Raw genomic sequence first — 288,358 nt, forward strand, 5'->3', positions numbered from 1 at the left:
GTATTATGCAGTATCAGCTACTGCATACACATTTAGGTATGCATAACTTGGGTAACGTATTTGGCTATAATAACAAACAGGATACATAGCCATCACCGTTTAAGCAAAAAGCTTGCTAAATGCTGTGTACTATAGAGTAAAACATTTTAAAAACAGGAGCCTCTCCTCTTCAAGATACAATTAATTTATCAAAAACAACACAATGGATTCTAATGCATGCATTCTGAATTTAATTTGTTTTGCTGTGTTCACATTTGCACACCAGTGGCTCTTTTCGCCGTAGATCAGGTCAAAGTGCATTTCCTGCTTCAACCATTTGCATAAACAAATGGTTTGCACTTTGTAACATGAGCACACATCACCATAACTGCCATCATCTAAACTGTAGATGTTGAAAAATTTCTTTCTTTATCAAATGAAATCGAAAGATAATTTATAAAGAAATTAAACAAAAATTAAAACCATTTCAGCATATTGTTAAGTATTACTTGCCTTTATTGTCAATGTGCTTTTTCAATAAATTATGAAACAAACTTAATTTCATGTTGGTTCAATTTCAATTTCTTCACCCCACAGAGGCATCAGTGTTGTTGATTTGTTGCTCCTCTACCTTTCTTGTCTTTTGAGAGTGAAACGTTGATACAAACAATACATGTACGATGCCTTTGCTGTGCCATTATTAAACTCTGCTGTCTCAACTCCCTGAAGAAACAACAATAACTTGTGCAAATTGATGTTCTTCTTTCTGAGTGTGATCCCACAATAGCAGTGAGCTCTGCATAATTAAGACAATATTGATTGATGCGTTATACAGCCCAACCTCTGTATTCTGCACTGATCTTGACTTCCGTGTGCGCTAACACAATTTTCAAAGATTGCAGAGCTGGGTAATCCCTGTGGCTGACAGCCTCCCTCCAGGTGGTGCGGACTTCATTACAGAGAGGGAGTCCATCTGTAAACAGCAAAAGACTCCTCAAACAGCATTTACACGTAGCAAGATGAGACTGCAGACTGAAACAGATGCACGTCAGAAGAGATATGTGGCTACTCAAAAATTATCTCAGTCTACAAGATGCATGTAAATGTTTCAATTTTCTTTTTCCCTTATCCAGGGTTCACAGCTGAAATAGAGGTCACTGGCCTTTTGAGCGTTTGGAAAAACATGAAACAGCTGTGAGTCTCCGCCAGCCCGCTACACTCTTACTGTGGACTCAAATAGAGATTGTAATTAACCTAAGTGAAAAAGCTCTTTAAATTCTGTAAATGAATGAGACTGTACAACAGAAGATTGGAGATTTCCCTCACTACACCTGGCTGTGAGTAGTCAGCTGAGGGACGTCACGTCCCTTCTGGAGGTCAGGGGTCAAGTTATTGAAGTGGAAATCAATGGTGGAATCCCCAGTGGCCTTAAGAGGACTAGAAAGGAAAGGAACATTTCAAACAAATAAATAGCAGCATTTTCAAGGTGCCCTACCTACTTCACAGCTGTGGATTGATCTCGTAGGTTTAACCCAGAGGAGGCAGAGAATGGGAGAAGCATGGAGAGGCTCGCTCTGGCTTGCTCTCTTTTATGTAAGTGCTACTTTTTCACCTTGCTGCTGACATGCTCCCTCTCTGCGTTGGTGCCAGTGAGGCTGGGACTGCAGTCTGTCCAGACTTACAGGCAGCCAGTCAAGGGTAATCTGCTTCACAAACAGCCTGGTGTAGTGCAAACTTTTGTACAGCCATACAAGTCTTTGAAAACTTTTTTTTTAAAGTTTAATTAATGTGCAAGGCTTCAGATGAACACTAAAAGGCAAAGATTTGCCTTGAGACAATAAAATCTAGAAGGTATTATTAGTTCATGAATTACGCTAATGAAATGTAAATGCAGTAACGTGTTTATTTAATTATTGTACTGATGTCACTTTTTAAAGGTATATAGGTATATAGGTATATAGGTATCTGTGACAGCACTGAGCAGCTCCTTCAGTGGGAGACTGCGGCACCCACGGTGTGGGACGGAGAGATTTCGCAGGTCTTTCCTCCCCACTGCTGTCAGACTCCACAACAAAGACTTTAACTGAACAAACACACACATCCACACATGTGCAATAACACTAAGTGCAATAATCTTTTCTGGCATCGTTGTATTTTTACTCAGTTGTATATAGCATTCGTATTCTATTTTTATCTTATTGTATATTTTTATTCTATTTTATTCTACTGTATATAGTATATTATTTTATTCTATTCTGTACAGCTGTGTACTGTATTTATTCTTATTGTATTCTAATTTTTGCGTCATAACTTTTGCACTGTCCACTTCCTGCTGTGACAAAACAAATTTCCCACGTGTGGGACTAATAAAGGTTATCTTATCTTATCTTATCTTATAAGAACAGGAGTCTTTCCTTTTTTATAAGAAACATTTATCTATTTATTTAGAAGAGTCCTTGAATACATCCCTTATTAAGAAGTGCTGTCTTTGGCAGACCTTCCACTCAATGTATATCTGGGCACCACTTTTTCTCTTTTGAGCAGATTTGCAGTGTGTGGTGTTATCTCCCTTGGATGCATGGATAGATCAGTTTAATACCACACAGTCGACCTGGGAGACCTGTCTTTGTGGCCACATCTCTTCTCCTGCTCGGCCTCTGCCAGATAAATATCAGAGAGAACAAAGAACCTGCCTTTCATATCCGTTCTGACACCAATGGTCGCAGCACGCCCCGGCCCCTCCAAATTGTTTTTTTTTTTTTTTTTGTGGTAATCTGTGCCCTTGGCAGCAGAGAGCCCAGGCAGAGGGGGGTTTGTGTGGATTGGTATGATTATGGCTATCGGTAGCCTTAAACACCGGCTCCATCCAAGGTGAATGACAAGCCCTCTGATCGTGCCCTGCTCACATGAATGAAAACTCCCCCAGCTCAAACGATATTGCCACAGCCATGACAAAAAAAAGAGAGGAGTATGCAGAGACCTAACATTAAGGTTGGGTACAGTTTTATTTTCCTGGCACTGTCTTTTTCTTTCTTTATGACTCCTGCTATGTTCTGGACTACATATTGAACTTCTGCAAGAATGTAGGTAACATTCAAAGACTTTTTACAATGCCCATGTCAGGGGCTGGGTCTGTGACCCAGATTTCTGAGTTCATTTTGTATTTTTTGATTTCTTATATTATATTGAATATATGCTTAGTTCTTGTGTTGCCATTATCAGTTAGGATTTAGTTGAGTTTTATTCTAGTTTAGGTTTCCATCTATGTCCCCTTGTGTGAGTCTGTTGTTTTCCTCTGTGTCAGTATGTCATGTGTTTCCTGTTTGCGTGTTTCATGTGGTCAAGGTCGTGTTGTCATGTCTACATCTCTCCATATTTCCTGTTTTATTTTGAAAGTCTTGTGTTTCTTTGTTCAGTATTTGTAGTTTTACTCTTCCCCTGTGACATTGTTATGTTAATTTGTGTCAGCTGTTTACCCATGTGTTTCCACATCCCCTGATCACCTGTGTGTATTGAGGTTTTGTCAGGTTGTCTGTGTTCCGTTTAGGGATGGGTACCGGATGCCATGATGGCACTGGTTCTTTCATAAACGGTAGTAACCAGACCGAAAAGCAGCGCACATTTCGGTGCTTTATTTCAGTGCTTTTTTTTTTCCTGAGCTGTGATACACTTTAGATTCTAGCCAATCATTTTACGTTTCCGAGGATAGTAGGCGGGCCCAGGTACGTACGTTCTTTTAGAGCAGAGCTACAGATTAAAAATGCCCAAGGCGAAGCGGTCAAAAGTCTGGCTGTACTTCACAGCAAAAGATGCAAACTCAGCAGCCTGCAACAAGTGCTTTAAGGCCCCACAGAGCCCGGGACAGCCCACCCGACCCCACCACAGAGAAAACACCCACCCCGTCATCCACTCATCTTCCAGACCAGCGGTCCCCAACCTTTTTTGCGCCACGGACCGGTTTATGCCCGACAACATTTTCACAGACCGGCCTTTAAGGTGTTGCGGATAAATACAGCAAAATAAAACTAGTACCAGTACCGAAAAAAAGAAGATTTATTCATAACACACGTGAAAAGACAAAGGAAAACAGAGTTAACGATAAAAACGATGACAAAATAACGCTGAAAACCGCTAAAAACCCTGAAAACCATACATTTCACACCTCAGCCTCAACTCTCGCGGCCCGGTACCAAACGACTCACGGACCGGTACCGGTCCGAGGCCCGGGGGTTGGGGACCGCTGTTCCAGACTACACAAGACCATAGACACCCAGGCTGAGTTCTTCCTCCACCTCTCCTATATCTCCCCCACCTGCAGAGTGAGTTCCTGGAGAAAGGAGACCTCCTGCAAGATATAACAGCCTCCCCCACCAGTTGAAGAGCCCCCCAGGTGGCTCGATGCACTGACGGCACCCTGCGCCAGGGCTGAGCCCCCATAAACCCACCCGCCCTCAATCCCGGCGACATACCAACCAGGACCCAAGCCCCGAAGGCCCAGCCAGGGCCCCAGCCTGGAGACGGAGCATCCCCAGAACCCCACGCCCGCCCCGGACCCAACCAGGGGCAGCCAGTCTACCATATATAAATTGTATATAAATGCTATATAAATTGAAATTGAAATTGTCTTTTAGAAATTTCTGGAACTGTGTTTGGGATCCAGAGGACTGAGTACTAAGTGGAGTGCAGAATTAATACGGATGAGCACTATCTGACAAACTATTCCACCACAAGAACCTGAAATCTCTGTCTAACAGCTCACCTATGCAACATGAAGGAGAGCATCAAACATTATTTTGTGTTTTTGTGTTCATGAAAGCCCTGCAACAGACTGGCAACCTGTCCAGCGTGCACCCCGCCTCTCGCCCTGTGACAGTTGGTATAGGGTTCAGGCCCCTAATGATAAAGATAAGGATGGATGTGTTCATAAAATTACTGTTATTGTGTTTGCAAATGTTCATCACTCTTGTTTTTCTGCAAGCTGCGTGGGGCTGCAAGTACTTAATATAAAGTGTGACACACTAACACAGTCACATTAACAGCTGCATTTTGATGGACATTTCAGTATAACTGATAGAGAGAAGTTAAAAAAAAGAAACTACATGAAAATCGCTGTGTGTGCACTGCTGAGAAAAGACGTACAGAGACATTTAAATTATGTACTGTTCTTTGTGCAGAAATGTGACTAAAAACACTTATGCTGGCTTTCAATAAAACACTAGTCATATTAATGAAGCACAGAAAGGGACTCTCTGTTATAATGAGGACTGAGTGAGTTATAGGACTGAGCCAAAGTTTTACCACTGTACTCTGAGCTTTGAGCCATCCATCACATCTACACAGTTTTCTGATAACATTGCCAGTCAACAAAATACCTGCTGTGTTCATGCCTTTCAGTCTCAAATGATGCTGCACATCATCATTCCATTCCAGCAACAGCTTTTTCATGCCAAAAGATGGCTTTGCCGTTGTGGAGAGCATTAGTAAATCTGGCCCATGGACACAGTTATAATTGCAGATGACCTCATTAAATATGTATTTAGATTCCCTTTGAGAACCTGCAGGGGAGCCACAATACAAAACACATTCAGGCAATCAAGATATTTTTTTAAGTGAGCAGATAGATATGCAGTGAATTGTAGTCATATTGTAAAAATCCATCGATAATGAACACAAGAGCAGTCACACAGCTCTGCAATCCCACAAATCACTTTCATGTAGTTTGTTTTTATTCTTTTCTCATATCTTTATAAAACAACAATGAAATGTCTGTCAATTGCTACCATTAATGGGAATTAGAACGATCGGAAGTGTCTTAATATTCCAGTATATAATTCTCAGGCGAAAAAATAGAGTTACATGGAAACAGAAAAACAGTCATGTTGTGTGCATTTAAACGTGACACAGTTACTGTATAAATCCAACATGCACATACGTTGCGATCTGATTGTACATAATTGTGTGTTTTTCTGCACATTGTACAGGTCAGCTTTAATACAGATTTTAGGTTTGCATGATGGAATAGCTTGCTATAAAACACCTCTCACCTGGTTGAAATCCAGCCTCCACCTGAGCAGTCAGATATATCTGTAACTGTGATGTTAACTCAGTGAAAAGGGTAGAATTCAAAATTCACCAAGGTGAGAGACTGCATCAAAGTTAGAGAGAGAGGCAACTATCCCACTGGAAAGATGGAAAAAGACAGAAGACACATCAGGAAGGAGAGAACTATAAACTATATGAAAGAGCTGCTGAAGATGGTCAGACAAATGACTTTCCATCCATCCATTTTCTATCCATCCATCCATTTTCTTCCACTCACTTGGACCCGGGTCGCATGAGCAGCAGCCTAAGCAGAGAGTTCCCAGACCTCCCCCTCTCCAGCCACATCCTTCAGCTTTTATGGCAGAATGCCAAGACTATGTAATCCCCTCAGTGTGTGCTGGGTCTGCCCCAGGGCCTCCTTGTGGTGGGACATGCTCGGAACACCTCTCCCAGGAGGCATCCAAATCAGATGCCCGAACCAACTCAATTGGCTCCTTTGACACTAAGGTGGCTCTACTCTCAGCCCCTTTTAAATGAATACACCCCTCACCCTTTCCCTAAGGGAGAGGCCAGCCACCCTTCGGAGAAAGCACATTTCTGCTGCTAGTATCCGCAATCTTGTTCTTTCGGACACTACCCACTGATTTAACCGTAGGTGATGGTAGGGGCATAGATTGACCCGTACACCCTCCAGTCCCTCTTCTTAAACATGGTAACCACCACCTCAGTCTGACAATTCAGATACACTGCCCCGGATCACCACACAATGTTTCAGAGGCACTTCAATGAGGACAGCCTTACAACATCTAGAGCCTTTTGGAACTCAGGGTGAACCTCGTCCACCTCTGGGGCTCGGCCACCAAGCAGTTGTTTAACTAGCTCAGTGATCTTGCCCCCAGTGATGGGCAAGTCGTCTCCCTCATACCTTGACTCTGGCTGTTTTTCAGCATGCATACTTGTGTGTACTTGTGTGTACTTGTGTTCTCGTGGACATCATCAGTCACAGCCCAAGTACTGTTCCAATTCAAAGTACACATCAAGTCAAGTACGCACAAAATGCCCGGATGTGCTCTTGCTCTGCCCATTCTATTGAGCATGCATTGGTGGTGACTTCTGTGGACTTGGTGCAGCCAAATATGCTAGAATGCATTTCATCCAATATTAAAATGAGGCAATAGCAAAAGAGAGCAGCCAAAACTGCAAGTAAAGTTTGAAATATTACTCTTCCTGTCTCACAAAAATAAACAGGAAAACATTCAGACGAGAATGTAGATGTGTAAACTTCAAATATCTGCTTGATTTACCAAGAAATCACCTACTTGCAAAAGTGCTCCCACATTTTCAGAGATATCTGTTACACCACCAGCTTGATAGTTGACCAGGAGGTCGAGGTTCACTAGAGCCGGCGAGAACGCCTGACTCCCAGCACATTGTTTTCAAACACCCCACGAGTTCGCCACTCCGTGGAAGTTAAACATGAGACGCTTAAATCATTTCTAAGAGATATAGATAATGTTTTTGTTTGGTTTATTTCAGTTTTTTTTAGTACTGAGAAACAGCCTCTGCTTCCTCTACAAAAGACGCGTCAATGGGGTTAAGGAGGTCCTTGAAGTATTCCATCCACCGCCTGACTATATCTACCGTTGAAGTCCACAGCACCTGTGCCGGCGGACGTAGGCTACTGCCTTCCTAGCCATTCTGCTCCTGGGTGGGTCCACAGTGGGCTTGGGGACATAATGGTCCACTTGGGAAAAACAAACCTTTTGGGTATGTTTCTTTGGCTTCAAACAATAAGTCCGATTGCTACAGTGTCAGACAGGAAAGTTTGGTATCTCCCTTTGCCTCTGGTGTCCAGCACCTGGATTAAGGATTACCAGACAGACAGACAGACACCAAACACCTTGTGGCTGCAGCTCCTTGCACCTGCATTGGCTAAATTTGTCAGCACCAGAGGATGCATTTTGGTTGTAACTTAAAGAGCTGAACGGGCCTACCCTAGCTTTGTGTAAAGACTGGAAACAGGGAGGAACAGCTAGTTGGGGTACTTTATGGTCAACCAACAGTTCCAACTCCAGCTAATTAGCACAACAGCCATCCTACTCTTTCAGACTATTTCTCCTTACTTAATGCAAAATCTTAGTAAGAATAAAAACAAGCATATTCACAATAAGCTAAACTTTTTTTCTGTCAATTTTTGTGTTCTACTCAAAAAAGTCCTTTCATGTGGAAAAATGTGATTACAAAATAAATAATTTTCCTTAACATTAACATTTCGTTGATTACGCGGCTTGATACCACAGCTTGAGATTATCTGCGTTAATGACAATTGACCTAAATTTATTGCACTTTAGTCAGATTTGACATATAGTTAAAATCCAAGAGTTTTATCAGACTTGAATGGCTGAATTCAGATGAGCTTGGAGCTCATTGTGTCACCAGTTTGTGTCATTACAGCCCCAAAGACAGGTTCAGGGCGGCATAACATTGAATTGTTATTGAAACTTACATATGAACCAGTCACACCAGAGGTGTTGTCTAATATGATCTGATGACGGTCTGCCCTGTCCATACAGTCCAGCAGGTTTTCTCCAGCCTGTAAAGCCCCAGTGAAATGTATGTTAACATCAGATATGAACCTACAGGTCCAGTTAGTTTTGAGTAGGTTTTGAATTTTCAGCATGGTATGTTGTAGAGGAAAACAAATGGGTTCTGAGTTTATGCCTCAGACACAGATTAAATGAAGTTTTCTATCATGGGATGTGAGACTATTGTTAATTGCAATCTACCTTCCTAACCAGTGGAAACACATTTTAAAAATAAAAATACAAACAGAACAGAACAGGAGGAATGTTAAACAAGCCTCCCAGAGTTGTTGAAATTAAAAACATGACTTTTACAATTAAATGAAGCTGGCTGCAACAACAGACTGCAGCACACCAGTAGCCTACAGTAGTGACAAACATGGGCAGTGGAGGTTTATGAGTCTCAGCAGGGCTGTTTAGATGAGTGTAATGCCCCATTAGAAGAGGCTTCAGTTATTTTGTGCTACAACAGATGAACAAGCCTCAAGCAGTATTTACTGTACATCAGTGTTGTCATTGTACAAACACTGTGATGCTCCCTGTAACCTTCCATAGTGTTTTGTCTTCATTTTGTATAAAGAATCTCTACGACATCAAAGCAGTTAATTAATTTAAAAAACACTATCTATCTATCTATCTATCTATCTATCTATCTATCTATCTATCTATCTATCTATCTATCTATCTATCTATCTATCTATCTATCTATCTATCTATCTACAAAATTTGAGCTACAGTGGGTCATCTGTTGGATCGGCTACATTAGCCAGCATTTACTCCCCATGTGCATCAGTGAGCCTTGGGGGCTCATGACCCTGTAGCTGGTTCACCACAGTTCCTTCCTAAAACCACTTTTGATAGATACTGGCCATCTGCAGTTTTGGACATGTTCTGACATCACAATTTGGCCCTTGTCATATTTTGGCCCATGTTTACTGCCCCAAACACATTAACGTTGAAGGCCAAATCTTTCTCTTGCTCCATTCCACCCACAAACAGGTGCCATGATGAAGAAATGATCAAATGTTATTCACCTCATCTGCCAGCGGAATGTTTGAACATATAGCCCCGCTTACATATAATCTAGGATGTGTTTTGTCATCATGACTAATAGTCAAGATTTTTAGCTTATTCAGCGACCTCCTGTTTCCTGGTGTGGCTCTCTCTCACTCAGTTTTAGTCCCCTTGTGCAGCTATTAATGTTCCACTTAATGATTTTGCTTTAATGGTCTGTTAATTTGAAGTTTGCTCTAACACTGAAAGCTGTCATAATTTGCAAAAAAGCTGTGTGTTTAAAAATCTAAAACATGTGGTCACAAGACAAGCTTTTGAACTTTTGAGTTTTAGGAACTATTCAGTGAGGCCAAGCTTCATCTCTTCAGGGGACAGTGTTATCTGTTCTTTCACCCTCTAGCCTTTTTTTCTTTGGTCATAGTCTAAAGGCCCCCTGCAGCTCCAATCCCAGTTTAGCCCCTGGTCACTCCTGGTTCCTGCTTGCAATTGGGTATGGATCTCCTGGTGCAATAATGTTATGCTACAGTATGGCAGTTTGCTGAATGAACTCTCAGTCAACCCTGAGCCTCTATGCCTACCTAGCTGCTTTCTCTTCATCTCCATCCCTCACTCTGAGGAGACTTTGAATTAGTCTAATTATCATCGCCTGTGTCACAGAAACATGAGGAGGAAGGTATCATCCCCAGGAGGCCTTCTCAGTTTTAACACAGTGTTTGTGTGTGTGTGTGTGTGTGTGTGTGTGTGTGTGTGTGTGTGTGTGTGTGTGTGTGTGTGTGTGTGTGTGTGTGTGTGTGTGTGTGTGTGTGTGTGTAAGTGTATCTTTTATGAATTGCTACAGCTGTCTAAGACAGCTGCCAGAGGGTCTGTATTCAATAAGGGCACCTCCCCTTTCACTGCTGCTGAAAACATGCCTCCTCTTCCCATATACAAACAATTATGGGTGCAGTCTATCACACACACTCAGTGCTTCACATAATTACAGAGTTCAGTGTTTACATTTAAGGATATATGCAAATTCCTTCTGATCACCCTCGAGAACAGTTTGATGGTGGGAACTGCCATTTGAACGCATCCAAGCATGCATGTGTGTGTGTTTTCTTGTTGATACAATTTTATGAAGACCATTTTATCTCTAGCCTTGGGACACAGCTCTGACACAAACCAAAGTAAGCGCTGTGATGAAAAATTCCTTCCCTTGTAGAGGTTGTGTGACATTAGCTGTGGGCGATGGTGATTGCGGCTGTGGGCCGTCAACACCGAAGGACTTTTTCTCTCCCTGCTGTGATCTGTGGGCTGCAGATTCAGCAAAATGTTCTGTCATCTTGTGGCCCGTGAAAAGTTCATAACGTTTAGTGTTCACAACACACCAGCTACTTACTACCACACGAAGGGTAGAAGATATAAAACTTCTCTCCCCGTGGTGAATTTCTGCAGCACTTTCCAGCTGTGTTGGTGTAGAAGACAATCAGCTGGCAGCAACAATAAAGCTCCGTTTGTCACCCCAAGGCTGATGCACGTCAGTGACTTGATTACATGTTCAAGACTATGCTCATGTACTGAGACCTTCATAATTTCTGTGAAGCTGACACTGACATATATGGTATTTTGGACAATTAAATGGTGTATCGACTGGTACTCTAGCTTGGCACTATTTTGTTATATGCTGCCTTCATTAATACTCATACATTAATACAAGCCCTATTTCTGTGCCTTTATGTGTTCTAACTATCACATACATTCACACTGTGATGGATCCATTGGGTGCAATTAGGGGTTCAACATCTTGCCCAAGCATATTTTGATATGCAGACTAGAGAAGTCAGGGGTCAACTGTTGACCTTTCAGTTGGTGGATCTACTTTATGAGCCACAGTCACCTTGAACTCTTTTTTTTGTCATCAACAATTTTTATTTCATTTTAAACTTCGATAACAGAACTGAAAAATAAATACATAAATAAATAATTTAAAAAACAAACAAACAAACAAACAAATAAAGACAATGGGAGGTTGTCCTATTCTTTGTTCGCACACTAATCCCCACATCACCACTCTCTCATTACTCCTGTTCTTCAAGTTACAGAAATCCAGCTTGTAAAGGGGGACCAAATACAATCATATTGATGCAATTTATCTAATAAACCATAAGTCACTTTTTCGTAAGACGCCAACTTAGCCATTGTCATTAGCCACTCTTCATATGGAGGGGGGTTCTTTTTGGCCGTAGTAAGAGCCAGAATAATCCATCTTTTTGTATAACTGGAAAAGTCTCCATCAGAAAGTTCTGTGGTTATACCAAGTATGGACAGTTTTGGTGAGATACCAAATCTCCTTTTCAAAACACTGATAATTACCTCCATTATGTTTTCCCACCAATCCCAAAGGGCCGAACAGCTCCATAAGATATGTAAAATCGAAGCGTTTCGACCATCACATCTCCAACAATCGTCCTTGGGGGCCAAGTTCCATTTATACAGTTGTTGCGGTGTTCGATGCCACCTATTTAAGATAATCATCTTAAATTGGATAAATCTACTACCCGTTTCTTTATACATAGTGTTAACATTATGAAAACATGAATCCCATTCAACTGAAGATATGTCCAATGCCACGTCCTGGGCCCAATAGCCCTTAACTTTAAGGAGAGGGTCAGCTGACCATTCTTGCAATAAATGATAAATCTTAGAAGTGATACCTTTACCCAAGGATTGAACTCTTAATATCAGCTAGCTGTCACCTAAAGTTAGCGCTAAGTTTGGGTTTGCTTTAGTCACATGCTAAATAGGCAAGTAGAAGAGATAGCAGATTTCCTGTTCCAGATAAGGTCTCCTGCATTAACTTTTCTAGTAAATCCTTTTCAATCTGGGCAATTCAAATAGTCATTAATTCAATAAAAAGTTATGTTATTTGAACCAAAACCATACCCTTAACCCTAGATTGGTTGCTTGTATAAAAAAAGAAAATACTTCTTGGTCCGAAAAATTAAGTTAATGTGAAGATGCTTTGTTTTTAATTGCGAACAGGAGGTTTGCCAAATTAATATGCCAAATGTATAGAAGTCAGTGAGAAATCATCATTGGCCCCTTGTAAGCGCTGTCCCGATGAGTGTATGTTCCCAGTCACTAGTTTCAAGTCTTACTGAATAAAACCTTATATTTGTTTCAAAAAGTCAAGCATGAGCAGGGTAAAACGGTATGATCTAGGCCGGGCCTGTCTTCTGAATGACAATTTGATATTTTACAAGTGTCATGTCTGTCATGGAGGTAGCTGGCAGAGTCTCTCCCTCTTTCTCTAACATTTCTTTCTGGACTCTCTATGGATTGGAGGCATCCTTTAGGAGTGGCTACAACAACAATAATAAACAATACTTTATTATTTCTAGAAACAGTTTACAGAGGAAAACAGGTCATACAACAAGATTTACTACCAGTAGTTGCATTATCAGCTGTATAGAAACTCGTTTTAGCACGTTCTTTTTAGCAGGAGCTTAGGTTCATATTAATAGCTTCACTCTTCATTTTAGTTTCAAAATGAGAAGCTTTTTGGCAAGGAGCTTTTTTGTGCAGGTTGCTATTCTAGTAGCTGGTCGACATGTTATTTGGAAATGCCCCGTTGGGTGGGGGTAAATTCCTACTTGCTGGCTTTCTACACCCACAACCCATTTTGATGGCCTAATGATTTCCTCCATTGCAATAGCGAATGCTAGAGGGGAGATGTGCACCCTGCCATGATACCAATTTCCAGGTGCTCCCATGCTGTGGTGAATTACATGGCTGTGAAGCAAATCTGTATGTTTTGGAAATACTCTTTAACTTCTCTAAGAAAATTGATTGTGGTCCACTGGACTGTGTGGACCACGTGTTTTCTGGGCCAACTGATTTTAATACGTGGGCCTACTGCTGTGGTTTTGGATTTTGCTATGATTGTCGGTCGAGTTATTTCCTGCTGCATTGCAAAATTTCTCGCTTTCATGCATTCTGGTTTGTTTTGCTTTCTGTTTGTTTCCTGGTTTTGTGCCTCACATGAGTTCAGTCATTCAATCAGTCTCCCTATGTGGTTGGCCGTTACTATTCCTCACTTGGTTTAGATACAGATTATTTTGTTACAGCCAGTTATTCAAGTTCTATTGTCTACTTCACTACAAAGAATAAACAAATTACACAATGAAATACAATTCACAGCATTGCCTGTATTTAAATTTGATCTTCTTTCTTTGTGTTGCTTACCCATTGTTTATTTCAGTGGTTATTACAATACTAGTTGTTCATGGACAATCATGTCCATGACAAAAAGAAAGTTTTCACAGAACTTTATGCAGTCCTGCGAAAAACTAAGTACAGTACACCCCATGATTGAGTAGCTTCTGGATCCATTTTTAGCAGTAATAACTTGTACTGTTCATTTTCTTTATAACTTCATTCCTCTGTCACATCATTGTGGAAAGACTTTGGTCCACTCATCATCACAATGCTGCAGTTCATTGAGGCATTCATTTATCCACACCTCTCATAGGGTCACACCACGGCATTTAAGTCTGGCTGAGGTCTGGACTTTGACTGGGCCACTGCAACACCTTGATTCTTGTTTTTAAGGCATTTGGTTGTAGGTTTTTTTGGTGTGCTGGTAATCATTGTTCAGCTGCACGACCCAGTTTTGGTTAAGCTTTATTTGTCAGACAGATGGCCTAACATTTGACTGTAAGTTCATGGACAATTCAATGAGTAAAAGATGCCAAGATCCCATAGCTGCAAAACAAATCCAAATCATTACCTCTCTTTCACCGTGCTTGACAGTTGGCATAAAAGTATTTGTTTTTTGCTTTGTTGTTTTCCACAATATGATGCATGCGTTATGACCAAAAATCTCCATTTTGGCTTAATCTGTCCAAAGGATGTTTTTTTTTTTTTAGAAGTCTTGAGTTCAGACACAACATAAAGGTTTTTCCTGGCAGCACCTTCCAAACAATCTATACCTATTCAGTCTTTTTCTTTTAAATTATATTGTCATGAACCTTAACATTTAACATGCTAATTGAGGTTTAAAGAGTCTGAGATGTAGCTCTTGCATTTTTTGCATTTTCTCTAAGCATTGCACGTCTGTCCTCGTGGTGATTTTGCAGGGATATATACTCCTGGGAAGACAATGACAGTGCTTTAACGCACAATAAATTCTCCAGACCATCAAACTGTTGCAAATCATCATTTGATAAGTGCATATGAAAGGAAGCATCAAATGTTTGACCTCTTCCCATAATTCACCATAATTATCTGCATTAAGGCATGAATTGCCATGCCTTAATGCAGATAATTCGTAAGCTGGAGAAGAAATGGCATTTTACTAATTTAGAAACTTTTTACTGGCTTGGAAAAGTAACTTGTTGCTCTCCATAAAGCTAGGACATCTTACTATTTATAACTGTTGTAAAAGTAAAACAGTAAAAGTTTATCACACCGTCCACATCAGCCTATGCTCACTGGACCTGTAACCTCTCATCCACCATCCACACTGCTCTGCCTTTGTCAGAACCCTCCTTAGCTCTTCTCCTCAGGTCAAAAACCTGTCCAGCTCACCTGCTTTGCTCTGGCTATAGTTCCCTGTTGTTATGCATAGGCAGCAGCCCACTCCTCCACCTTGGCTCAAAATCGCTTCCACAACCAATTCAGGCTTGCATTAATAGAAGATATTTTACAATAATTTCAATTAAAATTAACAATAGTTGAATGATGCACATGACTATGGCTGTGATGCTACTACATTCAGTTACTTCCCTTATCTTACACCACATATGGGTAAAACAAAGGGTCTCATTTCATAAAGACAAACGCGTGGTAGATAATAACAGTTTAATTACATGTTAGATTTTTATTTCTCTCATCAGTTCTGTATGTTATCATGCAGATAAAGGAATCCTTCAGTTCTGATTCTGAGTGAAATTAATGATCTTTGATTGAATTTTGAAGGCTCAACTTTCAGTGGGAATCCCAAACATAAAGATCTTAGTTATGTCAAGCTTAGCCTCCACTTTACAAGGCTTGTTCTTCCATGTAACCTCTGCATTGTGGTGTAGAAATGTTCGTATCTGACATGCCTCTTTAATGAGCTTCCATAAAACACTATAAAAACGAAAGCACCTGGTGTGATGGAGTAACTGAGAGAGCATGTTATGAGGCTGACAGTGCTTCTTGATCACTTTCAGTTTTCACCTCATACATTTTCAGTACTCAGACAATGAAAGGCAAGGAGATGTATGACTTCTGCCAGACATAACTGTTTCCGTTTTCTGGGTGATTTTCTGCTTTGCTGCTTGCAGAGAGGCACTTGTCCTTGGAGGAGCATAATTTGACAAATGTAATAGAACGCTTATAAAAGTCCTTTCATTTTTTTCATTTCTACCAGACATCCTTCACTGAACGCTTAACCTTCCTGCCTTCTTGGGACCTTTTTGTGCCACTGCTATGTGTTAAATGGCTGCCATTTCCACTGTGTTCAGTGGAATATAACCAAACTTGCCACAGGATAGTTTTTACCTGTCAATGTTAATATTCCAGTGTGAATTCCTTAAATCAGCCTAAAATGGCTGAGCAGCAGAAATCCCCACACCCATCACCCTGGGGACCATTTTCTGCCCATTGACTTCCATTATAAACGCTATTTTTCAACCCCAAATTATCATCATATGATTTTATTTTTTCTTCTTTTCTTGGATGTCAATGAAGACTCAGGGCCTTGAAGTTTTAATTTTTAAATTGCAAAAAAAATGCAAAAAAAATAATGGCAGGTCAAAATGTATGTTGGTGCCAATCTTTGGTCCATCTAAAGGCCTACTTATAATGACAATCACATATTACTTCAACTGGTTTTTTGTGGAAATATTTAGTTTCGTTTTTTGGTTTTTGGGGCTTATAACACAGGGCGCTCATGTAATAACACTGGGATTTGAAGGGTTAAAACAACGAAAATATAATTAAAACTTTACATGAATATTTCAGGGAGAAGTAGTTTTACAAGGTTGGCTAATTTAAAGTGGAATAAAATATGGATATATGGTCTTTTTATGGCGTGGCTGAGAATGGTCCCTAGGGTGATGGGTGTGAGTTTTTTAAAGGACGGCAGGAGGGTTAAAGAGTTTACCGTTAGTACACTGACACCAACTCCTCACCTTCTGTTTCTTTCATGCCCCATTATTTATGTTTACCTTTACATCTGTAATTATAATAGCAGATTTTATGTAACTGTGTGTTTTAACCTTCAGAATATGCAGCAAATCCTCACATCTTACCAAAAAACTAACTTAATTGTTTTTCAAATTAGCTACATATTAAAAAATTAATGGCATTTGCATCTTTTCATTTACTACTTTACTACTAATTAAGTAATCTTAAGGGCAGCTTTTAATGTAAGACTTGCTGTTTTCTATTTTATATAGCTTTGGCCAAAGGCTGCACCATTTGTTGGCTCATTTTTCCTGTATATAGAAAATAAATCTTCCTCTGTGAAGGAAAACAGTAACTAGGGGTTAAAGTTCCCATGGATGGACTCTTAGATGTGATGAAGTGCGTAAAAATGACTCCATGTTTTCTTTATTTGCTTGCTATGTGATCTGACCTGTGGTGCTGCTTCTTCTTCTTTCGGCTTCCTCTGTGGAGTGGATCATGACTGCTACACTTGACCCAACATAACCGTGAGCATAGAGAACAAGTCGGAAGTACATGTTAACTAATCCTACTGAGTTAGCCACTTATCAAAACTACTTTTATTTGATTTTTATATTATTTTCATCCTACATGAAGAAGAAACAGCTTGACGCCTTGTTAACTAGCATCATGGGAATAAATCAGAAGTAAATAATCAGTAAATAAACCAGGTAGGACTCCACAGCTCCATCATTCTGTCATTCATTGAACAGCCAATTAAAGATCAATAGAGATCTCAAGATGAACTAAAATCATTTGATGAATTAGTGCCTTTTGCTATTGGAGTAGAGAATTGTCTACAGATAACTGACTAGGTTAACATAACACCGGTTCTAGCACCAGCATTTCAAACTCCTCACCTTAAAATCAGTAGAAACAAATGAAAATCATGTGGGTGAAACTCTCGCCAGAGGAACAGCAGCAGAGGATTGAAGCTATTTATTGTGATCAGCCCAGGCATTTTGGTGTTTCTTGTCTAATGTGGCCAAAAGCTTCAGTGGCCTCCAGTGGGAATACTGGTGAGTGAATCACAGCTAAAATCACTTGTACATATATTATTACCTTTTACTCTGTATTTTGTTAGATGGTCTTAGTTTATTTCACCAGTTTGGAGAGCATTTTATGACGCAAAATGCAAAACAGCAAAATTCAGCTTACTTTGAAGTTTCCACCCACAATCCATTTGACAAACAGAGTGAATAAAGAGCTACATCGAACCCTTATGCTATTTCGTATTGTCTTGTCCTGCCTCTTGAAGCTCCCATCTGCCCTGGATATAATATGCACATAATACCTTAACTTCATCTTCAACTAGTCTTTCATCTTTTGAAGCCTCTATAGGTTTCCAGCATCCATTGTTCGCAGTCCAAGGAGAAGAAGTGGTTGTTCCTTTAGCTCAGCTTAAGGCAGTCCTTCTTAGAACTGCAGACCAGAATTGCCATTTGGCTGACCGGCAAAGGACCCCAGCCCCACGACACACCCGTGGGAGGTCTGCCTCTCTTCAAAAACTATTCCTTTGAATGAATTGACCCACGCAATCAATGTGCTTTTTATCTTAAATCTTATGTTTCCATGAAGATACATTAGGTAAAGTAATTATTAAATGCATCGACAGAAGCTCTCAGTGGTATGTGTAATAATCTTAACTAAAAGTATGTGTGATTTATTGAATAAATGTTTTACCAAAATGCCCCTACTCAAGGCTTAATAAAAGAATGTAAAATATGAGTTGTGTAAGCGTGTTCTTTCCATAGCTCAACATCCCTTACACCATGTATTGTCTGATCATAGCGTCAAACAAAGTTCACGACCTTCAACTACCTGACTGAGCTTCAACTCTTTAAATAAGCACAGAAATGCAAAGTGCATATAAAATGATTACAACTACAACTGTAATGAAAAGGTTAGTACGTGATTATGATAACACCAGTAATACAAATTATAACATAATGCCAACAGCTTCAATCAATGTTTTTGATGAGAATAAGAATTAATGCAATGGTTAATGATAATGGTTATGAATAGTAGCAGTAAAATATTTCCCTGATCTCCACACAACCGAAATAATCCGCTTATACAAAGAAATCAAAACAGTCCATAAATGAAGTTATGTCTATTAAAGTGGAATGACACAGAGAATAGGTATTCAACACATGAGAATAAGAGGTGCAAAAATCCACTATCAACCAGTCTACTTGTCTCATAGGATCCTGCATGTGTCTACAACTCACTTTGGGAGATTGGCTTGCGCTGCTACTGTCTGTTATATTATTGTCACCATCATGGTTGTAGCACCGCTTTATTAATTCCAAGGTCTTATACATTTTGTCCTTTAATTTACGATTCTTGTTTGTTCTCTAGCTGCCTGAAGCTGGTGTGAAACTTCCAAGTTGACTTGCCTGTATTTCTCCAAGGAGTTTGACAAAAACATCCATTTTAACATGCCCGAGATCAACAGCCTGCCACTGTAATTACAAAAACAAGGGCTGGGTGTAGCTCAGATGGTAGAATGGGGCATCCAGTGATTGGAAGATTGGTGGTTCGATCTCCAGCTGCTCTAGTCTGCATCCCAAAAATTGCTGGTCAAAATACTAACCCCAAGTTATGTAAGAATCAGTTCTTTTAACTCGCCTGTCCATGCTCTCCACTAAATGTCTGTGAAGGTTCTCAGTCATCCAGGTCACGTCTTCAAGCAACTTAAAGAAGTCCAGATGCTTTTCTTTCCAATCTCCTTAGTCTCCACTAAATCATTTGTTAATCACCTCTCTCCTTGTTGCCCCTTCATATCATCTCTTCAGGAAAACAACAAGTAAGGCCCCTGAAACATACTGCAAACTTTGAAAGCTCTTTCCAGGTTTATCTTGGCCACTCTTGATGTTTCTTCTCCTCTTCGATACAAACTTCAGCCCCACTTACTTCCTCCCGAGCCACTGACCAATTCAATGAGTACTTCATCTTTCAATAAAACCAATTTTAAACTACTAGCGGTAGTCTGAGTGTACGCTTTGGGTCCAGATTGCAGTTCAAGATGACAAGATGTAAGGTAAATTTGAAACATTTGAGCCAAATTTGGCCCGTCCAACATTTGTTGTATCCTAACTCAAGAATGGCTAATCTCTGGGACTAGGGATGGGTACCGGTGTCCGGTGCCATGATGGCACCGGTTCTGACATAAACGGTAGTAACCAGACCGAAAAGCAGCGCACATTTCGGTGCTTTATTTCGGTGCTTTTTTTTCCTGAGCTGTGATACACTTCTAGCCAATCATTTTACGTTTCCCAGGATAGTAGGCGGGGCCAGGTACGTACGTTGAGTTAGAGCAGAGCTACAGATTAAAAATGTCCAAGGCGAAGCGGTCAAAAGTCTGGCTGTACTTCACAGCAAAATATGCAAACTCAGCAGCCTGCAACAAGTGCTTTAAGCTGATACTGTGATACTGTCAAAGGAGGTAACACCTCGAATCCGATGAAACACCTGGCGACGCATAGCGTTTTTTTTTAAAAGCTGAGAAATGCGCCGTATTTGATAGCTTGCTGCGAGACCTCACACTGTGCACGTTGGGTGGGTTGCCAGTTATCGGACCCGGAGCAACATCCCCCAAAAACCCGAAGAATAGAGTCCTGGCCCCTAGCCCTACCAGTGTAGCAGAAATGATGAGGATGATGATGGCAGCAGCAGCCGTTCTTCTCTGCTGAGTCGCTTAATGTTGTTCGAGTGTAATTTACGTTGAGTAGGCTAACCACGTTATTACATTAATGCAGGTATGGTGAACTAGCAAACATCATCATAGCTACATGCGGCTGTCCTCTTGTTTGATGGCAGATACTCCCTTCACCCTGGACAAAAAGGCTAAAATGACCAAAGAAAAAGTGGGAAACAGCTGAACATGAGAGGTTTTTGGACAAAGTTTGTGGTTTTTTCCCATTGTTTAAGCACTGCTTCCAGCCAAGAGTGATACCATATATGCCCCATAGCTGCAGAAAAGGCTAACATTGTTATCTTTTTACAAAAAAAAAACAAAACAGCTGAACATGAGAGGTTTTTGGACCAATTTTGTGTTCTCCATTCTTTAAGCACCGGTTCGAGCACCGTTTAAGCACCGGCACCGTTTCAAAAGTACCGATTTGGCACCGGTATCGGATAAAACCTAAACGATACCCATCCCTATCTGGGACACATCTAGCCCACGCTGTTCTAAAGTGTTTGGTCTGTCTTTCGGCTTTTGGTTCTGCCAAAACTGAGCTTGAACTGAGCTTAAAATAACTTCATCAACTTAGTCTGATTAAACCTCTGAGGTCTAAATCATCTGTGATTACCCTAACCAGTGTTGGGCAAGTTACTTTGAAAAAGTAATTAACTATAGTTACTAGTTACCTCTTCAAAAAAGTTAGTAACTGAGTTACAAGACTCTAAAAGTAATTAATTACTTGAAAAGTAACTATTGCGTTACTTTAAAAAAGTTTTTTAACCCTCTGGGGTCCAGGTTATAATTGGCCATTTTAACCACTTTTGATGTTCCCTCCACATTTCACCTTTAAAAACTATTTATTTGCTTGTTTGGTCTCATTCTTTTCAGCACAACCTCACGTGTGTGAATTTACAGTTATGTTGTCATTTTGACTGTATTAACACAATTGATCTAAAATCAGACAAAAAACGTAAAATCAGAGTAGAAAGTTACATTTTTTACTGTAACAACCACAAACATGTTTATTGAATCATATTTCAGAACTTTAAATGCAAATATAAATTGTCAATTTTAAAATCACATGCACAAGTTTTGCAAACAACAAAGTTATTTGCATCCATTTCCCGTTTACCTTGATTTTTCAAATAACCATTTCAAACTATTTACATAACAATCAGCTGTTCTGCATTCAACAAGATGCCACACAAATTATTTGTGCCACTCCAAAAAAAAACATTGTTCTCATTGTTCTGACACACAACACAACACTATCCACAACACTCACACACTAACTACACAAGACAACACATTAACTACACACTCCAAACACGCTAAACGTCACAAATCCCTCACATCTCAAAATTCGCTCTTTCTCTCTCTTTTTCTGCTGCCTTTCTCTCTCTCTCTCCTAAAACTTCCCCCTCTTCCTAAACAACCAAATGTCATGTTGTCATATTATTTTTTGATTGGTCGACATGGTGCATTTTCCCACCAACACGAACGGGCTGTTTCTTGTTTTGTTTTGTTTTTTTGCTCATAAGCAGAGAGTGCTCGCTGCGCTGTCCTTAGAAAGTAAACGTGACGAAACTATTGAGAAAAAAACACACGTGTATATTGTTTATCATGTCTCTGGTTTTACGTGGACTATCAACACAATTTAAAAACTGGTATATATCACCTTGTTGTTTTGTCATCTTAAAGTGGTCGTGTGATTGGCTTACCACGACTACTTTATTCTTCCTCAGTCAAACAGCAGCACTCATGCAGTTGTTTTCACCTGACCTCCAGGTGTTGTGCCAAAAAGTGATTTGTCTATCAGAAAGTGATTGCCGTCCGCGGGAGCGCGCAGCTGCTTAAAGCTGTAGTGCCCAGATTACTTACAGCTAATTCCGTTCAACTGATATAAGATGCGTCTGTTTGTTGAAAAATAGTAACGCAACCGCACCGCGGTCTTGTTAGTAACGGTAATGGCGTTGTAACGATAGGAATAGTAATTAGTTAGATTACTTGTTACTGAAAAACGGAACACCATTAGTAACGCTGTTAATTGTAACGCTGTTGTTCCCATCACTGACCCTAACCCTAGGCTATTAGTACATGCAATATTTTTGTTCTTTTTAAAAATTGTTCTCCCAGTTTTTTTTTTCAATCAAGGTATAAAAACAATAATCATTCTAAGTTACAAATATCAAAAACTAAGCCTTAAATGCAGTGTAGTGAAATGTGCAATGTTGTATGTTGGGGCTGTGGTGCATTGTTGTTCTACTGTAGCTGCTCTAAACTTATCTACCAAAACACCAATAGCACTTCTCTATGCACAACATTAGTAGTCAAATTATGACCAATTCAGTGGGTTCTTGAAGTGCAATGGTTAAAACCCGTTATCGCCCAAGTATCATACAGGTCGGCTGGTCTTGTTTGGTTATTTTGGCTGTAAATTTCCAAAATAATTCTCACCTTTTAGGAACCATTTGAATTTTCCCTTCAACCCACACTGGTTGAGGGGCTACGGTAATGGGAAGTGCACATGGTAAAATCTAGATGGAGCTGATTTTTTTTTTTGCCTTTGTTCAGACAGCGGTATCTTGTGAATGCTCTGTGCAGCCACAATACAAATATGTCCATAAAGCTCATCTTCTTTTCTTCCCAAGACCATTAGAATTTTGTCACAAACAGTAACAGAGTTACAGTCATTTTAAAATAGTTTGTAAAACGGGTCTGCCACCAGGGCACCAGCACTATATCTAAACCACGTGATTTACACATGTTTAACCATATCTAGCCCTAACCCCGTTCAGACTGTATTAGAAGTAATGAATCCAAAATCGAGCAGCAGAAAGCACCTTGTTTAACACATCATTTTGTCACAGATTCAATGATTAGGAGTTATTTCACTTCACGCAGACAAACATTCTGCCAGTGTGGTAATTAGATCATTCTCAGCCCTCCTTCACATAATGGTGTCACAGTGAGAAAACTGATTCCTGTGCGCAGAGCTCTTGTTTGCTCTTAAAAACACCCTGATAATTTCACAACATTTTAGGGCATCACCTGGCAATTTCAGATCAAAAGTCCTGCTGCTGCATATAGTGAGACTTATACACTTCCATATCACCCGAAGTGTCTATACTATGCTGGACATTTTTGTGTTCCATCACACTGTCTGCAGGTGAAGGCAGGGGTGGGAATTGGGAAAAGTCAGACAGAAGGTGAGATGAGATTTAGAAGCTGCATTTTCACGTAGACTCCTTACTTTTTTTTCTCTCTCTCTAGTCTCACACTGTCTATTGTTTGAGTGGCAATATAGTCAATTTGGTCCACTTTACTTATGTTTCACACAGGCATACACACAGACGCCACTCCCACCCACACGCCGACGCTAGCACGCACACATACAGATGAGGCTGAGTCTCCTTTCCCTGCCTGCTCTCAAAGCCCTTGGCACTGCTTGTTTACCCTTCACTGTGACAGCTGTGAGTGTGTGTGTGAGTGTGTGTGTCGATCTGAGGAAGGAGATATTGCGTGTCAAGTGCTCTCCAGGGCTAAACTATCATTTCTGAGTGTTATCACACCATCCTACTTCCCAGGGGCTGCTGTCTTTCTTTCTGTCTCTCTCTATAATACATACACACACTTTGCCTCTTTCTCCCTCTCTCTTTCTCTCTCTTACACACACACACACACACACACACACACACACACACACACACACACACACACACACACACACACACACACACACATTCGCACACACACTCAGGAGGAGCTCCAGACAGTGTTAGCCCAGTGAGGCGTGCAGTCAAAGAGGAGAGAAAAGACTGGAGTAAGTTGACCAGTTGGTGAGAGCACACACAGACTCACACACAAACACACACACGTTTTTCAGACTGGAAAAATCAGTCATGCAATGGTCCCATTCAGACACGCAGCACTGCAAGACCTTTCTGACCTGCAACTATCACGCAGAGAACAAGTTCAACTGTCAGACCACTGAAGTCTGTGGCTCTGTAATGTATGGCATTCACCACATACAGACAGTATAAATAGGATGAGTTCCACCACAGTTCAAACTGCGGTTGTAACAGCAGTCTGGCGAGGAAGGAGCGGCTAGCCGGTCCAGCGGGCATGTGGTGTGGAGGTTAGCCGGATAACACGGAACCAGTCGGTTAAATCCAATAACAGACCTTTATTCGCCGTCAGCAACATTACACTTTATAAGCCAGGTCTCCTCGGCTATACTCGTCCGAACCTACATGCGCGGGGATTGGTACCACCAGCGCCAGCTTGTCACAACAGTAAGTAAGGTGCTTTCTTGGAGCATGGAACATGAGCAGCATGAAATGGCTGCCGCTAACAACTCACACACCCACTAGGAGACCCCCACAGCTACTACAATAGTTGGGCAACCCCCCCTAGTGGTGCTATAACCCAAAAGGTTTGTTACATCACCCCCCCGGCAATTCGCAGGCTGTCCTCAGCCGGACCCAGGTGACCCTCCTCCCGCTACCCTTCTTCACTATACATAGTTACATTAGGTACTAAGCAGGTTGTGGAGGAATTGTTAGACACCCTTACCTTATAGCATTGGTACAGTCAATAAACAAAATTAGTGCTTGAAGCAAACAATATAGAACATGCAGTATTACTGCCAATCCATCTTCCAGAGATGGTCATAGACAAGGGAAACAGTCAGACATACAACACAACCGGTCACTCAAATCAGTATAACAGAAAACCAAACAAAGGCTCTCACGGGCCACGATTACCAGGGCTCAGTGGAACAGAACAAGTAATCACCCCTTATGAACAGAACAATTACAGCATGTACATGTATGAAACCAACCCTCAGTCAACATTGAGTCTGTCCGTATGATGACGGTTAGTCCACCTGGTAGCAGTCCAACCCTCAGTGATTCTGGGGCACCGGCGGGGTCTCAAATGATATTGTTCCCCCTTGGCCGGTGGCGACTCAGAGGCGCCCTCAGCGGGGTGCCCGCCTGCTCCGATATCCCCTGAACTCGGGAATGAGGGCTGTTCCCCCGTTTCAGTCTCATCCAGGCTCTCCTGGGACGAAGTCCGGTGCCCTGAAGGAGATGTGGAGTCCCAGGAGTAAAATGGCTGAACGTTCACGACGTGGAAGACTCCTGCGTCTTCACCAGTGTCAATCTTGGCTAATCTGTAGTTGACCTCCCCAAGCTTCTGAGTAACCCGGAGGGGCCCTGTAAACAAGGGTGCCAGCTTGGCCGTGAAGCAAGATTGAGCGTCCGATCGATGATGAGCTTTGACTTTCACCAAGTCTCCGACTGCATAGGTCATCGGCCGGCGTCTCAGGTCGTAGTAGCGTTTCTGCCTAGCATGGCTGCGAGCCAGTGTCTCCCTGGCTCGATCGTGGGCCTCCTGAAGCGACGCTTTAAGGGTCTCCGGATAGGGCATGGATGACTCCTCGCTCTCTCCAGACGGCTTAGTAAGCAAGTCAAGGGGTGTCTCCAGCTCCCTACCATACAACATCATAGCAGGGCTGAGTCCTGTACTCTCATGGGGGGCTGAGCGCAGTGCGAAACAGATTTGGGACATGAACTTATCCCACGACGCGTGCTTATCGCCCACGTATGCACGGATGGCCGTTTTGAGAGTTCTGTTCACTCTTTCGGTCGCATTAGTTTGCGGATGATACGCCGTCGTGAGGCGGTGGGTGGACCCAAGAGTGGAGAGAACAGAATCAAACAGCTCACTGACAAAAGGTGAGCCCCTGTCCGAAATAAGGTACCTAGGGGCCCCATGCCTAGCAAATACCTCGTTAATGAACTTACTGGCTGCCACTCGAGCCGTCGCATCCCGAACCGCACACACTTCGATCCACTTCGAGAAATAGTCTACGAAGACCAGTATGTACGAGTTCCCCGAAGCGGTGCGAGGTAGTGGTCCGACAAAATCGACCCCTGCGTATTCCCAGGGTCGCTGGGGCGAAATGGGGACCATGAAGCCCGCTGGCTTTCTTTGACTGGGTTTTGTGAGTTGACATACTGGGCACGACAAGACGTAGCGTTTAACTTCCGATGCCATCTTGGGCCAGTAAAACCTAGACTGCATTCTCGCTAGTGTCTTAGCAATCCCCAGGTGACCTGCTGTAGGGTGGTCATGATAATAACCGCACAGGGTACCCCGGAGAGCCGTAGGAGCATACAGCTTCAGCTCCTCCTGGGGCCGAAGACTGCGCTTATGTTTCGGGCCTCGGTAATAGAGTAGGCCGTCATTGACCACCAAGGACGGTGAAGGACTGGCGTCCGAACCCAGATTGGGGGAACACTCCAGGTCTCGGAGCCTTGGACCTGCACCTGGGTCATCTAACTGCAGCTGCCTTAGTTGTGTTCGGTCCTCTAACAAAAGGGGAGGCTGGGCACGAAGATCCATGCCCCACATGACAGCATGCTCCGGCAAGATTTCAATAGGAGGACCCTCTGGTGCAGGCAGTGGGTTGCGAGACAGAGCGTCTGGCACCCTGTTGTGTACCCCCGCCTTGTGTACGATGGTAAAGTCAAAGTCCTGCAAGCGCAGGGACCACCGCGCCAACCGGCCAGTAGGGTTTGGGCGTGACATCAGCCACTTAAGGCTGTTGTGGTCAGTCAAGACCGTCACATGAAGCCCTTCCACATAGGGACGAAAGTGTTCTAAAGCCCAAATCACAGCCAGACACTCCTTTTCTGGCGTAGAGTATGGTTTCTCTGCCTTGTGAAGAGCTCGACTTGCGTAAGCGACCGCTACTTCCCTACCCTCTGCATCCTTCTGCATTAAGGCCGCCCCCAAGCCAAGGTCACATGCATCCGTATGGATGAAGAAAGGCCGGGAAAAGTCAGGGAGTGACAGGACAGGCGCTGTCGCAATGCTCTGTTTCAGGAAGTCCATGGACTCCTGACACCTGTCATCCCACTGAAAGGTAACATCCTTCCTTGTCAGGGCGTGCAGAGGTTCTGCATGGCGAGCATATTCCTTTACGAATCTGCGGTAGTATCCCGTCAGACCGAGAAACTGCCGCACCTGTTTCATTGAGGACGGAGTTCTGAACTGCATCACAGCCTTGATTTTGTCATCGTCCGGTTTAATGCCATCCGGGGTAACCCGGTAGCCCAGGAAGGTGAGCTCCTTCAGGCAGAACTGGCATTTCTTAAGCTTCAATGAGAGACCCGCAGACCTAAGTCTCTCAAGGACCTCCCGCAGGTCCAACAAATGCTGTTCGAAGGTAGGGGACACAACCACAATGTCGTCCAGATATACAGCACATGTCTTGTAAACAAGGCCGCTGAGGACGTTGTGCATCAGCCTCTGAAAGGTGGCTGGTGCGTTGCAGAGGCCGAAAGGTAGCACGCGAAACTGAAACAGCCCACAATGGGAAACAAAGGCTGTTTTAGGACGTGAGTCCCCTGAGACCGGCACCTGCCAGTAACCCCTCGCCAGGTCCAATGTTGAAATGAATCGACCTCTCGCTAGGAAGTCGAGAGACTCATCGACCCGCGGTAAGGGGTATGAGTCCTTCCGAGTCACCTGGTTCAGCCCCCTAAAGTCCACACAGAACCGTGGGTCAGCGCCCAACCTGTTAACGATCACGACAGGTGCGGCCCAGGGGCTCATGGACGGTTCAATTATGCCATCTTCCAGCATTTTCTGGACCTGCTCTTCAATGAGTTGTTTCTTTGCAGGGGAGGTGCGGTATGGGGGGAGGTTAATAGGCCTCGCATCTCCCGTGTCGATCACATGTTCAGTTAAAGACGTGCGGCCCAAATGACCATCAAACATGCAGCTAAATTGTTCAAGGAGGACAACTAATAGTTCTCTCTGACTATCTGTTAGGTTTGCCTCCAGAGCTTTGGTCTCCAGCGAGGGCTCTACCATGTCAAGCGTCATAATGACATTATCATCGCTCAACAGATCAACTGAGCAACCCTCCTCTTCATCCGCGCCTGGGCATGGACTGTCGTCCATAACTACGGTTCTCGAGGGGATGTGGATTGTCAAAGAGGCCCTGCTCATAAAGTCCATCCCTAAGACAAAGGGGGACGACAAGTTGCGGATGACAGCAAACCGGTGATAAAACCTTTTGTTCAAGAACCCTATGGGCAGCCATGTAACACCCTCCGGGAGACAGCGAGCACCGTCTACTAGGCTCACCGGTGGACCCATCCACTGGTGGGTCCTGCTGGGAGACAAGTTGTTCTCCAAAATGAGTTCAGCCCGCACAGCAGACAGGGATGCCCCTGTATCTAGCGTAGCGTTCACTGCCACTGAGTTGAAGTTAATTTTGGCTTTCAGTGGGGTGTTCCAGTGCGCTCCAGACTCTACATCTTCCATGTGCCCCACAATGCCTTGCACAATCTGGTGGGCATCATGCGGGCGAGGCATACTTTGTGAATGGGGGGAGGGCTGCCTCATTAAAATGTCCTCCCCCCCCGGGGCTTTCCCGACTGCTGACTGGCCGCACGAGCTGCCGGCAGTGAATCCAGCCCCTCAGCATCGGCCAGTTCCAGGCCCGGTGGTGGTCCTGGAAGAGGTCGGTGGGAGGTTGCCCTGGGTCTGGCAGCAACTTGGGCACGTGCGTGTGGTAAACCCTGGGCGGGAGCATTTAAAACAATGTGGTTCTCTCGCGCTTGCAACACTAGGAGATGAAGTAGGGGTTGAGCGGCCAACTGGACCTAAGGCTGTGTGGAGCTCGTGCGCGCGAAGCAGTAGGTCCATAACCGACGGGACCGGCGTACCGTACAACGCAACCCGATATTTCTCCAATGAATGTTTACATATGAGCTCGATCTGTTCATGCTCCGGCGGCCGGCACCTTAGCTTATTAAACTCACCGAGCATGTGAGCTACAAACGTTGGGAGGGGCTCCTCTAGTGATTGGACGCGATCGAGGATGCCCCGCCAAACGTGCTCTTGGTTATCAGCTGACACAAACACTGATTCAAAAAGTTGGTAAAAATGTGCCCATGTAGTAATGTGAGAGCTGAGGGCCCTAAACCATTTACTGGGCTCTCCCTTGAGGAAGTGAGGGAGCTCACTCAGAACCTGCGAGTCGGTTAGGCGCAGCGACGATCTGTAGCTATCCACTGATTGGAGCCACTCCTCCGGTGACACTCCGCCGTCACCAGCGAACACTGGGGGCTCCAGCTTGGCCTGGTGCAGCGCTGCGGCGATCATCCTCGATGTATTGCAGAGTTCCGCCGACTGACGCTGGAGAAGCGGAGGGGGCTCTGTGTTAATCCCTTTCTGCGTGAATGGCGTGGAAAAAGCCACTGGGTTGGGGGTTCTCTGAGGAGGTGTTTGCTCCCCCGGTTCCCCTCTCGCGCCACCATCCAAGTGCTTCAGAAGGCTCTTTTGTAGCTCCAGCGAATCGTGCAAGCAGACTCGCAGTTTCTCCACCTCTTCTTGCAAGCTTTCCACCTTAAGATTGAGGTCATGAGGGGTAGAGCGAGGGATGATGTACTTAGTCAGGCTGGGAGCTTCAGCATCTGAGTCGCAGCCGTCTCCCTCGCTGCCTGTGTCTGGGTGGGACGCCATTTCAAAAGTATGGCCGAAACCACTCTCTCTCTCACAAAAGTTATGGCAAAGTGAAAGAGCGTTCCCACAGAGTACCTAAGCGTTAATATCCATCAGACAGAGAGCGTCCGTGCACACTGATGCTTCACACAAAACAAAACGTCCCTCTGGATGAACACTGAGTCAAAGTCACTGTAGCGTTAGCCTTAGCTTTAGCACCGCCGATGTCGTAACGGTCCAATAGCACTGAGTTAGCGGTCCGACGGACCGTACAGTTACTCACGGAGTACTCCCCCTCGCAGGCGAGCGTGTCAAGCGATGGGTCGGCGCTCTTCCATGCCTGCAAATGTCGTTGAAATCCCGGGGGGTCGGCTCCTTCACGGGGTCCTATCGGCCCGGCCAATACAGCCAGACGAAGAGAAAAAAAAACACGCCACCTCAGCCGAAGTGTCGATCGTTGAAAAACACGGGAAAAACATCCGAGCCCACCGTCTGTCGGTCCGGATGACGATGAAGATCCAGAGAACAATGTTCGGGCGCCACTTTGTAACAGCAGTCTGGCGAGGAAGGAGCGGCTAGCCGGTCCAGCGGGCATGTGGTGTGGAGGTTAGCCGGATAACACGGAACCAGTCGGTTAAATCCAATAACAGACCTTTATTCGCCGTCAGCAACATTACACTTTATAAGCCAGGTCTCCTCGGCTATACTCGTCCGAACCTACATGCGCGGGGATTGGTACCACCAGCGCCAGCTTGTCACAACAGTAAGTAAGGTGCTTTCTTGGAGCATGGAACATGAGCAGCATGAAATGGCTGCCGCTAACAACTCACACACCCACTAGGAGACCCCCACAGCTACTACAATAGTTGGGCAACCCCCCCTAGTGGTGCTATAACCCAAAAGGTTTGTTACACGGTGCATTTTGAAGAACTCAGCAAGAGTTCAGCTCGAGGTTTGAAGGCAGATATATTTTCTAGAAGTCGACTTTTGAATATTGAATTTTTTTTTGGGGGGGGGGGGATTGTCAATGATTTCTTTACTCATACTAGATTGAATATTTTCAAACAGTGCAGTCCTTCCGGTTTCTGACATCCTTTGGTGATAAAAGGAGAAACAGCAGCAGTGCATCAAAGACATGTTCTCTCAAGACAAACAACACTGTGTGTGATTTTAGAAAATCCTCAAACTTACAGATTCAAACGGGAAAAAGAGAAAGTGGAGCGATAATCATCACCAGAACCTCCCTCAGTCAGTGTTGGTTTCTGTTATTTATGTCCTTGTGAAAAGCCAAAAATGCTCCCCAGTTCACTCATTAAATCTTGAAGCTTAGGTTGAAGTTTTTATTTCTATTAATTTAAGCATTTCATCGTTAGAAAATAATTTCACTATAAACTTTTAGCATATTGCAATTAAGCAGTCTGACCAAAAAAAAAAAAAAAAAAAAAATCTGAGCTTTGTTCCCCCCCTTTGGATCGGCTTTCAGGCTTTTGAAAATCTAGCCTGTGCAGGTGTTCTACAAATACAGACGTGCTTGCACATCCCCTCAGATGGTAGTTAGCCTAATTCAGTTGTGGAAAAAGTTGCTATTCCAGCATTGGCAACAACTGCCTACACTGCACATTTGTGCCGACTTTCTTTTTGAGTCTGCACAAATAAAAGCACAAAAATAGAATCTGAAAGAGAAAAAAGGAAAATACCCATATATGGAACAAATGTACTTCTGCTCTTTTAAAATAGGCAGTTCTGTGCTGTGGCAGGTTATCTCACTTGTATAGGATGTGGGAGAAATAAAAATTGAGAATATGACCCTAGCTCGGATTGAGATTGATTCTGGCCAAACACGTGGATCAGAACAATTTTACAATTGTGAGTTTATGGTGTGCTTCTACTTAGCAGTTGTGTGTACTGAGAGCAGTCTGAGGGTAGGTAAATACTGAGCCTACGATCCCAAAGGGTTTTGGGTTGTTGCTGGAACAAGTCTGATTTCGTTGCAACTTACAGACCTTAAAGGATCTGCTGCTTAGATCAGCCACAAGGCATCATTAGAAATGTTGTTGAGCCCATGGGTGGGTCAGAACCATTTTAACTCAGTGTAAACGGACCTCAAGCTGAATACTTTTTATTTATGTAACTTAGTATTACAAATCACAAGGCTCCAGAGCATGCTATGCAATATACTCCCTGCCCTTTATCTGGATGAAGAAAATCTCAGAAAGAGCAACTCATCAAATTTTCATAATAAATTAGTCCATCTTCGATCTGCACATTGACTAGTTCTATCTTTTCCAAGTGACCCGACATTATGCGATGTCACTGTGCATGGCAGAGATTCCTCCCCCATTGAGTCACCAGCTGCTTCCTTTTCACCTGTCAGAAGTTTCACAAACTAAGGTTGATGCCAGCAGGATCCCTCACATGCTTGCCACCAATGAGCCACTAATGTTTAATGAAATTTGATTGGAAACAATAAAGATGCAAACACTTTAGCTACTGTCAATTATTTAGTAACCTTTTCACGCAAGCCGCAGGACCTAGGAGTCCCAACAGGTAGACAACCCACTCTGCCTCCTGATCCACAGCTACCAAGTGCTACATAATAATAAAAATGTTTGGCATAGTACACACAACTGTCTAATGTCGCTGGTGCTAAACTTAACCCAAACTATGTATGACTAATCTTGAAAAGATCACTGGTCCTAGCCAATGACAATGTATATGTCAGAAGATTAATCAGTAGTTAGTCTAAAATTTATATATAAAATGATTTCATCCCATTCATCAATGCCAACAGTCTAGGCCTACCCTCTGGTACCTGTGCTTTTCAGTGACATGGTAAAAGGAATTTGTGGCCCTCTGGAGCCTGCTGGGCTTACCATCTGTTACAGTAGCGTATTGCATCACGTGATGATGGCATGGGTACGGCTAATGTTTCTCAAAGAGTTAACAGCAAGCATGAAGCCCATGCCAATAGAAAAAAATATAAGTGATTAACTTTATGTTATCAGCTCAACAGTCTGCCCATTGTTCTGTGGTAAGAAGGCCTAATCCTGCTCTTAGCAGTCTGGAGGAGAGATGGAGGCTTTTGTGTTTTTCTATCCTGCTGGGTTTCTGAGCTTGATGAGTTTGCCCTTCGCATGTCTGGAACTTTCCCTTTCACTGACAACGGTTCATCTGTGGCATGCAGGACTGGAATGATGCAAACATACGTGCACCCAAATGCCCTTATAAAGTTACCATCTCTACAGAGCGGATCAAGAGTGAATGTGGAATCCCTTTAGAAAGAAAGTGTATCTTGTTGCAGAAAACAAGCAGGCATTCTGCTCAGCCTCAGACTGCCGCAGAGAAGCACAGATGCCACTGTTTGTCCAGGGACTGTGCACGTACGTGTGTGTGTGTATGTGTTTGTTTGCAATTGCTCGTGAGTGCGCAGATGCCTCTATTTGAAGTGTCCTTGAAATGTGTCCCTGACCACCAATTAGCACTACCTTATTTGCCCACTGCAATGCCGCCCCAATTAGCATCAAACCAATACCTGTTATGACCTGCCACGAACTGCTATGAGCTACTGTCACACCTCTGCTCCTCCACTTAAGGCATCAAGACCCCAGGTCATCGTTGGTAAATGGCTGCCACCAGGCATTTAATTAAAGTGCTGTTACAGCTAATGGAATGGCTACCACTCTTATTTGTGGAAATAAAACAATGTCCGAATTTGTTTTTTGTTTATTTCGCAACAGTCGTGTGGGGGACTAAAACTGGTCTCTTCCTTTTCATTTATTAGCTCTTCAGTCCTTCCCACTCTGTCTGACACTCCACTAATAAGATTCTGTGGAAATCTGAAACGCGCGATTACCCAAAAGATTTGAAGTTGGGCTGAGACTGCTGATTATGAATATTTTAGGTCATTTTCTCGTGTGTAACAACATTAAATCTTTACATTGCAGCTGCCATGACTTGAGCATTATAAAATGTGCTGCTGGTAACATGAACCTCATAAAGGTAGGTGGTGCATGTTATTAGCAACTACTTCCAAATCACACTATCCCTGAACTCCTCCTAGCTAAGAGCCACTCAGCATTAATATTAATAAAAAAATAACAACCACAGCAAATATCCTTGGTAACAATTGACCAAATATGTATCTTAGTAGTAACTTACACTCAGTTAAATATTTAATAAGTGCTGCAGAAGGTTCTGTAATGACTTTTAACTTGACAAGGCCAAAGCCTGTTAACTTTTTTTTGACCAGATCATGACTGAGTACAACTGGTAGTTTCTCTTTTCCAGCATAAAAAGGATTTGTTTGAAAGCATTCACTGGACTGACCAGTACTCAGAACAGTGGGAACGTTTAAGGAACTCGGTGACTATCTAAGAATGAGGATTGTAAATTTACACATGGAGAAACTTCTAAACAACTGCAGATTCCAAAATTATCAGTGTACCACTGTATGCAAATACAAATTTTTTGGATACCTGACCTCCTAAGACTATTTGGCTGGAAGTTTCTTCTTGTTAAAAGGGAGTTTTATCTTTGCTCATAGGGAGTGACATGGTTGTTAGGGTTTTCTCTCTTTCCTTTGTATTATTGGAGGGTCTTTAACTTACATTATAAAAGCATTTTGAGTCAACCTTGAGGAATTTACTGCTAGATAAATAAATACTTTTCCGTGAACTCAGAGGGTACCAACCAAGAAAGAAGCCTCACCCCAAATCAACACCTTCAAACTTGACTGAAATTTGCATTTGCCCACATGAACAAACCACATGGCTTCTGGAGAAAAGAGTTATGGTTGGACAAGACAAAGTTTTTTTTCTTTATTTTTTAATAATTAAAATTGTATGCTGTGCAATCATTTCATTCTGGAACAAAAACAAAACACAAATAAACAACAACAACAAAAAATCAAACAAAAAACTGTTCAAACAATCATTGAAAGTCCAAATTGCCATGACATTCATGGTCATGATCAGGTCTATTAACACATAGTGAGTGAGAAAGGTGACTGAAGAAGAAATACTCAATGCATCATGGAAATCCCCCAGCAGCCTACACTTATTGCAGCATAGGTGTAGGCTGCAATAGGTGGAGGATTCAGGGTCACCTGGTCCAGCCCTAACTATATGCTTTACCAAAAAGGAAAGTTTGAAGCCTAATCTTAAAAGTAGAGATAGTGTCTGTCTCCCGAATCCAAACTGGAAGCTGGTTCCACAGAAGAGGGGCCTGAAAACTGAAGGCTCTGCCTCCCATTCTACTTTTAAATACTCTAGGAACAACAAGTAGGCCTGCAGTGAGAGAGCGAAGTACTCTTGACGGTGACTACTAGTCTTTTGTCAGGTGCTCAGAAACACAACTGTGAACGCATTAACCACATTACTTTAAAAGGTGAAAATATTTGAGTGCTGTGGCTACAGCACTGAAAACACTTGTAGCTATTAAAGCTGGGACATATTTGATCATAGACACTTTTTACCATTTTCCCTCAACAAGGTAGTGATTCTCCCAGTTTCCAATCATCCAAACACTGACTGTGTAACTAAGATCTGATACCTACAGTCTTCTTGGAGGTAACCAACACAGAGACTGTGAACATGGACTGTTCCACTCTTTGACCATGACCTGGTGTACCCTGACCTTCAGTGAGTACAGATCATTTAAAAGAAAAAAAAAGAAATAAAACACACACACACACACAGACTTTTTATTACAACTATGTAAATAAATCTAACTTTTAGTTTGGGCATTGTAGAGCAGAATCCCAAATGAAGCATGAAGATTGAAACTGGATCCCCCAGAGTGTTGGTAGTTGAGCAGATTAATGACTGATATAAATTTTGGGTGAGGTCTTGTCTACAGAAGCTTGTCCAGATCTGTGGGATTTAGGAATAAGAGTTTAACATCATTTATAAACATTATTATGAATATAAAAGGTGCGGCAAATAGTTGTTATAGTTAGGAAATGTATGGAGGTCGATGTAATGTACTTGAAGTGACGGAAACACAGCTCTGTATGCCTGTGCTGTGTATACGTCTAAGAGTTACTCTATTCATTCCTCACTGTATAGGAGAGCATATTTCATTCATGAACATTCCCTCATCTCTGTGCTGGTCCGAAGTAGCCACACACACACACACACACACACACACACACTGAAATGCATTTTAAACTGATGAATACATGAAAGGCAGGGGAAGCAGAGCTGTAGGGGAAAAAAGTTGTATAAAGGTGTTTAGTAAGATGTAATCCTCCATGTGTCAAACCAGGCCTCTCCTTGGTCTCTGTGTGCTTGTTTCTGTGTGTTTAAATCACTCATTAACACAGTGTCACCTCTGAGGCTGAATTCCTTGTCACGATGTTGTGTTTCCATGCCAGACAGATATGAAAAAGCACACAGATCTCGGCCAGTGCGTGTGTGCTACACCATCGATCCAGATTGGACTGGTTGAACTGATTTTTTGATTTTATTCTGAACATATAGTATTTTTCATTCGACACTCCTGTCTTATATCAATGACTTTGCCCTGGTTTGTATGTCTGTAATTGCACCTTGTTTTATTTTGATTTCCTATGAATTAAAAAAAAGATTATCTTTTTGGGGTGGCTTTGGCTCAGGAGGTACAGCAGTTCATGTACCAACTGAAAGGTTAGTAGTTTGATTCCTGCTCCAGTCAATCCTGAGTTTCTCCCAAATGCATTCACTGACGTGTGAAAGTTAGACAGAAAGAAAGATAGACAGAAAAAAGCACCTGGGTGAATGAGACGTGTTGTGTAAAAGAAATGGTGCAACAAACTGTAATATACTGTGTACTCTGACGCCTTTCTATGACAACCAGCATCTGTAACCTTCGGAGTTTGAGCTACAGTGGGTCGTCTGTTAGATTGGACCACTCGCATCATTGAGCCTTGGGTGACCATTATCCTATCACTGATTCACCACTGATCCTTCCTTGGACCACTTTTTATAGCTGCTTTTAGACACTGACCACTGCAGACCCAGAACACCCCACAGGAGCTGTAGTTTGGAAGAGCCTCTGGCCCAGTCTACCCATCCCAATTTGGCTCTTGTGAAATTCACTGAAATCATCACCATTTCCCATTTTTTCTGTTTCTAACACATCAAGTTACAAGACAAAATCCTCACTTGCTCCCTAATATATCCCACCCACTAATGATGACTTAATCAGTATTAAGTTTTTCCATTAAAAATTAAAATTTAAACTCAAAACAATCCATTTCATACTCACACAGTTATTTTATCCAATATCCATCAATAAAAAAGCTTTACCTGTTTGACTTCAATGACTTCGTGTTCTATACAAAGCAAAGCAGATGTTTAGGTCAGCACTGACAATCAGCAGTTTCCTTGCTAAATCAAGTATAAGGCTTCAAAGGCTGGTGTTGGTTGAACTCTAGTGTTCAGCTGTGTTTTTGAGGAAGGCAGGAATCCTGCTGATGTTGGTCATTTTTATTTTGGGAGCGATTAGTCTCCCCATTTGCATATTGGTAGCGCCTGATCTCCCTGGCACTCGTTCATTCATCCATATGCAACACATCTGGAGAGGAATAATTTTCTCTCTCTAGCTTCAGGCAGTGAGAAAAGAAACACAACACCTCAAGAATGGTGTGCTGCTTGTGTTTAATATATGAATTATATGCATGAAGCCTTTTTATTTTTTACAGTTGATTTGAATTCCAAATGAAGTAGAGGATATGAAAGGAGTGAGTTGACAAGGTCTTTAAAAAAAGAAAGCCTTTAAAGTGTTTCTTATTGATCTCCTGGGGTTCAGTGGGGAAGAAAAGGCTAAAAAACACCAACCCCGTCTCATTCCCAGAATGTCAAATACAGTTTTGTCAAAGCTGCTGGTGTCTTAGAGATTTGCACAGGGTGTCCTTTGGTGCTGGTGCCTTAAATACAGTGGCTTCGGTAATACTACAAAAGTCCTGTTTACGATCCTGTTTAAAAATGGAAGACTGCCTTTTGTGTCCCATTTGGGACTTAGTTTCACTTTGTTTTCACTTTCTGTTGAGTTTTGTGTTCAGTCACTATTTGGTCTAATTTTGGTATGAACACTTCTCAGCCAAATTTAGGGAAAGGTCACTGAATAAACACACACATGAGTCCCCCAGACCAGCAAACCTCCGAAACCTCTTATTCTGTAGAGCTGCTCACACTTGGTGATGATCAGTTAATCAGTAGCACACACAGTAGCAGCACCTGGCTGCTACTTACTCTGTTACTTCCTTTGGAGTCACTGAGGTTGTACCTACCTGCATAGAGTCCTGTGAAAGCTTCCTCTATTACATGTCTATATACACTCAGTTTCAGTGGAACGTTGTAGTGAATAAATATTAAAGTGTTGTAGGAATAAAAAAAAGCACAAAATGTTAATAAGCTTTCTGAGAATGCCTATAAAAGTCCCCCAAAGTTTGCCATCTTTTTAGTCATTGCTTGACTGAACTCTAGGATAGACTAGCTCAAAATAAACATCTAGACCCCAAACATACCCCAAATCATTTAGCTCTGTAAGACTAAGTTCATAATAGAGGAAAGTAACTTCCATCAAACAGATCAAAAACTAGCCAAATACATTTCATGGTAGCAGTGAAGTTCACACTTTAATCTACAGAGATTATGTCAGTTTGTGTTATTCTCCTTAAATCACCCAGATCTACTTTATCGATATACAGTATCTTTTCCACGCTCATGGTGTTTATGTGTTTGTGAGGCGTTGCTCCATTCGACATGTTCTGTCTCCTAACCCTCTTCTCAGATAACAGCAGGGGTTCCGTCACATGCTGTGAACACAAAGCACTGGCAAGATCTGCTGTTTAACTGGGACATTCCACACTCTGCTGCTCTAGACAAACACACACAACACTTTGCCTCTTGCTCTCTCTCTCACACACACATGCACACACACGCTCTACAGAAACACACTGATAAACATGCAAACCTTCATACACCTGCAAACTTGCACTTACAACATATATGCTGAGATGTGCACACGTTTCACTTTGCACCAAGCCGTCTCCTTTGGTGGAAGTGTGTTTGTTATTGATAATATTAAATTAATATCTGGTGGCTACGCACACCAAGTGAAAAAAAAAGCTCTTATCTTGGGGCAACATTTTAAGCTTTCATTAAACTCCTGCCTTGCTCTCCCAGTCTGCATTTAAAATCTGCTTTTGTTGTCTAATATATAAAGCAGAGGCATCACAAAAATGTGTTTGAAATTAAAATGCATGTAACATTAAGAATGGAAAACAGCATGCAGTGAATACAACAGTCTTTCAAGGCTAATTTGTAGATATATGGAAACAAAGAAAATTCACAATTATTATAATTACCACACACAATGTAGTTCCTCCATAATTTATTTAACCATTGCTTAATGTCTAACAAAGCCAGTTATATAATAGCATTTAAGACCACAAATGTAATGCAGATACAATATATCAATCAATCAATCAATCAATCTTTATCGACAGACACACACACACACACACACACACACACACACACACACACACACACACACACACACACACACACACACACACACTCAATAATACCCATGAATCTGATTTTGTGGAGCCTAGATAGATCAATAGAAAGGAAAACCTAAAAATTAATAATTTTTTAAAATAAAATCAGTCTCAAAATGGCACCAAAGTCAATGCTGATTAATGTGGACACCTGTCCTCAAAAGCCAGACACAGACACACCAACAGTGAGTGATACTGACTTTTAGTTTACACTTAATACCATTACTTGTAGTCAGCTGTGTTGGCTATAAGTTATGGTATCCCGCAGTCATTAAAACCCACAAACCATTTTCATTTTTCCCTTTCAACTCATCTTAAGTGAGTCACAGCAGATGGCTGCCCCTCCCCACCCTTTTTCTGCAGGTCTCTTCCTTTTGGAAGGGAGGTCTTCCTCTTGTCACGGTTCTGGGTCAGTTTGACCCAGTATTTTGAGTTGTTATGTTTTGGTGTGTTTTTGCATTTTGGATTCTTTTCTTATTATGATAATGATGATCATTATGAATCTATGTTTCAGTTATTCTTGTTTAGGTAGGTTTTGTGTTCTCATGTTTATTGCAGGTTTAGTTCAGTGTCTACCGAATTTCCCAGAGGAACCCACCCGAGGGATTAATAAAGTTTTATCTTATCTTAGTCTGTCTCTCAGTGTCGTGTCTGCGTCTTTGTTTAGTGGTGTCTTGTTTCCTGTTTTACTCTGAAGGTTCATGTTCCTGTCTTATGTCAGTGTTTCTAGCTTTGTTCCCCCGTCTCATTAGGTCTTATTCCTCCCAGCTGTGTTCCCTTTCTGTCTCTAATTCCTTGATGACTTCCTCAGTGTATTTAAGCCCAGTGTGTCTTCATGTCAGTGTTGTGTTGTCTGTTCATGCACCCTGTTATTTCTAGCCGCATGTCAGGATTCTAGCCTGCAAGAGTCGGTATTGGACATGTTCATAGTCACTTTCTCCAGTCATGTTTCCCTGCACCTTCGCGTGCCAGTACCGAGATCTTGTTCACAGTTTTTCATGTCGTGTTCATAGTCTGTCCGCAATACTTTGTCATAGTTCAGTCCTGGTCTTCGTTCTTAGCCTTTAGTTACTCCCAGTTTAGGTTCTTAGTTTTGTCATTTCCATAGTTTATGGTTTGTTATTTTGCCTTCTGTATCAGCCCTGATTAAAGGCTCGCTTTGAGCTTAGCAAAAGTTTTGCCTCCTGCGTCTGTGTCAGCACCTGGGTCCACCAAACACTCTGCACACCTCTACACTGTTTTCAAGTGCTTGCTCATAGGCAATAGGTGTTTTCTGTTTAATAATGGAAGGTCTTTACCTTGCAAAGTGAAGCACCTTGAGATGGCTGGTTAATGATTGCTAGGAACGGTGGATCAAAGAAGACCACAGATTTGAAACTTCACACATAAAAGATTCAAGGAGACCCAGAAACTTCTTGTTTCAAGGCAACGATGCTTACCGCTGCATCAGAGCCTGAACCTACACTGGTTACTTTCACAGCAAAATTAATTTCTCATCCAAATAAACGCATATGTTTTTGAAATCAAACACTTTCAAGCTCAGTTTTCCTCATTTCTACCCATAAAAGCATGAAAATGTTAAAAACCCAGGTGTCTGATTGCACTGTGACTCCTACACATTACATGACAGTAGCTTGTTTTCCTCCGCTCCTGTGCTAAATACATGCCATTTATTTCAGATTTGACCTAGAAATCTTCATAAACTAATCTTAGTATCCATTAGCACATTCTTGCCTGGATCTTATATTTTGCATTTGCATTCATTTATCCTTCTCTGAACTCTTCGTACGTCCTCCTCTCACCCTTCCTGTTTTTCCCCAAGCGGAAGGAGTTAGTTTAGTCGGGGCGACGTGCCTTTGGCACCGCTTGAAAATCAGGTTTCCAATTAAGCCCTTGAAAGTTGAATTTGGGGGCAGGATGTGTGTGTGTGTGTGCGCGTGTGTGTGTGTTTTGGTGGGCTTTGTATGTTGAAGGATCTTGGCAGAGAGAACCAGTTTAGCGCCAGCTGCCTTAGAGCAGTTTGTAAAACACGGGGTTCTCATGTTTAGTCAAATTAAATGTATAACAACCCTCGTTGGTTTACTATCTCTACATGATCATTAATGGAAAAAATGTGCACATAAAGATTGAAAATGCGTATCGTGGGAAATATAAAACCTGATCTCTTGAATGGGAAACAACACACACATTACACTCATCGTGCTTTATCTCTGGTTTGAATAATGCTGAATCAACGTCGCTTTTAAAAGTAAATTCAAGCAAAGTAGCTCTTAATCTTCACACAGAAGGTGCTGGTTTTCAGATTTAACATTTCACCCTCTAGCAGTTTGAACTGATAACAGCTGTTATCAGTTGCTGCACGTCCGGCCTTTTAAATCTCTGCCGAGTTTAAATGACTGCGAGCACTTGCAGTCGTAGATGACACATTGTGAAATGACAGACAAGAGCAAGCAAGTCTTCTCAGTCCCAGCTTTACATTGCAATATTACGTCTTGGTTTATTACATCGATTTTTGCTACAGCTTAATCTTTCTGCTGGGTTGTGCCACGTATTTTGAAGGTGTTTGCTTCTGCTTCTGTGCTTCCTGCAATCCCCAAAGCAATCCCCGGTAACCTTTCCCCAACATGCAAAAGAAAGGTTACAGCAGTGCAATTGTCTGAGCTTTAATACACTTCCCATCTCACTCCACTGCCACTGTTTTTTTTCTGGACATTTTTGCTGTTCATTTAGCAAAAAAAACAAAACAATAAAAAAAAAACTTTGAAAGTCACCCCTTGTCTTTTCTTTTTTCAATAATTGTTTTGTCTTATTTTTCTTCAGTTGGCTTCAAGCATCTGAACTTCTCATCACACTAAGTTTGCTGTCAAGCTGGATTAGTCCATGAAGTCTAACTTGACAGTATGTTTAAAAAAAAAAAAAAAAAAAAAAAAAAAAAAAAAATATATATATATATATATATATATATATATATATGTATATATATATATATATATATATATATATATATATATATATATATATTATTATTATTATTATAGGAAGGAACTCTGGGCTTACTTCTGACAGACAAAACTTGCTGAGTTGCAAGTTCAAAGTCTATCCATTTATTTTCTGGAGGCTGTTTCCCCCTCTGCCCGATTATTTCTCTTCACTCTAAAGTTTTTCTGCTGCAGCTTAGTGGTTACATGTGTGGCATCATCAATAGCAAGGCATCGGAAAGAATAGGGTGAATAGAAGGTCAACACTTGCCTTTGCTTGATGAAGGCTGCTTTTACTATGGGGAGGAAGACAAATAGGAAACTGAAGCCAAAAAAAAGAAAAAAGAAAAAAAAAGAGAGACTACTTATTTAACAAAACGAAGGAGATCACGTGAACCTATGGGGCTTGTTGGGTTCATTTTATGAGAGAGAAGACATGTACTAAGTGCATTATTAAATTAAATTTATTATAGCAGTTAAAGGTTCATGTTAAAACTTGCTGTCATGTTTCTTTCTTCACTCAGGAGATCCAAACGATCCAAAGAGCCCAGGCAGTAAACACTTTTATTGTGGGTCACAGAAATAGATGCCAACATGACTGATCAAAAATTGGAGGAAAGCCTTTAGACCCCACGTTTCATCTTCTGCACCTTGTGAATATCTCCCTGTAGTCCAGTTTTTAAGCGATTTTTAAGCGTTTGACCCTGCTTCCGGCTGTTGTGCTTTTAACATGTTTTAATGCTTTGTATCTTGTTCTATTTAATCTGAGCAAACCCCTAAAAACAGTGATCACTGTCGGCCTCTCAGTTTTTATTACCACTATTCATTTTAAAGCTCAGATTTTAAAACCTTAGGATGTAACTACAGCCCAGCCCATGCAGCAGTATAGGGCTTTGGAGCGTGATGTCACGGGGGTGGGCGTGGAAAGGATTTTGGCCCGATCCGCCATTTTGGGGGTCTAAGTAAGGAGCGAAAGCATAGCCATGGTTCGTACTTGCTGTGTGGTCGGCTGCAATGTTTGATCTTACGACCGGCACGGGAATAAGTTTGGATTGTCTTTTTATGCTTTCCCAACCTGGAAGCAACATGAAGGAGCTCATGTATCGGATATTACCAAACGAAGGCGTCTAGCCTGGATAGCAGCCGTGAGATGAGCTGATATCAAGTTCTGTTACGTCTCCAGATATTAGCTGGTGTGCTCAAGACATTTTCATTCCGGTAAGTTCTAAATATGTTCACATCACACTTTATAGCTGAATAATATCATCGTTGGTGGTCTCGGAAGTTATAGAATTTGCGATCAAACATCGAATGGAGTGACTTGATTGGTTGATGTAAAGACAAATGAAATGAGACAGGGAGGACACAAATTGGCGTTAATAATTTACCCGATTATCAATGTGTTAATTTGCATCTACTTTACAATTATGGGCATATAATATGATAACGATATTTTAGCAGTTCAATGATAAATGTATAACATTAATTATGGTGGGGGGTCGAAAATGGCTATTTCACTCGATGCACTCCAGCTGACTTACCTTGGTATGAATGACGACGTACTCAGAGTGTGGCGGCTTGAAAATAGCCAAATCTTGCACCCAGCCATTTGTAAATTGGATGTGCACCTCCAGTGACTTGTAATTACGAAACTGGTTCGCTGTGTAAGCGCTTACTCCACAAACAAGATACGTGAAGATATCGGGGTAGGACAGTGGCGGTAAGTCGTCTGGGTCTTTACTCCACTGCCGTATTTCATATGGGTCCAGATTTGCGATGCACTCAATTTTTTTTCAAGTACCGCTGCTTCGCCTCTGGACGCAATCGGTCTCTATACTGTCTGTTTTCTTTTGAGCTGCTTTTAAGCGTGTTTCTTGTCATCGTCGTTCCAACACAGTGCGTTTGTTTTGATTCGTAGACCCCGAAAATGGAGCTGCGCTCCCACAATGCATTGCGGCGTGACGTCAACTCCAAAGCCCTATATGAATGACTAGGGTTGCCAACCGTCCCTTAAAAAACGGAATCGTCCCGTATTTCGAAACAAAAGTACACGTCCCGTATTGAGCTAATAAGGGACGCACTTTGTCCCGTAATACAGTAAGAATCAAAAGTAGTCTATAACTTTTAATGGAATTAACGCTTTGTTTGAAAACATAATTCCCAGCCCCTCTCCTGCTTTGTGACCAATGAGCTGACAGCACACTTATGACAATTCGAGTATAACAATTCAGATTACCGCTTATCTCATTGGTCGAGGAAAGGTCGCTTACGGAGAAAATACCGGAAGACAACAGATGACCACAACAAGAAGCATGGCCAACAGGGAAACAAACGCCGACACTGCGGTGCAAGTCTCGGACGACAGTACACCTAAAGCTGGGCAGACACTGCGATTTTTTTCAGTCGCGCGATTCAGCTCCTGCTCAAACTGCACGATTGACTCGCAGGGGTTAGAAGTTCATAGGTCACGATGCAGGTCTCACACTATACCGCCCGATGCTCTGATGCGACCTGAGTGCTCACACTGTGCGTCCATAAAATGAAGGTTATAACAGAAATTCTGTCACTCGCTCTCTCTCTCTGTCTTTCACTCACACAGACACACCACCACCATCAACTTTGCTAAATTGCTAATGAAAAACATTAATCAGGCAGCTGTGATTGAGCAGCAATGTAAATCCAACTATTTTCACGGTTGTTGTGGTCGTGATAATTTTGTGATGCCACATCGAAAAGCCTCGGATGAGCTTTCCGCAGTTCTACAAGTTGTGCCTCCGTCGCTTGTGTCCAGATCACACGCTGCACAGCCGCGCTGCTCCGTCTTTTTCACCGACGTTTACGTTTGCGCGTGAGCAGTGTGAGCGCCTGTGGTGACACCCTCACGAGCGATTGATGATCGGGAGCTGGTCATGAGGTGTTAATCACTTCTCGTTACCCCACGTATACTACACGACGCACGATGAAGGCCAAAATCGGTCCGATCACTCAAAAATCGGCTCAAAATGGGCCTAAAACCGCACAGTGTGAGCCCAGCATTAGAGCAGCAATGTTTATTCCCCTCAGACAAAGGGAAGAATGGGAAAAGGAAAACACCTGGCTGGAAAAAGTTAAGATGGGCATGTGCAGTGAATATCAGCGCTATGTGGCCAGAAGTGTGATAATATAACTTATTTTGTGTAATAAACAACTGCAAGGATAGATGATTACAACAAATTGATGACTAATACATAAAAGTAATACATAGATGAATAATGATGATGAGTTAAGATGCGTAATCATGGGAACAAGCGGGTTTACAAACAGGAGCAGCTGATTAGCTTTAGAAAAGCTGAAATAATACCTCAACTGAAGCCAATTGTACTAAATGCACTAAATGTGCACTGTTACAAGAATATTTTTCTTTCTATTGTTTTCTATTATTTTAAGTTAAGCAGGACAAAGTTCTTTTAAAGAAAGATTTACTTATATTCTCAAAAGTTAAGCATGACAGGCTTCTGTTTAAGAAAGAGACCTGTTTTACTGTGTTAATGTTGTCATTTTGAGCTAAAAATAAATGGCTAAATGATCATTTGTTTCACATGTGTTCATATCACAAAGAATAGAATATGCATCTACTTAAATCAACTTCAAGTCAAATGGTTAAAAAAATTATTTCACACACAAAAAAAGAGCTAGAAAATTCACCACACTGGGAAGGGTGAAGACAACTGGGTCGCCCGGCCCTGGCCACGAGGTGTCCCTTATTTATTTTTCAGGGAGTTGGCAACCCTATGAATGACTAACTTCGTATTGTGGATGGATTATCTCAGTTGTTCTCCTGGCTGAAGTTTGGTCCTTTTACAGCATCCTGCCATGCGATTACATTTGTTCCTGACCACCGAGAACACTCACGTTAACTTTTATCGAGTGGAAAAAAAGTTAACTTGTTTATATTATGCTAACATAGCTGTGTCGCTAGCAGTCACGTAGCACATCATTATATACCAGCTAGCCAAACTTCAGTAACCCTATAAACATCACTGCTGTTTAGTTTTCTGTCTTCATTTATGCTGGAAGTGATAGCAGAGCTGTACGTTTGAATTTGTTTCCAAAACCCTGCAGTCAGGACATGCTATATTGTATTTAGATTGAAGCTAGCGAGCTAACTTCCTGCTAACTTCTAACTCCGTTAAATGTCATAAATTCCGTTTTCATGGATGCCTGGATGTTAAACTCAATTGTTACACCTGGTAGAGCAGAACGCTGATCATTTTATTAAAGATGAAAGACTTTAGACAGTTTTTCAACTCTCAGTAATGCCATAGTGATCGTTTGATATATGGACCTGCAGCGGAGTTCAGGCCCAGACACGGCTAGTGACGTCAGACTTAACGACCCGATAGAAAAAGAGACTTTGGGACCTGAAGCAGAATTTGGACCTAGAAACAGCTAGTGACATCAGACTTAAAGACCGGATCAGAGATGACCCTTCCCACTTCACCATGGCAGCCATCTCTAGGTTGTTGTCTATCCTTTACTGTTAAAGAAAGGGGAAAGAGAGCGCATTTCCTAATACCAGAATTTATAGCCCTGTTTTTCTCTAGCATAGTCAGCCTTGAAATTTTGTACCTTCTGGTGCCGTCACCAGTCCAGGGAGATTACAGATTACACAGATTACAGCTGTGTAAAGGTTGTTTTTATTGAAAGGTGAAAACTGAGAGATAACCCAACTGATTAGGTGATCCCCAATGACCATGAATAAAGTTGAATAAATGACTGCTCAAAGCAGTAGTTTGTGACACCAAAAACAGAGAGTATTACATCTCATGCAGTGAGCATGCAGGCTGTACAAACATCATTGGTGTTTTTCAGTCAAGGTCAGTCACAGCCCATCAAAGCAAAACCTACCGGCCTGTTTAACTTCCTGAGGCTTCAAATAAGGAACACAACGATTTGAATCATGGTCTCCTGGATGACAAACCTGCCTCACTAACTTCCTAATGTAGCCTTCCGGGTCTCTAAAATGGGGCCGTTACCTCTCTCTGGCCAGTATTTCCATGGCTTCCATGGCTATGTGTTCCAAATTTACGATAAAAAGAATATGTATTTGGAAAATGCCCTGTGCTGTACCCAACTCCCATCTATAGCTGTTTTTCCTTCCACTCCTTGTTATATCTCCTGAACTTTTCCTGTCCTTCTCTCTCTCTCTGCCTTAGCTCCTATCTCCTCACCTCCAACCCACCATTACCACAAGCCACACCTCTCTGATTCATCGCAGCCCCTTTAGCTGTGTCATAAGAAGGCGGCTTTATCTTCATCATTATCACCATGTTAATTCCAGAGTCTTATCTTCCTAAATAAAGTGTGCGGCTTTGTCTCTTTGTGCTGACATCCCCGGGCTGCTCTTGAATGTAGCTCATTTCTATCTTGCTCTGCTTTGCATTGAAATGAACCAGTTTTTTGGAGACGACCACTAGTGTAGCTTGCATCAGCTCCATGCAAGCTAATAGGGGTATCAGCACTTGCCTGCATCAGAGAACATCAAAGCGAGCAATTCCCTCTGAACAGAGAATCCGAGTGCACACAGCGGGCAAGCATGCAAAAACACACACTCAGGCACACACACACAGACGGGTGCATACAGCGGGCATGAGGGAAGGGGAAGCTTCCTGTTATCATGCAGCATTTCCATATATGTTAATAGCACTCTTGTTATTGTGCAGAAACGGCCAATGGTGTGATGAAGTGATGAGCTGTCCTGGCTGCAGGGAAGAGGACTGACAGGGTTCGAAAACATTACAGTCTGTAATTTTTTTCTTTTTTCAGGCATTGATTTTCCTCCAAAACACACACAAACTGTAGAAGCACATACAGAAAACGCAACCACACAATTGATTTCCCGCCATTGTCCGTGTTAGTGCTGATATGAATGATGTGTTTGATGTGAGGCGAATCATTGATGTTTCTGCTAACACCACATGATCACCCTGTGAACAGTTTCATTTGATGCCACTTCTGAAAAACCTGCATGGGAACTGGGTCATGAAATTTCAGACTTTCAAACAATCACACTCCAAAGCTAGATGAATGGTACTTACTGCAGGCACTGCTTTTGACCAACTTACTGATGTGCTATCGTGTGTGATCACTGCTTTTCCATCTGTACACATCCGTGACAAACAAAACACATTAGAGCTATCACAGTACTGTAATCATATTTGCTGAAGGAGCTTTCTTCCCCCGCATTTGTTGTATAATTTGATTTGCTTGGTGAGTGGTCACAGAGCACTGCTCATTATCATCTGAATAATTCATAATGAATTATGTTTGTAATTTCTGCCTAGATATCAGATCTCTTTGAGGTCACAGAACTAATGTATCGATTGGTTAACATCTTTTGAGCATATGTTTTTCTAAACGTGGCGAGTCCATTATATCAGCATAAAGGATTTCAACCAATGCCGTGCCACACATGGACTTCCAGTAGAGGCTCTGATTTAGCAGCTCTGATATAACATCAAACACCTCCTACTCATAGACAAACAAATAACATGCTGACAAATAAAGACATCAGATCCAAAAAGAAAAGCGTATACTGCAACAGAAAGGCTGTGGATAGCAGTTTTGACCTTGAATTTGGATGATGTGAATTTTGAAGTATACAGTACAGATAATCGAAGTGCTGCCTGTGAAACCAAGTTTTGTTTGTTGATTTCATAATCAACATCTTATGGTACAAATACAGAGTGTTCTGGGGCTAATTACTAAATTATTAAAGTACCATTACACACTCCAGTGTGTGAGTACTGGCGTGGCACTCCATGGATTGGACTTGTATGTCCAGCACTTTCCACAGATAGCTAATGAATTTGGAGGCCAAGTCAACACCTCAGACTCATTGTTGTTCTCCTAAAACCATTTTTACTTTAGAATGTGCCAAGGTGCATTATCCTGCTTAACAAGGTTAAATGGAATAATGTTGCTATTAAAGGGTATACATGGCAGGACCCAAGGTTTCCCAGGAGAACATTGTACCTTTGCTGACTTGCGTTCGTCCCATAGTGCATTTTGGTGTAAGAAAACATGAGTCATCAGCCCAGGTCACCATCTTCCATTGGTTCGTGGCCCAGTTCTAATGTGAAAATTCCCATCGTTGGGATCAGATTAGTCTCTAACTTTGCAGCAGCTTATGCATGCAACAAATTGTGACCAACTGTGGATTCTTTATCTTTCTACGAGAACCACCACTAACCGTTTTGAGACATTTGAGCTACAACTGGTCTGTTGGATCAGACCACATGAGCCAGCCTTCGCTCCCCATGTGCATCACTTGGTTGCCCATGACCCTGTTGCTCTTCCTTCCTTCGACCACTTTTGATAGATATTGACCACTGCAGACTTGGAACACCTCACAAGAAATGCACTTTTGGAAATGCTCTGATCCGTTTGCTCAAATCACCAGATTTTCCTGCTTCTAGCACATTAGCTTTGAGGACAAATTGTTCATAATGTTATGGGGGTTACTTCCTAGCATCAAAATATTGTAACTCTAAAGGTACAACAAGGTATTTTATTTTCTGGAAACAGTGCTAGCCACTGTGCCACTGTGCTGCCCTTAATAATAACAATAATAAATAAAAATAATAAAAAGTCTCAAAATGTTGGTCTACCTTACACTCAAAATTTTAAAATCACTGATGCGGGATATAAGAAAACCATAATCCTAATCACACGAGCCAAGGTGTGAAAGCGAGTGTGGGTCACAATCAGCCAAGGTTTTGGGTGAACCCATTGTGAAATCTAGCCCCACGCTATCATGTGTTTTACTGAGGTCAAAGGGCCCACGATGTGAGTGACCCCCTCCCCCTTAGACTTCAAGCTCCTTAGACTTCTTGACAGGAACTTGTGGTCTTGCTGACAAACCACTGATAATTGAAAACATTCATCCATCCATCCATCCATCCATTCGCTTCCGCTTATCCTTTTCAGGGTCGCGGGGGGCGCTGGAGCCTATCCCAGCTGTCATAGGGCGAGAGGCGGGGTACACCCTGGACAGGTCGCCAGTCTGTCGCAGGGCCAACACACAGGGACAGACAACCATTCACACTCACATTCATTCACACATTCACACCTAATGGCAATTTGGATTTTCCAATTAACCTATCCCCACAAGATGCATGTCTTTGGACGGTGGGAGGAAGCCGGAGTACCCGGAGAGAACCCACGCAAACACGGGGAGAACATGCAAACTCCACACAGAAAGACCCCGGCCTGATGTTGGATAATTGAAAACATTATAACCAGATTTTATTTGCTTCATTTGTGTGGTATCTAAATATTTTTTTCAGTTTACAGTTTAAAAGTATAATGCTACATGCTGTAGCTAAGAGGGGTTTTATGGTGCAAGCAGTGTCCGATTTTTTAGGTTCTTCTGACAGTATGTCAGAGGAAGTCTAAATAGCTGCTCTTGCTGATGTGGTTCAGGCACCTGATCAAGATGTCACTCAGATGTGTCCCTGTGGAGGTATTCCAGACTGATTAGCAGGAGACACTGAAAAGGCTGCAGACATCATACTGCATATTTCATCTTACCTGAGGATCCCTTAGGATGGAGCTGGAGGCTGTGAGTGAAGAGATTTCTGGACTAGAGTGATTAGTCTGCTGTCACTGCATTTGGAATAAATGCATGAATAAGTGGGCAACACAAACAAGCTAGTACTTAGCTTATGTAGAAAAGAATGAACAGATCCTTGGTTTCAAAAGCCAGTACTGTCTACTTCAGCAGGAAAAAACAAACAACACAATGCTTAATTTATGATTCTGTGATTCTGTCTGTCAGTGTAAGGATAAGGATCTTTAACCTTTAACTTTTAATGAGTAAAAGTGCTCCAATGCAGTTCTCCAAAATTCCAACTGCATTTTCCTTGACGTGGATGATATTTTTCTTTCTTTTTGGCACTCGGTTTCACTTCAACTTCAACTCTTCTCTGCGACTGGGTGATGACCTAACAGTACAAACATATTTTAAAATTGTTAAAGTTTCTGCCTGACCATGAAATCAAAACAGTGAGCTGGAGTACACTACAAAGCTCCATCCAGTTAACTACAGAACTGAGAGATAATTCTGTTTCGTCGTTATTATGAGACACTATTTTTATGTCACACAAAAGCATTTGGTGGAGTGGTAGTATGAAAATTTTAATTAATGCGGCCCTAATTATTGCATTGGAGAAGCTTCTGTTTTGAGAGTATCCTAGTGCTGCCCTTCCCAAGTTGAATTTTCTGATGTGTGCAGATCTTCACATCGGCTCCTTGTTATTGCTACGTGGCATGAGTACAACCCAAACAACTCAGCAGGCAGCTTCTTTTTTAAAAGTGATTTAGAAATTGGGCTAGTACCTCTGGGACTCTCAAGAGTTTATATGCTGTGTTAAAGATTCTCTTTCTTCTATTTCATTGATTATCTACATTGACCGGCCGACATCAAAGGTTAATTTAAGGTTGATTCCAATCAAGCAACCCATATGGAAAAGAAATATTAAAAACTTATATGATTTACTCATGAAAGTGGCCACTTTCTCATTGCTTTCATATATTGTTTTAGTAAGTATCCAAAACATACAAGTTTCATTTATATAATTTTTCAAGGGATCTTATATCTGTTTTCACTCTTGTATGCTTTTCATACAAGTTTCACACAAGACAGATACAAACTTTATAAGATTTATATATATCTTTTCCATATGGGAAAACACAGTGCTGCACATAAACAAATGTGATAGCGTTAAATGCATTTATCATCCCTCGATGAAAGGAGGTTTCATAATTAACATATTTATATCAGACAGACAAAGACAAACAAAATTTTAAATACATTTCATGGATTCATTAAACTGTCAACGATGGGCAGGTGATTTCAGAGAAAACAGTGTTAAGTAAAATCACACCCATCTCATTCAACTCTTTAAAGGAAAACCGTGGTGATGTTTAGTTAGTGAGAGGAAGGCTACCTGGTTGCAGGGTTTAATTCAAACTTTTGTGACTTAATGTAATTTATTCTGAACAAACACGTGAATAATTGGATGAGTGCAGCTTTAAATCTGTTACTGTGTGGCAAACATTTACACAGTGATTAGAATGAATTCATCAGCATACATTCCTTATTTGGCAAACACTTATGGAGACACTTTCGGCCCAACAAAGTGACACACAAAGCTCATTGTTATGAAACAATTGGTTTGTCCTCACAAAAGATACAAATTTATAAAATGAGGAGATACCTTTTTTCCTTTTTATTACACATCCTAAAGTTGTGGCTAAGTTACAGACTGTCTCTGTGCTGACACGGGAAGATGTAACCAGTCAGCTAGGCCTCTCAATTCACTGACCTGGACCTCTCTGCCTTTTTTATGCTGTTGGTGCCTTTTGGAGCATTTTTAATGGAATTCTCTGACAGTACGGCTTGCTCTCTGTTACACACTGTCCGAGTACATACTGTGCAGTGCAACCTCATAGTTTATATGGATGCAGCAAGACTCTACCCTCCAACCTAATCACTAATTCTGGCTCCAAAAAAAGAGAAAAAAGTTCACATACTCGATATATACTAAAAGTTCAAAGACTTCAAAAACTCTGTGTGACGTTCCTGTCTCATCTTTTCTTTACAATCAGTATAAAATAGTGCATAAGCCCATTGCAGGGAACATTGCCTGTATAAATTACAATACACTTGCAAATGTGTTTTCTTTTGCATGCTTAAATTGAGTATCCTGAGGACTAAGTTACAACTGATGATGAGACAAGCTTTATTAATCCCAAGGGGAAATTGAGTTAACATAGCAGCAGAAATTTCCTGTCAGGAGTGGGATTTGAACCCACGCCTCCAGAGGAGACTGCAGCCTAAACACAGCGCCTTTGACCACTCAGCCATTCTGACACTTGATGATGGCCTGTAGCACCTAGCTCCGAGTCCTAATTCTACACCAGTGTTTTACAGAGATTATTTGCTTTGTCCTCTGATTGCCAAGATTCATCACTGACACTGACTTCACAGTGTTAACCATGCACAGTAAATGCAAAGCACATCATGAATGTTGATGTGCAGAAATCTGCTTGCTCATCAGTGCTCCTTCCATTCATGTAGTCCTGCAGTAGTTCCAGTACATCCATTGTGCAATATAACACAAGTGTTACTGCAGTCTTTAAAGTTCTGATACATATGACTGTTTCAAAGATTGCCAAAATGATCGCTATAACCAGTAATGTCACTGGTTGTAATTGGTGATATAATATATTCACAGTATTTGAACTGAATCATATTAATGATCTGTTCTGTAATGTTATTGTGGACTTCATAAACCAATGATGATCATTTCAGTTTTTGCCTCAAAATCCAGGGAAAGGGTTAGTGACGCACCACTAATCTTTAAGATATGATGTGAAAACTGATATGTGAGCACAGGCGTCTTTGTGATTCCTCAGATTTCATTTTAAAAGCCTGGCTTCAGTACAGCACTTCGCCATACACATTATGTCACCAGGTCTCCTAAATATTTACACACATGGGTCAGAGTTTCTGAATAAAAGACATGACCTAATGCCAAGGTTCAGTTTGCAGAGCCCCTTCATTGCATGAGATGTGGTGCATGGCTCTTTCAGTTGTGTCACATGGGTCCCTGACTTTTCAGTACAAGGAAAATTCAACAGATTCTTTTCTCTTTTCAGTATTAACACTATGACCTGTTCACATATGACACGGAATCCAGGTGACTATGTGGAGTGTTACGTTTACTTACCTGTATTTCATTTCAATTTCTATATGTATGTTTATTTTGTTAGTCTGTGTGTACTTTATGTATAATATATGACCTGTTTACAGAGCTACACAATTAAATCGTGAATATATGCATATTAAATGATGTTTGGGAAAAATGGTGCATAGACAATATATTGTCAAACTCACTGTCTGCACTGACAATCACTGGAAGCTTTTCATGTTACTCAACAGTCGTGACACCAGACGAATTCATATTTACCATTGAGTAAACAATATTATTATTAACTCCATTTTGACACAGTGATTTTTGCTTAGATGTGTTAAGTTATCATTAACGTATCTATCTGCTGTGTTTATTCAGTCCTTTTTAAATTGTAAGGCATAATTCATACACCTTTCTCTTCTTATTATTATTACAGAAATTATTTGGTGTCAGTTATTAATCTGAATGTGCTTGGAACCAAGTAAATATGGAATCAACTTTCCATTCTTTCCACCTAACTGCTATTATCTGCTATGGCAGGTAAAGCAGCTCAGCCCCTTAGTTATCCCTGCATATCAAAACATTTTGGTCAGTTTCTGTTCCAATATAAGAGCATACCAGTGCACAAAATAAGGTCCATGAAAACACGGATGAGTTAGTTTTGGTGTGGGAGAACTCGACTGGCCTGTACAGAGTCCTGACTTCAAGACCTAGATAGAACACCTTTGGATTGAAGTAGAGCAGATACTGCGAGCTAGGTCTTCTTTTCCAATGTCATTGTCTGACCTCACGAATGAGCATTTGGAAGAATGGTCAAAAATTAAAATGAATGGTGAACTTCTTCTTTTCTTTTCTTTTTTTTTGCCTGTCCCGTTTGGCTCTTTTGCCATCAGAATTGTTGTCTAAAGGCGAAGAAAGATGCCCAACGGATTTACTTTACCAAATTGACCATCCCAGCCTTGCCGTAATGGTCCATTTGATTCACCTTTTATTGTTTATTTTATTTTCACTTACTGAATACGGGACAGACTTGACTGGGGGAAAGAAGGGGAGAAAGAAAGAGGGAAAGAGAAACAGCTGAGAAGAGTGACGGGGGAGAAGGGCAAAAGACAAAAACCAACAGAATGAGCAGAAAAAAAGAAGAAGAAAAAAAATGCATATATCAATCACCTGGATCGCCTGCTGAGAAAGAAAAAAGAAAACAAGCAGAAGAGAACAAGAGTAATAGAATAAACAACATCACAATGATATATGGGAATATGACAGTAAATACTAAATATTAAACATTATTGTGCAGCACATAAGATCAACAGAACACAGTGTGCTTTGAGGTAGGAGCCAAAAAGGGTGTAGTTTGTGGGTGTGATCACCCGTGTGTACACCTGTGAGCATGGATGTGCTTGTTTTTTTGTTTTTTTTTAAAAGGTTCCTTCATGTAATAATCTGCTAGAGGGTGTGGGGGGGCCACAGCCCCGTCCTCCAGGGCATGAAGCAGGTATGGAGGAGATCAAAACTCCAGACATCCAGAGGCCCCCAGAACACAAGAGACCAAGGAAGACCAACAGAGGGGCAGCAGACCAACAGAGGGTGAACTTCTAATGGTTAGTGAAATCTCATTGTGTAGCTTTAAGCTAAACTTTTTCTTGTTGCCATCTTTGTATTTAGAGTTGAAAAATGAAACAAACATTGAAATTGACAAAATTGCTGCTCATCTCATTGCCGCTCATTCCAAAATTGAGTTAATCCCTATAGACCGAATAGCCATATATACAGTAGTCATACATAGGATTGTTTTGGGTAGTTTCCCCCCAACTCATAAAAACTCTGAATGGGGTGTATTTTTTTAATTCATACACCTAGATAGTAATTGAATAAGAGATGTTGCTTTGTTGTTTGACAGGTGTCCCAATACAGGTAGCTGGCATCTGCTAGGCCTCATCCACTATTAGTCATTAATCTGGACCTGCTCACTGTGTGTACTGCTGGATCATTCTACTTTTCATGAGCAGTATTTTCCATGAGCATCTTACTAATACTATGGCTCATGGTGTGGTACAAATATCCCAGAATTAATTTCAATTCAGTTGTATTTATGTTACACCAAATTACAACAACAGCCACCTCAAGGTACAACTAGAACAAATATGTTGATTAGTTTGTCCTTGTGTTGCATCCAGAGTTTTTGAGACTAGTGCACCTGGCCTATGAACCACCTTGAAGTTAACGGGCTGCAAAGCCAGATACCACTTGGTGATCCAGGCGTTGGTACCCTCTGCGCATGGTCTGAGCAGAGGGTGAATGAGTTTCCCAGGAGGTAATACAGGACGGAGTCGACTGCCCACTGGATATCCAGGCACTCCTTTTCGATCATGCAGTATTTTCCTTTTTGGTCTGTCAGCTGATGTTGAGGACCGGGCGGTGGACCCCTTACCTGCTGGGACAAAATGGCCCCCAGCCCTCTGTTCGAGGCATCTGTCTGCAGAGTAAAAGCGAGGGAGAAGTTAGGTGTGTGGAGCAGTGGCTCCCATTTGCACAAATGCCGCCTGGCACTGCTCCATCCACTGGACCAGATCTGGGGGAAACCTTTTGGGTGAGATCAGTCAAGTGGCTAGTCAGCTCCGCAAAGCCAGGAACAAACCGGCGGTAGTACCCAGCCAGCCCCAGGAACTGTCTCACCTCCTTTTTGGTGAACACATCTGTAACGCAACAACATCTACCCTCTGGGCCTGTGTGAGATGGTTATCACAATGGAGGGAGGTGGGAATGGTGGAATTTAGCAACTCCAGCCCCAACTCATCTCTCTCCCCAACCAGGCTCACCAGAGAAGCATTTTCAGTTTCTCTCCATGCTTTAAGAAGTTTGAGGTGATATATCTGTAAGGCTCCTGCCCTGTCCGACCGTACCACCTCATAGTCAATATCACCCATCCGCCGTTTGACCAGGAAGGGTCCTTGCCGCTTGGCGAGTAACACTAAGTTGATAGGCGGGAGTAATAAAAGCACTTTGTTTCCTGGCGAAACCTGCCTGAGTCTAGCCCCTCTGTTGTACAGGCGCTGTTGCCGTTCCCGGGCCTGGAGCAAATTTTCCTGTGACAACCTCCCCATTGTGTGCAGCTTTGCTCTCAGATCCAGGACGTATCTCACTTTTAGCTGGGGTTGGACCTTACCCCTAGTTTTCTTTAATCAGTTCCAACACCCCCGTGATTTTCAGTAATTCACTTCAAGCACCTCCCGAGTGATCCGAATTGCGTTCATCCTTTTGAATGAACTTACGAATCATGGGCTTTAAAGTCTTATTCAGCTGCTCCACCAACCGATCAGTCTGAGTGTTGTAGATGCTGGGCCGAACAGATTTAATGCCCAAAGATTTGTACAGCATTTTACTGTGCGAGATATGAATGATGTTCTGTAGTTGGTCAGTATCTCTTTCGGGAATCTGATTTGAGAGATGACCCGAAACAGCACCTGCGCCACACTCTTTGCAAAAATGGTGCGCAGTGAGACTGCTTTGGGATTTGGCTTTATATAATCCACCAGAACTAACACAAAGCCATGTCCATGTGCACTCCAGTCCATGCTAATATGCTTAAATGGGATCTCCATTAACGGTAATGGGCGCAGCTTAACCAGGTAAACCAGCTGACATTCCGGGCACAATGCGCACCATCAGGGAACAACTGGGTGTGTTCCTTCTCTGTGCGAGTGTCACGACTCACTCGGTAAAGCCAGTCATGAATTAATTCAAAATGCGGGTAGGTCAGCGCTGCTTCAGGGCGCATCAAGTCATCATAAATTTTTATCATTCTGTCAAAGGCTGAGCGTAGGCTGTCGTCACGAGATGCCCAAGTGGAAAATCTTCTGAATCACTGAGAGATGGCAACACCACTTTTTCTACTAAACAAAACTAATACTTACACTAAAATATCCTTTAGTTAACCAAATTGAAGATACTGGCAGCCATAACAGATCCATATAATTTATAGTTTCAAAAATACAACATGATAGCCAAAATGCTAATGCTCATGTATGTATGATCTCCAAACCAATGGGTAATATTATGGGGGCTATATCTACCTTTTATCTGGCTAAGGATGTTTGTCCCTGAAGTGTATCCTGCCTTTTTGACTCTAATGGGAACAACATTTACAAAATGAACATCACCATTAACATCATCAGACAAAGTGTTTGCTAAGGTCAGAGAACAAGGGTAATCTTCCTTCTCTGAGACTTCTGCACTCAACTGACACCAGTTCAACTGCTTATTAACGATATCTAAAGAAAGCTCATCTAAATACATGTAAACAAACTTACTAGCATTTTTTGTAGAACCCCGAACCACTGAATATGATCTTTAAAAACAATTGTCAGCACAGAAATGTAATATTTCCATGTTGATGCAAAGACCTGTTTTAGGCTCTTTAACACTGAACTAAGAGCATCTCATTCTTCTTTTCTCTATTAACTAGCGCTGGGCGATATGGCCCAAAATTCATATCTCGATATTCTTTAGCTGGATGGCGATACACGGTTTATATCTCGATATTTTGTTAAAGCCATAAAGTAAGAACAAAAAGAGAGTTCTTACTCTCACTGTGTCCCAGATGTCACACAGGCTCTTTTATTAACATACAGCACAGATGTACATGAAAAAATTAGTCAGAAATAAATTATCAGCATTTATTAAATAATAATTATCCATAAATAAAATAAAGCAATGTTGTTTTTGTATATAACAAAACACTCACAATTGTGCAGTCAAAATGTAAACTAAACGCTGAGCATAATAACAAAGGCAGATTTTGCAGCTGCTCTGTTCCCAAGTTCTACTGCGTGACTGACAGCCTGGAGTTTGAAATCCGCTTCCTAACTGTGTCTCTTACAGGTGCCATTTGTTGTCCTTATACGCACACAATACGGTAATATTATGTTGAAGCACAGTATGCATGTCTTGCGAGGCTCCTGTCTACGCCAGTCATAATGCTCCGACAATCCATCAAGTGGTGCGGCTTCGTAGCTTAGCAAAGTCGTACTAAAACATTTTTGACAAATTGCTGAGCGCCGTGGACCACATAAAATCGGTTCGCGGTCAGTAAGCACAACCAGAATTCCTACATAAGGCACATCGTCGATTTTTGAGAAAATGAAAGGATTTTAGTGTACGATTATAATCCGAAAAATACGGTATATTTTTTTTGAGTTTTGTAAGTTGATTTGTTTTGGGGCAGGAAGCTGGGAGACTTCGCGGTCTCGGATACAGCACACAGTTTCACACACTCTTCATTTTGCACTTCATGCCGCTGTTGTAAACTGTGAAAATACTAGTAGTGCTAGCTGCACGGCGTTAACGAGCTAACCGCAAAGCTAACGCGTTGACGCCGTGCAGTCCCACAAATGGGGCGATCCACGGTAACTCGTTAACGGAGATTTGCCGCGTTAATACAGTTACGACGTTAATGATGTTTTAACGAGAGTAACGCTGCAGCACTAAAATAGTAATCTCAAAATGGTTTCTTTTTATCAACCAGCTCCTCTTTGATAGCTGCCGTGTCCATCTTGTCTTTGCCTGCAGGTGAAGCAATAGGGGAGTTATGTTCAGTGAAGGAGAGAGGCGAGGCAGAGTAACGTTGCGTAGAGACAAAAGTGGATGAAAGAGAGGCAAACTTGCGGTTCCACAAGTGTAATTATAATGTAACTGTCACATCTCATATCTCGTATAAAAATATATCGATATATTTAAAAACTCGATATATTGCCCAGCCCTACTGTATCTCAAGTAGAACAGTGACAAATTAATCCAGCTGGTGATGAAACCTTTCTCCCAGTCAAATAAACTACTGTGTAATAGTGGAGGTGATGTTCTGTTTAGAGCTCACAGTGGGGAATAAAAACTAAACCAGTTATAAAGTGAACTGTTGAGGCAGTCTCCAATGAGAGCTTCTTTCAGTGTTTTCCTGATGAAATATATAGAGGGAATTACAGCAGTGAGTTATGAACATGCATTGTTCCAAGGTTATTCACAAAGACTTCATTACAACTCTGCAGAGATTTACATAGATTTGAGAGTGTGTTAATGAATTTTTATTGTTGTACTTCTTTAACGACAGAAGCAAACTTGACAATAAACGCTTAAATCCGTGTATATTGTTTTCTGCTGGCAACGTGGACCTGCTGTGAGGCGATAAGAAATGGCAAAACCACTTGCTGTCATGATCGGCTTTGCGCTGTGATCGCAACCAACATGACGGGGGGGACGCATGGACACAAGTGCTCTGAGGGTTTGTGACTACAGATACAGAGTGCTATAACTGCCACTCAAGAAAAGTCAGTCAGGGGACAGCAGAGATTGTTGTCAGTGATATGTGGGAATAAGCATCATCACGAAGACAGGGTAGCATCTGATAATTGGGCGTGGGACTCAATGGCAACAAAGCAACATGGCCTTAGTAATGAGATTAATGATGTTGTGTTAGGTCTCGTTTCACTAAGGAGAGGATTATCTCCGAGCAGCCCTCCTAAGGTGAAGGAAAGGACAATTACTCTGAAACAGATTCACCAGACCATTCCCTTTCTGGCTGTAAACAAAATAATGTTTCAAAGCTGGGTCAGGGCTCATTCCCACAGACAAAAAAGCTATTTAGTCAAAAGCTCCTCCAATCAGTATAATAGAGAAGACAGTAGCTTTTAGCTTGAGTATTGCAGGGTGATCTTCAGGGCTCTGTCAAGTTGCAAGTTCTCAAAAACCTCATGGTGATTATAAATATACTCCCTGTATATGACCAAGCAGAGCACATAATGATGGTTTGCTTTAACACGGGTGTTTTCTAAATGAATTTTCCTGAACACTGCCCTCACTGAAATAAGGAAAGTCATCCATTAAAGATAATTTTTGGACAGTATGAGGGTCTTGCTTAAATGATGCAGCACTTCTCCACACAATCTCTATCTGAAAGCTTACAATGCCAGAAATGTTTGTGAAGATGGAAAGAATGGAAGAAGTTTGATGTAAGCACCAAACTGTTCTTTCCAAATTACAAATATGCCGTTGCCTGGTCCGGCTTCTGCCTGTGCTACGCCTGGTCCGGCTTCTGCCTGTGCTACGCCTGGTCCGGCTTCTGCTTCTGCTACGCCTGGTCCGGCCTCTGCTTCTGCTACGCCTGGTCCGGCCTCTGCTTCGGCTACGCCTGGTCCGGCCACAACAACAGTTGTGAGGATTTCAAACAAGTTTGAAATCCTCACAACTGTCGTGAGGGCGTCAGCTTCTCACACTGCGCACACGCAAACATATAAATGTCGGTGAAAAAGATTGATTGATTGATTGATTGATTGGTAATTTATTTCAACATGTGAACAATATACAAGTACATTTAGAAAAGAAATAAGAGAGAAAAAAAAATACTATACAAATTACATACAAAAAAACATTCTGATTAATTTACATGTTGAAAGGGAGTGGGAAGAAGTATACACTTATTTAATCCCACCCCTGTCCCATAAATTATCAGTGAATATTTAGTCAGCTTCCTTACTGATATAATTTGTAATAAAAATAGTGAACAGATTTCTGATATACTATATACTATAATATCACATCATGAATTTTTTGTTTGTTTTTAAATAGAGACATTCACTTAATTTAAATATTTAAATATTTTCCTTTTCTTTATAGATCGAGAAGATCATATTTTTATAACTCTTTTTGAACAGTTTTATGTTTGGACATTGCTTTAATTCCATATTCAGTTTGTTCCATAGTTTCACTCCTTGAACAGAAACACAAAAGCCTTTTCTTGTAGTACGTACCTTCATTGTTTTGAAGTTACAAAAACCCCTTAAATTATAACTTCCTTCTTTCAAAAAAAACATACTCTGAATATTACCTGGCACGGCAGATGGAGAGATGGAGCAGCACGGCAGTGCAGCGTGTGATCTGGACACAAGCGATGGAGGCACAACTTGTAGAACTTTGGAAAGCTCATCCGAGCCTTTTCGATGTGGCCTCACAAAATTATCACGACCACAACAACCGTGAAAATAGTTGGATTTACATCGCTGCTCAATCACAGCTGCCTGATCAATGTTTTTCATTAGCAATTTAGCAAAGTTGATGGTGGTGGTGTGTCTGTGTGAGTGAAAGACAGAGAGAGAGAGTGACAGATTTTCTGTTATAACCTTCATTTTATGGACGCACAGTTTGAGCACTCGGGTCGCATCAGGCCGTATACTGTGAGACCCTGCATCGTGACCTATGAACTTCTAACCCCTGCGTGTCAATCGTACAGTTTGAGCAGGAGCTGAATTGCGTGACTGAAAAAATCGCACAGTGTAAGCCCAGCATTAGTAGTGATGGGATTTCCAGCTCTTTTTAGAGAACCGGCTGTCCAAAACACATTTCTAGCGTTAACTGAACTTCCAAAACGGAGCTACCTAGAGCACTTAAATTACACAATTGAAAGCATGAAAGCATATGTGTATTGTTTATGTATTTATACACAAGCACTCACATATATTCAAATAATTCCAAAAAATGTTCATTTACCTGTTACTACCACACACCAAATCCGGTTGGTACTTCCTGGCTTGTGTAGCCACTAGGTAACAAAAGCTCAACACTGCTCCTAGCATTTTGGAGCACTTCTGTTGTCTTTTGTACGTGTTTTGGAGTTTTTACGTGTTTTGGAGTTTGTACATGCTTGGGGGTTTGTATGTGCTGTAAATATACTTTAAATATACATTAAATATATTTTTATTTATTCACTCCACATAAAATGTAATAAATAAATCATATAATACAAAAACCTACTATTTACATTTCAACTTTTAACTATTTAAATTTTCAGCTTTTTCCTTTTAAACAAATTTAAAGTGAAACAACACAAAACACTGCAAACCACAACACAATTAAATATAAATTAATATATGAAAACAAAAAAAACATGCACATTCTCTGTCATATGGACCTGCATGAATAAACTTTCTGAATCCTTTAGCATCTGCAACTGAAAATAGTTGTGGATGATTACTATACCTTTCTAATGTGACGTTGTTGTCCCTGGCTCTCTTTCTCTCTCTCTCTCCCTCCCGCTCTGTTCCTGTGCTACTGCGAGTGTAACTATCGCCCCTCCCCCCTCTTCCCAGTGCAAAGCACATGTCCCGTGCAGAGTGAAGCAGAAAAAAAGTGCGAGAGAGGGTGAGAGAAAGAAAAAAAAACCACGGCTCACGTCGCTCACTTCAAAGAGTCGGCTGTAAGAGCCGTTTTGTTCGCGACCGACACATCACTACTGCTTAGAACGCCTTTGTACAAAGGCTAGTCTTGTTTTTCATTAGGATATGTATTATCAACACATGCACCACTGCCAGTGTTGGGGAGTAACGGAATACAAACCCAAACAAAACACACATTAAGAGGCTCTAATGTCTGTGTCTCAATCTCTCGGCCCATGTCACCTCTACTTGCGGCCCGCAATATGACGTGAAGAAATATTTGAAAAAATTATTCACAAAAATTATTTAATATGAAGGCAATAGGCATCAGCCTAAAGAATGCTGCAGGGAGAATGGACTGTCATACCAGTTAAGTGTCTGTGAGCGAGGGAGGGAGAAAAAGGAGAGTGGAAAAGTACGAGTTGTCACCGTGCAGAAACGGGAAATGGAAGCATGCAAATATAATAATAACCTGCAGCCAAGAAGAGTGCCTGATGAGCCCAGTTGTAAGTAAGCTGTTAAGACTCGACTGTACACTGTGTTCGTGTTTTTCTCCGAAACAATAAGTTCCTTTGGAGCAGCCTTTCAACGCCTCTCTCTGTCTCTGCTAGCAAAGTTGACCCAGACAACAAAGTAAAGCTAGTTTTCAGCTACGAGTCCGACACGAACCCGACGTATTAGCCAGAGGTCCCTTTACTACGGTTCGGAGCTGCGGACCTGTTTTATATACGCGCGGAATAGTTTTCTATAGAAGATCGCTGCGAAAAGTGCAGCCTTACCTAATGTCCACCTACTGTTACTCATTTTATATTAAGATCTAGTTGCTATTGGTATGGTATTGAGTAACGTAACGGAATATGTTACAAAATACATTTGGGGCATGTATTCTGTAATCTGTAGTGGAATACATTTTAAAAGTAACCTTCCCAAAACTGACCACTGCAAGGATGCTGTGTCTACAGATAAACCTGAATATTATGCAACACTAATAAGGTCTGGTGAAAGGAATACTTGGACTTTTTTCTCTACTATAAACAATATTTTTTGACAACTTGACAAATTTTTAATAGTAATATGCCAACAGCTGAGTCTTCTAGGTAATATATTGAATGATCCCCCTTCTCTTCTTTCTAGCTTAAACTCCTGATTGTTGAGGAAATATTGGAATTTATTAAGAAATGTAAACTTTCCACTTGTTATTTTAACCCACTTCCCACTCATGTGGTTAAATCCAGTTTGTCCTCTCAGTTTCTTGCCTTTTACTGGCATTAACACAGATTAGGGAAAACCTAATCACTGGCTTTGTTCCTTTACCCCTCAAAACAGCTGTGATAATTCCAGTTCTTTAGAAACCAAGTGCAGACGCTTTCAGTGAAAATAATTATGGTCCTAGTGCTAGTTTACTTTTGCTTTCAAAAATGTATGAAAAAGTGTTGCTATGCAGATTTACCTCACTCACCTTAATAATACTTAATTTCAGTATGGTTTTCAGAGACAGCCCTGGTCAAAATCACACGTGGTCTACTGATGTAAGCAGACTCTGCACTCCTAACTATACTTCCTTTGACATAATCGCTGATGATATTTTCTTGAAGAGACTAGAATCTATTGTTCCATTGGTACTTTACATGCCTGGTTTAAAACATGCCTCTCAGATCACAGTCGTTATGTACAATTAAAATATATCACATGTGTGCTAATTTTCTCACATTAGTAACAAAACATAATAATAATATTATATTTTCAGTTGTGTAGTTTTAGTTGGTAATGCACATCCTTTACAGTTAACAATAATGGTATTCTTGTAAATGCTCAAATCAAAACATATCATATTAAACCTTTTGAATATTATAATTTGGTTCTATCTGCTCTCTGTCTCTTCTCTCTCCGTCTTTAAAGCCATGGTAAATGGACTGGTTCTTATACAGCACTTTTTTACTCTACCTGAGCACTCAAAGCACTCTATACAGCTTACCTCATTCATTTATTCATACAAGCACTTTTTCTATGCTTTTTCTATTGAAGTGCTTTATATCTAACATTTACACACAGTCATAATCCGATGGCTGCATCAAAGAGCAGCTTGGGGTTAGCATCTTACCCAAGGATATCTGACGTGCAGACTGGACAGGGATAGAAACACCAACCTTCTGATTCATAGATGACCTACTCTACCTCCTGAGCTATAACCACCCCATGAGGTTATGATTTGACATGGAATTTGCTGGTGTCATTGTGGGCTATTGATGCTCAGTCCATCTCATGATACACTGAGCATTTCTTCTTCACCCACCTCTTTTCAGTCTCTGTGTATAACTCTATTTATACACCACTATTGCATTTAATCATTGGTAATTATTAAACCCAAGCTCTCTGTCACCCACAGTGTCCCTCTGGTCCTGTCTCCCTCCGCTCTCTTCTCTTTCTGCTTACCGGTAAGCGTTCATAATAGATGACTGGCTCTCCCTTCGCCTGGTTCTGCCAGAGTTTTCTTCCTGTCAAAAGGGAGTTTTTTTTTCTTCCCACCGTCACTGCTCATATTCAGTCATCTGATTGTTTGGGTTTTCTCACTGTTAATGTACGGCATTTTCTTTGCAGTTATATAGTGCCTTGATGTGACTGTTAATGTGAATTATAGCAATAAAAAATGTTTCAAATATATATACTCACATACATTTAGTATATTTCACACAAATCTTACGTAAAAAGAGATGCTGTGTTTAACTTAGTCACAGATACATTTAAAAATAACATCTAATTGTTTTCATTTTCATGGTGCAAATTGGCTGCTCTTTAGCCATCTGTTGGATGGGATGCTGTCACATAGATATTTTAGTTTAAGGATATTTTTTATTTCTCAATAGAAATCTACTAAAACCAGTCATGTTTTCAACTGCAGTTACAAAATTATTTTTCAGAGGTCTTTAATACTAGCAAAGCAGGTAGAAATTCAACTAGCAGCTTTGCTAATCTAAAAGATCCCAGATCAGCTGCCTGACAGTGATGTAATCAATCACAGTTGCATAACAAAATAATCAGTGCCAGCAGGAAAGTCCCTCAGCTCATGCAGTCAAGCATATAATAACTAGAAAGTGATAACTGCTCATCACACTTCATGTTCTGGACTCATTTGACTAAAACAACAAATGTGAAAAAACACCAACAGCTCTGATGAAGCTTAAGTTGCGCATACATTCATGACTCAAGCTAGTGCAGCAACAATTAAAAACAGTAAAAACCATTGTGTTAAAAACAGTCGCAACATCATTGTTGCAGTCACACACAGACAAACGTTCCTTTATTGTGTATTTATGGACAGTTTGCACATTAATGATTTATCATTAGCAACAAGAATGATTCATTGACTGTAATAAAACCTCTCTGATTTGTATTATTTGGAAAACAAATGAGCATGAATAAATAATGAAAGGTGAATAAATTCGGTTGTTATCATTTTTTTCTTCCTTCCAGTGACTGAACTTGCTGTATACATTATAAATCAAGTCATCTAGCAAAAACATATCCTAACTTTATAAAATATGGGTTTTCAGTCCAGTATCTTCAAAAGCATCCTAAAGGAAAAATAAACCAGTAGTGAAATGCCACTATAATACATATTCATGAAATATCATGAGGTTCTTCTAATAAAAACTGACATCAACCATCTAGAGGAAAAACCTACCAAGGTGCACAAGAAAAGACATTCTCCTGATGGCTCGGGGGGAGGGGGGTATAAATTAGGACTGATTATGTACTTTTTCATAGTGTCTCGAAATAAACATTCTACTTACATGTTCTTCTTAACCTTTCCCTCAAACACTGAGGTAAATAGTGTGATCACATTTGATCAGAAGTAACACTTTATTTTACAGTTTGCGTAGCTTATGTGTATTATATCCCATTATTGAAAGACAGAACGCTGGGATACAGATTTATCGCACTGAATAGTGTCAGTGCTCAATCCCAGGAGTAAGTTTCACTGAACTAAACACGCTTTGTAGCATTTTGTTCATGAACTGCCAAAATAGTATGAGGGCTTCCAGTTGTAACACACCCAGTAAAATATTATTCAGAAGATACAGAATTTGCAATTTTCACCCTAATATTTAATTTCAATTGCAAGCTATAGTAACTTATTACTGGAATACTAGTTAAGGGATTATTTAAGTACAAAATATAAAAATGTACAATATGCTTAGTAATTTTCATTGTCATTTATGGGGAACTTTGAGATCGACCTGATCAGGACTACAAACATTTGTTGTGTGTAATGGTGGTAACAACATGGAATAGATTTAGCTAACATTGGGTGCTCAGTATTTGGGACACTGACACCCATATTCAGTAAACAGGTGTTCTCTTATGTGAAAACGGAAATCGGCAAATATATAAATTTGTGCTACATTTATTTCACAAATGCATGTAACTTATTTTGCATTTTGTAGATTTTTTTCTTGCTAACAGATAAATATCTGCTTAGCACTCTCCTTCATTAAACATAGCTTAACAGCTCTGTGAACTGGCAATAAAAAACAAATTTATTTTTTAAAAATGAAAAGGAACAATGTCTCTATAGTGTAGTGGTTTAAATGTTTACCTAAAAAGCAAAAGTTCACTGGTCCCGGGAGGATGCTCTTTAGGTTTTTTTCAGAAAGTGTATCTGGTATAAAACCTCTGCCAAATCAAACATGGAAATCTCCACTATGGTAATCACGCGTGAATAAGGAAGCAGCCTAAAATAGTTTTACCGTGTAAGATTTAATGGTGAGGTAGCACATTGCAGCTGACTCCTTTGCTGTCCTACAGATGAAAGCCTCACTTCAATGCAAAAAGCCAGAGTTAGGTTTATCCATTCATGGCCTTGTAACTTGGCAGGCCATGTGAAAGATAACCCTTCCACCTATATAAATAAGAAGTGGTCTAAAACTGACACGTTTTTTAAAATAACTGCTGTATTATAAAGTTGTAACCTCTGGGAAATTAAATTTGAAGTCACTGTGAAGTCGGAAAAAATTGGATCGCTCTAATATCTCAGGAAGAACGTTGAATTCCCAGCTTTAGGACAGCTAAAAGTAAATTTACAGCCTGGTGCTTTTATGACAGCTTCTCCTGTCATAATGTGTTAATCTGGATACTGATGTTAGAGGCATAGCCACTTTGATTTACAGGTGTACTGTCAGTACACTCGTAAATCCTCACCTCCTCTAATTTTTTTCATTGAACTGGACTTCTTGGCCATGTTTGTGCTGTCGATGCCCTTTGTAGCATTTTATTTTATTTGGTAAATAATATGGCCTGCTGTGGTTTACATCCTGCCTAAGAAATTTGTACTCCAGTTTTGTTGAGGGAACTTCTAGTATTTTATTAGTCTGCTACTAATTAGCAGATACTGTGGGTTGCAAGCATAGACTCTCTGAATGCAACTCGCTAACCAAGCCTAATACCCTTAACCTCTATTTAACCACACAACCCTTTATGTAAATGTTCTAATTTCTGGCTCCAAAAGCAACACAGCAAAATGCTAACTTTGAGGCATCAAAATGTTCAGAAACCAATGAGTGTCATGTATCATTTATATACAACATGTGCTTACAGGCCACTAATGAAATCCTAGGTTTAAAACCTCTATTTCAGTTCCGCCTATAGACTCCAGTAAATTTGACACACTGACCCATTCAAGCAACAATAAAACATAGTTTTGTTTCAGGAAATATTTGCTTTGATATCCTACAACATATGTTGTAGGAAAAGTACAATAAGATGAAAACAGACTTTAAAACCATTGGCATGAAAACAGTTCGACGCTTACTAGCTTGATCTCACATTCTTGCCAAGTGAACTTAAGAAGTAAGGTCAATTCATCAACCTGCTGTTCTCAAGGTCATTACAAACTAAACGGATTCATCTTGCGTCACATTTACACCTGATTTGAAATGAATTTCAGATGACAGTGCACTTGGAATAAATATGCCCAAATATACTTAAAATACATCCGATTTATAGCATTTACCACACCATAAAAATGGCCAGCATTGCTTAATATTATGCACATGGAATAACAGTGCATAATATTTCAACATATTTTCTTTTCTGCTTTCTGACGCAGTGAAGAAAAGACTGAAATAAATCTCATAAGCAATGTCTTTACTGTATAACCCCAATAAATGTTAGATTTCTCTTCTACTTCTTGGGTTTATTAATGTTTTACTTCATTATTTCCTTATTATTCTTTAAAACAGCTAACTTTTGAAAGGACTGGAGGAAGATCTAGTTGCAGTTGTGGCTGCAAAGAGATCTGTGACACAACTGCAAGACCTCTACAACACAGAGAGATTGTAGAATAAAGTGCACTGTAACTGAATCACACACATCTTCCGAGTACAATAGTTGTGCGCCGTGCAGCTTCAGACTGGGCAGAGGGCTCTTGGGCTCTCCTGGGGTCATTCATCAAGGTTGGGCGGTGGAGAAATGTGCCTGTTGTTGGTATTAATAGCCCGAGGTGAAATAGGTCCTCTACACTGCGGAGGCGATCTGGCAACTCGGGTGAGCCCTATTTCACTTTCCTCAACTTTTTTTTTGTCCCGGCTCGAGCTTCATTGTGGACCTCATTCTTTTCAAGCTTCTCAAGCGCCATCGAAACATTTAAACCCCCCACTTACTACATCACTCCATCCACTCTTGCTATTGCCTGGTTCCGCAAATCATATTTCTCTGGTAAATTCATGATTGATAAATTATTTTCTCTTTGTAGAATACAATAAAATCATTTGTGCTAATTAAGGCAGTCTTTTCATTTACAAACAAGACATTTAAACTCAGAAAATTTAATTGGGTTGGGAAAAAAAACAAAATAAAAGGTTGGACTTTTCCCAAAGAAGTCATTATTTACTTGTTCTGTCAGTAAAACTTTTCACATTTTGTTCTTTCATCTCTTGAAGAAAAGTCTTGGAAAGTTCCCAACATCTCCCAGTTTTCTGATCCTTTTATTTCCAGTGGAGTCCCTCGTGACCTTTTAGAAGCCTGGGTTTCCAGATTTTAGCAGAGAAACCACGGCATTGGAATTATACGTGCACCGACGGCACACTCTTGTTGAGGACTTGCGCCCTCATCAGCTGGACGCTGGTCATGATCTTCTTCTGATGGCCCATTAATGTCACCCCGAGCCTCTGGATATCCCTATATGGCACACACACAAAAACAAATCAGATTTGAAGATTTATGAAAGTTGGACTCTACAGGCCCCAGTTAGTGTGTTAAAGTTTATGACATGTGATCAGGAAAACAACTGAACAACTACAGCTTGTTTAGAAGGTTTTCCAAGACGAAGCCTCTTCTCTCTAAAATGAACATGGCAGCACAGCTTGGTTTGTGGATTCATACCAGCAGTTTACTTTCAACAGAATCCCAATCAACAAAATTTGGATATTAAAATTAAATAAAAAAAGATATGACATGGCAGAGCTCAGTGAGCCTTACATTACCCTAGTGTTACTATATAAGGGACTATCGTAATTGTCGGGCTATAAGCCGCTACTTTTTGCACAAGCTTTGAACCCTGCGGCTTTTAGTCAGGTGCGGCTTTTCTATGGATTGTCCATGATTTTCGTGATATCATAAGAGGATTTGTTTTGTTTGTTCCGCTGTTGTACGGCACTAGGTTGCCTGGCGGAAGGACATGTGATCAGACACACAGTATCGGGGTTCAAGAGTGGTATGTTGGTCACATGTCCGTCCGCCAAGTAACGTAGTGCCGTACGAAGTAGCGCGAAAAACAAACTTCAAAGTAGTGGCTAATGTATGTACAAAACAGGATGCGCTCAGGTGCGCTTTGTAGTCTGGAAAATACGGTAATTCCATCAGCTGCAAATATTATAACGCCTCATACTTGAGATGGCCTTTTTTTGGATATACACTAATGGACACTCAAGAAATTGGTGTGAGAGAGTCTGAGCGATTTAGTTTCATATTATAGGAAAGCTGTGCTAATGTAGTTTGATGCTAGCTGAAGGACAGGCTTGAAGGCTGGGTGGCATAAGTTCCTGACCCCTGGGTCAGATTTGTGGGAGGTTTTAATATGTGTTCGACTGAGCTCAGAGGCTCATGGGACAGAAGAATGGAGATGATAATCAATAAGTGTTATAATATAACATATTACCTCTTTTCTGTGCACAAGCTATGCCATTCTATGTCCTGTCCAGCAGTTTAAGGTCTGTGTGAGGTGATTTTCTCTCACATTAGCTGGTAGAGATTGTAGAGCACCTACACTACTACTACTACTACTACTAATAATAATAATAATACATTTTATTTGAGGGCGCCTTTCAAAAACACAAGGTCATCTTACAAAAGAACAACATTAATAAAAGAAGCAATAGTCATAAAATACATAAAATAAATTAAAATTGCAAAGCAGAACTCTACAACAGGTAAAATCAGCACTAAAGCTGATTTTACTACATCTAACAGCTCACTACTGCCTCTGAGCTGCTGAGACTTCCCCAGGAAGCGCTTACCCTTGGTTCATGCTTATGACGTGACCCAGAGTGTGGTACCCCCCAGCTGCAAAGTGTTCCTTGTAGCGGCTCATCTTTATGGTGTCCAGCCACTCGTCTACTGAGTTACAGCTGCTGAAGTCAGGGATAGCTCTCTCCATCAGTGTAGGACTGTTTAAACTGCAGCGAATAAAGACAGATGGCAGTGGATCAGAAGTGGAAGAGACAGGAAGATGTATCGGAAGACAAAAAGATTAGTTGAAGGCAGCTTGAAAAGGAGAGGAGTCAAAAAGTGAGCAAGGGGGAGAATCCTGAGGGAAAAGGGGCTTTTGAAATGCACGAGTATGTGAGACAGGAAATCGATAGCAGTTAAAATGATTGAGAAGAGGTGGTGACCGTGGTTGCAGGATGGCTGCTTTGGGTAGATTAACACAGGGAGAAATGTTTAACACTCCTCCTGCTTCTCTGCCTCTTAATATTCCTACTGTTTCTCTCACCTCACAGTGTCATGCACCATTGACTCCATAGGACCTGAGATCTGAACTGAGCAATTTACACAGGTCTAGCTTTAGCCTGGGTGTCCTTTCAAACCTGCTCCCAGATTCACTATGGATCAATGTCAATATCACAGCGAGGCTTTTACTTAATGCACAGCGCGTCTATCAGAGATGAGCTTATTGGAAAACGAACATGACCGCTCACTTCGTTTGCCAGACAACTTTGAGGGAAACTTTAGGCTGCAACTTTATCCCACCGCGCCCATGCTTGATAGCAGCGGGATGAGATTGGATTTACTCTGCTTCCCACACCAGGATGGTTACTTAGTAGCTTAACAGTCAGTCACCATATATGGTCCCGGAGATCATCTTCTCAGGCCCTCGCAGGTGGTGTCTTGCTTTGATTTGCAGTTTAATCCGCTAATCACATGAACCAATATTTGATTACATTTTGGCGAGCTGTCTTGCCAAATTAAATCAAAAAGACTCCTCGGCATGTGACATAATGCACTCATGTTGTGCCGCTGCAAATATGGATTTATTCCGTTGCCCACCTACCTGCAGAGTGTGTCCATAGATTTCAGGTTCTCTGGGTTGCGGATTAGCTTGTCAAGAACGGTGACTATCTGGCAAAAACGGGGCCTCTCGTTGCGATCCTTCTGCCAGCAATCCAGCATGAGTGTGTGTAGAGCAGCAGGACAGCCCATAGGAGCAGGCAGCCTGTAGCCCTCCTCAACAGATTTGATCACCTGTACATGTCCAGCAGAATATGCATAAGGCTACAATGTGTAGCATAAAAATAAACATCACATTATCTCTGGTCGCTAAATGGTATTTAAATCAGCAAACACCACTCACATCTCTGTTAGTGAGATTCCAGTATGGTCGCTCTCCATAGGACATCACCTCCCACATGACCACGCCATAACTCCACACATCACTGGAGGAGGAGAATTTCCTGTATGCGATGGCCTCTGGAGCTGTCCACCGGATTGGGATTTTTCCACCCTGCCAGGAAGACAAAAAAGTTCAAGCAAGGATACAGAGGAGATTTGGAGAAAAAATGTAAGACAGACCACATCCAGAGCTAAACGTTTCACTGCCATTGTGTCCGCAGAGCCTGTGTCCTGTCCCAACCCTAACACATCCTGCTATTGTACACACACACACACACACACACACACACACACACACACACACACACACACACACACACACACACAGATGGATATCCTAAATAAGCATCTTTAAGTGGGCTAAATAGATCAGAGTAAACTAACAAATGAAATGCTGAAATAGCTTAAAGTGTTGGGTAAATAGTTAAAATGGTCTAATAATACTAAATTGCTAAATACTATTTTTAATTGGTTGCCTAAAAGTAAAAAATAAAATGCATAAAAAGTTTATATATTAAATTGTTATAGTGGCAGTAAAAAAGTCGCTTAAAGTATTTAATGAGTCGCATTAATGGATAAACATAAATACTAAATCAAGTAGTGGGCGAAAGTGTAGTGCCACCCTTCATCACTTTTTATTTTGCTAGGAAAATGGAAAATAGTTTCAGCAATCTATTTTAAAAATGTGCAAACATAAAAGCACAGCCAGAGTTTCTACATTTCGAACAAACTTGAAATTCGATATTTGGTATGATGCACTTTTCCTCGTCCTCACAGCCTCAATTTGTTTAGGTACCCTTTCAAGCAATTTCTTTAAATACTCTTCAGGAATAGTTTTCCGGGATTCTTGAAGGTGCTTCCAAAAGCTCTTCTTTGGACCTGAGATCTGAACTCTGTCAAGATGATCTCTTACTGCTTCAGTCATGTTAAGGTTGAGGCTCTGGGGAGGCCAATCCACGACTGATAGTGTTACACTGTATATTTTTCTATTCAGGTATAATTTTACTGCATTGGCAGTACATTTTGTATCGTTGTCATGCTAAAAATAGAAACAGAAAAGCAGTTCTATTCAGATGATACACAGCTTTATTCATTCATCAAGCCAGAATATACAAATCAATTAATGTCATTAAGGACAGGCAGTCCCTAATGACATAAAGGGCTCGATTACCTGTAAGTTCTTATTTCTAGATTCAGGCAAAACTGAGTTTATTGTACTCTTGAAACTATTAGAAAGATGGTGTCTAATCATTTTAGATGACATTGCTCCTGTAACTCTGTCAGGAGTCTTGGAGTTATTTCTGATCAGGATATGTCCTTCAGCATGCACATTAAATAAAAATGTGCATAGCTAAAATGAGAAATTCCTATCTCAGAGTGATGCTGAAAAACTAGGCTGGACTTATGTAATTCATTATTATCATTCACTCTAAAAGCTCCCTGAAAAGTCCTCAGTTAATCCAGAATGCTAGAGTGAGAGTACTAAATCTGCTAAATAATCTGGGGATAGAAAACAGGCAAATTTCTCCCATATTAGCTTCTCTTCCTTGGGTAACTGTTAAATTCAGAATTTAATTTAAAATCCTTCTCCTTGCATACAAAACCTTTAATTATTAGACAAAAACATTATAGCACCTTATTATCCTAAAAGAGCTCCACGGTCTCAGACTGTTGGCCTACTTGTGGTCTTAAAGTATTCAGAAGTAGTATGAGAGGCAGAGCTTCAGCTGTCCGGCTCCTCTACTGTGGAACCTGCTTACAATTTAGATTTAGGAGTCAGAGACTCTTACTCAACTACAATAAATTGACTAAATAGCTTAAATGAATGGATAAAAAGCACCAGAATTTAGTTTCAGTTATTAGATAAATGGATAAATAGTTTACTAATCAATAAAGGGTTAAATTGATAAGCTAAAAGTAATTTGAAAAGCTTGCAGTAGTTGTGGCAAGAAGTAGTTAGCCTGAATGTTTTTGATAGTTCTCAGCAATGAATAAATTGTTTAAATATAGTCAATTTAATAGATAAGTAGGTAAACATGTCATTAAAGGATAAATCAGTATCATGGTTAGCTAAAACAATAGATGCATAGTTTCAATCACTTGCAGTAGTAATTTGTATATTTTTGAAAATAGTTATTTAGCAGATCTATTTAAATAACGAGTGGTAAAGTATTATCAGACCTACATAATGATCATTTGAAAACACTTTACAGGAAAAAGTGAAACAAATGGAAGTGGTTAAAATAGACTAGACTTATAGGGTTATATAAGCTGGTGGTTTTTATCCGACAAGGCTTTGGGGGCTTTGTCTGAGAAAAGGATTGAGAACTGCTGCCCTAGAGCACCAATAATGTATATTAAAACACACATGAAATTTAGCTGTCATGTCATGAGTAACAGCTTTTGTGACCATTTTGAAGGAAAAAGTAGTGATGATGTGATTAGGGATTCTGCTAAGGGTTTCAGTATAATATAGGAAGAAAACACAGAGGCACACACACACACACACACACACACACACACACACACACACACACACACACACACACACACACACTTCCTTTAAGTAAAAGTGTCTATCTGTAGCTAAAACTTCAATGGGAGGACAGCATTTAAATACTAAAGCTACTTAAAGCCTGATCTGAAATGATATTTTAAAATCTTCAACTGTATTGTAGGATGTTAGTCAGATATCAAAAGTGAAAAGTAATGACATCAATAAAAGAGATTTAGCAACATAAAAAGAGCAAAACATTTTAACCATGGAAGGAACCTCTAGTTAAATAAAATCACTACTAAAGTAAAACAGATTCATAAATGAGCTACATGCCTGCTCACTGTTTAACAGCAAATGTTAATGAAAGCAGAAAATAACAGCACACACTAAAGGGCAACGATGTGTATGTGTATGTTCTCAGGACAAGAATAGACTTGCAAGTGTTAGCAAGTGAACTACTTGCATTGTACTTGATATTAAACTAGCACTTAATTAAGTTGACAAATGGATACATCACTTCCTAAACAAACAAATCACTCCCTGTGGGTAATTTTAAGCCTCTGAAGGTTACTCACCAAATATAGCCAATTACAGACACTCGGTGTTCTGCTAAACATTTAAAACAGGCCAAAGTTTCCGTACTTTCAATTCCTTCAAAGTTACTTTGCTGCCACCTTTGACTCCATAGAAGAGCTTTATACCTCCATAATTTCCAAGCAGTAATGTTTTAATCTTCAGCTACAATCAAGTGTTATTGTGACGCCATAATGTCTGTATATCACGATCCATAATCAGTTTCTCCTTCACACTGGGTGATGCTGTACATAATCACCTTGGTGTCTATAATCTGATTGCTGTGCTTTTACAGACTAATAGACACATGGGTTGAAGCCGATTTGGATCTGAAAGCACTGGAATCTTTTACTTTTTTTTTTTAGTTAACACTCAATATATTTCTTTCAAACTGGTTTAAAATGAGAGTATTCTTTAAAGTAGCTCTTTCAGTTGACTCAAAATCCATTTGTACCGCCTAATAAAAAGTGTTTTAATTTCCAGCCTTTGTTTGTCGTGCTTCTACTTTCATTCTGGTAATTATCTGATATGTGAATATAATCAAGATATGTTTTTAAAGAACAAAATTCAGTGGCTTGTGCTGACTGAGTACAAATTTAAAGCATCATTTTAAACAATAAAGTTCAAATTGAAGAGCACTTTGTCAAGCACACAGCAATCAGAGGATCCATACATAAATGAAATACTTTATTGCTCAGAACAAAGCAATATTAACATGATATATATATATATTTATACAATATTTTTAGCAATGGTTGATTTACAAGAGTGATGAGAAAACCAGTATATATGTATATATATATATATATATATATATATATATATATATTTTTTTTTTTTTTTTTTTTTTTTTTTTTTAGGGGTGCAACGATACACAAAATTCACGGTTCGATTCGATACTTTGGTGTCACGGTTCGATATTTTTTCGATACAAAAAAATGTTCATGCCTTTTTAATTTGTCATTTATTAAAATTATAAATATATATTTTAACTCAAAAGTACAGTTTTTAAATTTAATGTTGCTGAAACAAAAAAGTAATAAAAAAAATATATATCTCAGGGCTCGCAAAATTTCAAAATCTCTGGTAGCCCAAAATAAATTTAAGTAGCCCGAATAAAAAAGAGAGCATTTTTTTGATTGATGTTTTGTTTCCTTTATAATATTATACATTAAAGTATAATATTGTAAAGGAAACAAAACATTAATCAAAAAATTGTTGAAAAACAAATTACAACATTGTATAAAAATTACAATCATCAACTCAAATACTTGGTTCTAATTGAACAGAAATTTCTATGAACTTGTAAGAACTGTGTAGGACATGAATCAGTCTGTGCCAGATCCTGAATTTGAAATTTCCACTGAAGTCACAAGTAAGAGGCAAGTGGAACCAAGATCGAGGCCATTTGCTTTTTGAAGTTTGCAAAGACTGCTAAATTGTGCCTGTGGTAGTTCACTCTTTGCAACATAGTACGCTGTTCTAAACAGATTTTTCAGGTTTATTTTTTGTATGTTATTTGCAATTGGTGTTTGTTCTGGGAAAGATATTGCAGACTGAGCAAAAATGCATTTCTTGCATTTCTCATGGGTTCTAATGGGGGCCTTTCTTAAAATGACTGGTCCCAGTAACAAAGGCGCTTGTCGACTCAGAAATCGAGAGAAAACCAACAACACACCCGGCAGAACATTATGTTATTTACACGGGTGCACATAAGTGGTCCGCGTGTGCGCATTCGCTGTCAAAATAAAAGACGCGCACCAGATAAGAAGTTGCAGCGCGCGTTTGCGTCCATATAAAAAGCACTGTTTTTGTCCACTAGAGATGCACCACATCTCTGTGCGTTCATCATTTGTTTGAAGCCAGCTCACCTCCTGCAACCACTTTTCCGAGAATACGCGCTTCTTTTGTGGTTCGGACTCCTACTGACATTTCTTTGGAGGTGGAGGAACACCAAAGTAATTGCTTAAAGGAGCTTCTTCGACATCTTTAAGAGTTCTAAACAAATGTCTGTCCTCCTCCAGAAAATCTTATGTACGCAAACACGCGTTGCAACTTCATATCTTGTGCGCGTTTTTTATTTTGACAGCGAATGCGCACCTGCGGACCACTTATGTGCAGCCCTGGTTATTTAGCTCGTCATATTGCAGCCACAGAAATTATTTTGTCCATGAAACCATAAAGCTGCACTTTCTTTTTGCCTTATAGTCTGATTTGTCATAACTTTTCCGTTTTGTGGTAAGCTTTTCTTTGGCTGTCACTTCTTCACCCTGACCTGTCTTATTTGGCTCAGCAGAACTAAAATATATATCCTGCTGCTTTTACACACGCACTCACATAACGGTCAGCGATTCTCTGCGCGATCAACCTCTCACATGTTTAAGCTTGCTGCGGGAGGTTTCACTTGTCATGTTTGCATAGTAAGCTAACGATTGATAAGACGATGTCAGAGGAATTGGTGCGCAAATTATCATCACTCACAGATCAGTGCTGTCGCTCTCTATAAAACAGTTCGCACGATTGCAAAGTGAAAGCAAAAAACAAGCGCAAATTCAAACGCCATTTCAATATGTCACATATTGACAGTGGCTCATCGATGCCAATGACATAATTACCCAGCTACATTTCCGAAAGAATGCAAAAGCATTGACTTATATTTTTCCTTCCTACAATAGCCCGACGGGCAGGGCAGAGATAGATTTTGGTAGCCCAACTGGAAAAATCGCTAGCCCCGGGACGTCGGGCTACCGATTTTGCCAGCCCTGTATCTGATTGAGGAATCACTCATCTTTGGAAAAGAGAGTTTATTACAGAGAAATGGCTCTTTCCAAAATAAAAGCTATACTGTACGCTTCTTCTGGGTTATATTCTCAGCAGCATATTAAACATATCAGGTCCCCATAAGGAGAATCATGTGCTAACGGCTGTCTAAGTGACTCGAGTAAAGTTTGTAGCATGTGTGCTTGTTGTTTTTGTCTGCTTCCACTTGTCTTTGCACTAGGATGATGTCGGCGTAAATGTGCAGTCATATTCGTTGTGTTCCCACTAGTGCTGTCAGCGTTAATCTCGTTGAAATGACGTTAACTCCACAACACGGCAAATCTCCGTTAACGAGCTACCCCTGATCGTCCCGTGCGTGGTGCTGGACGGCCAACACGTTAACGAGCTAACTGCGCTAACACACTAGTTCCCACCCATGTAATTGAGCATTGCGTGGCACATCCAACATGCTGTTTTACTTTAGTCCATGACGCGCTTACCTTCAGGGTCATACGTCACATGAAGACCAAAATAGTTCCAAACGCCAGATCTAAATGAGGGTGGGGGAGGTTCAATTTGCCTTGTTGCAAGGAGAGCTTAACTTCTGTCTCGCTAGCTTGCCCTGCGCTCAGTGAATCTGCGGTCAACTACTCCGCCTAGGCTGCACTGTCGAGCACAGATCCACTGAGCGCTCAACACAGACAGCATCGTCAGAAGGAAAGTTGATAAAATAAATTACAAATGTTGTATTGTTCGATACATATGCGTACCGAACCGAAAGCACTGTATTGAACGGTTCAATATCGATACGAATATCGTTGCACCCCTAATATGTGCAACGATATTCGTATCGATATTGAACCGTTCAATACAGTGCTTTCGGTTCGGTACGCATATGTATTGAACAATACAACATTTGTAATTTATTTTATCAACTTTCCTTCTGACGATGCTGTCTGTGTGGAGCACTCAGTGAATCTGCGTTTGACTACTCCGCCTAGGCTGCACTGTCCAGCGCAGATCCACTGAGCGCTCCACACAGACAGCATATTTACGCCTGACCTGTCTTACACTAATGGACACTCAAGATATATACATATATATATATATATATATATATATATATATATATGTGTATATATATATATATATATATATATATATATATATATATATATATATATATATATATGTATGTATGTATGTATGTGTGTGTGTGTGTGTGTGTGTGTGTGTGTGTGTGTGTGTTGGTTTTAAACACCAATTATAGTTTAAGATGTGTTGGATAATGTATTTTCTACAGTTGTGGAGACAGAACAGACATGCTGTGATAATAATCTCAGAAGCTCGATGTGTTCATAAAAGTGTAGCATAGATATTTATCATTAGATAGTTAAAGGTCAGAATGTGATTATATTTTACTGAAGTTGATGCCTTGAGCAACACAATTAAAGGCGCTCCATCAATTTATTTGGGCATTTACACAAAACTGGGGCCTCAAAGGAATCAGCGGGAATCAAGATATACCAGCTTCTGGTGTGGTGCTAGTGTGGCTATTCTTTAAAAGCTGCAAGATCTTATGGGAGATAAGGCACAACAGAAGCATTTTTAAATAACGGCAGGACAAATTGTATTAATAAGCTGCAGATATAAACAGCTTTATGTTGTTAAACCTTTACATTTAGAATGAGACAACTACAACTGAGTTAAAAAGAAGGAAAAGTGAACCGTGATCTATGATCTCCATTAGCCTATACTCCACTGCTCCAGTTTTCACTGTCACTTATAAGCAAAATAAACATTATTAAGTTAAATGCATATTCTATTGTTAAAAAAAGATCATTCCTAGTGATTAGTAATATTATGTTACATTAAGTGTGTTATTATACAAATATTTTAATTATTATGTCATTCATTCATCTTAAATCATATGTCATTTTGTGTGTTATAGCAAAGTTAATAGGAGACAATATCACACCTGCATGCATGTGTGTGTGTGTGTGTGTGAGTGTGTCGCTGCATTAATGCTTGCCTCAATGTGAAAACTCACACTGGTGGTGTATGCAGCGTCTGGGTCATCCTCGAGTACTCTGGATAGCCCAAAGTCAGACACCTTACACACCAGGTTGCTGTTGACCAGGACGTTGCGCGCGGCCAGGTCGCGGTGGATGTAGCCCAGGTCAGACAGGTAGGTCATGCCGGCTGCGATGCCACGCAGCAAGCCAACCAGCTGGATAATGGTAAACTGGCCATCGTGTCTCTGCAAGAAGGAACAAAAAAAATTTAAAGATCAGGAAGGGAGTGGCAGGGAGGTAGAGTAATAAGGCTAGATCAAAAAAAATAAAATAATGCAATGGCATAGCAGCTGAGAAGATAAGCAGTGATAATAGAAGAGATTTTAATCAAGATAGAGCAAAGAGTAAAGATAAGAGAATAAAACATGACAGGGATTTGCTTTAAGTAATAATCTGCTGTATTATCATATGAGCAAATACAGGAGCTGTTTGACATTGTCAATGTAATACAATGTTAAACCAACCTATACATGATGTAAAGAAAACTTTCATATTTGCTCCTCTACACTATTCTCAACTCCTTGCAACAGCTCTGCATCACACTGTCAGTAATGTCACTGTACTCTGAAACATGCAAACACCAAACATCAACAGAAAAAATGCCCAACATCACAAGATAGGATTTTTTTTTTCCATTTTAACAACTGAATTGATCTCTGCTGTGGTGTCAGTGCTATTTTTCAAAGATGTTAATGAGGGCACAAGATTCAGTGTTTTTAATGAGAATTAAGGTGAGTTTAAAGTGCTAAAAGTTCACCAGTTACTGGTTATGACTGGTAAAGTTAGTGCTAGGTTCATACCAACGCACTGTATGTAGTGTTTCCCTATATGGCATACTCAAATGGAAATCTTATCACAGAGGTGAGAGGCCAAAATGCGTGAGGGAGATGATCTGAAAGGCCACACGAGCAGTTTTTGAAACTGCTTATCCAACGTGTCTAAACACAAATCTATTCCTAACCTACCTGTGGTGGTTCACTAGCCATCTGACGAATGTTAATAGGGGAAACATAGTGAAATTGACAAAACACCAGAAAACTAATGAAAGTTGTGAATCAAAGCTTCATGAATAGGTTGCTTCAAAATTAGATTTGAGTATAAATGAAAAACAAAGCCTTATTTTAATTTTCCATTTCTGTGTGTGTGTGTGTGCCAGGGGCAGTTTACAGCCAGGCACAAACTCATTTGCACAACCACGTTATGTGTTATTGGAGAGATTTTAAAACAGAGTTTTGGCACTCGGTGAGTCCTGAACATAAATATATAGTGAAATTTCACAGCAGAGCAGATGGTGGTTGTCCAGTTTTTGCCCAAAAAAGACCAAGTCAGTAACAGAAACTGGGTAAAATATGAGACAATTATAATGCTGCATTGATATATGCACGTAGTTACGGTTCATGATAAAGATTTATTTTCTTGGTTTACTGCATAGAAAAACTGAAGATGGAATTTGTTTCATGTAGACTGAGCCAGACACATTTATCTTAGAATGAACAGCATTTTAAAAGACAGATCTCATTTTTTATGTGCCAGTGATCACTGAAAGGACAGCTATGGGTCTTTCCCCATCCAAGATAGGAGCTTCACAATAACTGTCCCAGGCATTACCAAGATGGTTGCCAAAAGGCAACACTTTTCTTTAAAGTTTCATGAACATTTCAATAGTTGCTGAACATGATTGCTGTTTTGTGTTTGGTCTATTACCATATTATTTCTGATGCTACAGTGGGTTGAGTTCTTGGACATGCAGCTAGCATTTGAAAGTGAGTAGCACAAACCCCTCCACTAACGCATTAGGAGAAAATCAAAGGAAGGAAGACATTACACAAACTGTTAGCTGAACAACTCATCAACAGTCAGAAGTGCACTAAAACAGTTGAAATGAGATGGCATTAAAGGAAAAAGGAGTATAGAGCTCTTTAACTGAGAGTTTAAATACCAACCCGGAGGAAGGAGTCCAGAGAACCATTCTCCATGTACTCTGTGATGATCATCACTGGTTTGCCTGGAAACACCAACCAAAAACCTTATGAGCTTATTTGGATATCAGCTATTTATTTGTTTGTACACACTGTACAGTAAGTGATGCAGGTGCTGAATAAAAACAGATGCAATGTCTTAATTCTATTATTTAATGTGTTTACCTCTATTTTCTTAAAGGGATTCGATCACTCAAAAACCTGTAATATTCTGTCCTTCTCTCTTACTTGTCAGTGTCTAACTATACAGGTGGTTTCTTGGAAGAGTTTCTTGTCTTTAGCGACACTGCATACTAATTCTAATTAAGTTGTGAGTCTGTAGTGCTTCCACACAAATAGACAACAATTTAATTAGACTCAAGGAAGGTCTGAATGCGACACTTCGCTGGTAGCTGCTTACTGTAGCAATTTGTTCAAATAAATTGTGAAAAGTTGCTGACAGTTATATATACAACTTGGAAAATACGCAAGAGAGAGATGTTGAATCTGTGATCATCTAGGAATGTTCTTCTAGTATTTCAAAGCTGCACATTGTACAACCCACCCACCCCCAAACTGGCTGTCTCCTCTACATTATTATCTACAGTATCATTTATTAAATTACATGCTGTATGGAATTCCAGCACAATGTGAATCTTCTTCAACCAAAATGAGACAGCTAAATTATACATCTAAATCTCAACAAAACCATATAAACCATAAAACCATATAATTAGATTTTTATTTCTCTAATCCATAGATTTCCAACTCATACCATTTCCATTAAAGAGGCGCTAAAAGTCACCAAAATAGATAAAAGCCTTGTATTGAATCATTACTGCTTTGATTAGTATGATTCACATGGCAACAGGTTGTTTTTTAATGCAGTGATGATCGTTTTATGCTAGAAAACATGCCCCATGGTTGTGGAACAGATACTACTCTTTTTCAGAAGGGTACGATTACTGGCCTGCACCAAGCAAGGAAAACAACTAAGGGGATGGAAGGGTAGTGGTGAAACATCATGTATGAGTAAGAAATCAAGAAAAATATCACATGTTCCTGATTGGAAATCAGTGAAACATTTGATGAAATCAAATTGTAAAAAGATAAACCTAAGCTATGTTTCAGTAAGAGCATGTCCACCTGCACATTATGAAGAGAACTCCAGGAACTGGGACTAAGTAACTATTTAGCTTAAACAAAAACACTTAACAAGTAAAGTTACTAAAAAAAAAGGCTTCACTTTGCTCGGGAGCAAAAAGATTGGATTGAGAAAAGGTCATGTGGTCTGATAAGTCCAGTTTTACGCTTTCAGGCAGTATTACCAGATAACTGATCTTTTTCTTCTGCCAAGGTTCAGTGGACTCTGAGCCCACTGAGACAACATGATCACACATGAATTGACCACCACAGACTCTAGACCTTAGCCCCATTTAGAAAACTTGAGATTTGCCGGAGAAGAATTTATACAGTATTCCAATTTTCCCATCATCAATAGAAAATCTTGACACACAGTTAATGCAACTCTGGATGGAAATAACTGCATAAACTTATGCTACAATTAATGTGTCCTGTCATTAAAAGTAAAGGTGATCCAATGAAACAGACTTTTCATTTGGCCTGGCAGTGTATATGCTGTTACAAAAGGGATGCCTACATCATAAATTGTGTGCAAAAGTCTTTAAATGCCCGCATTGCTTTATTTTCTTTAGGGAGTTAGACTTTCTTAGTAGTCTTGATCAATAGTTCTCCAGGCTTTCCAAACAGCTTCACAGTGTGTTCATCTGTTTATTTTGGTGTTTGAATTGATTAAAATATTTAAATATGATGGTAGTATGAGATTTAAGGATATACAATGAAATAGAAACTAGAAGTACAATTTTAGCCTTTAAAGTATACCTACAGTGTATTCACAGCTTTTGGCCAAAACCTTGTTGAAGCATCAATTACAGCCACAACTTTTTGTGAATATTCTTGAGTGTCCCACGCAGAGTCCAGACTTGGACCCAATTGAACATCTCTGGAGGGATCTGAAAAACCTGATGGAGCTTAAGAAATTCTGTAAAGAATAATGGGAGAAACTGGCAAAAATAAGTGTGCCAAGCTTGTAACAGCATACTTAGAGTGGTTTCAAAGCCACTCCTTTGTTATGTTGGCTATGTGGTCAGGGTCATTGTCCTGTTGGAGATGAACCTTCTCCCCAGTCAGAGGTCCAGAGCACTCTGGAATAAGTTATCTTTAAGGATGTCTCTGTACATTGCTCCATTCATCTTTCCTTCAACCTAGTAGTCCCACAGTTCTGGCTGCCCAAAAACATCCTCACATCATGATACTGCCACCACCATGCTTCACTGTAGGGATGGTATTGGCCGAGTGGTGAATGTCTGGTTTCCTCCAGACATGATGCTTGGCATTCAGGCCAAAGAGTTCAATCTTTGTTTCATCAGACCAGAGAATTTTGTTTCTCATGGTCTGAGTGTCCTTCTGGTGTTTTTTGGTAAACTCCAGGAGGAGTGTCATGTGCTTTTAACTGAGGAGTAGCTTCTGTTCAGCCACTCAACCATACAGACCTGATTGCAGAAATGGTTGTCAGATTGACCACCGGGTTCTTGGTAACCTCCCTGACTAAGGCCCTTCTACTCTGAAAGCTCAGATTGGCCAAGCAACCAGCCTAGGAAGAGTCATCATTCATAAAGGGTTCTTCCATTTATGAATGATGGAGGCCAGTGTGCTCACTGAGAACTTCAATTCTGCAGAATTATTTCTGTACCTTCCCCAGATCCGTACCTCAATACAATCCTGTCTTGGAGGTCTACAGACAATTCCTTGGACTTCATGGCTTGGTTTATGACATACAATGTAAACTACGGGACATTATAAATAAGCAGGTGTGTGGTTCTCCACATCATGGAGGAGATCGTGGAGATGTAACTTAACAAAATGTGGAATAATTATAGCACAGTGAATACTATTTGGATGCACTGTAGTAACACTGGCTTTTCACTGGAAACTTTATTTATTTAATCAATAGACAAAATTGACTTTATGTACATGTGTGATCAGAGAAGCTGCAGTGCCTCGTCAAACCGTTTTTAGAGGTGTGGTAAGGCTGATATTAATACTTAATTTGGAAGACCACAAAAAGTCACGTTCTCATTTTTTGATAAATCTAACGGGACAATTAGAATTCAAACTGGTGCTTGCACTGTTTGAATGTTCCTGACAAAACTACAACTGTGAAGTAATTCTGCATTAAAGATTTTTGCTAGACAAAATATTAGTTGCTAGCTGCAAGCCTGGTTCTGTGAGTATGTGTAGCTCCCAGGCTTTCTTCGTTGGTTATTTGGATTGGTCCGATGCGTGGCCAGAGCCTCAGCAGATAAAAGTCTGGCTCTGCCTCTGTTTCCAATTAGCCAAAAAAGCAAAAAAATAAATAAAATCATTGAATCCCCAGAGACTTGTGTTGTTTGCTTTTACACTTGTCTGCTGATGTGCCAGGACTGCTCCGCTATTAAGATTTAAACAGAGCTGTTAATGTTGGACTTGGAATGTGAGCTATGAAAATGGGAAAAACAAAAATACTGAACTTTGTTTAACTATACACTATCATCATTTAGTAGTAATATGCATGTTGTGGTCTGCATAGCTACAATGAGGAGTTTAAAGAGTACATCAAGCTAGGAAACTGCATAGGGCATCGGGATTTAATGAAGTACTGTAAATCAAGCATTAGAGTGAATAAACACATCCTTTGTAATAGTGTTTGCCCATCTGGAAGGGTACCCCAGCCCAGCTAGCATGCTATAGTTGATAATGTTGACGACACGTGTGCTGCCAAAGCATTTCAGGCAGGCCTCCCTCTCTAGAGTTTCTGTGCCACAATTGCAAGTATAGTGGAATAAGCAGTTCAGAATTAATACAGGTCTTGCCACACCTGTGTCTGAAAGCAAATAGTTTTGAAAATGATCTATATTTTTCACAATGATATATTGTAGTTGATGGAGCGTACTGTGAGTTACTACCCCCTCTAAACGGATGACATTGGGGTGGTCGAACTGGGCCATTATTGAAGCCTCGGCCAGGAAGTCTCTCTTCTGCTTTTCTGTGTATCCTGCCTTCAGGGTCTTTAGAGCCACTGGGATGTCTCGTTTTCCCGGGAGCCTCATACGTCCGTAGCAAACCTCCCCAAACTCCCCTGAAAACATGGCAGAGGAACACAGTAATGCAGCACATCAAACATATTCAGCCTTTAAATCTGTTCCACAATGGTAAATATTCGTCGTGCTTCCCTGCACCCTCCACCCACGCCTAAGCCATTTGTGTGAATGAGAACATGTCATTTAATTTGCCAGGGTAGATAAGAGAAAACAACCCACTTACAAACTATCTGTTCACATATATGTGCAAAAGCTGCCAAGAGCTAATTAGCAATCCATTCTTATCTTTAGCTCAACAGAACTTTAAACTGGTGGTTGCACTGTTTGAATGCGTCTGTGTCATACATTTCTATTTGTCTCTGGCTGCAGCAGTCATATGTAGCACAGTGAATTGTGAGGCTGACACAGTGTTAGTATTCTCTTCCTGTCTGAGGAGCTTTGATTGACAGCCCCACGCAACGCTCTGATTCCACTTTGCTATCCTCCTCTCTGCTGCACACCACAGCCTTTACACCGGCCAATGATTTTAAGTTAGCATAGCCAATGATTCTCACTATGTATGTATGTGTGTGTGTGTGTGTGTGTGTGTGTGTGTGTGTGTGAGCACACACAAGTTCATGGTTTTACCTGAACCAATGATTTTCTCTATTTTGATCCTGGAAGCTTCAATTTCTCTGGCAAACTCGTGGACCGCCTGGCAGGGGTCCTCGTACGTGTGTGGGTCGATATAGAACCTCGCATCGGGGAATGACACTAAGATAAACAACATTAGCATTTGGTCACATATTGGAGAATGAGAGCAACATCGCATCTGAGCCCCGTCACCGGTGTGTGCAGGGAAAACCTGATGAAAGAGGAGAGAAATGACACTGAAAAAAGAGCAGACAGAGGGAGTGGAAGAATACACAGCATGCAGGGGCCAAGGAGTGTATTCTCCTGTAATCACTCAGAGCCTGATGAAAATTGTTTGCTCTGAGGATGAACTTTATTAAACAGGGATGAAAATGCGACTTTTTCAAAGAATGCCATCTAATCTATTATTAGTAATAATTGAGAAATGGGCCAAACATACCGTGACCATTCTGGTAATGCATCTTCTCCTCGTCGGAGTCCTGGAAGGCTTTGCTATAGCCACAGTGTCTATACAAAGCACACACATACACACACACACGCACGGCCACAAAAACACACACACACACACATGCCCATACATATACAGAGGGATGAATACAGGACAATAGTGGAAAACACTTTCAAACTCTAAGTATAGTTGAAAATTACTAAATCAATATTTGCTCATAATTAATTACTAAGTTTAACAAAGCTATTCATCACTTACTGACACTTAGTCATTTATTAACAACAAGCAGTGAGACTTTACGGTGTTACTGGCAACCAGTCAAGGGGTAGACTGGTTGAGGTGGTCTAGGTGTTTTTTGTTATAGCTGCAGAATAAAATGTAATGTAGAAAAAAGGGGACTTTTCTTATAGTTTCATACATTATATATACATCATTTTGGCATGTTTTCTGTTAAAAGCTTCTCCACACAGGGGTTCCAATTACCCTACCCCTAACTCTAGACTGGTTGTTGGTGAATTGGAGGATGATAAAAGGTTAAAGAGTAAAATTCCTTTCTGTTAGTTTGGCGAGGTGAGGTATCATTTTTATAATAGAAAACCTTTTTCTATGGGCATGTCCACATAATTAAAACTCAACATTATTAGAATCAATATTCATATTGACAAGGCAAAGCAAAGACATCCCAGGAGTACATTTAAGAGCGAAAAGGAAAATGACTTCTTCACTCATACACGTTCAAATGTTGCCACTGTAGCTTTAGGGCATGTGTTTTTTGATGTTAGGTCTACACTGATGCACTGCAGGGTATTTCATTTCCTGCTTACATGTAAAAATATCCTAGTTTACTATTTTGATAAAGATGTATAATAAATCAGTGACTGACAACCTACCCAGAGTGCAACAAAGTGATTATGGTGCTTATTAGCATAGACTGTATATATAAGATGGATTTTACCATTGGTACCCATTTACCAACCTACATGTATACTTTGGTATATGTATACCATGTACCTAATGTTAGTAAAGTTCTGTTTTAGAGCCTTGAGCTGAGAGGTTTCCCTGTCATCACCTTGGTGTTTTAAAACAGGATGATTGATCACACTGTAAAACTGAGGGGCACTGCACCCATGTTATAAGTAAATCTTGGTTTATTCTCATTTCTGACTCTAATTTGGACCATAATTTAAAAGATGTTGTGTTCAATATGCCCTCAAACTAGTGACTGAACCCATAAAGTCATCAGGAAAGTATCACAGAACAAGAAGGAATTTCACCTCAAATTACTCTTAAAAAGTGTTTTTGCAACTGCAGGACTCACCCCCTGCAGGTCATTAGAAAAAAAAAGCAGGTGGTAAATATGTAGGTCTAGAGCTCTAGAGCCTGGTATGTCCACTAAATACTGACCATCAGCTAAAAAAGTGAGATGAGTAACAATTGAGATGCATGCTAGCATTAGCATGACTGCTAGCATTAGCTAGGCTACTTTGTTTTATTTTCTTAGATATATATTGCATTAAAATTTTAATCAGTATAATAGATATATTATATCTATTAATATTTTGCAACGCTGTTTAATGCAGTTTACTTTCTTTGTAAAAACGAAACCTTTCCCTTGTGGTTTATTATTGCCTTGTAGTTAAATATTTTCATGAGTAAAGTGGCCATCCCCCTAAACTCAAATACCAACTCTTCTTTTTTCTTTTTCTTTTGCCTCAGTGGCATATGCTAAAAACTCTCCAGTCACGACAGCAGGATCTTGTCTGGAGTTCTCTAACTCATTATATTTTTTCCCACTTTTTCTATTGGCAATGAAAAACCTAATATGCACTGAAGTGTAAATTAATTAAGGGCAATGAAATTAATTATTTGGTACAGTTCTACAGAGATGTAACTAAAAGACATCAAAAGGGAGGGGTAGGGGGGTGGGATAAGTATGAATATTTGGCTTGCAAGCTACTGGACATGAATCAACATAATTAAAACCACTATGAGGTGGAAATTACAAGTTAGGAAATTAGCTAAATAAGACAGCAAGGGCTAAGGAATATTAGCCTTCAAAATTCTCCTTTATACATTATACTTAAGCTTGAAAATATAGCATGCAGACTTCTTGTGCATCTAGCATTACAAACATTTTAACGTCATAAGGGGTACTAAAAGGTACTAATGGTACTTCTCAAACACAGGCTTAAACAATATCTTCTCCCACATTTTTAGGTGGCAACAGCTGAGAGAAATACAGCGCACACGAGAGATTTGATCAAAAGAAACTACACAAAGAGGCATGGTCGTAAGAGTAGTGTAAGAAATTGTTCCACACACAGCAGAGATGGGTAGTGTGGTAAAGTGTAGCCTTGCCGTTTCCTGCAGATGATGATGGCCAGAAAGGTGACCAGACCAGACACCAGGGCCATGCAGATCCAGATGATGGTCATGGTGTTGTAACGCAAAGGAACTGCAGAGACACACAAACACAGTGTGTTAGCTGAGGGAACGCTGCCACAAATGCTCACAGTTTACACAAACACAGACACTGGTAAACACAGGTGGCAGGTAGAGTGTCATTGGTTAAACAAGATAAACAGAAATTTGGAGCTTTGTTAAATAGCCTCGCCATTTAACAATCACCTCCTGTTTGTCCATCACATTAGGTAGGAAATATCCAGCTAATGTGGTCAAATACCCAGAAAGACCGAATGTTGTCATAAAAGATTACATCTATATCTTTAAGTACACTGTCATACATAGATACATCGATGTCTGAGTTGATCTGCATAATAAAACTAAACGTTTTGGTTCAGTGAACACTGAAGTACACAGTAAGTGTTAGAAGTGTGCACCAACTATCAGATGAGCTTAGTAGCAGTGAATGTGGGAACAAGAAAGACAGAGTTTTTATAGAGTGAAAAGAAATATTGATCAAAATTTGAGGCTAGTGAACAATATAGTCTCCAAGCCAACAAATGCAAATATCCGAGGTGTGAAGATCCCTGTGACACAATGTGGTTTTTGTGATCTCTCATAATATAAACAATTGAGCTTGTGGGTCTTGCATAGTATCTTCGCTGTCCCTAGGACTGATCTCCTCTGGACAGAGATCTTGGATGTTTTTCCTGGGATCTGCTGGAGCCCATCGCCTAGCTTCAGAGTCACTGCACCAAGTGCTCCAATCACAACTGGGACCAATGTTATCTTCACCCTCCACATCTTCTTGAGCTCTTCTCTGAGCCCTTGGTACTTCTCCACCTTCCCATGTTCCTTCTTCGTGATGCTGCTGTCGTTTGGTATCGCTACGTCTATCACTCTGCTTCTCCACCACTACTATATCTGGTTGGTTAACCATCACCAGTTTGTCAGTCTATATCTGGAAATCAAACAGGAACAGTCATTCTCAACCACCCTAGGGGGCGGCTCCCATTTTGACCTTCCAAGCCTTCCAGGCCATACTCAGCACAGATTTTTCTGTACACTATGCCGGCCACGTGCTGATGGCGTTCCATGTATGCCCTGCCTGCTAGCGTCTTGCACCCTACTGTTATGTGCTGGATTGTTTCAGGGGCATCTTTACATAGCCTGCACCTGTGGTCTTGCCTGGTGTGATAGACCCCAGCCTCTATGGATCTTGTGCTCAGAGCTTGTTCCTGTGCTACCATGATTAGTGCCTCTGTGCTGTCTTTCAGTCCAGCTTTGTCCAGCCACTGGTAGGATTTCTGGATGTTGATCATTTCCTCTATCTGATGGGGCTCATACCATGCTCAAAACACTCATGTTTTGAGCCATGTACCCGTTCATCAGTACAAAAAGAACTGGCAGGAATATCAGGTAGCACAAGATTGATAGAGTCTGGGATTTACCGCACCAGGAAGATCTCAGGTGCAGATGTTTCAAAATGCCCCTGAGGTAAAATGACAAGCAGAGGAAGATGGCTGACAGCTGACCTATACTGAGTGATAGCAAATCAGGAAAAGGAACACGAGAATCTCGAGAAATACCAAGGGCTTAGAGAAGAACCCTAGAAGATGTGGAGGGTGACGTTAACAGTAGTCCCTGTGGTAATCGGAGCACTAGGTGCGGTGACTCCCAAGCTAGGCGAGTGGCTCCAGCAGATCCCAGGAACAACATCAGAGATCTCTGTCCAGAAGAGAGCAGTCCTAGGAACAGCTAAGGTACTGCACAGGACCCTCAAGCTCCCAGGCCTCTGGTAGAGGATCCAAGCTCGAAGGATAGACCACCAGCAGGGGCGAGAGGGGATTTTTTTTTATGTATGTGCGTGTGTGTGTGTATTGTTTGCTAGTTTGGTCTTATAACCCTTCCAAGACAACTGAGCAGCAATAATTGCTGATGATGCCTTTTCTCCTTGACACTAAGTTAACAAATGCTCCAAAACCAATAAACTGCTAAAATTTCGGCTTTTATAAAGGTGCTCACGCTTGCAGATAATCAAGTTCAGCAAGTGCATTTTATCAGCAGCACTTGGATTCTACTTTCAGTTGGATTTCCTATGGAAGCAGAAATGGTGTACTTTCTTTTACCATTACTATGACTTACCGTGAAAGACGTTATTGCATCATGTACATTTTTTCACATTATTAATTTTTAGTGTGTACAAAGTAATAGCAAAACATGCTCACTCTGTCCATTCTGTATATCTTCAAAGTTAAGTAAGTACAGTGGGGCAAAAAGTATTTAGTCAGCCACCGATTGTGCAAGTTCCCCCACTTAAAATGATGACAGAGGTCAGTAATTTGCACCAGAGGTACACTTCAACTGTAAGAGACAGAATGTGAAAAAAAATCCATGAATTCACATGGTAGGATTTGTAAAGAATTTATTCGTAAATTAGGGTGGAAAATAAGTATTTGGTCACCTCAAACAAGGAAAATCTCTGGCTCTCACAGACCTGTAACGTCTTCTGTAAGAAGCTTTTCTGTCCCCCACTCGTTACCTGTATGAATGGCACCTGTTTGAACTCATCATCTGTATAAAAGACACCTGTCCACAGCCTCAAACAGTCAGACTCCAAACTCCGCCATGGCCAAGACCAAAGAGCTTTCGAAGGACACCAGGAAAAGTATTGTAGACCTGCACCAGACTGGGAAGAGTGAATCTACAATAGGCAAGCAGCTTGGTGTGAAAAAATCAACTGTGGGAGCAATCATCAGAAAATGGAAGACATACAAGACCACTGATAATCTCCCTCGATCTGGGGCTCCACGCAAGATCTCATCCCGTGGGGTCAAAATGATCATGAGAACGGTGAGCAAAGATCCCAGAACCACACGGGGGGACCTGGTGAATGACCTGCAGAGAGCTGGGACCAAAGTAACAAAGGTCACCATCAGTAACACACTACAACGGCAGGGAATCAAATCCCGCAGTGCCAGACGTGTTCCGCTGCTGAAGCCAGTGCATGTCCAGGCCCGTCTGAAGTTTGCCAGAGAGCACATGGATGATACAGCAGAGGATTGGGAGAATGTCATGTGGTCAGATGAAACCAAAGTAGAACTTTTTGGTATAAACTCAACTCGTCGTGTTTGGAGGAAGAAGAATACTGAGTTGCATCCCAAGAACACCATACCTACTGTGAAGCATGGGGGTGGAAACATCATGCTATGGGGCTGTTTTTCTGCCAAGGGGACAGGACGACTGATCCGTGTTAAGGACAGAATGAATGGGGCCATGTATCGTGAGATTTTGAGCCAAAACCTCCTTCCATCAGTGAGAACTTTGAAGATGAAACGAGGCTGGGTCTTCCAACATGACAATGATCCAAAACACACCGCCCGGGCAACAAAGGAGTGGCTCCGTAAGAAGCATTTGAAAGTCCTGGAGTGGCCTAGCCAGTCTCCAGACCTCAACCCCATAGAAAATCTGTGGCGGGAGTTGAAAGTCCGTGTTGCTCGGCGACAGCCCCAAAACATCACTGCTCTCGAGAAGATCTGCATGGAGGAATGGGCCAAAATACCAGCTACTGTGTGTGCAAACCTGGTAAAGACCTATAGTAAACTTTGACCTCTGTTATTGCCAACAAAGGTTATGTTACAAAGTACTGAGTTGTATTTTTGTTATTGACCAAATACTTATTTTCCACCCTGATTTACGAATAAATTCTTTACAAATCCTACCATGTGAATTCATGGATTTTTTTTTCACATTCTGTCTCTCACAGTTGAAGTGTACCTCTGGTGCAAATTACTGACCTCTGTCATCATTTTAGGTGGGGGAACTTGCACAATCGGTGGCTGACTAAATACTTTTTTGCCCCACTGTATATATCATGTAAATTGAAAGTGACAGTAGAAGGTTTCCAGTATGAGTTTGAAACTAATTTCGCCTTTTCTCCAAAAGGTCTGCTTGAAAATGTTGATGATGGTAGAATTAATTACAGCTTTGTGTGAGAAAATTATTGGCAATTTTCTGTAATTATGTGATATTGACAGCTGACCTAACGTTCACCCACATTTTTGCGTGGCTATTGGTAGTTGCTTTCTCTGTTTCAGAAACAGCTGATGAAATCAGCGTCTTGTACTTGTCAGGATTAAGAATAGAGATGTCATCATCCTGCGCCGGAGTCAGAATTGATTGCAAACGAAATGGCAAGACATGTGGATGAAATGGATGGACTGGGCTGTTGAAAGTCGGTTAACAGAAATAGCAAACCTTAAAAAACACATATAGATTTGACACATAGATGTTAGATTTAACAGTCTGAGCCAATGTCACAGCCTGTATGACTACCCAGCCACTGTCAACTGATTAGGGCAAAATAACCTCCACTACCAAACACTGACATGAACTAGATGTTAAAAAAAGCTGAATCCTGAAAAGACAGGATGGTGCCAAATGGTCCTCAAACTGGTCCCACTGCAAACCTTCACAATATATAGAGAACAATACAGAATTCTGCCAAAGGATAATTTACTAGACAAGTTAAAAATTTGACCTGATGTTGGAACTAAATACGGATCATCAAAGCCTTAATATTTTATTTTAAGTGACCAAATTTAACCAGTCCAGTTGTCACACATGAACTCGACTGTTGCCTATGCAAGCACGCAAAAGGAAAGCCCAGGGCTGCAGTTCATGTGCAAAAACAGCTAAAGACCTTTGGAAATGAAAGTTGGGTATCAGCAAAATAAAAGTTATTCTATCTTTGTCCTCTGGGAACCGTACACATGCCCATTGTTCATTAGAATCCACCCAGCGTGGACTAAAGTGGTGCACTGACTAAGCCATCTAGTCTTCATGTTAAGCGTCACAGGCTTGCGCACAACTCAGTTCTTAGAATTTGCATAGTTGCAGTTGGCAAAACACACAAAACTTGGGACTTATTGATTACTCAGCATGAAGGCTCATGGAATGTGTACAGCCCTCTTGTTCAGTCAGCGAGAGTTTGGTCCGGTGAACAGCCTCCGAAAGGAGGCTATTAGTCAGTGAAACAGCACTGGGACTCCAACTAGGCAGGTGGTTGAGCTTTGCAGACCTAGCGCCTGCTCAGGACATTATCTGCCAAATCCCTTATTAGGAAAGAAAAATATTCGAATAGAAGTTTTCTGTAACAGTCTGTGTTGTTCTTACTTCAGGTGAAAGACATGAAACTTCTACCCCACAGCAGCACTGTGTTTAGCTGTTTGAAGCCTGTGTAGGCTGCAGCTTTGCTGACAGGGGTGACCCTCTAACAAAGCACAGATCAATGGAACAGAGGGGTGGACTGGGGCAGTTATCACCCAAACCTTTCCAGCCTAGGACCATGCTGTGCTGTTTGGCTTGACTTTGAGGTGATAGTCTTTTAACTGTTGTTACTGGACTTTTTTTTCCCAGTGTATCAAAGGTTTCTAGTGACTCATGGAGAGCAGGAGATTTTACCAAACAATTTAGCGATACAGCGTTTTCTCTTTTCTTTTCTCCTCGCAGACCAGTGTACACGCACATACACACACCTGCTTTCCCAGTCTGGATCTCTATGTTCTGGCTGAAGCGTCCGCAGCCTGCTGAGGTTCTGGCTCGGACCTGGAAGATATACTTGGTACCTGGCTTCAGCCCTGACACTCGGGCGCTGGTGTTTTTGGACTTCAGAGTGGAGTAACTGTGCTCTTCATTATCCTGCAAGAATGACAAATACATCTAAAGATTAGGGTTGTGAAGATTGGTGTGACTTCCAAAAATGTGTTTCAGAAATGAATTAAATCAGTCGGCTGTTATTCTCGAGGTGTGGAGTAATGTTCCTAAACAAATGCTTTGCTAAGCACGTTTTACATTCAAGTTGTTATTTGGCATCAGTGCGCGATGCATTAAACTGTAACAACAGCAAGACCAAATCTAAGCAAGAAACCTTTAGGGTCTACACTAAGCTAGACTGTTTTTGTGACTAAGCCTGTGACTGAATACCACAATGAAAAGTGAATAAAAATTTAAATATTAGCAGACTGGGGGGAAAAAAATCAAGTGGAAAACACAAAGCTGCAAATCAAAGTCTCTTTCTTGACAAACCCAGGTCCTCGATATTTATATATATATTACTGCATCCAGGAACACCTGCAAAAAACATAACAATGAGATACAAAAATTGCAATATATAACACTCTGGGTTGACATAAAACTAAAATATTTACTTTAACACACAATTACATGAGTGGCTTTATTTCTTATTAATGAACAAGTGAATTCTAAAGCAGTGATACAAAATCCCACATTTCATTCAAAATGTGTTTTTTTAAAGAATAATGACATAACCCCCAAAAGCTGAGAGACTGTCTAAAATGTAAACAAAAGCACAATGTAATGATTTACATAAACCCGTATTTTGTTTATAATAGAACACAGAAACGTCCCAAATTCTAAATTAGAAAAATTGCAATTTTAAGCTCATTTAAATTAGATGAAGGCAACGCAATTAGGCTGGGATGTTTACCAGTGTCGCTTCTTTTAATAACAGTCTGTACTGGATTTTTGGGAGAGGATGCTGTCCCATTCTTGTCTGATCTAGACAACAGTCCTGGGTCCCAGGTCTTCTTAGTCATAGTTTTCATTTCATGATATGCCATGAGAGTTGCAAGTCAGTGGATTCTGTTCTTATTTACATTTTATATACACCCTTTCTACAAATAATAAATAAAACCACACAGTAAAGACAAATATATATGTCCCAATATAAAAACACACAGTCCAACGTACAGTCTTGCAGGCTGTTCTGCTTACACACTTCATGCACACACTGGATGCAAACAAGCCAAGAATAATGGACACAAAAAATTGAAGGAAATGCTAACTACTGATTCAGCCAAATTAGTGGGCTGATCCATCATCAGTGTTCATCATCATCTCTGATAGATAAATAACCAAAATCAGTTGTAATCCCAGTAGCTCTCCAACAGAAATGCTATTTATTCTTTCTATGCCTCTATAAAACACTTAGCTCAGTGTGAATAGTGCCATACATGGAAACTTACCTTGCTGTACACATACAATTAGTAAATCTCATACAGCACACATTATTTAAGATGCTTTATCTGCCCACAGCTGCTACACATCTGCAAGCTGCTTAGCAACCCGACTTTTTCTCATTCTCTTTCTTTTTATATTGCATCCTCATCTGTGTTTTGTAGGCAATTAAAAACTTTTTACTGTGTATTCCATTTTTAACAAAAACAAACTTAAACAACAGGCAGATGATATTCTTCAAACCAACAATTTAAACTACATTTATCACATGAATGCATGAACACTATAGTTTATTTGGACTCCTTTCCAAATGCGCTATTATTCTTCCATGAAAACCCACCAGAGCGCCAAATGTGTATTGATCCATGGCTGACAATAGACCTCAACAAGATGCAGCATTTCCACCTGTTTGAGTAATATTTAATCAAAGCTACAGTGCCACCATTGTTTTAAAAAAGTAACTGAGCTTTTTTTGGAAATGACACTTTATTATTGAGGCCCATTTCTTATGATGAATCTCTTCAGTATGAAGCAGAGGACCTGGATCTGAGGTTTGCAGACACCGTAGAAAAGATGTAATGAATTATGAGGCAGAATTATAGGATTCGGTGACAATAAGGAAACTGCAGCCCAGATTTATCCTGTAAGTGCCTTTAAAGACGACTGAAAAAAATGGAAGATCACACTGAATCTACCACAGCTATCACAACACTCACTTTATTTCTTACAGTCTTCTTTAACTAGTAGACTCATTAGAGCCAATGCTGAACACAGGAAATGAATATAACCTGCTCTGTCAGTTAGACTTTATTGCCATGTAAATGCCTCAGAAAATCTTTTCATCTGCTTCTGTCAGTCAGAAAAATGAACCCTGAATCGTGTTTGTCCTATTTTCTTGTTTCTTTTTTGATATTAGATTCATTTGTGATGCATCTTTTAGTTAAAAGTGAATTGTCAATATTATTATGCATACCTATCTGTGTTACAAAATTCAGCTGTTTTCATGTACATATTCATCAAAAAGGGGATGTGCAGTTTATCATATTCCTATTTTGAAGTCTTGATCATGTTCATCATTATCATATCATTATCAATAATTTAGACATATTTTAAATGTGTGGTGGAAAAACACTCAACAAAACAATATAAAGAGTTACAAGGTGCATGGAGACAGTAGAGCAGCTGAATCATTTGGGTGTCCCGGGGAAGGATAACAGCCAAATTATAAAGTGTTGGCTCTCTCTTGTTTTCATCATCGTCAGCTGCAGCAGCCACCATCCTCGCCGTGACTCACTGTTGTTCAGTACAGTACTAAAAAAACCTTACGAAAGCACATTGCTGACTTGTCCACTTGAAAATCCCCCACAGGCGTCTCACCCCTGAGCGAGGCCAGATTAAGACAGCAGCGCAAGAGACGAGCTAATCCTTCAGAACTCCCCACACCATCCTGCTTGTTTGGCTATGAGACCGCCGGCTCTCAGGCTGCTCCCTCTGCAATTAGCTGATTTCTATCAAACCACACACACACACACACACACACACACACACACACACACACACACACACAGAAAACCACACATACTCACCCAAATGCACACACACACACACACACACACACACACACACACACACACACACACAGAAAACCACACATACTCACCCAAATGCACATACATGCACACACACACACACACACACACACACACACACACACACACACACACACACACACACACACAGAAAACCACACATACTCACCCAAATGCACATACATGCACATTCAGGCAAACACTTGTGGCAATTAGCTTATCGACAGGTCACGCCCGCCAAGCCGCTCGCTGCCACTGTCCCTTTCGCTAAGTTGAAAAACTACACCGTCTCATTCGCTTTCTGGCTCTCATTCTCTCAAAACCCCATTTCCTTTCAAGTAGCTCAGCTGCCAGCAGGGTCTTTTTCTTGTATTAAGTTATCCTGCGTCTGTCCAACCGTCACTCCTCTGTTTTCACAATATTGTGCCTCAGCTTAGTCGAGGCCCTTTGAAGACAATGCGTTTACAGGTACAGTTTTTCCTCTCATGAGATGCCTGAAGAGTTTCACGTAAGTTCTTTTTGGAAAATAAGCACAATAGGTTGGCATCGGCCTCAAACAAGTGACTACAGAACTGTTTTTAAGGCTTGAGTGGTACAGATGTAGCAACTGGCGTACCTTCTCATAATATTTGATGTCGTACTCGAGGATAACTCCGTTGGGCTGATCGGGTTCGTGCCACAGCAGAGTCACGCTGTTCTGACTGGTGTTCTCCTGCCGGATCGCTAACACTTCAGAGGGGGCTGCACAAGAAACAGGGAAGACAAGGTTTTGTCAACTCTAGATGTTTTTCCATGGTTACAGAGCGTAAGGAGATGAGGTTACTATAAAGTAAGTAAAGGCCTACTCTGACAGGCTTTTTGTTTTGTTTGTTTTTTCACCTGCTGTTAGCTTTAAGCTGCAACTCACTCGCTGATGGCGTCCAACTTTATTTCTAGAGTTTCTAGAATTTTAACTGCTAATAAGATCGAGGTTCTAATTGTTGCCCAAGGCAAGGTGTAATTAACAAAGATTAAAAGATTTCTTGATGAAGTCTTACTTTAAACCTAGATTAAATGTAATTCTGTTGCACAAAAATATTGTATTGTTATCAGTGTATTAACTTGGCTTTTTACTTGTGTGCTGTACTCACATTTGGTCTTAAAATTAATTCAAAGTTGTATTACAGATGTATTAAAAAGAACAAACACTGCTTTTCACCTCCTGTCATTTGTACCAGACGTCCTTTTGGAGACATGCATTAGTCAGTGAGTGACACTAACAGTTACTTCCAACTAGTCAACCAGAGACTGATTACAAGTCATTGCTGTCACATTCATCACAACAGAAATGGGCCGAGTTCTGTTCATGACGTCAGCGTGGAGCATAGAAGAAAGTTAGCCATGAGTTCTGTTTGCTGACAGTAGCAACTATTCCAACTAGTCCTTACAGAAACAAAGTGCACATTGCACAACCTGTTTTTCATTGTCAGCACAAAATGTCACTGAGACAGCACATTCCTTTTAAATATTGTTATTTTGGCACTTCTGCACATTTGACAGTAAAAGAACTACAAAGTGAGAAAAGTATGTCTGATACAGAGCCAAGGCTCCGAATGATGTGACTGCAAGTGAGTCGCCAATAACTCACAGGTGACTTTTAAACTTGAGATTTAAACATTTTATTTCATTTAATTTTCATGACATTTCTCTTCTTTTGGCTTCGGATTATTATATAGTTTTCACACTGACTTATTTCAGGTTAGATGTGTGCACTTGCATGTATGAACATGCACCACTGATGCAATCATATCTTATGCTACCAATATAAACCAGTCACAATCCTGCTTCAGTGCACCTTTATAGATCTGTAACGCCGTTGTCATCCATTTACTTTATGTGCTACACGTACAGATTTTGTATTTATGATTATTTATTTTATTACTTAACACCACACTCCCTTTAAGCCAACTTATTTCTGAATGGCTCAGAGCATGAGATTTGTAAGGAGGGTGGAGATTCTGTGTCTACTAAAGCCTTGGGCCTGAGATGACCACATCCGTGATGTCATAGATCCAAGAGTAGACATAATTGTCTGACGCCTGTGCTTTTGCCTCACAGGGATCTCTTTAATATTCACTGGCTTTATTTTAATTAGAAACTACACCACTGTAACAGAATATAAATGACAGAAAATAAAGAAAGTCTCCTTAATGTATTTGTGAGAGATTTACAAACTCTTTAAATCTTTACCAAAAGACTTACAAACATTTCTACTTGCGAATTCTCTTGAACTCACAGTTCGTTTTCTGCTGTCATTACTTTTTCAGTTTCTGTTAAGACACTTTCTCTTTTATTTCAAAATCTCTGTCATACAACTCAATTGTTTCTACTTTAAAGTCTCTGAGAAAGTAGCCATTAGCATGGCGATCACTGAGCTACAGGCTTCAAATTGGAATTTACATCCTTGTACTCCATATTAGTTTACATTCCTTGTATTTTTTTCAGTTTTATATTTCCTAATTTTTTCTTTGTTTCTTTTTTGTGTTTCTTGTGAGTTCTTTGTATTACTATCTTCTGTTTTTGAATTTCTACACTTTACAGATCCTTGTGTGGAGGGTGTGGCTTGTTCTCCAGCTCCTCTGGAGAAAAACGTCTATTATATATGTGGGGACCAGGAAGTAATGAAGTCACAAATACACACCTAACCTAATGCTGACTCTTCACCAAGATCATTTCCTCTCATCGCACTTCAGACAGAAAAATTTATTTTGAGGAAAAGTACAAGCCAAATACACTGGATATACATAAGGTTGTGATTAACTGTGCTGCCTACTAAACTCCTCGTAATGATTTCCAGTACGTCATTGTTCTGAACCCTACCTGCCTGGTTCGTTGTGATGTTGACCACGGCGTAAGGTGTTGGCTCATTGGTTAGGTGTGACACTGCATTCATGGCCAGGATGCGGAAGGAGTAGTTGGTGTGGGCCACCAGGTTGAGCACTGTCACCCAAGACTCCTTCAGCCCGGTCTGGCGAGGAACGAATCGGACCGCAGCCGTGCCCGAACGCTCCACCATCCCTCCTCCCCCTGCCCCAACACTTGCCCCTCCACCTGCCTTCCCTCCACCAGTGATGCCTCCAGGGGAGGATGAACAGTCCTCACAGGGCCCTCCTTCTCCTGAGCACTTCATACACAACACGCTGTACTGCAAGTCGCTGCGACCCCCTGTATCCAGAGGACGGTCCCACTCTAAATTCACGGAGGTCCCATTGACTGAGGAGATGACGCTTACTGGAGCAGATGGAGGGCCTGGAGAAAAGAGAGATTTGAGTTCATTCGGAGGTTTGATCATGTCTGAAAAAAAAGTAAATTCGATTTCTCAGGCAAAGATAAGTTCAGCACATCATGTCATGGTTATCGTGTGCTGTTTGAGTGTGTTTATGTGCATGTCTTTTCACTTTTTCAAGGCAATCCCACACCTTGCCTGTGGGACTGGGCTTTCTGGTACACGGTGTTTTTGTACTTACGGGAGCATGGAGCTGCCGGTGTGTCATCTGCTGCCCGATAGTAGTTGGTGTCACAGGGGCAGGAGAGGGCGGCTCTGGTCTCTGAGTGGCTGTGTTGAGGACATTTACCACACAGACCATCGCCTGCCACCGGCTTATAGAAACCCACCTCACAGGCTGCAGAAACGGGGAGATAGAGACAGAGAAAGAGTGAGAGAGGGGCAGAGAGAATAAATAGAGTAAATAGAGACCTTGCAGGGAAGCTGCATTGCCATAATCACTCAGACCGTGATAAAATTCAGAGAGAGTGCATTCAGAGAGGCATGAATCACACTCTTATAGCAAGCTGTGCATATCAACGTGAAGCTTCAACTTTTTCAAAACTGTGTCATCTCCTCTAAAGCATTCATTTTAGGACATAGACCCATCCCAACTCCCCCTTAATCTATGTATAATTACAGGCCTTGTAACCGCAGAGACTGCAGAGCAGGGGAGATGAAAGTCATACTTCTTTCTGTCCAGATTTGGGCTGAAAAGGCGCTGCACTGTTGATACTCCCAGTGAGACCATCTGAATCCAGACCGTGTTTCAACCTTATTCAGCTGCTCTGATACATATTCACTTTTAACTCTGCACTGATTAATAATAGAGGGGCTCTGATAAATATATTCTCTTTCCAGGCAGTTAATAGGCTTCTGCTTTGGTAAATGGGGCAGGGGTAAACCTCGCGTACACGCAGCAAAGCATCATATATAAAAACGATGCACCCTGTTTGCGCTTCTTCGCACATGGTAATTTGCGATTCCCCAAAATGCTGTTTTAGTTTACAGATGCAGTCTTTGCCTAACCTTTCCTTCTAAAGCAAATAGAAGACCATTTTAGGGCTTTAGACATCAAAGACACTGAAAGAAACATAAAATGGAAAATCAAGAAGAGCAAATTTATAAGAAAATATACAGTTGACATGTATTCCTGATTATTGAAGACATTTTTAGATATGTTTGTAAACGATTAAAACCACTCCCCATGCAAATGTTCAGCAAATCCATTCAATGTAGGGTCAGGCATTTGATGCAGTTATTTTTATGATATTATATTTTGAGAATCCCTCATAAAGCAGCTTTTAGTTATTTAAAACAGACAATATAAGAATCCGTCCTTATCTAAAATCTACCCATCTTCAGTGAATGGGAAGTTGCTACCACAATAATGTAATCCCACTGGCTTCCCCACAGCTGAAATTACAGCTTTTATCTGTCTGAACCTGGTGGCAGTGGGAAGTCATCCGTCCACTACTCAGTAGGTATGCACAGGTAAGCTTTGACTGACATATGAATATGAAATGGAAATGGGGACAAAATACAAACAATGTGGAGGACTTCTTGGCTCCAAAAGTAAACCAAACCAAACAATCATGATGTTCCCTCCATGTGTCAGTAGACCTCTTCATTAGATGCTTTAGGCTTAACAAAGAACGGAAAGAAAACCTCTGATCTTTTACCCAAAAGGAAGTCAAACACCAGAGACCAATTAGCAATTGCAACACCAACTATGTCTTACACTACACCCACTTTGGAAAATATACAGTATTTATATACAAGATATGAACTAGAGATTTTGGGAGATACTTACACAGGTAACATGTAAATGACTTTCAGGGGGTAAAGGAGGAAGAGGCCATGGAGCCTCAGCAACAAGTGTTCGGGACACTGCCAGGTTTGTATTTCAGAGCCAGAAGTGGCCATATTTACACTGAAATGTGACCAGTTTTATTTGGGTTTACTTATATAACAAGAGCAATATAAAGCCTCACTTTATATTGTAAGCTAAGGGTGCTACAATTAGATACAAAAACAGTGCTAAATTATAAGCTACAGCTAGGAAGCAAGGTTAGTGAGCTGAATTCATGGCTGCAACACATACTTGCTAATTAATCTTGTGAGTGAATGAGCTGCCTGGACATGAGGACACAGGAGTAATTATGGAGACAGTGAGTTTTATTTAACAAAAAAAAAAAGCAAAAATATATTATATATAAGTAAACAAAAAAAAAAAAAAAAAAAAGTAATAAAAGCAACTTAACAAAATACCACCAAATTAATTGCATTAAAAAAAACTGACTTAACAGACAAGACAAAGTGGATTTAAATATTAGCTCATCAGACTAGTCTAACACACAAGGGACAACTGACAAAACACCCCCAAAATAATTAAATAGTTACTTCAGTTAATGGGAATCAAGCAGAAAACCAAATATGTCTCATAAGTTAAAGAAAGGAAACCAACACATTAACTTCCACTGTGTTTTTAATGCTTATTTTTCGATGGATCATATCCTTCATTGAACCTTTACTTGGATGTCTGTACACTCCAAGTACACACATACTAGATTTCACTCCATATTGGACTGTTATTACATTAGGTCACTGACTAAATCTGCCCAGACAGACACATCCATCCAACTTGTGCCAAAAAGCTTAAAACCTGCAGAAGTACATTTTGCCATGATGACCTACTGTGACAGGCAGAAAAATTCACAACATGAAAATCATATCAGCGAGGCTGGTAAACATTCTGTCAAAAAGGGGACTTTATATCGTAGCTTCAAAATCTGGCACCAAAGTTCTATTTTGAAGTGCAGCGAAAGCTTAAAGATTAATATATGCAAAACTGGCTATCAATTATTACGGAGAACCGCAGGGGACATGGGAGAAAAAAAAATTAAGACGGACTTTTGCGAGATCCCGAGTTAGTTTTGCGAGATTTCGCAAAACTAACTCGGGATCTCGCAAAAGTTTTGCGAGATTTCTCAAAAGTCCGTCTTAATTTTTTTTCTCCCATGTCCCCTGCGGGGCTCCGTAAATTATAATCAATTATTTGAGGAAATAATCCATTTAAAACCTGTCAAGTATAGTAACAAAACATTCTAAGAAACTGAAAGCAGCAACAGTGTCTGTCCTAGGAGGTGTCAGCAGTGTTTCAATGATAAAGGCATCCATATTAGTGGGTTCACCAAGACATTCTCAAGCCAGCTTAGAAGCATGTCCTAGGCCCAAGAGCCTCGTCCCGGCCTAAAACACCTCCCCTAAGAGGCACACAGAAATCAGATACTTGCCAGATAGAACAGAATAGACTAGACTAGAATAGAATAATCCTTTAATTGTCCCACAGGGGAAAAAACACATATACAAACAGAACAGGACACAGGACACAGGACACAGAACAGAAACACACAATATTTTTACATATCATGGACAATAGTTACCAAAACAGTACTGTACAGTTATTAAAATTAAAGTACAGATAATTAGCAAACCCAGGTTGTAGTGTGCAAACGGAGCAGGATACTGAAAGATGTTTAAAATACAGATTGTGTATTGTACATGTGCATTAAAAAGTTAGTTAGTTAGTATATATAAACTGAGAAAGTAATGTGCAAGTTATAACAGTAGTAGTTGTTCGGTTGATTAGTGCAAATTTCAGCGCTGATGTAAACATCTGTGTTTGTTGGGAGCCGTTTTGATTGTACAGTCTGACAGCTGCAGGGAGGAAGGACCTGCGGAAACGCATCTAGGATGCAGCAGTCAGATACCTGAGCCACATCATATAGCTCTTATCCAGTGTGGAGGAGTAACAGCTCTACTCACCCCATCTCTACAATAGAGCCCTGACACCCTTCAGAAGAGGTTAATTTCTTTCATTTCTTCACTGCCCACTGATTATAACCATAGATAAGGGAAGGAAAGTAGATCGACTGGTAATTGGACAGTTTTACATTCACACTCAGCAGCTTCCTCACCACAACAGACTGTAATGCAGTAAAGCAGATGCTGCACCAATCAGACAATCTACTCTACCCTCATCTGTGAGCAAATTCACCATACTTCACACTCGCAACTTGTTCCAGATGCACGGTGGGCATTCCACTGGTTTCCGGCTACAGAAAATCAGACTGGTTCCAAATTATGTCTGCAGCATTTTACATTCACATAATATTTACAGAAATCAGCAAAAAATATTGTACGTCAGTTTTTGTTTTTTTTACTTTATTTATTAATTAATTTTTTGAGAATATTTCATTGCACTCTGTATAAAAAGCTACATTACTGGTGTGGTAGCTTCCTCGACCTTTGTAAATGATACAATTCAAACGATATCATGACTGATATTTTCCATGAAGCAAAAGTTCGAACCGCTGATTTTAAATTAATAAACTCTACACAGAGAAGCTGTTTAGAGATCGTTAACCTACATTTTCTAAGACTCTGGGGGAAAAAAGCATTTTAAATTTGTAGTTTTTATCCTCTCCTGACTTTGTGTGATCAAACATCTCTTTTGCCATCTGTTGGGTTTTTGTACTTTTCTGTTCCAAACTGGTCATTTACAGTCTTTTAACTCTACAAATTTCAATGTAAAACAGGACTATTCTAAAGGCACTTAATTTATAAGAAACATTTCCATAATAGTAATACAGCCAGTAACAATATATTCTGGCTTTCGGAAGTTTTGGCATCTAACAATTACTAATTTAAATTTTTGGATGCTTTGGGACTGTAGAGCTAGTTGTTTGTTCAGGTGTTTTTATTATCACTGAGTGGTGTATACATAAGAAGCACCCCTCTGTATAATACCCTGTAATTTAATAGCACCACAAACAGAAGGTTTATCTTCCAAAATAACCATAAAGTTGACTTAACAGCTCTCTAAGACTCTAAGCAAAATGGCAGATTGACGCCGTGTTCATCATCTGTGGGTAACTTACAGTACTGTATAAGGGACTGACTAACAAGTCTAATAACAAAGCTAGCAAAATATGACATCACAAACAGCTGGAGCTGATATTGGTTGCAATACACAACAAGGATTTTAATTAATTACCTTTCATCAGGCTTGATGACTAGGGTTTTAGACAATGGTGCACGCACAGTGTTTTGTTAGTCTTGTCTGTAATTCAATCTCTATTATTTATAATTCACCATTTAATATACCATGACTTGCTCCTGTCTGCCTGTCCTTTCAGACAAAGATATAGGCGTCCATTAAGAGTGAGAAAGAGATCGAGTGAGGGGCTGCTGTGCTTCTAGATGTGTGTTTGTCATATAAAACCTGTCAGGGCTGATCACATCAAAAGACCTGGACAATCAATGTTATAAAAGAGCAACAGAAGACTTCTATGAGAAACGCATACATTAAAAGCTGGAAAAAAAGAAAAGTTCAGCTGAAAATTCTCTGACGTGCACACATTTTGTTTTCTCCAGAGACTCCAAAGAGTAAATAACAGAAATGCAAGGCTGGCAGCAACCTATGATTACATTTGTTAGCTTTTCAAACGCTACATTTAAACACCACATATTACTTGTGGTGTTACTGTCAAAATCAGAAAGCATAATTTTTCATACATATTGTTTTAATGCTATTCAGAGTTATCTTAAATTGCCTAACTAAATATATAATAATCTTCAGTAATATTGTCACATGTTGAAAATCTTAAATATCTTTAAGATGCCGCAAGGACATAAAGAAAGCCATAAGAAAACAGTTTTAGGGGGCTGACACATTTGGGAACACAAACCAGAATGGGGAGCTGAGGTCGGTCAGCTGGTAAGGAGGCAGAAACAGCTTGCTTTACCAGCTCACATTTATTCTGCTGTTTACGAACAAATCCTGTGCTGAGACAAAAATGACTGGCTTTTATTTACAGACATCAGGCTGACATGCCTGCAAAACCGAGAGGGATCTGCAGTGTTTGCAGCACATACTTCAGCTAAGACGGTTCGGGGGACTTTACTTCGAAGTCCATGGATTCCACCACAAAGCTCATTCTGGGTATTTATCCTTGGTTGTCAGCAGTGAGCGAGTCAGTATGTAAGCAGTATTGTCCCAAGTGAGACGAATATATTTTATTTTGCCACTTGGGGGCAGCAAAACAATCTTTAAATACATAATTCATACACTATTGCATCATAAAGTTGTTTACGGGAAATATGTCACACTTTAAGAACAATGTCAGTATTTATATGAAGCTGTGTTTTGGAGAATTTAAAGAATTAAAGTGTTCTTTAAACTCAGTTTTGGTCTCCATCAACTCATGAAGATGGTTGATCATTTATAATCGCATATTAAATTCTTCTGCATTAGTTGTCAAGTATGAACGATCAGATTTAAGTCTGGACTTTAAGTCTGATTAAGTCACTCCAAAATGGTGGACTTCTTTGAGTGTTTTGGATCATTGTCCTGCTGAAAAAGTGCACTTGACCCGAGCTTCACAGCTGGAAATTCCCCTTTATGATTTTTGGTAGAAATTCTGGTATTCATGGTTCCATTAGTTATGGTAAGTTTTCCAGGCCCACACTGTCACCACCATGTTTGACTGTTGGTATGATGTTCCTTTTATGAAATGATGTGTCAGTTTTACGCCGGTGAAATGGGACTGAAACCTTCCAAAAAGTTCCGATTTTGTCTCGTCAGTCTTTTGTGGCCTTCTGGATGACTCATCGATGCAGAGTAGTGAGGAATAGTTTTGGAAAGCCAGCCACTCCCAGCAAGGTTTACCACTGTTCCAAGTTTTCTCCATTTATAGATAATGTCTCTCACTATGGTTTGTTGGAGTCCCAAAGACTTTTTAGTTATTTTGTAACCGTTTACAGACTGATAAATGTCAGTTACTTTGTTTCTCATCTGTTCTTGAGTTAGATTATGCCATGATGTGTTAACATAATCTTAGGATGTCTAAGGAATGGAGAAGTGTACTGGTACAAGAACAAGAACAAGGCTGATGTGCAGAGCTTTAGTAACTACAGAGGGATAAAACTGATGAGCCACACCATGAAGATATGGGAGAGTTGTGTAGATTGACAAAGTTGTTGAAGCTTTGAGACCCTGGGGAGGTGGAGGGAAGCATGGGAGAAACGAGGATTGAGAAGCAAGTAAGAACCATGTCTGTGACAGGTGAAAAGGTGAAGATGTGAGGAACAGAGATAATGAAGGTGGGTGAGTTTAAAACTTGGGTTCAACCATCCATAGTGACAGACAGTGCACAAGAGAGCTAAAGAAGAGAGTGCAGGCAGGGTGGTGTGTGCAGAGATGAGTGCAGGGTGATTTGTGATAGAAAGATAGCAGCAAGAGTGAAAGGTTTACAAGATGGTAGTGAGACCTGTTATGACGTATGGGATGATGGTACTAACAAAAAGACAGGAGGTGGAGCTGCAGGTGGAGTTTAACATGCTACGATTTTCACTGGGAGTGAACAGGATGAACAAGGCTGGAAAGAAGTATATCAGAGAGACAAGTTGAGCATTTAGAGACAAAGTTAGAGAACTGAGATAGTTTGCACATGTGCAGATGAGGGAAAGTGAATGAACTGGACAAAGGATGCTTAATATTGAGCTTTTAGGCAAAAGGAAAAGAGAAAGAGTTCTTGGATGTAGTGAAAGAGGACATGCAGAGGTTTGGTGTGATGGAGAAGAATGCCAGGGATCGGGTGAGATGGAGGCAGATATGACCCCCAGAGGGAACATTTCAAAGAAGAAGAATCATGTAAATTAACCCACTGCCAAAAGTGAGAGTTGGGTAAAACTCAAACCTGAGATTTTAGGGAGGTAGAACAGATCAATATTTGGTTCAGAGGTCTTAAAAGTGATGGTGGAAACAAAATCTTGTGCTACACAAGTTTCACAGCCTTGTGTTCAGTCATGCAATTTGGCTGCAGGGCTGAATGCACTAGAAATGGATAAAAACACATCTGTTCATGTGCTTTCCCTTTCAGAATACTATGTCTGTAGTGACCTCTGTGACTGCCAGAAACAGGGCCTGTCAGACAGGACAAAAAAAATCCTGCATTTAAGTACAGTTTCCTGAAGAAAAAGCTGCCCAATAGCACAGAGACCTGCTACAGAGACAGTGGAGCTCAAGCTGCTGGTTAAGGTTAGTTTGTTACCTTGGCATCAACACACTCAGATATAAAAGAAAACCCTCAAAAAACAGCACAAAATTCTCCATTTATCAATAATTAAGATTCTTCCAGTTGGTGCAGAAGCTCATCCCCAACCTGCAGAGGGCACTCGACCCTTTTTTCAGCTGTGAACCGCCTCAGACTGGTGGGAATGAGCTTTCTTCAAAATGTTTCTGGGCTCAGCCTCAGAGATCAGATAAGGAGCTTGGTCATTCAAGAGGGTCCATATCATATCAAGAAGCGCACGTTGAGGTAAATGGGCAATCTAACTAGGATTTCTCCTGAATGTCTCTTAGGTGAGGTGTTTTTGGCACCTCCGAGCAGACCCTGGAAACACTGGAGATATTATGTTTCTTGGCTGGCATAAGGAATGGTAAATGGCCTGTATTTATATAGCACTTTACTAGTCCTTAAGGACCCCAAAGCGCTTTACATATCCAGTCATCCACCCATTCACACACTGGTGATGGCAGCTACATTGTATAGCCACAGCCACCCTGGGGCGCACTGACAGAGGCGAGGCTGCCGGACACTGGCGCCACCGGGCCCTCTGACCACCACCAGTAGGCAACGGGTGAAGTGCCTTGCCCAAGGACACAACCACCGAGACTGTCTGAGCCAGGGCGCGAACCGGCAACCTTCCGATTACAAGGCGAACTCCCAACTCTTGAGCCACGATCGCCCCTGTTGTCGAATGTCCCCCTGAAAAGATAAAGGAAGTGGCCAGGGAGAGGCAGGGTCCAGGCATCTCTGCGTAGACTGCTGCCTCTGTGACCTGGGCCCTGTTATCAGTTGTAGAAAATCCATGGAGGGATAATAATTTAGACCCCAAAATATGAAAATCTTACTATGAAAATCTAATTTTCAGTATATTATATAGTTTTAAACTGCTGAAATTTCCTTTAGATCAAAACCTCTAAATAAAAATTGCATTAGCTTCACTGAAATAGCAACCCACCACATAAACAGACCCACACTTATCTGCAAAAAAGAGGAACTGTTTGGATATGTATACACACACACAGACACACACACTCACGTGTATCTATAGATAAACAGACAGGGGGTGATAGTGTTCTGCTCTTTCACTCCCTAACAGGAGCCAGAAACTATTTGTGTTTACAATATTTATCTCAGACTGTTTTCTCTTCCTCCTTTTTTATCCCGTTAATCCCTCCATCCCTTGATGTTTTTTTGTGAAGCCCCTGAGTTGAAAAGCAGGTCACGATAAACATCGGAACAGCTCGTTCATCAATGGGAGAGGCGGCGAGAGCTTTGAAGTCTCTGACAGATTCACCAGGAGTTTCACGCACACACACACACTCGCGCACACACACAGAAAGGTTATGGTAATGCAAAAAACGCACAAACATACACATTAGGGTGATGTCTGATGCTGCCACAGTAACCACACGCAGCGTGAATCTATCAACCCACAGGTGAATATGCAAAGGCAGAGAGAAGGTGCTTTGTAGCAGGACCAGCTGTGATAACCTTTCATTTCACATCTGACGTGCTGCTCATTTGATGCTCTGGATGGAGGAAAAATTAAGATATAACTGGGAATTACAAAAACTAATGCCGTCATCAAAACACGAGTAACATGATCAACTAGTAAAAAATCTCATCAGTGCCAAGCAAAGACGAGCAGAACCAGCAGCCTATAGCAGGGCCTGCTTGGCTTTTTGTCTGCGTCACAAGGTCTGATGGATTGCTTCACAGCACAAAACAGAAACTGTTTCGGAGTGTTTCTTTCGCAGTCCCAAAGTTTTGATTGACAGCCAGAGATTGTCACTTTTGTTCACTCTCATTTCCAGCTATTTAAATTTCTGAATGTGCATTGCCAAATTCTACTTTAGCTAATCAACAGCAACCAGTAGCTGATGTTTGCTCTCACAATGAGTTTCAGGCATTGTTTCAGTGCATTTTGCAGCTGTAAGCACTTTTCTCTCCAAAGATATAGGAGATTAAACTCCAAATGTGATATTAAAGAAAATGCAAACTAATGAGCGCTCTTGATTTTATGTGCAAATTTCAACACTTATGTCACATTATGATTCCAGCTTCAAATTTCAATATGAAGCCTGTTTTACTGGGCTCTTAGCCCAGAAAGATGTTTGATAGGCACTTTATTGATCCCACAGGGGAAATGACTGTATTACAGCAGTGTGATAAAGAATAAGAACGGTATAATCTGCAGTTGTTAAAAGTACCACAGGCCCACAGTGAAGGCTGAACGTTTAAAAATGTGGGGATTTGCAAAGACTAAGAGAAGAAAATCAAAGATCCCTCTAAGTGTGAAATCCAATACTTCTATAATATTACATTTCAGGGCTACCCCTTTACAAAAAAGTATAATGTGGAGTTGATCTTCATTAAAAAGATCAGCTGCATGTGATACTTATCTCCTTCTGGTGCTATTTTAGTCATAGAAGCACGAGGCAGGCGCTTTAGTGAACGTGCCACACTCAGCAGTCGTCAGAAATGGTGCCAGTTATGTTTTATATAAGATCCACTCTGGTTCGTCTATAAGGAACTCCTGGATGGAGGTGGTTGATGCACTTATGCACAAAATCTGTCAGTAAAGAGAATACACGACAGCATCATAGGATGTTTCCATGAATGAATGAAGCAGGAGTCAAACATTACTCATGAAGAAGAATGGCAGAGCCACAACTATCATGCAGTACTGCTTACTACAAATAAAGGCTGAATAAAGATGAATTATGAGCATTTTACGTAGCACTGTGTTCTTAAAGTTGTTTCCCTTCAAAGTGACATTTGTGTGTTTGTTTTCGTGTTTCAATAAAGCGTGGATGTGAATTATTAGCCCAGTATTCCTGCAGCAGCTCCTCCTCGCCTGCACCTGCGTCTGCTTCTGTTCCTCCAACACAGAGATGATTTTAGCCTCCAGAACATTAATTAACGTCAACAACATTAATTAAAAGGCAGATTCCCCAAACATGTCAAGAGGAGAAATATTTAGGTTTGCTTAGCTAGAAAGTTCTAAATCCAAATACTGCGTTTGTGTGACGACTTGCTCGTCGCGTCAGGGATTGGCAGACATCTTCATAGCAGGAGAAGAAAAAAACCCTCGAGCGATAAAGAACTTGTAACATATTGAATTAAACATGCTACAAGTTTGAAAATAAAGCTGTGAACAAAACGTTGTTCGCAGCTTTGCAGCAGCATGAAATGCTAATTTTGTTGATTTTATAACAAACACTTGTTTTGATGTTTAACAACATGTATGCTCATCCTGGGAGCCAGAAGATTCAGACAGAATCAGTTCAAGCAACGATTTTTGTTCCACATGACACACAACAAGCACTGTTCTCATAAATCACACCTCACTGTCTAGTTTTAAATACAATACATTTTTAGTATTATTTAATAAGGATAAAAGCTGGTGACTCTGTTTTTCCTGTACATTAAACTTGTGTGTTTTTAGACAGTTTCCGCCTCTGTAGCTGCTGTTTTATTATTAAAATCTTACCCAAGCCTCATAACTGACCCTAAACTTCTGTGATTTGTCACCTCATCTCAGCTTTATTCCAATACTTTACCTTTAAACATTACGAAGTCTAAGCTGACCCCACCTCAGCCCTACCCCCAAGCCTAACCCTAACCTTATTTTTTGGAGAAAAGCAACATGAAAAAAAAAGTATGTGTACATAAAATGTTTAAGACACACATAAAAAACTATTTCCAGTCCCACCAAAAACAAAAAGTTCATTTTTGTTCATTTATTGTCTCCTCATTGCCAAGAGAACTATTTTAACCCTCTGAGGTCTAAACCTAATTTTAACCCTCTTGAGGCAGGCGTTGCCGATTTGCAACAGTTAAAAACTAACAACCTGATTACCCCACATACATATTTTATGAGGTTTTTTTTACTCAGAAGTACCACTGCAGGACTTGGTTGTGCATTAGCAACAAAAAGTTTAATTTGAGCCTGAGAGGGTTAAGGTGGAGTAGAGGGAGTGCTCCACTCCAGGGCCTGCCCAGCTGCCTCCGGGGAGCTCTGTCGTCAGTCTTGTTGTCAGGTATGTAGAAAGTATGCGGTACAACCAGTGTGTGGGCCACTCTTGCTTGTGTTGTTGTTGGTCAGTCAGCCAACCCTGCAGGACAACTGAGTTCTAAAGTACAAAGCGTGACAACAGGAGACCACGCCCACTTTTTAAATCTTGCGTAAGCTGAAGTTTATATCGTTCAACAGTCGAAAAATATACAAGTAGTATAATTTTCTGCACTCAGGTACTACTGAGCAATTAACCAAACCACTTCTTTGAAAGCTGTTCCAGTGAAACAAGGAGTTCTTAGAAATGCAGTCAAAACTTATCAATAAGGAAAGCCAGTCATAATTAAACAGCTGTGCTTTTATCTGCTTTTATGCAGTTTTCTGGTGAACAGGAAGCTGGCAGAGGTGTGGTGTGAAGTGGCTCAGATCCTTTAGGCCAACTGTTTACAGAGTATGTACTTTGGTAGTATGCATGAGTGTATGCATGTGTGGCTGTTTGCGTATTGCCCACCATGTCAGTACCTGTCAGTGTAGTGCACACGCTACAGCAGAATTTGCATCACAATGAATCTTAATAGCCATGTGCAGCATTGTGTGCTGACCTTGATTTATTCCTTGTATAAGTGGGTAAATAAGTGGGAGCTGGAGAAAGCACATCACTGTCCCATGCGTGAGGAGACTGTGAGGGAGGAGCACGGATGAGTGGGGGTTTCAAGTACAGCCTGGACGGGCCGGTGAAAGCTCACAGTGTTGGTGCAGCACTGGCTCTGAGCCCTCTCTGCTCCAATAAGGTAATTTTGTAATGCTGGGGAAAATATCTAATAAATCAATAAATAAAATCAATAAATCAATTCTGAAGGAGGAGCAAAATAGAAACATTGTGATGTTGTGTTAAAAGTCCAATGAACGATTAAAGGAAGGAAAAAACAGTCAAAATTTGATGAATCACATTAAAGTATCCTTACAGCACTGAGATGTGCATAGCAAGCAGTTGAAGTTGAAATGCATTAGTACGCTGATGGTCACACACTATGCCCCTCAATTAATTCTCAGCTATGCTGACTCCATTTGTTATTTCTTAATGGTTTTCTAGTAGAGCTTTTTGTTTGGTCCCTTTTTCTCCTGCTTAACTGACTGCTGCGCTGTACAAACGTCAAGTTTTCTTGCAGTGCCCATTGTGAAATATAGGCGCTAATTTTAAGCTCATTGCTACAGTCGTTTTTGTCTGTTTTGCTTTTGTTGCTGTTTGAATTGTTCTCCTTTTGCCTGTGGGTGCTTCAGTTTGCTCGCGTCGTAAAATCTGTTTGTTAGATTAATTGGTGTGGATGCAGGGTGACCAGATGTCCCATTTTATGTGGGACTGCACAGCATTTTTATCTCTTATCCTCCTGTCCCACATATTAAAGATGTTGCCCCACATTTTATAGGCTCCAGTTTACAAAGGTCAAATCGCATCTCAAAAGAAACATGTTGTTCAAAAACAGGTGTCATCCCTGCCATAGCACCCCCACTGAAACCCAAAGATGGCAGCTTTAAAAAACCTAGGGTTACAGCTTCCGTAAGTGTTTCCTTATACACTTACATATCCAGCGCTGATCTCTTAAACCTTGCAAAGCACTGACCTTATAATAAAAGATGCAGTCTCCAAAATCTAGTGATAAACGTTGCCAAAGGCTTCGAAGCTGCTTCCCCAGGGAGCAAATGAAGGCACTAACAAGCTGCTGAAGCTGTCTGAGTGATGGATGAACGTGCTGGTAAGATCAGCTTTGTAAATGGGACACTCACCATCCGCACTGTCCCTCCTGCTACATCAATAGTCCAGATACCAACAGCTGAATAGCTGCACTACTACATCTCACTGCACACTTTAAACGGGGACGTCACCTTCCAATGTGAGGTAAGCTCGATATACTTCTAACCCTGAGCAGAAAATGGATGGGGCTGGTTAAGGATCATTTAAGGACATTTAAGTTATGAATGGGTTCAGCTGAGCTGTGTTGAGGTCAAAAGACAGCACGTTTTTTAGTAAAACAACAGATTTTTGACCAATCCCTGCATTAACAGGTGCTTTAGTATATCTGATAGAGAAAAGATAGTCAGCAGGGTCACAGTAAATGTGAGGAAACATTTATTAGAGCTTGAACAAATGAGACCAAATGCTGTTAAACCTGCCGACTGGTTTTGAAATACTGCTGGCCATTTAACACCACAGCCCAAAATAAAAGGAAAAACATCCACTGGAGAAAAATGGCCAGCTTTACAGCTTCCGAGTTAAGAGCATTTGTTTCTCTGACTGAGTGCTTTGTCTTCCCCTGGCAATATGATCCAAACACACATTTAAAGTCATCTGTCTAGTAATTATCTGACCTGAGAGAGAAACTGTTGCTAGAGGGAAAAAAGGACTCAAAGCAAACTAGTTTCATGATATTGGTTTAGATTATCGGCTGTAACTGCACAAATGAGTTACCAGCATTTTACTGAGCAATAAAGTTTGCCAGGACCCAGTTAACTGTACAGTTTGCTAATCTTTTTGCTTTTAGCTACTAAATTAGATGTCTGATGTCAAATTAGACATCAGTGCTAATTTCATTGACCAATCCTTTTCGTCATAGTCTTCATCAACAACCTTTGTTTTTCCCGATGAGAACAAAAACTAGATAAAAACCTGTGCACAAAGAAAAAAATTATAATGAAGTGATATCAGTTTCATCAGCGAATAAAAGTGAGATAAAATATTCTCTGATACTTCCTGTTTCTCATGAAAATGTGACAGAAAACCTGTAGCTTTTGAGGCGTCACACCTACTTCAGTTCTACGATGTTAACACAGAGCTAGCAGCAGGAGATCCCTGAGCCTGACGAAAACAAGCTTGATTTTACAATGTTAAGAAGTAGAGATCTACAGGAGTTTTCCTTGAATAAATCCACTGCCATCAGCTCTGTGGGCTGTCTTTCACCATCAACACAGTAGTGAATAAGCTTGTTAGTTCTTTTACACAATTTGCTTTTTGTAAATTAAAAAAGAAATATTTTCTTATTATCAACTGGAAACTGGACTAACGTCACAAATGTTCCTTTCTGAAAACAACAAATGAGTAAAGGGATGGATTGCTTTTTAAAAAACTAAGCATCATGTGTGATACATTGCTTTCTGTGAGTAATGACCCCTACACTTTTGTATCATTATGATAAATGATACAACTGATTCCTCTTTTGTTGTCAACATTTCTGTAAGAAGAACTGATTTTAGAAAAACTAAGACAAATAACAAGTATGGCGTCGATGTCTTCAGTCCCTATACGTTCCTGCCTCCCCTCAGCTCGCCGTTGGCCTCCACGCTGAGTTCAAATCAATTCCATCAATGAAGCCATCACAAAGGGAACATTACCACAGTGTTTTCCTGTGGAACAGGCCTGGTAATTACAAATCAAACGAGACAAATACATCCCGGTTAATGAGCGTTAAACGGATGTTAATTATCCGATTGAATGGCTGTCACCATTAAACTGTGTCTAATGGAGGGAGTGGGAGGAGGAGAGGTGGGAGGGGTCGAGAAGAAGGGTAGCTTTTAAAAAAAAAGGGGGAAAAAAACAGGCATTCTGAAAGGCATATTAGCAGCAGATTGAGAAGATCAGACAGTGTGAAGCGCGTGTGTCGGAAACGCAAGCGAGAGGGGAAAGGCGTGGGGAGATGCAGCGGAGGGAGGGAGGAGGGGCGGGGAGGCTAAACTTTCCTCTTTTTCCGACATTAGCGATCGCTGCGACGCATCAGAGGGGAAATTAATCAACTGTTTTTGATTATTTATATATTTGAAAAGGACAAAGCTTGCGGGAGGAGGAGAGCTGAGAGGAGGCAGGAGTCACACTGCGCTAATGTGGTCACAGCCGGTCTACCAGGCAGCTCCAGTCAAAACAAATCCGTCACAGAAGGGTGGAAAAAAAGAAGAAAGTTCACACACTTAACATTCAAAACAGGGTACGACCCCTCTGTGATTCATCAAGAATGTAACAAGACGAGAATCTGGATTTGGATTATGTATGTACTGAACAACTAACAAACTGCTGTTTCAGGATGAACGTGCGAGTGTTTGAACACAAGCATCGTAAAAATCCTCACGGGATAAACAGAATTCCTGTCAGGAATGAAGGATGAAGGTCACCAAGTGCTGAGCTCGTCGGAACCATTCAACATCACCATCACCATCTAATAAATGCAGTTGTTATAAGCATGTTTGCTAAATTAGAAGTTTTTCACAGCTCCAGGTGTTTCGCTCGTGGAGGTCAAAAGGACAAGTGAGTTTCATGTTCTTGCATCTGCAGAGGATTGCTCCATCATTAAAAGGCTCCCCGTGGGTATTATTCTTAAGCTTTTTGGATAAAACATTACCCTAGTATTAATAGCAGCATTATAGTTATTTTATTATATTAACAAGCGCAGTCAACGTCCTGGAAATATCCAGGCTGAGCTTGTTTCCGGACATCAATTAATGCCGTTTTGTCAAAGCTGCTGATGTGGCTCATTTAGGCACATGGTGGCCTTTGATGGTGGAACTTAACACACCAGGTTACAGCATTAAGGTGACAGGTCTGTCACTCCCAAGTCATCATCGTTCAGTGAACCGGGTTGTTGTTGTGAAGGAGCATATTTGAACACGCATCACAATCTTTTCCTAAACTTCACCAAGTGGAGTTTAGTATCTAAAACTAACCAGGGAGTGATTGCAGCACTGAAAAAGTTCAGTCTTCAGTGGGGTCTACCAGAGCAGTGTTGGTATACTGCAGTGTCAAACTGTCACTGCTTTTTCTCTATGGCTTCAGCATAGAATATGAAGGAAGCACAGCTCATTCTTAATCATTAAAGACTTAAAAATAGCATGAATAATCTTAATTACTACTGATGACAATTAGAATCTGAAAAAGCTTTTTCTGACACCGCACTGATTACCAGCTGTGCAAACTGGCCCCACAGTGGATTGTAGATATATCGCAATACATGCTTTAAAAAAGCATTAGCGAGTTGCAGTGTTGCACATGCTGTGTAATTTATTTTAACTCAACTACATGTGCATTCACTAAAATGGATTTAAAATGTCATCCACTGCTCAACATAGGCTTAGACTTCCTTTGTGTAGTTTTGTGCACTAAAAAATTAAAGTGATCAGCTCTCTGTTTATCATTTTTTTAACAGCGCCCATATTTCTCACCTGCTTCCGAAGTTTCCCATTGCATTTCAAAATAATGTTTTAAGGAAAGGCCTAAAAAGAAACAATCATAAACTATATGACGTGATAATTTATGGCATATTATATTTGAGTTTTCAAAAAGAAAGTGAAAAATAGTTTATAAACTGATATAAGAGTGAGGATGACGATGATTGTTTTGGTTTTTTTAACGTGGCTATTTCTTTATTTCTCTTACTGTTGGCACTGAAATGCAGGCTTTTCTTTGAAAAATCATCGTCATTAAGAGAGAAAAAGCAGCTCATTAAAAAACAAACAAAAAAACAAAAAAAAACAAAATCAAAGCTTCAGAAATTTTGTGGGGAAAGAAATGAAGAATATAAAAGGATGAAAACAAATAAAGCTCAGATTTTCACCTATTTATTGCACCAAAAGAAAGAAAGAAATCAAATAAAGCTTTGACCCAACTTCAATCTCCACACATTTGAGCAAAAGCAGACAAAAAGCGAAAAGTTTGGCTCGGCTCGGGAACGAGAGCCAATTATGTGGTGAAGCAACGGCATTAGAGCCTCTGTGACTTTGAATAAGAAACGACAGATTACACAACATAAACTTTCTGTATTTCTATAGTCTCACTTTTATTTATCCAAGCAATCAACTGACATTGATGGAGGAGTGAAATTATGTCGCAGCTGGTTCCTCTACTTGAAATGCCAACATCATTGCAATTCACGGCACACACACACACACACACATACATTGGAGCACGCACATCCATACAAACTCTCATCCCTCCAGCGGAGGCCGTGAAAGAGCGAGAAGTAAATGACAGCGCCCCGTGTGCACATCAGTTTAACTCAACAAGAAGTCAGGGCAGAAAATCATTTGAAGAAGTCCCGCAGTCCCTTCAGATGGAGGCTGCCAGCTTCTCAGTGATCTGCTATCATGTTGCCTGTCTCTTTACTGTCAGCACTAATAGCTCTTAGACACTGGACCGGGACATGGGTGGCTACTGCAGGCCAAGGGTGGCACACACTCAATCAATAATGTAGCCAGCAGCTTCCCGGCCTTTTGTGTGCATATTTTCAGCCCTGAATTAAGCATTCATATGGGCTGCACATAAGAGGATTTGTTCGTGCCAGTGTGCGTCTTTGTGTTGCCGCTAACATGGGTATGCAAGTGTGTGTGTGTCTGCAAAGTTGCTTTGTGTGCTGACGTGCAGCCCTCTGCACCTGCTGTGGAGATAGGGCTTCGGCCAATCGCAACAAAGATTGGAGGGAAGTTTGAGTGACACAACTGTGCTGTGGCTGGCTGAGATACGATTCATTCTGTTATCTCTCTCTCTCTCTCTCACGCACACACACAAAGAGTCATGATGGCTTAACAGAATTAGATGTTTAATAATGCCAGTTATTCTCTTCCACTGATTCTCCTCTTTCCCCTTCTTTCCTTCCTCTCATCTCACCCATCTTTTCAGTTCTTTCCTTCTTCAGATCTTCTTTTCTCATCTCTCCTCACTTCTTCTACTCCATCTCCTTCATTACCTCCTTTTCTTCCCTATATTTTTCTATACTTCTCTGCTCTTTTCACCTGTTCTCTCTTCCCTTCTTTCATTTTTCTTCGCCCCACTTTCCTTTCATTGCTTGCTCCTTCCGTCTCCCGCATTTCTTTCCTTCTCCCCATCTGCTCTCTTTCCTTCACGCCCGTCTTTTAAACTCTTGTGTCTTCCTTTCTTAAGTCCTCGATCCTCCGACTCAATTTTCCTCTATCTCATTTCCATCTGTTCATTACTCTTCTGTCTTTCCTCTGCTGTCCTCCTCCTCCTCTCCTTTTTCCCCTTTCAGTTGTTCCAGATCCTCTCCTTTTCTCTTCTCCTTTGTCTCTCCTTCTCTCACCCTTTCATCTACTTTCCCCCTCTTTGCACCTCTCCTTCCCCTCCTTCCTTACTTTGTTGGACATCCACGGGCGAGGACCAACCGGACCAACACAAAAACACTAATTAGTCTTGGCACGGCAACAGCAAATCCCTCTCCACTGATGCTCCCGCCCCTTAACAAACAGATGTAGGCTGCTCACACGTTTGGACTCACACATTTGGACACACGCACACACATTTGTGCAATAACACACAGGGTCCCAGTGCCTGGTTTCCCAAAGCGCAGCATGCAGCCGCTGCAGCTGTGACGGCTGTTGTTCGGCGCTTTTGTGAAGGGGTTTTTGTTTGGCAACATCAGTGTGGCTGACGTGAATGTGATGAGTATTTAAATGTAGCAGCGTTATTATCAAGTTGAATATCCTAATTTGGCTGATTGAAATGTTTCAGTTTTGCCTCTTGCCATGCCCCACCAATCACAGCTCTGTGCTTGTCTGATTTACTCTGGAATATCAGCAAAACAATGGATACGACTATCATTCCCGAGACATCGTTGCAATGTTAGTCAAGATATTCCACTTTCTGGGCTCTGCTTTTCAAAAGGGACGCTGGTGACATCATCGCCAGGTGTTCCAGATTTCTTTCAGCTGAGAAAAGCCAGGAGGGATATTAGGTTTTCAAAAAACGTTTTTTTTTTTGTTTTTTTTGGATAAGTTTACAGAATATGGAATACAGTGATTTAAATATATGGTAAAAAACAACAACATGTCAATTAAGAAATACACAGATATTTTATTTACTTGAAATTAATCTTATTATTATGTAATACTGTTACATTGTCACTTTGTGGTTAGTTAAATCTTGTATGTATGAGGGGAGGTGCATATACGCTGTTGTTTGTTCGATTCCTAATTTTACTTGTTTATAATCAGACAGAAGTAAAATAAATGAAAATAAATGAAATGGCATTTCACAGGAAACAGGATTTCGTGGAGTTACAGCATGAAAAAATACTTCCATCAGGTAAAGGTTTGATTTTTTTGAGGGGTTTGAGATAACAGATATTAGTGTAAAACGTTAACATAAGAAGGTAACATCATCTAGCTCCTGAAAATTTGCCTCTTTAGCATGCGGCTGAAGTAAAAGTGACCTGGTGGATGTAAGGAGGTTAGAAAGGTGCACCACCCGGTGCCAGTGTAGCTCACAGGGTGAGCAGGTGACCATATGCCACAAGGCTGCAAAGGGCCAGCCCGGGCTCCAGTCTGACCTGAGGCCCTTTGCTGCATGTCTTCCCCTCCTCCATTTCCACCATCTAATAAAGACAAAAATAATACTAAAGAGGAAAGTAGTGCCATTAATTCAGCATGTGTTTAAGGTTGTTTTATTTCAGTTTGGCCATATTATTGATATATTAAAAAAAAAAAAAAAGAGTGGTTGAAAAGCTCATGCAGATGTTTTAGGGATTAAAAAAAATTCCATCCCAAATGAAAGACAGACAGCAGCATGGAAAGGCAGCAAGTTCAAGGTAATTCCAGAAAAAAGTGATGTGCTCCTAAAAGTTCTGTTTATTACTCTAAACCACCACAGACATTAAAACCAAACCAAAACGATGGTCATATTTTGTTTTTTTCCCCTTCCAAAACAAAGTGCAAAGTCCAAGTTTCATAGCCAGCTGATATCTCATCCTTTCAGCAGTTTGCCTTGTGTGTACAATCTTCCTGGAGATGAAAAAGAAATGTTTTTCAGCTGCACAGATACAGATCCCCGGTGGATCGGCTGTGTGTGCGTTAAAGCCATATTTGTGAGTGAGTGAGTGGATGTGCGCTCGCACCGGGCAGCTTTCCCACCCCCAGGCAGCGAGTGTGGGTGTTTTTCTGGAGCCTCTGTGTCATTTGCCTCCAAACAGTAACAATGTTGTTGATCAGCAGTTGTTTACAAACCGCCAGGAGGATGGAACTAATTTGTTCACTGTGTATTCCCCCGTCTCTCCCACTCTGGAGACCATTTCAATTTGAGCTCCTTATATGTTCTCGATAGCGGGCTGCCACAAGTTGATTCTGACAGCAATTATGAATATTGTGTTCCACTCAAGTGGTCGTGAGCGGGAGAGTAATGAAGTTCTCACCAAATCATCTGTTCCCCAAATCACTTAACTGCATCTTCATTAAGAACACTGCAGCGTAGAAGAAATCATCAGATCATCAGATTAACGACGTAGCAGCTCAACGTCACGCGGTACGAGCCAAAGAACTGTAGTGTTGCCTAGCTGTCTTTCCATCTTTCCGTACATACATACATAGATAGTCTCAGACTTTCAGCCTTTAAACTTGATCAGGGCTGTCAGCAAACACGTGAAACAAAATGAGACACATCGTTGTGAAATTTTATAAGTGGTTGTCGGAGGGGGGGGCCATCCTAGCAGCAGCCTTTGGACTCCTGAGGGGCACAGAATGCAAAGCTGGCTTTTCACCAGAAAACTTGTTAGACGCTGCACTGCTGGGGTTTAACAAGGCACTATGCATACTGTGTGTGTCTGTCAAGGCTAGACTAGAGAGAGAGAGGGAGTTGCAGTATTAGTGAACCTAAGCAGACAGATATCGGTTTTGCTAAACAGTGTTAGGTTTTTTTTTATCTGTGTGATTTTTTTTCTTGTTTGTTTCATACGTGTGCACAGATGTAACGAGTCTGTGTGAAAACTTGCCTGAGGGAAGGTGGGAGTCATACCGTATTTGAAAGGTCGGATTCTGTGTGGGGCATTTTGGACAAATAATCAAACTTTATTATTTTCCTGTTTTTTGATTATCACGAAAAGAACAAGACAGCAACTGAAGATTCCCAACAACAACACACACATTAACAGAGGGATGCTCGGGATATAAGAATGAGTGGAGTGTGTATAATGTGAAGAGAACTGCTGTGTAAGTAGTTTTAACCACATTCCCTCAGTGATCGAATAAATAAATGCATCAAACTTGGTTTTGATGGTTTATCCATGTGTGAAAATTTAAAGTGGTACTTTGAGCTCCTTCACCTCAGCTGACACGTCGGGTCTTTTTCATATCAAAACTCAAATCAACACTTAACATAAATGTTAAGAGAACGTCAACAGCTGTGAGTGTTTCCACAGCACATCAGCACATCAGCACATCCTCCAAACACAAACACATTGTTTCAGGACACTGTGAGCCAATAATATGGAAGCACGCGAGCATTAGCAAAGTTACATGTAAGAAGTCTGACACTGCTTCAGTTTGTTGCATTTTTAAAAAATGATTTTTATTCTCTTTCCTTTTAATTCCAGCACTTTTTCTTGTAGCCACGTTTAATTTGCACTGCCTTTCATTTCACAAAAAAGCCGTCTGTTGTCCTTGTAAAGTGTTTTGTGACTCCTGTGTGAAAAGCCCTTTTTAATTTTTTTTCTTTTTGCATTTTCCTGAAAAACAACCAAAAAAACTTTTGTAGTTTTCTGATTTGCTTTTAAATCAGTGAATTGACTTAATTGACAGACATTTTTTAAGATATTCACCAGAGACCAAGTGATTTGTGCAAATTCCTGCAAATTGCTTCTTTTGCTCAGTTTCCAATTATACCGTTCAAAATTCAAAGTAAAATTTTACTGTAAGTTGTGTGAACAATATATATATATATATATATATATATATATATATATATATATATATATATATATATATATATTTTGATCTCGATGGAAAAAACATTTTTCACCAATAATTGCATGCTGAAATTATGCCGGCTTTTTATTTGATAGATAAAAATGGTTTGAATTATTATATAATATGATATTTGATATACACAATTATACAACAATTATTCACATGCTGAATGACAGGTAAAAAAACCTTTGGACCTGTGTGTGTGTGTGTGTGTGTGTGTGTGTGTGTGTGTGTGTGTGTGTGTGTGTGTGTGTGTGTGTGTATGAGCATCATGTTGTATTTCTGAGGTGGAAAATAAAAGCTGTGAGGAAGAATGACAGCAGAGAGGAAGGAGGTACTCACAGACAGAAGCAAGGACAAAGCTCCTCACCTGCTCTGCGTGTGTGTTTGATGAAATAATAAATATATAAAAGAAGAATATTAAATCCTCCTCGTCGCCCGCTGCTGTCATCCTCTGATATTTCTCTACGGTGCCACACTGACAGATAACGATCACATTACTTCTCCCATTCGACTTTGTTTCATAATCTCTGTGACTCAAACAAACTGTATGTTTGATTATTTTATTTCGCCCCCTTTTATTCTGCTTACCTTTCCCTTTATTCTTTTCTTTCTCTGGTCGAATCTCTGCTTAAGCCCTCACCAGCTAGCCCTCCACCCTCACAGGGAGAACAGTTTGCTGACACAAGAGTCAAAAAAGGCCCTGAACAATCCTACAATCCCTCAGCGAAAGGAGGAGCCAATAATTGTTGTCTGCTTAAGAGGGAGAGGTGAGGAATTTCAAGAGCTGCCAGGGTGGCACACTGTCAAACACACGCACACACACACACACACACACACACACACACACACACACACACACACACACACACACACACACACAGTTTAATCACATACATCATTTGAAGGCTAAAGCGGGAGAACTGAGTCAGGACGTGCTTTTCTTTTTCAGATCAACACATTTTCCTGATCATCATCACTCACGACTAAGATGCGTCACATTACTAGAAATGTTGGTGGTTTTCAAACAATCTCAGTTTCAGCACGAATGCCTGCATGTTTTTGTGATTAATGTATTTACATAATTCTTTTGATAACATTTTTAATATCTCTTGATATTAATCAATCTCCAGCTCACCACGGAGGTAAAAAGCAGTGTAAGATAATCCTGTCAGATTTAAATGTTATCAGACACTAGAAATAACCCTTCTTTTGCTCTGCTGGCTCTGAGTGACATTGCAATTTCCTAAATCTGATTATTCTTCTGGTCATGATTTTATCTTTACAAAGAGATCAATTTAAGCCGAGTATGGGGGACAAAAAATCATTTAAAGGAACAGTTCACCACAAAAGTACAGTTTAGGTGATATCAGCTTTAGAGACTTTGTCTTCAACGTAATTAAACAAAATTTCCTTTGATTTTCACAAAAGATCATAAAGAAATTCGACACAGCAGTAATGTATTTTCTTACAAAAGAAAGAAAGAAACACAAAGCTTGCTGTGGTTAGACGTAAACAGGAGAGAGCTGTGTGATTCTGTTTTTACTGTTTCCTCTCTGACAATGAAACTTTGTCTTTTTCACAAATGAAACTAACGTAGGTTATACACTGCTGAGTCTGTAAAGAAGAAAGTGTTTTATTTTTAGTGGCTTTAGCATTTTAAAAAAGAAAACAAATGTGGCTACAATTTGGAGGAAAATTCCGAAAATAATCTCTGTGCAGAGTTTGGTGGTATCGATGCTCCACTGGGGATTTGGAGGTGGGAAACGAAGGCTGGAGCAACATGAAAGATATTAGTTATAAAAACAGCAATTATTCAAATGTGTGTCAGTGAATTCTTAGAGAGCATGTCAGGAAGATCTTTAAAAACTTAATTTAATCTGGAATGACAAATAAAGAACATTATTGTTGTTGCACATTTTAATGATGTTTTGGGGATATGTGAGGAGGACAGATAAGGAAAAAGGCATCATCACAATATCACAAAAAAGTGTTAATGTATGGATATGCATCACATCAATGAAATGTAGAGTAAACCTGTCTTCTCTACACGTTTGACTTTACGTCGTTGCAGCTGGAACAATAAATCACCTGAAAGTATGAGAGGTACAGCGGAGTTCTCAGAGTAGGAGGACGCGTTGTGGTCCACTGACTGAGCAGAGCTAATACACATCTGTGAGTACGAACCCTCCCCTTTGCTCTATCTGTCTTGTTCTCCGACTTTCCCTTTGTATGTGTGTGTGTGTGTGTGTGTGTGTGTGTGTGTGTGTGTCAGGGTTGGATGGCCCGACTGAGCTGAGTAAATGTGACCAGACTAAGTGTGTGTGTCTCATATCAGTGTGTCCTTGATCGCTCTCACTGTATGGGGCACTTTAGCCCATTCTTCACTGGCACCGGGAGGCATGCCTCTCCACACACACGCAGACACACACAGTATCCACCTGCACACATGCATGCATGTACAGCTACACCCACACACACTCAGTGTTTTGATGTATACGCAAGTAGACGAGGGGTCCAGTCAACCGCTCCGCCTCCGTGTCTCTCCCCCTACCCTCCTCTCTTTTTCCCTTCGTCTTTCATTGCCTCCCTCCCTGTGACATTTTTAACGGCATGTCACGCAACCCTGTGCTCATGCACACGCACACACCATGTCGTGCTCTCTGCCAAAGCTCTGCATCTTTGTCTGGGGAGAGCCACTTAAGCACGCTCATATACGCACATATTCAAACACAGTCATGTCTGATTTTTTTTCCCTTCTGCACACACACACACACACACACACACACACACACACACACACACACACACACACACACACAAGCAACTTAAGCCATCTTCCTTTCACCATCTCGTGCCCTCCCTCCTCTCTGGGTCTCGTCTGGTCTCGTGTGTGCGTGACTGTGGCTGGCTGTGGTGAGGGCAAATTAGCACAGCGACCCAGTTTGGTACCAGAAGAGTCAAGACATCAGCGGAAGATATACTGATATACTGAAAAAGATATACTGAAAACTCTCCCTTTCAAATGATATACTGAAAAAGATATACTGAAAAAGATATACTGAAAACTCTCCCTTTCAAATGAGCAAAAACTCACTTTGTGCTCTGACACAAAAAAATACAGGGTATAAAGGAGCACCTCCAGCTGAGGATTATCACAAAGTAAAAGAATTCTATTTTCTCTTCCTTTTCATGTTATTTCCTCCCTTTAAAAGATCCTATCTCCACAACCTCAGAAAAAGTACAGCAGTGTGTTACATTAAAAATGTGGATAAAATCTGTTCCATAAACAAAACATGAACTCACCGTGGGTTTTCCCTCCACCCCTTTCCTCTGCTTTCTTTACTGGGCTCTGTTTTGCATTTCTCTGCTGCTGCTAATTGCCTGCAACTAATTATAGAAGGTCTGTATGTGGCCCTCTGAACCGGACACACACTCACTCACACACACGTGCACACACACACACCGTTTCCTATGCTTTTAAACACATTTTGACAAGTAGCTCTCACTGTGTCGAAGTGAGAGGGGGTTTGCCGCTGGCCTCAGACACAACATAGATTTGTGGGTGTGTGGATGAGTGCGCGTAGATGATGGGAGGAGGAAGGCTAAAAGGAGGGGGATGCTAGCAAACCGGTGTTGCGTGTCTCGTTCGGCTCGTTTAGCTGACAAACTGCTTTTAGCGTTTAATTATCCAGCGCTGTATGATTAATAGATTTTAATTACTGTAACCCAATTGCCACCTGAAATATGTACAGGTCTCTGAATGAGGTCAGCCTATCAAATCCCTGGCAAGGGAAAATCAAAAAGGACAAAACAAACTGAGTGTGAGGGCAAACAATAGCAGATCAAAAATCTTTCCATCTTAAACCTCTCACTTGTTTTTTTTCATCAGTGAATGAAAGAAGAAAAGCGAGCTCGGGCAGACAGGCGGCTGTTTTCATCAGTATTTACCTCCTTGAGGAAAATGTTAGACCTCTGAAAGGCTTTTGACCAGACCTTGAACTTTTTCGTTTCATTTAAAATTTTCTTTACATGATCTGCAGCCGGAGCTTCAAAGAGACTTTTTGATTCGTTAGAAAGGTTAGAACCTTTCCACATTCGTGCGTTGCTTCTAAGGCTCTTTGCATTCTGCACACACGCTGCTGCTGATGCTCCGAGGAAATGTTCATATAGCTAATTTACTGTGGAACTGCAATGCGCACAATCATTTTCCTAATCAGAAGACTGAATAGCACTGATAATTTAAAAAGCGATCTGAAATCTATTAGTAGTTACTTTGTAACTGAAGCTGCCTTTTACACAATTACTTTGTCTCCATTGCCAACGTTGAGCCCAAACAGCACTTATGGAGTTTAGTGTTGACGACCTTGAAGTAGGGTTTGTCCCAGCTGACGGGAAACTAGTGACAATTCCAGTTAAATGAGGCAGTGCACGATGAGTTGTTGGTTTATCAGACATGGTGCTGTGAAAAGAACCAAGTGCCAGCTCCAGGTCTGACAAATGAACCTAAAAACTGCAGTGCTTCTGATGACTCCAAAAGAAAGTCCGTTCCCATAGATTCCCAAGTTACTTTTGATCATTACAAGCATATTTACACCCTATAGTTTCCACATTCATACAAACTGTAGATTAAAGTTTTCTAACAGCTCATCCATAAGGATTAAAGTTTTGAAATGAGCTCAGCATAAAAGGTGTCAGACTACCGTGAACATGCAATCAGAGCATGAAAGAAAGTAACAGTAGCGAGTAGAGTGAGATTTTACTCAATTCTTCATTGGCTCATGTATAGTAGATATATTGGATAATAGTTACATTGTATAGTTCTAAAGTTCATATCCCATAGTAACAATGGTTAATATGTAATAAACTGGCAGGTTACTACATTTCAGTTAACTATCATTTACTGTACACAATCACTAGAAAAATTCTTAATGGTAACCATTAACATTTGTGCTTGCTCTAGTGTTTATGAAACATGTAAATAGTTAATAAACTGGAATGAATTTGATAAAATTGTAAAGGATACATATAATACCTTTAATATATGTACAACAATTAAAGAGCACATTCTAAGTAGGCAGGTAGGGTGGAGTGTAGTCGTGGTGGTCTGGGTAGCTCACTGGCATTTTTCTTTCACTTCAACTTTAAGCTGATCAAGTTTAGTTCAAATTACATTCTTTGATAATGAAACCTTGAATAGAAATTGAATAAAAAGTAATGCACTCATGTCCTGTATGCTAATTAATCTTTAGTTTAACAACAAAACTTGAAGCAAAGTCGTTTTCCATTAAAATCACATACCACAAATTCAGACATACAGATTAAATTGGTCAGTTGTGACACCGTGCAATAGGGTGCAACATTTAAGATAACTTTAAAGAAAAAATGTGATGCGTGTTCATAACATGCAATGTGTTTGCCTTTGCACTATCAGAGCATCGATTATTACTCAAGACCAGTGTTGGTCAAGTTACTTGAAAAAAGTAATCAGTAACTAATTACTGATTACTTCCCCAAACAAGTAATCCCATTACTTTACCGATTACTCATTTTCAAAAGTAATTAATTACTTAGTTACTTAGTTACTTTTTAAAAACACGATTTACAACCTGAAGAGGTGATAAAGCGATAGAGCTTTCAGCCCAATTCTACCTTTTCTACATAATCCATCATACAAAATGTAATCAAATGGAAAATTATCTTTTTTTTTTAACTTGTTTTATCAGTTTTAATCTTTTAACTTTATGCATCAAGCAAAAATTTAATTATATGCAACATTCTCTGACTTGAATAAATGAGTTTAACATTTAAACCTATTTTCTGCACATTCCAGCACATAAAATAAAATATTTTTTGTGTTTACACTCAGTCTTTCAAATAGATGCAAGTAAAACACAGCAGAACATAAATAAAGTTCTGTTGCTCTATTTTCACCTGTAAAGCAGGACTGGGGGTAGGCGGAGGTTTATCCTGGTGCAGGTGTGCCGCGGTCAGTTGAAGAATCCGTGAGTTTCTCTGTGAATTTCCCATCACGTCGTTGCGCACTCGGTGCTTGTTTAGAGGTTTTGTTCGCTGTAAAAAGAAGTTTTCTTCCCACGCACAACGGACGCTAATGTTTTTGTCACTTTTTATGGAATCAAACTCAAAGTAAGGTCAGTACTTCCACGCTTTAAACGCTGCACGCTCATACTCTCTCCCGCACTCGATATATGATGCACTGTTGATCTGCACACAGCTGTTGTCACTAACGGTGCACTCGCTTACGTCACTGTCGTGAGACATTCTCGCAAAAAAATCACGGTTTTAGTAACGCAGTAACGCAGCGTTCCTACGGGAAAGTAACGGTAATCTAATTACCGTTTTTGCAATAGTAATCCCTTACTTTACTCGTTACTTGAAAAAAGTAATCAGATTACAGTAACGCGTCACAAGTAATGCGTTACTGCCCATCTCTGCTCAAGACACCCAAACAGTAGATGTGAACCTGTTCTTCGCCTGTTGACATCACATGTGCAAGCACGAGAAATAAAAGTCGAATAAAAAGCAAAACACCTGGAAACCAGCAGCAAAGTAAAAACCACGAGCTAATGGCAAACTGCCATGTTTTATAACCCACTTCATCAGGTTTAAGTGCACAGCCCCTGCTGAGCAACAGTTCACCTCTCTCTGATTAACTTTGTTCACCTCCAGCTCTCTCTGGAGAGTTAACAGTGTGGGTCACCCTCATCTCGCCGTCCACCATCTCATCCTAACGCAACAATTCCCCTCGAATACTCTCTGTTTTTGCAGCATTTGAGCATTCTGTGGTCTGTTAAATGGATTTCCAGTTTTTGTTCAGGAACAATAGCAAAGGTTTTAAGTTGACAGTTTTTATATGGAAGTACAAAAAATATACTTCTTACCATGGATACTATGACTGCACAGTTAAATAGATCTCTTTGTAAAGTAATTCCTTAATGGTTCCCACAGTTGGCACATGTCATGAAGGCTGACCTATAACTGAAACCTTGAATGCATGTTAACCTTTCCTAGGTCGCTGTTTAAGATTAGGGTTAGGTTCAAATCTCTCCCTTTATACCCAGAGAGAAACTGTGCAGCCAAAATTCATGTCAGAAATCATATTTCAACTCTAACATCTTCCAGGTTTGAAAACTTGCCGTTTATCACGAGGTAAAATGCAGCATAACAGAACCTTCCAGGTACAGTTATCGGTGTCTCATGAGGCAGGCTGTCTACTAATTGGAAAGTTGGTGGTTTGATCCCTGGGTTCCACATGTTGAAGTATCCTCAGGCCAAATACTGAACCCTAAGTTACCCCGGAGTGGGTTTACTGGAGTTCACTGGAGTGTGAGTCTGTGTGTACATGTATGAATGTGTGTGTGAATGGTTGAATGAGACTTGTGACTTGTGAAAGTGCTTTGAGTCCTCAGATAGAGTAAAGCAGTTCTACATAAGCAGCAATCCATTAACCATTTATCTAAGGTTAGGGTTGAGTTTTTAGCTTTTGCTAAATTGGCTAAGAGTTGGAAACTATCAGATCAATTTGGTGAATAGGCTTTTTTTTATTAAAGAAAATATAAACAGTGTCTGATGCCCTTCACTTAGAATGGTCATTTTCTTTGTTCCCTGATTTTCAAAACATGAAATAAGGAATAAAATATTTTAAAAATGACACACTATGATTGCTCAGAGCAGCAGCTTTGCCTCCACTGCAAAGCTCCAAATATAAATACTACCAAACCAAAAGTGCAAACACACCATGCACCGTAAAGACCTATCGTCAGTGGACTCATTGTAGACTTACCTATGCAGGAGTCCCTGTGCTCCTCAAATCCAGCCGAGCACACGCACCTCCCGATGGGCACCAGCCATTCCCCCTCTGCACTGCAGTACATTTTGGGTGTGTCCCTCTCCTCAGCGTGATCCACACACTGACCTCTGACCTCTACCAGAGATGATGAGTCAGCCCCCGTGACCACGTCAGTGAACACAGCCAGGTTACGGTTCACGCCCACACAGCGTTTGTAGTACACCCTCACCGAGGTGAGGGCAATGCAGGCGCCGATGTCCTGGAAGGCCAGGTAAAAGCCCCGCCTATTGAGAGGGCCCACACCGCGCACCTGTAAGAAGACAGGACAAGCAATTTTTCTTAAAAGGCAGGATGCTCTTAATTTTGCAGGAACTTTCCTAATCAACTGCTGTGCTTCCGACCACAATGAGCAAACAGATGATTTTACATTTTTATATGCTTGTTTTTCATAAGATATCACATCACAGTTGACTATTGTTAACACCAAGGAGCTAATTTACAACATTATTTTAAAAGTTTGCAGCAAAAGCATCTAAAAATAGGCAAAAACCTTGTTCTTAATAGTAGACAGATAGAAGACTGGCCACCCCCTCAGTTTGTATACTCTGAAACAAGCTGGGGTGGCACCTTTTCCTTCAAAGCCACTTACACTTTTTTTTTTTTAGATTGGTTGCTTCTCACAAACATAAGGTTTGTACAACATGTGGCTCGCTAACAGTTTGCTCGTTAACGTGTTGACGCCGTCTAGCCCCATGCACGGGGCAATCCGTGGTAGCTCGTTAACGGAGATTTGCCGTGTTGTGGCGTTAACATCATTTCAGATTAACGCTGACAGCACTAGTGGGAACAAAATGAACATGACTGCACATTTACGCCGACATCATCCTAGTGCAAAGACAAGTGGAAGCAGACAAAAACAACAAGCACGCATGCTACAAACTTTACCCGAGTTATTTAGACAGCCGTTAGCACATGATTCTCCTTATTGGTACCTGATATGTTTAATATGCTGCTAGAATATAGCCCAGAAGAAGCGTATAGTATAGCTTTTATTTTGGAAAGAGCCATTTCTCTGTAATAAACTCTCTTTTCCAAAGATGAGTGATTTCTCGATCAGAGAGATTTTTTATTACTTTGTTGTTTCAGCAACATTAAATTTAAAAACTGTACTTTTGAGTTAAAATATATATTTATAATTTTAATAAATGACAAATTAAAAAAGCATGAACATTTTTTTCATCGAAAAGATATCGAACCGAATATATATATATATATATATATATATATATATATATATATATATTAGGGGTGCAACGATATTCGTATCAATATTGAACCGTTCGATACAGTGCTTTCGGTTCGGTACGCATCGAACAATACAAAATTTGAAATTTATTTTATCAACTTTCCTTCTGACGATGCTGTCTGTGTTGAGCGCTCAGTGAATCTGCGTTCGACTACTCCGCCTAGGGTCGACAGTGCAGCCTAGGCGGAGTAGTCGAACGCAGATTCACTGAGCGCTCAACACAGACAGCATCGTCAGAAGGAAGAGCGCAGGGCAAGCTAGCGAGACAGAAGTTAAGCTCTCCTTACAACATGGACCTCCCCCACTCTCATTCAGATCTGGCGTTTGGAATTATTTTGGTTTTCATGTGACGTATGACCCTGAAGGTAAGCGAGTCATGGACTAAAGTAAAACAGTATGTTGGATGTGCCACGCAATGCTCAATTACATGGGTGGGAGCTAGTGTGTTAGCGCAGTTAGCTCGTTAACGTGTTGGCCGTCTAGCCCCATGCACGGGGCGATCGGCGGTAGCTCGTTAACGGAGATTTGCCGTGGCATTAAGGTCATTTCAACGAGATTAACCTGAAAGCACTAGTGGGAACACAACGAATATGACTGCACATTTACGCCGACATCATCCTAGTGCAAAGACAAAAACAACAAGCATGCTACTAACTTTAGCCGAGTCATTTAGACAGCTGTTAGCACATGATTCTCCTTATGCTGCTGAGAATATAGCCCAGAAGAAGCGGATAGTATAGCTTTTATTTTGGAAAGAGACATTTCTCTGTAATAAACTCTCTTTTCCAAAGATGAGTGATTCCTCAATCAGATACAGGGCTCGCAATATCGCTAGCCCAACGTCCCGGGGCTAGCGATTTTTTCAGTCGGGGTACCAAAATCTATCTCTGCCCTGCCCGTCGGGCTATTGTACGAAAAATATATGTCAATGCTTTTGCATTCTTTCGGAAATGTAGCTGGGTAATTATGTCATTGGCATCGGTGAGCCACTGTCAATATGTGACATATTGAAATCGCGTTTGAATTTGCGCTTGTTTTCTTGCTTTCACTTTGCAATCGAGCGAGCTGTGTATAGAGAGCGACAGCACTGATCTGTGAGTGATGATAATTTGCGCACCAATTCCTCTGACATCGTCTTATTAATCGTTAGCTTACTATGCAAACATGACAAGTGAAATCTCCCGCAGCTTAAACATGTGAGAGGTTGATCGCGCAGAGAATCGCTGAGCTTATGTGAGTGCGTGTGTAAAAGCAGCAGGATATATATTTCAGTTCTGCTGAGCCAAATAAGACAGGTCAGGGTGAAGAAGTGACAGCCAAAGAAAAGCTTACCACAAAACGGAAAAGTTATGACAAATCAGACTATAAGGCAAAAAGAAAGTGCAGCTTTATGGTTTCATGGACAAAAGAATTTCTGTGGCTGCAATATGACGAGCTAAATAACCAGGGCTGCACATAAGTGGTCCGCAGGTGCGCATTCGCTGTCAAAATAAAAAACACGCACAAGGGTTAGGGTTAAATTTAAAAACTGTACTTTTGAGTTAAAATATATATTTATAAGTTTAATAAATGACAAATTAAAAAGGCATGAACATTTTTTTGTATCGAAAAAATATTGAACCGTGACACCAAAGTATCGAACCGAACCGAACCGTGAATTTTGTGTATCGTCCTCATTTTAGGTTTAACAGCGTTTTAGTAGGTAAAAGTGAACGCTTTGACATGAATTGAGCTACGGTTTGGGGAAGGCCTCAAAGGGGACTGCCGATGGCTCCCGGGCCTGGCAGAGCCCCATGCATGAAATAGAAATGAAGAAGTTAAAGAATTGAGAACAAGGACGGAGGGAAGGTGGGGCATGTAAACGAGAATGAACAGCTTTCAGAACTGGGGGAACCTACATAGATGACAACTGGAAGGTGAGTATTTGGAGGCGTGGTCCTGCTCCTGGTCCTGCTCCTGAAATTCCGATAGATAATCTCCAATTAAAGAAGAAAGGGACGGGCGAAATCTGATTGTACAACCAAGCTGCTCTCAGAGTCAAAAGACTCCACCTCAAACCTAAAGAAACATCTGGAAGTAAGTTCTTGTTTAAAAAGTAACATTAGCCTACTGCAAGTACCTTGTTTTAGTTGTGGTAGCTATCTGGGTTATGTGCCACTTCAGTATCTCCGATGTATTATTGCTGTGTGATTTATTACTATTACTGAAGGGTACTCACCACCGAGCTAACACTGTTAGCTGACGTTAGCTGAGGTTAGTTTTGTAGTGGAATACTGCTGGAAATGGATAGAACATTGGTGTACTCGGACACTTATTCAAATTCTTATACTAATGCAAGAATGTAATCACATTGTTTATCATAGAGAAAGTGAGATTTTTTTATGTCCCAGCTATGCCACCTAATTGGCTGGCATGGTGTTAGCTTATAACCAGCTGTTGTTGTTTAGCTGGCTCACTGTCAGGTGTCCAGAGACAGGAGGTTTGCATGTCTAATAAACTGAAAGAGCTATTGATTATAAGCTATACTACATATGTGGCTGGTCTCTAGCTACAGACATAAAACACGGTGGATGGCGCCATGTTTGGCGATGGCGATGTCCATCTCAGCCACTGTATTCAATATGACGGGGAAACATGGCAGCCTCCACAAACCTGCACTCGCTCTTGATTATTTTTAATGGATTAATTCTACATTCATGAGAACGCATTAGCTCAATTTTCATTTTTTCTATTAAGCAACCTCAAAACTGACTTATTGTGCCTTTAAAAGGGACATGTCTAAATGCTGAAAAACCATCACTGCTGCACAACCAGTAGCTTTGTTTGCACACCTAATTGATGAATTAAATATGCATTTCACCATCAAACAAACTCATCAAGCTTATGATGCATCAACACTGTTTGCTAATTAGTCAGCTAATTATGAGTTTTGCTGCTCTGTCCAGGTTATCTTTCCAGGGCTGCTTCTGTAGCTTTCTTGTAAGAATTAAACATGTGCATGGATCAGCATTTGTCATGAGGCCTGTGTGCTAATCCTCCCCACTTAAACATAGATGCACATTAAGTGATCAAGTGATCGTTTACTCCTCACCTTACACAAGTCTAGGATGGTTCATAGAGGGGATCGGGCGTTTGCGGTTGTGGCGCCGAAAATGTGGAATGATCTACCTCTCCACATTAGAAAGGTCCCAACTGTCACTCTTTTTAAATCCCATCTTAAAACATATTTTTTCACTTTGGCTTTAGATACTGCATGAGAGTTACTAATTATTTTTATCCTAATTTTCTTTGAATTTTCTTACCTGTTGTTGATGTTAATGTTATTATTTAATTATTACTTTGTACAGCACTTTGGTCAACTCTCTGTTGTTATTAAATGTGCTGTATAAAAAAAAAAAAAATATATATATATATATAAAATTACTTCTTTGGATTCATTTGTGAAAGTCACAGATTCTCTACAATATATATCATTAAGTATAATTATTATAATGTAATTCATTTATTTTTAATGATCTAGTAACAATATTATTGGCCACAATAATATTTGTAAAAATAAAAATTAATATCTACATGAAAAAAGAAACTGAATTTAAATACTCTAATTAAATATTTCTTTTAATCTTTTTCCTGCTGCAAGGTGATATGGTGAGATGACCTGAAACAAGGCTAAAATTCAGCTTTAAATTTCTAAATCTAAGATATAAAAAGACTACAGTTCCTGTTGTGGAACTTCATACACACTCCACTGTTCTGAATCCTAACCTCAGTCATGAAAATGACATGTTTACACCCAGATAGAAAAAAACATTTGGGCCTGTTATAAGCTTCATATAAAAATTATAGCTAAAGCTCTTTCTGATAGCTAATTTTGAGGCTAAGTCACACCACACTACTGGCTCTCTCAGCTGTGTTAATGTGGTTGTTATATGGCCTTCTAAGATAAGATAAGATAAGATAAGATAAGATAAGATAAGATAAGATAAGATAAGATAAGATAAGATAGGACTTTATTAATCCCTCGGGTGGGTTCCTCTGGGAAATTCGACTTCCAAAAAAAGCACAGCAACGACCGAAGTTACAGTTACAGAATTGTTATATATATATATATATATATATATATACACACACACACACACACACACACACACACATATAAATACAGAGACAAATATAAATAAAATATACAAAGGGGATAAATAGAATAAATAGGAATAAAAAATAAAAATACAAGTGAATTGCACATTTCAAGTATTGAATCTATTGCACTGTTGACTATTTACAAAAAGTATTGCACAAGGTATTGTACAGTGAGGTGAAGAGGCACTACAGCTTAGTTGTTCCCCCCTCCTTTGTCCTCCTGTTTCCCCTCCCTCTCCCCTCCAGAGAGGAGTTAAACAGTCTATGAGACTGTTCTATGAGACTCAGAAAAGGCTTCAGTATTGCTGAGTAACATTCTGTTTGTATTAGTACAATTAGAACACTGTATTGCATTTATACAATGGTTTCATGAAGCTTGCTAACCCAGCTTGCTAGCGTTAGCTGATAACTAAGTAAATGTCCTAATACTGATTGTTCTGCTTCCAACAGAGTTAGGTATCAATAATAGTGTAGTACCACTATCCTATATCAAATTTGAAGCTGTTGTCAATATCAAATCACATCTGAAAACACTGAGCCAAGTGCTGCTATTTGTTTTCTCTCACAGCTGTGCAGACGCGAGCTCAAAACAGTTTGAGTGACGTGACTGGAAGAGGCTCTGCTGTGGATGTGGATGCTTCCAACTTGTTTTGAACTTGTGTGGAGGTGTGCATGCTAACTTACAATCCAACGTGAGATTTTGCTTTGAAAGCCTGGACTGACATTCACCTGTAGTATTGCTGAGTTACTCGTACCTCTGTGTTGAGTTTGAGTCGTCTGACTCCCAGGTCCACCCCTGTGAAGCTCTCGTCAGCAGCGATGGTGTCAATCTTAATGAACTGGTTCTCCCGTATGGCTGAGCCCACCGCTCTGTCAGACTCGTAGTAGTACAGGTTGAAAGTTTCCTGCAGAACAAATATGGTGTCATAAGTACTGCACACTTGTTCATCATATTACAATATCAGAGGTATGTTGGAACCATATCTCCATGCTTTGCAAAAGCCAAAATACTGATGTAAGGTTCACATAGTCTGTCATTTTCCCTCCCAAAGGTGGCATTTGGAAACACTTTCTACAAATAATGTAGTCTTTTCAGTTCCTCTAAAATTTGTTATTTTCCCTCCCAATGCAAGATGCTATCACCACCACAGTAATTCAAAAATGTTGTTCTTATCTTGTTCTATTACCAGTCCAAAAGTCAAGTTAAGGACTCATGTACATAAACAAGTTTGTCAAGTCTTGCTAGCATTGGAGCACTTTTGTGTTGAGAACTTCTTGTTGATAAATAACTAAGATTTAATAAGTAAAATTTGACTATCAGTGTTTATTTTATTAGCATCATTTTGAGTAAACTTCACAATAGTCCCATTGTTACTTCTGGTTAGCTTCCTAGCTATGGCAAAGCTTTCATAAGTCTATATTTAGGTCATTCAATGAAGTAACAACACAGCCTCAGAGCTGCAGCTGGTTCTCATTTTCTCAGGTTTCGGATGGTCATAATTAGTGTTGTGATGAAAAATGCTTTAATTTTAGCACATAAGACAGACCACCAGATGGCAAATGTTTGATACCATTACTCTGAGTTGACATAATACTCAGAATAATGAGCATACTCAATACAGTGAACACAAGTTACTCTGTGTGCATTTTCTTTGCCAGCTTTAGTCAACAAATGTTGGACTTCACGCCCCCCCCCTCCCTTCCAGTCTGTCTGTTACCTTGCAGGTGCCCAGTACTCCAGGCATGCTGTTACAGTCTCTCAGGGTGAACTTGACCTCGATGTAGATCCTCCTGGCTCCTTCCCGAGGGATCCAGCCTGTCACCAGCCAATTGTTCTGGCTCGGGCTCATCACGTTACAGACCTAATTCAGAGGAAGATCTGTTGTCATTTCACAGCTTCTATTTGGAACATGTACATAAAAGTCATTTGCCTTAACATTAGTTTAGAATAAAATAAATAAATAAATAAGAATATTTCCACATAAGAATTTTAAATGGGGAATAAAAAATGATTATTTTTATTGCTAGCTCTGGCAGGCAATTTTCTAATTTAATTTGTTAATGTTAATTAATATTTAAGAGCAAATAATTAGTATTTAAGTAAGCAGATTGTTGAAATTTTTCATTTTAATAAGTAAACTCTAAAGTAAAGTGTTTATAAACTACACAAATGTCGCACATATATTTGCATTTCGTTATTCTTTTCTCAATTTGAATTAATTTCATTAGCTGGGACCACGTCCGTCCGGCCCCATTACACCATTCAGGTAAGACTTTCAGAAAAAAACTGTGATGTGAGTTGAACGATGGAGAAAAACAAACAAAAAAACAAAAAATAGTCCCTATATTATTTAAAATATTATTTAACAACATCTAGAAGTCCAGGACTGGTCACTTAACACCAGACCTTTTGATGTAAAACATCTCGGCATCTACAGTTACGGCTGCAACAGTTTGGCTCAAAGTGGCTGTTCCTGCAGTCATGATGGGATTGCTCAGATTTAGCCAGTATATAGAAGTCAACTCAGAAAAAAATAATTCTATCAATATCTTTGTCGAATAAATGATTGTATAAGCTGATTTCTCTTATTGTTTGAGTATAATAGCTTTATCTATGGGAACTGTTTTATAAACAATAAAGTGTCCAACTATGTCAGGACATGGAATATCAGCCCTACTGATATACTTTCCTAGGATTTCATTGGATGTTTTTGTGAGTTAAAGACGATGAATGAAGACAAATACATGTCAAAGTTCCATCTGTCAAAATCATTCAGGTGCAGACTGAAAACTTACAGATAAGTTAAAATTTTTCAACTTTGGTACATAATGAGGAATTGTAATTTTTGCAGTATTAGTAGTGCACCATCTATATAACCTAATAAAATAAAGAACTGATTTATGATTAATTAATTCACAGTTTGTGTTTTAAAATCAAACTTAATTTAGATGGAAAAATCCCAGTTTCCCCAGGATCAAGGTAAAGGTCTTATAACAGTTAATCCTAACACACTCAGCCCCACAGTACAATACGAACATTACACACCTGGTATGTGTGGATAGGACTGAAGTACTCGTCCATCTCATTAATGGCATCCCACTGTGGAAAGAGAGAGCACGACAGAGAAGCAAACATTCTCAGGTTAGTCAGACGTTCCTGCATTTCTCAGATTCATAGTTTCTATTTCCTATATGATCATGCATTCTTTTGTGATCATTAGTTTTGACATCAAATAAAACATGAGGCGAGTGCCGTCACAGAGGCGGCAGTCAAGCAGCAGATGCGTCATGTGCTGTATATGAATCTCAGAGAATGTGAAGAGCAAGGTCTCAGTTTCCAGATGATTGGTGGTGATTTCAAACCTCATTATCTTGTGCGTGTGTTGGAGTGACAAATGTTTGCCAGTCAGAAAAACCTGACCTTCACATTCTTTTTCTCTGAAAAGCATCTTTTTTCTCGTTTTTAATCTGTTAAACTTAAGATTTTAGATGCTGATTCATTCCACCTGATCGTGCTGGTGCACGATACACACATGCGATCACAAGATCTACATTTCAGCATTGTTGGAATTCACTTTATGGAATTCCGATGGGGAGCATTTCCTTTAATGTAATCCGCCTCATGTACATGCATGTGATCTGATTTACACTGTTTACTGAATACCGTTGGTGGGTAATTATAGCATTACAGGAGGAATAGTAAGTGCAATGCTTTGGTATTTCCAAAAGTGCTTATGTGTGTTACACTTCCTTGCATCTACATTCAGCCTTAGATAGAAAGTCAATCACAGGAAGCCCCTTTCACTCCTTTCCTGTATGGAGGAGGCAGATATACAGTACCTGTCAGCTGAACTCCTAAATTCGTCTATCTACAGATACCCAGAAAATGTTCAGTTTTTATGAAGTACAATAAACAAGAATATTAAGTTCAAAATCATGTATTTAAATGCACCATTGGGCACTGTTCTGCATCTTTCCAAGAAGAGGCCTCTGCCTTACTAAACATACCGCTCAGACTATTTTTGTATTCACAAGCACAACAAATGTAAACGAGGCATTTTAATTAGCATCCATTTGCATTTCATTTCACATGCAGATATGCCTGAAACTGTATAGCTGGTTGACACATAACTGTCAAATCCCACATTTTTAGTCAAATTAGTCAATGTGAGGGTCTAGAATCAGATTTCAGTGTAGGGTGAAAGTCCAATTCACCTGACTTTATGATAATGATGAGTGTACAGGTAAAATACACTTTACAATACTTCATAAGCAGCTAAAGAGAACAGAGACACCCAAAGCACATATATAAGGCATTGGTACACTTTTATTTACAAAGCTATGCTTGGATTGCTGCCTCCTTATATTTGTACTTTGCTCACAAGGACAAATAGTGGTTCTTACTCCTTGCGTTCAAATGATCAGCTGCTGCTGTCTGTTCCCCTTGCCCGCACAGAGCTGGGTAAGAAAGCCTTTGTCCACTCTGCGCCTTTTTCGTGGAATCTGTTACAGAAAGACTGGAAACTGACTGAACTGTTGTCTTTAAATGTTTTTAAAACTAAACTCAAAGGCCTACAGACTGCCTCAATAATGTGTAATTGTTTTGTGTAATTTTAACTTTGTTTGTTCGTATGTATTTGTTTTGAAATGTGCTGCCTCTTGGCCAGGACTCCCTTGAAAAAGAGGTTTTTGATCTCAACGGGACATTCCTGGTTAAATAAAGGCAGTGTTGGGAAGGTTACTTTTAAAATGTATTCCATTACAGAATACAGAATACATGCCCCAAAATGTATCCTGTAACGTATTCCGTTACGTTACTCAATGACAGTAACGTATTCTGAATACTTTGGATTACTTAATATATTATCATGCTTTTTACAACAACGTGAATGTACTATTGTTGTGTGATTTATTACTATTACTGAAGGTCCGCGACTCCGAACTGTAGTAAAGGGACCTCTGACTAATACGGCGGGGTCCCTGTCGGCTCGTAGCCGAAAAATAGCTTTACTTTGTTGTCTGGGTCAACTTTTATTGCGAGAGACAGAGAGAGGCGTTGAAAGGCTGCTCCAACGGAACTTGTTAATTTCGGAGGAAAACACGAACACGGTGTACAGTCGAGTCTTAATAGCTTACTTACAACTGGGCTCGTCAGGCACTCTTCTTGGCTGCAGTGGTTATTATTATATTTACATGCTTCCAGCTCCCGTTTTTGCTCGATGACAACTCGTAGTTTTCCACTTCCCTTTTTCTCGCTCCTCGCGCTCACAGACCCATAACGTGTATGGCAGTCCATTCTCCCTGCAGCACGGACTACACTGCCCATGATGCTACATTCTTTAGAGCTATGCTTGTATGGAGTTAAATCAGGGCCATAATGTTTGTGTAGTTAAAAGAAAAATTTGAAATCGAAAATATGTAAACTGAAAGCAAAAGTCACATTTTTAGAGTGAACTTTGAAAAAGAAAGAGTTGTATTTAAAATAAAATCAAACGTTTTGAATATTTGTATTAACTGAAAACCCAATGGTTCTTTTATCTATAATTTCTCTGAGTAAACTTTATTTAAAAATTTTCAGTAATCTTTTTTTCATTATTATTATTTTTAAAAAATCTATTCAGTCTCAGATTACATTTTTTCAGATTCAGATCTTTTAAATTAATGTACAAAAAAAAAATTCTTCGGGTTCGGATTTTTCTCTCAGCTTCAATTTTTTTTTTTTCACTTTCAGATCTCTATTTTTCAGTTACAGACTTTTGGCCCTGTTTTGGCCTGGTGGGCGTGGCTATACAGAGAGGGGCGGGGAATCATGAGTGACAGCAGACCGCTACAGGCTCAAGATGGTCCATTTTTCATGTTGCCTTCAGGAAACCTGGGAATGAACATAATTTATCAAACACCTCCTGCACTGTATTATTTGATAATGTTTAGAAAACATGTCATGCATAACTGCTAAAAGTCAGTTACTAAAGCTCTTTCAAGCAGTAATGTGTACAAATTACGCCGTAACTGATCAATTATGAGACGTTTTCCCAGCCACTACGTGAGAAGTGGTCATTTCCCATGCTCTCAAAGTAGCGCGCATTGTATCGGGTGGGGGCTGCTGTTAACTTGTCCCTCAGTGAACGATGGCGTCGTCTTCCAACAACACTGCTGGTGCGAACAATCAGGTGAGTGTTTAAGTTTGGAACAATTACACTGCAGTCTGTGAATACTACGAATTTAAGAAGTGGCTATTGTTACGGTTAATTTTTCGGCTATTCTGTTTTTTTATTTTATAACGTTTTTTGCTGAAATGCTAGCTCAACAGAACCAGATAATGGATGGATGAGAGTCTTGCAATAAATTGCCATAGCGCAGGTGATGAAGACTGCATCCCAAGCCCGATTAGTTATGGAGTCTTTTAAAATGTTTTCCATATTTTTGGGGAAGGATCAAATTGTTAATATTACTTTACCTTTCGAAGTAAGTTTCAGCCGAAAATGATAGCGAGGCGTTTCTGTTGAGCTAGCATTTCAGCAAAAAACATTATAAAATAAAAAAACAGAATAGCCGAAAAATTAACCGTAACAATAGCCACTTCTTAAATTCGTAGTATTCACAGACTGCAGTGTAATTGTTCCAAACTTAAACACTCACCTGATTGTTCGCACCAGCAGTGTTGTTGGAAGACGACGCCATCGTTCACTGAGGGACAAGTTAACAGCAGCCCCCACCCGATACAATGCGCGCTACTTTGAGAGCATGGGAAATGACCACTTCTCACGTAGTGGCTGGGAAAACGTCTCATAATTGATCAGTTACGGCGTAATTTGTACACATTACTGCTTGAAAGAGCTTTAGTAACTGACTTTTAGCAGTTATGCATGACATGTTTTCTGAACATTATCAAATAATACAGTGCAGGAGGTGTTTGATAAATTATGTTCATTCCCAGGTTTCCTGAAGGCAACATGAAAAATGGACCATCTTGAGCCTGTAGCGGTCTGCTGTCACTCATGATTCCCCGCCCCTCTCTGTGTAGCCACGCCCACCAGGCCAAAACAGGGCCAAAAGTCTGTAACTGAAAAATAGAGATCTGAAAGTGAAAAAAAAAATTGAAGCTGAGAGAAAAATCCGAACCTGAAGAATTTTTTTTGTACATTAATTTAAAAGATCTGAATCTGAAAAATGTAATCTGAGACTGAATAGATTTTTTTTTAAAATAATAATAATGAAAAAAAGAATAATGAAAATTTTTAAATAAAGTTTACTCAGAGAAATTATAGATAAAAGAACCATTGGGTTTTCAGTTAATACAAATATTCAAAACGTTTGATTTTATTTTAAATCCAACTCTTTCTTTTTCAAAGTTCACTCTAAAAATGTGACTTTTGCTTTCAGTTTACATATTTTCGATTCCAAATTTTTCTTTTAACTACACAAACATTATGGCCCTGATTTAACTCCATATGCTTGTAGCATTCTGCCTGTTAGCTTAGCACAACAACAACGAAATGGCGCTCTCTCACCCAGGAAACACACAGTCGCAGAGAGAGAGAGAGCGTCGCCCTGTAACCATGGCAACCATAACGCTGCCGCCTGGAACAACAGAACGTAGCTGTCAAACAAACCCAAACAGTCCTGACCCGCGACAATATGAAACAGGGAAGTACCGCAGTGCAATCCATTTATTTCAACAAAGTAACTGTATTCTAAATACCACCTTTTTAAACGGTAACTGTAACGGAATACAGTTACTCATATTTTGTATTTTAAATATGTAACGGCGGTACATGTATTCCGTTACTCCCCAACACTGAATAAAGGTTAAATAAAAATTAAATAAAAAATATAGTCACCTCTGGACATCCATCCTGTAGCTAGCGACAAGTTCATAGTTAGGGTTAGATTTACATTTACCCCCAATATGGAGTTTTTAAATTTTGGCTTACCAAAAGGGAACTCTTATAAAAAGTAGGACTGTAAGACCAATTTAACATTTAGTTACATTTTAAAATTTTACAGGTGGCTGTAGCTCAGGAGGTAGCGCAGGTCATCTACTGATTGGAAGGTTGCTGGATCGATCCCTAGCTCCTCCAGTCTGCATGCCAAGTATCCTTAGGCAAGGTACTAACCCCAAATAAGAGTCTAAATGTGTATGAATGAATTAGGAAGCACTAAGAAGCTTAAAAGACAGTGCTTGTGTGATTGGATATATGTGGCATGTTGTATAGTGTACTCCAGGCGAGTAGAAGAGAGCTATACATGGATCAGCCTGTTCACCATTTAGTCTCTGTATTTTACCATGTATCTAAAATGATAAGATAAGATAAGATAAGATAAGATAACCTTTATTAGTCCCACACGTGGGAAATTTGTTTTGTCACAGCAGGAAGTGGACAGTGCAAAAGTTATGATGCAAAAATTAGAATACAATAAGAATAAATACAGTACACAGCTGTACAGAATAGAATAAAATAATATACTATATACAGTAGAATAAAATAGAATAAAAATATACAATAAGATAAAAATAGAATACGAATGCTATATACAACTGAGTAAAAATACAACGATGCCAGAAAAGATTATTGCACTTAGTGTTATTGCACATGTGTGGATGTGTGTGTTTGTTCAGTTAAAGTCTTTGTTGTGGAGTCTGACAGCAGTGGGGAGGAAAGACCTGCGAAATCTCTCCGTCCCACACCGTGGGTGCCGCAGTCTCCCACTGAAGGAGCTGCTCAGTGCTGTCACAGTCTGCTGCATGGGGTGGGAGACGTTGTCCAACAGGGATGACAGCTTAGCCGCCATTCTCCTGTCACTCACCACCTCCACTGGGTCCAGAGGGCATCCTAGAACAGAACTGGCCCTTCGGATCACCCTGTTCAGTCTCTTCCTGTCCCCAGCAGAGATGCTGCCGCCCCAGCAGACCACACCATAAAAGATAGCAGAAGCCACCACAGAGTCATAGAAGGTCTTCAGGAGTGGGCCCTCCACCCCAAACGACCTGAGTCTCCGCAGCAGGTACAGCCTGCTCTGCCCTTTCCTGTAGAGGGCGTCTGAGTTATGAGTCCAGTCCAGTCTGTTGTTCAGATGAACACCAAGGTACCTGTAGCTGTCCACAGCTACCACCAGTTCCTTGGTTTTACTGGCATTGATCTGGAGGTAGTTCAGCTGGCACCAGTCCACAAAGTCTTGAGTCAGTCCTCTGTACTCCTTGTCGTCCCCATCAGTGATGAGGCCGACTATTGCAGAGTCATCAGAGAACTTCTGCAGGAAGCACTGGGTGGAATTGTGGGAGAAGTCTGCAGTGTAGATGGTGAAGAGGAACGGAGCCAGAACCGTTCCCTGTGGGGCCCCCGTACTGCAGACGACCCTGTCCGACACACAGCCCTGAGTCCTCACATACTGTGGTCGGTCGGTGAGGTAGTCCAAAATCCAGGTAGTGAGGTGATGGTCCACTCCAGAGTTCTCCAGCTTGTCCTTCAGAACCGAGGGAAGAATGGTGTTGAAGGCACTGGAGAAATCAAAGAACATGATTCTCACAGTGCTTCCAGCGGTCTCCAGGTGAGCGAGGGAACGATGTAGGAGGTGAATGACGGCATCATCCGCTCCAATGCCAGGCTGGTAGGCAAACTGAAGTGGGTCCAGTGATGAGCTTGTTAGGCGCCGAAGCTGAGCCAGGACCAACCGCTCCAGGGTCTTCATCAGGTGGGATGTCAGAGCCACCGGCCTGTAGCTGTTGAGGTCCTTGGGGCGTGAAGTCTTTGGCACTGGTACAACACAGGAGGTTTTCCAGAGCTGTGGGACTCTTCCCAACCTCAGGCTCAGGTTGAAGAGGTGCTCCATCACCCCACACAGTTGGTCCGCGCAGGACCTGACGACCCTCGAGCTGATGCCATCTGGGCCCGCTGCCTTCTTGCCATTAATCCTCCTCAGTTCCCTCCTAACCTGGGTGGTTGAGAGAGACAGGCTGGAGCCTTGTGTTGAGTGTGTATTGGATGCTGTTGTTGGGGGTGGGGAGGAGTGAGCAGGGTGCAACCCAACTCTCACTCTGTTGGATCTTAAAAGCTGAATATCCAGGTGCAAACCTGTGTTTCCATGGAGGGAACATAGGCTTGCACTTTCACACCTGTTGAGCATCAACTCATTGTGCTGTGTATTTAAGGGCCAACTGTGGCAGTCGTTCTCTGCCAGTTCATTATGTCCACTCAGTATTTTTATCTGTCTTCTATTTCCTTGCCTGAAGTCTGATCCATATTCATTGGAAAATCAGCCTCAAGGAGTCGAGAGTTCACAGCCAATCACAAGCTTTTGTCGGTCTCACAGATACTCTCTGTGGATTCCTGCCATTCACCTGCCCACTGACTCACCATCGACACTCTGCTGCTCACCTTGGATCTTCCCAGAACCCTGTTCCAAGGACTGTTCTCCTGCACTAACAAGTAAGACCGCAACTTGTCCACTCACTTTATTTTGGCAATTCTCTGACTGAGACCAACTTTATCTAATACTCTCGTTCTCCTTTTCTACAGATACTGCCCCAGTACTCCCTACTGCCTGTCACTGAACTCTCTTCATTTGTAAGTAAACATTATAAAACTCTCAGTTGTAGTCACAGTCTGCTCTTTGGGTACAAAAAAAGTTCAAATCATGATAGAAAAACGACTCCGGTGATGGCAGTTTCAGTCTTTCTGTGACACAATGACTGATCCGGACATGACTATCTCACAAATCTAAAATAGCCTCCGACTGACGTTTATGGTTCCAAGATGGTGAATACGATTGGGTTCCACTGATGGCCCAGTTTGTGACATGTCAAAGATTATTGCATTATATGTGAACTGTATTAATTGCATGAAATAAATGTTATCATATCATGGAAAAGTCATTTAAGATAAACACATGTGAAGTTCAATTTACATGTAAGCACCTACTACAATCTAGTCTAGACTGAGTAAACTGCTGTATAGAAGGACTTTATATATTCTTCCTACTTATAGTTTTCTCTGTATGTGCAAATCCACTTGCTCAGAAACATCATACACGAAGATGAGAGAGGGTACATATCATCCTTCTCGGCTCCTCTAATAGAAATAAAAGCATCCCCAGACTTTCATTGAGGAAGTGGGGATATTCTGTCAACTGGTTTATTCATGGTAACATGGAGACTCAATTGTGAGATGTCAAAACTTCATGCAAATAACCAGAACTGTAGGGGAATGTGATTTTGAGAGTAGCTTTCTTCCTTTTTCATGCTTTTGTTGAAAAAATATTTTTGCATGTTACATAAAGCAAATAGAGGTCCTTATAAAGGGTGAATTGTTCACAAGGGTGATTTGTATGGAATGAAATGGGTAATTTTATAAATAAGAAATCAATTTAATTGTAACTTTTATGTGAGATCTGCCATTTACCACTATTCAAACTGATGATTAACTATGTAAACTCCCCATGGCATAGATATCCATAATAACTACCATTGAAAAACACAAACAATATCAAAGACAGAAAACGATCTTCTAAACTAAAGGAACAATTGGTGCCATAAAGCAGTATGTCAGCAGTAGACACTACTGCTGACATACTGCTTTATGGAACATTACTTAACGAATGAACACCACATTTGCAAAAGATATTTTGCAGCTTTTCTCGCCCCAAGACAGCTGGGATTGGCTCCAGCCCCCCCACGACCCTGAAAAGGATAAGCGGCAGAGAATGGATGGATAGATGTTGCAGCTTTGATGAAGATGTTGTACAGCTCTTTCTAACATCTATCTACCCTTGCTATGATGGCAGAATGGAGAAAACTCCCCTCCATGGCCGACTGCAGTGACGATACCCTCTGAAGAGACAAGTGGACCCACTTTATCCCACCAAATGCACAATTACACATTATTACAGAGCCACTGTCATTATAACAGAACCAGGTCACTAGCGTTCAGTGATGGTGTGACTGCTAATGGTATGATACATTTTGAAGTGTACAGGGCTGTGCTCTCTGCTCTTATTCAGATGAATACTGAAAAATGCAACCCTGAATGGACAGCACGTCACAGTACAAATAGATAATAATCGAAAGCGTACTGCAAAAGCAACCCAAGAGTTTCTCAAGGCAATGAGAAAGGAGATTCTTCAATGGCCAAGTCGGTCACCTGAACTGAACCCAATGAGGCATGCTTTTTAGTTTACTGAAGAGAAAACAGAAGGGAGAGAGACCCACAAACAAGCTGCAGCCAAAGGTGGCTGCAGTTAAGGCCTGGCAAAGCATCTCAAGGGAGGATACACAGCGTTTGGTGTCCATGGTTCAACACTTCAAGCAGTCATTACTCAAAACAATTCTTTAAGTTGTGATGTCAGTTTTTCCACTTACTTTTGTGTCTCTGAAAATGTGACACTATGTATTTCCAAAACAGTTATTGACATACTATACAGTTTAAAATCCACTCAATCTGTACAGAAGCAATAAAAAACAAAACAACAACAAAATGTGATTGTCCATTTGCTTACGGCCCTGACTATATGTTGACCAACTGGCACCCATATTTCCTACACTACTTCCTGGGTAAAAATCATACCAGTTCACACTGTAATTGCACACGACACTTTGAGACAAATTTTGAGTGTAGCTGTCAAACTCAGCAGCTATTGCAAGCTTCTTTGTTTTGCTAACAAATATATACTTTTTAATCTTTGTGCCACGTCAGCATCAACAGGAAGTATTTACTTGTCATTTGTTATCCTGACCCTAACCTGTGAAACCTTTTGCATACAATGTGACTATCAAAGAATTTTAACTAAACTATGTGAGAAATATTTGTATAATTCCAGGAGAGAAAGATTTTTAAATCTTTATTTTGTTGCGAACTTTGAAAGTGTTTTATTACATGGTGACCACTGACATTAATGTTCACTCAGGTAACACTTCTAAATAACTACTCAAACAATGACTTCCTCCTTCACCAAGAGAATAGAAACTCTTCCCATGAGCTGTTACATCAGAGGTAAAGTTGATACGTTTGAATCGTCACCACGATGTCACAGAAACTCAGGACTGATCATTCCTGAGTATCACAAGCTTGAGTGAAGCCAATTTGTATGCGTGTTTGAATTAAGTAATGCATGTGTGTTTAACCCCCGGGTTATCCATGATCCTCCTGGGCTGAGAATCCTTGCGCAAGTGGCGAAGTAATTGAAAGGGAAATCGTTGACCCCAGGAAGCTTGGGGCCGACCCCCAGCTGAACTCAACCTCGGATAAGACGTCTGGGTTTTCCGTAGAAGCCCTTCAACTTCTTTCCTCATCCTGAACTCAATCTGTGCCCTCCCTCCTTTCCCCAGATTCCTCAACACATGCCGCCCCCCCCCCACCACCACTAGATAATTAAGATGTAGAAAGCCTCAACCAACCTCACCCTTCCCTGCCATCCTCATCCTCTCATCTTTATCAGTTAAATTGAAACTGTCCTTGAACTTGTAAAGACCCCAGCTAATTAGCGGGGTGTATACCTCTCTACCTCCCTCATTATTCCTGTCTTGCCATCACTGTGCTCTCAACCTTTTTTTTGGTTCCACTTTTCTTGGGAAATCTCAGAGTTTAGCTCCTGGTAATTTTCTTCTAGCGTGAAAAATCACAGCAGCTGACGGCAGACTGTCAGGAGGTTGGGAGCGGTTCGGCAAGCAGGGAGGGAACAAGATTGAACCAGATTGCTTGTACTTTAGTTTGGAGAATAATGGAAATCTTTGCAGCTATTCCTCAGCAAACAGACAGGGAAAAGAAGAAGTGAAAGATTCAGCAGGGCATGTTTATCTTTCTGAGAGCACGATAAGGGAGTTTTCTATCAACAACAGAAATGCAGTGCTTCACAAAGCGGCCAGCTGACAGTGTGGTGTAGGTGCGCGTGGCATTGTGTGTGTCAGACAGAGTGAGAACGAGTGTGAAGTACAACAGAGACACAAAATGCAGCAGAGAACAAAATTAATTGGCTGTAAATCACACATCTGTTTCCTGCCTTTCAGATCATCAGATCTCTCATCAGGAGGAAGCAAATGTGACAGACGGAGAGTAAAAAGCCACTCGTATTTTCTGAGGTTTTAGGTCAAAGTACTTCTGGACTGCAGCATGTATCAAAATGACAAATGTGGCAAAATTCCTCTCCAATATAGTTTGCTTAATTTTAGAAATCCAGACAATGTACGCCGGAAATATTTAAAGTGCCATGCCACGGTTTGACTGGATTTTCTTAAAGCACATTTTTTAAACCACATCAAAATAAACATGACCATCCTCCACATCGATAACTGGGGTTAAAAGGCAAAACTGCTCAGGTTTGTTCAAGTGATAAAGATTTTAAAAAACTATTTCTCTCATCTGCGGAAAGACAAATTTCCATTTTCTGAACCAAATTTTCAGTGTCCTGAACCCATTTATTAAATAAGTCACTTTTTAGATAAGCCTTGAACAAGTTTCACCTGTTAAGACACTGAAATATTTAATGTTTTTATAGAACTTTAAAGACATTCTCACTCATTCAAAACATTTTTTTCCTTGAGTTTTATTCACTTGAGTTCATAGTGGTAATCACACTTAGTGCCAATGATTCAATGAAAGCCAGGTCAGCACTGGCTGAAGGGGTGGAGATTAATAATTGCAATTGTAAGAGGCTGAAGAAAGAAAGAAAAAACCCAGTGACAGTTCTTTGAGATGAAACTGAGCTACTGCAGTAGAACATGTTTTTATTCATGGTTTGACAGCCCGTTACTTTAAGGTCTGTGAACTTTATCTAATGGGTTAAAGCTTTGCCAAAAGAGTAGCCGATTCAATAAATTAGCTCAGTGGTGGTGACGATTTGATCCAGAGAATATAAGTTGGCACTGCAACAAATCAGAAAAAGTGTAAGTTAACTGAGGAATGAATCTGCAAATCCATAGAGGTGCAGGGAGGACATGTGTGGGAGGAGGAAAATGGTCTAAAGTTTTTCATGAGTAGAGATTTGGACATTAATCTCATTTTTATGGCGAAAAAAGAACTAAATACAAACAGCGTCCAGGACAGAAAGAACTGTGTTGTCTGCGTGTTGGACTGTAGCCTCAGGTTTATACTGTTAACTGGTAACTATGAGACAATGTGTTTGATATCATTTAATGGAATAACAATAAAGAAATGTAACCGCCAGTGCAAGTAATTACTTTTTCTGGTGAGTAATGTGTTGTATTATTTAGAGAAAAGTAATGAGTAATGTGTAATCCATTACTCTTCTTGAGTAACTATACCAACACTGATAAACAGTTTGATACAACAGTAAACAGAAGCGATAAGGCAGAGTGCTTGATAAACCACCGACTGTCTGTACCTCAGTCCACCGATCTCCAAAACATGCCCTGAAAGGACAGATAACATGACTGATATATCACTTCTTCATTAGGAAAAATAACAAGCAAAGACAAAGTGATAAAAAAAATCCAGGCTGGTGATAACCTCTCCTTATTTATTGCTAATTGTGTTTCCAATCAGGATGTCATGGGGTCACGCAGTCAAACAGCTCAGCCTCTGCTAACTCTGCGGCAATTATTTCTTCCCTGATCCACATTCTTTGATTTATCCAATTCTTTACACTCCCTTTCTCTCTTTAATCTCAATTTCTTTTGTTTGTCTCCGTCCATTTACTGTTTCCAAAGAAGCTGCCATCTGAGTGGCCGGGAGATCAGAGAAGCTGTTGTTAAGCAGAATAAAAGCGTTTGTTAAAGCAGTCGTTTCTAAGCTGCCGTCTACACCTTGCGGGTTTATTCTCACAGAAGTTGGACGTCCTGTACCATGAAATCTATATCAGTCTATTCATAATGTGTGATATGAAAGAGAATGGATGCTGAAAAAGATAACAGAGAGAATCAAAGGCTGACTCACAGATATGTAGAGAGGAAAGGAGTTGAAAGGAGGGGTTAATGTGTGCTCATGACTGTAGCATAAACACACATGCTGTCGCAGGGAGTCTGCTGTGCTGATGAATAATACGTCCTGCTCAGTTTCCACATCTCATACAAGTTTCCAACCAAGTATGCTCCAGGCTTCAGACCACACAAGCAAACAAAGTGTTGTTGAACTGATCGACGTCTTAATGAAAAATAAAAAGAAGACTGAGGCAAAAATGACACAAGTTCTGTTTCTCACTGTAACCTATCAGTATGTCCCCTCTTTTTGTCCTTATTTGTATTTTCCTCCAAGCACCCATGCTTATTTACATAGACCTCCATCCATGTGGTTACAATGAAATAACCTCAGATGCCCTGTTCACCCTTATATTCCATTTGTAGTTTTGACTAATCCTGTAAAATCTGCAAAAACATAATCAAAATAAACAGTAATAGCAAAGCATGAACACCTTGATTGACACTAATGTGGCAGCTGTTACAATGAATTGAATTAATTTTTAATGTAGGTGGGTGGCTGAACTGGATTTTTCCCCATTATATGAAACAGACAATTTAGCTAAAAAGCAGAAAATCTAACGGAACTTTATTAACTAGGAAATTGCTGCAGTTCCCCTTAGTTTGCATGAATGTCTGCAAACTCTCCCGATTCACTCACCAAGCTGTAGTGCAATGTGAACCATGAACACAGAGCATCTGCCTTCAGAGTAAAAGTTGTGGCTTCATCTTTTACACTGGTCTCCATTTCAAATTTGTGTCACACTTTTTGCGGTTGGAAGGGAGAGGAATGAAGGTCTGCAGCAGCAAGACAGAACGTGTGTGAATGAGAGAGAGAGACAGGTATAACAGTGAGGAGCAAGGAGCAGAGCTAATAAAGGCTGATGAGTTCAAATGTGCACAAGAGAAGTGAAGAAGAGAGTGCAGAGAGGTGGAGAGGGAGGAGTTTCAGGGGGGATTTGTGACAGCATGGACAAGTTAAGAAATGAGTACATCAGAGGAACAGCACAGGTTTGGAGACAAAGTTAGAGAAGCAAAGGCAAGATGGTTTGGACATGTGCAGAGACGAGATTGTGGATATTATTGGACAAAGGATGTTGAATGTTGCAGGAAAAGAGAAAGACAAAGGACGTTTTTCTGAAAAATGTCATGACAGACGACATGCAAGCACCCTCCTCTGGTGTGACAGATGAGGGTGTGTAAAGGCAGATGACCTGCTAAGTTCAATACGACTTGGAGAGTAGTTGGAAAGTGTTTACAGGCAAGTTGGTGTTTTACATCCAACCTTTTGGCAGTCGCTGTAATCAGCTTTTTTTGGCAGCACCATACAGTTGTGGTCAGAAGGTTACATACAATTTGGGGCTTTAATCATTTCTTGAAACTGTTCTTTTTCCCCGGGGGACTGATTGTACAGCATACATCTTAAATCACTTTAGAAAACAAGAATCAGGGGCACACGTTTTCATTTACTTTGGATTTTCTCTAATCCACACAGGGTCAAAAGTATAGATTCATAAATTATAGATTCATAAATCTGTTTAGTAATGAGGGAACATTTGGGCATTAAGAAGGGAGCCAGCAGCAACAAATATAATGTGTACAATTAGCAGTACGAGCTGTGTAACTAATGAAGATCCTGTGATGCAACTGCTGGAAATAGTGAGCAGCAGTACTCTGGCAGTTGTGCCTGTGAGCCGTGACTGTTCAGAAGTGTCATATATATGTCTGCATGACAGTTATTAACTGTGTTCAATATTTAGACAATGTGTTAGCTTGTTCCATTTTTACTGCAAAAGTTGGATAATGGAACAATGTGTTGCTTTGCTGTACTAAACTGGATTGCACATCTTTACTGGCTACTAAAATCCACAGATTATTGCCATGCCCTGTGTAAAATACTAACACACTATCTGTCAGACTTCTGCACTTAACGGCCAGACTATACTAATAATATTTTACCCCACTCCACAACCTGCATTAAAGCAGACACAAGTTTTTAGAAGAGAAATGAAAAAAAAAGAAAAGACAAAGGAGACACAGCTGATGAATGGTGTCTTCCTTGAGAGATCTAATTTCAGATTAGTATATTTGATGGAGCTGTGGACAGCCAAAGAATGGCAGAGGGAGGGGAAACAAAAAGAGACGCTGAAGACTAAGAATAAGTGGAGTCTGCTGGCTGGCTAATACTGTGTGTGTATGCGTGTGTGTGAGCATGTATGTGTATGTGCACAGCAAATTCAAAAGTGTTAAATGTTTTGGTGTTAATAGTCTCCTTGCAAAAGTAGAGTTAATTTTACTCTAAGCAGAGTCACATTCTTTTAATGTAACTCTTAGGTGTAAAATGATAGTAGTTAAAATCGAGTGTTAAAAATGAGTGTTTCTATGTCAAATCTGGAGGTGTTACAATGGAAACATTAACTCTTGACCTCTTAACTCTGAACTCCTAGAGGGGCTATGACACCAACAGAGTAAATTCACAGACTCCGCCCCCAGCACGGCTCCAATCGAAGCTGAAGTGAAGCCGTTTCAGAACATTTTGCTCTACATATTTGAGTTGTTTGCCATGCTTGGTAAGTCATTTTTTTCAAAGATTGTTTCAATTGTTATTAGCTTTTACTTCTGTGGCTCTTTGAAGTTGAGACAAAGCTGTGTGAAAGGCATTAGCCATGTTGCTCGCTGATAGCATAATATTCTGTTTTAGCTAGCTGAAAGGTATTGTTTGCGGGCAAATACCACAGCCTTGAAAAAAAGCTTGCATGTGAATTTTCAGTCAAACTTTTGGTCAAATACGCCTAAAACAATGTCTAGAATGTGAAATGTTGGTGTAATGGTGCTACTTGAAGCCTGAAAACGATCGCCCATAAAAAAACAACAACGAGCAAACAGCAGTAGCTGACGTCCTGACTGGGTTCTACGTTAGCATTTAGATCCCTCCAGAGTTTTGTGCACACGGTTTAGGTAAAAATGAAAAAGGTTGAGGTTTTACATTTAGTTCAGTATTACCTGTTGCCTGTGTCTTTGTCTTTTGGGAAAATACTTAACACAAGTAATGGCTCAAAGAGGATTCCTTTTTTTTTTACTGTGCTGCAATTGTTTACTGGATTATTTGTGCCATTAATTAGTGTCAACTAATTTTTATTCAATCTCCGCACAGGATATGCTTGTGAAGATGGAATATGGGGGAGAGCAGAAGTGCGTTGAAGTTCCACAAAGGGATGAATGAAGGACATGCATATTGTATTGAAGAAATAAGTGATGAGATGCTGTTATTTGCATTTACCATGTCAGACCTTTTGATAAACAAAATTCTAATGAAAGTGAGAACATGTATACTGTTACATCTTTCAGAAAATGTTTTGAAATTGGGGTGCACAGTTCAGAATAAATGTTTTTCAAAAACCATTGCATCTTTTTAGTAAATGTTTATTTCCAAAAGAAATTTCTAGAAGTTCAGAACAGTAAAATTCCCGCTTTTTAGAATGAATTAGAAGATAACTCTTACGTAGTTAAACTAAAATACTCTTTGAGAGTTAATATATAAACTCTTAACACCAAGTGTTAAATTATCAACTTCAGACAGATTTGGTGTTTAACACTAAATCAGAGTTAACGTACCAACTCTCCAAAAAGAGTTAAATTAACACTCTCTGGTGTGGACCCATATAGACACTTTAATAGTGTTGAAATCAAATCCGACAGTGTTAATTTGGACATGCTGGATTTGCTGTGTGGAAGCTCATTGGTGGCATTTCCAGGCTTAATGCTGGGCTCTATGTGAAGTAACAGGTCTGAATATTAACTCAGTGGAAATATCAGGTTCTGCCCCGCACCTTTCTGCTTCTCATACTATCAGCCACACAACCATAACAGACTTAATAACTCCTGTGTGCGCATCTATGTGTGTGCGTGTGTGTGGGTGTGGGTGTCTGTGGGCTCTTTGACAGCGATAACCTTTCTGGAATAGGAGTGTTAATTGCACTGGTCTGGGATCAGTAGGGGAAATGGTCTAATTGCTATTAATATCTATTCTGAGATGCAATTTTTACCAGATTCTGTGCGCAGCTGTGTGCAAAAATATTCAAACAAACGTGAATTTGTTATACAATCGTTTTTCCAAAGAATGTATGAAAAAAGTATCTACAGTGGCAGCGTCCACGGCAGAGGTCCACAGCAGTGTCAGCTTATGGTCTCAGTTCACTACTGCAGCCAGCAGGAGAACAGTTCCATCTTTGATGATATCCGTTTCACAAAGTGCTTTTGCATATTTGTCACACCTAAATGATTCAGATCAGACAAATTTTAATATTAGACAAAAATACCCCGAGTTCAGTTTTATATGCCACACCCAGGCCTAGTTACTGCCAGACCTGTTGTATTAAAAAATCTCTTAAACGGAACCTGTCTGTGTAATTAGATTGACCCTTCGCCCCACAAGTGCATCAGCCCTCTGGGCAAATGCCGGGAATGCCAGATTGCCAGACCAGCCACGCCCGGAGATGTATCTGGATTTGTCTGTGCATACATTTTCATGTTTCTCATCCTTCCAAACTCATTTATTGTTTGTTCTATACAAACAAGAAATAAATGTTAATAAAGCAAAATTAATTTTCAAGCCAGCTGACCAGGAGCAAAACACTGTGTGAGAATAATGTTTTGGCAAACAGCGCCTGGGTAATAAGGGGAACTTATGAGCTAGACAGGCCTCCAATAAGTGGATAAATACATTAGATTTTAGAATGAGCAACTATTAGTTTTTGTTAGTATTAAAATTATTATCATTTTCTCAAAAAGCCTTTTTTTTAAAGCTAAAGGTAAATCACATTTATTACTAATGAACTTAGAAAAAGAATATCACAGTGAACAAATTCTTAAATAAAACAGAGCAGTTATATTAGCTCCTTTTCATCCTTTCTATGCTAACGAGAGAAGAATCCAACATGTGTTTGTGAGAAGAATGTTTTATATGTTCTGTTTTCCAGGTCAGAGGGTAACGCTAACCCTAACACATTTTAGAGAAAGACTAAATAGAATATTTTTATCTGAATAGTTTTTGTTGTGTATCAGTTAGAATTATTATTTAATGGCAACATGTGAGAGAAAATCAAACAGGGTTAGGGATAGGGTTCTGGTTCTGGTCAGGGTCATCAATGATGACAACTTCGATATCACAGGGTCAATCACAGGCTAAAAGAGCAGCTACTGGTTTACTTTTTCTCAAGTGAAAATTGAGATAATACAGTACAGAAAATCCATATTTGTGTAGCTTGTCAGAGAGTGAGTTTCACTGGAACAGTCAAGATGATTTCTTCCAACAGTTAGCATTTTTAAAGCTATCAAAAATGCCTCATACATGTTCAGAAACTGCTGAAGGACTTGAAAAACCATTGCAACATACATGACCAGTCGAAAGCTTTAGAACACCCCAATTTTTCATTTTTTTTCACTGAAAATCATGCAGTTTAATGCCTGATTGCACTCTGAAATTAAAGCATAGTACAAATAAGTAACTGGAGTTAAAAAAGAAATCATGAAATCAATTTATAGACCAAAATGTATTTTAAACATCTGACTCATCAAAGGTAATCTGATGGGCTTGAACCCATATTTGGGTCATTATCTTGCTGTAGGATGAACCCCTGACAAACTAGACGCACATACCAGAGGGTACTGCATGGTGCTGCAAAACGCTGAGGTAGCCGTTTTGGTTCAGAGTGCCTCACTCTGCACAAGTCACCGACCCTGGATCCAGCAAAACAGCCCCAGACAATCACACTTCCTGATGGTGATGATGCCACACACTGTGGAACCATCCTTTCGCCAACTCGACGCCTTATAACGATCCTGTGTGATGAACCGAAGATTTAAAAGTTTGATTCATCTGTCCATGATACCATCTTCCAGTCTTCAGTAGTCCAATCGCAGTGTTTCATGGCCCAGGCAAGCCTCTTTGTCTTACTCTGACGTCTGGCCTTCTTGCTGCAACTCATCCTGTCAAACCTGCAGCTCGAAGTCTTCTTTTCACAGTTGAAACTGAGACTTGCTACTACGACCACTATTAAGCTGTGCTTGAAGCTGTTGTCCTGTCGCCTATCACACAAGCTGTTAACTCTCAGAAACTTGTCCTCTGATTCAGTTGTGGCTTTGGGTCTGCCAGATCTTCCTGTCAGAGTTTGTTTCTGAATGCCTTTTGATGATGAAGGAAACTGTACTCACTGACACCTTTACTTTCTTTGCAATTTCTCTGTAGGAAAGACCTACATTTTTAAGTACTATGATGGTCCGTGTCTCTTCCATTGTTAATTGCCTTTTTCTCACCATTTTTGTAGCAACACACTACTTTCTGCAGTACAGTACTGTTCAACTGATGCTCACGAGGGTATGGTACCACAGTGTGTTCCAACACTGCTTTTATGCAGACAGAGGAGGTTGTAAGTAATCCAGAAAATTTGGAACACTTGTAGGAATTAGTAGCTTCAAGGCTTGATCAAACGCTATTGCTGCAGAACAGCTTTAAATTTTTACCCATTTTGTGTTTCCTGAAAAAGGTCTTTTTGTATAATTCTGAAATGTACATTATTTTTTGGTAACTTTACCTTCCCCCGTTACATTTGTACCATTTCAAGCTATTCATTGGACTTGAATGACTTGAATTGCAATAAATAACTGGAAAAATTGGGGTCTTATAAAAATTTGGGGGCAGCACTGTTGCCACACAGCAAGAAGGTCCTGAGTTCAATTCCACCATCAGGCCGGGGTCTTTCTGTGGATGCGGGAGTGAGTGTGAGTGCGAGTGGCTGTCTGTCTCTGTGTGTTGGCCCTGCGACGGCCTGGCGACCTGTCCAGGGTGTACCCCACCTCTCGCCCTATGACAGCTGGGATAGGCTCCAGCGCCCCCCACAACCCTGAAAAGGATTAGCGGAAGCAAATGGATGGATAAAAATTTTGACTGTTAGTCGATATGACTCCAAAAGGTATTTCCTGAATACATTGCACAACAAACTCATCTTCCACCAGGTTCATTGGCACTCCATTTAAGGCCAGCCTTAGGGGTATGGGCAGGCTTTGGGTTAGGTTAACATGCATCTAATTTCATAGAAAAGGACACCAAATGGAAAAACCTTTCACTTAGGGTAAGGTTAAATTGAATGTTTGAGATTTCATTAAGAAGGTACCAGCTTCTACGTTCTAAAAACTGTGGCTGAAAGAAAACCCAACTTCTTTTTTTTAAGTTATTTTAATGCATTAAATGGGTTTAGGTATGCTAGCAAAGTGTTTTCTGTCTAGAAAACACAAACTAAATGTAGAAGCAAAAAGAAAGAAAAAATTAAGCTTCCACTGGTGCAACAGGAGAATGCTTTGACTCTCAGATCATTTCACTCTGAACAGATGATCCCTGCTGCACCTGTTAAAGCCAGCAACACAATGGTGGCATCCTGGGGAGCCTGAGCTACTCAAACACCTGGGCATTCAAACCACGAGAGGGTCTTTACCAGTGATCCAGCACCTGTGGAACATCATTGCCTTCGCCTGACATCTTTATTAAGAGAAATATTTCCAAAGAGCTGCTGCAGAGGTGAGTAAGCTCCACCACCATCCAGCAGCAGTTTTGCTGAATTGTAGGATGCTACTGTCTCGTGGGAGGTTGTCGAGCCAATTACACTGTAGCGGATGGTCATCGAGAGGGTAGCAGAGATAGTTCAAAGACAAGCTAAAGGTGTCTTAAGGAAGTATGCAATCAGGCCTGGAGAATAGTCCTGCTGATGGCAGCAGAAAAGCACCCAGAGGGTTAGTTTTCTCATTGAGAAAAGCAATTCTAAACTAATTTAACTGTAATATCATCAATTAAGTCATAACACAGTACAGTGAAATACATTTTTTATGAGAAGCCTTTTCCTGTTTCAATATAAATAAGCAGGAGCTTAATAACTTGAATTACCAATTGATTTACTTATTATTATGATTAAAATGTGGTTAAATGAGTTGCAATCATTAAAAGTTTAGCATTAGCATTTTAAGAACAGATTTTCACTTTTAGTCGATTTTTTGATCAAATGAATGGGAATAAAAGATAAAGCTATGTCAGTGACACTGCTGGATATGTATGGTAGTGTTTCTGTTTTAATGCATTGGCACCAGCTCTTATACAACTTTCCTCTTCTGCCCTCAAAACTTTAAATTGCATCTTGTCCTGCTTAAGAAGCTTCAATTACACTCTGGTGAAAAACAGTTAGTGTTATAAGTTAGTGCTCATTTTAACTTTTCTCTCTATTTTAATGTTAATCAATTCAGCTTCAGGAAAACCTCTGAAGCAGCTGTAAACTCACAAGACAAGGCAAGAGCACTAACGGTTGGATTACACGTTTACGCTACACTTTGAGTCTGCTAGCATTCCCTGTTACTGAAACAGAGAAATGCAATGAAAAAGCTAATACTATAGTACATTTGGTGTGTATACAAGAAGATACGTACAGGGTGTGACCTGGCAGAGGGGATGTCCCTGGCTCTTCTAAATTATTTGGTCGCAGCAGATGGCCGCCCCTTCCTGAGCCTGGAGGTTTTTTCCTGTTATAAGGGAGGTTTTCCCTCCCACTGTCGCCAAAGTGCTTACTCATAGGGGGTCATATGACTGTTGGGTTTTTCTCCAAATGTATTATTGTAGGGTCTATCTTACAATATAAAGAGCTTTGAGGTGACTGTTGTAGGGCTTTTCTCAGTTTTTGACCAATAAATCATCTAGCTGACTTTGAAGTACTTGATGGATGTAACCAAATTTTTAATGGATTGTTAACAAATTATTAACAGAATTCATTCAAAACTGAAAGACATGAAAACATTACCAAGAAAAGAATCCCTTTGGCAGAGGTAATTATCCATCCATTCATTGTGCTCATCTATATTTCATATTAAATACTAAAGTTAGGTGTCAGCCCTGGAAAAATGTGAAATCGAGGTAGCATGTTGCATCTGCCATGTTACAAAGCATTTCATCTGTTGCACCGTTGCGTGTCATTGGATCACCACGGTCTGCAAGAGGAAACCATGAGGCTGAGAATACTGTGCATATTCATTTTATTTTATATGTTATAAATATTCTTGAAATGCACTTATAGATTGTTTAAGGGTTTGTAACTTTTTATTTTATACACCTCTGACCCATTTGGGCATCCTTTAAAGACCTCTAGTGGTCTTTCAAGTCACTTGTATGTACTACACCAATGCATGCATGTTTACCGGTTCCTACAGGCTTTCTTCTTGTGCTGGAGAGCACCTACTCTGGTGTAGGAGCTACCCTCATAAAAGACAGGGTGTTGAACTTTGAACTTTAAACGGCAGGAAGGATTTCCTCCAGAAGTTATAACTATGGAAAGTTCAAAAGTGCCTACTGGGTACTTTTTTCCAACTACCACAACAATTATATAGCCAGCTACAGTGAGACAGTGTATGCTATTCCGCTCTATGCCAGGGTTTGAATATTGAATCCTAGAAACAGAAACTAAAACAGAAATGTATGGTTGGTGTAAACTGCCCAGCTGTTCTACTCAGCCACATGTCACCAAGTGGAAGGTGCTGTGAAAAACAAGTATGTAAATGTCAATGTGCAATGTGTGTGTGTGTGTTCATGTGCATGTGTGGTGCATGCGTGTGAAGAAAACAAACACAAGGAAAAGGAGAAATAATAAGTAATGGCAACAGAGTGTTGGTTTTTGACACTTCAGCTCATCACTTGCTCATACACATCATGGCTTTCCTGGCTGAAGTTAATCACACTCGCTCTCTGCCTCGCTCTCAGACACACACACACCTACACACAGACACTGTACTGTCAGCTGTATCGATTGTGGGGTGGCTGGCGGATGAACCTGTCATGGCCAACATAGACCGGACTGGAGGATAATGAAGTCTTCCTGCCCTATTTGACAAGCTCCAAGAGAGTGTGTTAGAGATTGAACGAATGTCTGTGTGTGTGTGTGTGTGTGTGTGTGTGTGTGTGTGTGTGTGTGTGTGTGCGTGCGTGCGTGTGTGTGTGTGTGTGTGTGTGTGTTTGAGAGAGAGAGAAGGCGAAACAGAGAAAGATGCTCCTGGGACAGCCCAGAGGCGTCCTAACATTGCCTGAATAAATTGGATGGAAAGAAGCCCCTTGAGTTGAAGACGTGATCTGTCATGATGTCATCTAAACGAGACTTGCAATGGGAGCGGTCAGGGTGCTAATAAAGACATAACCCCTCAACACACACGTGCGTGTGCAAATGCATCCCCACATATGCACGCACACACTCACAGACACATCGATTGAAGAGTAAGTGCGAGCTGACATTCCCCAGCTATTTTGCTGGGAACATTTTAATCCGGCTGTAACAGTGCTAAAATATTCTACTCACCTCTTGCTGTCTCTCTCCATCATTTCCCTCTATCTCTCCGTGTTTCTAGAAGCAAAACTTTAGTCTTGTTAACTAATTTACTGCCTTACTTATATAATAAGGTTATTTAATATTTGTTATGAAAAATCCTATCTCCATTTAATGACTGTAAAGAACTTAGTGTCAGTTAAGCCAATTTGTAAGAACAATCTGTCTTATACACCAACCCTTTGCAACATTAAAACTTCTGACAGATGAAGGAAATTGAAACTATCCAGATCTCCACCTGAGCTAAACAGTGAACAGAGACGCCATGAAATTCACAAGATTCAAGAGATCTCCTGCCAGACAGTGGAGGATACCCCCAGAGGTCGTGTGTCAGTACCCCAGAAGCTGTTTAGCTCCACAAAGGAAACACAGTCAGGTGGTTTTCATTTTGTGTCTTAATGGTTTGTTTATACAATCTTATTTTTATTTTCGTTTTTAAAGTTGTTCCAGGAGACAAAATTTGATGTTCACGTTCAAACGGATTCCAAGGCAAACCTTAAAGTAACTACTGTTTATTTTTTATTAGTATTTATCTGTAAGTATTAAGAATGTTCACAGAACCACAAGGTCACCCACCATGCAACCACCTGACAGAATTATAACGGTTGCCTTTCAGCCACCAGCTACTGCTGCTTGTTGTGTACACGTACGTGTAGGTTTCTGTTTGAACTTTACCTCCCTTCCTAACATCTGATTTAATTAAACCAAATTCAATCCAATTTGATTTACACACAGCACCAATTCAGCAGCAGTGAAGCTTACATCTTAAACTGAAGAGCCTACATTAACAGAGAGAAAACTCCAACAATCACGTGACCGCCTGTGAGCAAGCACTTGGCAAAAGTGGGGAGGAAAAGCTCCCTTTAAACAAGAAGAAACCTCTGGCAGAGGTCTTCCTACATTCAGTTTTTTCTTCCAATAAAAAGATGCATCCTCTGTTGGGTTAACATCAGGTGACTTAAAGGAAATGATGAATATCACATTTTCTTGCAGTGAGAAACTCTTGGGTTGCTTTTGCAGCATGCTGTGGGTCGTTATCCATTTGTAATGTAAAACACTGTTTGATCAGTTTTTCCAGCACTTGGCTAAAGCAGAGTGCCAGGAGGAAGGGTTAGAAAGAGAGGACCCAAAGGCCCATTTCAGACAGAGCTTGACATGCCCCCTTTTAAATCTGGAAACAGAGGTTGACGGGCAATTTGAGCTGATGAAGAATTTCAGTGAAGATTGTTCAAAAACACATTTTACAGGAAATTAAAAGAAAAAATATTTCACATGTCAACAGTTATACCATTTAAGCAGATATCATGCATCATTCGTACATAATTTAAGGCACCAAATCAAAGGGAATGAATCTGACTGTTGGCGCTGCATACGGCAAATGTCTGCATCCAATCTCTAGCCCTCCGCCTAAAAATGACTCCACATTCAGGAAACCGCACAACGACAGCTTTAATCCATCTTCCTCTGGCATGGACTTGACACTTATTCCTCCTGTGTTCCCTGTGGGCAACCTCTCTATTTCTCCCTCTCACCTTTGCCTTTTTCACTCACTCTTAGTGACACGTGTGTCCCTTCCTGAACAACACTTCAAGATAAAAATAACATAATTGAGCCAGCAGACTATCAGCAGATCCATGCTTAATGCATTTGTTATGTCACAGTACATTCACACAATACTGCTGAATCCAAACTTCTCACCCACTTTGTGAGTCAAACACAGTGCGACTGTTCATGTAGGAGTCACGCTCTGTGCAGTAACAACAGCTTTTTGTGACACAGTCCTTCTGCTGCACTTGTATTTTCTCTAAACTAAGAACATCAGAAAGCTGCTGTGTCCAGAACCGGATGCTGCTGGCATGGCACATCCATAACACTGTAAACTGTCAGGATGGCAAAAAACGACCTTATCCTGTATACGTGCTGCATGTGTGTGCGTGAGAATGTGTGTATGGAAGTGTGACAGAGAGACAGGGAGAGTTAGAAAGTGTCAAAATATACTTATCAAAGAACCCACGAGGTCTCACTAATCTTTTCCTCTCTTACACTGTGTCTCAGTTAAAAGTCAAGCCGGACTATGAATACACATATTATTATTACCATAACATTATCATCATCAGATATTAAAGCAGAAGGTTTGGATATCTTAGTTTGTATTAAATTTGAAGGAGTGCAGGCTCTGGTTTAGCTCACTGGGAAAAGGCGGCCACATGCTGCTTGGCGCAGAGCGGCCGGCCCGGGTTCTGCGACCAGCTCTGTCCCGCATGTCTACCTCCTCTCTCTCCCTCAGCTTTCCTGTCACTCTTCACTGCACTATACAACAAAGCTGAGAAGGTCAAAAACAGTTACAGTTACAAACAAATATTAAGAACAAAGTGCTGCACAACACCAGCAACAGTATTGCCAAGAAGCACAGTAATGCACAAATGAAGCACATCTCTTGTCATCGCGATTTTATCGACATATTATATATTAAAAGGTCACAGACAGTTTGCAAAGTTACTACCCCTGTACCTCTACTCTGATGTTAGTAACTCCACAGAGACGTCCTTCTCCTCACACACAAGGTCTTGTGCTTCTCATGATGCACTAAGAATTTCTTCTTCATTCTCCTCTTTTCACTCTGCGTGCTTATTCACCTCTCTGCATTGAATCATTAGTTATTATTAATCTCTGGCTCTCTTCCACAGGATGTCTTTTGTTGTCTCTTCCTCTGCTCACCCCCAACTGCTGCAGCTCCCTGAGCCTGGTTCTGCTGGAGGTTTCTTCCTGTTAAAAGGGAGTTTTTCCTTCCCACTGCTGCCAAATGCTTGCCTCATTGTTGGGGTTTTCCCTCTGTTATTGTAGGGTCTCAACTTTACAACATAAAGCTTCTTGAGTCAAAGAATATAGTCCCTCAACTTTTTCTAGCCACAAACATAGCCCATATTTACCAGCTCATGGTGGCAACAATCAGTTCATAAAACTACAACACGAAGCAAAACATTTATGGTTTATGACACTACAGTGCTCAGTCAGTCAGTTGATGTAAACTGTTGATCTCAATTTTACAATCTAGGCACCACTGGAAGCTCATATGCAAGAACACTGAGCTCTGAGATTGTCTGCCACTTACTAAAATAAGTTTGGTCGGCTTTCCTTTGAAAATCTCATGTCGCAGGCTTGTGCATTCAACTGTTTATCAAAGAATCTGATAATATATATAATGATAGTAATGCAGTCAAAAATTACATGTTAGTATTGATGATTTAATGAAGACAGTTTTGTATCAAAGCAGCCCTTATTCTAGGATTATGAGCGATACATTAGTCACTGCTCATCCAGTCTGACATGAGTACAGTAATCCATTATGATGCATACTCATGCTTGAGGCAGGTCTTCATCTACACCACAGGTGGAGCTGATCAGAAAAAAAAATCACTTCTTTCTGGCAAGAACAAGACAAGAAGAAATTTAAGCAGGGAACAAAATTTTCTGAAGAAGGTGTCTTCTTATTTCACCGTTGCAGCAGTACCCCCACTGTGTGTCCTGACTGCACGAGATGCTAATATATCATAGAAACACCTATAAAGTCGTGGCATGCTTTCACATTATTGCCTACAAAAACTCAGGTGTCCACGTCTACTCAGTTTGTCTAACAAGAATGACATCAAAGTGCACCGTGAGCCAGCAGTCGCTTGTGGCACAGCCCACCGTTTCCAAGAACAACCGTGAGCACCAACCGGTGTCAGGAGTGTGAATCACCTAACATTTTCAGTGCTTCTCCTGCCATAGGGTTAGGGTTAGCCTAACTCTAACATACCATACATATACCATGTGATTCCTGTGCTGAGGTACAATTGATCAAATCGCACCACCACTTGCGCTCATGCTCACAGTTAACCTTAGCCCACCTATTGTAAACAGCTGTGCATCAGGACCTCTAAATTCTTTATCATTTATTGAGCCATACTGTATATTTATTCTGGTGCAGTCCTAGCGAGGAGACTCAAACCATTAAACACTGGTTTTCACTCACCATGGCTGAAAAAACCTGAAAGCAGAAGCTGACCCGCAGCAGCAGTAAGCACTGCTGCTGCTTCAATAGCTTTGCTGAGGAATCATTTTGAATGCATCATTATCAAGCTCAAAACATACACACTCTACTGTAGCACTTACTGCTCTGAGTATATCAAACCTCCCACACGGAAGACAGCAGTTCCTTACTTACATTAAACAAGCCTAGCATTTTCTGTGCCCAGACTCACAAATGACAAAATCCAGCTGGAGGCCATCAGTGGTGAAAATACAAACAACCTTAATTCTATGTATGCACAGTAATGTATAGTTGATAGATTTGTGTGGCAATATGAGTCTTGAATATTTAATGCCAGCATGCCAGAAATACCAAGCGCTGGATACGCTCTTGATCTCAGGTAACTTGTCAGCAGCATGATGTGTATTTATCCAGCTACAAACATTAGTTTTGTCTTACACAAACGAGCCGTCAGAGAAATGCAGAGCTTCTCTCAATGTCAAAAAATGAAGAGGAAATGCCAAACTAGAGAAGTTGCATCCTCCAACCTGTGGATCCTCGATACGTTTGAGGTATCACATCCCACCAAATGCCAAATGCAAAACAGTTAGAAAAGTTGAAGAGGGAAAAATGTCAGTGGTATGTAAGACCATCCCAGTTTTTAGGGTTGTCTCATTGTTGTTGTTAATGTCATTAACACCAAAGCAGCTGAAACTGTTAAAGAGCACCCTCTGCTACCAAACTGACCCGATCAATATCCCAGAAGTTTGATTGACTTGGTCAAGTGTTTCCTTCATTTTTTCAAGTTGAGTATTACTGTTATATTATAAGGCTTTTTGTAATTCAAGGCATGATTTTCGGAAACACAAAATTATAATTAAAAGATCAGAAGAATTTTTAATCACACGTGCAAATGGGTCAGTACAGTCAATGGAGTGAGCAGCTGAAATGGGCTGGAACAATCCACAACAAAATCCCAACACTGTCAGTTAACAAGTAATTAAATGTGATAGACAGTTTAATACTTAATGATAGCAAGCAAGTTCATTCTCCGTCAGCTGCAGGCTGGCACGGTTTCCAGCTGATGCCATGAAGTTACTCATCAAGCCTGAAAGTGATGTCACCCTACTGCACAATCTGCACGCACACACCCTTTCCTTCGTCTCATCCCCATCAGGTGGGGAAGGGCAGCGAGCATAAACTGAATTACTTTTTCTTCAGTGGCAAAAAAAACCCCTCAGCAAATATCATCAAACACACAAGATGTTTCTGTGCGACTTGGCCAACTGCCTCACTAGCCTAAAGGTGCAGTAGCAGTATTTAAGGGGAAAAAAATACGTGTGATAACTTCACTCTCAGAGATGGAGAAAGATGTGAGAAACTGCAGACAGTAGAGGAAGGTGAGAGATGACTTTTAAAGGTACAGACTGCTCAGCAAGTGATATTTGATAAACTGGAAACCTAAAGCTTACATGTACTTACTCTTTGTATTTCTTTTAAAGTCGGGCAAAATCGTGATCTGTTCATGATGAGTTGGAGAAACAACAACAAATACAACTATTTCACCTAATTCAAATGGGACATAAAATGAATAATAAGGACACTGGTTTGCTGTGGTGTCCAGTCATCATAATTTGGATTAAATGTAGGAGAGTAACAAGTCGTCACTTTGAACTGTGGATGCTCTTTGGAAAAACTGCAGATTTCCACCTTTAAACTAGCTTGCAAGGTTGGGAAGCTGCTAGGACGGATGCAACATCTGCTTATATATTGTAGACTGGAACCTCAGAGCCAGCAGCCACACGGGTCAGCTGATCCAGCCCGTCCGCGAAAAAAACAAATTAAAATAGTTCATAACACAAAGTACTGTGTGACCTATTTCTAAATGAGTCTTTTCCCTGTGCAACACACCTACCCAATAACTTCAGATTCCCTCATCTTCCAAATCCCATTTTAATCCCTGAATACAGTATATTAAAATAACAGCTAGCCAACAGTACAGCATGTAATGACTATGTTGTGATATTTTAATGTCTGTGAATCTTTGGGGAGGGTTTGTATTTATGTTTTTGCTTTGTTGCAACTTCATTTCCACTGAGGAAACTATTTTTATTAAAAGGATTTGTCTAGATAAGACTTAAAAATTTATGTGTTACCACAATTATTATTCTAATAATAATAATTATTGTTGTTATTATTTTGTTTTTCCACTGTTTTTTGGAGAAGCTGTCTGCAGGGGAGATACAAACATTACTTTTTATTGCACAAAAGGCAACGAGTGTGATGGTGAAAAGCAAAGTATATCCAGGCTATATGTGCATTATAGTGATAACAGCACAGACAGCATGTTAACACAAAGTTAGCCATGAACCCAGAGAGATGTTAAACCTAACAACCAACAGGTAACACAAAGCAGTAGGCTGCAGCCTCCATTTCTACCGGTTTAATTTCTAAAGTAGATTCGCCCCAATGATCACTTTAAAGTCTCTTTATGCTGGTTTTCAACTTTGCTCTGTGCTGTCGGCTTTGTATAAAATGGGATTTGTGTTACTGTATGGAACTGTTGGGTAATTATGAGACAATGTGTTTTGTAATGAGAAAGTAATGTAACTAGCAGTGTAACAAATTACTTTCTCCGGCATGTAATCAGTGATTTTGCAAAGTAGTTTCTTTTATTTATGATTCATAACCTTAACCTACAGGTCGTGTTTGCTGTGCATGAATGGATATAAATGGCCTGAGCTCCCCCCAAAAAGTTCAAATGAATTCACACCATCTGTGTTTTCATTGACAATCATGTAATCATAGTGTATGTAGCCTGACTACAGCGCCACAAAGCTGAACTCCTACTCTACATCTACTCTGCCAAGTGTTTATTCTGCAGGAGCAGCGAGGAAAGAAAATCTCTCTCATCAAATTATGAGTGAATATTTCCTGCATATTGACCAATTAAATGAAACACTACAGGCTGAGTTTATGTAATCTAGATGTTAGAACATGGACCTGTCAGGATGGAGGAGACTCACTTCTCACGCTGGTATCACGCCGAAGGAGTGATTTCACTCAAAGCTCTAATCCAATTCTTCCAGCTCTTTTCTCAGGACTTGAAAGACAATCCATCTGTTCCTCCTGGCCGGCGTTCAATCACACCGCCTTCTGTTGTGTGGGCCGGAGGTGAGTTAAATGTTTCTAGCACTTCGCTGACAGCCGAGGGAGTCAGGGACACGGTGGCATCTCTCTGCTATAAAGATCGCGGCTGGAGTCCTAATTCATCACCCCAGGCATCATCATGTGGCATTACAATATGCTAATGCGGCGACGCCGTGCCCTCGCTCTCACCTCGTTCTCTCTTTCATCTTTTTCTCTCCTCCCTGTCTCCCTGGGGGCTGAGCCACCTCCACCCCAAATCCCACTCTGCAATACGCACCTTGCTGCCAGTATGTGCAGGGGGCTTAAGAGTGATGTCAAAGCCAATGTTGGAATTAGGTGAGTGCTGTGTGTAGTTGTCTGACTGCAAATGACGAACATGTAATTAGCCTTTCGTGTCAGAGTTACAACTGGATCGCGTTTAATAAGAACAGGCTTCCCCACCAAGTGGAAAATCACCTCACATGCTTTCAAATGGGAAAAAATAGAAATAACTTGCAAACAGGTATTTTTGGGGTTTAAATTTATGGACTTGGGATTAAGCGCAGACGCAGTACAAAACGACTGCCCTGCAAACATGCCGGTATCAGATGTCATTCTTACCCCATGTGATGGATATGTTAGCCAGCCCCAGTCTCCTGAGATTGTAGTCGTGTCCAGTAGATTCACTGCAAAAGAGAGAGAAGAGAACAACACACCGGAGGAGGTAAGTGGTGAACTTTAAATGATTGTTTTTCCTCATCCTGCCCCATCCATCCTGTCCTTCATAACTATCCTCTGTGTGCACTGGCACCCGACAGAGCACCCCACATACACACATACACCTGTCTGACAGGTGTGACTGATGAGCCGGGACGGTCGTCACGGCAACTCTAAGCCAGGTGTCACATCCGTGATGTCACCTTGACCTGTTTCACCCATCACGGCACCTCAGAACCTCAGTGGTATGAGCTCAGAATAGAACAGGACACGAAACACTGCTTTTCAGAGTGGAATAGAAACACTGCATTAACTTGTTTGTTTATATGGGTGAAAACCACCAATCAGAATGCTCCATTTTCATATGTGTTTTAAGTCAGGAAAGAAGTGGCATGTAAAAAGCAAGTACCAAACACCAGCATGTAACACATGGGACGGACATACAGAAGGTTAACAAGAGTGCAAAACAGTTTGACAAAACATTACGGCAAAGTGTCACTCCAAGCAGGCGGCGACCAATCAGACACTGTTTGCCTGTCTCTATTTTTCATGGTACTTTTGTTTATTGCTTGTTGGCTGGAAGTTTCAAGGGCAGCACAGTGGTGCAGTGTGAACATGCCTCACAGCAAGGCTGTGGTTTCAGACCTTTCTGGGGCCTTTCTGTGTGGGTTTCCTCCCACAGTCCAGACATGTACATGCTAGGCTGACTGGTGCTTCAGTATTGGCCGTAGGTAAGGATGTAGGGTGCGTGAATTTGGCTTACAGCGCAAACCACTTTTGTTTGGTCAGTAAAAGTAAAAATACCAGTCCAGTACTGCAGTATTATTTGGGCATTTAAGTGCAGATTTGTTCTGTTTGAAGCCAATTATGTCAGACTGACTAACACTTAACTTATCTTTAGCTTTGTTACAGCAAAAAAACTGAAATGAGAAGTTTTTTTTCTCTTACCTGGTAGTTAAGCATTTGGTGCATGTGTTTTTTCCCTGTTTGTTTGCTTGTTTGTTTAATTGTTTTTGGTTTTTAAATGAGCCCAACCTGAAATAGCTAACACATAGCTGAACTCTTTTTTACCATCATAAGTGTTAAGATAAGATAAGATAAGATAACCTTTATTAGTCCCACACGTGGGAAATTTGTTTTGTCACAGCAGGAAGTGGACAGTGCAAAAGTTATGAGGCAAAAATTAGAATACAATAAGAATAAATACAGTACACAACTGTACAGAATAGAATAAAATAAAATACTATATACAGTAGAATAAAATAAAATAAATATACAATAAGATAAAAAATAGAATACAAATACAAATACTATATACAACTGAGTAAAAATACAACGATGTTCAAATGACTGTAACTCCATTATGCTCATTGTTTTAGAAAGTTGAGAAGACGAGCTGTACGGGATATTCGGTGTGTCACAGTAACACAAAGCATTCACAAAGTACTGCTGTCTGAACACGGGCAGCATAATCAGCTCCACCTTGCTTTTGGCAAATGGCAAACCACGTTCCCATAACTCCTCGATCATTTTGGGCTAGAGAGAAAATTCAAATAGGAAGCCCGAGCTAAATGTTAAAATAAAAGTAAAAAAAAAAAAGGTTTTAGAGAAAGTCGTGTCACAGAAATAGCAGCAATTTTATAAATATTTAATATAAACATAATTTAATAACTATAATTATATAATAATTCAATTTGGTAGCACTATATAATACAGCCCAGGACCAACCCAGTAAGCTTGTTTGGTCATCAAGCTTTTAAAAAGTGCAAACAGCTAACTTATGACATTTTAGAATTTGAAAATAAAAACCTCCATTTACTGTGAATGACCTGTAGCAGCATCTTCATGGAGACCCACGCGCTTGAGTCATGTTCACTTCAAATGGAAGTTAAAGTATTTTCAGCTCACACAGACTTGTCCTTCTTCCTATAATTTCTGTATGTTTTGTGTCTTTATCTGATACAGCTGCATCTAAAATTCACTCCACATTCGATCAAAACACATCTGAGTGACAGGACTTTACAAGATGGGATGGACAGCTGAGGAAAAATCGCATCTTGGTGAACTATTAATCAGAGGTGTGGACTCGAGTCACATGACTTGGACTCGAGTCAGACTCGAGTCATTAATTTTATGACTTTAGACTTGACTTGAAAAAATGTTCTAAGACTTGTGACTTGACTTGGACTTTTACACCAATGACTTGGGACTTGAATTGGACTTGAACCGGTTTACTTGAAAAGACTTGATATTTCACCCCAAATATAAAATTTAACATGCATATTATATAGAGATTGAAAATGTGACGTCATTCACGGGTAGAACCGCAAAGGATTCTGGGAACTCGTGGCAAGCGGTACTAGCGCACGCAGGCTTTCAATTAAAATCAGTTATACAGCGATAAAAAGAAACACAAAAATGTCAAGAAGCTGTTGTATTATTAACTGCAATAGCCGGTCGCATGACAGCCACGGGAAGCCGACGGGTAAAGAGATCGGTTGTTATCGGATTACGTCGTGGAAGAGAAATTGTTCGAGCCATGTTTCCGAAGTAACAAAGACGCGACTGGATTGCAGCCATTCAAAGATCAAATATAACGTCCCAGAACACTCCAGCTCACAGGTTAGTCTGCTCCAAGCATTTACACAAAGGTCAGTCTGCTGTTGTAGTTAATGCGTCATTTTTCTTAACATAATTGGTGATATAGGTTACAAGCAAGTCTGGCGCTGAACAGAAATTGTCGCGCTATGCTCCTTTATTTATTGTGCATAAATAGTGAATTGTCCTGACACAATATTGTGTTTCGCTTCTGTTATTATGGTACACTGACAAAAACACATACGTTTATTCACAGGATAAAACAGTTTTTTGTATCACTAATTGCCCAGTACGATTACAGCATACAGTATTATTGTCACTGCTACATTTCTGTGATGCTACCAGAAATTATTTCCACTACTAATTAATTACCGTTGAGCTCAAAGGTTATATTAATAAACGGTTAACGAATGTGTATTTATGAAGACGATTTGTGAGACTGGTAAACTTATGATACGTACGATGGTCTTTCGTTCTACACGGTGCATTTCAAGGTCCTGCACCCATCCGTCGGTAAACTGTACCTGGGCTTGTTGCAGTGACCGGAAGTTACTAAACTTCATGAGTGTATGCACTCACTCCAAGAACCGTATAATTATAAATATGCATATAAATATGCTAAGATGAGATAGCTGACTTCATCTAACTAGCAAATGTTTTCCAGGCTACGTTGGTGATACAGTTTTTTTTAATGTGTATGATATTTTTGTCATGCGATTTTAAAGCTGGTCCTACAACCGCATCCAAGAATAACATGCAGCTTATCTCAGAACTGTCGGTGAAAATTATTCTTGGAGCTAGGTTTAATTGAGCTGCATTTTAAAGAGGTGCAATTTCACAATTTGTGTATATTTTCTAAGTTCACTATTTTGTCATGTGTTGAGAAAAACACAGATTTTAAAATTACATGGTCTAATATTTACATTTAGCATAACTGCAACATTATTTTTTCGTTTGTTTTTTTTAAAGACTCGAAAGCACTTGAAATTCAAAGTTTCAGACTTGTGACTTGACTCGGACTTTTACACCAGTGACTTGAGACTCGACTCTGACTTGCCTGACATTACTTGAGACTTGACTTGAGACTTGAGGATAAAGACTTGAGACTTACTTGAGACTTGCAAAACAATGACTTGGTCCCACCTCTGCTATTAATTCTACACAGCAGCAGTGTCCATACAGTCTGCTCAAGCAGGTATGTGCGTGTATCTCACCCCTCCAGCACTTCCAGCTAATATGATCTCTGCCCCAAGGCTGCTTGTCAAGCAGCCAAGTGCTGTTCCCCATATTAGAATGAGTTTAACAAAACACTTCACACTTCTTAGCTTTCGGTCTCTCATCTTCATCTCTCTGCTTGACACTTGCTCTCTTCCTGTCTCTCTTGCTACCGTATGCAACCGTTTTGCCTCAAAGCAGCAAGCGAACTGCCAAGGCCTGGCCTCCTCCCCCTCAGCTGGCTGAGTTCATGCTTTTTACTCATACGGATAATTTTTCAGAAAACAACCGTGAGGTGATCTCTGTGGTTTCCTTGGAAAATGCTGCAAAGTGAAAGTTCAGAAATGATGACACTGACTGTTCAGAAGTTGCGCTTTTGTGCATTTGCATGTTTTGTAGATGGCAGTCTGCCGGCAAAAAGGAAATGATGACATTTACATATCTTCCTCTGTGATAGTTCATGAGTAACTATGATGTCTGAAAACTAGAAAAGCACCACAGAGAGACATTTCATGCACAGGAAGAGATGCGCAGACATTGATTGACGATAAGTGACAGGAAAAAAGCTGATGCGCGTAATGAGCACTTAAAGCGTCTGCACAGCTACGGTACACTTACACAGGTGTTTTCTCTTCTGCCTGATTAGATGTCCTCTCAGAACTGTGCGAGCACTTTGTGCTTGACTGACGTCTGGCTTTCTCCATAACTTTAACAACAAACACTCCTACATATCTTTTCATAATACTGCAATAAATATGCAGTATATATAATATACAGTAAAAAAAAGACTATGGAAATTTCTTTCAAATTCAGCAGACACAAAAGAAAAAAGCCAAGATTAGTCCAGTATCAGCTCTAACACTAACGTCAACACTGTCTGAGGAAAACTGTATCTGAAGCATCCTGCTGCGTTTTTTGTGTTTATCAGAGTTTGTTCACTGAAACAGTTGCTTGTCGCTGCTGGAAACACGGCTGATGAGAGAGCAGAGACTGGTTCACATAGTAAATGTGGCATGGAACAAAAATAAGGGTGAAAACAAAGAGTGAAGTATCTATTGTGTCTGCAGAAGTGCCTGTAATCATTAAAGTGCCTCTGTTAGCCTTTATATAGTAATATCCCTTTTTTTGTTTCACCCACCGGTTAGTTTGATATAGCCACAAAGAATATTTGGTTAGGTTAACAAAAAAACACACTCTTTTACAGCGTTGAACATCTTAGAAGGCTCCATCTTCTAGCACGAAAGAAAATCTTTTCCCTCCACATCTAAAGGTGTCAGCACATTTATTACAATAAGAGCTTATGTGGTCTTTTTTTTTAATACAGTCCTATCGGAGGTTGCCCAGTGACTACACTGAGCTTTTCTGGTTAGTGTTAGACAGCAACTGATTTTTAAATATTTACGGCAGTTAGTCACAATATTATCACAGATTACATGTAACTCCTGACTTGACACTACAAAGTACAAATACTTTGTTACCGTACCAGAATGTTCAGGTTTCTGTACTTTTACTTTTACGCCCTACTTTTTTAAACAGATATCTGTACTTTCGACTTCTTATATTTTCAGAACAGGCTCGTTACTTTTGCTTTAACAGATTTTGAGGGGAGTTACTATTTGACGTCCCTGCAAGCCTTCAAACATTAAAACAAATATGAGAGTGAACAGTGACACATGAAAGGCAGTCCTGTTTCAGTATTAATCACCAAGTAAAAAGAGATGAAAGAAGCAAAATTGTTTACCAAATTCAGGGGTTAAAGTGGCTCGGTGTTTTTAATTACCAACTCCAGGTCTCCGTAAGTTATTCTTGCAGTACTTAAGCAACTAGCAAGCCCTACTGGAGAGGAGCGCACATAAAGAGAATTTATTTTATTTAAGTAGGTCATTTCAGTGCAGCATTTCTATCAAACATTAACAAACGCACAACCTGTGTGAAGTTTGTCTCACGGTGTGTTGCAGCTAAAGGTCCAGCTGCTGTATTTCACAGGGAGAGAAAAGAAAGAAAGCTAATTTTACTCAGAGATGGAGAAAGATAAGAAAGACTGGACAGGAGAGGAAGAAGAGAGCTTAGATTTAAAGGTGAGGACTGCTCAGTGGTGTTAAACTGTAAATGTGAAGCTTATATGTAAGTCCTCATGTTTTTAAATCAGATATTGGGTCTGTACATGTGACATTAGGGTTTTTTCTTATATTGTGAAACATGCTGAGGCCGACTAACTGTGTTATTTAAAGGTTGTATGAAAATCCTCTGCAGGTTAGTGCAGGATAAACAGGTTAGTTTGCTGTACCGTGAATGTTTCAAAGGCCTTCCCACCTGCTGGATCCCATTTTAGCCTCTTCTCTACTAATGTTCCTGTTAGAGGCAAAGTCACTCTCTACAGAGTAGGAAACAAAATAGAGATATTTTTTAAATTCCTTCTTTTTCTCTGTTTATGTTCTTTTTTACTTTTACGTGAGTAAAGAAGTTGAATCAGTACTTCGACTCTTACTGAAGTATTTTTTAACACTCTCTGTACTTCTGCTACTCTATAAAAGTACAGAATATCTGTACTTTTGCCCCCTCTGTCAATAGGAGGCTGTTTCTGTTTTAATGCTGTTTTAGTGTCATCTTGATGCGCCAAAATCACTCTGAAGATGGCAACTGACTGCAAAGCAATTATTTTATTTTTATTATTAACTGTAATTTGTGCTGATAATTATGTAATAATTATGAATTAAGAGCAATAAGATGCTTTTCAGAGTGTAGTGACTTTCGAGTCTCCTAGCATAGTTGTTCCTAACTGTAGCCTGAAGAATGTTCTAATTAGGCGGAATCATTGAAAACACCTGTGTGGGTTGACAGCCCTTCAACGCAAATGATGCGTGTGCATACACCCACACACACACACGGACATGCACAAAATCACTTATTTTGCAGCTCACTTTATTAAAATGATTCTGGGCTGTCTGGCTCTTTGGTGGCTCCAAATAGCAGGAGTCAGCCATTCTTAGAAGTAATGAAGAGATCTAATCTGGGTTAGTCCAACTCTGAACAGTGCTTACTGGCTGCTGTTTTGCAGAGGGAGTTGTGTGTTTTGCTCTCAAGTGTCAATTTGTGGCTTGCAGTGGGTCAAGAACACCCACAATTCATAGAGGCAACTAGGATGAGTGCAAAATGAAGTAATGGGGATGGAGCACTCTTCTTCACTGAAGCTCCACTTCATGATTTAGAGTAATAAGACACAAGTATTTTTCCATAAAAATCTTGCCAAGTGGAGTCTCGTCATCTCCTAATTTCTCTGTGCAAAGGCTGTAGCTTTTCTCACGTGTTGCAATTAGCTGGTGTGTCACTCCTTCTAATTTGGGCATTGGGCCGCTGTGGAGGGCAGTGGGTCAGAACACACAGACAGATGGCAGTGCCACCATTCGCTCATCCCTCCATCCATCCCTCCCTCATCTCCCAGCCTTCTCTCTGCCTCTCCCTCGCCAAGGCGCCGACATCCCATTGCATCGTATCGATGATGCAGTAGCCCCTTGCGCTCTAGCCAAGGTCACAAATGGATGTCGCCAATTACACTCCCCTGAGTGCTCTCCGCCGGCCCGCCAAAGTGACATAATGAAAGCAGCGTACCGGTGCAAGTGGATTTAATAATTCTTCGCTGCACCGAGGGAATTTTGCTCCACTATACTGTTATATGTGAGGCGGCATGTTATCACTGCCGCAGACCGTGTGAAGATTCACAAGCCGTTCCCAGTGGTATTAATTTAATTTCCACTCAAATGAGAAATCCCTCTGTCTTTGAAGGTGGTGGGAGTCATTTATCTAATTTGCTCTGGCTGCCTGAATTATGACTCGTATACAAGCGATAGGGTTTAGTGGCATGTCTGCTGCTTTGCTTTAATGTGACGGCAACTGTGTGAATAGAAGAGAGGACAGGCAGTAATTAGCACTTTGTATACACACACCCCAACACACACACACACACACACACACACACACACACACACACACACACACACACACACACACACTTTGTCTCATCTTGTATGGAGGAAAGTGGAAAAAAGCTCAATCCTCTTTTTTTTAATTCTCCTTTTCTTCATTGCATTCCCACCTCCACCTTCAAGCGCTGTTTTCACAAAGTTCTAAAAGCAGTGCTTTACAAGGCTTTTGAGGGAACAGGCTGACCTCCAGTAAGCTCCAGCAGCAGAGCTCGGTCTCAAAAGCTCTGCAGCAGTGAAGAGGTTAAAAGCCTCTGTTTGGCGTTGGCCGGGCGGAGGGACCGAGAGTGCATCTCCTTGAGGACCCCCGGGCTTGAAATTGAGTTTGTTCCTGTTTCACAGCATTCTCTTAATAACAGGAACACAAACCATCACCCCCACCTACACCTTCACCAATTTCTCTCTGTGCTGCTCTCCTCCACATCTCGGGGAGCGCCAAATGAAAAAGCTGTCCGCCAACTTGGGAGCTTGTTCCCACTCACTCAGAGACACAACACATATTTCCCAGGGCGGCGCTCAACTTTTTCGCAGTGCCATTTCTTTTCCCTCCTCTCTCGCCCCCACGACTCCATCGGACTGGTAGGTTAGCGCCGGGGCTCGTGCCTGAGCGCCTGCGGCCTGGCACTTCATGTCACAGGCATGTGTCAAATCAGCCAGGCCTTCCGATGCCTCTGAAAAGGCAGCAGTGGTCGTGGCCGGCTGAAAGTGGGCGCATGTGTGGCTGGAGTCAACGTGGAAGGATTATGGGCTGTCACAGAACGGCTCGCCTGCAGCGCTGTCGATGGCTCGGTATGGCCAATAGCAACAAAGTTGTCTTTATAAATATATATATATATATATGTATACACACAAACACAAAAAAAGAGGCGAGTATAGATGGAGGAAATGGCAAAACACAGCAGATGCTCAAAACTTCATTTCCACCCCAAAAGACATGGTCATACATTTCAGAAGGGAGAGTGCCAGAGGTGGGACCAAGTCATTGTTTTGCAAGTCTCAAGTAAGTCTCAAGTCTTTATCCTCAAGTCTCAAGTCAAGTCTCAAGTAATGTCAGGCAAGTCAGAGTCGAGTCTCAAGTCACTGGTGTAAAAGTCCGAGTCAAGTCACAAGTCTGAAACTTTGAATTTCAAGTCCTTTCGAGTCTTTAAAAAAAACAAACGAAAAAATAATGTTGCAGTTATATGCTAAATGTAAATATTAGACCATGTAATTTTAAAATCTGTGTTTTTCTCAACACATACAAAATAGTGAACTTAGAAAATATACACAAATTGTGAAATTGCACCTCTTTAAAATGCAGCTCAATTAAACCTAGCTCCAAGAATAATTTTCACCGACAGTTCTGAGATAAGCTGCATGTTATTCTTGGATGCGGTTGTAGGACCAGCTTTAAAATCGCATGACAAAAATATCATACACATTAAAAAAAACTGTATCACCAACGTAGCCTGGACAACATTTGCTAGTTAGATGAAGTCAGCTATCTCATCTTAGCATATTTATATGCATATTAATAATCATACGGTTCTTGGAGTGAGTGCATACACTCATGAAGTTTAGTAACTTCCGGTCACTGCAACAAGTCCAGGTACAGTTTACCGACGGATGGGTGCAGGACCTTGAAATGCACCGTGTAGAACGAAAGACCATCGTACGTATCATAAGTTTACCAGTCTCACAAATCGTCTTCATAAATACACATTCGTTAACCGTTTATTAATATGACCTTTGAGCTCAATGGTAATTAATTAGTAGTGGAAATAATTTCTGGTAGCATCACAGAAATGTAGCAGTGACAATAATATTGTATGCTGTAATCGTACTGGGCAATTAGTGATACAAAAAACCTGTTTTATCCTGTGAATAAAAGTATATGTTTTTGTCAATGTACCATAATAACAGAAGCGAAACGCAATATTGTGTCAGGACAATTCACTATTTATGCACAATAAATAAAGGAGCATAGCGCGACAATTTCTGTTCAGCGCCAGACTTGCTTGTAACCTATATCACCAATTATGTTATGAAAATGACGCATTAACTACAACAGCAGACTGACCTTTGTGTAAATGCTTGGAGCAGACTAACCTGTGAGCTGGAGTGTTCTGGGACGTTATATTTGATCTCTGAATGGCTGCAATCCAGTCGCCTCTTTGTTACTTCGGAAACATGAACAATTTCTCTTCAACGACGTAATCCGATAACAACCGATCTCTTTACCCGTCGGCTTCCCGTGGCTGTCATGCGACCGGCTATTGCAGTTAATAATACAACAGCTTCTTGACATTTTTGTGTTTCTTTTTATCGCTGTGTGACTGATTTTAATTGAAAGCCTGCGTGCGCTAGTACCGCTTGCCACGAGTTCCCAGAATCCTTTGCGGTTCTACCCGTGAATGACGTCACATTTTCAATCTCCATATAATATGCATGTTAAATTTTATATTTGGGGTAAAATATCAAGTCTTTTCAAGTAAACCGGTTCAAGTCCAATTCAAGTCCCAAGTCATTGGTGTAAAAGTCCAAGTCAAGTCACAAGTCTTAGAACATTTTTTCAAGTCAAGTCTAAAGTCATAAAATTAATGACTCGAGTCTGACTCGAGTCCAAGTCATGTGACTCGAGTCCACACCTCTGGAGAGTGCAGCCATCACTCTACACAAAGTGTATCAGCACACACACATATAGCATGTGTACATGCAGAGAAATAAAAGGCAACATTCGATGGCAATCAAAAATGTGCATAGACCAACGCATAAGTGTACATCCTTTCAAGCAAATATGCACACTCACACATATGTACAGACACACTCATTGATGGCACAGCTCTTGTGTGAGACAGGCACAGTGACAGCTGTGTAATTATCTCATCAACACCTCCCTGCTCTAACAAGCTTCTCCTTCTCTTGTCTCTCTTCGAGCCGCCTGTAACGCTCCTCATAGCTGCTGCGACCACGGACGATAAAAGCCTTCACGGAGATGAGAGGAGCTTCACCAAAACACCGAACGCTGGCGCTCGCTTTTTCTCTTTTATTTCCTCTTAGTCTCTCTCTCACACACAGACGCACACACTGGGACACACAGAGCTATTGTCTGTCCTTTCTAGTTTTGTTTTTAGAATTGCTTCGCAGTCCCAACACCAATTCCATACTCTCCAATTATAAGAACAAGTCCACATAAATTACTGCCTCTCAAGAAAACTCAAACCAATATGAAATAATTTACAAGCATTCTTTTCATCGCCAGCGCTCCCCTCCTCTCCTCTTTACAGATGCAAGTGTATGGTTTTTTTTTTAAATGCTCATGATGAGCAGTAACAGTCACAGGGAGGTGTGCTGGTTCAAGTCAGGCAGATGAAATGAAGAAATGAAAGGTGGAAATGAATTAAGGGAGACTGATATGATTCCCAAATTGTTCATTTGGTGCTCACAAGCAAAGAGAGAGCACATTATTAGTAGATCGTGTTAATGCACCACACCAGGACACTTGAGTATCCAATGATGGTGGGTGATTAAAGTAAAGTAGTTTTCAGGCATTTTTGAGATTGAAAGTGTGAATCCTCGGTCACCAATGAGTTGTACAGCAGTCCAGATCCAGACCCAGATGCCATTCTTTGCTGGTTATTTCAGTCTGGCACAGCTGTTCTGAATGGGTTCATGAATAAGGTAGATGTTAATGGATATATTCAACAGCTCTGGTACACAGGAAACACACAGACCAATCACATGCTTTGTGAGTCATTCCATGTGATGCTGCTCAGCCAATCAAATAATTTATTTAGAGTGCATGTGGGAAAACAGAAAACTCCACGAGGAGATGAGAGAAGCCTGAAGAAGTAAGTCAGGGGAGCAGCAAGAAAAGAGGGGTTAAAGCTGAGATGGGTTACATGTGAAGGAAAAAGAAGAAAAGGGGAAACGCAGAGTACAAGTTTTCCTTTTTTTCAAATTAAGCATTTAATTTTAGGATAGCTTTTTCTAAAAGTTCTTTTTTTTTACTTTTGAATGCAAACCTTGATTAACTTTGAATGAGAAAGAATTAAATATATTGAAATATCTTGCACTGAATTCTGAAGCAGGTGGAACTTTATGACATTCTGGAACTTTGTCATTTTCTTGAACTGGACCTCTTTAATTTTTAACTGACAGCCCTGCTGTATAGAAAAGAAACGTACAATCATGGCTTATCAGGCACAGCTATGCTGCAGAGTGAGAAAAAGTCCAGAAACTAAAGAAAGAAAATGTGATTTTATTTGGGGTAATAAGTTATGAGCTGGAAGAAGTGCAAATAGATTTATCATGATTGTGAATGTGTTTACATTTTATTTTTACCTGTTGAAAGACGTTTCATTCAAATACTGGCTTCCATTTTAGCGATCTACGATGGAGGAGTGCTGGCAGGCTATACACTAAAAATGTTACGCCTGTAACATCTGTTCCCTGAAGGAGGCAAACGGGGTGCAACACAAGGTTGCCTCCCTGTGCAGCTGGGCTCGATGAGCAGTGGTTATCGAAATGAGGGAGAACTGTGTTACAGGGCTGCTCATAAGTCATCACAGTTCATCTCCCTATCATGTTTTGAGTTTTGAGTAGGGCTCATGGTATAGTTTTGGTTTATGAAGTTATTTATGTTCCAGTTATTCAGTATTTCATCCGCTGTATTCACTCTGTTGTTTGTATCCTAGTGTCATGTGTGTGCAATTGTTTGTATAGTCTGTGTCTCAGTGTATGTCCTGTCTTATTGTGATAGTCCTGTGTAGGTGATGTTCTGTTCTGCTTCCCTGTTTCGTCAGTCAGATTATGTCCAGCCGTGTTTCCTCTCTGCCTGGATTCCCTCTTGTGTATATAATGTCTCTGTCTCCCTCTGTCCAGTGTTGTGATCTCCTTCTTGCTGTGTTTCCTGTCTGTATAGTAATTCCATGTATAATTCTGCCTGTTTAGGATCTCCCAGTTAACCTTCCCGTTTAGTTGTTTACCTATAAACTCACAGTCCTGCCTGTGAGTCTGCACTTTGGGGACATAACTCTGCCTAGCACACAGATCCACTAACACTGCCTTAAAGGCATGAATAGACATGTCTTCAGCCAAGACATGCGGGGCTATGACATCCCATAGTATGTGTTGTACCGAGTGCATCAACCGAAAGAGAACATATCCTCCAGTACCAACTTGGGTCATCTTTGCACTCCACAACTCAGTTTTGGAGTTTTCCATTAGGTGGTAGTACCTGGTACCAGGTACTCTCTCTGTAACTGCTTGGGGTTCCAAGCGATCTGAGGTGATCCAATGTGATGTCAACGGTGGGGTCACTCGATGAGTCATGAGAATGTCTCCATCACAAAAATCAAAACCACCATTTTTGAAACCTGACAACAAGGGAAATGGCTACACAAAAGACCATGACCGAGGTTCCCAAGTCTGACACAAAGCCATACACCACATTTGCCTTAAAGACATTGTTGTGGCGTTCATGTTGCATAGGTACTAGGTACTAGTGCAAAAAAAAATTGACTTTAGGCCATGAAAACAGATCAGAGGGGAAAATGAGTGTAAAGTGTAAGGGTTAGGGTTAGCACATGTTGGTAAACTTCAAAGGGCTGTTCAACTTTCAGTTGTCATGTCAAGACCCAGATTCACAGAATATAACCTTATCAGAATTAGCTTGAATCACGGCCCTCTTTAAAGATTTTCTTCATAGCAAAGCAGCTTTTTCTTTGCTTACTATTCCAAGACTTATCTTAAAGTAAAATGAGTCTGATGAATGTGTCAACATTAGATTCTTCTCCGTCACTCAACTGAAGTTATCTGGGCTGCTTCACTAAATTTCCCCAAGTCTAGTTTTGTTTGACAAGATTTAAAGAGGGCATCAGAAGAAGAAGAAAAACCCTGTAAACTGAGTTCTGTAAAGTTTCTTCAGCCAGTATTGACTTTCATTTTACAGAGAAGGGAACAAAATCATGTGGCTTCCTGGATGACAAATGAGCTGTAAATAAACCACAACACATGGGAGCAGAACTCCAGGCTGGGATCACACCCAATACATAACATGTTTGTGTTGCTGCAAATGCTTACCCACAACATATGTTACTACACATTATGCCAGCATTCTGTGGTCATTTTTCTTCTTTTCCTACCTTCTTGCTTAATACTATTTTGATAATTACTGAGTTAATAGTATTAGTAAATATTGTGTGTAATGCATTTAAAAAACCCTCATATAGTTTTTTGTTGTTGTTTGTTTGTTTGCTTTTTTAAAATAAAACTGTTACAGAAAACCTATTTTTATTTTCAGGCTATAAGAATTTTCAAGCAGGCTCCAAGAAGGTTTGCATGTGTACAGCCTTAATGCTGGCTCTCATCCACTGTGTAATAAACTAAAGACTCGAGAAAGACAGAGAGATGCGCTCTCTCTCTCTCTCTCTCTCTCACACACACACACACACACACACACACACACACACACACACACACACACACACACACACACACACACACACACACACACACAGAGTTCAACACTGAATGCTCATCACTGATAAGAAGGTAGTGATCTGTGACAGAGTGGAGCAGCCATTAAGGGAAGGAACGACAATGCAGTGACTGCATCTTTTCTTGATGAAGTTTGCCTTTAAAATGTGGATTGGATTACAAACCTGAGTACATCAGCTAATTCCTTATTATAATGGTACATTTTTTTTTAATTAATCTAAGCACATTTTAATGTATTTATGGTGCATTGTAAAAGCTGATGCCAGTTAACATACTTTCTGGTACCTTTTTGGCCATGAATAATTTCAATAATCACCTCCTCACCTAACAAACTGATTATAATAATTTTGAGTAAAATGTAACTGAAATGTATAAACGCAAAAGTTTATTTATTCACATAATTAATCATTAAGGAAAATATGCTTAGTATAAATTGAATGCATACCAATCCAATACATTTCATTTAAATTTAATGTTTTCCTTTGTACTTATGCAAAAAAATTACTTGAAGAATTTACATCAAATCACTTAAAGTCAGCATTTTGAGTGTAAATATTTTCTTCAGTGTGGAGTCCAATCACTTGGACCTGTAGATACATGACTATAGACTTTACCTCTATTTTTAAAACTGTAAACAGTAAGAAACCATCAATAGGAGAGAACACTGCCAGCCTACAGAGGAGCCCTGCTTAGTAGAGCCACAATAGAGAAACAATGATGTAACAGAGATATATGGGCTACATTTTTCTTTAAGAGAAAATGAATATTTTACACATTTATGCCTTCATTGTCCTTGTCGTTTCTTAATTTACTCTCAGCATGTTTTTCTACATATCCTCACATCTCCCCATCTGAATAAATACTCACTGTCCTTTGTGGCAGTTTTCCATATGTCTAACTTGCTGTAAAAACGGTGCTTTGTTCAATGGTGTTCAGCTCTTTTTTTCCATTTTCTTTCTGTGTTTCTTGCTGTGTCTTTTTAGCATTTGTTGCAGTGGCCCATTTTCCCCACAGGGATCATTAAAGCTTCATCTCGTTACCTCCACACCTACACTAACCTTCCTCCCTCTTCTTCCTCGTCTCATCTTTCTTCAGACTCTCCCTGAAGTTTTTCTCCCCAGAGGCTCTTCTTTCCTCCGAATGTCTCCATTGTGGTGTAAGCCTTTTGTCCTTGGTACCAAGAAAGCAGTACAACTGATGGCGGGAGAAGACGGCTGAGAGACTTATAATGACACGCAGATGCAGATGTTCCCTTTAGAAAAGACTTTGTTTCAACTTTTCACCCTCTGCTTCTGAACTCATATGATAAGTGCCACCAATAGGTTTTAAAGTGGTAGACAGAACAAACAAGTGGAAATGGTATGAAACAGTGTGGACACACGCACACATTCACACACACGCACGCACACACACACACACACGCACACACACACACACACACACACACACACACACACACACACACACCAATTTTTGGATAAAAAAAAAAATAATAATATACACTTGGTTTTTTTATTCACATTAAATATTTTGAATGGCTCAGATATGTTTGCATAAATTTACATAATTATACAAATTTTTTTTATTTTTGAGTATTTTGTCAAAAATTTAATCCTGAACCCGACTTTTTAATTTTTTGAATCGTTATTTAATTTTTTGGCCTAAAGTTCAGCGTTTAGTCAGGAAACAACTGTTTAATTTCTTGTAAACTTTCCTTGAATTTTGATAGATTTTAGTCTGTTGTTTCTGTGTTACTTGCATTGCAAGTTTTCTTTGGACATATGCTCTGAGTTTACAGAAACAATTACCACATTTAAATGGTATTTAAATCTAGTCCATTCCCCCCTGCTTTTTTTGTGTGGTATACACAAAAATGTGTAATCTCTTTTTTCTTTATTTCTGACATCGTTTACATATTTTAATTGTATTATTATTTGCTTTATTTTGGACATTCATAACATTCAGTTATTAAATACTTATATAGAAACACAGTTATTCAATTCAATTCAATTTTATTTATACAGCACCAAATCAGAACAACAACACCTCAAGGCGCTTTATATTGTAAGGTAGACCCTACAATAATACATTACGAGAAAAACCCAACAATCATATGACCCCCTATGAGCAAGCACTTTGGTGACAGTGGGAAGGAAAAACTCCCTTTTAACAGGAAGAAACCTCCGGCAGAACCAGGCTCAGGGAGGGGCGGGGCCATCTGCTGCAACCAGTTGGGGTGAGAGAAGGAAAACAGGATGAAAGATATGATGTGGAAGACAGACAGAGATTAATAACAAGTATGATTCAATGCAGAGAGGTCTATTAACACATGTTGAGTGAGAAAAAAATAAAAACGTATTGTTATTAGTTCCCAAATGGAGAGCAAAACTAATGAAAGTGGAACGAGCACATTAACAGAAAGTTAACTGGAAAGGAAAAGTGTGGCAGTCATCTCTGTTGTTTTATTTTCCTTCATGGGTCAACAAAAGCAGATTCAAGGATGAGAACTGGACTGAGGCTGATTACCAACTTCCTCATATCAAGCTACTCCTTAAACAGAGAGAACAGCTAAGCATCTTACCTGGGCTGTAACAGTGCCACATGCTGACTAATTGGTAGTGAAGTCAAAAACAGACAAACTGAAGGCCAATATCACACTAACCTGGGCTTCATCAGCAGTGCCAGAAGCTGACTGCCTCCATGCCATGCTGCACTGATGCAGTTTGTTAAAGGAATCCTAACCAAGAAACTGTATTGTCAATATTTTAACAATTTAAAACACTGGATTCCTTTTTAAAATACCAGCAAAATCATCAAAATTATAACAAAAAAGGTTAAATATTTTACTATATTGACTATACAATATATAAAAAATGTACCTTTTGAAGTTCTGTTTTTTAAGATCCACTAATATTTCGAGTCAGTCACAGGATGGTGGGTTGATGGTTTTTACTATAGAAAATGCCCCTGACAATAAGGTACGTAGAAATTTGAATGAAGGGTTTCTGCTTAGAATCTACTATTATAACTTTACTGTGTTAAATACGCAGGTCTGACTAGAGCACCAAAAAATGCTAAATTAAAAATATCAGTTCAGTGCTGCCATATTGAGGACATGACTGACTTTGTTAAGTTTAAAGTAAATGAATAAATAAATAAAAATCTAATTAAAACTGAGCCAGCCATTACTTGGTCAGAAATTGGTGTACAATACAGAGTCCAGCAGCTGTGCAATAATTCTACAGTCAAACAGAAGGTCAATATGCCTAACAAAGCTCATTTTTAACATTTAATATCCATGAAAATAAACAGATCCCTGGCACCATGTACAGCAGCAGGGCCCCCACGGGACTCCAGCAGACAGAGAGTGAGGACTGAAAACTCAATCTGTTAGGTGTACTAAAGTGATTTTTAGCATTATCCCAGAGTAATAGGATTCCCCCGCATGGTTGATACTTTTTTAATGCAATCGTTACCTGGTTCATGCATTTTTGATTTGTTGATTTTTTCCAGCTCAGCGCTATAGGTGTCAAGTTTAACAGCACAAAAATGTGTTTTTTTTTCACTAAGGTCTTACTATCATCCTAACACTGGCAAGAATGAATAAGAAGGCTCTTAAAATAAAAACAAGTAAGGCAGATATTTATTACATGATTGATGAAATCGTAATAGTTGTTGTGAAGGGGAAAACTTCACCTACAGGCAGAAAATAAAAAATAAATACAAAATCCATAAAAAACATTTGACAGTAAATAATGCTTTTTCATCTTTTTAGTTGGGCATTTTTAGTCTATGGGAATAGATTCCAGGTAAAGCCAGCCTCTAGTGGCCACTACAGGAATTGCAGTTTATATTGCTTCCACACTCACCCTAACTTTAAGCCTTGAGTGCTGCTGGTTGCCTTTGAGGCATCTGTTTTCTAAACGGGGAAAAAAGGTGATTGAGGATTCTGTGTTGACTGTTAGAGCTGTAAGTCTTATATTAGCATATTAAAGATATCACCTCTCATTAACATGAAGACATAAGAGTAAAAAAAACTATCTGAAACTGAACGTTTAGAGCTTTTTCATGTCAGAGCTTTTGGCTCACAGGAATTATTACTGCCATGTTTAACTTGAGCATCTGCCGCTTTAACAGTATGTATATAACAGAAGAGGAGACTTTAAACAACTACTAAATATGCTATGTGGGGGGGGGGGGGGGGGGGGGGGGTATTTGAACACTGGAGACACAAGAAAGCTGTCATCGTCATCACTGCCAGAGCTTCCAAGATTGTTATGGAAATGAAGCATAGAAGTGTGCACTGCACAACTTTTTCCATATTATCAGCACAAAATGCACTGGACACAGCGCTTTTTCAACAAGTAAACAGCAGAATACACCGTAAACACGGCCCAGTTTACCGCTATCCACAAGCACAAGATTGGGTCAGAAAGAGCAGGCACAGTACCTGCTCCTCTGCTGGATGCTTGATGAGATGATGCAGTTTACTCAAACCCCACCCAGCACAATCTCTCACATCTTACTTTACCAGGTGCTCCCATGCTTGAGCGTGAGACCCTGCTTTGTATATATATCCCTGCAAGGCATCATGCTTGCTGCATGATGAAGGGTGGAGGATGCTCAGGGCCAGCGAGACTCATCCATTCCCAGAGGAGAGAGGTGTGAATAGCAGGCTATACTGCTGCCTGGGCCTGCCTGGCTTCCCCAGGGAAAACATCCAGAGGGATGTAGATGCAGCAAAGGAGAGACATGGCAAGCTATTTATAGAGCAGGTAAAGAGGAGTGGTGGGGCAAAATGAGAGGAGGGGGCAGTAGACAAGAAGAGAAGAGACATAAAAGTCTGAAAGCAGATGACAGAGTATGATATCTGTGGCTCACGGTGTCCACAGAGATCTGGGCGGATGTTGTCTGCAGCACCTGCTGAACAGAACAGATCTCCTGACTTGTAGCTCATGCTGCTGAAAAAGCTGACCAAGTATGCTCAACTTATTGATTTATGGCAGAGAGAGTTCATGCAGAGGTTAGCTGTGTTGAACTGAAGAGCAGCGAGACAGAGCAGAGAGAATAGTTAAGTCAAGATGACGGTGATATTTTATCAATACGGACTCGACTTGCAGCCCAGCCCAGAGATCCCTGTGATGTTTCCATACCAGCTCCGTTCTCACCATGCCTTTCTCATTAATAAGTAAAATTACACTTCTTCTTTATTTATTTTCCTGCACGCTGGCTGCTCTATCAACAAGCCCCTGCGCTGTCAGCTCAGTTCAGCCCTAGTGCAGCATGTATGTCTCTATTTCAAACCAATGCCCTTTAATCATTTTCATCATTTCAGCGGGCTGACATTTTACATAAAGAGCTCTTATCATCCCTAGCTTATGCTTAATGATGAATGGTGATAATTACTGTCAGTCAGTGTGTCTAACATGCCATGGTCACCTCACTATGTCTGCTCTGGAGGGCCCATGCTTGAAGAGGGAAAAGAGACTGCAGTATCAGTAGCAAGATAACATTAAAAAAAAAGAAGAAGAAAGGAATTGGGGCACACATGCCCTGTACCGTATGTGTTCATGACTTAGTTTCATGAAAATCTTTATGTATAACCCAAGGTTTTCTCTGGTTTTCTGCCTCCAGGCTGAGAGCCTTAGGAACATTTTGGAGCCAGGCAATAAGAACACAACTAAATACAATGAATGACTTTTTATGCTACACTTTAGGCAACCATTGACCAGGTGTTCCCTCTGGGTGCGGGCTATATTTCCTGCCTAGACCTACAGTAGGTATCTGTAATTGTGGCAACCTGTCCATCAGTGCTGGCTGAGCTGCATTCCTGTTAGTTCCTATTAGTACAGGAAAATTACAAAACACTGTTTCAATAGAACTAAAAGCTTTAGGGAAGACATGGAATGAAATACGGACACCAGGGACATAAGGAAATATGTGGCACTCAAAGAATGTGGAGAGAATTTCATAACAGAAAATGCAGGGAGGGAAAAAACCTTATTATAGGGCAAAGTCCGGAAAATGGCTAAAAACAATTCAAAGATTTGGTTCTTAAATGTATTTTCTACTATACCTAAAATACTCAAAGCACTTTGTACAGCTTGCCTCATTCACACAAGTACATGTTCTATGCTTAAGTGATCTCTCTCTAATGTACACACACATTCAGACTCTTATGGATATATCAGAGAGCTATTTGGGGTTGGTATCTTACCCGAGGATATTAAGCACACAGACTGAAGCAGCCAGGGATCGAATGATCAACCTTTTTTTAGCAGATGACCTGCTCTTCCTCCTGAGCTACAGGACCCCACAACATCACAATGTCAGCATTGGACAGCTTGCAGAGCCGTTATTTATTTATTTATTATTATGTATTATTAGTTATTTAAAATTTGTATTTGTGACAGAATTTTGTTCAAGTCACCATTAAATATGGAATAAAGAGACAAACACTGCTCATATGGCAAGGTTTATATAATACTTCAAAGGATCTGCCTAAGTAAAGTATCACGATATATGTGAAATGGTAAAATGTTCAAGGGTATTTTTTATAAATGTAGCTTTTTCTATTCTACTACTCAATATATTGTAGGCAATAATGAGCAGAAAATTTCAAAACTTTGTCAAAAGAATAAAATCAAAATGACAAAACAAAATTTAAAATTAATATTTTGCTGTAAAATGGGCTCCATCTTTTCAGTATAGCACAATAACAAAATAATGATTTATATGTTCTAAGTTATCAGAAGCCTAGAGTAACCTACTAAGCAAGGTCAATTGAAAAGCACCTTTACATTATAAAGTATGTCTTATCTTGATAAAATTACTATTTTGCAGCTGATAAGATATTCAAAACAACATATAAAATGGGAAATAAATTTGCATAATCATTAAAATTATTATTTCTTTGGAAATCTGCAGCAGAATAGTGAAAACTGCTCCAGAGCTGGTGGACCTAACTGTCTGTGCAGCCCAGTGAGAGCTGTAGATTTGAATGAACTACAGAGTATTGACTCTCTGCATCATTAGCCAGTACCAAAAAAAAGCAGCCTGAGCATGGAAACATCAGCAGCAGGAAGTAAGGTGCGCAAATCAGTATCAAACCATAATTTCTAGTGCACAACACAATGACATGCTGCTGTGTTAATGTGTTTGTTTTCCCCATGGAGCCATGCGTCGAAGTGCAGAGCGTTCCAGTGCAGAGAGCGAACTGGAGCTCGCAAAAGCCTGCAGCACGCCCTCTGCTCAGGGACTCGCAGGGATACACCAGCTTTGTTGTTAATCTAGTTTGAGCACAAGTAGATGAATGAGTTTATGCATTTGAAAAGGGCTGTTTTTGAACAGAAGACGAATGATGTCAGAGAACAGAGAGGGGAATAAAAGAGTGTTTGGACTCCCTGTTTTGAAAGAGTTAGCCACCGCACGTCACCAAGACAGCTGTGCATTTCCTCTCCCCACTTGGCTATTCTTCTTTCTTTCTTATCTTTTTTTTCTTTTTGCTCGTACATTCACCTTAAAAATCTTTGATCTTCCTACATTTATACATTTATACAAGATATCACTGCACTGATTACACACTCACATCATCACACAGAGGTAGTTGTACTGGAAGAACATGGATCAAGAGGAGAAAAAACATAGTAGGTAACACAGCTCTCTACTGGCCCTTCCTTTTCCAACTCAGAGGTTTCAGATAAACTTCTTTTAGACTTTTCAGTGTAAGAGCTCAGGATCTAAAAATGCTGCTTCTGTGCTACTGATCTGAGTGATGTCATACACAGGCCAGGCTTGTTTGTGGTTTCATTTACTATCTCTATCTCTACTTTTAAGATTAGGCTTAAAAAATTTCCTTTTTGCTAAATATATATATATATATATATATATATATATATATATATATTAGGGGTGCAACGATATTCGTATCGATATTGAACCGTTCGAGACAGTGCTTTCGGTTCGGTACGCATATGTATCGAACAATACAAAATTTGTGATTTATTTTATCAACTTTCCTTCTGATGATGCTGTCTGTGTTGAGCGCTCAGTGGATCTGCGCTCGACAGTGCAGCCTAGGCGGAGTAGTCAACGCAGATTCACTGAGTGCAGGGCAAGCTAGCGAGACAGAAGCTAAGCTCTCCTTGCAACATGGCAAATTGAACCTCCCCCACCCTCATTCAGATCTGGCGTTTGGAATTATTTTGGTTTTCATGTGACGTATGACCCTGAAGGTAAGCGCGTCATGGACTAAAGTAAAACAGTATGTTGGATGTGCCACGCAATGCTCAATTACATGGGTGGGAACTAGTGTGTTAGCGCAGTTAGCTCATTAACGTGTTGGCCATCCAGCCCCATGCACGGGGCGATCCGCGGTAGCTCGTTAACGGAGATTCGCCGTGTTGTGGCGTTAACGTCATTTCAACGAGATTAACGCTGACAGCACTAGTGGGAACACAACGAATATGACTGCACATTTACGCCAACATCATCCTAGTGCAAAGACAAGTGGAAGCAGACAAAAACAACAAGCACACATGCTACAAACTTTACCCGAGTCATTTAGACAGCCGTTAGCACATGATTCTCCTTATGGGGACCTGATATGTTTAATATGCTGCTGAGAATATAGCCCAGAAGAAGCGGATAGTATAGCTTTTATTTTGGAAAGAGACATTTCTCTGTAATAAACTCTCTTTTCCAAAGATGAGTGATTCCTCAATCAGATACAGGGCTCGCAATATCGGTAGCCCGACGTCCCGGGGCTAGCGATTTTTTTCAGTCAGGCTACCAAAATCTATCTCTGCCCTGCCCGTCGGGCTATTGTAGGAAGGAAAAATATATGTCAATGCTTTTGCATTCTTTCAGAAATGTAGCTGGGTAATTATGTCATTGGCATCGATGAGCCACTGTCAATATGTGACATATTGAAATCGGTTTGAATTTGCGCTTGTTTTTTTGCTTTCACTTTGCAATCGCGCGAACTGTGTATAGAGAGCGACAGCACTGATTGGTGAGTGATGATAATTTGCGCACCAATTCCTCTGACATCGTCTTATTAATCGTTAGCTTACTATGCAAACATGACAAGTGAAATCTCCCGCAGCAAGCTTAAACATGTGAGAGGTTGATCGCGCAGAGAATCGCTGAGCTTATGTGAGTCCGTGTGTAAAAGCAGCAGGATATATATTTTAGTTCTGCTGAGCCAAATAAGACAGGTCAGGGTGAAGAAGTGACAGCCAAAGAAAAGCTTACCGCAAAACGGAAAAGTTATGACAAATCAGACTATAAGGCAAAAAGAAAGTGCAGCTTTATGGTTTCATGGACAAAAGAATTTCTGTGGCTGCAATATGACGAGCTAAATAACCAGGGCTGCACATAAGTGGTCCGCAGGTGCGCATTCGCTGTCAAAATAAAAAACGCGCACAAGATAAGAAGTTGCAACGCGTGCTTGCGTACATAAGATTTTCAGGAGGAGGACAGACATTTGTTTAGAACTCTTAAAGATGTTGAAGAAGCTCCTTTAAGCAATTACTGTGATGTTCCTCCACCTCCAAAGAAATGTCAGAAGGAGTCCGAACCACAAAAGAAGTATTCTCGGAAAAGTGGTTGCAGGAGGTGAGCTGGCTTCAAACAAATGATGAACGCACAGAGATGTGGTGCAGAATGTGCCGTGAAAATTTAATAAATGACAAATTAAAAAGGCATGAACATTTTTTTTTGCATCGAAAAAATATCGAACCGTGACACTAAAGTATCGAACCGAACCGAACCGTGAATTTTGTGTATCGTTGCACCCCTAATATATATATATATATAGATATATAGATATATAGATATACATATTTATTTATTTATTTATTTTTACTCTAAATGCTAAGGTTACTTCAGGAGAAGGTAATTCATAGGCTAGATGCTGATGTAAGACATTGAGATAGACTTTTCCAAACCTTTTGCCAAAATACCAAAATACTCTTCATTTAATGTATTCACTTTCTCCTCCTTTTATCTTTCTCCCCTATCTGTGTATAAAAGTAAAATATCTTGAACTGTTTCCTTTAGACTAACGCTTCACATTTTCCAGACATTAATATCATCCCCACTGAGATAACTCAGTTAGATGTGTGTGTGGGAGCATGCACATGTACATATGTGTAGCCCCGCGTGCAGAGTACATGTGTGTCTGGATTTTCATCATTCCCCTTGCCAGGTATTAATTTCATCAGGGCTGTGATATATGAACAGATTACTGGTGTAAAACGCATTATTTCCTTATGGAAACAGGCCCTGGGAGAGATCCATCAGCCTGTTTCATAGTTGCTTTGGGGCTTACTGCATCATACATGAGCACTTGGCTTACCTGCCGTAGTCACCGATGGAATGCACTCTCCCGCACTCAATATGAAATCAAGACTGGATCGTTTTTCAAACTCTTTATAAAAGAAGTCACTTTCATGTCTAAATAGGGAAGTAAATGCAGGTCTTCTATCTTTCTAGTTAAGTCGGTTAGTGATTCTAAATTCTACCTGCAGTCGCAGTCAGAGGTTTGGACTTTTAATGATTTCTTTGAACTATTCTTTTTCCAGGATGGAATGATTGTACAGTATAGAGTTTTGGCTCATTATCTTGCGGTAGGATGAACCCCTGACACACTAGGTGCACATACCAGAGGGTATTGCATGGCGCTGCAGAATGCTGTGGTAGCCAATTTGGTTCAGGCTGCCTCTCACTCTGTACAAGTCACCGACCCTGGATCCAGCAAAACAGCCCCAGACCATCATACTTCCTGATGGTGATGATGCCACACACTGTGGAATCATCCTTTCGCCTACTTGACAGCATACAGAAATCCTGCATCATGAACCAAAGATTTAAGAGTTTGATTCATCCAGCCATAACACCTTCTTCAAGTTGTTAGTAGTTCAATGGTGGTGTTCCATGGTCCAGCAAGCCTCTTACAGCTCGAAGTCTTCTCTTCACAGTTGAAACTGAGACTTGCTTACTACAGGAGTGCAGAATTATTAGGCAAGTTGTATTTTTGAGGAATAATTTTATTATTGAACAACAACCATGTTCTCAATGAACCCATAAAACTCATTAATATCAAAGCTGAATGTTTTTGGAAGTAGTTTTTAGTTTGTTTTTAGTTTTAGCTATTTTAGGGGGATATCTGTGTGTGCAGGTGACTATTACTGTGCATAATTATTAGGCAACTTAACAAAAAACAAATATATACCCATTTCAATTATTTATTTTTACCAGTGAAACCAATATAACATCTCCACATTCACAAATATACATTTCTGACATTCAAAAACAAAACAAAAACTAATCAGCGACCAATATAGCCACCTTTCTTTGCAAGGACACTCAAAAGCCTGCCATCCATGGATTCTGTCAGTGTTTTGATCTGTTCACCATCAACATTGCGTGCAGCAGCAACCACAGCCTCCCAGACACTGTTCAGAGAGGTGTACTGTTTTCCCTCCTTGTAAATCTCACATTTGATGATGGACCACAGGTTCTCAATGGGGTTCAGATCAGGTGAACAAGGAGGCCATGTCATTAGTTTTTCTTCTTTTATACCCTTTCTTGCCAGCCACGCTGTGGAGTACTTGGACGCGTGTGATGGAGCATTGTCCTGCATGAAAATCATGTTGTTCTTGAAGGATGCAGACTTCTTCCTGTACCACTGCTTGAAGAAGGTGTCTTCCAGAAACTGGCAGTAGGACTGGGAGTTGAGCTTGACTCCATCCTCAACCCGAAAAGGCCCCACAAGCTCATCTTTGATGATACCAGCCCAAACCAGTACTCCACCTCCACCTTGCTGGCGTCTGAGTCGGACTGGAGCTCTCTGCCCTTTACCAATCCAGCCACGGGCCCATCCATCTGGCCCATCAAGACTCACTCTCATGTCATCAGTCCATAAAACCTTAGAAAAACCAGTCTTGAGATATTTCTTGGCCCAGTCTTGACGTTTCAGCTTGTGTGTCTTGTTCAGTGGTGGTCGTCTTTCAGCCTTTCTTACCTTGGCCATGTCTCTGAGTATTGCACACCTTGTGCTTTTGGGCACTCCAGTGATGTTGCAGCTCTGAAATATGGCCAAACTGGTGGCAAGTGGCATCTTGGCAGCTGCACGCTTGACTTTTCTCAGTTCATGGGCAGTTATTTGGCGCCTTGGTTTTTCCACACGCTTCTTGCGACCCTGTTGACTATTTTGAATGAAACGCTTGATTGTTCGATGATCACGCTTCAGAAGCTTTGCAGTTTTGAGACTGCTGCATCCCTCTGCAAGATATCTCACTGTTTTTGACTTTTCTGAGCCTGTCAAGTCCTTCTTTTGACCCATTTTGCCAAACGAAAGAACGTTGCCTAATAATTATGCACACCTGATATAGGGTGTTGATGTCATTAGACCACACCCCTTCTCATTACAGAGATGCACATCACCTAATATGCTTAATTGGTAGTAGGCTTTCGAGCCTATACAGCTTGGAGTAAGACAACATGCACGAAGAGGATGATGTGGACAAAATACTCATTTGCCTAATAATTCTGCACTCCCTGTACGACCACTATTAAGCTGTGCTTGAAGCTGTTGTCCTGTGAGCCACCTATCAGTTTGCCCCAGTTTCTGAGTGCTCACTGACACCTTGACTTTCTTTGCAATTTCTCTGTAGGAAAGACCTACATTTTTAAGTGTTATGATGGTCTGTGTCTCTTCCATTGTTAATTGCCTTTTTCTCACCATTTTTGTAGCAACACACTACTTTCTGTGGTACAATACAGTTCAACTAATGCTTACAAGAGTATGGTACCACAGTGTGTTCCAACAATGCTTTTATGCAGACAGAGGAGGTTGGAAGTAATCCGGAAAAGCTGGAACACTTGTAGGAATTAGTAGCACTAGTTTTCAAGACTTGATCAACCTCCATTGCTGCATCCTTTGTTTCACCTCTGGCAGTTCACCACTTACCTTTGTACCATTTCAAGCAATTCATTGGACATGAATGATTTTAATTGCAATAAATAACTGGAAAACTTTTGACCAGTAGTGTAAGCTGTACAATCATTCTAAAATTACCATGATATTCATGCCCATGATGACTGAATGTGAACCTCTGACCACAACTGTAAGTGTGAATTTGAAGATGAAGCTAAACAACCACCCATCCATTGATCAGAGACCCCAGTGCAGAGATTGCTGATGAAATTATGGTCTCAGTCTCCAGTTCCAGTTCATATTCTCATGCTGCAATGATAGTTATTTTGTACATTACGGTTCCCGTGAGAGTCAAACAGGACGGTAGGTAAAGCAGGGTGTGCTTTACCGTGCCAACTGATAAGTCACTAGTTTTATTGTGCGTACGGTTCTCATTCACTTCTGTTGAATATTCATTATATCTGGCCAAAAAGCACCAAGATTGTGTGGTGAAGCTCCAGGCTTCTTTACACACTTTATACAATCTGTGGAAACAAAGTTTGAGGATTGTCTAAATGGGACCTATTTTGACTCTCATCCAAAGCCAGTTGTCTCAGGAAGGTGCAACAAAGGAAATTACTTTGACACAGCAGCAGTGGCTGAGCAAACTGTTTCCACTTAGGTGGCTGGCCAGTGACCAGGGCAAATAGTCAGTAGGTTTTGGGTCACCGACTCTTTCATTTAATCACTCACACAACAGCGACTGCTCAATGAGCTCCGTGCCTCGTATTGCAAATACACATTTACGAGTCGTGTGGGCTTTTCTTTCATATAATCATTGCCAGATGAAGGTATTTGTGATACCCTTATCATGGTGAAACAGTGTCACTTTGATGAAATAGTGGCAACAGAAACTAGTACAGGTCATACTGGGGGACTGTCATTTATGTTTTTGTCTTTAACCTCTCTTTAGTGTTGCTTTAAAGTATTCATCTGTTGGTGAATTAACAGTACCGTTTGAATGGGATGAAGAGCAGGAAGACATTTAGATGTACTTCCACCTTAGTATTGCCTTAACTGGTTATTCAACTAGGTAAGCATTTAATATTAATCGAGCATGCATCACTTTAGACAGCAGGAGGAACAGGAGCACACAGGCAAAAGCAGAAAATCCAAAGTTCCCAAAGAATAATCTGCATTTCAGTTTGACTAAAGTCATGCTTTAAAAGTGTTTTACCTTGATTTGGAGCAGCAGTCAAGCAAACAGAATAATAAATGAGCACACCGATATCAGTCTCCAAACGTTAGCATCTTTAAGCTAATGGTTATAGTGAACCAAATAAAGCTCTAACAGCAAAACTGTTGTGAGTAAAACTTTTTTAGTTTTGCACTGTTTTTCTTTAAATTAGTAAAAATATGTCTTTTAACAATCATCAAAAGAGTGCCTCTCTATTTTAAAATCTTAGGCTGATTCCTAATTAGTTTTGACATTAGTTTAGCATTTTAATAGTACTGCTAATGAGCAGATAAGACAAACCGCCTTGGTAGAAGTAAAATATCACTTTGTGATTGATGGTTCAGACCAATGTGACAGTGTGTTGAGGGCTGTAGTGGTAATTTCCTCTTCTTGACTCTCCTTCTTAACAAAGGCAGCAAAGCAGTGACAATGGTACTCCTCTAAGCGTCACATTCAGAGTGCAGTGACAGACAATGTCTTCCCATCTGAAGTGGCATCAGATCTAAAAATTTCAGGGTGGCTGTAGCTCAGGAGGTAGAGCAGGTCACTTACTGATCGGAAGGTTGGTGGTTCGATCCGTGGCTCCTTCAATCCCTGGGCAAGATACTAACCCCAAGTTGTTCTCTGATGCATCTATTGGAGCATGAATGTGTGTAAATGTACTTAGAAAACACTAAGTTCAGAGAATGGGTGTGAATGTGTTGTATAGAGTGCTTTGAGTACTCCGGGAGAGTAGAAAAGCGCTATATAAGAATCTGTCCATTTACCATAAAAATTGAAAAGTGTGTGTATTTCATGGGTCATTCGGAACAGCACTGAAAATAATCTATTTTTACTTTCTACTTTAGAGGACATGGATTTACTCTCTCTCAGCTTGTTGCCGTTTGAGCTGCTGTGACTCAGAAAATTCTCTTCACAAAGTGAGCCTAGCACAAACTTTGAGTTTGACCTTATTAGTTGGATGGCTCTTTGTTGCAGCAGCAATTTGAACAGGTTGGCAGGTTTGCCAGCGTTTATCAGAGCATATTAGACCTTCACTGGGCTTCTATTAAACTTAATGAACATTTAAATCCTTTAATGGATTGAAGGGAATTGAGAGCGGCAAATTATCAGCTAGACACTCTCCACTGGTGTTGATAAAGACACTCACCGGTGGAACTTGAAGAGACACATTTTAGACAGCAAGCCTCTCTTTTCCCCTCTTCGTCTCACTTTGTTCTCTCACTGTGACTCTTTCCATCCCTCCTCCTTTCTCTCCTTTCACATTGTCCCTTCCCCCCTTATTCCTCTATCACACAGTCTCTCTTTTGTCTCTAACACAACCTGTACGCCTCTTCCAGTCTATAACAGAGGAGACAAAGCTGATGCTCCAGAGCCAGATCTTCGTCATTCATCAGTCCCCATGAAGGGAACATCATAGAGGTCTCTCTCCAGGAGGGATGTGCTAACACAGCCACAACAGCAGCCCATTACAGAGCTGTCAAGCATCACCTACAACTGTCTCTCACTCTTTCACTTTATCTTCAGCCATCCCAGTGAGGGATCTTCGAGCACACATGGTAGAAAGCACAGAAATGTGAATTACCCAGCAACACGCCTCCAATCAGAAAGAGCAGCAGAGCCGGCACAGAGGCTGCTGAACTCTGCTCAGCCCAGCTTCAGCTCCTTTTAATGGGTGGAAAGGGCTCTAGAGAGCCCCCTGTTTTGTGAGGCCTAGTCGGCTTCAGCTCCAGGAGGGCTACAAGAGCCAGTTGTATTGATCTGAAAGCTAGCTCCTGTATTTCTGCCGACAGCTGGCTAACAAGTCTGATGTCTCAATAAAGACTGGTGCCTGGGGGAGAACTGATATGTGTGTTGGAGGGGGGGGGGGGGCTGCTGGGTCAGCCAACAGCAACCTGTTAGAAGACACACCAACAGACAAAGGAATGGAGCAGTTCGTGCCCTCTCTGTTTTTAAATGCACTCTGACAGCACTCCCCTGCTCAGGATGACACTGTAAACTGTACTGAGCTCAAACTCAGAAGAAAAGGAGAAGAACATTTTATGCTCACTTCAAATTCAATACATTAAAGTAAAGTGCAGTCATTTGCTGTTAAAGCATAATTAATAAAACTCTGACTTCAAAGACTGTTTTATTCCTCGTTTTCAAGGTAAAATCGTGACTAACTAAAACAAAGCTGTGTTATATATCTCTTAATGCTCCCCACTCCATTATTGATCGGGACCAGACAGCTTTAAGTGATAGAGCAAAACAAACAAAAGAAGAATGTTGGTGAGAAAGAAACACAACTGATTGATTGATTGGTGAGGCCGGGCTTGTATTTTTTATGCATGAGACTTCAGGATATAGTTTGGCCGCTTTGTGTGGCAAAGGGCTGGAAGGAAATATCAATAAAAAGGCTTGCAAGATAAAATATTGTCTGAAATTCTGTCTGCCTCATCAATCAATCCGTCTGTCATGTTGTGTTCAAGTTTACCTGTTTTATGTATGAGGTTTTGAATAGACTTGCACCATATCCTGGGAATTAATTGATTAATTGAAAAATGGACTGTGTGGTTGGCACAAGGACCACCACTAGAGGGGACTGTGAGGTAGCACAAAAGGGCACTATTTGGACAAACTGTGCTGACAGTAAAGGGAAATAAATGTGGGAATAGGTTACCAGCAGTCCGCGACCCTGAGAAGGATAAGCGTGTTTACACTCACTCTTTCAAAGAGATGCAAGTAAAACACAGCAAAAAATAAATAAAATCAAAGATTCAGCAGTCGCTCTTAAATCTGTTGTCACCTGTTTAGCAGGAGTGGGGCGGGTGGAGGTTTGCCCGGTGCCACAGCGGTTATGTCAGTGGGAGGATCCGGGGGGTTCTCTGTGAATTTCCCATTCCCGTGGGATCGTGCTTGGCGCCAGCTCAGATTTGAAGTTAAATTTTTCGCTGAACAACCAAGTTTTCTTTCCACACAGAATGTACAGCAGACGCTAATGTTTTTGTCACTTTTTACCGAATAAAATTTAAAGTAATGTCAGTACTTCCAAGCTTTAAACGCTGCATGGTTGTACTCTAGCTGAACTCCATATGATCCATTGTTGATCTGCACACGTTGCTGCCACGGACGCACGCACGCTCGTACGTCATTGTCATGAGACACTCTCACAAACAAAATCACGGTTTAGTAACGTAGTAATGCAGCGTGTTTATGGGAAAGTAACTTTTTTGCAATAGTAATCCCTTACATTACTTGAAAAAAGTAATCAGATTACAGTAACGGGTCACTTGTTACTAAACAAGGTCCATAAAGACATGGATGAGTAAGTTTGCTGTTGAAGAAGTTGACTGGCCAACAAAGAGTCCTGACCTCACCCTGACAGAACACCTTTGGCATGAATTAGAGTGGAGACTGCGAGACAGGTCTTCTTGTCCAATATCAGCGTCTGACCTCACAAGTGTGATTTTGAATAATGGTCAGAAATGACCATAAACGCATTTCTAAACCTTGTGGAAAGTCTTCTTAAAACGTTGACTTTCCCTGGGACACTCTAAGCCTTAGATTTGTTCTTTAACCCATTCAGAGGTGGACTCATTGGTTCGTTTGTGATCATTGTCCTGCTCTATAACCCAAGTGCCTTTGAGCTTCAGGGTACAAACTGAAGGCAGGACGTGCTCCTTTAGGATTTTCTGGTGGAAAGTAGAACAAAAGCAAAACAGCCTCAGATCATCACACTATCACCATGTTTGACTTTTGGTATGATGTTCTTTTAATGAAATGCAGACCCAAGACATGCTGGAGAGATTACATCTCTTGGCAGGCCTGTGAATGCCTCTGTGCCCCCCAGATAAACTGAAGGAGGGAGGTCTGAGCTTCTCGCCTTAGACTCCTCCCTCTGCGAGTCGACCCAAAATAAGTAGAACAAGATGAATGGATGAATTAGTTTTACGTGAGATGTAGGGGCACTCAAACCTTGCAGAAAATTCATCTCGTCTGTCCACAGAATGTTTTCCCAAAAGTCTTGGTCATCACAGTGGTTTTTTGTTTTTTCTAGCAAATTTGTGTTATTTTTGCTTTCTTATTATTGAATAATGAACACTAATCTAAACTGAGGCAAGTGGTGGCTGCAGTTCTTTGGGTGTTGTTCAGGATTCCTTTGTGACCTCCTGGATGAGTCGTCAGTGCACTCTTGGTCTAATTTTGATCATTTTGGGTCCTGTGAAGATTCACCTCTGTTCCAAAATTTCCAAAAGAGTTTGTGGATAACTCTCAGAGTGATTCAGTGGAATCACAAAGCCTTCGACATATCTTTGTAACCTTTTAAAGTCTAGACTTTCTAGACTCAGTGACATTGTTACTCGTCTGTTACCTTATATCAAGGTGTGTTGAATTTTGAGTTCTTTTAGCTTTAATTTTACTTTGCAGGCGCTATTTAAGTGATTTTTTGATTTAACACTTCTGGAAGTAACAGGCCTGGGTGTGTGAAGTGAAACTGATCTCAATACTGTAGAATTACTTTTTCACATAGTCCCGAATAGGTGCGGGTAGTCCCCCCAATCTTAATTAATTAATCATAATTTAAAACTGCATTTTATATTTTATTAAGTATTATTTTATCTTAATATCAAAATTTGTTTGATGACCTGAAATATTCAAGTGAGATAAATATAATAAAAAATAAATACAAATAAAATAAAAAAAATAAAAAATAAAATAGTAAAATAAAATAAATAAATAAATAAAAACAAATTATAAATAAATAAAAATTATGAAATAATAATAAAATTAAATAAAATTAAATTAAATAAACAACTTGGAAATCAGGAAGGGGCAAACACTGGAATACAAAACTAGAGGTAATTTAAATCAAGTCTCCGGAATTTATTTTGACCTTAAAGTTGTTCGAATATGAGATTTATTTTTTGGGTATCCCAAATAATAAAAAGTAAATAAACACATAAATAAATTGATATGAACAAAGCTCAATTCCTAGCACTTTTTCTAAAGCAACAATGTTTTATTGGTTTCTTTTTTTCCTCCCTCTAAATCCAAAAGATCAGAACCCACTTGCGGGTAGCGGTACATTTTAGCCACATGCTAAGAAGCATAGTTTCAGAAACTGTATGCTGCTACCTTAAATTGGGTCCCTTGAACATATTTGGGCCTCTGATAGGAAACATCCACTTGGCTATGTGAAAATAAAGGCACAGACGAGAACTTAACCCTAACCCTGCCTTTAAACTGCTCTCCAGCAACCTGGTAGATGTTGGGAGCTGAAGTAGCTTCAGTGCTTAAATCTAATAGCAACAATGCTTTTTCTTAACTCTGTAATGTGTTATAGAAAGGTTTCCTCTCTAAGCTATTAATTCTGTCAAGTCGTGCTACGTTTTATTTCCGTGTGATGTTGACAAAAAATGAAAAAGCACTACATTCTCCATTGAGTGAGGAGAGATCAATATAAACAGCAGAGCTGACTCTAGCAGTGATCAAATTCAAAAGCTTTTCTTTTCACACAAGCAAAAATTTGTTTTTGCCTTCTATCGCACAAAGAGAAGCAAAAACGGCAACTCCCAACACTTCAGCTGCTTTCAACTTCTCCTTCTTCATTTCCTTTTTTAAATTATGTGCTCAAATTTTTCAAAAGTAAAGCAAAAATAATCCTGGCTGCGACTCATTGTTTTCTGCCTCTGGGTCTCGTTTCCCTAGCTGGTCTTCCTGCAGCAGAGGTATGTTGTAATAATCATCTACCTACAGTTTGCTCATTAGCAGTGAGTCCTGCTCTCTGCATGGGTCTTTTCATGTTCCTCAGTACTGACAACTACCTGAAGGAACGCTCTGTGTCCTCGATGGGAATGCGACCGTGTGAAACAGTGTGCCGGAGTTGAGTCAGGGACAGTACTCACAGACAGGATAAACTGCGCAGGGAAAACCACCACCCCCGTACAGGCAAAAGTTGCAATAATATGTGGGAGATGCAGCAAAATGTGTTGCTTCCTGTGCGAGTGTGTCTGTTTGGCCTATAATGACTTTTCTGCAGGCAGATACAAATACAGATGATAAGTATTTTGTGCCAGTAACTTTAATGTGGTCATTTTCATCCCTCAAAAACCTGTCAAAAATAGGTCAGTGTTTCCTCTGTGAATGGATTCTTAGAAAGCTTTATTACTGCAGCAAACAGCTCAAAGTTAGAGGAGCGTCTGCTGCTGGTGTTGATGTTTACAGCTCACGGCTTCAAGAGACTTGCAAAAAAATTATATAAAAATAAACACACACTGAACATGAACTGAAAAACTTAGTGTAACCACACAATTGCAAATGAATTCAATTTGAATATTAAAGACGGATATTTTTCCTCGTTTTTTCTGGTTGCTCGTTCCTACAGACCAGTGACCATCACATACCTGACTCCAGCTTGTTTGTCTTGGTCAACAGAAAAAAAGTGATGAACATGATAAGCATGAAGAAGTGTTATTCCGAAACACAATCAGAATCTGGAAATTAAAAAATCACTTTATGGAAAAAAAAAGAATGGAATAGAATACAAACGACTTTATGTTTCACAACATTTCATCATGAGAGGAGCTGGTGGGTTTAATAATTCACTGGAACATTTCAAAATCATATAGATTCTCTGTATTTAATGTAATTTAAAAATAATTGTGCTACTTAAAGTGTTTTTTTTTTAACTTTGGCTTCTGTATATTACACAGAAATATTAAAATCTCAAGCATTAAAGATAAAGCACGCAACATTAGAGATAAAGATATAGTGCTATTTTTAATGATTGCTTCATTACAATAATTTGAATAATTTGCTTAAATTTTTTCTTTAATTTTCTTTTTTATAGGTTATATTCAACATTAAAAGGAAAATCAAAAACAGCGCTCACCTGCAAGACTGCATCTAAATTGTGTCAAAAGAAAATCACGTCTCCAAAGTTGTTTAATATTGAAGATTTGTTTTTATGTTAATTACTTTTTAACCAATTCACTTTAGCGTTGCCTGTGTACCAAAACTATTATCACTGTGCCATAATACCATGTTGTTTTCATAGGCACAAAGTTGTACAAGCTGCACAGCCTTTTCACACTTTACTTCCTTGCTTTATGTGACTCGTGATATTCTAAATTCCATCTCTGTAAATGAAATACGTTGCTAAGCATACAAGCCGTACATCGTGGCAGGTTTGCCTACAGCTCCTCTTTTTTTCTGCCTAGAAAACAGCAGTGATCGGATTCTATAATAATTACTGTAGCTGTCGGGCACACAATAGATTCGGTGCAAGATTCAATATTGCACATCTCCAGCTGAAGAACATCCAGACACATGAGATGTCAAAATATCATTTGCTTTCCCTTTGTCTCTTTGTTCCTCGAGGTCTGACCCCTCCTAAACACAGATCCACGCACACACACAAACAGAGTTGCTCCAAGTAACTAAATGACGATGTTTGAAGGACACTTAAGGTTTGATGAGCTGAATATATACAATTCAAAGTCTCACTGTGTGTGAAAGCGCAGGCAGCCTCACATACACACCTCTGGCCATTTGTATGGATCTGCACACGATGAATACGATGAACAAAAACAAAATGGCTGGCCCTGGCTCGTGCTCTGATATACGTACTCAAGTCAGTCAGAGCTCTGCACGGTTGCAGTGCCCGCTCTTTCAACAATGTAATTCTTAGCGCTTTATCTGCATTTTTAGCTATCTTTTCCATGTACATGTAATATCTAGAATTGCCCTCAGGTCAAACTGCAGAAAAGCAAAGGAGAGAATTAACGTTTCATCGTTTTAATTCTTTTTTTTAATTCAGCGGGATACAGACAAAACTACCGAAATAAAAAAATTGTTATCTTTTTTGCATCAACTTCTGACTTGAGCTTAATTGCATGTCTTTATTTCGATAAATGATGATAAGACCATAGGATTTCGAGGTATGGTTTTATATATATTTGTATAGATAGATAGATAGATAGATAGATAGATAGATAGATAGATAGATAGATAGATAGATAGATAGATAGATAGATAGATAGATAGATATTATCACCACTCAGAGGTCCTCTTTAAATAGAGTGAGAACTTCTTGTTGTGAGCAGGAATCATTTGTCCTCTGACTGAGATCTTGAATCGCTCAGTAGAAGCAGCTTTATTCTGAGCTTTTCAAACTTTGCTGTGACAGAACAAAGACACTAAGTGTACTAAAGGGAGAACCAGAATAAAAACACTTACTGTCTATCATAACATCTGTTTCCGTGTTTTCTAAGCTTCTGCACCATCTGAATGGGACCTTTAAATTGTATTTGTTAGAAGCAGTGGGAATAAGAGGAATAACATTTACTTTAAAGCATTTTTAGGGGGGATTTCCAAACATGATCGTCTTCATTGTTAGGCAAAAAATACCAAAGGGATGCACTTGTATCATTTTTTATTTTTCCCACATTTCCTGTCAAATTAAGCCAAATCTTCTAAGAAAACTAATATTAACTCTTACCTCAGCGAATTGGAATATTAGAATATGAAACCATGTTGATTTAAATGGGTTTGCACTGCGCCAGTATTCTCAACAGTTTTTTATTAAGGTGGATTGAGACACTTTTGGACCTAAAATGATGGACAGTGAAACTTTTGTGAATTTCTACCAATTTGGGGGGAGCGTTGTTTGGTTTTTTTTGTTTGTTTGTTTGTTTGTTTTGCGTTTACATTTAGATTTGGAGTGAGACGGACAAGTTCTTAAATTCAGTTAGCATATATGTCTGAGCAATGGGCTCCAGTCACCGTGGGCTGAATGTCAAGAGCAAAGGCACAGGAAGAATGGGAGTGCTTTACATGGAAGTGGATATGAGCGAACACTGTGGTCCAATCAGCACCAATCAGGACGGGACCGCCGAAGGATGGAGAGGTAAATAAAATGTGACATGCAGATATCGCAGGACTGAACGTGTCTCACCTCACCCTACTTGACTTCATACTGGATACTTCTCCACCACTGAGGCAATCCCGCCCCACACACTCTCACACACACAGTCATCTTTTTTTGCTGCTTTTTTCTTGTCTTCCTGCAGCAGATAAAGCTCAGTGTTGTCACGAGGGGTGAAGAAGAGGCCCTAACAGTTGAGCCGCTGCTGTCACTCAGCCTCCTGAGATCAGACCTATGTCAAGGACCGTGTCACACTCACAAATTAATATAAAGGAAGGTGTCGGGGGACTCTGTGGCGTGTGCGCGCAGCATTAGTTGAACAAGTGATAACAACAGTTTTCCGTCTCATGGTGGAAAGATGAAGGACAAGAGGATGGAAGAAAACAAACCCAGGCTGGGCTTTAGGGAACAAAGTGTGTGGAACAAGAGTATAGGACACACACACACACACACACACACTTTTTCAAGACGCTCACACAAGTGAGGATTCATGAAAATTTTCGGTTCAGATAAAAAAAGAGCGCAGACACACACACTTTCACGTCACCGCCTAAGCCCTCAGCAGACACATGCGCTGTTACTGCAGCTGACACGCAACCCGGCCAAATATGAGCAATGTCAAGACGAGTTCATACGTACACATGCAGACATCAGGCGGATTTCCTTGAGTTGCTCCGCAAAGCAAACTTTGATGTCTTGCCCCTGGGTTGAGACATCCTCTCTGAAGTGTGTGTTTACATTTGTTAATGTGTTTGTGTGCGTGCGTGTCATGCATTGACTCATTGTCGCTGTGTTCTTCACACTGGAGCGCCACATGTATGAAGTTAATCCCCGCTGTCTGACTATATGCATTATTTAATTCTGTCTGTTCAAATTAACACACACACACACAAAGACTCTCTCTCTCTTTCTTACCTTCATTGCTGTTACTTCCAGAGGTGCCCACAGCCTGTAGTGATATAGTCCATAGCAGCATCGCAGCCAGCCCCGGATCTGAAGCCATGGTGTTCTCCCTCACACCCCGCCAGTCTCCCTCTGCCTCTCTCTCCCTCTCTCCTCTCTTACTCCCTCACCCTCACTCTCCCTCTCTGCAACTCACTGCCTCTTCCTCTCTCTCTCTGTGCTCTCTCCTCCTTCTTCTTCTTGTGTCCCAGGGTTGAAGAGAGAGTGAGAGCAGAGCGCTGAGGAGAGATTTTGCGTGTGTGTGTGAAGGCTGTGAGCTCATTGGGTTGAAGTTAGAGGCTGCCTCTGTGGCTCTCTTCAATCTGCCAGCTCCCTCATGCACACACACATACATAGATAGAGTTTCGGCAGGAAGAAGGAGGGAGGGAGGGACGGCCGCGTCTGTCAGAACGGTGGCAGCCAATTAGAGCGCGGCATTGGGAGTGAAAGCTCTCTCGGAACGCCACACCCTCCCTGTCCTACCTGCCTGGCCAACTCTCACTTTCTGTTTATCTCTCTGGGTCATGAGCTGGCACAGTGCTACACCCCAACTCCTCCCTCTCTCCCTCTCTCTCTCTACCTCTATTTACCCTCATTTGTCATTGGCTCGCCTCTCCCCAACAAACACACACTCTCACCTACCCAGTGGCAAATATCTGACTGATGGGATAAACTGAAAACAGCAGCATGTCTGCAAGGCCCAAGGACAATGATCGGTTATCGATCATCCATATTGCATTCATAAAGCTATTACCTTCACTATGACCAGGTGCAGCACAGCGCAACTTCACATATGTGTGTCTGTGTGTGTGAGAAGCACTGTTATTCTAGCACTGTGATCAAGCATTGATTCATGCGATGGTGGGAAATGTGCAAGATCACGGCACGTGTCCAGGTCAATGATCTTTTTTTTCCCCGCACTCTCGATATGCTTCGTTGCAGTGACCTGAGCCACAGTAAAGTAAAATTGCTGCACATGCAGAGGCACATGTGCGTGCAAACACTGGTTTAGAAGGCTGACAGAAAAATTGATTTTATTGGTCAGTCTGCCAAATGTCACTTTAACCACATTTACATTCATGAGGTGTGAATGCAGTGAACTGATGTAAAACTAACAATATACAGCTGACAAAATATCCTTAGCAGTTCTGGGTCCGCTCATGTCGCATGTTTTGAAAACTGGAGACAAGCTGCTGAACAGACCTTGAGGTGAGAGTGTTTGCTCAGCTACTGTTTCAATGTTAACACGAAGCACCAACCTCTGGAGCTTAAAAATGAAGCCAACACAGGAAGTGCCAAAAATTGCAGGTCCTCCAACCTTACAGCATTAAAGTGCATGTTTACACCCTGGTGCGTAGTGTTTCCTCCCTACTGAACAACTCTACAATAGGTGAAGTGTGTTAAAAGTTGTATTTTGTTCAGGCTTAAAATTAGAGACCTGCCTGCTCAGAGAGTTAGCTGTAGCCAGTGGCTGACTGTTAGCTCTCACCTCCGCTAACTAGTCCTTACCACCATGTCTGGATTTTTGGTGCCTTGTGAAGGATTTTAATGGACTTACCTCATAAATATTGTAGTTTGCCAACCCACTCAAGGGGTTCCTGTCTGACAGACGCCAAGTGGTCAGACTGGGCAGCATCACCTCATCCCCCGTCACACTGAACACTGGTGCTCCACAGGGGTGTGTACTGAGCCCTCTCCTGTACTCACTCTACACCTACGACTGCACGCCCACTAACAACTCCAACATCATTGTGAAGTTTGCGGACGACACTACAGTGGTGGGTCTTATCACCAATGGTGATGAGACAGCTTACAGGGAGGAGGTCAGCGCCCTGACCCACTGGTGTCAAGACAACCATCTCACCCTCAACGTCGCAAAGACAAAGGAGTTGATAGTGGACTTCCGGAGGTGCAGAGAAGTACACACCCCCATCACCATCAACGGCGCTGCTGTGGAGAGAGTGAGCAGCTTCCGGTTCCTTGGTGTACATCTGGCTGAGGATCTTACGTGGTCAGTACACATAAACAAAACAGTGAAGAAGGCGCAGCAGCGCCTCTTCTTTCTCAGGAGACTGAAAAGATTTGGCATGAGCCCCCGCATCCTCAGGACCTTCTATCACTGTGCCATTGAGAGCATCCTCACTGGATGCATCACCACCTGGTATGGCAACAGCACCGCCTACAACTGCAAAGCTCTCCAGCGAGTAGTGCGGTGCTCTGAACGGATAATTGGAGGTGAGCTTCCCTCCCTCCAAGACATCTACAGGAAGCGCTGCCTGAGGAAAGCGGGGAGGATCATCAAGGACTCCAGTCACCCCAGCCATAAACTGTTCAGACTGCTTCCATCAGGAAGGAGGTTCTGCAGCATCCGGTCCCGTACCAGCAGACTGAGAGACAGCTTCTTCCATCAGGCCATCAGACTGCTGAACACGTCATAGACACCTCACCTCCACTACTGGAACTTTAACATTATGCATTCCATACTGTACAGTAATGCCACTGTTTTGCACATGTCTCAACTCTGTATATTTTATATATTTTATTTATTGTTGACTCTATTTAATTTGTAAAATATGTGTACACAGACACACACACACACACACACACACACACACACACACACACACACACACGTAGAAAAATATTTAGTATACACATCCAGAAATGCATATACTATTATATATTGTACATATATTTATTAGTTTCAGATGTAGCCATTCTTGTATTTTGCTTGTTTACATTATTGTATTTTGCATAACTCTGTTGCTTGTGAAGCTCGCACACAAGAATTTCACTCACATGTGCTGTACCAATGTACCTGCACATGTGATGTGACAATAAAAGTGATTTGATTTGATTTGATTTGATTTGAAGTGAAATTCTTGTACTTTATTAGCGTGCTACTTACCACTAATTAACAGCTCGCTTACTAAAATAGCTAATCTTAGCTGCCAAATAAGGTTTGCTCCGACTCCACTAAAAAAGGAAATAAATAAATAATCAGTAGTGAGAATTTTTTTCTATACAGTCTTTGGTGCACTTTCATTCGCTGTGTGTCTACTGGTGACAAATAGCATCAAACCTGTTTTCTATTTATTGTTTTCTATTTATTAATTATGGATAATTAGAGTTTTGTTCTTAGTTTCCATTTCTTCTAATAATATAATAATAACACTGCTTACTCTACTACTTTACTTTTTTCCACATAAAAAATTGCAGCTAATTAAAAAAAAAAAACAGACGAAAAAAAAATTAAATGGACGGGCATAATAACAGACGCCTTGGCTCCAACCTAGCATGCCAATCATAGCACATGGAATATAAATAGTGCAAAAACTACATTATACTATAAAAGTGAAAAGTTATCTTTTAAATTAAGACGAGAGAAAGTCTACAGCAGTAACTGATGATCCTAAAATGATCATAAAAACCAAACAAGATTGCGGACAAGAAACAGGGTAACTATGTGAGAATGCTGTTTGTTGATTACAGTTCAGCGTTTAACACAATAGTGCCCTGCAGACTGTTCACAAAGCTGAGGGATCTGGGACTCAACAGCCGTCTGTGTGCATGGGTGTTGGACTTCCTCACTGGTAGAACTCAGGTGGTGAGGGTGGGTAGATGCGTCTCTAACAGCATCACCATCACCATCACCATCAACACAACACAATCCTCTCACCACTGCTCTACTCCATCTACACTTCAGACTGTGTGGCCACCCACGGCTCCAACACCATTGTTAAGTTTGCTGATGACACAGCGGTGTTGGGCGCCATCTCCAACAAGGATGAGGCAGCCTACATGGACGAAGTGAAGAATCTGGCATCGTGGTGCCAGGACAACCATCTCCAGCTGAACGTTGGCAAGACCAAGGAGCTGGTGGTGGACTTCAGAAGGAGTCAGCACAGAGACTACAAGCCCATTATCATCAATGGAGCTCCAGTGGAGAGGGTGCAGTCCTTCAAGTATCTCAGTGTCCACATCTCTTCAGACCTGACATGGTCTGCCCACATTCAGGTCCAGACCAAAAAGGCTAGGCAGCGCCTGTACCACCTACGACAACTGAGGAAGTTCAGGATCTCGCCAGAGAGCCTCACGATTTTCTATACAGGCGCTGTGCAAAGCATCCTCACACAGAACATCACATCTACATCAGGAGATGCCGGACTAGAGCAGCGCAGATACTGAAGGACCCGTCCCATCCTGGCAACAAACTGTTCCAACTTCTGCAATCTGGTAGAAGGTTCCGCATCTTCCGGGCAAGGACAGAGAGACTCAAGAGGAGCTTCTATCCCCAAGCCACCCGGGTCCTAACCCCCCCCCCCCCCCCCCCCCGCCTACACACACACGCACACACCCGCCCTCTCACATCATCCATGTGACTGAGACAGGACTCTCTTCTAGACACTCTAAACCCACCGGCATAATGTACATTTCAAATTCCTTTAATTTTAAATATGTTCATATTGTCTATCCATCCATCCATTCGCTTCCGCTTCTCCTTTTCAGGGTCGCGGGGGGCGCTGGAGCCTATCCCAGCTGTCATAGGGCGAGAGGCGGGGTACACCCTGGACAGGTCGCCAGTCTGTCGCAGGGCCAACACATATTGGCCATTCATATTGTCTATTCTTATTTAATTCACCTAATGTACAGAATTCACCTGCTTGCTGCTTACTTGCTACTACTGCACATTCACCTCTTTTTTTTCCACACATAGATTTAAAAGAATAATAATAATTATATTATTATATTTACTTGATTACTCATTATACTGTTATTGTTACTATTACATCTGTACTACTTCTTAAAATAATAGTAATATTAGCAATAAATCATAACAAATCATGTTATGTGTCAGCTATTGTCAGTGTTAAAATTACTTGTACTTGCTTGGTTTTCCTAGCTACTACTCCAGCTTCAATTACTTGTAGTAGAGTATTATAACAATGTACAGTTATTTTTACTAGTACTGCTACTGCCGTCACTAATGATCAATTTCTATTATTTGTATCAGTGAAAATAATGATATATCAAAACTGTCAGTCCTATTAATGGAGATAATACAAATAATAACTAATACTACCATTAAGTAATTCTTCCACTGATAAATCCAAAAGAGATTATAATAGAGATTTTTGTTAGATATAATTTGCACACATTATGATGATGATGATTATAATTATTATCATTATTATTATATTACAGTTGTTAGTAATAATAAAAATAACATGACTTTCATCAATAAATAAAAATATTGTAATTCTAAAAACCTTAAAAATAATTATTGGAATGTTTTTGAAGACATCACTTCAGTTAATAATAGTGCTTCTCAGTCCAAATATGTTTTATTGTTAAATTATGAAATAAATAAATCTAAGTAAAGAATGCATTTCTCTCCACAGTCCCCCTTTGCACAGGGCCAGCCACTCATCCTCCTGCTGTAGCTGTGTTGTGTGTCACAGAGGTCTGCTCAGGGGTCTGCCAGCCCTGCTGCGTGCTGAGTTTCCAAACAGAACTGTACGCCCCGTGAGCCCTGGGACATGGCAGCACAACACTGTCACAGCTTGGCTGCCATCACGACAGGGCTTCTTCTTCTGCTGCTGCTTGGTTGGCCTTGCACACACACACACACACACACACACACACACACACACACACACACACACACACACACACACACACACACACACATACAGAAGTAAACTATTACTCATCCTGCAAAATATTTAAGGCTTTAAGTGAGGCCTGTCCGTGAATGTTGAGTGTGAACATACAGACAGCTGGCATACTAAGCAAAGAGGATGGAGGTTAGTTGACATGAGTGTCAAGGCCAAACTGAGGCAGTGCTGCACCTGCCAAACGCCTGCCTCCACCCTCCTCAGGCCTGGAGACACAGGGGTGTCTGTGTGAGTTCATAATGGTTCTTCCACAGCATGTATAGGGGAGCTTTGTGCCTACGTGCAACGTCTGGCTGGAGCGAGACACACATAAACACAAACACACAGATGCGGATGGATGTGCATCATATTTCAGATGCTGTTATGCTCTATAGCTGAGTTGTCCCTCGTCTGCAGCGTTTGTGTGTGTGTGTGTATGTGTTCGTGTGTGAGGCTTCGTTTCTTTACCACTAGGCTGCACTGTCAGTCTGCCTGTCTAATAGGCTTGCACGCTTGCGATGACAACACTGTCATCTTCACCCGGATGCTCCAATCTTCCAAAGCAGAGCAAAGAGTGCTCTCTGAACCTTTAAACACCATCGACATGCCAAAAACACCAAAACAAATCGCTGATTTCTGTCAGATTCTCCAGGGATTTGTAGAATAAGAGGCTGCATTGTAACCAGATAACTGACCAAACGAGTTCAAAGATGAACACATTTCAGTCCACACTTTTTTATTACCAGTTAAAAAGTACAAAAAATACAGTATTGTAGGATCTTAACCTTACAATATAAAGCACCTTGAGGCAACTGTTGCTGTGATTTGGCGCTATATAAATAATACTGAATAGAATTGACTTGAATTGAATTTACAGCAGAAATTTATGCAAGGCTCTATTGTACTGTTCTGGAACCATGTGCGCATATGCAAATTCAGGTAGAGCACATCTACATGAATTTACATATATACAGGTAGAGCAGCAGAAAAACACTCGTATCCTATATGCTGTCTTACACTCATATACTGTCATATCGACAACAGCTATGACTTAACATGAGCTGAGGTTAAGGTGGACTGCTGAGTGGTTTGCAGATTTGCAGCAACTGTGGGAAGACTAAAGCAGATTAAGTAGTCCTTCCTAAAGGGTCATCTGGTATAACTTTATGATAGCAATTGATAATAAATGATAAAGTAATGATTAGTTATTTTAGCGTCTAATCAATAGTAAAATTATATTTTATGTTTATGTCATTAATTTGTGTACAAAAAAACCCGAAACAATTTTATTTGAACCCAAAACCACTGTCTATCAGACTTCTGTGTCCAAGAGTGAGATGGGTCGCACTCTTGGGTCATTTTTTTAACCCAACCGTACTGCCTAAAAAGAAATAAATAGCTATCAAAATTTAAAAATGGGATCAAAACTAACTAGTGAGAGAAACAGCTCGTAGGTTTATATAAACCAAGAGCAGGTCTGTATAGCAAAAAGAAAACATATTGATTTTTATTTTTCTTGCTAATGATAAATAACTAAAGGTGTTTAAACTATCAATTTATCATTTGTTACAGATAGTTAATATAAAGTGTTCACAAGATGATTATGTGGGAGGGTGTCAGCTGAGCCATATGCTGACGTGGGCTGGCACTTAGATTGGCTGACCTGCCAGGATTGTGGCATTGAGCTTGACTTGGTGCCTGGGCTAACATTATGTTTGAAAATGTGTAAGCAGAAAACAGATCCAGAAAAATCCCACGAGCTGCTGTCTCGGTCACCTTTTGCATCTTTGGCAGTTAATTTTCAAGCAGTCGTGCACCTGTGTAAAGTGTTCTTTCACTTCTGTCTAAAGGAGGTGGTAGTAACCACCAAAACCCCCCCCCCCCCAAAAACAACAATAACAACAACAACAAAAAAAATCCATCCCACAGTGTGTGAAACACAGCACTCTAAGGGGCCAGGTATTACACGTATAAATGTGTGACTCAGAATATCAATATAAATGTGAGCGCAAACAGGAGCAATACAAATGTTGTCAGGTCATTTTGTCCTTTTACCATAATTGAAGGCGTGAGGGAGAGAAATGCATGATAGATGTGTTATATACACACTCACTTCGATGCCCCCCCCCCCCCCCCCCCCCGACACACACACGCACACACACACATGCACAGAATTCCACATCCAAGCTCATTAAAATGGCTCCCCATAGCTCTCTGCTCTCCCAGTAAGTCTTTGAAAAGCCTTGTTGTTATATACAGTATATGTATCCACCATAATGAGCAAATTCACTAACAACTCTATTGCTGGAGTCCCCCTCCCGTGTGCGTGTGCGTGTGTGCGTGTGTGCGTGTGTGTGTGTGTGTGTGTGTGTGTGTGTGTGTGTGTGTAACAACACCTCATGACGTGAATCTTAATAAGTCCACCTGGGTTTACCTGGGGGGTCTGTGAGCAGCAGTTGGCGGTAAAACCATAAGGTGTGTGTCTGTATACTTGTGTGTGTGTGTGAAAGAGAGAGAGTGAGCAGATGGTGGGGGTCAGTGCGCGCTTACTGTTTTGGGGCTTGTTGGTGTGTGTTGGCTAAATATAGCGCAATAGTGACAGAGCGGCTCAGAGCACAGTCCCTGACTCGGTGGCTATTCTCACTTTAATTTTTTGATCAGTTCAGCTCCTTTTATTTCATCTCAGTGTAATCAAATGGATTTAAACCAACACGGGTCAGATCAGGTAAAGTCATCTGGAGCATAAACTAACAAGAATGACACTAAAAGCACAACAGATGTTGTTTAAAAACAGAAAAACATCAGTGTCTTACTTTATTTGTGTTACTTTAATAGATGTCACTATGCTATACTGTGAGCCAAAATACCACAAGAAGCCTTTATTTACTTCAGTTGCAGGAAAACATTACACACGTGAATGTGTCCAATGCAAAACTGTTGTGTCATGACACCAAAAAAAAAGTTTCAAATTGTATTTCTGCTCAAAAAACATAACATAACAAACATTCTTCTCATTCTATTGTTATTCTTACATTGTACTCAATTGATGCGCTGTAGTGTAAATGAGCATCATAATTTCCTGCATGGATAAGAGCTCATATGACTTTTTTCTGTTTTTTGTTTATATAATTGAATTTAATTTGTAGATTATCCTCAAATATATTTTCTGCAATTGGTGCATTAGCAGCAAAAAGGCAAAGTTGTCAGTTTACTGGTCTATCTGTGCAGCAATCAAACAATCCAACAGAAAACCTTTGGAATGTGGTGGAATAGTAGATTTGCATCATGGATGGAAACCAGACAAGTCTGCACTGTGTGATGCTATCACATCAATATGGGCCAAATCTTTGAGGAATATTTCAAACACCTTGTTTAGTCCATGTCACAAAGAATTGACATGATAGCAAAATAGGGTCCAATCCAGTAATAACAAGATGTAACAAATGAAGTAGCCAGTGAGTGCATGTCCCCAAGCAAAAATAAATACATCTTTGCAATATCAGAAAAGTCTCTATTTTTTATTCTAGGTTTTTTTGTTGTTGTTGTTCTAGTTCACTTTAATAGAGAGACACTGATTGAAGCTGTAGCATACATTTTTATTGCTATGCCAATGATACCAAGCTTTATTTATCAATTATGCCAGATGACACAGACACACAATTAGTTAAACTGACTGGCCTGGGCTGGAGAAACTGAACTTAGGTTTCCAAAGATGTGATACACCACAGATAATTTATGTGGCTGTAGCTCAGTAGGTAGAGCAGGTCATCTACTGATCGGAAGGTTGGTGATTGGCGGTTCGATCCCTGGCTCCACCTAGTCTGCATGCCAAATATCCTTGGGCTAGATATTAACCCCAAGTTCCTCTCTGATGCATCCATCAGAGTGTGAATGGTAGTTAGAAAGCACTTCAAAGACAGTACTTGTCTGAATGGGTGAATGTGGCATGTTGTATAGAGTCCATGAGTGGGATGCTGGACTCTGTTGTCCTACTGGGAGAATTCAGTGCTCATGTGGGCAACAACAGTGAGACCTGGAGGGACTTGACTGGGAGGAGCGGCCTACCGGATCTGAACCTGGGCGGTGTTTCATTACTGGACTTCTGTGCAAACCACATGTTCGAACAAAAGGGTGTCCATAAGTGCACGTGGCACTAGGTTGCAGGTTGATGATCACCAGACCATATTTTCTGGGCACTCGGGTGAAGATCACCACCTGGTGGTGAGTTGGATCAGGTGGCAGGGGAGGATGCTGGACAGACCTGGTGCACGTAAACGTATAGTGAGGGTGCAATGGGAAAATCTGGCAGATACCCAGGTCCATGACAACTTCAACTCACACCTCCAGTAGAGCTTCAACATTATTCCGAGGGAGACTGGGGACATGTTCAGCGCATCCATTGCTGCTGCACTGAGCTGCGGCTGCAAGGTGGTTCGTGACTGTCGTGGTGGTAGCCCTGGTGAAGGGAGCCATCGGCTGAAGAAGGAGTCCTATCGGGTTTGGTTAGCCTGTGGGACTTTGGAAGCAGCTGATAGGTACTGACAAGCCAGCTGGAAAGCAGCTCGACAGTGGCTGAAGCAAAACAACTATTGCAGAAGCTTGGGCCGCATAGCCGGCAATAAGTTGCACTCGTTTCTGGTGGGTGATGGGCTCTGCCAGGGATGCCCTTTGTCATCCATTCTGTTCATAACTTTTATGGACAGACTTTTTCGTTGTAGCCAAGTGGTGGAAGCCTTTCACTTCTTTTTTCTTTTTTTGCCCGTCCCGTTTGGATCAGCCATCAGAATTGTTGTCTGAAGGCCAAGAAAGATGCCAAGTGGATTTACTTTACCAAGTGGATCACCATGGCCTTGCCACATTGGTCCATTTGATTGACCTTTATTATAATTATGTATTTATTTTATTTTCGTTTTTTAAAGACAGGACAGACATGACTGGGGGATAGGACAGAGAGAAAGAAATGAAAGAAAGAGAGGGAGAGAAAGAAAAATAGACGGGAGAGGAGATGGTGAGAAAGGGGGGAAGAAAAAAAAATAAAAACAAACAAAACACCTGGATCACCTGTATGGAGAAAAAAAACAGAAGAGAAAACAAACAACAAAGAGCAACATAATAAAAACGACACCATCACAATAAACTAGCTAACAATAGATAACAGTAGATACTTTTTTAATTTCACCTGTTGAGAATGAAAAAAGAAAACAAGCAGAAGAAAACGAGAGTAATAGAATAAACAACATCACGATGATATATGGGAATATGACAGTAAATACTAAATATTAAACATTATTGTGCAGCACGTAAGATCAACAGAACACAGTGTGCTTTGAGGTAGGAGCCAAAAAGGGTGTAGTTTGTGGGTGTGATCACCCGTGTGTACACCTGTGAGCATGGACGCGCTTGTTTTTAAAAGGTTCCTTCATGTAATGATCTGCTAGAGGGTGTGGGGGGGCCACAGCCCCGTCCTCCAGGGCATGAAGCAGGCATGGAGGAGATCAAAACTCCAGACATCCAGAGGCCCCCAGAACACAAGAGACCAAGGAAGACCAACAGAGGGGCAGCCGCGCCACTGTCCCAGAAAGAGCTGAGGAGAGTCCCAGATGAGGGCTCACTCAGCAGCCGCGGAGCAGAAGCCAGGGGGGGTTGCAGTGACGTGCCCGTGAGCTCCGCCGGCAGCCAGCTGTGCCAGAGTGACCGAGCCCCAGGCCGAGAGGCCAAGGGCACCCCACCCCTGAAGTGGCCTGAGTGAGCCCCAGGCTCCAGGCCCCGATACGCAGCCACCAAGGAGTGAGCCGGTGTGTACCTGGACGCCCATCCCCGGACACAAAGAACCACCAACGCACCGATGTCTGAGGGAGTCCGCCACTGGTAGGGGAAGTGGTGGGGGGAGATGGTCCTCCATACCTTGGAGGACCTGGGATGTCCCCAGAGAGGTGGCATCTGATACCCGACCTGACATATGGACACAGACAAACAGGCACACACAGATACAAACATCCATTCCCGCCCTCATGCTCTCATATGCAATTACTCAACACTCACCCAACGTGGAGACAAGGTCAAGGTCAAGGTCAAATTTATTTATATAGCACATTTCAAACAGCCGATGCTACACAAAGTGCTTAACAATATAAAAATGGTATAAAAAAGCAACAATGTAATACAATAATAACAGTAAAAAACAATAATAGGACAGTAAAAGAATTAAAACAATAACTAAACTAATTCAAATAAGACCAAAATGCTTGGGTCATAGTGTGTTAAAAGCCAGGGCATAGAAATGTGTCTTTAGTAAAGATTTAAATTGCTCAAGTGTTTGTGCAGATCTAATATTTAAGGGGAGACTATTCCAAAGTCTGGGACCTGCCACAGAGAAGGATCTATCACCACGGGATTTGAGGTTAGTCCATGGGACAAACATAAATAGACACTGTACACACAATCACACTCCCCAAGCGTACTCTAAGCCCCGGGTCTAGGTACCCTTGCTCCTGGAGGGGGAAACTGCACCCAGACCCAGGTGGTGTTACCATTTTCCCTGGGGTGGAGAGAAGCAGACTGCCCCGACTCAAAATGGTCTCAAAATCTCATCTTTGCTTTTTGCAGATGATGTGTTTCTGTTGGTTTCATCGGGTGTAGGCCTCAAGCTCGCACTGGAGGGGTTGACAGCCAAGTGTGAAGTGGTGGGAATGCGAATCAGGAAAAGGGTGAAGTGCCCACTCCAGGTCAGGGCCGAGTTTCTGCCCAAAGTGGAGGAGTTTAAGTATCTTGGGGTCTTGTTCACGAGTGATGAGAACACTCGCAGATACTGTACCAGTCCATTGGGGTGAAGAGAGAGCTGAGTGTAAAGGCGAAGCTCTCAATTTACCGGTCGATCTATGACCTATGATCATGAGCTGTGGGTAGTGACCGAAAGAACAAGATTGCAGATAAAAGCAGCAGAAATGTGTTTCCTCTAAAGGGTGGCTGGAGGAGTTTGGCCACTCGGAGTGGAGCTCAGAGTAGAGTCGCTGTTCCTCCACATCCAAAGGAGCCAGATGAGGTGGTTCGGGCATCTGACAAAGATGCCTCCTGTCAGGTGTCCTGGGCATGTCCCACCGGGAGGAGGCCCCGGGGCAAACCCAGGACACGCTGGAGGGATTATATCTCTCGGCTTGCCTGGGAATGATTGGGTGTTCACCCGGACAAGCTAAAGGAGGCAGCTAGGGAGAGGTAAAGCTGCGCTTCTCTGCGTAGGCTGCTGCCCTCGAGACCTGGCGATTGATCGATCGATCGATTGATAGATCGAGATAGAGAGGCAGGCAGGCAGGCAGATGGTTTGTCGGGTCACAAATTTTAAAGACAACACGATAGCCAATGAGGTTTTGGTGATCCAGCTTTTTAGATCCAATTAAAATTAAATCACTCAAAAAGATCCTTTGGAAAAGAGTGAAATTCTTGAAGCATATATGTCATATGAACAGGAAAACAGTACATCACAATACACAGAACAGCAAGACAACATGGAGCAAAACAAGAAAAGCAAAACCTCAGGGTGTAGAGCCTTTAAGCACATACAGCAGAGACCCACAAAGACACATACAGAAAAAGCAGGTGGGGGCATATCTGCCCCTCCTTTAAGGAGTCCAAAATCTTTCCTTATCGTCCTTTTGACAGTTTTAAGGTTTAAAGTGAGTTCAAAAGTTTAAACTTAATGACTGTTGGTCCAGCTGTAAAGTAAAAATGATGAACCTTCTCGACACTCTTAGAGCAAACAGGGTACATCAGCACGTACTCATTGAGTACGCAGCCTTATGATATAAAGAGTCATTCCACCAGTGGTGCAGACTTATGATATAAAGACTGAACGTAAAATAAGTGAAAAAGTAGACAATGTTCATAGTTCAGCCAATCTTCAATTTCCTCCTTCTCCAAATAACTTTTTTGAAATGCCCTGAAAAAGTTAATGGAAATGATGGCCAGTGAACTCAAGTTGATTTTATCAAAACATGCCAATTGGGCAGATGATTTAAATGTAGTTTTATGGTAAACAGGAGAGTGATTCATTATGTGAACAATAATCAGAATCAGAAAGGGGTTTTATTGCCAAATGTTGAGCAGGTTTACAACATTAGGAAATTGCTGCGGTGCTTCAGTGCAAACATACTGTCATAAATTGCGCTTAAATAGACATGAAAAAATAGAAGTAAGAATAAGAATTAAAAGTGCTACGTAGAAAGATATATGCATGAGATATACATGAGATATATACATGAGAATAAGAATTAAAAGTGCTACGTAGAAAGATATATACATGAGTGCAGGTGGTGATCAGTGCCAAAACATGGAATGATGCAGTGACACAGCGTAGGGTCATGTGTTAGTGGTGGGAACAGTCGTACGTTTATTGTTCATGTGTCCAACAGCAGAGGGGAAGAAACTGTTCTTATGGCGAGAGGTTCTGGTGCGAATGGACCGGAGCCTCCTGCCTGAGGGGAGCAGGTCAAACAGACTGTGTCCAGGGTGAGAAGGGTCAGCTGAGATCCGAGCTGCACGCCGCAGTGTCCTGGAGGTGTATAGGTCCTGCAGAGATGGGAGTCTGCAGCCAATCACCTTCTCAGCAGAGCGCACAACACGCTGCAGTCTCTGCTTGTCCCTGATAGTGGCTCCAGCGTACCACACGGTGATGGAGGAGGTGAGGATGGACTCGATGATTGCGGTGTAGAATTGCATCATCGTCCGTGTTGGCAGGTTGAATTTCTTCAGCTGCCTCAGGAAGTACATCCTCTGCTGGGCTTTCTTGATGACGGAGGTGATGGTGGGCTCCCACTTCAGGTCCTGAGTGATGGTGGTACCCAGGAAGCGGAATGAGTCCACAGAGGTGATGGGGGTGTCAGTCAGGATGATGGGGGGGAGTGGAGCTGTGTGCTTCCTGAAGTCCACAATAATCTCCACTGTCTTCTGGGCATTCAGCACCAGGTTGTTGTGGCTGCACCAAGACACCAGACGTTCAACCTCTCTCCTGTAGGCAGACTCATCCCCGTCCGAGATGAGCCCAATAACGGTGGTGTCATCTGCAAACTTGATTAGCTTGACAGACTGGTGGGTGGAGGTGCAGCAGTTGGTGTACAGGGAGAAGAGCAGAGGAGAAAGAACACAGCCCTGAGGGGAGCCGGTGCTGATGGTCCGGGAGTCCGGGACATTCTTTCCCAGCCTCACATGCTGCTTCCTGTCCGTCAGGAAGTCAGTGATCCACCGGCAGATGGGATCAGGCACATTCATCTGGGAAAGCTTGCCTCGGAGATGGTCTGGAAGGATGGTGTTGAAGGCAGAGCTGAAGTCCACAAACAGAATCCTGGCGTAGGTTCCTGGGGAGTCCAGATGCTGTAGGATGAAGTGTAGGGCCATGTTGATGGTGTCATCTACAGACCTGTTGGCTCTGTATGCAAACTGCAGGGGGTCCAGGAGGGGGGCCGTGAGGGTCTTGAGATAGGAGAGAACCAGGCACTCAAAAGACTTCATGACCACAGATGTCAGAGCCACGGGTCTGTAGTCATTTAGTCCAGTGATCCTAGGTTTCTTGGGGACAGGGATTATGGTAGAGGACTTGAAGCAGGCAGGCACATGACATGCCTGCAGTGAGGAGTTGAAAATGCCAGAAAACACTGGGGCCAGCTCGTTTGCACAGTGTCTGAGGGTGGCAGGAGACACACCGTCTGGGCCGGGAGCTTTTCGAGCATTCAGACTCTTAAACTGCTTCCTCACATCTGCTTCATGAATATGAAGAGTTGTGGTGGGAGGAGGTGGTGTGAAATCCTCTTTTGTGTGGGGTGAGGAGGGGGTGTTGTAGGTGAAGTGTTTGAAGGTGGTGATGGCTCTATGGAGGGGGGAGAGGTGGGGGAATGAGTGTCCAAAGTGTCTCTATTGTTGGGGCCGTTGGAGGTGTGAAGGCTGCCTGATGGCTCGTCAAAACGGCAGTAAAAGTCGTTGAGGGTGTTGGCTAAGAGCAAGTCATCAGTGGAGTGGGGGGTTTTAGGCTTGTAGTTTGTGATATTCCTAAAACCTTTCCACACAGAGGCCGAGTCATTCTCTGAGATCTGCTGCTGCATCTTCTCAGAGTGCTGATGTTTAGCAACGTCCACTTCTTTAGTGAACCTGTACTTGGCCTCTCTGTAGCAGTCCCTGTCTCCGCTTCTGAACGCCTTTCTCTTTTCCAGCCACAGCTTTTTGAGTTTAGGAGTAAACCAGGGTTTGTCATTGTTATAACTCACCCTGGTGCGTGATGGCACAATGCTGTCCTCACAGAAGTGGATATAGGAGGTGACGGTGTCCGTAAACTCGTCCAAGCTGTTAGAAGCAGCCTTCATTGTGTCCCAGTCTGTAGACTCCAAACACGTGCGAAGCTCCTCCACAGCCTCGTTGCTCCACAGTTTTTTGGTCCTCACGACAGGTTTGGAGAGCTTCAGCCTCTGTCTGTACGCGGGGATTAGGTGGAGTACTTAAGCAGTACTTATTTTAAGTTATATACTTTATAATCATTTCAGTGTCTTAATTAAAGCGTATTCTAGCTGACATATGGCAAACGGTTGCTCCATAACACAGCCAACATAGAAAAACAGACAACTACATACTTATTAATCTAACAAGGATGTCTTTGATGACTTGGATAGGAAACCCACAGAGATACAGAAGAAACATGCACCCTTCCCACAGAAAGGTCACAATCAATCAATCGAAGAACATTTGGCTATGTTAAATATAAGCTATAGTCCTGTCTGCAAACTGCTTCCTCTTGCTAAATTTTAGTGATAAGTGAGAGCAATTTTTATATTTTGTTGCCATGCCATTATGGTATACACAGGTCCTCAACCTAATTTTTCAACCAAGACCAGGTCTGTATTTGTTCATGCTCCTGGCTATTATGTGAACACCAGTTTTTACTTAAGACTTTATGGCACAAGGTTAAAGGCAGCACACACTGTCCCTACAGAAAAGTGTTTAAATTAAGTTGAGATGGATTCGGTCTGCACTATACCCCTAGACAAAAGTAACCACAGTACATGTTTGCAATCATAGAGTCAGCCAGTTGAATCCGCCGAGACCATCATCTCATCTAATCTTCCTCTCATCTGGATAGCTTGTTTGATCAGACTCAGCACTAGTGAGAATCTCCCACCCTACAGTCCACTCCAATGCCCTGACATATTCAGCTTCTTCGAGATAATCGTTTTCAATTCCCCTCTCTGGCAACAGTGGGTATCTGAAACGCCTGACTGTAAAGATACTGCTTACTTCTTCTTCTGTTTTTTTGCATCTCCTAGTCTGTTTTGCTTGTCATCTCCCAATTCTCTGCTTCCCACTCCAACACAAAGGCCAGTGAACTCTTATCAGGGTGCTGTGGCTTACACAGCTGAGGGGCAGAGGTGCTGCACTTAACAGGTAGGCTCACAGAGACAAGTTTAGTCATAACGTGCTGAAAAAACCTGAGGCTAAAACATTCTGGATATGACTAAGCTTGATACAAAGATAGTTCTATCAAAAAAAGAAGGGAAATAATAATTAATGATACATATAAATCATTTTTAAAGATACACTCAAGATCATTTTTTAAAGCAGTTTAGTGTAAATCAAAAACTGTAGCTTATTTAAATTTCCCTGAGCTCATGTTCCACGTCCATCACATGCACCTTTGGACCTCTCTCCATATATATTTATTACTGCACAACAAAATAATTCCCATTTCCTTTGCAGTTTTTATTGGAGTTATTCTTTAAAGCAGTGCCCAGTACCATGCAATACAGAATGTACAAAAAGGCAAATAGAGACAATGTACTGCACACACACACACACACACACACACACACACACACACACACACACACACACACACACACACACACACACACACACAATGATTAAAAATTAATGAAAACGAAGGTGGTGTATTACCAAAATAACTTTTAAACACGTTTAAACTTTATTCATTTGATCAACCAAGTGATTTCTCAAAGATGCTAATCTGTAAGCGTTGATGGAGCCTGTGCTTGAGTTCCCCTGTCCATCATCAAAGCTTCTTATTGCTATCATGTTAAACAAGCTATTAAATTTTTTCTATATCAGCTTGACGAGTTTCAGTCATTGTTACTAGGACACGGACATGCCCATGAGAACACCTATCAGTACCAATCTGTACTGGTATCAGTTTCAATCGAAGGGCATTAATTAGGGGGTATTAATTCTTCTTCCAGAAACAATAGCCAACTATAGACACAAGATGACAATGATTTAAAGGATGGATGTTGCTGGTTCGATCTAGTCTGCATGCTAAACATCCTTGGCCAAGATGCTATCAAAATGTGAATATGTGTCAATGTTAAATAGAAAGCACTTACGCTTGGAAAAAAATGCTTGTTTGAATAGGTGAAAAAGGCATGCATATAAAGCAATTTGAGTGCCCAGGTAGAGTAGGGAAGCACTATATAACCAGTCCATTTATCTATTTTTAGATTTCACTAGACAAGCACTGGCTTGCTTTGCTTGCCCTGAAGGGATGACATTGCCTCACGAGCTAGTGAATGACCACATTTTCATTCTAAATAAATGTAGGAAGGTCGGTATTATGATTGAGAGTCATAAAACTACTACTTAACTGAACAATTAACATTGCTTGGTTAGCACTGCAATAATATAACAGTGATGTGGTTGTTTAACTTGTTCATGAAAAAGGCTAACATTGAGAATCTAATCACCAAATAGCACATATTAATTACCATATCAATAAATCATGTTCAGTTTCTCTTATATCTCCTCTCTTCTTATTAAACTGTATTTACTCATATTTGTTACAGTAAGCCAGTAGAATTCAACAAAGCAAGTGGACTCTCAGGGCTCATTAATAATGGCATAACTACTTAGTGCAAGTCCTTTTCTATCATTTTGCAGTTGTTACTTAGCGGTGAGTGCTGGATCTCAGTATACCTATTATCATTTTTAGAAAACAAGAGTTCCAGAGAAGGGGTAAGGCAAACGATAATTGCCGATTGTGTTTTCATGGCTAAAACAATTATTTTCAGTGTGCTGTCTGCCAGCACAGGGCAGCAGGCTGGCTTGCACCACACTTTAGGTCATTTTCTCCTTCAGGTGCCTTAGGATGTAGAACTCCACACAGACAGCATCACCCTGAGGGACAAATCCACAGTACACTACATTGTGAATGTTGGAAAAAATAACAAGCAAGCTCCAAGTCTCTCTCCTTACCTGATGCTTCACCCTCGGGCTTGGAAACTGCGGACTCTTCAACTGAAATCTGCTGTAAATTGCTCGAGCTTATGTAGAGACACGCCTCTCATCACAGGTAACGATCCTCACACAAAATTCTAATCATTTTGAAAGAGTACAGTGGACTGTCTAATAATGAAATTACAGAACACACAGTGCAAGTGGGTAGAAAAGAACTTCCAGGGAGTGATCTAAGTATAACAGTTCCAATGCAAGCTGTTGGGACACACCCACGAAGACTATTATGAACTGTGAGATCTGGCAAATTTAATGATTAAAATTTATATGATTTTTAATTTTATTGGCCTGTTCCTGAAACTTTTTGTGTACACCTGATACAGTAGCAGTGAAAAAATGAGTATACCAAATCATTCAAATACAGCTTTTATATAGGCTGTTGTTCCAGACAATATTTTCAGTTTTGTACAATGTAGAATGACACTGGAGTTATGTAAATGGCAAATGGACTGTTTGTCATATATCGCTCTTCTACTCAATTTGAGCCCTAAGCATTTTATACAAAGTGGCTCATTCACACAAGCATTTTTTCTACATCTAAATACTTTCTATCTGCTTTCATGCAGACTGGAGCAGCCAGCGAATAAGGCACCAACTTTCTGCCTTGCTCCACCTCAATCATCAATCTATAGGGACCTATGGATGCTTCGATACCCAACATTCACAATGATGGCGAAACAACTAGTAGCTCAGTGTTCTAACATTCAAAAGAAGGGGCTGCTCTCACAGCTAGAGATTGACGAGGTACAACATAAATGCTACGGCAAGGAGGAGCCAGGATGCCAGGTCAGGGGGGAGATATCATCACCCCCACCCGAGATTGGGTACCAAGCCCCAAGTGCCATAGGAGAAGAATCGTTAAGTGCGAGAGGAACTGACCTGAAAGATAAGATCATGGCCAAGCTTGAAACCTGGACCCCTTGTAACCAGTTACCAAGACTACGTGAAGTACCCTCAGAAGGTCTGCTAGATGACGTTAATGCAGCACTACGGACGATACCTACGGCCACCAAATCAAATCAAATCAAATCACTTTTATTGTCACATCACATGTGCAGGTACATTGGTACAGCACATGTGAGTGAAATTCTTGTGTGCGAGCTTCACAAGCAACAGAGTTGTGCAAAATACAATAATGTAAACAAGCAAAATACAAGAATGGCTACATCTGAAACTAATAAATATATGTACAATATATAATAGTATATGCATTTCTGGATGTGTATACTAAATATTTTTCTACACGTGTGTGTGTGTGTGTGTGTGTGTGTGTGTGTGTGTGTGTGTGTGTGTGTGTTACCGAGACACACATTACCGAGACACACATTACCATTACCGAGACTAACAAGCTGATCTACAATACGGCGGCAGTGATGCTTGGCTACAAGTTGAACAGCCACAAGGGGCAGTACCCTCCATGGAGAAGGAGGTTAGAGGCTAAGATCAAGGTAGCACGGAGGGAGGTTAGCCAACTAACGGAGTTGCAGAAAGGTGCAATGAAGAAGGTGCCTAAGAAGTACAGCAAGCTGTCCATACCTGAGGCCTTGGAAACTGCCAAGCAAAGACTCACAGCCTTGGCCAGCCGCTTGAAGAGGTACACCAGAGAGATCGAAGGCAGGAGAAAAAACCAGCTGTTCTCCACAGAACCAGCCAAGGTGTACACTCAGTGGTAGGGGGAAAATATGAGAACAGCACCACCAAGGCTGGAGACGGAACAATACTGGAAGAGCATATGGGAGAAGGACGCAACCCATAATGACAATGCTCAGTGGCTAGTGGATCTGAGGGCAGACCAAAACAACCTCCCTGAACCAGGTCCAGTAACCATGTGGCAGACATCCAAGAAAGGGTCTCCAGTATAAGCAGGGCACAGAAAGGGATTGGCAAGAATACAAGAGGCGCAAAACACCAACTACAGGTAGACTGAGCAGTCAGCTGAGACTGCAAGACTAGGATGACCAACCTGTGCACTGCCTGGATTGATTACAAGAAGGCCTTTGACTCGATGCCTTAAACCTGGATCCTGGAATGCAAAACTATACAAGATCAACAGGACCCTAAGAGTCTTCATCAGGAACTCAATGGGGATGTGGCAGACAACGCTAGAGGCCATCTTCAAGCCCATAGCACAAGTGGCACGGTTGCCCCTCTGTTAGTCTTCCTTGGTCTCTTGTGCTCTGAGGGCCTCTGGATGTCTGGAGCCTGGATCTCCTCCATACCTGCTTCATGCCCTGGAGGATGGGGCTGTGGCTCCCCACACCCTCTAGCAGATCATTACATGAAGGAACCTTTTAAATACAAGCGCGTCCATGCTCACAGGTGTACACACGGGTACTCACACATACAAACTACACCCTTTTTGGCTCCTATCTCAAAGCACACTGTGTGCTGTCGATCCTACGTGCTGCACAATAATATTCAATATTTAGTATTTACTGTTATATTCACATAGGTCATCGCGATGATGTTGTTTATTATATTGCTCTCTTTTTTTGCTTGTTTTCACTTTTTTCTTTCTCAACAGGTGATCCAGGTGATTGATATATGTATTTTTTGTCTGTTTGTTTTTTTTTTTTTGCCCTTTATCACCATTCCTCTTCCCCGCTGTTTTTTTCTTTCCCTACCTCTCTTTCTTTCTCCCTTTTCTTTCCCCCAGTCATGTCTGTCCTGTGTATAGCAAGTGAAAATAAAATAAAATAAACAATAAAAGCAAAGGTGAATCAAATAGACCAATACAGCAAGGCCGGGGTGGTCCATTTGGTAAAGTAAATCCGTTGGGCATCTTTCTTTGCCTTTAGACAATAATCCTGATGGCAAAAGAATCAAACAGGACAGGCGAAAAAATAAATGTAAATAGCCCCCCTCTTTAATGTGCTTCAGAGAAACACAGGACTATAAGTGACCCAGATTTTACATCCAAAAGAAAGTGCTTTATCAATGTCCATGTGGAGATACTGAGCTGGCCAATAAAGGCTTTGACCAACTTTCATTAATTAAAGGTAATTCTAATCACTAAATTCATTGTTGGATTTAAATTGTCTCTACAAATTTATTTCCTCCGACTGAATCTTTTTATGGGCAGCTAATGTAACTACATGTGACCCTGCAACACCTATAAAAGCATTCAGGTCTGCTGGACCTAATGAGCTAACATTGCACTGTTCTGCAGTCTTCTTCTGTTAATCTGCGATGCTTCCTTTGAGCAGCCAAACAGAATCCAGCTGTCAGACGTGTCTGTCAAGCCAAGCTTGATGTGCAGTGAGATTACATTTCTCTGAGGTGATGTAATCTGCTCTGAAATCAGTTTGCTCAGGCAAGACAGAGACAGACGTCTCATTCTAATTAGTATGTTATACTTTGATTAATTCTTCTTTGATTATTTGTTCTAATTTACCAACATATGTTACTGATTGCTACTTTGCTGATTTGAGTCAGTATTTTCTTGTGGAGCATCAAGCACCCCTACAATAAAATAAATAAATAAACATAATCTAAACATATGAAATATTTATTTTATATATACTTCGTAAGTCTCATGATATTCTTTATTTATTTATGTATGAGACAAATGTGAAGAGGGCATCTTTATTGAGTAACTCATATAAGTTTTACAGGTATTGTGAAAAAAAAAACCAACCTTTTAGCTGTTTATGTTTTTGTTCTGTTCCTTTTAAATATGAAATGCTTAGAAGTCTGTTGCTGCTGGCTTCATCATATCAGAGGTTTAAAATGTTTTGTTACAATTACCTCGCTAAAAAATTTAGTTTGAATTTTGAGAAGTTCACATGCACTCATCATGGACATGCATGCCATGGTAATTTGGGGGGAATGGAATAATTGCACTGCATACATCTTTAGTGACATTAAAAAACACAACAAATGGAATTACAGGTGTATTGCACTAATACGCAGTTTTTGGCATTTCTTTCAGAGCCTTTTGCCGCAGGCTCATTACATTATACGAACCACAGCTGGTATGCGCAGCTCTCCAAAGAGAATTCCCTTTACATGATTTGATTTTTTTCTTAGTTAAAAGTAATTTTAAGACCTTTATTCATTCCATCTCATTTTCATTTGAAATTTTACTTTTTATCTATTGTGAAGAAGTGTGCATTTACTTGTCTGCCTCCAACTTCCCTTATCTCTAGCATCCTCTTTTGTCCCAACAACCCTCTGCATGTCCTTCTTATAATAATCTTACAAAAAAATACTGAGTGATAATTTTGTAATTTGGTGCTAGCAAGTTATTGAACATTTTTGTAGTTTTCTTTTTAATGAACTATTCAAAGAACACGCAGCAATCATGACATCTCACTTTTTAATGTATCTTATTTAACTGAATGAAACACAACAGACTGTAAGTTGCTTCACTCCTGTTTACCATCCTTATGTAAGTTTTTTTCTTCGTAGTATAATTGTAAGTCATCAGTAATCAGATTACTGTCACAGAGCTGGAATGGTTGCTGAGATTGAGTTCGTGGCTTGCTCGGTTAGTACAGCATCAACAAGATTACAAAAAAAAACAAACCATGAAGGTGATCAAATAATTATAAAACATACCTCATAAGGATGATATACATTTCCTCAGTTCTTTATCCAATAATCATAATACTATCACATTATCATGCCTACTAACCTGCTGATGTTGTGCATTTAGCCGATACATTTTATTTTAACCTACTTATTAAATACTAAACACTTCATTAATTTCATCTTTGCTCAGCCTTTTACATTTGATCCATGTTCTTTCCTTTGAATTACTCTAGCTGTACTAAAGGTGTCATTTGGATGTAGTTTAAATGATTGAGATGTATCTTCTTTATGAATAAAAAAACCCTGGAAGGCTTTTAATGGGAAACATCTTTGCATGAAGTAGTGAAATATATTTACAAACTAATTGTGTTAAAAAAAAAAAGAAACCTGACAGTGGTGGATTATTGGTATTAAAATATATGCTGATTGTATTCTCCAAATTATTAATACTAGTTTCAGTATCTTTTCTGCTTCCTTTATTTTCTGCCGTACATGAAATGGACAAAAGTATTGGACAAACAACACAATACACCGACAGGAGCTGTTCGGCCATGAAAACCAATGCTAATGTCAGAAAGTCAGCAGTGTTGTTGAATCTTATGCATTTCAGCACGTTGCAACACTGCTCTGTAACTTTATGTGAACTGCCACTTCCAGCATACAATAATACTACAGGGTGGGCCATTTATATGGATACACCGTAATAACATGGGAATGGTTGGTGATATTAAAGTCCTGTTTGTGGCACATTAGTATATGTGAGGGGGCAAACTGCTCAAGATGGGTGGTGACCATGGTGGCCATTTAGATGTCGGCCATCTTGGATACAACTTTTGTTTTTTCAATAGGAAGAGGGCCATGTGACACATCAAACTTATTGGTAATGTCACAAGAAAAACAATGGTGTGCTTGGGTTTAACGTAACTTTATTCGTTCATGAGTTATTTACAAGTTTCTGACCACTTATAAAATGTGTTCAATGTGCTGCCCATTGTGTTGGATTGTCAATGCAACCCTCTTCTCACACTCTTCGCACACTGATAGCAACACCGCAGGAGAAATGCCAGCACAGGCATCCAGTATCCGTAGTTTCAGATGCTGCACATCTCGTATCTTCACACCATAGACAGTTGCCTTCAGATGACCCCAAAGATAAAAGTCTAAGGGGGTCCGATCGGGAGACCTTGGGGGCCATTCAATTGGCCCACGACGACCAATCCACTTTCCAGGAAACTGTTCATCTAGGAATGCTCGGACCTGGCACCCATAATATGGTGGTGCACCATCTTGCTGGAAGAACTCAGGGAACGTGCCAGCTTCAGTGCATAAAGAGGGAAACACATCATCACGTAGCAATTTCAAATATCCAGTGGCCTTGAGGTTTCCATTGATGAAGAATGGACCCACTATCGTTGTACCCCATATACCACACCAAACCATCACTTTTGTTGTTCCAACAGTCTTGGAGGGATCCATCCAAAGCGTGTTAGTGTCAGACCAATAGCAGTGGTTTTGTTTGTTAACTTCACCATTCACATAAAAGTTTGCCTCATCACTGAACAAAATCTTCTGCGTGAACTGAGGGTCCTGTTCCAATTTTTGTTTTGCCCATTCTGCAAATTCTGTGCGCCGATCTGGGTCATCCTTGTTGAGATGCTGCAGTAGCTGGAGTTTGCAAGGGTGCCATTTGTGAGTAGCTAATATCCGCCGAAGTGATGTTTGACTAATGCCACTCTCCAGTGACATGCGGCGAGTGCTACGCTGTGGGCTCTTGCTGAATGAAGCTAGGACAGCCACTGATGTTTCTTCATTAGTGACAGTTTTCTTGCGTCCACATTTTGGCAAATCCAACACTGAACCAGTTTCACGAAACTTAGCAAGCGGTTTGCTAACTGTAGCATGGGAGATGGGTGGTGTCGTAGGGTGTCTTGCATTGAAATCTGCTGCAATGACCCGGTTACTGCGTTCACCAGATAGCAACACAATTTCGATCCGTTCCTCACATGTTAACCTCTTCGACATGCCAATGGCTGTGAACAAAGAGAAACTTGTAAATAACTCATGAAAGACTAAAGTTACGTTGAAACCAAGCACACCATTGTTTTTCTTGTGACATTACCAATAAGTTTGATGTGTCACATGGCCCTCTTCGTATTGAACAAACAAAAGTTGTATCCAAGATGGCCGACTTCTAAATGGCCACCATGGTCACCACCCATCTTGAGGAGTTTGCCCCCTCACATATACTAATGTGCCACAAACAGGACTTTAATATCACCAACCATTCCCATTTTATTACGATGGTTCCATATAAATGGCCCACCCTGTACTTAAAATTGATCATGGAATATATAGGGGGGATATAAATTTCACAAATTGACTTTTGTAAATATAGCATTCTATTTTAGTACCACGAGCTCTTTAGAATGACCAGTTCCTTCACAAATGTTTGTAATGGCAGATTACATGGCTAGGTGCTTGATATTATATTCTCGAGACAAAGCAAGTAAAAACACCTGAAATGAAAGATTGAGTTGTGGTAAAGTATTTTTTTCCATGTACTGTATATTCCCATATTATGTTTACTTATTATTATTGTGTACTGGGAGTAGATTGATGGGTAAAATAATCCGACCTTTACCTATTTTATTTGAAATATACATAAAGTATCTTTTTCAAGTGACTCTATTGGCTAGCTTTATGTTTGAGTTAAATAATTATCATAGACAGTATTTTATCATTTAAGGAACTGACTCCCACAATATGTGGAACTTTGTGTTTGTGATACATTGTTGCAATTCTCAAATACCCATCTTTAGAAAATCTCTATATTTCATCCCATTTAAAACAGCAGTGATTAGTGTCAGGGAAAAAATCAACATCCCTGCCCATGATTACTGAGCCCTTGAAGCAGAAATAACAGGGTGTTGAGTTTTTAACAATAATTGGTCACTATATCTGTGTGGGGTTTTTATTCTGTGAAGTCCAGAGTAGCAGAGACCGTGAGAGTATCTTAACCAAGAAGAGCATCAATAATGAAGTCATATTCTGTGTGTGTGTACATTTAAGAACAAGGCTCAGCAGGGGTCACGGTTCTTGTTGCGTTAATACAGTTTAGTTCTAATTAGCCAGCTGCCTGTAAGCCTCATGTGCAGTCTCACAATACACACCAGTTCCTATCAATCAATTTTCATGAAGACATGAATTAGTCCTAAGACAGCCTGATGACCCACAGTCTTTATTTATTTTTTTTCACCTTTGTGTTCTTTGTGAATGTGACATTTCTGCATAAGACTGGCATCCCAAAAGACCACTAGCCAAAAGTGATGAGTTGTCTTGTATCTTGTCTTCAAGAAAGCTTGTCTTGGCTTGTTTGGAAACCCCGAGAGTTGACAGACTGACAGGGGATGTCTCCACTGAGACCCTGTCAGACACTGTGAGTGTGTTTCTGTTCTGTCCTTCGTATATGTGTGTGCTCGTGAGGGTCAGAGACAGTGCGCATACGACACATTGCTTGTTGTAGCTTAAATCAGGAAGAGAGAAAATATGGACAGAGAAATAGATCGAGCACTATCAGGCCAAAATCCTAGTAAAATGGAAGCTGTCAAATAATATCAATCTAAACTCACATTTTCCAGGTAAGATACTGTAAATGACACAAAGGTCTTTCCATCACCTTTTAATCAAATACATAAATAACTTTTAGGGGTCTGTATCTGAGAGTGAGAGGATCGGTATCAGCCTCACAGAGCTGAAGCGTGAATGAGGCAAGCATAGAAAAGGTCCTTTGACGTGGAGAAACACTTAGTTAGTTTTTAAAGAAACAGTTTCTTTAAATTTGTATGGGTGCCATTACGGCTCACCTAGTTGTGCAGGTGATCGTATCTACTGCTGAAGGGGCCTGAGCTCAAGTCCACTGCTGACCTACAGCTATTGAAAGCTATGACAGCAAAGATGAAAGTTAATTATGAGAGCCGTGAGCTGTGTTGGCACTTGATTGAACCATGAAATAATTGCCAGAAAATTCAGCTTTTTTGAAAGTGGAGTGTTTATTGAATAATCTGACACATTTAAAAAAAGGAATTAAATATAATTTTGCACATGTGAGTACTAATATGTATCATTTTTGCTACATCAATCATTTTTGCTACATCAATCATTTTTGCGCAGTTTATTGCTCCCAACAGCAAATCTGTGTGCAACTGTACATGTCAGGTTTTTCAAAATGCAAAAAATCATACTGACGATGGTATCAAAGTCGTTATGTCAAATATGATACATTTGGCATTACAGGGTTAAATTTTTCTATCCTTTCCTTTCAGCAGTGGCAATCTCTCAGGACAAAATGTGAAAATAGATTGAAATTAAAACATAACACAATAAGGTCATCTCTATCCTTACATCTCAAACAGCGCTGTCATGAACCTCCAGGCCTTTTCCCATCTAGCCTTTACATTACTGCCATCTTTTGGCTGCATTAGCTATTCTGACTGAAAACACTTCTTGTTTAGCAGTCGTAGGAAACTGAATTGTCTCCATTTTAGGGGCGTATCTGTCTCCCATTAACAATGACTTGAGCTGGGTAAACAGCAGTTTTTTTCTGGTGGTTTGCATATTGTGGCTAAATTTTGGTCTTTAAAGTAAACTGATATCAATTTGATGCGGACTCTGCTTTCACAGATCATTTCCAGTCTTCACTTTGTATGGAAGCACTCCTTAGCACTTATCGGCATAATAGTTATTGTTGTAAAGGCTCACCTTCTAGCACATTCACTTCACCAGATGCACCTTGTTTCTTTTCCTCACCTTTGATTGGGTGTGGTGCTTGGCCTTAATTGCACTCACCTGTCACTCGTTATATAAGGACTGCACTCACCTACCCCTCACTCTTTCTTCACTCCCACATGGGGCGGCAGCTGAGGTGAGTTTCTCTTTGAGTCTCCTGAGTTCATGTATCATTTTGAGTTACTTAAATCATACTTTGTCCTTTTTAGAGAGAGCAGTCCATGTGTGTCTTTCTTTCCTTCCTTCTTTGCCTTATTGATTTGAGTTGAGAATAAAAGGAGAACCCTGTGAATAATTCTGAATCAGATGGCTGCTTTTTCTTATTCTAACCGGATGAGCCCATGATGCTGATTGCTTCAGCCCTGAACCTTCCTTCCTTCAAAACATGGTTCTCCGAGCCGGAGTGGTATTAGCGTCATGGATTCAAAGCAGCCATTGACTGAAGGTTTGAGAAGATCCAGTCGTGATAGTCGACCTCCTGCCTACCTGCAGCAGTATGACGTTCAGTATCCTGGAGCTAGAAGAGCTACATGTGAGACAGAGAGTCAAACCGAATGCCAGCACAGTGACAAAGACACACATGGGCTGCAAGATCCTGTCGGAGAGTCAGAAAGGCAACCAGAGACATCCCCTGCTCCTTTACCCACCAATCAAGATGAGGTGATGAGGGAACTCCTGATGACAATGAGGGAGATTAGGCAACTCATGATTCAGTTATCTCCTCCCCATTCTCGCAGTTCCTCCAGATCTTCAATTCACACTGTCTCTGATGAAAGCAAATCCTCTGTTTGCGGTTTACAAGCCATTCCCCAAACACATCAGCAACATGAGCAGTTCCCAGTGATTGATCCAGCAACATGTCAATCACCCTCTCAGCCCCCCCAGGTTAGCCGTCACTCTGGTGCAGTTCTGGCTGCTAGCCCTTCTTTCCCTAATTCAACAATATTAGATGCTGCAGTTCCTTCAAGTGGTTTGCCTAGACCAGTTTTTCCTACACCAGATGAGACTCCTTTTAATTTCCTGGCCACACCACTGCAAGGTCCCCACCAGATTTCATGTGTTCAACCTGCTGTTCCTCTAGATGAAGACCCTGCTCAACCTCTCGTTTGCATTCCATAACCAAGGCAGCACCCTCCTGTAAAACAGCAACCAGCTACATCTGATGGTTTGCATGCACAAAACCCTTCAGTACCCATTACTGCTAGTTCTAGTCACCCTGTTAGCACTAGAACACATGTGTATAAACTTGAGGGTCCTTCTTTCCCAGACCTTACCAGAGAAGATGAAATCCAGTATAGGCTGTTACGAATGGCCCTTACTAACCTGCTTGACCCTCATGACACAGAGCATTTCAAATATCATGTCCTTCTTGATCATCTGAAAGTAGACCAAGCTAAACAGTTAGCTATTTCCTTTTCCTATGCTCCTGACCCATACACTCAAGCCATCAAAGCTCTTGATGAGCGTTATGGGCAACCAAGACAGCTAGCATTGAAAGAGCTACGGAATATACTGGAGCTTCCTCCTATCAGAGCAGGTGATGGTCGGACTCTGGATAATTTTGCTCTTCGTGTACAAGCTTTAGTTGGTTTGCTTAGCACTATGGGTGATCAAGGACGGACAGAACTAAATTGTGGCTCCCATGTCGATCGCCTACTTGAAAAGTTGCCCGCAGAGCATTCCAGTCGCTTCAAACGGCATATTTACAGGGAACAAGGAGATATGATGTATTTTTTTTTTCGCCTGTCCCATTTGGTTCTTTAGCCATCAGAATTGTTGTCTGAAGACCAACAAGGATACCCAATGGATTTACTTTGCCAAATGGATCATCGTGGCATTGCCGTATTGGTCCATTTGGTCGATCTTTGTTTTTATTATTTATTATATTTTATTTTCAGATGTTACAGACGGGACAGACATGAGTGAGGGATAGGAAAGGGAGAAAGAAAGAGGAAAGAAAGGAAAAACAGAAGGGGAGAGGGACAGTGAGAAAGGGGGGGAGAAAAAAAAAAATCTCCTGGATCACCTGTTGAGAGAAGAATAGAAAACAAGCAAAAAAAAGACAAAAAAACAAAAAAAAACAAAGCAACATACTAAACACAACACCATCGCATTAATCTAGCTAAGTGTAAACAGCAGTAAATACTAAATATTCAATGTTGTTGTGCAGCACGCAGGACAGATGTGCTTCGAAGTAGCAGCCAAGAAAGGTGTAATTTGGGTCTACGAGCAGTGAACACCCGTGTGCATACCTGTGTGGATCAGCGCGCTTGTATTCCAAAGGTTTCTCCATGTAACGATCTGCTAGGGAGTGTGGGGGGGCCACAGCCCCGTCCTCCAGGGTGTGAAGCAGGTATGGAGGAGATCAAAACTCCAGACATCCGGAGGCCCCCAGAACACAAGAGACCATGGAAGACCAACAGAGGGGCAGCCGCGCCACTGTTCCAGTAAGAGCTGAGGAGAGTCCCAGATGAGGGTTCACTCAGCAGCCGCGGAGCAGAAGCCAGGGGGAGTTGCAGTGACCGAGCCCCAGGCCGAGAGGCCAAGGGCACCCCACCCCCGAAGGGGCCCGAGCGAGCCCCAGGCTCCAGGCCCCGATAAGCGGCCGCCAAGGAGTGAGCCGGTGTGTACCTGGACGCCCATCCCCAAACACAAAGAACCACCAACGCACCGACACCTGAGGGAGTCCGCCACCGGCAGGGGAAGTGGTGGTAGGTGGAGATAGGCCTCCAAACCTTGGAGGGCCTGAGGTGTCCCCAGAGAGGTGGCGTCTGATACCCAGCCTGACATATAGACACAGACATACAGGCACACACAGACACAAACATCCATTCCCCCCCTCATGCTCTCATATGCACTCACTCCACACTCAACCAACGTGGAGACAGACATAAAGAGACGCTGTACACACGATCACACTCCCCAAGCGTACTCTACAAACTGGGTCTAGGTACCCTTGCCCCTGGAGGGGGGAACTGCACCCAGACCCAGGTGGTGTTACCCTTTTCCCTGCGGTGGGGAGAGGCAGACCACCCCGACTCCGTAGCAGCAGGGAGGCCCCACACTCCAGACCGCAGTCGGACAGCCAACTCCACCTAGCCCTCCCGCTCCAGCAGGCCGCAGAGAATGGGGGTGGGAGAAGACTCCAAACCTCCCTCCACCCGCTCATTGTAGTGTTGATGCATGTATGTTCTAAGGTGCAATTAAAACCCAGGAGGGCATGGAGCTACCTGCCAAGGAGCAGCAGGTAAGCACATAGTCCCTCCTGATAGCCCTCAATGTCTAAGTGTGTTTAAAATTGAGAGGTGGGCAATGACGCCAGGGGTGAGGTGTACACCCTGATGGTAATTTGGACTCCGTGATTGTGCCCACCCCCAAGATCCTATATGTATGTGTAATGAGAGTGTGAATAATGTGAATGTCTAAGTTGTGGGATAAAATTGAGGCAGAGGCAGCCAGAAGGGGACAGAGGGGGGGGGGGGGTAGCCTCCTCTGCACCCTGGTGACATACCCCTACTCCAAGGCCCTGCATGTGTGGGTGGTTGTGGTGGAGCGGGAAGAGGGAGGCAGCTGGAGATGGGGAGGGAAGGAAGGGAGGGGCAGGTAACCCCTCCCTGGGGCCAGCTCCCCCGCTGACCCCAGTAGGCACTCCCACACTCTGCGACCCGCCAGGGAAAGGGGGCCCAGGCCCATCCAGACCGGGGCCCAGTGCAGCAGCGCCTCCCGGCCCCGCAGAGCCCGGGACAGTCCACCCAACCCCACCACAGAGAAAACTGCACCCACCCCACCATCCACTCATCTTCCAGACTACATAAGACAGTAAACGCCCAGGCTGAGATCTTCCTCCACCTCTCCTGTATCTCCCCCTCCTGCAGAGAGAGTTCCTGAAGAGAGGAAAGCTCCTGCAAGATGTGACCATCTCCCCCACCAGTTGAAGAGCCCCCCAGGTGGTTCGACGCACCGGCGGCACCCCGCTCCAGGGCCGGGCCCCCATGCACCCACCCGCCCACAACCCCGGCAACACACCAACCAGAACCCAAGCCCCCGAGGCCCGGCCCGGGCCCCAGCCCAGAGACGGAGCGCCCCCAGAACCTCACGCCCATCCCGGACCCACCCAGGGCCAGCCAGGCTACCAGGTCAGTAACCAGGAGATATGATGTATGACTTACCTTTGTTCTCATCCTGGTTGCAAATTGAATGCAAGTGTCAACCAAGAAAGGACAGTCCTGTTTCATCCTTTAACCAGCCACGACCTGCCCATAAGTACACCTCTCCACTCACAACAATATTACATGGAACAAATGCATCCGATCCTGTACAGGCAGCACAACCCATCATAATGACTAAGGCTAGATGTGCATATTGCTGCTCACCTGAACACCACATTAGCAAGTGCCCTGAGTTCATTAACAAGACAAAGGATGAGAAAATAAACTGGATAAAGAGAAACAAACGGTGTTGGCGTTGTGCTAGAACTCATCAGGCTGCGAAGTGTGATCTGAGGAAAGCATGTGCCACCTGCATGGAAAGACATCTACAGATCCTATGTGAGGTGAATCAGAGACCTAAAACTGAAACTAATCCTGTAGTGAGGACACTACACTTTGATAGACCTAGTGATTGTCCCAGTGTCCTTTTAAAGGTTGTGAAAGTGCTCCTGCGAAATGGCAAAAGAACTCTTGAAACATATGCAGTACTTGATGATGGCTCCCAGCGTACCATTCTTCTAACATCAGCTGCACAGCATCTCAACCTAACTGGGGAAGCAGAGAGATTATCACTTAGAACGGTCCGTCAAGAAGTTGAAACTATTCAAGGTTCTTCCGTAAGTTTCAAAATCTCACCCATCGCACATCCAGAGAAAACATACACAATTAATAATGCCTTCGCTACAAGTCACTTAGCACTTTCAGACCACACCTACCCCGTATCCTCTCTTCAACGGAGATACAAGCATCTTCAAGGTATCCCATTAACCTACTAACAAAGCAGCTCCCCTACTGCTCATAGGCTCTGATAATACCCACCTTATTACGCCTATTGCACCAGTTAGACATGGACCATTTGGATCTCCTGCAGCAGTCAAAACCCGGTTAGGGTGGACACTCCAAGGTCCAATCACAGACTTCCAACCCCAGAGCAGTTCCACGTGTAACGCAATCTGTACTTACGCCAAACCTTTAATGCGTGGAAATCAGGACTGTTGACCTTGGGCAGTGCACTAGGTGTCGGTGTCATCAATTTCACCCCGATGTTTAACCCAGAATCACAGTTTCTCTAAAAATAGGTTACAAGAAATCAAATGTATCCCAAATACCTGTATCCTGTCAGAAGCTAGTTTCGTAAAGGAGATTGGTAGTAGCTGCTCCACCACAGGAACAATAAGGCTTCCAGCACACAATGGACACCACACTTACTTAACATAAACACATTTATTAGACACAATTTTAAATAATAAACCCCTTTTTTTTGTAGTGTCTTTCCACTCAGTGTCATAAGAAAGATAAAATAAATAAATAAAAACAAATATGTATCCTTTAAGGTCCTTTGGCCAAAAGAAAATCACCTGAGCTCAGGGAAAAATAAAGCGCATCGTTGGGGCCCTTTGAATTGTTCCTATCGCTCTGTTGGAACGGTGTAGCATCCAATAATAGCATCCAGCAACGACCATCTATTTGCCAGGACAGTTCGGCAGAGTCATCAGATGAGGACTTCCACAAGGCAGTTCATCCAGTAGGATCCAGGGCACCAAAAGGGCAAACAAACCAGCCTACACACAAGTGTGCAGAAGAATTAACTGAAATGTTCATAAGTCTCAGTACCACTGACTCAGTGTCCATGTCACTAACGGCTTATTTAACAGACTTACCATTATAATAATACAGGTTTGTCAAAATAAAAATATAACAGAACATAAATGCTGTTAACAATGCTTATTAATGCTGTTCTCTTAGGCATAACATAATAACACTGTAACTGACCTCGTGTCGGCCGCCATTTCAGGACATTAGCTAGGCTCACTTAACGGCTAGCTTGCTAACAGTCAGCCAATAACACACGTTATACAATATTTAGCCTCTTTCTTAACAACATGACAGCAGTAGATTTGATACCTCGCTGCAATATAATAAGGCACAAAACATTTCATACGAACATGAGCTGCACGCTAACTCACCAGAGGAGTTCGTGTAATGGCGAATGCTGTCGGACTCAGCTCCGCTTCACGTTTGTAACCGCTACAAGACTTTTTCCTAACAACATATTAAATCATTAGCTTCACATATAAAGGTTTTTAAAACTATTTACAGCGACTCAAATGTCTACTGTACCCGAATTTCCAGCTCGTAGAGGGCACGAGAGCAGCATGCGCCTCATCGGACGAACGGAAGGAAAAACTCTGTAGCTGGACTAGAGAGTGGCTATGCGCACGGCACAGTGGTGCGTTCAGTGACCACAAATAATCAGAAATCCCATACTCAAACAATGATCTGGGTTACACTCTCCCCCTCTAAAGTGCATGAGTCTCTGCATGCACACTTGACTTAACAGGTGTGTGAAGGAAAGTGCTCTGAGAGAATACAATTGCGAAACTCTGACAAAAAGGAACTGAGAGCCAAAATTAAAGGCTCACCTAACTCATCATAAGTTAGTTTACGAGGTTGGCGTCTCTCTCTCCCAGAACGCCGCAACTCTACTGTCTCTGGCTCTGAACTCTGCTCAGCAGTGTCGCTGCTTTCTTGATTCATTTCAACAGGTTCTGTTTGTTCAGGAATGTCAATAACAACCCAACCTGGACCTTCATCAGATGGAATGGGAGATGTGGTCACCTCATTGCTTTCTGAGTGTAACAAAGGCTCAGGTTCAGAAACATGACTGGGTGTTTCTCGTGCGTGTGACTCGTCTTGTGGCTCTGCACGGGGCAACCTAGAATGCACATCCCCAGTGGACAGCTGAGGTGTGATAACCTGCCTTTCAGTCTGGATAAAAGGACCTCTGGTTATTATTTCTGGAACCACAAAAGCTGGATACACTTCATCCTCATCACTGTATACCTCATCTTCCTGACCATCAGGGTTATCAGAAGATTGTACTTCTCTTTCGGCTTTGTTCCTTGGTTTCTTCCCTTTAGAGGACCCATGAGATCTGCTCCCTGCTATTTCTTCCACAGGTAAGAACCCACACGGTAGAAGGAGATCCCTGTGTAAGGTGCGTTTTGGTCCGTCTCCCAACTCGGGTTCCACAACATAGACAGGGCCATCATTGATTCGTTTAACCACAACATGTACTTTCTGTTCCCACCTGTCTGAGATTTTGTGTTTACCTCTGATACTCATGTTCCTAACCAAAACCCTGTCACCTGCACAGAGCTCGGCCACTCTAATCCTCTTGTCAAACCTAACTTTATTCCTTTCTCCGATCTTCTGGGAGTTTTTTGCAGCTAGGGTGTAGCTCTCCTCCAGACGTTGACGAAGGTTGTTCACATACTCTGAATGAGACTTATGGTTGACATTTTCAGGTTGGATACCTAAGACTAAATCAATGGGTAGTCGGGGTTGTCTGCCAAACATCAGTTCATAAGGAGAGAAACCAGTTGTGTCGTTCCTCGTGCAGTTATACGCATGAACTAAGGGTTTAACAAAGTCCCTCCAGTGAGATTTGTCTTCCTCTTCCAACGTACCCAACATATCAAGAAGCGTCCGGTTAAACCTTTCCACCGGGTTTCCGCGAGGATGATAAGGTGTAGTGCGGATTTTGTCTGCTCCTATCAAAGCACATAGCTCTTTGATTGTGTGAGATTCAAAGTCTCTACCCTGATCACTGAGTAGACGACTGGGAAACCCATAATGAACTATGAAGTTCTCCCACAGAGCTTTTGCAATGGTCCTGGACTTCTGATCTTTAGTTGGCACTGCCACAGCAAACTTCGTAAAATGGTCAGTGATAACTAATATGTTCCGGGTGTCTCTGTTGTCTGGCTCAACTGACAAATAGTCCATACAGATGAGTTCAAGCGGGTAAGTTGCTATAATATTTTCAAGAGGCGCTGCCTTCTGAGGCACTGCTTTCCTCCTGACACAGCGTGGACACTGTCTGCACTTCTCTTCTACAGACTTTGTCATCATTGGCCAATAGAATCTGGAACGGGCAAGATGCAGTGCTCGTTCAAAACCAAGATGACCAACTTCATCATGCACTCCACGCAACGCTTTCCCTCTGAACTGTTCAGGTAGGACTAACTGCCATACAGTGTTGTCTCTATTTGTCCATTTCCTGTACAATACTCCATCTCTCATTTCGAGTCTTCTCCACTCCTTGAGAAGGAGCCTAACATCAGGAACTTCAAGGTTTGTTTCTCTGAAGCTGGGCTTTTGAGCTCTTTCAACGAAGGTAATGACACGTGAGACAACTGGGTCATCCCTCTGAGCTTTATACCAGTCAGAGCTTGTCATAGATGGTAATGTGTCTTCTCCAAATACATCCGCAACTGTTGAGGGATCAACAGCAAGAGACTCTACAGCCAAAGGTTGTTCTAGATTTGAACAGTGCTCGATCTTTGACACCACAAGATGGCGTTGACATAAGGCAGATACCACCTCGTGACTCATCTCGTCGCTCACCTCTAGAAGACGGTTTTTCATGTCATCAACTCTCTCCCTTTCTTTGATGAAATCCTCATCTTCAAAAGGAGGAGCTTGTGGTCGTCGGGACAGCCCATCTGCATCGCGATTGGCATGACCGGCCCTGTACTTAACGGTGAACTGATAAGTAGACAGCGCAGCTAACCAGCGATGACCAGCAGCATCTAACTTTGCAGATGTCAGTACATACGTGAGAGGATTGTTATCCGTCACAATGGTGAAGTTAGCGCCATAAAGGTAGCTGTTAAACTTCTCACAAACTGCCCACTTCAAAGCTAGAAATTCAAGCTTGTGAGTGGGATAGTTTCTCTCACTTTTGGAAAGTCCTCTGCTTGCATAAGCCACAGCTCTCAGCTTCCCGTCCTGCTCTTGGTAGAGCGCTGCACCCAAGCCTTCACGACTGGCATCAGTGTGCAGGACATATGGTAGCTGTGGGTTGGCAAAAGCAAGGACAGGTGCCGATGTCAGTCTCTCAATCAAAGTCTTAAACGCATTTTCACATTCAGGTGTCCACTCCTCTCCAAAAGGTAAGTTAATGTTTGATGGTTGTTTGAAATGTTCTCCAAGATACACTTTACCCCTCTTTTTGGGTGAGTAGTAACCAGCCGTGAGACTATTTAAAGGCTTTGCGATCTTTGAGTATCCATCAATGAATCTCCGGTAATAACCGGCAAAGCCTAGGAAACATTTTAACTCTCTCTTGTTTGTAGGACGAGGCCATGTTTTCAAAGCTGAGATCTTATCAGGATCTGTGTGAACTCCTTGGGCATCAACCACATGGCCAAGGTACTTCACCGAGGGCCTAAAGAAATGACATTTTTCTGGGGACAGCTTCAACCCAAAGTCCCTCAACCGGTTCAGCACCCTCATGAGTCTCACCTCATGTTCCTCCAGGGTGTCTGAAAACACAATCAGATCATCCAAAAACACAAGTACCTCACTCAAGTTCAAATCCCCAACACACTTCTCCATCAGTCGTTGAAACGTACTTGGGGCATTTGTAACGCCCTGAGGCAGGCGATTAAACTCGTAAAACCCAAGAGGACAGACAAAAGCAGTTTTAGCTTTATCTTCCTCGGCCATCTCAACCTGATAATAGCCTGATTTGAGGTCCATGACCGAGAACCACTTGGCACCACTAAGGGCCGTGAAGGTCTCCTCAATGTTTGGGAGGGCATAAGCATCTCTAATGGTCCGTGCGTTCAACTTGCGGTAATCAACGCACAACCTGATTGAACCATCCTTTTTACGCACAACTACTATTGGAGATGCGTAGGGGCTCTCTGACTCCCTAATAACCCCTGCATTAAGCAGTTCTTTGAGGTGTTGCTTGACAGCTTCTCTGTCACTTGGGTGGATGGGCCTCGACCGTTCCTTAAACGGCGTGTCATCGTTCAGCCGAATGTGGTGTTTTACCACAGTGGTGTGACCATAAGACAGATCATCAACCGCAAACACTTCTGAAATAGACTTGAGCTTGGTGGTGATGCGCTCTTTCCATTCTTCAGAGATGGGTGACTCATCAAGATTAAACTTAAGCTTCTCTCCATCAAACTTGTCATGAGAAGAAGCATTTGAAACAGGCACCAGGGGTGAAATGTGCTGGGCTACACATACCTGGGCAACTGTACTTCCTGGTTGCAATACAATACTATGCCAACTCAAGTTCTGCAAGACGACTGGAACCTTACTCTTAGCTTTGTAAGGGATGTCTATCAAAGCAGTTTCAAGAAATAAACCACCAGGTAACTTGTCGTGTTCATTTGGTTCAAGGACGAAACTTACGTTAGGAGTGTTCTTTCTCAGCCTAACATCGCCCATTAAACAGCACTTGTGGTTGGCAGGGATGGTGACTGGTACTTTCCCGTGCAACCTCACTGGGTGTATGTGGCAATCATCCATTTGTTTAGCCAAGTGCTGGAGAACCAGTGCTACATCTCTGGAACACAGTCTGTGAAGGAAATCTGGACCGTCACGTTCAGATAACTTATCATGGAGTCTTAACAGTGCATTGGTACCAATCAAAACTGGTATTCTGCTGTTAAAATGGCACTCAGGCACAACAAGAGCCAAAACAACCAATTCTTCCTCTTTGCCTGTAATGTTTTGAGGAAAAGTGACGTGGGTCTCAACATAACCAAGGTAGGGAACGTGCTGTCCACCTGCACCCTCAATCTCAAGCAATGCTTGAATGGGCTGAATGGGGAGATGTGCCAGCTTATCCTTGTGAAATGATTTGGAGATTGTAGTGACTTGTGAACCACTATCCATGATAGAGTTGCATTGCACACCCTCAACCAAAACAGAAGCTGAACAACGAGGACCTATCAGACCGGGTGGCAAGCGGGATTGGGAACTGAAATCTTGAACCGTTGTCTGGGTCTTTATTTTGCTCTGAACACCAATTCTTTGGTCACTTGAGGCGGGACTAATGCTGGTCTCAGCTCCTGGACGTCCCACAGCAGGAGCCGCTACAAGTTTAAAGCAAAAGGCTCAGTAACCTGTTGGGCTTGGAACCTTCCTTGCTTTTCCTTTAACTCAGCATTCTTCTGGCGGACTAGTGCCTGGTTGGGTTCATTTGGGCATCGAGCGGCAATGTGGTTATCTTCACCACATCTAAAGCAGAACCATGCCTTTGGCATAGAGGGAACCTTAACTGGTCTCCTGGCACTGCTATTTCTTGCCGCAAGGAAGTCTTTGCCACTATTATTCTCTTTAGGACATTTTTGGTTCTGAGTGAGCTCTCTGAGTTGTTTAGACAACTCATCTATTTTGCTTTCAAGTTTAACAGTTTCTTCTTGCCTCTGTTTTAACGCTGCACTAAGCTCACTGTCAAAAGGAGAATTCTTGGACCTTTGACTCAGTTTCTCTACCTGCTTTGAAAGCTCATCCATTCTCCTCTCAAGCTTAGATGCTTCGCTCTGCTTTGCAGTCTGTGTCGGAACGGGCTCATCATCATAGGAGGGTACATCAAAAATGGAGTGGGCATGTACAGCTGCTTTTGTAGCACCCAGATGTTTTTTCATCCTGTCTAGCTTTGCAGATCTACGACCTTCCTCGGTCCTCAACATAAGGAGTAGATCTGGGAATGTTGGTGGACTGTTCTTTTTGTTTTCTAGTTGGAGAGCTATAATGAGACTCTGGTCCCAGCAGCCTCTAATAAACTGTCTGAGTAGGTGTTCGCTCAAACTTTCGACAGAGACTCCCCCTCTAGAAATAGCTCGAGTAAGGAGGCTATGGAGTCTGTTCAAATATGCTGAGGGCTTTTCTCCGCTATTCTGGTTGGAGCTGAGAAAGGTTGCAAATAACTCTTCTCCGTCCTCTACAACACTGAAAGCGGAATCGAGCTGTCTAACATAAGCCCTGGGTGGTGAACTCACACCAAGCAACTTAACAACATCGGCTGCTGGACTTAGCAAACTTTCAAGTATTTTCCTAACCTTTTGCACATCACTAAGAGAGCAATCACTGACAAGAAGGTCCACTTGTGTGCGCCATGTTTCATAGTCTACCTCACCATTGGGCCTAGGAGCACGGCCAGAAAAGGTGCGCAGTCTGGTTTGTGTAGACCACGGGGCTGTTGAGTCATTTCTGATAACGTGCTCAACGACAACTTTTTGAATCTGAGGTGGGTTAAGGAGACTGCGGTCGATATTAACAGGGTTCACCACAGCACTATCAGGTGCATTGTGGGTCTGTGTGTAGTGATTAGGTTCATCATGATCACTAGCTACAATGTCATGGAGGGATGTGTCACCATCCTGAGCTGTGTGTGGCTGTGTGTCAGGAATCTCAGAGTTATGTCGAACTTCTTTGACCTCACTCTGAATAACACTCAAGAAACCTGCTTTACCACTATCTCCAACAGCCTTCAGTTCTTCTAAATATCTACGAGCTAACTCCTTGCCTACCTCTTCCTGAGCAACATCTCGAATGGTTTTGACAGACCAACCGATAGCAGGATCCTTGGGGCTCGGCAAGTCGCCTAAGATCTGGGGGTTGATCTTGGAAATGGCTTGATCGGACAAATATTGTATCAGGACTCTACCCTCTGGCTGGTTTGATTCATCTGGAATTCGAACTATCCGAGAAACTTTACCATTTACTGAAAAAACACTAGCAATGTCATCATCTGTGTAAATCCCTTCAACGCCAGTCACAAAAAGTGAGCACTGGCCATCTACATCAAAACGTCTGCAAAGATCCATGTCCAACACAATAGGGTCAAGGAAAAGAGGTAGGTGTTGTGAGCTGGAAAGTCAAGGTGCTACTTTTCACCAATCTCCTGGCTGGCTCGCCACTTGTAACGCAATCTGTACTTACGCCAAACCTTTAATGCGTGGAAATCAGGACTGTTGACCTTGGGCAGTGCACTAGGTGTCGGTGTCATCAATTTCACCCCGATGTTTAACCCAGAATCACAGTTTCTCTAAAAATAGGTTACAAGAAATCAAATGTATCCCAAATACCTGTATCCTGTCAGAAGCTAGTTTCGTAAAGGAGATTGGTAGTAGCTGCTCCACCACAGGAACAATAAGGCTTCCAGCACACAATGGACACCACACTTACTTAACATAAACACATTTATTAGACACAATTTTAAATAATAAACCCCTTTTTTTTGTAGTGTCTTTCCACTCAGTGTCATAAGAAAGATAAAATAAATAAATAAAAACAAATATGTATCCTTTAAGGTCCTTTGGCCAAAAGAAAATCACCTGAGCTCAGGGAAAAATAAAGCGCATCGTTGGGGCCCTTTGAATTGTTCCTATCGCTCTGTTGGAACGGTGTAGCATCCAATAATAGCATCCAGCAACGACCATCTATTTGCCAGGACAGTTCGGCAGAGTCATCAGATGAGGACTTCCACAAGGCAGTTCATCCAGTAGGATCCAGGGCACCAAAAGGGCAAACAAACCAGCCTACACACAAGTGTGCAGAAGAATTAACTGAAATGTTCATAAGTCTCAGTACCACTGACTCAGTGTCCATGTCACTAACGGCTTATTTAACAGACTTACCATTATAATAATACAGGTTTGTCAAAATAAAAATATAACAGAACATAAATGCTGTTAACAATGCTTATTAATGCTGTTCTCTTAGGCATAACATAATAACACTGTAACTGACCTCGTGTCGGCCGCCATTTCAGGACATTAGCTAGGCTCACTTAACGGCTAGCTTGCTAACAGTCAGCCAATAACACACGTTATACAATATTTAGCCTCTTTCTTAACAACATGACAGCAGTAGATTTGATACCTCGCTGCAATATAATAAGGCACAAAACATTTCATACGAACATGAGCTGCACGCTAACTCACCAGAGGAGTTCGTGTAATGGCGAATGCTGTCGGACTCAGCTCCGCTTCACGTTTGTAACCGCTACAAGACTTTTTCCTAACAACATATTAAATCATTAGCTTCACATATAAAGGTTTTTAAAACTATTTACAGCGACTCAAATGTCTACTGTACCCGAATTTCCAGCTCGTAGAGGGCACGAGAGCAGCATGCGCCTCATCGGACGAACGGAAGGAAAAACTCTGTAGCTGGACTAGAGAGTGGCTATGCGCACGGCACAGTGGTGCGTTCAGTGACCACAAATAATCAGAAATCCCATACTCAAACAATGATCTGGGTTACACACGCATGCCCAATGTTTATTCACATCTTCCAGTTCAGGTTCAGGAGAACCGCTCCAGCACATCCTTGTGTCCGCTGATGGCTCTGAATTCATTCAGCCACTTCATACTCTACCATCAGCAGTACCTACGTCGTCACCGGCAGTGCCACTATCACCAGTTCCACCGCCTGTGGCTGCCATCCCGCCAGTGGTCAGGGCGCTGCCTGCTCCTGCATCACCTGGTCCTGCCTCTGCCAAGCCCCGTACATTGCCCCCAGCACCTGCAAAACTGCCCAACGGTCTGCAGGTCTGGGCCTGCCGCTGCATCCCAGGTGGTTGGCATTTGGACCTGCTTTGCCGCCACCGCTGGCTACATGGTCGGCCCCCTGAACTGTCTAGCCTGCATTGTCGACCTCTAGGTCGACCCCCTGGTAGTAGACCTGTAGCATGTCTGATTCTTCTGCCCCCGCTTTGTGAAAGGAGCATCTCTGATCCTTTGAACATATTTCTCAGTAGAAATATGGGGGCGGCTGTTGTAAAGGCTCACCTTCTAGCACATTCACTTCACCAGATGCACCTTGTTTCTTTTCCTCACCTTTGATTGGGTGTGGTGCTTGGCCTTAATTGCACTCACCTGTCACTCGTTATATAAGGACTGCACTCACCTACCCCTCACTCTTTCTTCACTCCCACATGGGGCGGCAGCTGAGGTGAGTTTCTCTTTGAGTCTCCTGAGTTCATGTATCATTTTGAGTTACTTAAATCATACTTTGTCCTTTTTAGAGAGAGCAGTCCATGTGTGTCTTTCTTTCCTTCCTTCTTTGCCTTATTGATTTGAGTTGAGAATAAAAGGAGAACCCTGTGAATAATTCTGAATCAGATGGCTGCTTTTTCTTATTCTAACCGGATGAGCCCATGATGCTGATTGCTTCAGCCCTGAACCTTCCTTCCTTCAAAACAGTTATGTTTCCTCTTGCTAACCACCTTGGCCAATATGTGTGATGCAGAGAAGATGGTGGTTAGGTTGTTAATAACTCTTTTAGTACAGTAACAAGGAACACTGATGATAATCAAAATCACAATCAGAATACTTTATTAATCCCTAAGGAAATGATGTGATGGAAGGGAATGCCAGCTCGGACCATATCCTAGCTGCCATCCCAATGGCAGGCTCAGCAGTTCATCAAGGTCAAGATCAGAGGTCAAGTTTTCTGAAAATCTTGTGAATGCGACAACTCAAGAAGGATTTTCAAAATGACACCATGGATGCATCTTCTAAAAATCTTTGATAAATTCTAATTTCATTTTCTGAAAACCTTGTGAACGCTATAACTTCAGAAGACAATGAGCTAGGCTTTTGAGATTGTTACCATGGGTCTGTCTACTACAAGCCCAAGGGACAGCAGTGGCAGCCGCTGGTCTTTTTTACGAGTGCTGTTACATTCTGGTATTTTACTCATTTAATCTTCGACTTATAACCACCACAAGCCTGCAACCACCTGGTTTGTGTTGTTCATACAGCAAACCATAAAGGCTTCAGGTCTTGAATGTTAGATAGAAAACACTTAAGTATACAGGAATGCGTGTATGAATGGATGAATTTTCTATATACTATATTATAACATTATAAGAATAATATTGTCACAATCCACAGTTCATGATAGCAGCAAAATCATCCAGTCATAACACTTAATAGTCTTTCCCTCCTGCTTGTGCCGCCTGGTTGTTGAGCAACATGATTTGGGTTTTTATTGACTAAAATGAATTCACGTTTTGTGAGGACTAAATTTGAACAAACATCAGGTGCCAAAATTAACCCCACTTTTCTCTGCTGTTGCTTCCAATCTGTCCCTAACTGACTTAACTTAGTTATCACAGCCAGTTATCTTATCTGCCATTTATTCTTTGAAACATCTGCACCTCGTTGTTCTCACTCACCATCCCCCTTTTTTCCATCACCTCATAAGCCTGCCTCCACAGCTGAAGCACTCTGGTGCCACTGAAGAGTCTCTAAGATAAAAATTAGACTAGATCTTCCACGAGCATAAATTTTATCATTACTCTACCTAGCATTCAGCACTGACCACATTAATTACACAGTTGCCTGCAAAAACTAAAAAATACAAATAATGAAACAACCCTTCTCCAATTAGCCTCAGAGTCGTGTTCTTTCTCTTGCAGCCTTTCTCTAAATCGCACCCACAGCTCCACAGTGAGTTGGTCATGGATGGATTAGAGATCGGAGTAAAGTTCACTTTGCAAAATTACACCAACACCTGCTCTCCAGTTAAAGCATCCTGTTGAAAACTATTATTATTATTTCAAATTAAGCCATCTCATGAGCTATACAGGCGCAGAAAAATGTTCAACGTCTGTCTAAAACCCATTAACCAGCTTCACAGGTAGCTTAAAATAAAGACAACTTATAGCTCTCATTTGTAGCTTGGACAGAAGTAAGAAGCAGTTATATTTTTAAACTTCAGTCAGTATTTTTACTCTTTAATCAATTTGTCTGGATTAAATTTTGTCCTACATATTTTAGATCTAATGGATCATGTACAATGCATCATGAAAGTATTCACAGAGCTTCACTTATTTAACATTTTGTCATATTATTCCAATATGGAATAAATTTAAAAAATGATTTAATCCATTCTTGAAAAGGCTGTAACATGACAAAATGTGGAACAAATGAAGCGCTGTGAATACTTTCCAGATACACTGAAGAAAATAGCTAAAATCCACGTCTTGAATGGATCATGGATTTAAGAAAAATGGTTCATCTCAAAAAGAGGCTGCAGTTGAACTGATGCAAGTGTATGTATACAGGAAGAAATATCTGCCCAGAGATTACCAGTGAAACTACAAAATGACAATGACTTTAACAAAGTTGTCATGGCGAGGTACGCCAGTGTGATGATGAAGTGGCTGTTATATAACATGAATACAAAACTCAAACGCAGGTAAACAGGGGCGAGAGCTAACTGAAAACCTAAACTGGGTAAACTAAAATAACTGTGACAACTGAGACCGATGAACTATGAATCACTTATGACAACTATGATGACAGCTATGATAACTGTGGCAAGACGTGGAGACAAGGACAGAATGAGAAGACACAGACTAAATACACACAGGAGGTGATCAGGAGAAGTGGAAACACACGGGAAACAGCTGACAAAAATGAATATCATGACGCCACAGGGAAAGGTAACACTAAACATGATGAATATAGAAACAAGACTTTCAAAATAAAACAGGAACATAAACCACGCAGACATGAAACACATGAAGGGCGAGTGGGACTTAAACACAGGGGATGAAGACACAAGGGGAATCTGATAGATAATAAACTAGAACAAGGCAACCTAGGCAAAATAGAAACGAACTTGGAATATTAAATGAGACTTAATGATAAACAATGAATATCAAAATATAAGAAAACTCAGAAACACTGGGTCCTGCGACCCAGGACCATGACAAAAGTTCACTTGGCTTCCATTTTTTGAAACTCCCCTGGGCAGATATTTTTAAGCCCCTTAAAATGAAGTAGAGTAAAAGAGTAGAGACCCTCAACGTTACATCACTATAGTCTCTGCATCCAAGGAAACACTAGTCAGGATTCACTGAGCACCATGTCTGCTGGTTATAATAGATCTGGATTTTAACAAAGCCTTACTTTCTGCTAAAGAACGTGAAAGGGAATTAACGATTTGTCTTACATGCCATCTTGTAGCACTGACTTTTTTAGATCAGAGAAGCATCATTACTTTCTAAACACTGAAGATTAAATTCCCATTTTACCATCTGAGGGGGGCTAACAGAAACTCTCTGGTTTTGAACCGATGTGATGACATACCATATATGCTTCCATATATGACTTATTGTCTAGAGACATGGGGTAATGCATATAAAACAAATACGCTTCCTAATTTCAAGTTACAAAAAAGAGCTATAAGAATTATAAAACACTCAAACTATATAGAACCAACTAACATTTTGTTTATTAATCTGAATACCCTGAAATTTTATGATTTAGTTGAATATAAAATGGCACAGATAATGTATAAAGCACAAAATAACTTGCTTTGCCACAGTACTCAGAAGCTGTTTGAAGTCAGAGAGAGTCAATATGACTTAAGGGGAACAGATTTCTTTAAAAAAAAAAAAAAAAACGAGATGAGGACAAACATAAAGCAGAGATGTGCTTCTGTTAGAGGAGTTAACTTGTGGAATAGTTCTGACAGTGATTTAAAAAGGTGGAGTTCATTTTCTTTGTTTAAAAATATGTTTAAAATAGAGTATTAGAAAAATATATATAAATCGAGAATGAAAGGAGCAAAATAATAATACTGAAACTCTTGGTTGTTTTGCTTTGATTATGTTCATGAAATTTAATTTAATGTGGTTACTTATCTAAGGTGGAAAGTTTGTTTTGTTTTTTGTTTGTTTGTTTGTTTGTTTTGTTTTGTTTTACTCTTTGCTTCAAGCCCTGTGTACATGAGCTGCATGCTAAAAGATCTTTTGTTAAAAGGGTTGGCGTAATAAGCAAATGCTTCAGCCAATACCTTTTGATTAGTCATGTCTCGTGCTTTCTTGCTTTGTGGTAGATCTTTATTCTGTATTCACTGAGATATTTGAATGCCAATCAATAAATTAAAAAAAAAAAAATATCTGCATATATCTCAAGCAAAAAAGTGACAGCTCAGGGAAAAAACTTTACTTTACTTATGTATTTTGTTTTTTCTCCTATTCCCAGATCAGGTGCAACAAAACTGTAAGCTCTCCCCCTGCTACCATGACAGCTACGACCCCCCACAGGACAACTGGCGGTGTCTGTGGGCTCTTTGTACTGTTCCTTACACCATGCTTTTCCTTTCTAGTCATTCACGCTAACACAACACCTGTCACTAGTTGTAATAAAGTTGCTGTTTAAACCCTAAATCAGCACATGGAGTTGTTCCCTCATTCTCAGTGACTCTGCTGTCGGGTCTTTCCCTCACAAAAGAGGCAAGCAGATCACTCGACAGACTGTTTGTACAGACTGTATTTCCCTGTTCCCTGTAGGCCCATATCCACAGATTATCTGTTTGGGTAACAGACTATAAAACTAGTCTGTATAGAGTTAGTATTGCTGTGAATGCCTCTAAAACAAGGTAAACTGATGGCAGTAAATAAATAATAAAAACTAAAAAGCATTAAACAAAAGCACTAATAGCTGACCCTCCATGCAGCCTTAGAAAACCTCCTTCAGCTGTACTGGCTGACCCTAACAACCAAATGTGACAAGGTGACACAAGAATAACTGAAACACTGATATACAATCTCTTGTCTGTATCCTCGAGTCTGCAGAGTAGTTATTCTCCTGCTTTCATTATCTCTGTTCTTGTCCGTTTCTGTGCCCTTTGTTCTCTATAAATCACATTGTGACAAAAACACTAGTTTAAGGAGCACTATAAATAAAATTGACCTACACAGTACAATGATATGGGGACATATAATGCAGAGAAATGGAAAGGGCTATACTTTGACAGGATATTGTGTTCATGCTGCATGAAAAATAAATTATACTTAAATGAAAACGCAGCAGTCCTGGCAGCAGCGCCAGTGTTGGAGATTGCCTTTGTTGTGAGAGAAACAGCAAGAATTTGAAGCTGAAGCTACATGTTCGGTTATTTAGCCCTTTCACCGCCTGACTAGCAGGTTAGTTAGATGGGATCAAAGCCTGGGTCAGACCTTAGACTGCACGTAATAATGAAGCAAGACATTTGTTTTCTGTTAAACACCACTTACACTGACTGCAGCAGCAGGTGGCAGGGCACCAGATGTGCTCCTGATACAATTGTGTTCTTTTTTTCATTGTTATTTGTTCCTTTTTTACTTTTTCCCCCTGTGGTGCACATTTTTACATATTTTAAAACGGAAACAGATTACTGCTCTGTATATTTTAAGTATGTATAAAACTTCTTCCACTGAACTTCAAAGATGTTCAAAGGCTTTAGCTAAACCTCTGACCCTCATCATTTACAAAACAGCTCTTGTTCAGCATGCATGTAGCCTTAAGATTCTCATGCACTGAGGAACTGTAAAATCTAAATTCAAGGTCTGGCTGTGTTTGGATTTAGACAAAAGCATTTTCTTCTATCTGACATTTAAACACAATCAGCTGAAGCAGCAAGCTTTGCTTCTAAACACTGAGGACTTTCTAAGCAGAACATTTTACTCGAGCACATCTTTAGGCGCACTGATCATCTGTATTATACACAGCTGATGGGGAGTGCACTTAGGCACTGTGCTTTTGTTAAAAGACAAAATCATGTGCGAGTCTGGAGGATCCAGGCTCGCTTCATTACTCTAGTGTTCTAATGGGCAGCACACATGGAGGGATTATGTCTTTCCTTTTGGATAAAACTAACACAAGTGTTACAGGCTGATTCTCCTAGGTGACCCATGATGCACTCTACCCTCTTTCACTCTCTCCATGTTTATTTAGCACTATTAAATAACATTACGTGTGTCTCCTCTCTCTTCCTTGTTTGTACTTGGTCTTCTCTGTCCTCTCGTTCCCTCTCTGCCTCTTTCTGTATCTTTTGTTCCAGATCTCCGAGTTCCTGATCCTCCTCTGACCTTACCAACCTGAAAACTGTTTATTTATTCATTTTGTCTGTCTGTCTACTAGGTTGATGCTGCAAATCAAAATGTATTTTTCTCTAGAGCTCTCTTTTAAAATGTATGTGTATTTTTAAAGATACGAATAATTTTATTCAACAAATTATATTTGGATCAATTACTTAACTGATAATTGGTTTAGTTTACAAGAAGGCTTTGTGTTAGTTTGTTTTGGTTTGTCTGGATCACCTTAATATTCATCTGAATCACCATTTAAATATAGGATCCGAATAGTTTGTCCTTCAAACTTCTGTTTTAAGGTCTTAAGGAAAGTGTTTATTTATTTTTTGTTTCTTAGTGTTTTTCTTTTCACTCACTGATTGAAGCAGACCACCAATGTAAAGCTCCCTGACAAGACATTAGTACTAATGAACTAAAATCAAAGTCCTCCATACTTTGCATGCATTTCATTTAAAGACCTTCATATATATATGACAGCTGGGATAGGCTCCAGCGCCCCCCCGCGACCCTGAAAAGGATAAGCGGAAGTGAATGGATGGATGGATGGACCTTCATATATATATAATCCCATTGCAGTTTTGCCTTACATTTATATTTGGTGTAGTTGGTGAGTTAATCTAGTTGGCTGTCATCAAAGGTCGAAAGCATAATTACATTTAAAGCTAACTTTAAAACATATTATGTCATCGCAATCAAGAATAAAGAGGAAATGAACAAACACTGTTTATATGACAATATCTCCCAAAAATTAAACAGATATTTGTTTATTAAGTGTAATATTGCTGAGGGAATAGTTGTGAGAGCGAGTTGCGAGGGAGCATAATGCTGAGGACAGCCTTTAAAAATCCACTGATCTGACTGGTGGGCACCTCCTCCTGTCATCTCCAAAGACATCTCCTTGCTCATTTCCACTTCTAAAGGAAGCCTGCCTCCCTTACCAGTGCGCTGCTCGCATGTATAGGTAAGTATAGGCATAATTACAGGGAGCCATCCATCTTTGCACCCTTGAGGTTTCTTTTACCAGCTAGAAACAGTGATGTCAATTTCATGATTCTCCTTTCATCAGTTTACATTTGAGGCATTAGAATCAATATGGGACACATGCAGCTGATAAACTGTGACAGCCCTGTTGTGTGTGTGACCCATCAGCTCTGAGGCAGCACAGAAACACGCACACACGCACACACACTTTCTTGAATAAAGGAAGACAGAAATAGATGTTCATGTATTGTGCAGCTTGCAGCAGAAACAACAGGGTCGTCCTCACTCAATCCTAGTCTGTGTCTTAGGAGCGCTTTATCCATGACAGACTCTCTCAGAGGGGTGGTTTATAAAAAAAAAAAGAGCAACAAATAGGGAGAGGAAGAGGAGGAGGAGGAGTGAAGGAAGGTAAACAAGGACTGTCACCAAACAGCCCAAGAGCTCTTTGTCACTTTGAGAAACAGAGCAAACAGCCCAGGCAGAAAAACGACTGAGGTGTGTGTTTGTGTCAGCATCTCTGCACAGAGTGTGCGTGTATGTATATGTGTGTGTATATCTTTGTGTGGGTACTAATTGTGGAAAGTCATGGTAGGTTTCTAGGAGCGCTGCACGATGGGAGGTTGGGGTCAAATAGAGTTCAGAGCTGAGTGTGTTGACCCAGAAGCATTGTCAGGATAAAACATGGGATAATGAATCAGTCCAAAATTTAGCATCTTGGGGGCATAATTCCTGCGGTGCCTTAAAGCACTGGGTAAACCCGCAAACACACACAAACATACAGAGGATGAGCTTATCTTGCCTGAATGTAGGCTATTCATTTGTTTGCCAAGAGTGTAGATAATGCAGAGGGATGAAAAACACCAGATACTCTAAATCCATTTATGTGTGAGGGAAGCGAGAACGTCTGTATGTGTGCAATGCACATATTGAACATGCATATAAGTTCCATCAATTACTCATCAGCTGAATTTGTAGATGGTTTATAAGAGATGAGTATAGCTTCTGAAAAGAACTGTGTAACTTGTGTATCTTAACTCGTCATTCTTCACATTAGCCTGCAGGGGGAGGAAAAGAAAATGATCAACGTACAGAAGGCTGAATTCAAAGACACCAACATCGGGGTAATCTTCTGTCCTGGGGGTTTTCCTCCCAGATCTGGACCAGGGCAGACCTCTCTGGTCTGTAGAGGTCTGTGTGTCCCCTCGACTCCATTCGACTATCACTGAGACACGAGCAAATCAGCCATTCTGATGTTCTGGGCAGCATTCTCTACATCTTCTTAAGTCCCTTTAATGTCTGTCATATGTGCTGTAGCTCAACCTGCTGTCATCTGTGAAAAGAACAAGGTGCCAGTGGTGGACCTACCAATTCTGGTATCCTGCGCCAAATACCAGTTGGGCTCCATGGTACAGGGCGATGAGCAGTGAAGGTTGTCGGGTCCTGTTTTAGAAAGATAAATAATTCATTACTTTGGACTTTTCAATAATAATAAAATAAAGGGCAAGTTTGCTGTACATTCAGCATTCGTTGTCTTGCTTTGTGTATTCTTTATCTTTATTTACCATAATCCTGAAAAACGAGCTTCTCATATTTTATTTTTCTTCGTTTGTTTTTTTGTTTTTTATGACCAATACAATATAAAGGTAGGAAATTGTTGTTGTGATTAGTAAATTCACAAATTGACTGCAAAAACTAAATTTGATCCTAGTTTAGACAAAGCTGCCTTCCTCTCAAGTCAGTAGGAATAATTCATGTACAATGTCGCTAGCATACTGAATTAAATATGAGATGACCTGTTATTCCAACATCTGTTTTATGAGAAATCAATTCTTTTTAAGCTGGGAAGCTGTTGTATACATGTACCACTGCACAGGTTTTCTTGATAATCACTAAATCTTTTTAAACTCTTTAGACTTTTTAGAATCTGAACCTTTAGCATGTGGAAGACCATCAATCCACACAGTGAAGGTTCAAGAGAAGGTATTAGAGATATGCCTGTATACCCAAATTGCTACATGTTTAACATGTTAACACCTACTAGGTTCCCAGGAATTACATGTACTATGGTTAGGATTCAGTTTTGTTTTAGCCACATGCTAAATGCACAATTTTTCAAAAACAAGTCCAAACAGTCAACGTATTATTTATTTTTATTATTATTTTCTGTTAAAAACTGTATTTCTCATATATTATTATTATTTGTTGTTTTTAATATTATTTGCTGTTTTTAATATTCTGCAATGAGGACATAGTTTCTGTCTTCTGTGCTGAGTCTGGAAATGTGTCCAAAAGCAAATTTCCTCAGAGCACAATGCTATAATATATCTTTATCATTTAGCTCTCATTGAAGTCTGTTCTTCAGTATTAATAACATATCATAGGTATTAAATTAACTTTTACATTAACTTGCTTTGCCTCCCCTAACCTGGGACCACACTATATTTGTTTTCAAGATATCAGCCTCCTATGCAAACTGCGATTAGATCAAAGGCAGATCAAGAGAACATTTTCATAACATGTGCTAATGCAAAACGTGATAGAGATCCAGTATTAAGACCAGCTGTAACATTTACTAGTCTAAAGCATTAATGTCATAAACAACCCATAATACAGATAAACACAAAATTGCCGAGTCCTCAAATATAAGACTATCCTCAGTATTTCAAATCTAATTTCAAGAGATGGTAAAAGGTAAATGGACTGGTTCTTATATAGCGCTTTTCTACTCTGAGCACTCAAAGTGCTTCAGGTGATGCTCCTCATGTCCTGAGCTTTCAGAGATTGCAGCACGTAAGAATCACTGTGGATGAAAATGCTGCACAAAGCTGCAGTGTAGATGAATAAATCTTGTTTGAGGGGCAGTTTTGAGGTCGGGGACATATCATCAATGTCTTGTTTCTGGAAGAAGAAAAAAATATCAGTACAAAATGCATGGTCAAGGGTAGTGTGTTGTCACCCTGTTGGTCTAATTGATCTGTTCTGACAGCAGTGGAATTGTATTACCATCAGTTTTAGGTCCAGTGCTCCCGAGACGAAGAGTCTGATGTAATCATACAAACGTGACAGAAGTTCTACTTGTTCAACATTTGAGTTTGTGACAGGCTGAGTCTAATAGCGTCAGTAGTCCATTTCTCCCTTTGGATACTCATAAAACTCGGACATTGCACCAACTTGGGGTTATTCAGTCTGTATTTGTAACCATTTTATGGCCGTAAGGTATACTGCTGCATAAATGGTAAATGGTAAATGGCCTGTATTTGTATAGCGCTTTTCTAGTCCCTAAGGACCCCAAAGCGCTTTACACAACCAGTCATCCACCCATTCACGCACACATTCACACACACGCATAACTACAGACTAAAATAACAGTCTTGGCCAAATTAATCTTTATTTTACATACCTTGTATTGGCATTAAGGGAAGATATTAATTGAGTTGTTTTTGTTACTTTAATACCCAAAGGGCATTTCCCAGCTAGAAGCACTCAATAAAATAATGAGGCCCTAAGTGACCGACAGGTCCCTGTTGTGTGGGCTACCCTTGATCTTCAAATCTCTAAACACATAACTAATATTCTAATGCTCAGCATTCACATCCTATTCTGTAAACTAGCCTGTTAGTTATGGCTACCAACTGAAGTCTGACATGGCCTAAAATAGCCACTGTACAGTGATTAATAGCTTCTCATTTAGTGACTGTACCCGATCAAATATCAGTTTTTTTCTTAAAAGTGGTAACAGGCAAAAAATATTTTTCTTCTATGCAGCATTCTCTAGTGTGCACCAAGGATTAGAGTTGTTTAGGGCAGAGCATTAAGTGCTTGAGCCACCCAGACGAAGAAAATAATCATTATTTTAACCATATTGCATATCACCATTTGGGATCTGTTGGCATCTCAGAAAACTGAGTGATAAGTTAACTAATTCGTCACATTCACTGTGGGATAAACGGTCATGTGTTAAAACCTGAGTAAATCTCCCATGGGCCAAAGTCTTATAAAGTCTTATGAAAGTGTGTACCAGTTAACACCAGTTCAAGTTGGAAGCAAAAATGAACCAGGTAAACATAGTTCTTCAGTTTGTCCTCAATTAAGAGCGTTGGAGTAAGAAGCCTGTAGAAGTACTAAAAAGATAAAATTTTGTTATCCAGAATATGTATGAAACATAAAACAATATTGTGAATAATTCAGACCCTACACGACATTAATTGGCTGTTTTGCCACTTTTATTTAGGTGCGCGCACACACGCACATTAGGGTTCGGCACCTAAACGTCATTGGTGTGGTCAGCTTTTCAGCTGACTCCACACTTCTCTCCTGTCTCTGGTCCCTGGCGACATTAAAAAGGGAAGAGAGCTCATCAGCCTGATTACCTCCACCTGGACCTCAGCCTCCCTGGCACTGCCCCTTGATGCAGCTGCACCACCCCTCAACCGCAGCAGAGAAAAAAGACCACCCCTGCTACAAATCCCCACTGCCTGGCTGAGGCCGGGGGCTTGACCACCCACCAGATTGCCAGACACTCCTACTCCACAGTGCGGTACCACGTTTCTCATTTGGTCAGCTTCCGGTTTATGTACACGACTGGTCAACCCCCCTTTACCTGCTAGGACAAAACGGCCCCCAGCCCTCTGATCCTCCTTTTTGGTTTTGGGGAGTGGGCAGGATGCAATGGCGGCTGTGTTCTTCTGGACACACCTGCCAATCTCCCAAGTGGTACCCCAGATACCATATCTCCCACCGTCCAACTGCACGCTTTTTTGGTTTAACCATGAGCCCTGCCCGCCTAAGAGACTCCAGGGCCGTGGCCACCCACTGCACATGCTCTGCCTAGGTGTTACTGTGGATGATCACATCATCCAGGTAGGCGGCAGCATATGCAGTGTGCGGCAGCAACACCCGATCCGTGAGGCGCTCGAAAATGGCAGGGGCTTCCGACCAAGCCAAACGGAAGTTTGACAAATTGGTACCAACTGTACAGAGTGGAGAAGGCTGTCTTTTCCTTGGACCCTACACACAAGGGAATCTACCAGTAGCCCCTCGTTAAATCTAGTGTCATGAAAAATTAAGTGGTGCCTAAATGGTCCAGGAGTTCGTCAGGTACCAAACCTTGACACTTCATTCACCTTGCAGTAAACAACACAGAACCGTACAGACCCATCTTTCTTCACAACCAGAACTATGGGGCTACACCAAGCGCTGCGCAACTCTTCTATTGCCCCCATTCTCAGTATCTTGGCCAATTCCTTCTGAACAATTTACCGTTTATGTTCAGTAACCTGTAGGGTCGTGAATGCCTGTACGCCTGTACTCGTACGTCCAGGCAGGTGGGAGAACACATTCGCAAATCCCTTTTGCAATGCAGCAACATCCACTCTCTCGGCCTGTGTGAGATGGTTGTCACAATGGAGGGAAGCGGGAATTGTGGAATTTGGCACCTCTGGCCCCAACTCATCTCTCTCCTCCACCAAGCTCACCATAGAAGTGGTTTCAGGATCTCTCCATGCTTTAAAGAGGTTTAGGTGATATACCTGTGTGACTCCTCCCCTGTCCGACTGTACCACCTGATAGTCAACATCACCTACCTGCCATGTGACCACGAAGGGCCCTTGCCACTTGCAGAGTGCCTTTGAGCTGGAAGTAGGGAGTAACACAAGCACTTGGTCTCCCGGTGAAAATTGCCTGTGTCTAGCCCCTCTATTGTACAGGCACTGTTGACATTCCTGGGCCTGGAGCAAATCCTCTCGTAATAACCTACCCAGCAGGTGCAGCTTTGCTCTCAGGTCCAGGACATACTGAATCTAATTTTTCACCAGACTTGGACCTTCTTCCCAGTTTTCCTTAATTAGTTGTAACAACAGTTCAAAGGGAGAAAATCCTGTGGAGACCTGGGATACCTCCTGCACTGAGATCAACAGAGGGTCTAAACAGCAATCCCACTGCATTCATCCTCAGGAATGAACTTATGAATCATGGACTTTAAAGTTTTATTCAGATGGTCCACCAACCCATCAGTCTGAGGGAGGAAGAAACCGATCTGAATATATTTAATAATTGATTGAGCGTGTGAGACATGAACAACATGCCCTGGGGAGTGAGCACCTCTTTTGAGATGCCGATTGAGGAGATCACCTGAAACAGCGCCTGCACCCCACTCTTTGCAGAAATGGTGGTCAGAATATTGCATAATCCACTGGAACTAATACAAAGCAATATCCCCGTGCACTCAGGTGAAATGGCCTGATAATGCGCTCAAATGCTTTTGGGCGCATTGGCATGGACGGCTGGTTAACCAGCTGAAACTCCGGGCAGGACACGTACCATCAGCGCACATCCGCTCAGATGCCTGGCCAATAAAATCAGGCCTTTATTAGCTACAGAGTTTTATCATATCCCATATGTCCTGCCATGGGGCTATAATGAGCTGCGTGGAAAATCATTTCCCAGTGGCTCTTAGGCATCAACAACTGTGTGTGTCCCTCCTCTGTGCGAGTGTCACGACTCACTCAATAAGGCCTATCACTCAACAATACAACGCTCAAGTAGGTGCACATGGTTTCAGGGCACCATGACCAGCAATTTTTATCACAAGCATAGAGTGTCATCACGAGACTGCTGCATTGGTAAATCTTCAATCGGCCAGACCTCACTAGAAGGCCCTCCCGTTCATCCCCCGCCTGTCTTGGTGCTGATACCACAAGTCATTTTCAGAGGTTTTGTGTAGTCCAAGCAGATAAGAGCAGTTGATTTTAAGCGCCAGCAAAAGAAACATGGGTAGCATCTTGATGCATGCTCAATCAGGTAAGGAAATCCCAAAAAGTGGATTCTGTTCACTTGAACAGAATCCACTTTTTGAGAAACATGGGTAATGTTTTTAATCGTCTTTTTTTTTTATGTCCCTTAAAAAATTTAACCATTTTCTCAACCACTTATCTAATTTAGGATCATTGGTGGTAGGAGCTTATACCAGTTTTCATAGGGCAAGGAATGGCGTACACCCTGGATACATCAGCATGCCATCACAGATTCATCACAGAATGACCAAAGAACATTACTTGCAAGTCTAGGGACTATGGCCATGCATAAATGAGAGGGCAACATGTGTACCTGTCAACAAAATGTGTTTTATCTTCTACTGTTCTTCAGTTAAATAGATGTGATGCTGAATAGACAGTGCACCCAAAATTTTGTTTCATGATCTATATATATTCTGGATAACAACATTTTATCTTTCTACTAATTTATTTTGCTAGTCTTCATCAATACTGTTCCAGGCTTCTTATAGGATAGTCCAAAAATCTTTGCAACTTGGTTGCCTTTTGTTCTGTTTTTGGTCAAGATGATTTCCACACTGCTTCAATAAAGCAAATATGGAAGCAAAATATACAGAAATAGGGACTGTTCAAGACTTTTTCACAGTACTTTATGTCTATGACAGTCAAGTCAATAAATGCCAGTCAAAGGCAGAATTCGGGCCATAACATACCACTGAATGACACTCATGAGAGAAGATTTAAAAGTACAGTAGGAGCATACAAAAACATGTCTAAGACCATGTTTCAGCACATACTCCTTTACAATACCACTTTTTTCTTTTGCCAACTGAAGGAATCTGTCCCTGTTGGAGATCAGAGTTTAACTAGGCTTAAGGCACTTCCATACCAGCTTTGCCTTTCAGACTCAGAAGCTAATTTCATCTTTTATATAAAAATATTGATGCATTCGGACTATCACAGTGCAAATAGAGAAAGGTATAACACATCTGAAATACTTGTTACAGACCTGCAGCCATCAGTTATCAGTTAAAATGCATTTTGTTTTTTAACTCTGGGATGAAACAGGACCACAGAGAGACACAGAAAGAACTTGCAAACTCCATACAGAACGCCAACCCAAAGGTTCCAACCAAGAAATTATTCTCTATGGCAACTGTTTTTTAACCACCATACTGCCCTCTGTTGTTACCATCTCATGACAAAAAATCAAGTTTTGATCGGTTTATTTTTTCTAAAGTGTCTGGTATGATTGCCTCTGCAGGACTCTTCAAGTTTTCAGGGACTGAAAGAGAATAAAACCATAAATGTATGTGCCCGCGAGCGGCTTGAATTAAACACACTGCGTGGAGAATTGACTTGTTAAAATAGGCTTTACCGTTATTAGGCTTCAACAGACAAACCACAAACAAGCGTGGTATGGGGCATGAGGTTGCATCCACAATCACCCAAAAAAGTGCATGTGGCTTTGAGAGATAGTTTAGAGTAGCAAGAGAGAAATTTCAAATTGCATATTGTCTAACACTTCAAAGGTCAATTAATGCGTAACCATCATAATGTGTATTCAAAAGTAATGGCCATTACATGGTCATTATCCACAGTTTTTCTCCAGTTGTTTTGGTGAGTGAATGTCTCAAATGGTAATGAGGCTGACAACATCCACATGTAATTCAAATTATTATTACAGGCTGCTGTGTACTTCAGAATTGCATAAGAAATGTTAGGGAAAAAATGGATCTCTTGTATTGTATTCAGACTGACACTAGGTCTTTGCTTTTCTTTGAGTCTCAACTTTGTGACAGCCCCTGACAGTATATCCCCTGGGATCACAGGGACACAAAACCCCTCCAACATGATAAGATGGTTATTCATGCTTATTATCACAAAATTTTCTGCAAGTGCTCTTGATACCAGCGCACACCTGATTGGTCCCAGTTGGACTAACTCTGATTTTGAGGTCTATGAAATAAGAAAAATCAAGTTTACGCTGTCTGGGACAGGGTTACTAGGACCCAGACTGGGCCAAAGCCTGGTTAGATAGCTAGAGCGCTTAGTGGTCAGAGCTTTGCCCATGGAGCTTGGCCGGTCCCCCAAAGAGTAGCCTGAAGATCTGATATGGACCAGCTCATAAAAATGCCCCTCTTCACCAGATTGTTTGCCTATCTATGGTGGTAAAACCGGCTCAGTCAAACTCCCTTTTTTCCAACTGTGAAGGACCAGCTCACAATGAACCCCCTTCATTCAAGGAATTAGTCTCTTTAGCTCTTTGCATAGACAGAGAGTAAGAAACACGCAGCCACTTACCAGACTTCTGCGCCCTCTCACGCTACCACCCGCGGTGCCGCTCAGCGGTCCCTTTTCCCCTCGACCAAAGGACCCAACCGAACCCATGCAAATTGACCAGTCGAGGCTCACTCTGGTGGAAAGAGAGACAGGTATTTTTGCACTCAGGAGTGCTTATATTGCGGCCGTGCTGGTCATTTTATTGCCTCCTGTCCAGTTCAGCCAAATAGTCGCCCAGTAATTTTGGGGGTACTGGTGGGCGATTCTTCCCTGCCCAAGTCCCGCCTCTTACTCCCAGTGAAACTCTGTCACCAACACACCTTTCACCCTCTCTGTGCTTTTGAGGATTCTAGCTATGCACTGAATCTTATTGACGCTGAAATAGTCCATCATCTGGACCTTCCCCTGATCCCTCTCCAACATACTCTCCAACTTACCTGCCACTGTTCCAAATATCAAGGTTTTTGACAAGATCACTCACTAGACTGAGCCTGTGCAGTTGGTCACTTCTGGGAAACAATAGCATTCTACACAATCACATCTCTAGATATTCCACTCATCCTCGGATTTCCCTGGCTGGAGAATCATAAACCCCATCTGGAGTGAACACACTAGAGTTTATTCTGTCACACCTGATGCCTTAGATCTGCTCTCCCTTCAGGCCCCGCCACCACTGATCACCTGTGCACCACTCCTTCTGGCCTCATTGGTACCCAAGAAATATGCCATCTTTAGAGGGTTCAGTAAAGAGAAGGCTCTGTTGCTGCCCCATCGCCACTACGATTGCTCCATTTATCTCCTTCCTGCCACCACACTCCCCTCAAGCTGCTTGTACAACTTGCTGCGGCCTGAGAGGGAGTCCATGGAGAAATACATTCAGGAGTCTGGTAGCAGGCCTCCCCGGTAGGTGCAGGTATTTTCTTTGTCACCAAAGAGGCCCTGTATAGCTTAGCAGGGACTTAATGACATCACTGTAAAAAACAAGTAACCCCTGCCTCTGTGTTTGACTAATTCCAGGGGGCAGATGTTAATGTTAAGACAGAGAAGTGTGAATTTAAGACCTCTACAGTCTCTTTTCTGGGCTTTGTTATTTCAGGAGGGCAAATGAAGAGAGAGCTTCAACATTTCTTGGGATTTAGCAACTTTTACCCTTTGCTGTAAGGTAGCTTCCCCACTTTCCAGTTTCAAACCCCACACGGTTTCGTTTGTCTCACATGGCATTAGACTTCCCTCACTGTCCTCCCTCCGCCCAATGGTAAGACTATCATCCTTGTAAATTATGTTTTCAAACTCCGTGGTATCCCCAATGAAATATTCTCAGACAGGGGACCTTAATTCATCTCACAAACCTGGAAAACCTTCTGTTCTTCCTTAGGAGCCAAGGTGTGCCTCAGCTCTGGTTACCATCCACAGACCAATGGGCAAACTGAGCAGCTGAACCAGGAGCTCGAGGCTGCATCACCTCTCAAAATACTGCCACTTGGTCCCAACAGTTACTCTGGATTGAATATACACACAACTCCCTTATACACACACAACTCCCTTACCTCCTCAGCTACAGGTCAGTCCCCTTTTGAAGTATCTCTTGGATATGAACCCCCCTTATGCCAGTGAGGCCTTGCTCAGGCTCAAAATAAAAGGTACGTCACGCACCAGCACCAGATTACTCGCGAGGACAAAAGGTAAGGCTGCCAGAAACATCCCGTGTAAGGTTCTCAATCGGAAACTTTTCCTTGTAGCAAGACTGGACTCTTCTTTGGTTGAATTCTTGCATGTGGGACCATAAATTCTTGATCTATGTAACTCCAAGGCGATGTCTATTGCTATTTGGCTTGGTTTAGTTTTGTGTTTCTTTGCTTCATACACGACTCAACATTTTTTATTTATTATCACACATTACTCACTGACACTACTGATTTGAATACTCAAAAATTATGAATAAGTAAATCTTTGAATAAAAGTCATCTTTGGCTGTCTAGAACTTACCTTTGAGATAGACTTTGACAAAAAAAGGAATTTAATATATATATCTATATAGATATATAAATATATATATATATATATAGTCCTTTTTTTTCTTTCTGCATTGACTTGATTCTAGCTAAATTGCAATAGATGGCATTTTGACCAGACAAGGAAGAATTTGTAGCAAGATAACAATTATCTTTGTGGGTTCAAGCAAGGTCAAAACCAACTCATACATGGTCCCACAAGTACATGCGACTGTGGTGTGTAGAGCTTGTAATCAGGAACAGTAATGTTCCCCAGCAAACAGCTGCTAAGTGACAACAAAAGGCCTGTCACTGTGATTAATGACAAGGGAAGTGTCCCAGTGTGCTTCCTCTGTGCCGCACTGTAGCCGCGGCTCTGAATGGAGAATGAATGGTGCATGTGCACCTCTGTTGCTCTCTTTCTGTTTCATTCCACAAGTTAATGCCTCCACTTATCTCCGACCTTGCAAGCTCTTTTCCCCTCTCTCTTGCAAGGTTTTCCCACCCCAATGCCTTATATAATTTGTTTTAGGGAAGTTAAAAAAAGGAAAAGTGTCAAATCTGATGAAAAGACAAAGAATGGGGCAAAATCCATTGTGACAACATGATATATTAACCAAGGTGCAACAGGTTTTCTTGCCATAAAGTTGTTTTTCCATGTCAGTGAGGGTGGACTGCTGTTTAGTTCACTTGTTTTGAGGAGAAAGAAAAGGGGGAAGTCAAGAAGGGGGAGAGTCTATTGATTAACGTTTCTGATTCTCCTATTGTGACACAAGATCCAAAACCAGCTGGGGTAAAATCACACCAGCCATTGGTGCTAAATTGACGGCTCAACTCTATGGAAAAATCTATACTTTAAGGTTTATTTCAGCAATCTGGATGCACCGCACAGCAGTGCATGAAAAGAAGAATCCAAAAGAAAAGAAAGAAATGCTGTAGTGTTTTTGACCCTGAAATATCTCTTTTTAACTTTCTGTAAATGTTTTTTTTTCCTTTTACGCATATTCGTTTATGTCACAGTTCTGGGCCAGTTTTGACCCAGTATTTTGAGTTTTCATGTTTTAGTTTGATTTTTTATTTTTGGTTATTTTCTTCATCTATTTGATGATGATGTTCTATGTTCTATGCTTATTCTGGTTTATGTTTAGTTCTGCCCGTGTTAAGTCTGTGTTTCTTAGTCTGCGTCCTTGTGTATTGTTTCCTGTTTTATTTTGAAGGATTGTGTCTTATGTCAGTATGTCCAGCTTTGCTCCTCCTGTCTTGTTAGCCCCAGTTTCTCCCAGCTGTGTCTCCCTCCTGTTTCACATTCCCTAATCACCTCAGTATGTATTTTAGCTCTGTGTTTTTTCCCTGCTAGTTGTTGCGTCCTCCACGTTTGTTGTGTGCGTATTCTTCGTCGGCTGCCTTCAGGTTAGAGTCATTTGCATCTCCAGTCTAGTTAGTTTAAGTTGTCATTTATGTATCGCCAAGTGTGTCTCACCAGCAAATAAAGCTGCCATTTAAGTTAATGTTTTGTCTCCGAGTCCTGCACGTGGGTCCAGCCACTAACAGTCACACAACTCATCGTGACAGTTTATAGATTTTTATTTAATCTCTTAACTTCCACTAGGTTGCAGCTAACTGTTATGTAATTTGGTATTTAGTATATGGAAATAGAGCATCTTGTCTAACATGTATCTCCAATTCAATATTAGTCCAAAGTAGTTCACCAGAAACCTGGTGGACATTAAGAAGTTATAGAATAATTTAGGTGCATTTTCACATTGTCTTCTGTTTGAATGGCACCAACAACATGATACAATATCATCTATTATTTCTGGTTCTCAAGTCTTCCAGGACGGAGATGCCTATCCCAATTGTCACAGGGAAAAAAGCAAAGTACGGCCTTCACAGGTCACATATAGACAGAAAAACATTCACACTCATTTTCAAATCTATGGCCAATTTAGAATCACTAATTCTCCTAACAAGCATGACTTTGGACTGTTGGAAGAAGTCAAAGTACCTGGAGAGAGACCACAGAGCCAGCCAGTTGACTGAACCTTCATACTGTGAGGTGACAGTGCTAACCACTGCAGCACTGTCCTGCCCATATTGTGTCTAATAGCATTTTTGAAAAGAGCCCATCATGTAGACATAGCCTTTAAATCAGAGTTTTTGATCTTTGGATGCCTGATACGTACCTAATACGGAATGATCTTACTTTATCCAGGTGAAATAAATCACTATATTCATTTACATATCTAGAAAAAGGCGCTACATGTTACAAACAGTATACAATATAAGGTTGCAAGGGATTTACTAAATTCTAGTCCGGGGATCAACTTCATTTTACATTCTGGGCTACAAACAGCTCACTTTGATCTTAAATAGACCAGTCCAGTAAATCTCCCTTTCTGTTGGTGAAAAGAAGTTTAAACAGACATTTAATCCCTGATATATAAGGGGGGGAAAAGTGCAATGTCAACATTATGCCTTCAATTTTCCCACGTGATAAAGAAATACTGCTGCAGTTAATGAAATTAACTTAGCATGACTGTTTGGGCTGAAATTCCAAGTAATAAATGCGTAAAATGTGTAGTTTATTGCCTAGACTGTCCTGTACTTTTGGTAAATTCACAGAAAATGTGATTTTAAAAAAATTCATAACAGACATTTTGATAGTCAAGAGTGAAAAACAGGAAATGTAATTTAATTGTTTATTATTATTGTTATTATTGTTATTATTTTGTTACAGGATAACTTAAATGAAGGATATAGAGGAGATCATATTTTCCTTTTTTTTTTCTTTCTTCTTTTTCTTTCAGCTGCTCTCTTTAGGGCTCACTACAGTGGATCATCTGCCTCCATCTAAACTTCTCCCTACCATCTGCTTCTCCCTGACAGTTTCATCATCCAGATACTTTGTCAGATATATCCACTATCCCTCATCCAATGTCCAAACCATCTCATCTTTTAATCACTAACTTTGTCTCAAAACTGCTCAACCTGAGCACTATTGGTAATTCCAATAGTGCTCACTCTCAGTGAAAATCATAACATCTTCAGCAATGCCACCTCCAGCTCCACCTCCTGTCTTTTTGTCAGTGCCCCCATCTCCAAACCACGCATCATAGCAGGTCTCAATACCATCTTGTAAACCTGCCCTTTCACTCTTGTTCCTCTCCTCCTGTCAACATCTATATTCTGCTTGATGATTGCTGCTGTTGGGTGCAGCAATCATCAAGGACAGAGAGAGAATATTTATTTTTTATTGTTTTCCTGCTGCTTTGCAGAGAAGAAGCTGAAAAAACCCCAAAACAATTAACTGAAACAGTGGAATCAGATCAAAAAGTATCAGTTATAACTTATTTGAATTTTTAAGATCACCAGTATGTTTCAAACAAGATTCAAATTTTTGCATTAAGATTTTTATATTATTATTTTCTAGACGTTTCCTTTCTCATCTCCCTCATCTGCCAAAAAAATCTGGTAAATACCTGAGCAGTTACTGCGGTCCACTAAATCCAATGACTACAGTTCCAGGCAGAGTCCAGTGACTGAGGTTTGTTACCCATTCTGACACAAAATACTGATAAGCATGGAAGCTTTTGTAGGCCTTCATATCTCATCTGTATAACATGATAATGTAATGATAAGTCTTGCAGCATGAAGTCAGAGAGAGTGCCAGGCTTTAAAACACTCGGATAGAGTAACTGAACATCCATCTTCAGCCCTCCGTTGCCCAATTTCTCCACATAACGAGCACGATGCTTGCCGTGAAAATGTTTTTCTTCTTCTGAGAGTGAATATAGACTTGTTTGTTTACTTATAGTTGCCATAGTTCTCATCTACATAATGTTTAGCAGGTTTTTCACTCACTTGACATGTCAGGATAGCCCACTTCCAAAATGGCCAACAAGTTGTGGTGCACATGTGCACATGGTGAGCGGTCGCTTGTCTGCAAACCTCTATACAAGGAGGGGATGAGCGGGAAGGAAGCTGAGATCCTAGTGTGTGCAGAAAAAGAATGGAGATTTTCTATCATTCGATAGAGTGATACATTCTCGAGTGCATTGTACTTTGCAGCATCTGAGCTGGTGACACCAACAGACTGAGTAAAATGATCAGGAAGGCTAGCTCTGTGATTGGTTGCAAAACGAACGAGTGCCAAGTAAAGGTTGAATGTGGAATTTTGGTAAAATGTAAAAAAAGATAAGGAAATGTACACCTTTGTACATGTATGATCTATGCATCAATGTAAACGAGGTAAAAATACAAAAGCATAGTCAAGAACTCAGGTCAGATTATAGAAAAGAATTAATGCAAACTGATTTTCCACAAAACGTTTTTGTGAAGCTGAGATATGTAGTTTTCAATCAAAGGCAGGATTTGTCACCTCTTCTTTTTCTATGGAGGGAAGAAAACTGCCATTGGCAGAGCTCTTTAACAGAACTCTGCATGGCAGCAGCAATGGCAACCGTCGGCAGGGTGGCACAATAACGAGGCCGTGGCAATGCTGGCTGTCCTCTTGCTCCGAACTGGAAAAGTGTCCTCTCCTAGAATGCTGGAGACAATCACAGGGGGAGTGAACTGTCTTATATTGTCCCACACGGACTCATTATCTCAATAATGAATCTTTTCCTCATGCATGCACATGTTCTCTATCTCTCTGTCAGTATTGTCTCTCTCGTGAGCACATCAAATGAAAGACGAGTGAGGAAAAGAGTGCAGGGAGAACAGACGACAGGAAAGTTTTTCCTTGACACACTTCCCTCCACTTGATTTAAGATGGTGGGGATTTTTCTCGAGCAGGTTGATCGCACTCTGCTCCTTTTGAACGCAAAACCTTGGTCAACTTCACAGGCGCAATCAGATAAAGACTACCTCCGACTGAAGTTCAACAAAGGGCCAGTTTCTCTTTCTTTATGCAAATTAGCTAAATTAAAGTTTTTGCTGAATGCTTTGCTGCCGCTCTGCTGTGAGTGCTTGGCCTGCGTCGCCTCTGGACACTGACATTCTCTTGGCAGAGGTGCCGTTGGACAGCGTGTTCTGAAGATTCAAAGAATGCACGCTCCCAAACATCCTGTGCGCACACACTGCTGGAAGGAGCCGCACAGAGGGCAGCAGTACGCCTGAACATAATGGCCACCATTGTCGGGACTGTTGACAGCTTGGCTGCTGTAGAAAATGCTGTGTGTGTGTCAGTCATTGTGGCTCACTGTTTATGTGTATTATTGTGCAGAGCAGAAAAGAGCATGCTGATCAACACAACACAGCTTCAGTCCCTCTATTGGCCCCTGCAATCACCAGGGATTCTGGGCACAATTAAAACAAGCCAGCTGCAATTATTAGCTGCCTTCCCTCCTCCTCCTCATCCTTCTCCGCTTTGCTGTTTCTCTCCCCTCCCTCTTCTTTCCCTTTTAAAGCAGAGATAAAGCCAGGCCTCCTATGACTGTAATCTTGGGCCTTGCTATACTTCCCTGATTGGAAACACTGCAGACAGTAAGAAGGGAGGGAGGGACTGACAATGTTAAATATCAAATTTAGAGCGAACCAAAATTAGCCTCTGTGTGTTTCTTAAGCTTGTGTAGTAGATACAATTGCACCATGTGTATCTGTTGGAAACAAAAATATTTCTGAATAAAATTACTGAAATTTAAAATGCTCAAACAATGGGCAAAATAATGACCCGTGAATTTACAACAGCCGCAGTTATCAGTGTCATGTGTCTTACAGAAAAGGAAATCTATACAGGAATAGAAGGAAAGTGGTGAAGGGTTAGACTGATCCATCTATCCATCTATTCTATTCAATTCATTTTTACTTCTTTGGTTATTAGTTTTTTTAAATGTATTATTTATTTATTTATTTACATAGCCCAGATCACAAAAGCAGTCCCCTCAGTGTGCTTTATATCTGATGACCCTCCATGAGAAAGCATTTGGTGACAGTGCGAAAAAAATCCCTTTTAAGAAAGCTCCATCAGAACCAGGCAGCCATCTGCTGTGACTGGTTGGGGGTGAGGGGAAGGAGACAGGACAAAGACGCACTGTGGAAGAGAATCAGAGATGAATAATTACTAATTATTAAATGCAAAAGGGTGTATAAAAACACAGAGTGAAAAGGGGTGAGTGAAGTAGAAATACTCATCATGGGAAGCCCCCACCATCCTAGGCCTATTGCAGCATAACTAAGGGAGGATAGGGTATGATTCATCAAAAAGGAAAGTTTTAAGCCTGATCTTAAAAGTAGAGAGAGCGTATGTTTCCCAAACAAACTAAGAGCTGGTTTACTTGTGGTTCCTTGGGTATTTAAAATTAGAATGGGAGGCAGTCTGAGAGCAAAGTGCTCTACTGGGGTGCTACGGTACTGTGAGGTCTTTAAGATAAAATGAGACCTGATTATTTAAGACCTTGTATGTGAAGCAAATGATTTTATTCTGGATTTAACAAGGACACAAAGAAGAGAGGCCATTATGGGAGAAGTATGGTCTCTCTTCCATCATTGTATCTTCCATCCATCCATCCATCTTCTTTCTTCTACTAAATCAATTCAGGGTGAAAGAAGGGCCAGAGCCTGTTGCATGGCACAGTTCACAATACAACCTGCTGGGTTGCCAGTGCAACCTTAACAAGATTAACAAAGATGGAATAGATAACCATTCATGCTCACCTTCATAAATACGAACAATTTAGATTTACATTATCCTAACCCATTTGAGTTTTTGAACTAGGGAGGAAGTCGGAGAACTCACGAAAGCACAGAGAAAACAAAACCTCTAGATCAAGAGATTCTTTTTTTTCTTCCGCATACTATCAGTTTTGCAACTTGTCAAATACTAAGTGGAGTAGAAAGTGAAATCAAATAGCGCTCAAGTCCAACTACCTTAGAATAGTTTTAAAATGTATTTTATAAAGTAATAATGTGTGTGTGTGTGTGTGTGTGTGTGTGCGTGCGTGCGTGCGTGCGTGCGTGCGTGCGTGTGTGTGTGTGTGTGTGTGCGTGCGTGTGTGTGTGTGTGTGTGTGCGTGCGTGTGTGTGTGCGTGCGTGTGTGTGTGTACTCTTCCTAAACTAAGCTGGAGGCCTGCAGCTCTGTCGATCTCAAACTGTTTTGGAGAAGCTTATCAAGTACTCCACCCAGCCACTTCAAATACACACCTACACCCTGACTTCCTACCATTCCTCCATGAAGACAGCAGACAAAGCAGACAATGGAATGAGGGCAGAGCACCGATGCATGGACATCACCGGGCTATGATGTCATGAGGGAAATGAAGTGAGATTTCAGACACGAGGCTTTGAAGAATGCAGCAAAAGGAACAGCACGGTTGAAGTCATCCCCCCATGGAGGAACCCCAACTCCCTGCTCTCCCTTCCTGACTTCTCTGCTCCCCTCCTTTTTCTGCCTTTTGCTTATTTCTCCTTTCCTCTTTTTGACATGTTGTGTCTTTGTCCCAACCTCACCCAGCTTAACCCTGTCTCCTTCTTCTCTAGTCCCCTCAGCCTCCTCGATCCTCCTCCATCATGCGCTCCTTGACCTGTCCCTCACCCTCTACAGTTTAGCTTTTTTACTACCCGTCTCAAACTGTCACCCTAGAAAGCATTCAGGATGGCTTATGCTATGCTGCCTCGCTATCTTTGCACCCTAATGCAAGTATTCAGAGGATTAAAGGAAGAATGTGTTGACTGCGCCATAAGCCATTTCCATGGCTCTTGATCACAAAGTCAAGCTGACTTCTGATAAAAAAGGCTGACAAAAAAACAAAACGAAAATGAAAACATCACAACCTCGTCACTAATTCAGCTGGTATTGATGAAATACTCATGCACATATAAATATGCATGCTTTAAATATGCCGTGAATCTTGTCCTGGCTCAGGAATTGAGCCCAGTTCATTAGTTCAGCTTACGCAAGTATGCTAATGAGGTACTGATTTTATTGGCCTCATTACACCACAGGGAACTGGCCCGATAACACAGGAGTTATGCAAGAGAGGAAAAAGACCACTGTTTAACATCTGCCCCTTTAATGGTAGAGAGCTCACCAGGCACCAGTCTGACAATAAACTGATAGAGACGTAGAGAGAGGGACACATCCCAGGCCAAATCCGAATTTGTCAAGCCTACACGTAGGAGGGTGCATGAGCGTCTAGGAGTGAGCGCATAGCCGATGTGCTTTTGTCTTCATCTTTTTTTTGTGCCTACTGCTTTTGCCAAAGCTGAAATTTCATGGCTGAGACTATCAGAGGTGATTCTCAGTGCAAGGCTGAATGATTTCTTTTTGTGTCTGATATAAGCGCCTTGGGATATACGAGTGTGTCTGCATGTGTGTGCGTGTGTGCGTTTGCACTTCCTCCTGAAACATTTTGTCAGCCGTTTGTTCTCATTCCAGTACATCAGCAAACACAAACAAGCACATGCTATGAAAAAGAGCCATCCAACTATTTGGCGTCTGCACTGATTCCACGCTGCATCCAGGCAAGTTGATACAGCAGCTAGCTGAGAGCTGCCACCCATTTGTGCTGTGATGATGATTACTACTAGATATTATCCTAGACCTTTTGAAAAACTTTGGATAATGCTGAGATGGCGTAAATAACGGTAAACGACTCTGACGCCAGCATTGCAGTGAGCTGGATTTCATCAGAAACTTACCCTGCAGCTGAGAATGTAATTACCAGATATGATGAAGCTGCGCCATGTTTGTCTCTACATGTGATAAGCAATAAACCTCTGCACAAATTCTCAGTCAGGTATCAAGAGAAATCTATCTATCTATCTGTCTGTCTGTCTGTCTGTCTCTCTGTCTGGATATGGGTACCAGTATCGGCACCAGTTCTGACATAAACGGTAGTAACCAGACCGAAAAGCAGCGCACATTTCGGTGCTTTATTTCGGTGCTTTTTTTTTCCTGAGATGTCACACACTTTGGATTCTAGCCAATCATTTTACCTTTGGAAGCGTAGTAGGCGGGTATGTACGTTCTTTTAGAGCAGAGCTACAGATTAAAAATGCCCAAAGCGAAGCAGTCAAAGTCTGGCTGTACTTCACAGCAAAAGATGCAAACTCGGGGGTGTGGTGCCTGTTATCGGTCCCGGAGTTAGCAACATCCCCCAAAAACCCGAAGAGGACAGTGCTGGCCCCTAGCCCTGCCAGTGTAGCAGAAATGATGACGGATGATGATGCAGCAGCAGCCGTTCTTCTCTGCGTGAGTAGCTTAATGTTGTTCGTGTGTAATTTACGCTGAGTAGACTAACCACGTTATTACATTAATGCATGTAAGGTGAACTAGCAAACATCATCATAGCTACATGCGGCTGTCTTCTTGTTTGATGGCAGATACTCCCTTCACCCTGGCCAAAAAGGCTAAAATGACCAAAGAAAAAGTGGGAAACAGTTAAACATGAGAGGTTTTTGGACAAAGTTTGTGTTTTTTTTCCCAATTGATTAAGCACTGCTTCCAGCCAAGAGTGATGCCATAAATCCCCTATAGCTGTGTAAAAGGCTAACATTGTTATCTTTTTACAAAAAAACAGCTAAACATGAGAGGTTTTTGGACAAAGTTTGTGTTCTCCATTCTTTAAGCACCGGCACCGTTTCAAAAGTATCGGTTTGGTACTGGTATCGGATAAAACCTAAACGATGCCCATCCATATATATATATATATATATATATATATATATATATATATATGTATGCTCAGTGGCTAGAGGATCTGAGGGCAGACCACAGCGACCTCCCTGAACAGGGTCCAGTAACCATCACAGTGGCAGATATCCAAGAAAGGGTCTCCAGTATGAAGAGTTGGACAGCACCAGGGCCCGACATGGTTCACGCCTACTGGCTGAAGAAGCTGACTGCACTCCACGAGCGTCTGGCAGCACAAATGAACCAGCTGCTAGTTAACGAGAGACACCCAGAATGGCTAACTCAAGGCCGGACGGTCCTGATCCCCAAGGACCCCAAGAAGGGACCGGTCCCCTCCAACTACCGACCAATAACCTGCCTCAGTACTACATGGAAGCTCCTGTCAGGCATCATATCGGCTAAGATGAACAGGCACATGGGTCAATACATGAGCGGGACACAGAAAGGAATTGGCAAGAATACCAGAGGCGCAAAACACCAGCTACTGGTAGACAGAACAATCAGCCGAGACTGCAAGACCAGACTGACCAACCTGTGCACTGCCTGGATTGATTACAAGAAGGCCTATGACTCAATGCCCCACAGCTGGATACTGGAATGCCTAGAATTGTACAAGATCAATGGGACCCTAAGAGCCTTCATCAGGAACTCAATGGGGATGTGGCGTACAACACTAGAGGCCAACTCCAAGCCCATAGCACAAGTCACCATCAAGTGCGGGATCTACCAAGGAGATGCTCTGTCCCCACTGCTGTTCTGCATAGGCCTGAACCCCCTCAGTGAGATCATTAACAAGACTGGCTACGGATACCGACTACGGAACGGAGCAGTTGTCAGCCACCTCCTGTACATGGATGACATCAAGCTGTATGCCAAGAGTGAACGAGACATCGATTCACTGATCCACACTACCAGGCTATACAGCAATGACATTGGAATGTCGTTCGGACTGGAGAAGTGTAGTCGGATGGTATCAAAGAGAGGGAAGGTAGTCAGAACTGAGGGGATTGAACTACCAGAAGGCAACATTGCAGACATAGAGGACAGTTACAAGTACCTGGGGATCCTGCAGGCAAATGGGAACCATGAAGAGGCCGCTAGAAAGGCTGCAACCACCAAGTACCTGCAGAGGGTCAGGCAAGTCCTGAGGAGTCAGCTGAATGGTAAGAACAAGATCCGGGCCATCAACACGTACGCCCTGCCCGTGATCAGGTACCCTGCTGGGGTAATAGGCTGGCCAAAGGAGGAGATAGAAGCCACTGACATAAAGACAAGAAAGCTCCTTACCATGCATGGAGGGTTTCACCCCAAGTCCAGCACCCTGAGGCTGTACGCTAAGCGGAAGGAGGGGGGCCGGGGACTGGTGAGTGTCAGCACCACAGTCCAGGATGAGACAGGGAACATCCAAGAATACATTGGGAAGATGGCCCCAACTGACCGAGTGCTCAGTGAATACCTCAGGCAGCAGAAACCCAAGAAAGAGGAGGGAGACGAGGAACCATCATGGAAGGACAGGCCCCTGCACGGTATGTACCACCGGCAGATAGAGGAGGTGGCTGATATCCAGAAATCCTACCAGTGGCTGGACAAAGCTGGACTGAAAGACAGCACAGAGGCACTAATCATGGCAGCACAAGAACAAGCTCTGAGCACAAGATCCATAGAAGCTGGGGTCTATCACACCAGGCAAGACCCCAGGTGCAGGCTGTGTAAAGATGCCCCAGAGACAATCCAGCACATAACAGCAGGGTGCAAGATGCTAGCAGGCAAGGCATACATGGAACGCCATAATCAAGTGGCCGGCATAGTGTACAGGAACATCTGTGCCGAGTATAACCTGGAAGTCCCGAGGTCAAAATGGGAGATGCCCCCAAGGGTGGTGGAGAATGACCGAGCTAAGATCCTGTGGGACTTCCAGATACAGACGGACAAAATGGTGGTGGCTAACCAACCGGACATAGTGGTGGTAGACAAACAGAAGAAGACGGCCGTAGTGATCGATGTAGCGGTTCCGAATGACAGCAATATCAGGAAGAAGGAACACGAGAAGCTGGAGAAATACCAAGGGCTCAGAGAAGAGCTCGAGAGGATGTGGAGGGTGAAGGTAATGGTGGTCCCCGTGGTAATTGGAGCACTAGGTGCGGTGACTCCCAAGCTAGGCGAGTGGCTCCAGCAGATCCCGGGAATAACATCGGAGATCTCTGTCCAGAAGAGCGCAGTCCTGGGAACAGCTAAGATACTGCGCAGGACCCTCAAGCTCCCAGGCCTCTGGTAGAGGACCCGAGCTTGAAGGATAAACCGCCCGCAGGGGCGTGCTGGGTGTTTTTTAGATATAGATATATATAGATATAGATAGATATAGATAGATAGATAGATAGATAGATAGATAGATAGATAGATAGATAGATAGATAGATAGATAGATAGATAGATAGATATTTATACATGTGTGTGTGTGTGTAGAGAAAGAGAGGAGCTGGTTGCAGCTACCCAGCCGCTGCGTCCCGGCACCTGTGGGGACGTGGCGGTCACATATGCTCGGCCTGTGTTTAAGCCTAAACTGCGTGGCAACCCTCTGCCATGCAGTTTAGGCATAAACAGTATTTTTACACCCAAAGTGTTATTAGCTTAAAACTTGGCATATCTTGGCACGATGTACAGTGTGTCTTTAAAAAGATCATTTGCAATGGCATAATTTATTTAGCATGACAATCCCAAACACACTGCCAGTGTAGAAAAAGCATCCAGAAAATGGAACGCAATCATTCATGTGCTCCCCTGCACAGAGCCCTGACCACAACATCACTGAAGAAGAGCATTGGAACCTCCTGTAAGAAGCCTGCAGAACAATTCATGAAGACTGCTCAAAGAAACAAGAAAGCTTCCCTTCTGCAAACCCACATTTGCTCCTGTATCTGAGATAAGCTGTGAAGTCTGAGTACTTTTTTAAACCTTTCTAATTACTTAACTGATGTGATTATTATTGCAGTCGCTTGATCAGGTCCGAAAGAGTGGAAGGTAAAACTGGGCAAAACAGCTGTTACTTTCTTGGCTGGAGGAAATTTAAAAAAATAGCACAGTGCAATAAAATGGAGTAGAAACAGACAGAAATGCTAAATTTCCATCGTGAATTTTTTTTTTTGATTTTTTGCGTTTACTGGAACTGTTTACATTTTGTCGTGTTGTGTCCTCTCACTGACTGCAAAATTACTCACGTCAGCTCTGTATCAACAATAGACAGAAATGTGGACATCATTTAAATTCTTCTTTAACTGATTGTACAATGTTATAAAACGTTGACTATATTTGCATGCAAACCTGGCTTATTTTTTTTTATTTACTCAGTGCTGAAACTTTATGGTAGGTTTATTGTAGGACTGTAATGGAGTCATGGGATTAGATCAAACTGCAGCATACACTAGTCTGACAGTGAATGATATTAGAGTCAATGTGAGCAGGGATATGGTTTTTGCTCCCCTCTTAGAGCTTTTAGTCAAAATTCCTCTCTCAGCTGTTCCACATTCAGTCACAATCCCCCTCTTGTTTGCTGTTCTGCAAATGTGGTAAAAGCTGCCTGTCAGATGCATTATATGATGTGAGGTAAAGTTCTGGGGCAGAATGATGACAGGAAGACCAGAACATACATCATTTACTGTATACATTGGAAAGTAAAAAATGTACCGCATATAAAAGTGTTTGAACTCATAATTATATTTTAAATAAAAGATCAACTTAGTTAAATTCAAACAAGTAGAAAAGAAAGACCACATACAGCAACCTGGTTTGTGTGGTGTGTCATGCTGAAATCTACATCTGTGCTACCAGTGAGATAATCTGTTCATTAACTGGAGCTGGAACATACAGAGTGGGTTCGAGTTACTGTAGGATTCTCAGGAAGCCACCTCACACACCCCAGGAAGTCATGTCCCTCTGTGCCATTTAGTCTGTAACAGTTACAAGCAAATATCTGTAGGCCTAACACATGTTTAAAAAAAAAAGTCAAAACATGTTATTCTTTTGTTTTGAAAAGCTTTTAAATTACAGCTGTGCAGAAAATGTGCTGTCGGCCTTATTAATTTTTTTATTTTGCACAGACTTTTGCATTTTCCCATTTCTAATTCAATATGTCTCATTCTTTTGTTTTTGGAAGTAAACAACTCAATGTTAGCATGGCTCATAGTTAGCAAAGTCATCCTTGTTAGCTATAGCTTCACAGCCCAAAATATACAGCAATATTAACAGCTTTAACAGTGCTAATGCTGCTAATGTTAGCAACTAAATTGGCTAAACAGCTAGTATAAAGTATGAATAACTGTCATTACCAATATCTTAGATAATTTATCTTTTGCAAAATCCCAATGCATTTATTAGGTTTTATATTAAATTTTATTTATGTAAATTCGATTTGGGACCATAGCTTTGATAGCGACAAATCTAGCTCATTTACTAGCTCAATTAATCCTACCTCAACCAGTACACTCACAGGTAATTTCATTATATTTCGTGAGGTTGAAAAGCTGGGCTTGCTTGTGATTGACGTTCAGACTAAGCATCAAGGTCAAAAGCAGCAATTAGTAGTATTACCCATGTTGTGTTGGCTTGAGTGAAAATAAAACGGAAAATAAAATGCTGCTGTCCTTTAAGAGAGGTTGAAGGTTTAAAATTAGCTGAAAGGTGACAGCGCTGTGACAACTCCACAGTGAAATGAAATGACATTTTGAAACAAACATGATGTTAATATATATATATATATACAGGGTGGGCCATTTATATGGATACACCGTAATAACATGGGAATGGTTGGTGACATTAAAGTCCTGTTTGTGGCACATTAGCATATGTGAGGGGGCAAACTCCTCAAGATGGGTGGTGACCATGGTGGCCATTTAGAAGTCGGCCATCTTGGATGCAACTTTTGTTTTTTCAATAGGAAGAGGGCCATGTGACACATCAAACTTATTGGTAATGTCACAAGAAAAACAATGGTGTGCTTGGTTTCAATGTAACTTTATTCTTTCATGAGTTATTTACAAGTTTCTCTTTGTTCACAGCCATTGACATGTCAAAGAGGTTAACACATGAGGAGCGGATCGAAATTGTGTTGATATCTGGTGAACGCAGTAACCGAGTCATTGCAGCAGATTTCAATGCAAGACACCCTATGAGACCACCCATCTCCCATGCTACAGTCAGCAAACTGCTTGCTAAGTTTCGTGAAACTGGTTCAGTGTTGGATTTGCCAAAAAGTGGATGTAAGAAAACTGTCACTAATGAAGAAACATCAGTGGCTGTCCTAGCTTCATTCAGCAAGAGCCCACAGCGTAGCACTCGCCGCATGTCACTGGAGCCACCATGGTCACCACCCATCTTGAGGAGTTTGCCCTCTCACATATACTAATGTGCCACAAAGAGGACTTTAATGTCACCAACCATTCCCATGTTATTACGGTGTATCTATATAAATGGCCCACCCTGTATATGCATATGATAGAAAAAGGCACATGAACATAAAAAAGCCCAATATGAAATAACGACATACTTGAGTATTTTTTTTCTTCTCTTTCTCTTTCTTTTCCTTCACTGGACAATTTAATATTTTTATTTAATATCTAGAACCGACTTCTCGATAGCAAAATCACTACCTGTAACATTTAATGACAAGTATAGTTTGTAATACATGATACTGTTAAATGCCCACAGTCTTTTTTAAGCTGTTTTGAATGCAGGAGCACCTTCTATTTATTTGGTGAAAGGTAGTTGCAGCTAAACACTCGAGGCCTGGTATTTGCTGACAGATACAGTATGGCAGAGCTCCGGGGAACTGCCTCTTATTACAGAATAACACTGACCTTTAAAACATCCCATCAGGCATCCTAGGTGTTTTTAGCAAAACATCTGTTACTGTAGCTCAAAGCCACACACTGCCACCAACACCACAACTTGGTGTCCTGTTCTGCTCTAAAAATCTCACACAACTTTTTCAGGAACCTAGAAAGACTATTGCAGAGGCCTTACTCCTTTTAATGTCTGCTGTGGACTATTCAGAATTTATGCCTTTTCTTCAGTATCAGAGCTCCATCTAAACAGAGGCAGTTTGTTTACAGTGTAAAATCAGGATTATGGACCATGAGTCTTTCAGCCCACTGGCCTCGCTTTGACTCTG

At 41.0% G+C, this 288,358-nt stretch overlaps 1 protein-coding gene, 1 long non-coding RNA gene and 1 other non-coding gene across 5 annotated transcripts; all 3 read right to left on the reverse strand.

The window, feature by feature from the left end:
- Positions 1–53,378: 53,378 nt before the first annotated feature.
- trnal-uag (transfer RNA leucine (anticodon UAG)) lies at positions 53,379–53,461 on the reverse strand. Its single transcript has one exon. It is a non-coding gene; the product is annotated as a tRNA-Leu (tRNA).
- A 17,083-nt stretch (positions 53,462–70,544) lies between these two features.
- Positions 70,545–211,452, reverse strand: epha8 (eph receptor A8). Of its 3 annotated transcripts, none has more exons than XM_085353718.1 (20): positions 211,365–211,452; positions 173,014–173,078; positions 141,988–142,041; positions 140,660–140,803; positions 139,697–139,846; positions 133,490–133,805; positions 103,010–103,165; positions 102,363–102,791; positions 100,120–100,244; positions 96,414–96,576; positions 90,796–90,928; positions 88,465–88,532; positions 88,020–88,145; positions 87,245–87,430; positions 83,218–83,279; positions 81,250–81,459; positions 73,332–73,481; positions 73,032–73,222; positions 71,998–72,156; positions 70,545–70,660 (listed from the first exon to the last, which is right to left on the reverse strand). In XM_085353718.1, the coding sequence occupies exons 1-20, from the start codon at positions 211,450–211,452 to the stop codon at positions 70,546–70,548; spliced, it is 3,090 nt and encodes a 1,029-aa protein (XP_085209844.1). In that variant the 3' UTR covers position 70,545. The 3 variants fall into 3 exon arrangements, with proteins under 3 accessions (XP_085209844.1, XP_085209842.1, XP_085209841.1); XM_085353716.1 differs by having other exon boundaries at positions 81,232–81,459; XM_085353715.1 differs by lacking the exons at positions 173,014–173,078; positions 211,365–211,452 and adding an exon at positions 144,082–144,267 and having other exon boundaries at positions 81,232–81,459.
- A 41,672-nt stretch (positions 211,453–253,124) lies between these two features.
- On the reverse strand, positions 253,125–253,923 carry LOC146631506 (uncharacterized). The gene is made up of 3 exons (XR_014906206.1): positions 253,762–253,923; positions 253,608–253,683; positions 253,125–253,202 (listed from the first exon to the last, which is right to left on the reverse strand). It is a non-coding gene; the product is annotated as an uncharacterized LOC146631506 (long non-coding RNA).
- Between the last annotated feature and the right edge of the window lie 34,435 nt (positions 253,924–288,358).

This window comes from Diplotaxodon limnothrissa, linkage group LG5 (genome assembly GCF_057381915.1).
Source record: "Diplotaxodon limnothrissa isolate DT_005_m linkage group LG5, D_limnothrissa_male_GT1.1, whole genome shotgun sequence".
In the NCBI taxonomy this organism is placed as follows: Eukaryota; Metazoa; Chordata; class Actinopteri; order Cichliformes; family Cichlidae; genus Diplotaxodon; species Diplotaxodon limnothrissa.

Bases quoted from the DNA above. Each gene is read 5' to 3' on its own strand.
- epha8 (XM_085353715.1), bottom strand. From the start codon at position 144,267: ATGGGCAGTGTAGTCCGTGCTGCAGGGAGAATGGACTGCCATACACGT. The intron at 90,929-96,413 runs GTGTGTGTATGT...GTGTCTCTGCAG, and splicing joins GATCCAGACTGGGAAAGCAG to TTCCTTTGCGTTACAACACC. The intron at 73,482-81,231 runs GCAAGCATTAAT...TCTTCCTGGCAG, and splicing joins GTGTGAGTTTTCACATTGAG to GGTGGAAAAATCCCAATCCG.